Source organism: Centroberyx gerrardi, chromosome 2, assembly GCF_048128805.1.
Source record: "Centroberyx gerrardi isolate f3 chromosome 2, fCenGer3.hap1.cur.20231027, whole genome shotgun sequence".
In the NCBI taxonomy this organism is placed as follows: Eukaryota; Metazoa; Chordata; class Actinopteri; order Beryciformes; family Berycidae; genus Centroberyx; species Centroberyx gerrardi.
This window is the reverse complement of record NC_135998.1, coordinates 15,937,327-16,217,190: the sequence shown is the minus strand read 5'-3', so window position 1 is coordinate 16,217,190 and position 279,864 is coordinate 15,937,327. Positions and strand designations below refer to the sequence as shown.

At 41.0% G+C, this 279,864-nt stretch overlaps 13 protein-coding genes across 22 annotated transcripts; 6 read left to right on the top strand and 7 right to left on the bottom strand.

Annotated features, from left to right (window-relative positions):
• Positions 1-36,742: 36,742 nt before the first annotated feature.
• On the top strand, positions 36,743-40,879 carry gdnfa (glial cell derived neurotrophic factor a). 2 transcript variants are annotated; one of them, XM_071899559.2, is made up of 2 exons: positions 36,743-36,833; positions 40,312-40,879. In XM_071899559.2, the coding sequence occupies exons 1-2, from the start codon at positions 36,743-36,745 to the stop codon at positions 40,872-40,874; spliced, it is 654 nt and encodes a 217-aa protein (XP_071755660.2). In that variant the 3' UTR covers positions 40,875-40,879. The 2 variants fall into 2 exon arrangements, with proteins under 2 accessions (XP_071755660.2, XP_071755659.2); XM_071899558.2 differs by having other exon boundaries at positions 36,743-36,947; positions 40,321-40,879.
• A 5,030-nt stretch (positions 40,880-45,909) lies between these two features.
• On the bottom strand, positions 45,910-89,402 carry wdr70 (WD repeat domain 70). Its single transcript, XM_071899554.2, has 18 exons — positions 89,362-89,402; positions 86,622-86,681; positions 86,417-86,500; positions 86,232-86,325; positions 85,824-86,052; positions 85,297-85,356; positions 84,576-84,709; positions 82,902-83,055; positions 80,345-80,421; positions 70,763-70,937; positions 63,120-63,219; positions 62,477-62,561; positions 62,210-62,348; positions 53,952-54,052; positions 53,776-53,855; positions 51,671-51,787; positions 48,301-48,463; positions 45,910-46,940 (listed from the first exon to the last, which is right to left on the bottom strand). The coding sequence occupies exons 1-18, from the start codon at positions 89,384-89,386 to the stop codon at positions 46,853-46,855; spliced, it is 1,965 nt and encodes a 654-aa protein (XP_071755655.1). The 5' UTR covers positions 89,387-89,402; the 3' UTR covers positions 45,910-46,852.
• Positions 89,403-91,061: 1,659 nt separating this feature from the next.
• cplane1 (ciliogenesis and planar polarity effector 1) lies at positions 91,062-112,812 on the bottom strand. Its single transcript, XM_071899560.2, has 49 exons — positions 112,732-112,812; positions 112,487-112,622; positions 112,290-112,409; positions 111,643-111,875; positions 111,393-111,496; positions 111,109-111,265; positions 110,862-110,965; positions 110,245-110,427; positions 109,674-109,923; positions 108,882-109,082; positions 107,936-108,735; positions 107,573-107,763; positions 107,048-107,128; positions 106,789-106,953; positions 106,087-106,251; positions 105,771-106,002; positions 105,506-105,645; positions 105,199-105,416; positions 104,922-105,086; positions 104,151-104,298; positions 103,951-104,060; positions 103,640-103,789; positions 103,422-103,533; positions 102,668-102,959; positions 101,411-102,556; positions 101,054-101,202; positions 100,865-100,947; positions 100,711-100,775; positions 99,570-99,828; positions 99,165-99,338; positions 98,366-98,824; positions 98,090-98,271; positions 97,905-97,995; positions 97,726-97,807; positions 96,648-96,782; positions 95,995-96,063; positions 95,748-95,860; positions 95,163-95,397; positions 94,793-95,046; positions 94,592-94,691; positions 94,226-94,408; positions 93,708-93,750; positions 93,429-93,560; positions 93,126-93,306; positions 92,959-93,014; positions 92,701-92,871; positions 92,391-92,536; positions 92,003-92,286; positions 91,062-91,594 (listed from the first exon to the last, which is right to left on the bottom strand). The coding sequence occupies exons 1-49, from the start codon at positions 112,810-112,812 to the stop codon at positions 91,436-91,438; spliced, it is 9,489 nt and encodes a 3,162-aa protein (XP_071755661.2). The 3' UTR covers positions 91,062-91,435.
• A 6,505-nt stretch (positions 112,813-119,317) lies between these two features.
• LOC139911930 (protein FAM222A-like) lies at positions 119,318-141,651 on the top strand. The gene is made up of 3 exons (XM_071899561.2): positions 119,318-119,443; positions 129,730-129,897; positions 140,216-141,651. The coding sequence occupies exons 2-3, from the start codon at positions 129,777-129,779 to the stop codon at positions 141,649-141,651; spliced, it is 1,557 nt and encodes a 518-aa protein (XP_071755662.1). The 5' UTR covers positions 119,318-119,443; positions 129,730-129,776.
• A 2,805-nt stretch (positions 141,652-144,456) lies between these two features.
• Positions 144,457-147,469, bottom strand: LOC139911927 (glycolipid transfer protein-like). Its single transcript, XM_071899556.2, has 5 exons — positions 147,304-147,469; positions 146,812-146,870; positions 146,570-146,703; positions 146,261-146,411; positions 144,457-146,067 (listed from the first exon to the last, which is right to left on the bottom strand). Exons 1-5 carry the CDS (start codon positions 147,404-147,406, stop codon positions 145,885-145,887), a joined length of 630 nt encoding a protein of 209 aa, XP_071755657.1. The 5' UTR covers positions 147,407-147,469; the 3' UTR covers positions 144,457-145,884.
• Positions 147,470-147,646: 177 nt separating this feature from the next.
• On the bottom strand, positions 147,647-166,595 carry git2b (G protein-coupled receptor kinase interacting ArfGAP 2b). Of its 4 annotated transcripts, none has more exons than XM_071899537.2 (20): positions 166,426-166,595; positions 165,703-165,836; positions 165,253-165,365; positions 162,528-162,633; positions 161,942-162,028; positions 161,699-161,829; positions 159,985-160,079; positions 159,853-159,898; positions 159,455-159,506; positions 159,265-159,337; positions 159,028-159,125; positions 158,767-158,878; positions 156,595-156,746; positions 156,330-156,482; positions 153,890-154,099; positions 153,639-153,728; positions 152,725-152,807; positions 151,150-151,302; positions 149,532-149,595; positions 147,647-149,237 (listed from the first exon to the last, which is right to left on the bottom strand). In XM_071899537.2, the coding sequence occupies exons 1-20, from the start codon at positions 166,475-166,477 to the stop codon at positions 149,028-149,030; spliced, it is 2,214 nt and encodes a 737-aa protein (XP_071755638.1). In that variant the 5' UTR covers positions 166,478-166,595; the 3' UTR covers positions 147,647-149,027. The 4 variants fall into 4 exon arrangements, with proteins under 4 accessions (XP_071755638.1, XP_071755639.1, XP_071755640.1 ...); XM_071899538.2 differs by having other exon boundaries at positions 159,455-159,503; XM_071899539.2 differs by lacking the exon at positions 153,639-153,728.
• A 4,822-nt stretch (positions 166,596-171,417) lies between these two features.
• Positions 171,418-189,200, top strand: sgsm1b (small G protein signaling modulator 1b). The gene is made up of 25 exons (XM_071899546.2): positions 171,418-171,480; positions 174,706-174,781; positions 175,908-176,070; positions 176,312-176,464; positions 176,638-176,705; positions 178,563-178,705; positions 178,809-178,940; positions 179,157-179,281; positions 179,395-179,462; positions 179,660-179,823; positions 183,181-183,310; positions 183,821-183,947; positions 184,727-184,791; positions 184,944-185,089; positions 185,322-185,450; positions 185,573-185,746; positions 185,942-186,010; positions 186,102-186,329; positions 186,480-187,445; positions 187,532-187,656; positions 187,831-187,913; positions 188,030-188,139; positions 188,341-188,437; positions 188,564-188,731; positions 189,112-189,200. Exons 1-25 carry the CDS (start codon positions 171,418-171,420, stop codon positions 189,198-189,200), a joined length of 3,861 nt encoding a protein of 1,286 aa, XP_071755647.2.
• A 10,760-nt stretch (positions 189,201-199,960) lies between these two features.
• srsf9 (serine and arginine rich splicing factor 9) lies at positions 199,961-204,467 on the bottom strand. 3 transcript variants are annotated; one of them, XM_078289243.1, is made up of 5 exons: positions 204,394-204,467; positions 202,185-202,362; positions 201,776-201,999; positions 201,108-201,280; positions 199,961-200,974 (listed from the first exon to the last, which is right to left on the bottom strand). In XM_078289243.1, exons 2-5 carry the CDS (start codon positions 202,340-202,342, stop codon positions 200,747-200,749), a joined length of 783 nt encoding a protein of 260 aa, XP_078145369.1. In that variant the 5' UTR covers positions 202,343-202,362; positions 204,394-204,467; the 3' UTR covers positions 199,961-200,746. The 3 variants fall into 3 exon arrangements, with proteins under 3 accessions (XP_078145369.1, XP_078145368.1, XP_071755643.2); XM_078289242.1 differs by having other exon boundaries at positions 202,185-202,360; positions 204,391-204,461; XM_071899542.2 differs by lacking the exon at positions 204,394-204,467 and having other exon boundaries at positions 202,185-202,836.
• Positions 204,468-210,304: 5,837 nt separating this feature from the next.
• On the top strand, positions 210,305-221,146 carry prodha (proline dehydrogenase (oxidase) 1a). Of its 3 annotated transcripts, none has more exons than XM_071899548.2 (15): positions 210,305-210,748; positions 211,039-211,247; positions 212,955-212,989; positions 213,236-213,298; positions 214,583-214,732; positions 215,174-215,238; positions 215,575-215,691; positions 215,982-216,061; positions 216,426-216,507; positions 216,722-216,814; positions 217,700-217,846; positions 218,488-218,663; positions 218,772-218,870; positions 219,174-219,262; positions 220,204-221,146. In XM_071899548.2, exons 1-15 carry the CDS (start codon positions 210,404-210,406, stop codon positions 220,395-220,397), a joined length of 1,944 nt encoding a protein of 647 aa, XP_071755649.1. In that variant the 5' UTR covers positions 210,305-210,403; the 3' UTR covers positions 220,398-221,146. The 3 variants fall into 3 exon arrangements, with proteins under 3 accessions (XP_071755649.1, XP_071755648.1, XP_071755651.1); XM_071899547.2 differs by having other exon boundaries at positions 213,233-213,298; XM_071899550.2 differs by lacking the exon at positions 213,236-213,298 and having other exon boundaries at positions 220,204-221,144.
• A 4,730-nt stretch (positions 221,147-225,876) lies between these two features.
• On the top strand, positions 225,877-228,983 carry gal3st1b (galactose-3-O-sulfotransferase 1b). The gene is made up of 3 exons (XM_071899555.2): positions 225,877-225,940; positions 226,062-226,204; positions 226,296-228,983. The coding sequence occupies exons 2-3, from the start codon at positions 226,083-226,085 to the stop codon at positions 227,446-227,448; spliced, it is 1,275 nt and encodes a 424-aa protein (XP_071755656.2). The 5' UTR covers positions 225,877-225,940; positions 226,062-226,082; the 3' UTR covers positions 227,449-228,983.
• A 2,049-nt stretch (positions 228,984-231,032) lies between these two features.
• Positions 231,033-231,761, bottom strand: uqcr10 (ubiquinol-cytochrome c reductase, complex III subunit X). Its single transcript, XM_071899553.2, has 2 exons — positions 231,589-231,761; positions 231,033-231,385 (listed from the first exon to the last, which is right to left on the bottom strand). Exons 1-2 carry the CDS (start codon positions 231,727-231,729, stop codon positions 231,335-231,337), a joined length of 192 nt encoding a protein of 63 aa, XP_071755654.1. The 5' UTR covers positions 231,730-231,761; the 3' UTR covers positions 231,033-231,334.
• Positions 231,762-232,084: 323 nt separating this feature from the next.
• zmat5 (zinc finger, matrin-type 5) lies at positions 232,085-235,145 on the top strand. Of its 2 annotated transcripts, none has more exons than XM_071899551.2 (6): positions 232,085-232,182; positions 233,279-233,456; positions 233,753-233,815; positions 233,915-233,995; positions 234,297-234,402; positions 234,510-235,145. In XM_071899551.2, the coding sequence occupies exons 2-6, from the start codon at positions 233,330-233,332 to the stop codon at positions 234,655-234,657; spliced, it is 525 nt and encodes a 174-aa protein (XP_071755652.1). In that variant the 5' UTR covers positions 232,085-232,182; positions 233,279-233,329; the 3' UTR covers positions 234,658-235,145. The 2 variants fall into 2 exon arrangements, with proteins under 2 accessions (XP_071755652.1, XP_071755653.1); XM_071899552.2 differs by having other exon boundaries at positions 232,138-232,191.
• An 8,833-nt stretch (positions 235,146-243,978) lies between these two features.
• On the bottom strand, positions 243,979-278,074 carry cabp7b (calcium binding protein 7b). Its single transcript, XM_078288088.1, has 5 exons — positions 277,966-278,074; positions 245,303-245,446; positions 244,887-244,999; positions 244,218-244,365; positions 243,979-244,106 (listed from the first exon to the last, which is right to left on the bottom strand). Exons 1-5 carry the CDS (start codon positions 278,072-278,074, stop codon positions 243,979-243,981), a joined length of 642 nt encoding a protein of 213 aa, XP_078144214.1.
• Between the last annotated feature and the right edge of the window lie 1,790 nt (positions 278,075-279,864).

Below are 279,864 nucleotides of genomic sequence, written 5' to 3'. Positions count from 1 at the left end.
CTGTGTTTTTGAGGTGGATACATGGGAGGGCACTGGACATGAAATCTCATATCCCACAGCCGGAAACATGAGACATTGTGAAAGCAGTCAGCTCAGTATTAGTCACTTTCAGGTAGGCTGTGGGAGTTGAAAAGCAGTGAAACAGTCGTGACATGTCTGGTCAGAGAGGAGATCTTCACTCAGTATTATTAGATTGGTCTGCTTTGAGAGTTTCCACAATGTTATTCTTGTGAGCATGGAGTCAACAAATTACCACATAAGGAAACAAAAAACAATTCTAATTAGGCAAAATAGCATTTTAAAATGGATGGCAGTGTGAGTAGAAATATATGTGAAAGTGTAATGACAAGTTTTTAATCAGTCACAAATGATTGAAGACTCGAAGAGGTGATTAAGCCAAGGCATTTTTGATAATGAAAATGACTGTATGGACTGTGTTATTCCCTGTAACTCGTTACTCAACTGAGGCTCTAATTATAAGAGGATTTATTTCTTTTGCTAATGTGATGGAATCAAGAGTGCACACTGAGTAACGCAATGCCCACAGTATTTATACTATATGAACGCACTTGCTGCCTGTCTCTGATCTACATTACAAAGGAGGAAGGAGCCACTGCAGCACCACACTCTCTGCCACCTTGTCACAACTGTGGCCAATATCGTAACTTAGACAACTATTGATTCATTTTGGTGCAGTAATTCAAGTTAGTACAATTTTCAAAAGATGTTGCAAAACATATGTCATGTATCTCTTTAATAATGTATGCGTCTGTTTCAGAACGAGAACGTGTGAAAGATCTAGTCTACTATTGAATCACAATACCCTGATCCGAAATGAAGCTGAATTTCTTCTACTTAAATATTCTTAGCTACAGTGTTGGTACTTAATGCACTAGCGCAGTCTCTAGTGCATTATAACACACATAACATCAGCCTCATCTCATAACAAGGAATATGTTAATTGATGATTTCTATGGTCACACCTCATGGTCACACCTCATTCCACAAATGTGCCTTTATTGTGTGTTTGCATAAGTAAAGTTTCTTATGATTATGTACTACTATAAAAACACTGAATAACAATATATTATGTGGCATTGTCTATTCATCATCAGAAAAAACAGGAAAATAACAGCATCAAAATCTATAGTACAGCACAATGAGTGAAGGACTCATGGACTGTTTAGTGTGTGGGGTTCATACAGGGAGCTCTTGCTGTGCTCAGTGAAGGCTCCTGCGTCAGAGGAACCTTCCATCACTTCTCACTTCCCTTCTTATGGCATGAAAGCATTGTCTTGTATCAATGGCCAGAGGGTCGACTGTATACACATGACAGTAGGTAGTGAAAGATGCCCTAGACAACAGCATGTGAAATGCACCCTTTACCCTCTCAAGCAAAAAAGCGTATTGTTTATATTTTATGAACCTATATTATTTAATGACTGGGACAGATGCATCAAATGTGCATGTTCATTCAGAAGTTACTAATCCAATGTTCGTGTTCATGAAAAGCAGATGGATACTGTGACTGTGGACATAACGCCCTGATGTAGACATCAATGAATGGGCTTTCATACAGGGCAGTGTGCCCTGTGCTCCACATACTCTTTGTAAGTGAATCAATATGAATGCTATACTTGTCAATTGGTTATTAGAAACAATAGCAAGGTGCTACAAATCTTTCAGTAATAAGTTAAAGAATCTTACTTTAAAATAAGATGGATCTTGAGAAATTTGTTGGCAGAATTTTGCACAGACATTTTACAAGGCATAGGCAGAAGCAAAAACGGCACAGTCATCCTCTGTTTAGGTGAAGATGATCATAAACAAAACTAATTTCATAAAAAAAAAAAAACACGAACATTTTCTACAAGGCAAAGGGTCTGGGGATCAAGCCCCCTTTGGGCCATACCTATGCATGTGAATGTAAAAAATCAGTAATGATATTGATCTATTACAGTCAATAGTGTACTCAAATGATCAGTGTAGAATCTATTGTGGTTAATCAGTGAATCACTTGGCATTTAGAATAAAGTAAATCCTAAACAAATACTAAAAATGAGACACTAGATTTCAAAAGGAATCTCTCTTTAGGCACAAACACTTCTCTGGTAACAAGCAAACGCGCAGGCTGATAACAATGATCAGAGCGTTCCTGAAAAAGAAAGCATTGCTCTCGGTGAAACTCCCCTGAATAAATAAAGGTGAAAAATAAATAAATAATAAGGCATCATGCAAGGGTATCTCTGGAGTTATGCATTTCCTTGTGATTATATACAGTAGTACATACATATATATAATCAACATTTCCAAGAATGTTTGTTTCAAAATGACCCAAGAAACAATCAAGCAATTCAACACATCCTTGAAAGCTCACTTTTTGTTTTCTGTTATTTCTTTTAGACGGTTTGTAAAGTTGATTCTTTAAAAGATTTATTTTGAGACATATCATGGCTTACATACCAGCGTGTAACAGCAACAAATACAGAAAAAGGTCATCACCATCACAAACCAACCACTACCCCATAAAACTGAATTAAGTCATTCCTTTAAAAAAGTCAAGTAGCACTATACCTTCTCCAAAGAGTGAAGATCTCCTTTCTCTTCAGGCCACTTCTGTGTTTGTGTTGGAGTGGTAAAGAGGACCAAAGACTGAGGCTCTGCAACATGTAAAAATGCTGGTGAAAAAATCCACGCTGAATGTTTAAACAGAATGTTTAAATCAGGTTGATGACCGCTTCTCCAATCCCCAAGTTAGATGGAGACTCCCTCATACAGCAGCAATAGGAAGCAGCTGCTATCAGTGTGTGATTCTCTGCCTGCCAGGAGAGAAGAGCACAGCAGAGAAGACTACAGAGAGAGAGAGAGAGAGAAAGATAGAAAGAGAGCAGCAGCACATGGACCCATCCCCCTGCTGGCTCCCCATCACACACAGCTCTCATATGGCACAATGCATTGATCAAGCCAGGGTGTTTGTGCGTATGTGTGTGAGTGCGTGTGCGTGTGCGTGTGCGTGTGCGTGTGCGTGTGCGTGTGCGTGTGCGTGTGCGTTTGTGTGTGTGTGTGTATGTGTGACAGGAGGATGAGAAGCTGGTCTGATCATACTGAAGACAGTTGATGTAACCACTGATAAATGACTCATTCATGGTTTAAACTTGCTACCCATGTTCCACCAGGACAGCGTGAGAGAGAGCGTGAAATCTGTTTTCTTGGACATTCATTGATCTCTTCACTCTACTACTCCTAACCACCAGTTGCCAGAGGCAGGTTCCACCAGCTATGCCTGCCCCTCATTTGTGCTCTAATGAACTAAGGCCAAGTGTGTGTGTGTGTGTGTGTGTGTGTGTGTGTGAGAGAGAGAGAGAGAGAGAGAGAGAGAGTGAGAGAAAGACAGAGAGAAAAACTGCAAAATTCTCACTATCACTTGCTGTGATGCAGAATGGATAGCTGCTTTCAAGATATTTTTTCATAAGTACTGCAAAGTGGCTTTCATACGTGTTAATTTCGGTGTTTTTAATCCCCACCACCACTGGTACAACTGCATGTGAGCACCAGATGGTGGGCTGAGTACATGTGAGGTGAGAATGTGATACCGCCCAGTTGGCTGCAGCCAGGTGCTGCTCCCCATTGGGTACTTGCAGAACTCTAGAGAGAGAGAGATCTTGTGGTTCTGAAGGGCACCGAACCTTTTAAACAGCATCGTACTTGTTCACTGCTCAGCCTTGTGTGAGGAGAATTATGTGAGAGGAGCACTCAGCCAGATAAAAGCCTCCCAGAGTTTATCATCTCATGCACAACTGAGCAGACAGCTGCACCGCCTCCTCTTTCCCTAATATTTCCCTTTGTTCAAGTATCATAACACCTGGCCTGAGTAGTATGGGTTCAAAACAGCTCAGAAGATGCAGAGACTTATAAAAGAGAAAGGCTTCCTGGATACCATCTAACTAGATGGAATAAACCTTTACACTTCTGGGTCATAGCACTTCCAAGGGAAACAGACCTTGGCTTCCCACCAGCTTCATGCATGTTGACATGGCATTACGCTGAGGAAGATTTTGGTTATTTCTTACGTTTTTTGTCGGTTCGTTTTATATGCTGTGTGGATATTTTCGGGGTCTTGATCAGTCATTTGCTGGGTCAAACAACATGGTTGTGATCACCAGCTGATTCACTGGGAGGGCCTTTAGCATCGTGGGAACCACAAAGCTAAATTGTTTTTTGAATGCAGCTCGGACAAAGAGACCTTTCAGTAAACTGTAGCATCAGAAAATTAAATCTGAAATGGAGGTCCGTATTTCAAAAGGGCAGAGGGTGTTCCAGGACAGAACTTTGGGGGAACCCCTGTTGAATCATCACTTTGTCTGACTTGCGGTAGCCTGGGGGAAGAAAGTGCAATGAAAAAGTGGGGGAGGTAAGAATCACTGTAACACTGTCCCTGAGAGGCTCAGAAGTTTCTCCACCCGCTCGAGGAAGATGTTACACGTGTAATGTCAAATGCTGCATTGAGCTTGAGGAGGATGCTGGCAACTGTCAGCTGCTCATATGAGCCCACGTTTTATGACACTAAGTGGTATTGTGTTTTGTTTACACTGGAAAGAAGCATGTACATACATGAATTGATATCAACCTTAACTAGTTTGCTATTCTTGGAATTTGAAATAGTTGTAAAATTTTACATTTCAAGCATTTCAAAATTGACAACTATTTTGTATGTATTTGCAATTTTACAACTTCTTGCACCTATCTTCTACTAATCTAGTTTTTTACTCAACACATTGTTTCTGAATGCAAGTGACATATGACATATGACTTTAAAAATATAAGATAGACATATCCATACAGGAACAATTCAGAAACTCAGAAAATGAGATGTAGGCAGGAATGGCTAGATTTTGGAAAGGTGGGGGAGAGTGTTATTCGATGGCTGCTTCCGTCTGCCTGAGGTGACCCTACCACCACACTCACCCATCCAATTACTGTCAAATTGGTCTGTCACCCCTGTCAGCCCCTCTGAGGTGTGAAAAGGACAAATGGCATCCACACAATACATTTGAGTACAAAAAAGCTGGACTTGTGAATGTGTCTATAGCCTTAAGAGATTTTAGGGACAAGCAGAGGCCTACAAAAGAGAATCTGTGGGAGTAGCAGCACACAGCCATGCAAAATCATAGGAAGGCGTGGATAAAGACAGGGGCCTAAGCCCTTATTCGTTTGTCACCTTGTCAGAAACTATTTCTGCAAAAACATGAGTAAGACCAAATGTGTCTGCAATAAAAAAAAGTAAAATAATTTCCAAAATAGTAACAAGGTTGTTTTTCCTGACTAAAACAAAGAGCTAAAATTGATTAAGACTACTGTACTGTCTGATTTGACCAAAAGCCACCGACATGGAAAACTGAAGCTCAGTCAGTGTCCCTGGATACAGGGGCAACAATAAAACCATCATAATGTAATGTCTGCATCTGTTCACTGAAAACAACCATGTAAATAGTCCTTTCAAGTTCTTTAAATATTAGCAAACCAAGACAACATCAAACACATTGTCTCTTGCAGACAAAACATGTGTGAGACTTTCCCATCTGACCTGCATTTGTTGAAATCATGCTTGCTTCTCTTGATGCACAATTTGTGGCTGAAAGTGAGTCAGTAATAGCCAGTACAGGCTCCAGGCTAAGATGCTGCCACAAAATGCCAATCATCGGCAGCTACCACCACCATTTCAACATGTTCCTGCTGTGGGCTGCCTGGCTGGAAACAGTGAGAGTTCAGCAAGCCTAATTGAAATAAAGGAGCCATAGACATGGTGATGGTTAAAACAAAAAGCTTTTTTATTTTTAACGTACAAAGGGACAGGGTGTGGGGAGTACTTCCAACTGAAATCATTCCCAGTCAGGATTCTTCCTTGTAGCTATGGCTATGTGGCAAGTGGTCTCTGTGTGTGTGTGTGTGTGTGTGTGTGTTAGAGAGAGAGAGAGAGAGAGAGAGAGAGAGAGAGAGAGAGTGAGAGAGAGAGAGAGAGAGAAGCAGGTGAGTGAGGAGAGTGGTGGGTGTCTGTCTGTAGGGGCCCAAATGGCATCCGTCTCAGCATCTTCTCCAGTTTGCGTCCAGCCTCCCCTGGTCCATTCCTGTGTCACGGTAAGTTTCACCACAGGCTCAATAGTGCCACCATTCATACAAGTAAGGAATTGTATAGTCTGCTAGCCAGCTGGCCACTTACCACCCTGGTGAGGCTGTTGTCCAGCCAGACGTCTGGAGCACATGCGCACTTGTCTCCAACCGGCTCCTGCTTAAAAGCACTGGAAAGTAGGTCAGCTGTAGTAAGTGGTGCACCAGTGCTGTATTCCCACATGTGAAACAAATCAATGGGGTAGTGTTGCCCTGCGATGATCTTCCCCAGTGGTGGCCAGTGTCTGTATGGTCACTGTCCATGGTGGTGAGTGTGCTGCAGTGCAACAGTGGAGGGCTGTAAGGTATTGGGGTGCCACAACCCTCCTCAGCTCCAGGCCACTGCAGGGAGCATAGGTCCAGAGGCGCTCACCCCAACTGGATTGGGCGTCACTGTTCCCCTGCAGCTTAGTTCGGAGCTCGACGTTGAACCGGAATCCTGTAGCTCATGAAATCAGGAGGTTACTCTAGTGCTTCTGTCCTGACTGTCACCTATGTGAGTTCTCTGCCTAAATATTTGACAGTAGAAAGTAGAAAGACGGCCCCTAATGTGGCGAACACTCCACATGAACACGCAAACAGAGGGGGAGTGGATAGGGCTAGGCTGTGGTGGTTTGGGATTTGGCCATACAGTGTTCACACCTGGGAAGCTCTTCTTCAATTTTGAGACGGCTGACATCCAACTGAAAGGTGTATTACTGCCACAATCTGGGCTGGAGTGTGGGTAGAGACTTAGAGGATCTACACTCTTGAACTGTTGAACTTAACTAGATTCTATTTATTAGTCCTGTTTCCCGAAAAAAAACCTAAAAAGTGCTGTGCTACCATTTAGTGGCTTCCCCTGTAACAGATTCTGCAAATTAATTTGCTCAATTCCCATCTCTCTCAGATTTTCTTTCAGTCTGTCCCTCTCACTCTGGTAATGTTTACAATGCAATAACACATGCTCTACTGTCTTCATAACGTGACATTCATCGCATCTCCCTGTATTATGTTTCCCTATCCTGTATAATGTTGAGTTTAACCCACTGTGACCTATTCGTAACCTTGTACTTACAACTTCTTCCCTTCTATTTTGCCCTCTTGTTTTACTCAATCCAACCTGCCTCTGGATATTGTACAGATGCATTCCCTTCTTTTCTCTCTCCCATACCTGGGAAGCTCAAAAGTGGAAAGTGGCTACCTAAAGCTGGGCCACATGGCAAGGACCCCATTGCAGGTAGGTCCATGGATGTGGGTAGATCAAGGACCCTAGCCGCCCTGACAGGTTATATATAAATAAACAATAACATCCAAAGAAATAAAGTATTGCCTGTCTGGTTCTCTTATAGGGAGTGTTTGGTTAAATCTCTCACATGCCCCATTTCCCTGGGGGTGATAGGTTGTGGTACACATCTTTTTGATGGCCGCCCCACGACCCATCAGGATCTGCTCAGGACACCCCCAGTGCTGGACAACAGCAGACCAGAGGGCTTTCATTGTGGTCTCTGCAGTTTGGAATGTTCACTGTCTGTTTGGTATATAGGATTTAGTATTGGCTGATGCTAATTATTGTCTTGTTTTGTGTGCATTTTCTATTACAATCTGTTCTGTGTTATGTCGAATCCTGCTTCATCTCTTTGTTTATGATTGTTAGTTTTCCTTTTTAATATTCATATATTGATTATTTTTACATTATGTAAGTGTCTTAAGTAACAGTGAGGCAGAGGAGGGTTAGAGGTACACTCTGAATCCAGCTTTATCATTAGGAGAAACGTATTATCTAATAGCACAGAGGATCAACTACTCATTTATATTAAGGACTCCGCTGGCCTCTCTGTATGGATTACTACAGATTTAGTTATGGCCAGCAATGCAACACACAGAAATGAGAGATTATCAGTAAAGCTAACATCAGTGGCAGTCAGAGCGAACTGTGTCAAAGGCAGAGGTGTTAAGACAGAGCATTACTGAGACAATAGTGAGTTATGACTACAGGTTCTTCATCTCCATGTCATTTACATTAGAGATCATGTAGCTCATGAGAATGCATCACCACAGAATACCATACAATAACCCTTGATAAATATCTCAACAGCACAGCATGGAATCTGCAAGATACACTAAGGCCTTCATTCACTAAATATTTGTGCAAGTACTATTGGTTTTGCACTTTTTTGATCTGCTAACCAGACGCACAGGCATTTTCCACATGCAAAACATACTGGGGTACAGATGGAGTGTGTCCATTAGATGGTAAAAAAAAAAAAAAAAATGACTTTGTAAATGTGATTGGCTAAATCAGAAAACACTGGCTTCACTTCACTTTGTGCACACTGTTTAACACTGAGAAAAAAAATATTTGTTTTGACATTAAGGTCCCATATTCTCCACTTTCCAGTGTTTTATTTTATGTCTTGAGGCCCATTAAAAACTGTTTGTGTGGTGTCAAGTACCAAAAACACTCTCAATCCATTTTTATATGTTCATTTTCCAGCATCTCTCTGTGCCTTATCAAGAACAGGCTGTTTTTGTTGCTGTGTCTTTAAGGCTCATTAATATTAACGACCCTCTGATTGGCTAACCATTTCAAGAGTGAAACGTGAGACACCACAGCGCCTGGTAGGGAAAACTCTCCAGAAGATACACAATGGCAACCGCTCAACCACTTTGAAAAAAACACTTTGTTAAACTATTATTTCTTACAAAAATGATAATGAGCGAACCTTTGTAACGCCACAAAGTTACGGAAGTCCAAACGGCTCGTTTAGAGGCTCGCTTTTCTAATATGGATTGTGTGGATTTAGTTGGCGACCGTGCGTTTTCATACTGTCACAATGTTTAGATAGCACATCCAACTCCTTTATAATCAACGAGGCAAGGGGAATCCCGTTTTCCACAATGTGGGACCTTTAATAAAGTTTTAACCTCTTTTCCTGTGCAATTAGCCTGTTATGTGCTGCATGCTCCACATCATTGCACCAGTGGAATGAGCAGTGTCCACTGACTTGGCTGTACAAACAAATGCATCGTCCTTGGGCCAGACTACCTTTGCATCCTGACACAATATGTTAAATTGATAGAGTCTCTGAACACAGAGGACATGTGGAGTGAGATTTTGAGGTGACGGCGGCACATCAGAAGTTGCTCCAATAATGAATCAAGACCTAGACCCCTCTATCCTCTGAAGGTCCTTCTGCCAAAACCTCTTTCTCTCTATACTTTCACAGCTCATTCATTGTTCCTTCTTAGCTTGAGAGTGTTTTGGCACACCTTGTTGCTTCCTCTTGGTGATGTATTGCTCCACTTCCTCTTCCTCTTCCTATTTTCTGATGCCGTTGCATTGTTTCATGCAGGTTTGTTTGTGCCAAGACCGAGGACTCCACAGCCCTGTTACACTTGCCCTACAATATACCTAAGTCTAAGTTTATGTCTAAGTGGTCCTTACTGAACTTCTTTAAAGGTCCATTTCCACCCAGTTACTAGAGTAGGCACAACACTTCTTCTGTCTTCAGACTTCAGACTGCACTGCTAAGACACCAAAGAACGAGTGGTCATGTGATCAAACAATGATGCCTCTGGTGCCCTGATGATACAGAGCACTAATTATATACTGGTGGGGCAGGGGGTCTATGTATAGACATAATCAAACTTCTTCAATAAATTTCAACATTTAACAATTTTTTGGTCCTTCATTTCCGCCACCTATCACCTTGTCTCCATAAGGCCACAATCCAAATGTAAACTATGGATTTGTGTTGGGGTTGGACAAATGTTACGTTTGTATTGTTTGTAAACAGGTTAATATCACACATGTTAATCAACTTATAGTACATATCGTGGAGTGTCACCCCAGTGCACATACACGCACGCACGCACGCACGCACGCACGCACGCACGTGCACACACACACACACACACACACACACACAGAAACAAAGTGTGATCTGTATCTTAATGTTTAGGCAATATAGTTCTTAACTATCAGTTGCAGCTTATTAGACTACAAAACTGTTTAAATCTTGCCACACGAGGCAGTTCAGGCTACAACTGGTCTTGACTAAATGCTTGCCATGCCATATAGGCTAGTGGATGAGCCTCAAAAAGTCCTTTCGTTTTTGAGATACCCCTACCGGAGGTAGAACAAAACACAACAATGTTTTTTTCCCATAAATGAAACAGATTCTTGTATAAAAATATTTTATTGCTTTGGCAATATAGTTCTTAACTTTCATGTCAATAAAGCCTGTTGAATTTAATTGAATGTAATTGAATATTTCCTATTAATAATGGTAATAAATTAGATAGTAAATAGAATATCTCTCCCCCCTTGCCACAGGAGCATCTGGGTCTGTCCTGTCAAAACCCTGAAGCCCTGTCAAAAGCCATTAGATGAACTCAAAAACAAAGCCTTTTTTTTCAGTTTCTGAAAAGTTTGGAGAACTTGAATTGTCCTGGAGGTCTTGAAGCAGATGTGGCTCACACCCAACTTGAGAAAATGTGCAATTGGATGGAATTAGTCACAATGGGGTTGTTGGTATGCAGATGCATTTACAAAAGGAACTGTACTGTAGGCACACACAGTATTGGTGTAAGTATCAAAACAATCATTCACACCTCCAAAGGCAGTTGCAGCTTAGGTTAGACTGCAAAACTGTTCAAATCTTGCCACACGAGGCAGTTCAGGCTACAACTGGTCTTGACTAAATGCTTGCCATGAGATAGGAAAGCTGTGCATACTAGGCAACAGGGCAAACATGGGGCATCACACACGAGGATGAGGGATGATGATTACACACTGAACAATTTTGTAATACAAAAACATTTTCCCACTCGTCAAGAACAATTACAAAATAGGTATTCTATCGTTTCTTGCTCCATGGTAGCAGCATGGAAGCTCACTAAACTTTTTAAATTATTGCATACTTATGTAGACTGATTCAGGCAGTATGCCATTTTACATGAGGTTTATTCTTCCAAATGAAGTTGTATAACAACTTATCAAGAGTGGAACATGTGTAGGTGGGAATCTCTACTGATGTGAACTGTCTATGTGAGCGGACGTTGTTGCTGAAAAACACTCAGGACTAAAAAACTTTAACAACACTGTGAATTCAAATTACGATAATAATGGATTAATAATGAAATAGTGGTAGTCTGTCGGAAAAGCTGACCGTTTTGTTCTTGTCATAAAGTGAGAGTAATTATTTGTATCAGTAATTGTGTTGATTGTAATGGATTTGACACTGTAACACAGGCTGTAACTCATGCCTGAAACCTATGTTTCTTACAAAATGCTATGCACCATTAGGCTGCACTCAAAGATTCATAATAACTCATATGTCCTTGTATAATTTGAAACAGAAAGTTAACAATACAAAAATATGGTATAAAGAGGATTTCAGAGTTTAAATTTCAAAGCATCTCAACATAGTATGATGTGTTCACAGTCCCGCCTCCAAATGAGTGACACTGGGGCTGCAGATGTTGATGTTCTTGCCACTCGATTTGTCCGTCAGCAGATTAAGATGGCGGTTGGTAGAGAGAGTCAGGTGAGAAATACACCCCATCTGTCCCCACATACAGAACACTGACCATATATTGCCAAGGCCAATTCTTTCATCTCTCATGCAAACAAACACTTGAAATAATCACTTTTATCACTGTTCAGTATCATGTAATATGTCATTACTACAGTACCACTATTTCTACATGTGCTATTTCCATACGTGCTTTCCATAATTATTGCTGTGGCTCAGGTACTGGACTCTCTGACCTAGAGCAATGCATTGGAGTTGAGTTTTTTCATTTTGCAAGGTCCACAGTGCCACTGTCCACTGCCAACTGTTAGTGTCTCTGTTAGACACACACACACTCTTATCACTCCACTCCACAAGGGGACACTCTTCAGCAGCTTTAGACACAGACAATAATAAAAAAAAGTACATTGTCTCAAGTCAGTAACATCAGTATTCAGCAGAGATAGTGGTCTTAACTTGCTGGGTCTCTGCACATATTGCTGGACAGACCGCCCACAACTCCTTAGGATTAATATTGTCACTGATGTTTGGGCAGTATTGTAGTTTTGTCTGGTGACATACAGCTAAAACACCTGTTATAAATGCATTATTCCTGAATATTGAGTTTAACTAGATTTTGTCGAGACTCACACTAGGAATAGAAGATGTCACGTTCCTCTCCTCAGGAGGATAGTAGGCCTGCTTTCTCCACCCTCTCCTCTTCCTCTCTATCCTTTTCATTTTATTATCTACATTCCCCCCTCCCTCCCACCAAGAGCCCATGCTCTAACTGATTGTATGTTTGTCTATAGAAGTGCATTAGAAATGTTACTGTTAGGATAAAAGGGTGAGTGGTGTTAAGGGGTTAATACAAAATTAAACACTAAAAATACTGAGTGCATTTCCTCAAAATGCCAACCTGCCCTTTCATTAAGAGGAAAATACAGCAAAAGCACAACTTAACAACAACATTTTATTTGCATGTGTTTACAAAAACTGTCTAGAGCTCACCACTGTCAGCTTGTATAGATTTAATAGAGCATTTACTGCTAGTGAACAGGACAATTTCTCATCTCTGTGTAGAATAGAGAGAGGGAGAGAGACAGAGAGAGAGAGAGAGAGAGAGAGAGAGAGAAAGAGCGAGAGAGAGAAATGCAAAGAAAAGAGGTGGCTGTAGATAGTGTTATGGATGGAGGAAGAAAATAATGACCAACACACATTCACAACAGTGTATGTAAAATGCAACAAGAAGACCCATCTGAACCAGTTGAACTGTCTACTGAAGCATGTCACAGATGTCTGTGCAGTCTGTTGTGACTTAACTCATCCAAATCCAATATGACGCTCCATCTCATTATAAAATCAGGCATACATGTAACTTGTGTAGACTAAGTGCAGAAGCCTGCTGAAGCACAGCAGAGCATGCCTGCTACTGCTACACTCAACTGTATCTCTGTGCTCGCCCTAGTTTTGCAAATCTCTGTCATTCATTCCAGGTTGTGAAAGAGGAAATTATAGTTAACATCTTGAAAGAAACTAAAGCAGCTGCCTCGAAGTTGCTTTCCAAGTACAACCAAAATGGCACCAAATAACCTGGAAACCGAGGAACGGTTTTAAGGGATGCATACTTTTGGACTAGGGGTATCTTTTGATATGAATATGATATGATATGAAAGTTTTACCTTTCATTGTCGTTACCATTATTGCAGTTTGATGTAGTTCATGTTTTATTAACGTACACATTGCTTGCATCTCAGGTGCAATAAAGATTACATCCTTTCAGTCAATTCCATTCTTTCAGCCAGACTGGAGAAAGTAGCATCACAGGCATAATGTGCATCTGATCAGGATATGCTTTTGAACATGTAACATATCAAAATGTGCACAAAAAGCCAAGAAGAGCTTGTGTGTAATAGGATTGAATTCTTAGTTCTGCTATTTTACTTAAAAGCAAACTCCTTGAGCGTCCGTCTTGGCACTGAACTCTGTACAGTAATCTGAAATGTTAATTTCCAAATGTCAAAGGGGGGAGGGGGAGGAAGTCAAGTATATAGGAGAGATCAGAGAAAGGACGGGTTCAGGAGGAGAACTTCCTGTACACATTTTGTGTAACCAAGGCAACCAGGCAACATATTACTCTGTTATGCTGGCAAGTATATATCATAATACAATGAGGTTTTTGTCTGACACACAAAAAGGCGGTCAGAAATTTGATTTGGACATGACTGAATTGAAAACAAACTTTGTGTGACAGGAATCATTTGTGGGAATCTGAACAGTACAACACGAGTTGTGCCAGAGCCTTACAAATGAAATCCTTACCTCAGTGACTGTGCTGACATGTCTCTGAGGTGTCATCCACCTTATCATAACAGCAGTGCAGTTTATGGTCCCAGCTCTATGTCCAGCAGAGGGCTGAGCTACTCGGAGAAAACAAAACAACAAAATAAACACCCAACAACAACGGACATGGATATGTGTGACCGCTACTGATCTTTCACATCAATGTTAAATGTACAATTGTAGGAAAACGTCTTTTTTTTTTTTTTTACCACTGTAAGATACAAGGTCCTGTAGTCTAAGGATTTTAAGCTCATAGAAAAATGTTGAGACTTAGACTTTTTAATTATCATTTTTGAATGTGTGAAATAAATTTGTATTAATAAATGCCTATGTGTGAATGTGCATAAAGGATTTGATCAAACAAATTTCAAATGTTTGAGTGAAAAAAATTCAAACAAGTAGAATACATTTTGCACATAACACAACACAATACACACAATATTTTGCAAACAAGTGGAAAAAAAAATACACAGAACACAAAACACACATGCATTATGCAGGAAAAAAAGTGTTTCTGCTGTTGAATCATGTGCATTATAAAACCCTAGGAAAACATTCACTGCCCTAAGGTTTAAATGTACAGACTAGCAGACTGCAGACTTGCAGACTAGGCTACAGGAAAATTGCTCTGATACACTTCCATTAGCGGTGCTATCAGCAGTTGGTGCACAATGGTAGCTCTCTGGCTTCAGACTCTCTGAACCATGTGAGCAAGAACCTCCAATATTTCATTTTGAATTGCGTCCGACATCCAATTGTCTCTTTGCTGGAGCCACTCATGGGCTTTTGGCGATGCATACAGCATGTCCTCTCTATCATAAGTTGCCAAAGCACTCCATCTCAATGACTACGGCCTCTTAATGGAAGCCATTCACAGCCAAGAAACTTGATCGATCTGAATAACAGCTCTAAAACTGTCCTGGCAACTTTCTGCTCTTTCTCAACTTGATCAGACAGCATAGTGTTTATTGGTTCTGCTGTTAAGTGAAGCAAGCATTTTAACTGATTCTGTGTGCATATCAGACAAATCATGCTGGCCAAACTTTGTTGCTTTTCACCAGTTACAAAAAGTTTAAATGAACCTAAAATCTCTAAATGAACTTGTCTTTCCATCAACATGTCATAACTCCTTCTCTCATGCTTTGAAGCAAAGAACACCATCTGTCTCAGTGATATAATGCAGCCATCTCCACTTTGTGGACCAGCTTCCCGGAAATGACCGTTCCAAGGATTCAGTTCCAAATCTGCTCCCAGGAAACTTTATGTTAGGCTGAGATTGGCTCCTCTAATTCTGTTGTAACTGGCCTTGTAGTGAAAGCTGCTGTAGCTGCTGTCAGCTCTGTATCCAGCTCCTCTTTATTAGATGTGTATGTGATGTGTAGGTGCTAACTGATATGGGATGCTGGAGGTGCAAACCTTAGCACTGCTCTCTTCTGCTGGAGTTTGGTCGTCACGACTGGTGGCCAAAGCTGCTCTGTTGGAAGCATCACGTTCATTGTTGTTGTTTATATTCAACCCTGGACCTGTTCTAGATATTTTAGCATTTCTTGCAGAAAATAAATCTGAAGTTCTTTCAAATTATTGTTAGGGACAAGTTTATGTCATTAGATAAGTGGTAGACTTAGGTGGACACGTCCGACCCGTCCCGACCCTCTCCACTGTTCCTGTTGTTGTAGTATCACATACATTTGTGGAAGGCATGATAATTAATGATTAATAAAGATTGCTAATCAACAATCAATATGGTGTGACGGCCATATTTTGGTCTGTGATGATATAATAATGTTCCTAGCTGCCAGAGCTCCTTATGTGGAAAATACATCACAAGCTTTTCTGAATGCACAGGTAGTTTTTAATAGCAGTCCTAGCTAAACTGGAATCTTGAAACATGTAGCTTTTTAAAATGTTTAAAGTGAACGAAACATTTGTATTAGAAATATTACTTTTGCTGTTTATTTTCAAACATAGGAAAGTGGAGCAGAGCTGACAATGAAATCTAAGCCTTCAACATCAGAATCAGAAAACACTTTATCCTCCAATACAATAAATGCATCCAAATTTCTCTTGGTGTTGATAGTGGTGAAATGGTTATCAATATTCAATACATCTAAATAGAAATGGTCCCTCCATGTTTCTTTGTTTGCTTTTTTCTTTTTCTTTCTTTCTTTCTTTCTTTCCCCCTTTCTTTCTTTCTTTCTTTCTTTCTAAAGGGAATTCGTGTTTTGACACTACATCTGTCAGAGTTGACGAATGCCAATGTCCTCTGTGATATGGCACTTGTTTTTTTGCTTTTCTGTGCCTTGAAATAACTGTGGAGACACATTCAAAGGGAGCTGTGTGTGTGCGTGTGCGTGTGTGTGTGTGTGTGTATGTGTGTGTGTATATATGTATATATGTATATATATATATATATATATATATATATATATATATATATATATATATATATACATAGCTAGTTTTCACTTGTTTCTGAAGCAAGGAGGGAAAGCAACAACTAGCACCCCTACTGATCACTTTAATTCCTGAGAAAATACCAATTCATTTTCCTATTTACCATGCAAATTATTTTTTCACAAATAATTAACCACATTACCTTTACCAGAGCAGCCATCTTTAATTTAAAAAAAATAAAGGCTATAGATTACACTAAAGCTCACTGTCACAAAAACTTCTCAATTTTATCTTCAGCAACCTACATGTAATTACAATAAATCAAAGATTGCTTTTATTTGGGAGTGGACTCACAGTCATGTAAGTTTCACTTACAACCACCAGAGGGCGACATAATGCATTTCGATCCCTGTAGGAAGTATGAAAGTATAAAATGTTAATTTATACAGACCATCCAAGAGCAGAGAAGTGATCTTATTTCAAATATTTCAATTCAGCAGTCCTGTCAGGCTTTTCATGTTGTCACCAATCCCAATCCTTTTGGAACGCGAGGCCCATACCATAGAGGTAGTTTATGTCATGATAAATTGGTGGCTGATGTGGTCTGGCCTACTGACGGCTACTATAGACTACTTAACAGTTTATTCAGATAGGGTTGCTTGTCTCACCAATTGATTCCTAGCAGGACACACCAATCATTTCCTCCATCTCCTATAGAAGTGATGGGCCAAGTCACTACATCTCAAGCAGCCAGACCCAGCAGCAGGAAAAATTAATTAATTATTATTTTTTTTAATTTACATGTTTTTATTTTGTTTTTTACATTTATTTATGCAATTTAAAATGTTAGTGGTCAAATTAATAGGTCAGCATTGAAAACAAACGGGCAAATAAACTCAATCTAAAGGCTGTCATAAAAAAAACCTGCAGAGGCAAATGCAAGGTGGCTGAATCTGAAGAGGAAGTGTGTAATGGCAGTAGCTGTAAAGGAAGACACAACTAAAAACTGATCTTAATCCATTTGATTTAATTTGGACTAGTTTTACTGCAGCCCATTTATGTGCAAGAAACCACTGGGCTTTACACAAGGTTGCCTGCGAAATGTGTGTTGTGTATTAGGCCTATAGGCCATCTTTGATGACTGGGTTATTTTGATTTACCTTTTGCTGGAGCGACTAATTCGTAATTAGTCGTTCATAATAAGTTGCTGTGTCTCCATAATCAAATGTTGTTGGTGTTCATGAATTCACAAGGAGACTGAAAGACATAGAACCAGACAGATACTGTAAACTGGTTCTGACAGGAGCAGGTATGGAAGATTCATATGCTTATAGAGGAGGATTTCGTTAGGAACTTGTGTTTTTGGAATAATAACATGAAAATAATGATATAAAAGACTGTTAAAGGAAAAAGGAGAAGTATCCTAACTATTGGTGGAGCAGTCCTGAAAAGAGGATATATTAAGTGAAGAAATTCACAGGCACAGGCTCTCAGGTTTGTGTAATGAATCATTTCCAGTAATAAACAAATACAAAAAGTAGTTTATATACAAAATAACAACACTAAATATACTTCAAATGTATATTTCCTGAGTTCTGTTTCAAATCTGCATGTTTGCAGTATTACAGATATTCAGATGTGGCATAAACTCTTACCAATGCAACAGTTTACTAACATTATGTAGGCTAAACATTATCAAATGCATAATTATCATCTGGATACTGAATCTGAATACTAAACCAGGACAGTTACTGCTTATTGCCTCTGCATTACTTCGAACACATCAAGCACACACTGGTTCTCTAGATCCACACTATCAGAATGAATGGCCTGGCATGATAGGCTGCTGTCGTACCTGATGTACTAAGTGCTTAGGCTCACTCAGTGCCACTGTGGTTTCCTTTTTAAAGTAAGCTAAGAGTTGCTACACAAGGAGGATATTCAACTATCCCAGCAAGAAATGCCATACCCAGAAAAAAAAATGTTCAGAGAGGTTATTAAACCATACTTGTCTCACTTGGCTAATTATTTGATTGAGCAATCAATGGTGCTGAATAGCCTCCCTCTGTGACTTTCATTGCATTCAGCCTGTCTTTTCAGCCATATAGTGAACATATTATTACGCTACTCAATTAATGATGCAAATGAATAAAGGTCACAGCACTGTCTAGTTAAATTGATGTTTGCTTGTTTCTTTTGTCGCTGGGTGCCGAGTTCTCAGAAGGTTTGGTTAGCTGGCCTAAGGGCCCCGCCTCGCCTCAGCGTTGTTCCAGTGTAAATCAATAGCCTATGCATTTGCTGGATTCTTGGAAACTGGGGCTAACATTGTGGTGAAATTCATGACTAACAAGCTACTATTGAATTATACTGTTAACATTATTCCATAATCTTTTAATGTTTTCAATTTATGCAGTTGATAACCCAACACTTCGGTATAACACTAATGGATGGTCAAAAGAAGCTCTTGCAGGGTTTTTTAATAACATGAATATTTTTTCCCACTTTTGTCTCACTTGACTCACTGTTTTGCTTTTTGATTTATCTTGGGGTTTTTAGTTAAGTTGTTTGTTACCATTTGGGATCAGTTGAAAGAATGGTATGCAGGCTATGTGATGCCCAACATATCATGTGATTCTAGCAAGGTGTTATTATTATATATATATTGGATATGATCATCTAAACTGAATTGCTGTGATAATTTTCAGGAATATTCTGTTGTAGGAATTACAACACTGATAATAATACAAACAATACTGATAATGAATTATTTATATCTCTGTTAAATTATAGAAAAACATTTCTAAGATTATTAGCTAACTGTTTTAAAGATGATTTATTGTGTCAATATTATCTCATAAACTATGTTACGTCTAATGTAATGTAGTGTGTGTTTCAGTGGTCAACTAGCGGCTGCTTCAGATCTAATTCACACAGGGTGTCTTTTCACCAAACTCAGGAAGAGAAGACGTGGAGGATTGTAATTTTGTATGATCACTGGATACATATCAAGCATCCAAAGATATTCATGGTGTTGGAATCAGAGATGATGTTCTCATGTTGCATATAGAGTTTTGTTCTATTTTAGGTATTTGAATGATAAATTTAGTATGTTGAACTCATAGCTCGAGACAACTAGCACACATTCCAATTCTGTTAGCCACACTCTGACTCTGACCTTAACTCCCTTACTACCTTGAACAAGAACCCAAAGGTTATGGACCCTTTTCAAATAAAGACCAAAGTTATGCACACATGTGCATGGCCACATATATGCATCTGAAGCTCTTTCCAGCCCCACTTTCCTTAGGCATTCATTCAATGGGAAACACGTTTGCAGCAATGATTGTCTGCCTCATCCTCTAATCTCCCTGTGGTGTTCTGATAGTGTGGTAGAAGATCAGAGTTCAAACATATTATAGATGTATTATCACTACCTTTGACTGATGATAAGAGCCATTCATGTTGGAGTCTCTTGATAAAGAGATACCTGGATGTTTACTCCCACCTAGTGGGCCCTGGAGAACAGCACTCCAGGCAGAAGTGCTACAATATGTGGAGTAGAGGGGCAATCGTAGGTGGTCTGAGGTGGGCCTCTCCAGTTGTAAATAGTGTTCTGACACGTGTGTGACCACTCCGGTGTCTGTGACCCCTCACCCCTGAAAGCTTAGCTTTACCACCTGGGGGTGGACTGTTCTTGATCTCACAGCACCTCCAGCAGACTGGCATACAGCTCATTCACTCAGTCTCCCTGTAAAGAACCGCAAGCTCTACTTTATCACACACGCACACACACATGTGCGTGCACAGTGGTGCTTGCAGACATACACACACATGCACAGATATACACATGCACAGACCTTTTTAGAAAAGCAGCTCCATTACAAAGGTATTCGCGGTGGAGGTCTTTTGGACTGTGTAATTCATTTCTGAGCTCCGAGTGGCTCGTGTTTCTAAGTGTTTCATGCTTGTTGCTTTTATATCCTTGCTTGTTATAGAGTTTGTTTATATTTTAAATACTTGCATAAAAACACGGTCACATTCAAAGTGGGAGTGTTTCCTCCATTTTGAAACATATATCCTGACAATCATGCACCTCTCTGCTTATTCTATGTACCGTGGCTTTCTAATAGTTTTAATTTTCTCAGCCTATATCTGAAAAGCTGTTGGGATTCATATAAAACCTCCATTGTTTGATTTTTACTAATTCTCAGGATGAACCACCTTCAACACAATGCAAGTGGAGGCTTGTCTTTACATCATTGTAAATGGGACTAAACACAGTACAACTGGCTTTAGCTATTGCTTATTTTGGGCTTAAGCACATCTGGGGTGTGTTATGACTAAAGCACTCTCTTCCCCTCCAATCATCACACTCTCCCTCTCTCTCTTTCTCTCTCTCTCTCTTATTGTACAAAAGCATAACAAAAGTTATCATTAAGACTACAAGTTTACTTGATATCCTACATACAAGTGAGAGATTTAGTGTACAGCTACTTTGAAAGAGGCAGATGGTGACAGATACTGGATGGGTTTTCAGACATCAAAAATAGCCCAGGTGTGGTATTCAGTGAGCAGTCATCTCTCTGAAGGTGCGCCTATACAACCCTACCTACACTATGAAGAAAGATACTGCTATTGATAACCTTCACCTACTCCAGCATCCATTTCTCCTCCTTCATGGCACCTGAGCACACCCCCACCCCCTTCCCCGCACCCCCCCCCCCCCCCCCATTCACTCCCACTAACCTGACAACCAGCGTGAGCCTCAACACCCACCTGCGCAAGGGTGTGCACCCCTTTGATCGGCTTTATCTCTCACTTTAGTAATGTTAAAAAAACAGATACATCACCAACAATAGGCCAAAATGAGGCTCACTCCCACTGTCTAGCCCACTCTCTTTTTCATTATCCGTTCTCTTTTATTCTCTTGTCCACATACGGTAGAGAACAATACAACGCGGGGGGGTGGGGGGGGCGCTCATGAGAAGACTGGTAACATGATGACACACCAAAGGCCAGGTGACTAAAAAACCCCCTCCACACTGGGACATGTGTCACAGTCCAGCACCTCTCCAACCTTTTTTGTGGTCTCCCGTGCCTCTGTTTTTGGATCTTTCCCCCCCCGGCTATAACGATAAAGCTCCCATCTGCTCTGGGGACCCAGGTCTTTCTCTCTCTGAACTGATCCCTCACAGCAGTTTCCCTTTGTCAAATATGCAGATCACGTTTCACTTTTGACACCTCTCTTTTTTTTTTACACTTGCAACAGGTACGTAGGTTCTTCAGTTGAGAGAAGAAACGCATAGAAAATACGATAGTTGTTTCTCTCCAAAGCTTTGGCCTCTGGGCCCTCGTCCCCCAGGTGAAAACAGTTTTTTTTTTGTTTGACAAGTAGAAAAAAGTTCTAAAGGAATGCATGAGTGTGTTGATCCTCACTAAGAGTTGGATAATTGACCCTTAGGCTGACCTATAACATTGAACATGCCATACATACTTTTCTGAGAACATTTATGCAAGTTATATTACTTACACATACTTTATACTACTACTTTATGCTGTTAAGCAGTCATGGCAAGATTGTAACAGCCGTTTTAATATCTCTATCTATCTATCTATCTATCTATCTATCATCCATCCATCCATCCATCCATCCATACATCCATCCATACATTCATGCACAAGGATCTTCTTTATCCATAGTGGTTTCAGCTGTTTCAGTGTGTCAACTGCGTTGCAGGCTACCAGCAGATCCTACACACACACACACACACACACACACACACACACACACACACACATTAATACACACATGCCAATTGTTAGTAACATGAACCCACTCAGCATCCTAACCCACAGTGAGATCCCCCGTCACAGGTCAAAAGGACAGCTGTAGTGTTTTCAGACCCAGGCCTACACTGATAAAGTATCTTAGAATGGGAGTGCTGTGTGATATGGGAACAGTTTATCTTGTCACAGTGATGATGAAGCTCATATGCAGTCGTGCACCTCACCAGTGATCTTTCATCAGAATTCTTAGAGATTACGAAGATTATGAGATTATGAATAAGATCCCATGATTGGAAGCAACAGCATGATGGGTGATGGACGGATACTGTTGACTGTTCCAATCAAATATGTTTTATGACTTTTGACAATTTTTCCTTTCAAGGTTCAGATACATCTCTCTTATACACACAAGCATGCTCAGAGCACATGAGCCTCTGACACCTGACCGTTGACCTATGAACCCAAGCGTATTTCAGCAAGTGCTTCAGCAATCATGTACACTCAGTACAGCTAAATGTGTGAACAGCTTGAATTTGCTTGTGACTCTCCTTAATCACTCTCTACTGTTTTGGTACAACCCATGCTTGTCCTTGGAGTTAGCACCTTAATGACAACCTAATAAGCTTGGCCTCCATATTCTGATAAAGACAATACCGTAGGTGATTACAGTAACCTGACATCCCATTTGTTTGTGCTTTACATAATCACTTTAACACTCTGCAGTCTTGACAACAATCCCAGACACACCTCTGAATGTTATCCTGCCTGCATTCTGTTAAAGGAGGTTCATGTTTCTCAGAGTATTACTGTAATGGTTTAGATAAGAGTCAACAGCGTGTTTCCTCTCTTTTTGATAACATAATACTCGGAGGCTGCTAGGTCCTAGGTACAGTAGCTAATTAACTCATGCCTGGTACCATATTTCAGGTGATTTACTATGCACAAACACTGCAGCCTTCGGATTTATACTGAGGATCCACCCATCTAACCAGTAGCTATCACTAATTCCCCCATCCTTGGAAGTGAATTAACATTGCAGTATACTTTCCCATAACCTCTACTCCCAAGTGAACTGATTAGATTATCATGGTGTTACATTTAATTGTCTCTTTGTAAGCTCCATTCTGTTTGTTATTGTAAGTGTTTCCTCACTTGTTATGCGCTATTCAAAGTTCAAGGTCACTTGCAGCTGCATCTGACCCACCTTTCTATTCATTAGAAGAACAACTGAGCAATGTTTGTTTGTCAGTAACCCTATGAGTAGCAGTTGGTGTTAATGCTCATTATACCAGAGTCTTGAAGTAGAGATGTAATTTAATAGTAGTAAATTCTAAAACACAAGGAAACACCTTCCTACAAAGTGTTTAGCACAATCGTGTGTCCATTTTCTCAAGGCTTGAAAAGTCACCTCTCCTTCATCCACATCTGTCCTTAATGACTGAAATGGATGTAAACTGCCTTACAGTACCATGAGTTTATACACCTTCAGCATGTGTGGCCTCAGTGAGAAACTGAACTTCTAACCCTAGCAGTGTGAGAGCCATGTTTTACCCATTGAGGTGTGTGTGTGTGTGTGCGTGTGTGTGTTTGTGTGTGTGCATGTGTGTGTGTGTGTGTGTGTGTGTGTGTATATGTGTGTATGGTTGGTCTGTCGGTCTGTCTGTGTGTCTGTGTATGTGTGTTGTCCACGTGGCACTGTAGTGTGTGTTTGTGTGTGTGTGGGTGTGAGTGTGTGTTTGTGTGCATTATGGGATAATAAGTGATCATAACTTTTCCTGGAGTGATATAGTCAGTCCATTTCATGGAAAGACCAATTATTCTTTGTTTTATACTGACAACCTGTAACCCAGATTGTTATGGGTTAGTAGCATTAGAAACTGAAACTCATTTCTGCAGTATAAATCAGGCTCTGCCGTTGTTGTGTATTATGTAATTATATAATTGCGAACGTGGATGTGTGAAACAGCATCCACATTGTAGTTGCTGCCAGGATATATAAAGTAGAAAAGAACAACCAGCTGTAACAATATTGGCACTATGAGGAAAATGCATCTCTGTGGCTGGGATCAAAGTGGAAGTAGGTTCCCTATTTAGCCTCTCTAGCAGAAACAGGAATGACTAGATTGTTTTCCCTGTCTCTGTGAGAGGACCACTTTAACTGTTTGCTACTGTTGTTTATGAGGCAGAGGTGACCCTTCTGGATTGGTGCCAGCTCTCCTCATCTAGTCACCCCATCGTTTTATTGAGCCAAATTTAGATCTGTTACACTGATGTTATATTGATGTAAAACAACTGCTAAAAATTGACCTGCTACATATTTGCAGTGACACCATCAGATTGTTGCTTTAAATCATTAATGTACAGACGGGGGAAGAATAAATAAAGGAAAATGCTATTCTGAATTGTGAAACAGTCAGGTGTGAGCCAATGTATCTACTGATAAATCTGAGAATAAGGTTCCCTTCATGTATTTTGAAATTCAAGCAATATTTAAGGTGACTGCACTAGAGGGTCATGTGATTTACATCAAAGTGACTGTCAGGCTGATCAACTGTTCAGTCTGCTGAGAGAGACATAATATCCTCTGGGTATTACTGACGGGGAGCATGATATGGGACGTGTGTGTGTGTGAGTGTGTGTGTGTGTCACTGTGTGTGAGTGTGTGTGTGTGTGTCACTGTGTGTGTGTGTGTCAGTGAGAGTATGTGTGCCTGTGCGTGCACACGTACACACAGGCACATGTGTGTGTGTGTGTGCAAATGTGTATGTGTGTGTCACTGTGTTTATGTAAGTGGCTGACATAAATACATCAAGGGGAACACACAGCTGTCTAGTGCCATGTTTCTTAGGGGTTAGGACCTGAAACGGACGGTGGGACTGTTTCTGGTGGGTCACTTCATGATAAGTGCTAGTTTCTTCCAATGATTTTGGTTCCCAGGGTGAGACTATGTCAGACTGTGGTCTAGTTTTTTGTTTACTATGAATGTGCAACAGTAGAGGAAGTATGGACTTAGCAAGTCTCATTGCAGGGCCACCGGATGACCACAGTGAAAGGGCCCTGCTCTGATCTCAACACATACCGGGCTGGATTAGAACAGGGAACCAGAGCAGAAACAGGATCTCACCCTCTCTGCTATCACTCCCTAACCCTGCAGCCCCTCCCCAAAGACATCCTCAGCACTTCCTTCTCCAATTAGTGTGACCTTGTTACGTTGGGGACAGGGAAGCGTTGTGAAAGTCAAGACCTAGCTCCGCGCACCACACTTTTAGCAAGCGGTCCGGCGAGCAAGCGAGCCTGAAGGCTAGAGGTTATCATCAAAATAGCACTGCTCAGATCTGTAAACCGATAGTGCATAAAGCAAATGGACAACAAGCAACGTAATCATTTCCCTTCCCCGGGGAGCTTTTCATCTTCGCCCAGGGGTTGTGCTCAGCGCTCAGCCAGCCCTGTTTGTTTAGTAACAGCAGTAGGAGCAGGCCCTGGCGGACACTCTTTGAATGCTCAAAACCGTAAAGCTGGCATAGGCTCTGACACTGTGCCACCTTGGGGAGGAGCGCTGCTATCCCACATGTCTCCTCTTCAATGAGGGGCGTCACTGACAGCTGCCGAAAGTCAGGGGTCAAAATCATGCCAGGTAGCCTATCAGCAGCCAGGCATGCAGGCTGTCCAGCGGGGGCAGTGAAGCCTGATGGGGGGGCTGAATTAAACGGGCCGAGGGACTCTATTAGCCTAACCGCAGACGCCCTTGCTGTGTCCATAGGCACGGTGTTGTGTGTGTGTGTGTGATGGCCTGATGAAGGCTTTGGGAGATAGAACGTGGCCCGCCAAACAACACACACGCTCCACACACACATCGCCCCTGAAATTCCTCCTTTCGTTCCTAGTTTGGTCATGCAGACAGCTGGACACAGAGGCTCCTGGAAGTATTCAGGGTTCTGGGCAGTAGCCAAGCCGTCCCAAGTGCATCTCAGATAGAGCTACATCTATGTATCCCACCTGTCCAGTCCTTCACGCTCAGAAAAAAATACTCCCAAAATAATTAGGAATTAATTAGTATTTATTGTGAATAGCCAAATGTTTTTCAATCACAGTCTTTGATCAGTGTTGTAAACGAATACACATCAATGACATACCTACACAGCATTCTGCTCCACCCCAAGGACCTTGAATCCATCATTGCCATCTTGGTCCAGTGAAGTCATTGGTCCGTGGGAGAGAGCTTACCTGATTCCCATTTGCTCATGGGGTGATAATTCACCCTTGACCAATAATGAGCTCTTCACACACCATGCTGCTATACCAGGCTATGCCACTGTAATAAAAGGCTGGGCGCACATGTAGCATTGACCCTGAGAAGGAAACAGTTATCTCAACTTTATAATCGCCAAAAGCACTTAGGTGCAGTACAGCTGATCAAATCAGACTACGGGGAACGACAGCCAACATAAGCACCGTAATGTTGTGCACAAAAATAGAGTAGAAAAGGTTGAATCACTGTGTCTACCTGAGTCTACCATCCACACTTTGTTGTAGGGGTAAATCACACCGTTTAGATAATGTAAAGATATACAGAAATAGGTCACTTGGCTTTTAAATGGTTCCTCGCTACACATTTCATGCCTGTGTTTGAGAGATTTAACCTTCCTCACTTCCTCCCGTCTATTTATAACGGTGTCATAGTCCTGCCTGCACTTTGATAGTGTGTGTGCTCATTTACACACACACACACACACACACACACATATGCACATGCAAGCATGCAAGCACAAATGCATGCACTGTGTGAATGATGCCAACAAATACTCATGAAATGTTTGAGCAATGAGCGAATCAGATGGAAATACTACACTGAATGCCACAATGGCTGAGCATCTGGCAATGGGCCAAATCTGAATTTTAGCATGTCCTAATGGATCAGATGAAAGCTATGTGAATCCTCCGATGTTTGTGCTGACTACCTGCTCTCTGTCTTTCCTTTTCTGTGCCAAGGGTGATCTAGGGCTGTGCGCCCACTAGCAGCTGAGCTCACCCTGGCAGAGGACCTGCCCTTTGCGGTATCAGTGGACAACTACATACAGGATACAGAATGCTAGGCTCTTGTCCCAAATGATCAGCATAAAAGCCAAGAGCACTGCGGTATGGCATCCGATTTCCTTGCAGCTACATCAAACTGTCAATGACTGGCTGCAATCTGGGCAGTGCTAGCTCAGTATTGTAATTCACTCATAGATTTAGCGTCATGCCATGGGTCCAAGGTATCAAAAGTTCAGTGTTCAAGAGCAGCCAGCTGCTGAAGTTCATGCCCACAAACTGCTGTAGTACCTGAACACTCAATTTGATTTGTCAAACACATAATAAAAAAGACAACTTAACTAATATAGTTTGGGTAAAGTGAAAATAATTTTAAATGTAGACATGTATGAAAGTGATTGGACTTTGTATTTGTGATGGCTATTAGTACATTTAAATCCGTTTTTTTTTTTACAACTCAATGGCTTTTAAAAAGTATAGAACATAATCTGAAACAATTCAACAAATAACAACAAATGCTGTTTGGCACTCTAATTCTAAGAGAAATATTGACACCACTGAAAACAAGTTTTCTCAACTCCTTTCAGCTTTGAGGTGCTCATGTTTAAGGTCAACTGTGACAACCCCGTTGGTTGTATTGTTATCTATCGCCTTCCTAATTTTTATTATGGTTGGTGATTTTAAAATGCATGTGGATGACCCATCAAATTCTTATTTTTAAATATCTGTGAATCTCAAGTACAGCATGTATTGGCTCCTACACACGACTAAGACACGACTTGACTTGGATTGTCGGTTAATTCCCTCTTTGTGGAAGATTTTATTTCTGACCACAACTTTGTTCTTTTTGAGTCCTGTTTTCATGTGGTTGCTCCTACCCATAGACGCTCTATATGCTCTCTCATGTTTAGTAATCTACCATTTGATCCTAGTAACAGTTTGCCTCATTGCTCAGACATAAATTAATTGGTTAGTTGTTTAAATGATTTACATTTCCTTTTAGAAGTCTTTATGCAAAAGGAATGAATGAGGGTTTACATTTTAAGGATTTCCTTTAGATATTTTAACATGCTATAATGTTCTTGACTGTGAGATGGGATTTTATGTCCTTAAGGGAACCCAGTGGTAGCTCCTACACCAGGTGGTAACGTGGTAAAGTGTTTTTTGGATGTTATTGACCATATATTTATTGTTGACTATACATACAATCCTGTAACCCTGACAAAGGCTATTGCAGGTTGGTTTTACTATGAAAGCTTTGTCAAATTGTTCCCCAAGAGCAGCTGAATTCTTGCCATTCTTCTGTGATGTCTCATCAACTGCTGACTAGATGTTTTTTGTTTATCGCACCTTTCTCAGTAAACTCTAGACATTGTAATGCATGAAAGGAGGGAAGATGTTTCTGAGATGCTGGAGCTGGCACGTCTGGCACCATCATACACGTTCAAAGTCACTTAAATCACAAGTCTTTCCTATTCTAATGTTTAGTCAAACAGTAACTGAACCTCTTGACCTTGTCTACATGCTTTATATTCTAAGTCACAGTCATGTAACTCACTGTCTGGAGGAGTAAGCTGTTTGTGTAAGCAGGGAAGTGTATCTCATAAAACACTGGCCACTGAGCAAAAGTGAGGGTGAATTGAGCTGTCTCTGCCTCTGTCCACCTCCTGAAAACTACAGCATAGACCAACCTTTTACAGTCTCAAAATACAAATACTACAACTCACAAGTTAGCAGTCGCATGCTGTCGGTCTTTGTATTTAAAGCTCAGACAGTAAGTCTGGGTGGAAGAAATGTCTTCCATCATAAAAATCACAGTGTAAACAAAGCTAGTTGTGGGGCAAACGTTTTTCAATAGGGGGTAGCATCGTGCATTTGCAGATTCAGCCTTTAATAAGTGGTTTGTTTTTGAAGAAAAATACAGTTCTGATACAACTACTCATTAAATTTGTACCCATTTTATCCATGTTCACTCTCTAACAATATGGAAAGCCTTGTCTCTGTAAAGAGTTATATCTGTGGGTCAGACAAGGTTCCCAAAGTTTAATTATCATCCAAACGACAATAATGAATTTGAAATTATGAAATTTGTGCCATTTGTCATTTGTAAAGTCATTTGTTCATTTAATTATGTTCATTTAATTATTTTCCTGAGACAGACTTGTGCACACTGTGTTGCAGTCATTGATCAAAGAAGATATTGTAAGTTGGTATTAAGAACAATACATGTTGAACTAGCCTACAACAGATGTCCTACATTTTACTGCATGTATTATATGCAACAGTGAATCACTGAGGCGCTGTCTCTCCACCCCTGACAGGCTTTGTTTGAAAAATGCAAATTATGTGACCTCACAGAAAGTGCAAGGAGCTGACCTGGCAACCAGCTGATTGAAAGGTGCAATTGTTGTTTTATAATGTGCCTACTTAGGTCTACTTCTCTGTTGGTAATGTATGTGTATTCTGTTTGTATGTATGTGTGTATTTATGATTGTATGTATCTATTGTCTGCGTGTATGTCCATATGCTTATTTGTATTTATTCTTATTGTTTATTCATTGTCTCTGTAAAGCACTTTGTAGCGGCATGTTTAAAAAAGGTGTTGTGTTTTACTTATTAACTTTGCAACCAAAAGAGACAGTGTAACGACCCTGGAAGGGCTTGCTAGCTATTCTGCCAAGCGGGATATCCCTGTTGGCACGGTGGTAACACCATTGCTTGTGGTGCGTGAGGTCCTGAGTTCTTGTCTGGTCCCTGCAGGACACTGCAACAGCTGCTGTAGTATGAAGGTGGATAGATACCTAATGAGGGACTTCTGTGATCGCCACCACTGTGCGTTCTGTTGTAATATTATAACTTAAAATATCCAGCACAGCTAGAATACTTCTGACACTAAGTTGAAACCACATGTTTTACAATGGAGATAACTTATGAAAGACAAAGTGGGACACGCTGTACAAAGACAGTGATCACCTCTGAACCACTTTGGTCCAGAGGTTTCAAGTTTTGCCACCAGTCTGTCAAATGTCATGAATCATGTTAGACATACAATTCATAGTATTCTCATCATATGTCACGTGCATTTCCTACCAATATGATACTTCACCATATACTGTACACAGCTCATTGGCTGTGGCTGTCATTTGATTATAATCACCTGTTAATTTATTACAATCACCTGTTATTTTCCTACCAAGATGGCCGTGTGGTGATGTAACAGAATACTATGAATACTCACTCCCCGTCAAAAGTTTGGGGACACCTCATTGAATGTTCTATGTTTTTCATTATCTTAAAGCCATTTTGATCTAAAGGCTTATGCTTAAATGCTTGAAATTTGTTTCTTAGACAAATATACTGTACATAGTGAAGCTGATGCCTGTGTATGAATTTCTTTCCAAAGCCTTTGCCTTTCCGTCAAGGCAAAGGGCGGCTACTTTAAAGAGTCTAAAATATAAGATCGTTTTGATTTGTTTAGCAGTTTTTTTGGTCACTGCATAATTCCGTTTGTGTTATTTCATAGTTTTGATGTCTTTACTATTATTCTAAAATGTGGAAAAGAGTAAAAATATAGAAAAATGTGGTGTCCCCAAACTTTTGACGGGCAGTGTACAACATACAACAACATACAGTCCACTCGAGGGATATAGTGAAGCAAATCATGTAGAAATTGTGTGAATTCCCTATGTTGAGCCTGATAATCCTGCAAACATGTTGACCATATCAGGAAATCCCTGCATATCACTGGATTACTGGAACCAAGAGCGAGAAAACACAGTACCCCAACCAAGGACAGGCTGCTGGTTGTTTGTCATGTCACTCTGAACTTAAACACCCTGATTTTAACAAAAGAAGTCATTATTGAGTGGTATTATATATGCCCAGAGACTTATAGACAGCAAAGTGAGCATTTGTAATGAGGACCGATGTCATATGCCATTCGTCTCATCATATCTTGTACACTCTTATATTAAAACAAAAACAGCCTCAGAGACTTGGGGTTGTTTGTGTCAGTAGTGCTGTATTTGCAATACATACAGTATATATGTAGAAAGTCATGTTTTTTTCTAACATAATGCCTGTCAGTGTTCTGTGAGAGCTGACATCAAAAATTGAAGTGCTTGTCCCAAAAGTGGCACTAAGGCACTAGAGCCAATAATGAAAGAAGGCTCTTCTGTCTCAGTGACTACTCTCTTCCTCACACCCCATGTGGTGGTGATTCGTTCAGCTTACTCATGTTTCTCCTCCAAACAAATTAATATTTATTATAGCCTCTTAAGGACTCGGCTCAGGGGAACTATGACATCCCCAGCCTGTGCTGTGCTCCCACATAAAGGAACTGTCTAAAATGGTTCTATTTCTGGTGACCATTATCTTCTCGACTCTGTCACTATCAGACCTCCAGACAGAGGAGGGTCACAGAGGAAGCCTTTGGAGTCACTACTCTGGACATCCCTAAACAATGCAGCCTCTGTCTGTCTGTCCCGGTGCTGAGCAGGCCGTGTCCCACACGCCTGAGACATCAGACACAATGAGTGGAAAATTATCTCCTGCGTGAACTCCGCTGCAATTACAGAGTCATTGGTCGAATGCATTTTATGGCTTCAAACAATTGATTATAATGCCAATGAGGATAGTCATGGAACTGATGCATCGATTTAGTTGAGATCCTCTATCCTTTGATCTATCAATGACTTTTTGAAAGAAATTTTCCCGTGAGGGTATTCCTTAGCATGTAATTTGCTTTCATGCCTATGTATGATTGCCTTCCTATTAACTGCCTTGAGCAATTAATATGTAAAACAAATCTAGTGCCACAGAAATTTGTTACTAAAAATGTAATTGGGACATTATGATAATAATACTCTTGGAATTTCCCTTAAATAAATAAATACCAAATATAGTAAATAAATGTTATTCTCTTCTTTCTTTTTTTAGATATATTGTTTTATTCTAAGACTTCAAGAAAATATAGCATATTAAAACATGGTCATCAATACTTTACTCTGCTAATGCATTTATTTAAAATGATTTTGTAGTATTTAAAATGTTCTTCAGAAGATCAGAATAGATTGAGGGGAGATATCCACCATTTAGAAAATGTAACATCTACAGTTAAAAACAATTACTGACATAAAAGTAAAACCCACCATGGCATATTACTGAGGTTACTGGCTGTATGTACACCTTAGTTTCAAAACATGCAACCTTTTCAACGAAAGAGATTCAGCTGTACTTCAGAATGAATAATATATATATATATCATTTTGAAATGAAACCTTATTTCGTTTAGGGGAGCTACAGCATCAAACAAGGAAACAAGTCTGGCTATACATCAACCATCCAAGTGACCAGTCAGCTTCTCTAACTAAATGGATAAAGTTTAAGTGTAATTGTAATTGCAGGATGTGGTCAACAAATAAATTGAAGTGAGTGTGAAAGCAAAACAAGTTAAGTAGACCCAGAGGGGACGGCCCTCTCCAGTTCTACCCTATGGCTTTGGAATCCTCCGCTCCTCCCACACAAAAATGCTCTCAACACTCTCAACGTACTTTAAATCACCTTACGGCCCACACAGGGTCTCTAATAAGAAAGGTTTTACTGTCATATGAGTCAGCCTTTTATTGCAGTCTATGTCAATTTACATCAGTTGTGTGTATTTTGAGCTTGTTGATAGACATATTGTTTTCAGTCATTCTTTTCCCGTTTATTCCTTTTCAGGGTCATGGGGGGCTGGAGCATAGAGATATAACTGGAGCCTATCCCATCATGCATTGGGTGGAAGGCAGGGAAACTGCGTGGAGCGACAAAGTATCTTGATTTCAATTTTAGCAATTATATGTGAGAGATTATAGTATAGAAGTAGAGAGAGAGCTGTGGTGCACCTTGTTCAGCTTGAAAGAATGATTGAGCTGTTCATAACTCCTAACTGGTATCTTGTGATGCTTCAATGGTCAACAAGGCAGAGTGAAACATGACAGCTAAAGTGAATCACTGCAAGCCCTAAATCAGGGGGAGCTGGGCTCAGTTCCAGTTATGACTGAACAGCTCAAATATATCCCCGGTCATATCAAAATATCAGAAGGACTTCAGTATGGAGTATTTAAAGATGTCAACTGATTCGGCTGCAGATACTTATGTCTTGAATTTCCATAAGTAATCACTAAGTTAGTATCATTGAGTTCTAAGGAGAAAGCATTTTAAGTCATTTTTGACCGGACAATATCGGTGCTGCCTCTTGGCCAGGTCTCCCTTGTAAAAGAGAAACTGGTTCTCAATGGGACTTCCTTATAAAGATTAAATACAAATAAATCAAAAATAACAATAACATGAAAACTCCATAAGAGAAGCAGACAGTCACTATGTGTCAAGACTTATTTCAAGAAATTATAGTTAGATATTCTGATTAAAAACGATGGAAAGCGGAAGTTAAAGAAGATACAGTCCTATTACAGTATGGCACCCAGCCACGACAGATGTGCTAGGAGTTTGCTGCTATTACATCCATGTTGGGACTATAAAACACACCAGCAAACATCAACATATTCTATTCAAATGCCCCAAAGAGACTCAGCATCGTTACATAAAAACAATTAAGCTTTGTGAATGGAGGAATGAATCAGGGCCAAGTTACCAGGTCATCACAAGCAAAAACATAATATATGGATTCATACAGCTGTGAATCATGACAGATGACCCATCAGTAACTGTCAATTCAATACAATGAAACCATGTGAGAACATGACAGAAAGGAATCCACACACATCCTATTGAACACTTGGCTCACTACCATGCAAATACTTTGCAAATGGGTAGGGCACACAGAAATACTTGAAAGAACACATGTATTGACATGAAGTTTCAGTCCATGAGCAAACAAATATGAGCCTTTATACCACTGAATAATTGAGGTAAGCCACCGTGGATTTAAAGTGTCAGGAGTAGGATTTCCATCCTTTTAGTCAACAGCCATCTTTAACAGCATTTTACGTGTTAAATGAAAATCAGAATTCCTCTTGGAAAGTAAAGTGTTCAGTTTATGGAAAACTTCAGTGTCTTCTTGCTCTTCAACAATTGGGTAAACCTCAGGGAATTCAATTCTGCAGAAGATGAAAGGGGGTCTAGCTTGTAAATCATGACGGCTAATGGAAAGGCTTTCTCAGGTGCCACATCATAGATGGCTTAGAGTTCTTCTTTTGTGGTGTATTCTGTGTCGCCCCAGGCTCCCCATCACAAGAACCTGGTTATTGAATGACCAGCTGCTTCAAGGTATGGTGTGAATTAACTTCTTATGTAATAAATTTGGAGTGGACTAAATGAATGCCAATATAACATAACCTATCGATGTTTTCACCCTTCCCAAAATGCCCATCGCACGTATTTACAAATACGTTCTAGTAAATAAGTGTGGAGGGACTCCTAATTTGAGATGTGTGTAACCATCGGACGGAACTTGACACCAGCGCGCACAGTGCGGGGAGATCAGTGTACTAGAAACATGCATCGCAACCGAACATCTCCAAATCGCATTCCGCATACTGAAATCTAATCCGAGGACATCAGGATGTGTGACATAATCCTCAAGACATCTGAAAACTGCGATCCTCCAAAGGGGGCTCCAGGGGTGGTTTGGAGAGATATGTGGACTTCTGTTACTCACTGTTTGGTCGTGCAGAGATCTATAAAAGAGGGGCGGACACCAACTGCTCCAAACGTCAGAGCGCACTTAACTATAAATCTCTCCAAACCGCCTTCTGCGCCCGGTACGGTGTTATGCGCAGACACTTGCACATCTGTCCTGCCAGTCCAGTGTGAGGACCCCGCATGTGGAAAACCATCCTACCACTTAGGCGACACCGCTTGAACAGGAGAAAATGGAGAATAAATACCCCCCTCTCTTTTGGTTACGATATCAAGATAATGTCAGATGTTGGCGATTATGAAAATATAGCGCAATTCACGCCAGTAGTCGCGCTGGATATAACGGCGCGTTAACTGTTCTATCAAGAGGCAGTCAACCCAATATATAGCCTATTGCACTCCTGAAAAGAGATATTCGGCATCTGCTTTGCGCCTCGCTTCTGCGTTGGAGACGCTGATGTCTTCATTGGACTCCTTTCAGCTGGAGATGGTGGATCTCTCTCGGATTTCCAACGTGGAAACGTAGCATCCAATTCATCAGCGACTGCAACTGTGCCCCCGTCAAGCGCAGCAGCACTTTGTCCGCTCTCTTCACCTCGTACCTTTGGACTCCAAAGTGTGGAAAGACGCGTGGTTTTGTGCGCTGTACCAGAGTATCAAAACACACCTGGTGCGGCATTTCTGCTGTTTGTTTCTGGACGCTGTCAATGAATTCGAACTCGCTAGAAGAAAATCTCGGGTTGTGGTTGTTTGAACGATCCAGAGAGCTGTGTACAGCTGATTCAGCCTGGGACATTAAATGAGTCGTGTTTTCTGCTTGGATTTAAAGACTATTAACCAACTAGTTTCAGGTCTGCATGGGCCATATTTAAGGTAAGTAAAGCATTAATATCCCTGATCACTAGTGAGTGGTTAAAAACAATAGTCGCAAGTTCTTAGGTATTCATATCTGTGCGCCAAGGACATAGAGTATGTAGTCTGTTTACTATTTTATACATATTCCCTTAATATGGAATCGATTTTCTTTGAAATGGCAAATCCAAATGAAAAATGCAACTTATGCATTTGTAAAGACAATTGTTAGGACTTTTGCGTAGCATGTTTAAGCCCAGTATTTATGCATGCATGGCTGTTTAGTTTTGCTGCAGACTCAACATGCCATTAGAAAGAGTCACGTAAGCTTTGGGAATCGCCATCTGGCCAACTCACACCATTATTTAGGCTATCGTTGCCAATACGCTTTGGTGCGTGCTTTAACCAACGCATTTTTGTGTACGGCTCACCCTCCGTGCATGCCTCATTGCAGTAGCAAGACCTCTAAAATTATTGCAGTAACATAACTAAAATCAGATAGTCCCAATAATTCCAGTTGTCATTAGAGGCTAAATAAGAAGCATTATTTACAGTTACAGTGCTTTTTTTTTTATCACACACAAACCGACACCTTATTATTTCTATATTTTGTGGATATCTTCCCACAAGTTCAGTTAATCAAATTAATTTAAGGAAGTTATGGTCTAATTTTCATTGTTATCTGTTTGGATTATTCTGATAACCCTACTCTATGATCCATATTCACAACAAACCCCACTAGGTGATAGAGACAAAGCGAATGATCAAAGCCTCTTGACATGATGACAGACAGTTACTAATACAAAATGAGTTTGACTTTGTCTGGGCACAGTACAGTTTCAGACACTTTTCTGATATCAGAAAACTTATGAAGAAGACTCGCTGAGTGTAGAAGTTTCTTCAACTTGTGAAATGTTTTTTGTTTATTTGTTTCAATTCAATTTGTTTTAACTCCTAATTTACAGTGGCCCTCTCAGCTGAAATATCATGTCTTATTTTTTGCAGGTTTCTTCATAGGAACTGAGTCTAAAATGAAGTTATGGGATGTTTTGGCCACGTGTTTGTTGCTCCTGAGCTCTGTTGCTACAAGGCCTCTCTACCAAAACCCTCAGCCAGCCAAGAGAACTTATTTCCCCAGCAGCTACAGTGATACTGTGTCCCTGTCTGTGGAGGACGTAGAGCCAGAGTTCCCGCGTGAAGACCGCAGCCTGCAGGAGATCTCTATGGAGGATCAGTGTAAGGCACACAATATGTTTTGACACAGTGTTTTGTGATATACAGTCACTGTGACAGACAGTCACCTGAATGGTGGTTAATTGGCCCACATGAGGGTCACACTGTACGCCCGCAAAGCTCGGTCTAATTCAAAACATTAAAATAACAGTCAGAACTTGCCAGTTTGTTTAAACCTCCCTAAACAAAATGCAACTGGGAATTGTAACCCTAACCACTGAGGGATAAACGCTAAGGGAGAGGGGTAATTTAAAGTCTTTTGATCTTACTGTCCAGCATTCTCATGTGTTGACTTTTGAGAGGAATGCATTTTCAACTGACAGTTTCTAGATCATGGGTCATTTTTTTTAGAACAAGGAAATTCAGATATTAATGTTGGTAAACAAACGTTATACTGCAAAATAGTTTTGCCTTTCTTGACTAATTGCAGTTGAGAAATGTGCCGTGTTCAAGTGATAGCTGGTGGGCTGAGCCTCTTGTGGAGCCCAACATTGATAAGGCCCTCAGAGAGGCAGGTTGACCAGCAGAGGCACTTAACCTTGTTTTATTACTGCTGTGGGTGACATCATGCTGGTGTCAAAACAAGCATGGCAGCGGGAATAAAATGTTGACAACAGCTCCAGCCCCAAACGGGGGTTAGTGTCCACATTTCCTCTGCCGCCTTGTTTATGTTCACCTCTGCCTCTCTGCGACTTAGAGACCTATGGCCTTTACCCATCTGCCAGATGGAGAAACCATGGCATGTTTTCTCCCTAACCAAGTTAGAGGAGGCATTCTGAACCAGATCACAGGAATATGAGGGGAGAGGCTCGACAACACCGGAAAGTTTGAACCATCTAGCGAGACCTCTGTGTTTATGTTCATTTTAACAACGGCAGTGGGTAGGAATTCATTTTGTTTAGATCAATGTGACACTGTATCATCTTTACACAGTAGTAAACTAGGCCAAGAACTAGATAAGGAATGGAACATTTAGAGAAATGTTTGTCCTGTCACCTCATATTCTGTTTGGACCGTAGTGACATCACTGATCTGCTCTGTAACCCAAGACCATTAACTATGCACTAATAGTGTAAACAACACTGCAACTCAATGGGAGGATAGGTCCTGTATGGGGCTTGTTCTAAAGTTTTAAAACATTGGAGACTATAATCTCTGCAGGCAGGAGCACAGGGAGACTCTAGTGTCATCAAGACCATTTGCCAAACAGTCTTCTTCTTCTAAAACAAAGACGAAGAAGGATTATGTTGCATGTAATGATTTATCCTTGTTGGATCTCACTGGCCTTACAGTGCTGGTCTTAAACAATAAACTAGTGTATAGATGACTCCCTAGTATTGGTTTTCCAAAGTGGCATAGTGTAGCACGTTTCACCATGAATCACTCAATTCTGTGGCCGTAGATCACTTGTCTGGTCTGTCAGCAGGTGTACAATATGTGGCAACCCTGCCTATCAGCTGACATACAATAGGAGGTGTCTAAATCAAAGGGCAGGTGTGTCTAAACAGATTGGCCCTGGATCACCTGATATATGAGTGGTGGCCCAATCAGCCGTGGAGCTTAGGGGATCAGATGACCTGTGTCCTGGTAGGGGAGCAGGTAAGAGAGGAGAGATAGGTGACACTGCCATAGAGAGGCTGCGTTAATGACACCACCACCTGCCAGACACTGCATCCTGCCTGTCCGACTTACTGACACACATAAGACTACACACACATCCACATGTACACACACACACACACACACACACAAGTAATATTAGTGTTATACTAATTGATTCATTTCAGAATAATATTTCTTTGTGATGTTGATAGTGTATTGTTGCCAGACCCTTCAGGCATTGTGAAGAAGGAGCAGGAGAGACTTGACTCCATAATAGAATCAACATGTACTACAGGAGGATCCAAGACTTTAGTGGATCCGCATTGTTCCTCTCAGCACAGAGTCGAGAGCTGGGTGCATGTTTTGAGTTTCAAGCAGAATAATCTGCTTGAATCTAAATGTCTCAAAGCATATGATTTCCTTCTGTTTGTCTTTTGAAGTCTCACCGGTCTATCACTTGGTGGTTATGGCCTGACCAGTCTGTGTCTATCAACACAGGTAATTGTCATGTGACAGCAAACCTTTATTAACAGCTATGTAACTGAACAACCTTTAAATACCAGATCAGCTCAGGTCCTGTCAGATACAAAGCCTGATGAAGGCAGCATTGTCAGTTGAAACGTTGGTTTGTGAAATGGACAAATAAATCTGTGAATTGGAGCTGTGAGTGTGCGGCTAAATGTGTATCAAGCCCCGTTGGCCTGCACCTTGTCGATACAGGTGTACATTTTTTTTCCTTTTTCGCTGTGACAAAGACAAACCTTAAAATGGAACTGACAACACTGACCACACCTTCAGTCCCTGACTCCACCCAAGATGCAGCACAGAGCGCTTTAGGTGCTCTTTTGTGTCGACCGCCATCTGTCTGTACTGTTCTACCTGTCACTGCGGCCCCGGCCTCAGCCATCTCAGAGGCTGCTGAAGCAGGGCAGCGGCACCTGCGCAGTCTATACAAACTATCCTGCGCTGCATTTTTGCATTCCGTTCCCCTAGACTAATCTATAAATCAGCTCGCACGGTTTCTCATCTGAACATTTCTGAATATTTATGGACATCCTCTGCATATGAGTCAGCACATAGTTCTGGACACATTTCTGTGCATATGCTACCTCCGTCTATAAATATGTTCTGATAATGAGAACAGACAACAGTGCACATGCTCCCTTGCACATTGTCATTTTTTTCATACATATGGCACTGTATCTCCATCTGGATGGTTTGCTGAACTGAACATGTAGTAATGCACATATTTAATTTCTTCACCTTCTGTTCATATGTTATCTACATCTGTAAACTGACTATATTTGATAAAGTGAATAATTTTTTACAACACATAATGTACACTTTCTATATACGTATGGCCTTCAGTAGACCTGTGCACATTTTGCACATCCTGTATATATATGCTGTAAATTCACGTTGTTTTTTCATATTCTCAAATCTTTTACTTCATTATAGATTACAAACATATTGATATTTTCATATTTTCCACTTGCACTGTTCTTGTGTTGAAATGTTTGGTTGTGCTATGTTTAAAAACGCCTCATGCTGCATTCTATTTTTTTTTTTTGCTTATAATTTGCTGTTGCAGCATTCCAACATCCCCATGAGGATCATTTAAGTTTTATCTTATCTCCCATACAGTGATTGCAGTAAATTACCATTGAGTACATTCCCGTATTGTTGAGTAGTGGTGGCTACATTTCAGAAAGCTATCATTGTTGCAGTTATAAACTAGCTCTATCAGTGAATCGCTTCCTTCTTTATCTTCCAGATGACATCACAGGTCCCTATCCAGAACAGTTTGATGATGTAATGGATTTTATTGAGGCTACCATCGGCAGACTCCGGAGATCATCAGAGCCCAACGGGGGCTCGAGGGGACGAAGGGAGCAGAGACAGAGGGGAGCAGCAAACACAGGAGGAGCGGGGAGAGGAGGACATGGAGACAGGAGGAAGGGTCGGGGGCGAGGGGGCAGTCGAGGGGGTAAAGGAGGCCGGGGTGAAAAGGGGAGGGAGAGGATATCGGTGCAGAGTCGCGGCTGCTTGCTAAAGGAGGTCCATCTCAATGTCACAGACTTGGGGCTGGGCTACCAGACCAAAGAGGAGCTGATCTTCCGGTACTGCAGCGGCCCCTGTGCCGAGGCAGAGACCAACTATGACAAGATCCTCAACAACCTCTCCCACAACAAGAAGCTGGACAAGGACACTCCCTCTCGCACCTGCTGTCGACCGATCGCCTTCGACGATGACTTATCCTTCCTGGACGACAATGTGGTGTATCACACACTGAAGAAGCATTCTGCCAGGAAGTGTGGCTGTGTCTGAGGAAAGGAAGAAAGTCATATGAAGGTGACAAACTGACAGACATGACCTCTTGGATATGGGGATTTGAGGTGGACACTGGGGTAATGCATTTGGATGATGAGGGAGTGTATGGTCTCTAACTTTCCTCAGTATGTGTCAGTGGTCAAATTGACGCAGCACACAAACCAAATCTCAGAGGACGCATTGTATACCGGGTGAGTATATAGAGGACACTTCTACGACTGACATTAGTCATGTGATCTGAAAGACAATGTGACAGCCCATCAAATGGAAACTGGACATTTAACTTTCACAGTCCATATTCAGGCCCTCAGAACGCCTGACCAGTATTCGATTATTAAATCAGACACATGCAGAATTGTATCAGGTGAATACCCATTTGCAGATGAAACGGTACTGTTACACTTCCAGACTTGCCCGCCTTGTTTTCTTGAAGGTGAGAGTGAAGCGGAAGTCCACTCTGAGCAGGTTGGCCCATTTTCAGAGACGCCCGTTGTTTTCTGGGGGAGTTCATTTTCCCAGGAACACCAGTTTTCCTTAGTTGGCTCCTAAGGCTCCGAATGAATGCAGAGACTGACTGGAGGAGTGTATTCAGCTACAGTCCAAATAACTTCCACTGCATAATCTGGATGTCGACGTTTACATTCAGAGCCAAGGGATGAGAAATACCACAACGGGGTTCAGCAAAGACTTTTTGGTGCAACCCATCTACGTAAAATCCAATCATATATATATAAATATATGTATACACGTGTGTGTAAGAGGTGTATTTATTAAGATTGAATTAACTTATTGTTATTTATTGCAATCCATTTTATGAAAGAAATGTTTGTTTTTTTATTTATTTAAAAGCTTTGTTTGTCCTGGACGGTGCCAAAGTGGAGCATGTTTTTGTTTTTTTTAAGGAAAATGTAATTGGGTGAACCGGAGCAGAGGTACAGCCACCGCTAATCAATCTCACCCACAGATCCTAAGGCTTAATCGCTTCACTTAAATTCCAGGGTATCTCAATCCACACCCATGGCCGAGTCCAAAACATCATTGATTTTTGAAACTCATTAGGTATCAAGTTTAGGGAGGGTAGAAAGAGAGAAACAGAGAGGAGGGGACCAATATAAGCTTTTCAACACAACTGATTTCTTGCGTTAGATCATTTTGAGGGATGCCAGGGTCGATTTTATTCAATACAATTCACCTCTTTTTCAGAGTATCATGCTGAGACGTTTGGGACTTAGGGGTCTGGGTGCAATGAGTCAGATGCTGCTCACTCCTCACCGCGCCTAGGTAGAGACTCCTAGCCAAACTATCACATGCCATTATCTGTTTACAAGTAGGCATACAAATCCTTACCCCTGTTTATTTTCAAGACATAATAGTTGATAATCCAGGATCGATTTGGACAATTCATTCAACGTCGCTGCAGACAAGTCACTACAATCACCATTTTAACTGCCTAAATAACAAAATGAGTTTGCAGTTATAAAGTGGTATAGACAGAATATCTTTTTTTCTAGCGATTTTATCTAATGTAACAAAACCTATATAAAATCCAGATAAAAGTGGCGGTGGCTGCTTCAGTGCAAGAAATGATAACCTTTTGAGGATCTGTAGGTGCCTTTGAGGATCCATCCTTTGAATTACAGAGTGCAGAAGCTGCTGGTATGCCTGGCTATCAGCATATGTTACCTGAGACTTCAGTCTGGCCGTGCACCAAGTCTGAGCAAAGGCTTTTCAGTGGTTACTGTCCCAATGGGCTTTAACGTTACTGCGATTGCCTGTGTTTCTGCCTTGGCTCTGACAGACAGGTCTTACTCACTGACAGGGGATTTGAAAGTGATCCTCTAACATGAGGCTTAACCAAATATTCCCACTGGCAAAGGCACCTTAGTGCTAAGGACCATTTAAGGAAGATCTAGCTATGGCTGTCTTAGCGAAACTGATGTAAAAGTCTCAAGAGCAGACATTTCAACAAAAGAAGACGTTTTTGGAATTACTGAGGGAAGAGATGGTTAGGCTGAGTGTGTTTTCTCTATGCAATAACTAGTTCAGCCAACATCCCAAAACTCTACAAGACAGAAATAAACACATTCAGGATAGCAGGAGACTCTTCAAAAGCATGCTGGCAAACCCATATCAAGTCCCTGTGGAGGGGATAGTTTTAAGTGGAACCCAGAGAGCCCTCGGGTCAGTCTTGATGTTAGCACGGATTAGGGACCAAGGTATCTGTGCCCACCCAACAGCAACCCAAGCCAGCTTTACTGTGTAATCCGCCTGCACACAGAACAAATCCACTGCATCAAGCAGAATTTAGGCCAAACACTACAGAGAAAAAAAAACCTCTAGCTTTTATCACAGCATACCTCATCAATTGGATCATCTTCTCCTTTAACAACTGATTCGTACATAAGCCTTTCCAGATGAGAATGTGCATTTAGGAGACTTCCCAGCAGCCTTCTGGCCCTCAGAGAGCCTCACTATTCTTCTATACCATACATTAAAGTGTGTAAACTGTGACCACTAGCCCTCTCATCTTCATGGTGTTTGCTCAACTGTTTTGCAGTGTGTTGATTACTCCCCCAGTTCTGATGCAGAGGTAAACAAGCAAAGGTAAAGAGAGTAGAGGTGGAGGAATCCTCAGTGTTAATATATTAGGAAGAAAGAATTGCATTTGTTTTCACTCCGTATTGTGTTAACACCTCTGTGAAAAAACCTTTCATGTTGTCTCACTTGTTTTGTGTTACAGAACCAAAGCTCTTGGCAAACTTTATTTTTGTACAATATTCATTTTATAACTTTTTACAGAATTAAACTTGTTTCTATTAAATGAGCATGTCTCCTGGTATTCTGACCTGCAATTAATTAACTTGTGCCAGACGGTGTTAATTTGCCCGGCTGGCTAAAGAGAATATTTAAACAGAAGCAGAAATTAAGGATGAAAATTTGGGTAAATAGAGAATTGCGCAGATGGTTTTGAGACGGCCTCTAAAATGTGGTACCCCCCTCCTGTTGTGCATTCCTGAATACTGGCCCAGGGTTATACAGTAAACAAAAGCTAGCTGTAAAGCGACACTGAGCTGTAAATCAAGGCGCTCAAGAATGTTTCCACCGTGCAGAGAGGATATGTAAATGCCGATGAGAAAATGGCAGAGGTACAGGCAGAGTGAGTCATTAAGTGGGGACTCAAGCTAATTCTGCCAAGGTGTGTATACAACCTATAGTTTATGTCTTGCCATGTTTTTTCCAGTGCGTAAAACAACAGCACTGATCAGTCACACAGCTAAGTGACCGTGTTGTAGACCTGTCTGAGCCATCAGCTGAATGAGGCTTTAGGTTGAGAGAATTTTCCATTAATTCTGTCTTAGAAAGGGATATATGGGGCAACAAGATGCAGGGTGCAACTTGAGAACAAGATAGTGGGAGATTTGATCCTTTAACAGTTCCAACCGACTTAAATGAGTAGTGGTATCATGCACCAAATCCAAAACACACCCTTCCACCGACAACTACGGGAGGTGACTCTACTGGACATGTACGGACTGAGACCTCACCGCTGCCTGCTGACACCTCCACTGGGAATAGGCAGCACCAGGATTAGGCTGTAGGGTTCACTAAGCCCTGCTGATGGCCAACTTGCCAAAGGTCAGATGATGAGCAGCTTTCGATGCTTGGCATTCAGAGTAATGTCTGGCCAGAAGCGCTGTCGGATGATATGAGAAATTGTTTTAAAGTGAAAGCAGTTATTTGCTTCCATAGCAACGTTTTAACCTTATCATAGGCATGTAAGACTCATGAACAGTCAGCCCCAAACATTAACTACCCTGAGAACCTATAGTCAACCTATAGTCACCACTGGAATTTTATGTTTATTTTGTAGCTCTCATTATTATTATTAAGGTACAAAATACAAAAAAGGATATGAGAAGTATGACATTTTAGATTAAAATTCAGAATGAAAGTAGGTGAGTGATATCACTGTGAATACCTAGGGCAGACAATATTTGGTGGTTGACTGTTTATGAACTTAAGTAGGCTATGTGTCCTAAAATCCCCGCCCCCATACTGGCAGGCCATGGTTCCAGCCCCACACACTAGCTCCTGCCACAGTCACTCCTCACCTTCTGCTGTTGGCTCAAAACTCATCTATTCAAAAAAAGTATGTCACATCACCGTCTCCCCACTGAAGCATATCTCCCCTCTACTCTAATTTCTCTTAAAACCATCACTTCTTCCTCTCTACTTAATTCTTATTAATGCATGAACTGTAACATAAAACACCCAAACAAGTCAGATACCACAAGAAGTATGTGATTGAGCACTTGAAAAAGACAAAGCGTATCTATTATCCCAACCCGTTTGTCATCATGCCGGCAAAATCTGGCAATTCAGAATTTATACAGCAGAATAGCCCATGTGACTCCAATTTCTCTTTTTACAAACAAATTGTCCTTGTTAAGCTAGTGCACCCCTCAACTCAAAGCATCAGCCACATTCGTATGTTGTTATAGGCAGAGGTTGCATTCCAGAGGAATGTATAATGAACACAAACATGGGATCTGTATGTTGTGGCTTTGTCTGTCAATTTACATAATTATAGACACTGTACAGGTCATTCAAGGAATTCAAAGAGAAAATTGGAGACTCCTCAACTCGAGAATTAAAGGATATTTTCAGATTTTTTGCAAATACAACAGTAGAGTTTTTGCACTATGAAGTAGACACAAATGTTTGCAGTCAAACCCAATTTTCATTTAAAAATTAGGGCATGAAACAAATTGGAAGGCCTACCATTATGCAGTAATTTCCTACTGGAACTGATACAATCACATTTCAAACAAAATCCTAACTCATAAATATTCAGAAATCCCTGCAATTTCATAAGTAAACTGTGCAATAAAAAGTAGCATCTAAATATTTATCTGAAGCAGTGAGTCCAACACAGGCAGTCTGGCAATAACTACGACTGAGTGGATATTTCCAGGGTTGAAGTGCCTTACTAAAAACAGGGATTCTGAGTAGAGGAAATGTCTCTCTAAGAGAGGTACTCTTTCGATTTGGCAGAAATATCCCTTTGATCAGTTGGTGAAAATAGATTAGTCATTACAGACAGTTTTGTGGATACATTTATCACTGCTAGACAAATGCATACAAATGCTTTTATTTAGATTTCAGGGGGGCAAACCGTATGCATAAAGGAACATCCAACCTAACAGCTGATCCATATAGTCAAACTGATTGCACCAAGTTATATCACATCTACTTCCAATTATCCAACAGTGAGCCAATTATCCAAAACTGTACAGATTTACAAGACTGCACATTTGTAGCCTGGACAAAAAAAGCAAGCAAAAACACATTCCATCCCAAAAAATATATATACAATTTGCCAATAAATTTTTGCACTCCTGTGCAATTTTTGATATTTCCGTTTTACACACTGGCAAAGGGTTCATCATAGATGAAGAATAGTAACAGACCACAAAATCTGGACCAGATTTATGAGGCATCAGAAAATTGGCAATATGGGAAAACACAATACAAATGATGAAAATAAAGTCCATACAACAAAAACAAACATCAAAAACCTAAGTTCTGCCTTTGTTGATGAATTGTAATGAGAAGAACATAAACTCGTATAAAATGACACTATGCTTGCACAGAGAGAAATGCCTTAACATTTACTGTACCATCCCGACACAACTGACACAAATGCATGAATGCACAAACAAATAAACTTTAAAAAAAGAAGCACTAGAGGAAGGAGGACTGACAACTCTACAATTTAGTCACTTAGCTGACGCTCCAATGCAGAGCAGCTTACAGTGACCGAGCAGTCAGGGGCTCAGTGTCTCGCTCACAGACAGGATGTATTGGCTGTTGCAGGGATTGAACCTGGGACCTTCTGGTTATGGTGCAGTCTCTCTAACCACCAGGCCACACTGCCAGCTATCAAAGATAAAATAAGCTGGTGTTAATGTGTCTCAGATCTTGCGTTTCTTCCACTGCGGTTCCTTGTCAGCCTCCTCATCCTCCTCTGAGTCCTCTGCAAACACAGGCTCTGGCTGGGTCCTAAAGGATACACAGAAAAGGGGGGCACTTTTAGTAAAGATTTACATTTGGAATCCTCATTGTAATTTGATTGAGGGGTTCTTCATTTGGGTTCTGCTGGGATAACCAGAGAATGAAATATATGCAGAAATATATAAAAGGGAATGGTTGTAACGAAATGAGATGGAATAAGAGAGACACCGTCATTGAGATATAAACCAGAATAGGAGGGAGGAGATTAAAATATTTCACCATTTTTCATCACACCACTCGGAGCAGTGATTAAAAACACATCTGCCTGTGGGCAAGTCATTGAAAAGATAGTCCTCTGTCAAAGGTCATCCACAGGAAGATGCCAGGTACGGACTCCCTTTACCTCATGCAACCCAACTTGTGATAACATTTTACACAAGGCTCATAAACCCATAATAGCCCTGAAGCATGCAAATCACTTGAAGTGCTCCTAAACAATTTAGATATTTTATGATGTGCGTACATGTCCTTGCGTGTTTGATTGCCTGTCTGCAAAACACAGATATTCAGACATCAGAGCAAAGCAATTTACAGTGCAACAAAGGAAAGTAACCAGATGACTGAGTTGTGAAGCCATGAATGTGTTAGGAAGCCTAAGTGCAACAGTGGCTATCATTAGTGTCAACATCACCATTAGTGCTTTTAATGAGTGATCTCTTCCATACAGACCAGGCCAGCTGAGGCTGGGAGGGAGTTCAGGCAGCAACCAGTATATAGGGTTACATGGAGAAGAATACCCCAACTCAGACCCAACCTCGACCTGGCTGTCAGACCTTGGGCCGGTCCTCAGCAGAATTAACTTAATGTTTAATGTAACTCCCAGTCAGGCAGACAGCAGAGCCAAGAGAGGTGTGATGGTGGTGTGACTAGTAGTCTGCTGCCTGAGAGAGCGAGCCTGCAGCCAGGCTAAAAATTCAGTACTTTGTCCTAGTTATCTTTTATTATATTTAACTCAAGAATGTGTGCTTGCATCATGTGAAATGTCAAGATTTTGCAGCTTTCTTCCACCCTTGCATATTTGCCAAGGGTGATATCCAATCTAACGCTGCCCATTACTCTCCTTCCTTCGGTTTGAATGTGGACAGTGAGGTGGATCATATGCCTACTGTGCTACCTTCAAAACTGTACAGCCCTTTAAACATTCATGTGTCACACTGGTAGGAAGAAACCCAAGTACCATCACAATACCATGAACAGCACTCACAATACTCACCTTACACTGTCTGTCACTTTAAACACTCATGAGCACACACGCATATATGAGAGAGAGCGAGAGACAGACATAGGGAGACGGAGATAAAGAGTGTGTGAATTATTGATATTTTTGTTAATAAGAACGTTGTCTTACGTTGTGTATGCTGGGGCAACCCAGTAAGGGTTTTCTGAAGCGTCCTTGGCATGGCGTAGGATGGCCTCTCGTGGGTTGCTATCATCTGTTTTATCTAGAGCAATGTTCTTCACAATGAATGACGACAGAGTGCCACCATGAGCTGCTACTCTGCCTCCACGACCTGTCAGGGCAAAGGATCACTGGATTAGAGACAGACAGATCTATTGCATACACAAAAACACACCTACAAACACACGTTCCTGCACATATGTTTGGAGTTGGTCAGACAGCGTCACATCAGGCAGACATACAAACCTTAACATAAGAAAACACACGCTATCTGCTCTTATACAACGGGCAGTCTCAGCTAAGCAATCTGGTTGATCAAAGCCATACTTTATTGGTTGCTATGCCATCTCTTGTGGTAACCAAGGAGCTAGTTGACAATCTTCATTTTTTTCTCCTGTTTTTCTTATGTATGTACACTACTTTGAAGAAAGCCTTTCAGACAGTACATGTCTGATGGAAAAAAAATAATTTTCATGGATAAGTTCAACCGATCATATGCAAATACAGGCACTTGAATTGAACCTTTGACTGTTGCACTATTGTGCCAACACACACACACACACACACACACACATACACACACACACACACACACACACACATGTGCTAACACACTTAGATTATAATTTTGTTAGAAATTCTTTTCAATTCATGAAAAATGAAATAACTTGATATATAATGTAATTAACTAAAATAACTTCAGTAAATGTTTTAGGGCATTTAACGTGTCTAGATAGATTTCATTTTGAGTATGTCTAGGCTTTTGAATGCTTGTGTTGATCCGCCATGTTGACAAACACACTGGGAAGTGAGCACTGGGGACGCAAGTGTATGACAACATCATGGAGGACGGGGGATTCGATAAGAGGATTCGTTCAAATTTTACGAATCCGGGTATTTTGCTTATTACATTAGTTAACCATTTATTAACAGTTATTTTGTTTAGAAAAATTAAATGCTACATCAAGTATTGGTTAAGGACTGACATTATTTTTGTAAACATTAATAGATTTTTTTTGGGTTGCTATTGTAAAGTTGCAACTGAGGTTTATGGTAGTTAGTGAAGTTTTTAAGTGGATTGTAAGGTATCTTCTTTTTTGTTAAAGATTCATTTTTGGGGATTTTTGCCTTTATTTTGATAGTTGACAGTGGAGACAGACAGGAAAGCTTGGGAGAGAGAGAAGAGGGTGACGTGACAAAGATCGCAGGCCGGATTCTAACCCGGCATGACGCGGTTACCTGACATGCCTTAGCCAACACCAGGCCGCCCGTTTATTAATGTTTGAAATAAAAATATATTTTTTACATTAATGTTCAAGTAACATTTAAGATAAAGATAAGATGAGATATCACTTTATTAATCCCCTTGGGGAAATTCGGGAATTTCAGCATTTACTAATTCTTAGTAAACTGTGAAAAGACAAAAATAAATAATTATTTGATAGTGAACAAAAAAATAATAAACTGTTAAATGTTATAAATAATGATATATTCACCGTTTATTAAGGACAGTTATTAAAAAGTGTTACCAAAATTTTCAACAAAATGTCGAGTTTTATAGTTGAAACTTTTCAAAGACTCATTAACTCCCATGTTAATACTGCACATGCTGTCATGTTAACATTGTACATGCTGCCATTTTGATTTGAAGCGAATAGACTCCATTTTGAGTCCATTGAAAACAAAACTGACTGAAAAGTGTACTATTCTGGCACTCTCTTAAGTGTGTTAACTTTTATTTGTGTGTGTGTGTGTGTGTGTGTGTGTGTGTGTGTATACGTGTGTGTACGTGTCAGTGTGATAGTGTAACAGGTTGAATTCAAGTGCCTGTTTCAGCATATCATCAGTTGAACTGATAAATGTATCCATAAAATACAACACTAAAATCCACTAAAACATTTGATTTTAGTTTATTACATTATTAATGAAAACAACTGCTACTAAGCTGATAATGTAATAATCAGCATGTAATGTAATAACTTATTACATTGTGCACCAAAAGTTATGTTATCCGTTCAACATTTTTCTTACATTACAAGCAGATTATTACTTTATGAGTTTTTATTACATTATGCACAGCTATTACATCATGAGTTGCTCCAGGAACCATTGTATAAAAGCTGTGATATCCTCGAGGATGTTCTTACTTTACTGTTATTATGGTTATTATCATGGTACTGGTACTATTCAGTGCTGCTGACTGTACTGCTGTGCTTCATACCTATTGCATCACTCTACCCGTAATCAGAGTAAATAATGCCCTCTTGGCTATTCTGACTATTGGGTAATATCAAACATATTGTGTCATACATCAGCTATCAACACAGAACTGAAAGATTAAAACTGAACTGAATGACAAAACAAGAAGCATTTCTCTGTACTCTAAAACAGATGCTAACTTTCTGTAAGAGGAGGCAACTAAGGTTGTCTTAAAAGATCAAGGATCTACACACACACACACACACACACACACACACACACACACACACATACAGGGATTTCCTGCCGGAGTTGGGCAGTGGGTTGTTTGGGGGATTGAGAGGCACCTCTTTCCATTGCTTGTAAGCATCCAGCCAACCACCAAACATTACCTTGCACTTATGTAAAGTCATTTCACAAAAAAGATAAACAATATAAAGATAGCCTGTCATCTAAAAACCACTGGTCTGCTATCAAGTAGTCCAAACTTCTTTCCATAGACTAGACCTAGATTTTCATTTGCAGACTATTCTCATTTATGTTTGTGTCTTTCTCTCAACCTCTATTCCTTCTTTACATCTATATGACTATAAATTCTTCATACTTGTACAACTATGTACTGTCGAAGGAATAAGCGACAAAATTATGAAACATCTGACAAAACAACACAGCAACATCAGCCAGCTGGGATACATTTAAGGAGGAAATGCTGTCTGGCACCTCAGCTTATTGAACGAGGCTCAAACTGTACGTTTGATTATGCATGGGTGTGCGCTCAATTGTGAACGTGTGCACTAAGAGTATAAGCTGACTGAGCATGGGTTTCCAGAGTAAATTATCAATGCAGCCGTATGTCCCAGTAGTTAAGGCAAGAATAGTCTAATATGAATCTTTGAGAGGCCCATTGGGAGCATTGTTGTTACAACCCTTGACTTCTGCTGTATTGCATAATATCTAACATACCAACAATAGTGGATTTGTACAGACTCAGACAGATTTATGTATTCATCAATTTAAGACATTGACTAATAATACACTTCTAACCCACTGCTGAACTGCAGCTGTATAATAGCAGGCCATATTAACAGGCAGTGACAGTAGGGTTTGTGGTGTACATTACCTGGTCCGGACACAGGAGGCTCAGGCTTGTGGGACTTCTTGGGGTCAAGTCTGTCCTTCTCCAGCTGCTTCCTCGTGCTGCGCTGACGAGCCTCTCGGAACATGGGAAGGGCATGAGCTGGAGACACACAGGGCAAACATGGATGTTACTGAAGAAATTCGAACATACTGCAAGATCAGCATCACAACTGAAGAGGCAGGGACCAGTCAGGGCATCTGTCTGTATGCACTGTGCAGCCCGCACACAGCATTTTGCCATATGGAGACAGAAATGCAAAGCTAAGATTAAACTGCTTTTTCTTTCAAACAATATGTACAGAATCGCAGTCTCAGTCAAACACCTCTTAGGATGTGATACCTCACGACCCTCCACTATAAATACACACATTGCAGGACATCATAATGTGGACATACACACCGAGTACGCAGAAATACACACACCAGTTGACCTCTGCCAGCATCTCTCCACTGTGTACTCTTTCTGCCATAGTGGACACCAACATATTCATTATAACCCCCATGTTTAGATTCAGACACTTACGCTGCCACTCTTCACACTTTCGTGAACACTATCACAATAAAGGCCCCCAGCACTTTAAGCCACGAGTGTGTGAGCGAATGTGTGCATGAATAAGAGTGTGAGTGGGTGCCCTCAAAGGTGTATATGTGTGAGAAGGAGAGAGTATATGCGTGTGTGTATCGTGCGTGTGTTGAGGGAGTGTGTGTGTATGGGGAGTGTATGCTCTGCTCTTATCCTCAGGGGTTACAAAGAGACACTTTAGTAAAGGGCTAGATAAAGTGATTTTCCATTCAGGAGCCCTGTCACTGTTCAGTGTTAATTCTTCTCCTCCACGCTACATTAAGCAAAAAGGTTACTGTTAACAGATTCCCTCGCTTTTCTCAATGGGCCATCACTTGCTTCCTGTCCCCTCTAATTTTCCAGTGCCAGGGCATCAAGTGCGTCACTCGCCGCTCGTGGCAGTCAAATGCCTGGCCCTACTTCACACCCTGTTGGCATGGCAATGAAATCACATGATGTATATGAATAGGCTGCAGTTGCCCAAACAATAAATGGCGTCTGAGTTGCGTCTCGCAGCCAATCAGGGACAAAGTGTTGGCAGCTGTTCCGTTCCTATAGGCTCATTACCTCAGACTGGGAGCGAGAGAGAGAGTGTGAGACACGCGCAGAGGAGATGACAGCCTCATGTGTTGATGATATGACAGGATGACAGGCAGGGGGGGTGGTGGGCAGGGAGACTACAGTTCAGTAAGTGTGTGTGTGTGTGTGTGTGTGTGTGCGGCCACATGTGCACCAACAGGAGATCACGCCAGCAGAGGTGAGAGAGGTGGCTGTCCCTGGCGTGATCCGGCGTGACTGGGGACCTCATGGCTGACGCGTGGCACAGTGCCCCCGCGGCTGTCGATTCACTCATTCTCACTCTACACCATCAGCTAATGGGCTCGTGAAAGCCCTGAACACCGCCTCCTTCCTCTCAAAGCCCCCCCAGTAAGAGAGAGATAAAGTGCGTTTGAGTGTTTGTGTGTGAAACAGTAAGTGAGAGACAGATACAGTTGGAGATGAAGACGGAGAGCGAGAGCGAGAAAAAGGGTGTGCAAATGAAGGTTGGGATTCTGCAAATCACTGTGTTTTGTGTCTGAGAAAGAAGGAAATTTGTGTGTAGGGAAATGGCTGGTGGTGTTTTGGTACTCTCTCTCTTTGGTTCTCTCTCGCTGTTAAAAACACACACTGCCGTACAGTCTGAAGAGCGCTGATGAGCAGATGGGTTAGTGGCTCAAGGTGGACTAAACTGCTGGAGTGTCCTTGAGAAAGGCACTTCACCTAAATTGCTCCAGTAATTGTTCACTGACATATGGGCGATGTGTGAAATTGTATGCCTTGCATAACGAGGTAGTCTTGAGCGAGAGCAAGAGATAAGTTCATAGAGTGATGATCATAACGCCGCCATAAGGACCATTTGAGATGAACAATGACTAATGCGATGTAGGAGCGGCAAATGCTATTGCTCTCGGATGACATGGATATGACAGATTGCGAGGGTGTGTGTGTATGTGTGTGTCTAAGTGTACGTGCACAGAAAAACTTACGTGTGATGATGTAATCTTGTGTCAGTGTCTCCGCTTGTTTCTCTTTCCGCTTGCTCTTCACTACACACAGCTTAGCCCCCCTGGAAAGGAACGAAACAGTTAAATATTCTGTTATTTGAAGGTATCATCCAGGGTGGAAGAGGTCTCCGGGATGTTAGGATCTGATTTGAACTCACCTGTGGCTTTTGACAGGGTCGTAGTAGACCTTGGCCAGCCCATTCCCAGTACCCACCATAATTTGGTTGAGCTTGGGGTGCCACAGGCAGCGGACGACACTCTGGAAGACACAACACAACACAAGACACATAAACACCAGCTCAGCAATACAGTCACGTGTCTATTTGTACAGTAGCTATATCACTATCAGGAGATTGAAGGAGATTTAGCTGCGAGCGGAGGTCAAACTTAAGACCAACCCCACAAAAGTCTAGAGGAGCGGGTTGTGAACAACATTCATGTTCGGGCTAACATTGTTGTTATGATACCAGGTTATCGTAGGTCAGATTTGCAGGCTAGTTAATAGCTTTGTGTTGCACCACTGACAAAAGATAACTGTCATATAGTATATAAGTATAGTTATAGTAGTAGTTGTAAGTATTCTGTGCATGTGACCCAGGTTGGTTGTGGTACAGTGTGGATCAGTCCCAGTGTGCTCTGCTGCTCTAGTTGACTATATTTGGTTGTTAGGATGAGGGCTGGATCCCTCAGTCTGTGTGTGACAGATGGCCCAGTGCCAATAGGCAAATGTGACCACATTCATCCAGAGGTGTGTGTGTGTGTGTGTGTGTGTGTGTGTGTGAGAGAGAGAGAGACAGACAGACAGAGAGAGAGAGACAGAGAGAGAGAGAGAGAGAGAGAGAGAGAGAGAGAGAGAGAGAGAGAGAGAGAGAGAGAGAATGTATTTTTTCTACAGTGATGAAGACACTCTGTACATTCTCTGATATGTGAGCTACAGTCTCCATGTTGGAGTTGTGATAGAAAAGCTTGAACTTGGGTTGCACAGGAGAGTGCCTCATTCTCTCACACACACTGTCAGAGCATCTTTCTCTACACACAACCTTTGGTGATAGCTTGTGAAAATAGCGAATTGTTTTAGAGGGTCAACAATAACACAGATCCAAGCATATGTAGCATGTTTGTGTATGTAGTTGTAGATACATTTTAGTTAGTAGGTGAGCGAGTGTTTGGTGCCTCTTTATGTGGATCAGAGTGGGCATGTGGGGGTGGGCTAGGGCTGGGGGAGAGGATGGGGGTGGGTAGGACTACGATTGGGACGTCCAGATTCTGTGACAGGGTGAAAGCTGCTTAACGCCCAGCTGTTCAGCTTCCCACCAGGCTACCAATCTAAGGAGTCTCAATCACACACACACACACACACGCACACGCACACGCACACGCACACACACACACGCACACACACACACACACACACACACACACACACACACACACACACACGCACACACACACGCAGTGAAGCATAAAGACAGATACATGCACAGAGAATACTCATGCACACATGTACACATATAAATATGCATATGCATATATACAGACGTCCATACGCTTCACTAACAGACCTGACCAGGCCTGCAGCTCAGTGATGCGTAGTTCACTGGACAGATGAGGGTTAATCTGCCCAACCAGATCATGTGGCAGCTGTAATTGATGATATAGAAAGGTCTGGAAAACGCTCCAAACAAGATGGGCTTCTAGATAAACCTCACATATTCTTTTGGCTGTGAGGTCATATAAAGGTAGATAGATGTTACCTTTATAAATAACGACAATAAATGATTTAATAAGCACAAAAGTAAATGTGTCACACTGGGGACGCTGTATGGTATTCTTTAAGTTGATTCAACAAAAATTCCTGTATTGTAAAAAATCTACTCAGTTGTCATGTAGATGTTGTTCATTTGTAATGCTAAACAAAACAAAAAAATCACATACAAAAACAAAACTTTTTATTAGAATTTTCTCAGGGAGTTTGAAATATGACTTATTTTTTGAAAACAGGAAGACGACGTAATTGGGCATATGCAGCGAGCGAGTGTTTCTGATTGGAAGAATTCAAAGTGTTACAACCGTCCCTTGTTACAACTGTCCCTGGTCTCCCCTACATACGCCATTTTTATAGGCAGTGTGCCTGTGTCTGTTTGTATATGTGTCATTAACCTGTGTAGTCTACCCACTGCAGAGCTGCGTTACTCTGAATGGGTAATGAGTTATAAACTGCCCGTCAGGGTTGCTTAAGTAACATGGACAATCCACACACGCAAGGCAAGGCAAGGCAAGGCAAGGGCAACAGTTAGGTATTCTGTTCCACTCCAGAGGTACTCAATCACTCAAGGAACTGACCCAATATACAGTAACACAACATAGCTCATCCCAGCTCAGGCAAGACAGGCTACAGGACAAACACAGGAAGGACTGGCAGCACAGCCAGCTAAATACAGTCCAGTAGAGATCAGAAAACTGGCTATTCAGACCCAAACAAATCAGACTGTCAACAGCTTGACAAGTCTAACACAGAAAGAGCAGACAAGTCTAAAAGAGAAAGAACAGTGAAGTGGAGCCCACCCCAGCTGGAACCCCTAAGAAGCCCATAACCAAACCCAGCTCAGCCCAGTCCAGCAGTAACACTGCTATCCAGATATTCGGAGCACCGTGTTTACACTGTAAGAAACCCTGTTTATGCTTCAAGTCCACAAAATTACATCACATCATGGAGGCAGAAACTTTAATCAGACAGTTCTTCAGTAGCAGCCTTCAACATCCAATCCAACCAAAATACCAGAGGCTGATTAAGGGCAAATAAGACAACAGCCACTTGCCCAATATGTATTGTGATTATGAAACAAAGTTATGCAGCATTGATGGGACACAACACTCACAGCTGTGTTCCTTGTTTAGTCGCTAGTGAGTTTGGCCAAATGTGCACTGCTGTTGACAGACTGTTGAGCTACACAGGCCAAGTGAATGCAGTAGGGGAAAGGAGAATGCTAGTCTTAGCACCTCAGCTACACATGGTTGAATGGAAACATCCACTGAAAGTCTGTAATTACTATAAACTATCTTACTGGGCCAATTGGCTTTTACATCTAGTAAGATTTACTTGGCTAGACCTTGGCTACTAGAATGGCAGGCTCCCTCAAGGCAGTGTGCAGCATAGCATAGTGAGCTATATACAGAATAGAGCCATGGCCTCTCTCCCACCTTTCACCCTTGGCTGCTCTTAGTGGGGATGAAAGACCAACCTTTCCTATCAAAGGCCTCCTTCAAGAGCATGGCACAGGGAGAGGCAGCTTACTGTTTAAGAGCCACGAAGCGTGAGATGTTGAGTGTAGCATGAGCAAACATCAACAAGCATAGGTGATGCAATAATGGTTCACCATCCACAAACGCCCAACCGCACTCGGAGAAACACCATACAATACATAGTAGGGCTGCATAATTAATAAAAAAAAAAAAAAACTGCTGCAAATCCGAAATCAGAATTGCAAGAAGCTGCAATTTTTTTCAGAAGGACAGGTATTCTAGACAGCCTCTTGAAGACGTCATTCGGGTGTTTTGCAGAATCCCTGGCCTTGAACATCAGAAAAAAAAAATCATTGTATTCAAAATGACCAAGTACCAAGCATGAGCATCTCATAGTTTCCATTCAGTTTACACTGTTACATGTAGAAACTGCTGTGTTTGTGTCACAAGTACAATACAGCCCTAATAGACAGCCTCTGTGTAATCCACATTCAAACATGCATGCAGACAAGCGCATGCACTCCCACAGTACCGGAAGACACACAGACACACACAGACACACAGACACACAAATGCACACACAGGGTTCCAGGGCTGCAATTTCCAATAAGGCTCCATTTGAAATCCAGCCAAAAGCTCAGTGTCGGCAGGGTCTCACCTGGTTCCTGCCCTTCTGATGGACTACGATAAGCTTAAGAGTGCCTGAAGTATTTACCAAACGGGCCTAAAACAGCCTCCATTCCCTGGCGCACCCCAGGATCCAGGTCTGGGGTTATGTAGACTGTTTAGTTAGAAATGATTGGTGGCCCTTCCTTTCACTCGTCCGCCTGGTACACCACTTCATAAAGACTGCACTTAAATTCTTGGGCCATCCAAGAGGCAGACGGTTGATGTAAACATAGTAAATAGCTCATTCATCAGGTCCCCTGAGTACATGTCACCCAGAAATAACTGATCTGCTGCAAAAACAAACCTTTACCACACCAAAATTATCTTATCAGATGGGGTAAGCCTGGTAATAATACATGGCAAGGGCCGTAGTCATGCAAGTATTGGTGAGGTGGGGGTCAGTGGGTTGAGGCGAGGGGCTGAATGCAGAGGATGATTTTAAGAAAACTTTGTCTAACCAATATACAATTAAATTGTACATCATAATTCATGGGAAGGATGACAATACAATAGCATGAAAGGTCATCCAAAAAAATGTAGGCAATCAAAATGGCCTAGGCTATTGTATGACATTAGAAATTGGTCATATTAAAAAAGATGAAAGCTAACGTTAATGACCACTTAGAAATGTTTTTATCAAGTTTTAGAAAAGATTTATGAAGGGCCCAAACAACATAACGCTCCGAAATAATATGTTGATGCACAAAACAAAAAATGTTTTTACGTGCAAATACCAACAATCAATTAGGTCTACTGGGATAATATTCTCATAGATTAAAACTAATTAAGTTCTTGTTAGACATAGTAGCATAATAAAAAATCTCCATCTGAGATCTGCAATCTGCTGTATTGCTTTATGGCAGATAGCCAGACTGCTTTACAGCAACAGACAGGAAGAGTGCAGCTTTCAGAGTTTCTCGCAATGGCAGATGGTAGAATGAATGAAAGGCCTACGGAAAAATCACTTCCATCATGTTTACCCTCTTCAGTAAAGTGAAAGAGAAGAGTAACACATGCGGAGCGATGCAGGGGAGAAGGAGGGCTGCTTGGTCCTAACCAGACTCTTTGACCCAAAGCGGGAACTTTCTTTGATGTTGCCTACAGCGACACTGTGTCCACTGCTTGGTCCAAATGTTTTGCCATGTTGTTGCACATCAGGACAATTCCAGCCAATAAAATGTAACACTCAAAGGTTGAGTGCATTCCGATTAGAGCACATTGTTCGGCTCCGTCTCAGGTTTCTAGACTGTCACCTTCCAGCTACATCTGGATGGGAGGTCTAGCTCGCTAGGCTAGGAGGAGAGCGGACAAGTAGTAACATCCTCTTTCTGACGGGAAGCAACATGGCTTATGGGAAATGTGGCCTAACCCTCAATACCGTTGGTGTGAGATAGAGGTTACCAATCGTCTCAACCATGGTCTCACTACGGTAATTCCTAATTAAATTGACTATACATATATATATATACAGTATATGTTTAAAAATGATATACATAGCACTTTTAATCCTTCCACTTCCACTTCAGTCTACTTTAAGCTTTCAGGTCATCTAGCTCTCTGGTTGGTAATGTGCTCGTCATCTATCTCAAGTAATAAATGTGTGGTGATTGGAGGGTTTACACTCAATTCTGAATTCACCAGTGATCCTCTCCTTCCATCAGTAGCTTGCCTCCACATTTGAACTGACAGCTGCATTGTACATCATAAACTGAAACTGAAGTATAATCCAATAAAGTATATATATGGTTTTGATGTAAAACATGAATTTGAATTCAGATCATCTTTGAAAAAATTTAAATAACAGCGTAATGAAAAATATTCTTCTCATTTTCATAAAAACAAATGGTATTTGTTGCGTTATTAATGTTTTTTTTTTTTTCATTAAATTATCACTGTATTATTAAAATCACTGATAATCTGGGTCAACTGAAACATAGACCACCCTCCCCCCTCCTCTCAGTTAGCACCATTGTACAGAGGGATGTGCACTTAGGGTCTGTGGATGCTGTGCCAGGTTTGCAAGCTGACAGCAGCTGGCTGGCAGGGCAAGGGGATGCACACACACACACACACACGCACATCTTTTGTCTCTCTTCCCTTCTCTCTCGAACACGTTCACTCAATGGCCCATGAGAAAGTGTCATGCCTTAGCCAGGGAGACCAAGTTAGAAGCCATTAGCCTCTGTCAGACCTCACTGTTATGACTACAGATACACAGTGCTAAATCTGTTGAAAAGGGCTGGAAGAAGGAGAGACAGAGGAGGAGTAGTGGGCAAAAAAACGAGTTTTTCTACTATAGAAAGTGCCTCTACCCCTTCGTTTTAGCACCTATGGCTGGTTGCCCTCACCAAATGGATTTCTGAGAAACGAGGATTTGTGTAAAGTACAGACTAAGCTAACGTGTGTGACAGTGTGGTCTGTGCATGAGAATGGAATATGATGATTTTGTCCGTAGAAAATTTAATTTCAAATATAATTCAAATGCAGTACATGTAAAAGCGTCAATAGCTGTCCTGCCAAAACTTTGTGGGAATGACTAGCAGAAAGAAAGGTCACATTACTCCACTTTCTCCTAGCCTGGCTCAAAAAAAAATGTCTGACTCTCCTCCTTTGCCTACACCCCTCTCCCTCCCTCTTCTCGTCTTCCTCTATATTTCCCCCATAATCACGCTAGTGTTGAATGTCTGTCTTGGGGCAAGTTGGAAAAAATCAGTATTCTGCTATTCTGCTGAGATCCCATAATCACAGGTGGTCATGATGCTAAAGTTATTGAGAAAGCTAAACTAGTGTCTTGTTTTGAATTTTAAAAACATATTTGAAAAATTCCAGTGTGTTTTTAGACTGCTTCATAGCAGTGAGGCTGCTCTCCTGAAGGTCACAAATGAGACTGTGCAATTTTAGTTCTTTTAGATCTCAGTGCATCATTCTGACTGTCTCAAACACTGAGCTGGCATTTCAAACACAGCACTAGACAGCTTCAGCTCATATATTTCTAATCGAATATTCACCGTCTGAAGATGTAATAGGTAATGTGAAGAAAATCCGCCAATCATACTTCAGGTTTACGCAATGGCAGAACTGTGTTATTTACGACAACTCGCGCAAGTTGGGGGCAACATCAACCGTCTCTGCCAGCAACTTTTATTTTTACATAAATAAATTATTAATACATTTGAAATAATTTAATAACATGATACTCTCAGATGTTTCATGAAACAGTGGACGGTGCATGCGTACAAGCATCGGTCAGTGGAAAAAAGACGTTTTTTCTGTGGCAATAGTGTCCTTTGGAACAAATTTTAACACTCCATGGTGTTAACAATTCATCGGTTTTCGTAAATATGTAATGCAATTGATTATATGTATGTCAGAATATAGTGTATGTTAGATATAGACGACTCCCCATTCAAAGAGATAGGAGTCTTGTCCAAGGAGGTTCTATATTTTGTCTTGTTAGTCACAAACTTACTGCCCAGGGGGGCGTTACCAAGATGGCACCCGAGTGAACCGACTTAAGGAGACTTTAAAGAGACTTTGATAATGTGTCCTTCTATTGCTATGCGGATGACACCCAGCTATATCTTTATTTAAAGCCCAGTGACCCCAATTGTCTTGACAGTCTGCATGACAGCCATTTAGATATTAAAAGTTGGATGTCTGTCTTACTTCAACTTAATAATAATAAATCTGAAATTGTTCTTTTCGGTCCCCCTGACTCTCAGAATATGATCCGCAGCAAACTGCAGACTTCAGGTTCTAACGTGAAACATGTATCTAAGGACCTTGGGGTGCTCTTTAGCCTTTGACAAGCAGGTTGGGCAGTTGTGCTCCCTGCAGCTGAAGTATTTCAACAATGAAACTGCTACTATCCTCAACCGACATTCACTTCCGGGTCATTCACACATTTATGTCTTCTTGCTTGGATGTAATTCTGTAATTCCCTTTACTCCTGGCTCACTCAAATGTCCCTCTCTCATCTGCAGCATATCCAAAATGCTGCCACAAGGGTTCTGTCTGGCGCCAAATGTAGAGATCATATCACCCCAATTTCAGACTCTGTGCACTAGTTGCCATTAGTTTTAGAATCAATTTTGAGATTTTACTGATTACTTTTAAAGCATCCTGCTGACTGTCCTACTGTTGTGCTAGAGAAGCTCTAATCCCTGGTAATAATTCTGCTTCAGGGTTAAATGGGAGATTAAACAAGTTACCTTAAATCTCTAAATCAGGCAAGGCAAGGTTTTTTGGAATGAGACCCTAGATGATTGCTGCTGTGTTTTGTATATTCATAAAAAACATTTGAGGGCTGGAATTTTGCTGGAGGTCAAACTATGTCACTATTGGAGGAGAAATGACATGCACATTGGATTCCTATTCATTATGTTTGTTTTCCAGCCCAGTGTGTATCATTTTCGTGGCTTGAAAGCAGCGTATTAAATCAACCAGTTGAAAAACATTTTGCAATGCGAGTCGTTGTGCTTGTGGAGATTGAGGCAGAACTCACTGCATTGGTGACTTCTATTTCGTAGACCCTCTGAAAGGAAGTCCGGTCAAAGAAAACCAGCTTCCCGTTTCCCTGATCCTTCTTCACTGAGGTCCCCGTTACAAGAAGCTTGTCATCTGGGCTGAAGCAGCAGTCAGTCCTGATAGGGACAGTCACACACATACACTGTCATTAGTTTATAATTCATACACACTGTATTTCAATATTGCAATAACAGTAGTTGGCAGACTATGAATAATAATGAAAAGGATAGTACAAAATTCTCACATAGGGAAGTAGCTGGTCAGTCCAGTGGCTACGTTCAGAGGCTTCTTGAAGGAGCGTATATCCCAGGTCTTCAGAGTGTCATCACCTGGAAGAGGATAGATGGAGACAACAGATAAAGCCGATGTCCATAGTAGCCCTGGGGAAGTATTGTGATTTGCCACACAGAATGTCACTACAATGGACTTCTCTTAAATGTTATTTACTATACGCTTATTGCTGACCACATAGCAAGGCCGTAATTCAATACAGCAGTTATTTTTTTGTTAAAAAACATAGTAAAATACGTTGAGTGAAGGACATTTCCACTGAGTGATTCCTGTCAGTGTCTCTGTGTCAGAAACCTCTTGACTAGAACACACACCAAGGAGAAACCCCGGATCTGGTATGTGTGCTACGTTTTGCTGACGTTTTCCTGTTTATTTGCACAGTGGGGAAGAGATGAGCTGTTTTCCCGCTTAATCAAAAGTGCTTTGGATGGGCGATCAGACATTACGGACCCATGAATCACACAGAAATGTTCCAATTTATATACACGCAGGCTCCGAGCTGGGCTGTTGTTGAAGTTCCAACACTGCCGCATGTGTAATTCTTGCAGGGGTTTAGAGGATAAAGCATTAGAATAAGGTTTATGGCTTTTTCCTACCTCCACGAGAGGCCAGAGTCATGCCATCATAGGAAAAGGTGAGGCAAGAGGTGTCTGATCCTGGAGTGTGGGCTTGCCGACAGTGAAACTTAGTGTGGACCTAGGGATAAAAAGGTTAAAATTCAGTGGTTAGATGAGAGAAAACAAAAGTTAAGATACTCTAAGTCTGGCAGCATTTGTGTCTAAAAATAGATGTGTGCAAATGACAAAAATACAAACACTAAATATTTCAAGCAGCCTTTAGAGATAGTGCACTCCTGGATCTCTCTGTAATGACCAATCTGCAGAGTCTACAAACAAATTACTGGTCGTCATTATTCATAAGAGCTAAAATGCGAATGTTGATTCAACATTTAAATCAGAGTTTGGTGGAATTTGGTAAAAAAAAAAAAAAAAAAGAACAAAAAGAATCAGTATAAAAAGTCACATGAATATAAGTTACTACATCATCACGAAATTTCAATATTGACTTTTTCTGGGTTTCTTGTTTGGAATAAAAATCAGGTATGTGGGGGGGGGTTGTTCCTCCTGAGCTATTAAATACTTTAAAGCTTGCTCAAATGCTTGCTTGACAGCTATCACTAGTCACAGAGACGGTCTCCTAATGTACTATGAAACTCTCAATGTTTTTCTTCACTGGCGGACGTTGAACTCTAGCCACCGCAGTAACATAAAGACCTTTTCATGCTCCATGTCTTCAAAACAACACACGGTTCCCATTTCCTCCTTGAACACCGTACCATATACTCCACCGTGAAGCCCTCTACTACTTATGAAATACTAGCAACTTTACACACTGTCCACACTCTTTCGCGAGACTTTAGACCACAGAGATTTACCTTGGCAAGCTCAGGTGCCTGTCTGACAGCTGTTATTTTGTTTTCCTTTGCCCCTACCTGAAATATAAAGTTTGTTCTGCATCCAGTTGCCGCACAGCTCTAAAACTTTACCCTCAAGGCTTACCAGCCAATGTACTACACACACAATAGACAACCTTTTCACTGCTGCTCTATAGGCTATTGTTGGCCTTTTGATTCTTTGATATTCTATTCTATTAGGCATCAAAGGTATCCTCAATCAAGTGTCAACTGATTAAAATGACGTAAAATGATGTATGTAAATGTCATGTCAAAATATCCATGACCACCATAATCATAATGTACAGAATTAATGTCACACAAGCCCATGTGTCAGGAGGACAGTAACCCTCAGTAAGACAGTATCACTCAAAAACTAATGCCAGAGTGCTCATGCGCAAGGCAGCGAACCTCCAACTGTTCCAATGGAACATTGCAATAAATTGCTCAGTGGCCAAAATGTCATGATTTTAGTAGCACTGGCCAGCTCCAAGGTGTGAGTACAGTAGGTGTATGTGTGTAATTCTGCCATTGTAATTATTCCCCCAGTATGTTGCTGTAAATGAGAAAGTGTTCTTATTCAACTTGTCTTAGGTGAACAACATATCTCACTGCAAACCAAAAAGACTAAAGTGACATTTCAGCTGAGGGACATTTTCTATTGAGGTCCCCAGAATGGCCTGGCACAGAAAAAGCAACCAAAAGAAAAAAAAACAGTGATCACAAAAGGAAATGGAATTTCACTTAGCAAGGACAGCTTTTATAGTTCATGGGGTAAAAACGGGAGTTTTGAACTGAATCCTCACATTTTGGAAGCAATCATTACTCGGAAATTGCTCTAGGTCTGATTCAAAAGTCATCCATAATACTCCTAACTCATCCCAGCCACGTCAGCCATGTTCCCTCTGCAGACAGAAGCATTTTAACTTGTGGGCTAAACAGGTGTTTCCAAGATGGCCTGCCATCCCATGTGTTTCCTCAGTGCTTACTCAGTGGTATAAAACTGTAGCGGAGAGGTAGTGTGTACTTGGTGCCAAGGCCTGCAGGTCCAAACTGGAACTGACCCAGCGGACCCTCAGCTGACCCTCCCCCCTTCCTCCACACACACACACACACACACACACACACACACGGACAGCATAAGAAAAAACTCTACACTCTATCACAGACAGTAAAGTAAGTGAAAAAGTGACAACCAAAATAAACAGAAATAGATGTAGTTAAGATTCATGTTAGCCTAGCTAACTTCAAGTTTATTAAAAAAACATATATGCCTATTTAAAAATAAATAATGAGATTGAGAGATTTGACATTCCAGATATCAAAATGCCTTGTTGGCTGTGTCTCCTCCCTGCTTCATTCCAGAGTGAGTTGGCAGTGCCTCAGCTTTACCTGGGCTGAGTGCAACCAGATTACAGAGATCGATCATTACCAGACAACGTTATGTACAGGCAGTGGGCTTCCCAGCAGTCAAACAAACACAACCTTGGTTTATACAGCTATATTTTCATTAAATCTGAACGGAATGCAGATAAATCAGTGAATAGTGAAATGCGGCAACACGGACATTTCACTCAAAAAGCTGGAAAAGGAATTTGAGGTGTGCACAGAGTGTGGAAGGCAGATAAGATAGAGAAAATGCAGAGAAACGTTAGCAAAAAGAGAAAGGCGTAACAAGAGCTAGAGTGAGAGAGTGGGGTGAGAGGGAAATGAGTGATGGTGTCCTTAGGATTGATAGGAGGAGGAAACAGGGTCATGCATACTTCAGTTATATAGTAAATGGAAGGAAGTTATTAACCTGGACGAGAGAGATAACACTACTACCTTGAACTGTAGATAACACGCTCTCACTCTTTAATCAAACACTCTCCACTATAGCTTCTACATTCTCTCCAGGGCAAATTTTCCGTCCATATTATAATTTTACTCCCATATTACCTTTTACTCCAAATCCATTCTCTTCACTTGTAATCTCAGTTTATCTACCTATTCTTTTATTTGCTGTGTGGAAATTGACTTGGAGTATAAAGTTCAGGAGGTCAACTCGATAAAAAGACCACATTTTCTAATCTTTAAGTAGGTGTGGAGCAGCCAGACTACAGGATATCTCAGGACCAATAACCGGTAACTAATGTATAATGTGTAAGGCTTAAACCCGGTCAAGCGCACAATACTTTTCCTCTACAGCGCATGGCAACCGCCTGAGCTTTGACAATTGGCTGTTTTATTTTCTCAACCCGAAAGCACAGACATGAGGTAAGCTTTGTTACAGTGTTTTTGCTGGAAGAGATTTGATTACTGTTGACATGACATATTCAGACCCATCTTGTCCTTTGCGTCAGAGTGGGGGGGCAAGGGGGGGGGGAAGCAATAGAGAAATGAAAAGTGAAAAATAGAGCTAGGAGGGAAATAGAAAATATATAATTATAAAAATAATAAATAAATGTGATGGCCCTAATATAATAGTATAATGACAGGACAGAAAAATTATGAATTATTTGATTAAAACTTAAGTACCAATCAGAAAAAACCTTTATGAAACCATCAGTGTTGTAAACATAAAAATAACTCAACTCGATGCCAGTAATTCTGTAAGCAAACTATTGCAAACATAATGTCTACTCTTACTATCCCTAGATCATATGCTGCTGTTGTGAAAGCTTGAGTGTTTGTTTGCTATCCTGATGTTGGCTGGCATTGGCAGATGCCATGTTGTTTGCTTCCTGTGATAATCTACACAGCCGGGTTGTGAAACCGGATTCCCGTACGCTGTTTGAAGCTTATTTCGCACCTTGTGACTTCCTCTCTAAGCCGTGCCCCTCTCTCTGGCCTAAACAAGCACTGGGCTGAGTTGCCACAGCACATGTAGCCAACGTGAGTATTGGGTACACCGATATGCATGTATGTAGACAAGCACCCCTGCATACACAATTGTGCATGCATACACGAGTATGCATGCTTACATGCACATGCAGACACACATAGACACACACACACTGACCTCTGAGCCACTGCAAGATATTCCACACACATTCAGCAGGGGGAGTTGATAAATAGCTGAAGGAACACAGCATTGGGTTTCATCCTCAGCAGGCTATGATAACAATCTACCACAGGGCCAACTGCTCCTAACCATGCTATCTGAGTAACATTATATCAATATTGCAAGGCCCTGCCTCTCTCCCACCTCCATACCCATACACCTGAAACACTTTACGATGCCCTCTGTGCAGCCAGATCTCACTCTGACCTCTTTTTTCTTTCTGAGGATCAAGTGGCCAAACCACAGTCCTGAACAGCTGCTCTGAGCTTTCATGGAAATCAACACGTGGTGATGGTAAAGGCCTGTGTATGTGTGTAAGTGTGTGTGTGTGTGTGTGTGTGTGTGTGTGTGAGTGTGTGAGTGTGTGTGTGTGTGTGTGTGTGTGTGTGTGTGTGTGTGTGTGTGTGTGTGTGTGTGTGTAGGAGATCACACTGCAGAGAGTGTGCGGATAATCCTACAGTGTGTTCTGCAGAAGTGACTGTATTCCTCTCTGTGCCTCAGCTACACACTGTGCCTAAAAAGTAGGACATACACAAATCTTTTCCAAGTCTTGTTCGGGGTTAAGACATGGGTGAGAAATGGGCGCAAGACGTGCTGAAAGCTGTAGCATTCCTTTGATGAAAAGCATCTCTTGAGTGTCACTCAATGGCTGCTTGAACCCCAGATGCAGAAGAGGGTGGGAGAAAGTGATATTTAGGCTGAGTGGCAATGATGGAGGTCAGTTGGCAAGTTGCAATGGAGGCTGTGGCATTGAGCTCTGATCTAAATCTTTTGGATCAGGCTTTAGATAGCCCAGACGGATCAGTTTGATTACACTTCAAATGCTTCCATGACGGCAAGCTCATGAAGCAGGCCGAGTAGGTGCTCTAGCTAGCTGTCAGGTCCTGGACTTCTCCTCTAAACATTTTCATTGGTCTTGAGCTTTCAGAAGTTTTTATGCTGATTGGCTGCTCTCAAGGCAATCTCCCCAGCCCCATCTTTTATGACACAGGGGATTTACTAGTTTACAGTGACACTGTGCAGAGTCACATTGCTGTGTTGAGGGACCCATTAGGCTGGTGACTGTAAATCATGTGCTGGCCAGCACTGATGGTCAATTTATGCAGGTGGCAATAAAAAGTGTGCGCAACTGGAACAAAAACAGGAGTGGAGAAAAGGGAGCTTGGAACCTTTATCAAGCAACAAAACATAAGAACAGGATGGGCTGAAAGCAGGGATCATAAAGGCTTGTTCCTTGCGACAACAGTGGCTTATGCAGAAAACTAAAGAGAGTTTGTCATGTCGTCTTTTGATAACACTCACCACAAAATTGTCGGAGTTCATCAGAACCACCTCTTTAGGGGTCCCACTTTCTAGTTTAGAGAGGTCTAAGGCCAACAATGACATCATAGCATTCCACTGGTCTCTGTGGTAATGTTCTGGAACAAAGGCCAGCGCCCTCAATCCACAGCCCAAAGTACCACAGGCTGCACATTACCTGGCAACCATGGAAATGAAGTCTTGCAATTTTGGCACAGACCCCTCTGGTCATAGAATGAGCATGCAATCACTCTCTGCAGCAGTCCACTAAAAGAGATCTACTTGACTCCCATCATAGGATCAATCAACTCATGTCAGGGTTCAAGAGCATGATGTGTCATCTTCAATAGCTTCTCTTCAGGCTGAGCTCTAGATCAAGGTCAGGTACATGATTGATCGTGATTGATCTGCCTACATATTCTGGCCATGAGTAATAGTGGTGATACAAGAGGAGATAGGCCTCACTTCTTTTGAGTGGGGGAGAGCAGCATAGGTAGGTCAACTCCTTTTTAGGCTCATGGGTGAATTTGAGTCAGTAAAAACAGGTTGTTGACCAAAAGGACCATGGTAATGTCTGCTATTGGTGATATTGGTTGTTTTCCATCACAAATATGTGTATAATCCAAGGTTGGCTCACACGTACCCAAGAGTGCCAGAGCATGGCACCACCGGGGCAGAGGGCAGGGGGCACCAACAGAAGTCTTGACCCATCCAGGCAGGACAGGCTCCAGTGGCCAGGGAACACACACGACTATTGTAAGCTGCTATGGGATGCAGGGTAAATATTTAGTTTTGGAGAAGGAGGGGGTAATAAATTAAGAGAGCTTTAACCCAATCACTTGGAGCATGCTGATACAAGCAGCCCAGGGGTGGGGTGGGTGAGTGGAGGAGGGGGGTGAGTCTATACAATATTGGAACATGGAAGCACAAACACAATGGGGAGTTAGTGACAAGAAAAAAACATCCTCCTTCAAATAAAATAGTTTGTGCGTTTCAGTGATTAAACATTAAGATGTTGATTGTTAGAGTAATTATCATGTAGCCTACTTCCCACTTGATTAATCTGGATAAGACACTCTGTCTAATCAAGCTGTTCCAACTCGATAACTATGACTTCATTGTCACTGTCACTACTCTCGTACAAAATAACAGAACCATTCAACCTTGTGTACATGGGGGGTTGCAGAGATGAAGGGATAGGGAGGGGTAGAGATGTACAGAGAGGCTGAACAGTAGAACAAAACATGCTCTTATTCTCTGTCTTAAAATATAAGCCTGTAGTGCTGTAGTAGGAGACCCAGGTGAGCAGCCACATGATTTCTAACTGTGACTTGTGAAACCTAGCTTGCGCAGGAAATTACCACAATGGAGGAAATCAAACTGGAGTGATGCCTGACAATATGACACCTCCTCAATATGCTGAATTATGAGTGCTGTAGGTCCTTTTCCCAGGTCCCTCTCTCCAATAGTAATGCCCCCCCCTCCTTTTTTCCTCTCCATTACTCTACATCTCGGAGGGGAGTCTTGCCTGTGAACGAGCAAGTCAGCAATAAGCTGCCAAACCTGCTCTCTCACTGATCCCTCCACAGGAAGCAACAGTCAGTAATTTCCTGCTGCTGCCCCGACACTGACCAGACATGTGTCACTATGAAAGGCAGAGAGGCTCATGGGTCGGTCGACAGGCAGGGCTGGAGTCTGGGAGAAGAAGTTAAGGTGTGACCATCGGTGGAGAAGCCCATTTCTTCTTGAGTCGCCAGGAATTTCTACTCGACGAGAGATTCTCATCAAACTGAGATATACTGTATATTCTCCAGCTCTGAATGAAGTCATTTTTATGCACAGTGAGGCTTGGTCACATATTTCGAGTGAAAACAGTCCAACAAGTGAGAGGAATGCTTCGTAGAAGCCAAGATCCACTATTAACGTCAACCATGGGAATCTGGGAGATGGAATGCACACTTTGATCACTTAATTGCCTAATTAACTAATAGTGGAAAAAATACAGAGGAAGATTGTGATTAGGCCTCCCGGCAACCTCCATGTATCTCCACTCAATCATCACACATCAGCAAACTCCGTTACGTAATCAGCTGTTTTTCTCTGGGGTTTGGATAGAAAGAGAGCAATTCTGAACCAAGCACATTACCCTGTACCTGTAGCAGGGTTAATATAAGTCAGACAGGCTACATAACTTTATTCTGAACCTATAACCGGTTTGCACTCATGCATTTTAAACCCAGGCATTTTGAGTCCTGCTCAGTGTTGGTGACCTCTTGAACTTCAACCCCTTGGCCTGTGACCGGATGACCTAAGGCTGCTGACTCTGCACCCCGGGCCATAATGACACAGACCAGCCTACGTTTACAACCCAACACACATTCTGGCTTTCCTCTGTCCACTTCTCAATGTCTATTTGCATATCTATGTGTGTTTGTAAGACTCACGCTGAGGTTTCTGTCCCAGATCTGGATGGTCCCATCCTGGCAGCCTGCTGCAATCAGCTTGCCATCCCGGCTGTAGGTGCAGCATGTGGGGGTGACCCTCTTCCCCTGGAGAGAGCGGGGTTTGAACACAGATTTGTGCTTCTTGTCTGAGTTTAGGTCCCACGTGCGCACAGTGCTGTGGACAGACAGAGAGAACTTTATTCATCTCCCCCCAAGTATCACAAATCAGTAATAAAATTTCCCGATTTTCTAAAGTCCATCAAAACATATTTGCCCATAAAAAACATCTCTATCTCAATAAATCATATCACACAGAGATACAGTCTGCCCCAGCCGCTCCCTTGAACATGATGTGAGGCAGCTATGTGTTGCAGGGTGAGGGGTTAGCAAACAGAGCAGACAGAGAGAACAGTAGATCAGTCTGACAGGCATGTCTGAAGCGTCCATGAAATCCCGATTCTCTTCCCTACATCTGTTGAACACATTATACAACCTGGACCAGAGGAGTGGAAGGAATGAAATCGCAGACATTCCCTTTTTCAGATACGTGCAAATGAGGGGTTTCATACCAAAATACTACAGAACCATTTTTGGAAAAAAAAAAAAAAAGGTTTCCTGATGGTTACAGATTGGTATTTCAAACATTCAACTAATTATACCCCCTGAAACTGTATTATTTTTTAAACAAAGGTCTTTAGTCAGCTAATAACTTCAATAACATCCCATAGTCAATCAAGCCAGCAACCATGTCGTATTAACACACAAACATTAACAGCTAAGTAAACACTGCAAAACACAACAAATACTGAACAGATATGACTCAGTCTTGTGTCAAACACTGAATCAAATCAAAAATGAGCATAAACATGAGAATAAGCTATCATGAATGTGTAATTACCTTCCCTGTGATTCATTTAGCTGATACCATAAATAAAAAATGAGGTTACTGGAAAAAGCCCTTGGAGCAGGCAAACTGTTTAGGCCAGTCACTCTGATTCAAAGCAGTTGTCAGTATTTAAGCATACCTTAAACTAAGAGGGAGAGTGGACACTGATCTGAGACCACCAAGATGTTTAAGGTAAAACAAGGTGGAACATGTCACCTTTGACCCCCTTCAGTATGACTTCTTGTCTTGGGCATGTCCAAGCAAGGGATGTTCCACACAACTCCTTTACCGCCTCACTTAACATCACTTATCGCTTCACTTATCTAGCTCTTTATCCTTTCACCAGAAACACCAGAAAACCGGAAAAGTGTATATGGGTGGATGCAGAGATAAAAAATGGATTAAGGAACCAAGGAGAAAAGAGATGGAGAGACAGAAAGACAACAAAATGTAGAAAATACGATGGGACAGGAGGTCAGGGTTGAGTGACCAGCTGAGAGTCATGACACGGGGGGGCAAACTGAGGCGCCTAGTACGGCGAGTCACCTCAAGAGACCTGACCCGCCACACTCATTGATAGACTAGAGTTACTGGCTTACATAGAAGCATGACACACACATACATGCATGCACACACACATATACATACGTGTGTAGCCAGCCTCTCACGCACCCACACAAACACTCACGCCAGACAGAGCGTATCCAAATGTGTCTGTGACCCACTGCCTGCCCTAGTGAGCATGACCTTTGGGTCATGAGGTCAGCGGTGGAGTGTAAACACACAGGCAGGGCTGCTACTAACAGCTAGGCAAGGATTCCTCCACGGCTGGCTACAAACTCACAGACACACACTCGACTGTGTTTGGATAAGTCTGACAATGTGATACAAATGCCAGCTTAAGACATATGGCTTGAGCGAGGACTGGCAGGGGTCAAATAAAACTCAGTTTGATTAATAGTTGTGTTTAATTCAATATATACCAGTGCTGTTAATACATCATCTCTTGCTTATAAACAGATGAAAAAAAGATGCAAAAAGCTACCATCTGCATATATATACATACATATATATATATGTATGTAAGCACAGTTGTGTGTATGTGGTGTGTGTGTGAGAGTGAGTGAGTGAGTGAGTGAGAGAGACAGAGAGAGAGAGAGAAAGAGAGAGAGAGAGAGAGAGAGAGAGAAAGAGAGAGAGAGAGAGAGAGAGAGAGAGAGAGAGAGAAAGAGAGAGAGAGAGAGAGTGTGATAGCCGTGTGCCGGATGACAGATTATTCCACCTGCTGCCTCACACAGACATCTCTATTCTGTTTACAGAAAACTGTAGGCGTCTGTCAAGCCAATAAAGACAACATAACCTTTCACGCTGCGCACAAAACCTGGAATGCAATTTATCGTAAGGGCTCTTTCCAAAACACGGCACTGCTGGCTGACAGGGGGAGAGAGCAGAGAGGTTGGAGCCCACCAATGTTGAGCCAACCGTGGACACAGGGCAGCGACTGCACACCCTCACCTGTCAGGAACAAGACACAGAACAGGGCAGGGACGAGGCAGCTGTGGGGCTCTGATGTGTGGTGCTCTGAAATGCCTGATTAAGAGGTAAAAACACTGCCTCACCTAGTTAAATAAAAATATCGGAAAATTAAGATGTTGTCAAGTACCACTCGTAAGAAACCTAATCGAAATTCAGCTCCTTCTGGGTTTAATTCAGTTTAAGAAACATTATCTTTCATTGTCTGGAACATTACTCGTTTAGAGGAGGTGGTTGTTTTGAGAAGATAACAATGAAAGAGTTGTAAAACTGTACTTTACACAATTCAATTTAACGAGGTGACAAAATATTCATATGCCGCATGAAGAAAAACCAAAACATTTGGGGGCAATCTGAGCACCACCGGCCTTTCCTATTTCCTGTAACCCTGTTTTCCCTTCAATCAGCACTCCCCTTCTCCTGCACAAATGCTTCAGACACAGAGGGGTGAATGTGATAAAAGGAGACCCATACAGCCTCAGTCATGCATGTGCACTTTACGAGGTAGTACAGCCGTTCACACATCAACTGAGGAGTGACGCCTCCCCGGGCCCCCTTCCCTCTCAAACAGATTTTTATCTGTCCGCCAGGTTATAGGCCTGGTTGTGGGGTGGGGGCTGCTGGGATCGCTTTCCCAGATGATGAGATAAGGAAGAGAGGAGGATAAGAAAGGCGTACTTATTGTATAAGGTTGTATACTGGTTGAATCCTGGTGATGGGGACAGGCTGTGTTGCCTGTTGGCTGGTTGACTGACTAACTGGGGCTCCGTTATGAGTAAGGCGGATTAGGAGAGGAAGATGCAAATTGCTTCATGTTCCATCACGGCTGAAGAAGATCAAGTAGGGAAAGCAACAGAAAGGAAAGGAACAGGGGACAGAAGCATGCAAAAGAAAGCCCTATATAAAATCATTGTGGTCTGAGCAGAGATGCGCTCTGGGTAAGTGAGGCACTGACTCAAGCAAACACTCAACATCATTAGTGTGGTCCCACGCTGTGTGCCCCGAATTCAACTGAATAATTAAAACATTTTTTGATTAAATGATGATTAGAGCATTGATGAATATAAGGTATAAGTATTGCTGGAAGATCATCTACTTAAACAGGCTTAAGTAGGGCAGGTGGGACTGCACACTATAGGTACAACATGCTTGACTCAAGGAGTAAATGAAGTCACAGCAGCTCTTCAAATCTAATCAAGCAACTGATTGGTTGATAAGATGCTATCTCACTGGAACTTCCCAGAAGGAACAGGCCACAAATATAGAGAAACAAACAATGTATTCACACAGTGAAGCACTAGAAGTTGTTAATGTCTGTCCAAACTTCAGCCACTACTGCAGATGTAGAAAAAAAAAAAGATAAATTCTGTACTTTAAGGTATGGTATGTGCGTTCCTGGGCAGGACATGGAACACTTGCAGTGTAAGGAAGGCAACAGTTAGAGAAGCGCTGGACTGTGGATGAACCTGATGTGTCAAACTGTGTGAACCGCCCCAACATGCTCACCCATCCTTTGTGTCGTCTGTCCTCACTCTACATCTCTATATTACCAAGTGTGATCTATATCTATATAGAACACACTCAGTAGCCCAATAGTCCTGCCCTTTCCCCTCTAAAGACCCAAATTAAGAGCACTGAGCTTTCTGCTCAGAGCATTGTGTTACTTCTAGAAAAATAGAAGACATGCTGCTGACTTGACGAGCTCAGTACGCTAGAAACAATCAATTAGGAGATACAGGAGATGAACCCAAGAACTAAGAGAAGAAGTGAAACACAAAACACTTTCAGAAAAGGGCGCTTACTACTCCTATGCATAACAGCAACATCCATTACCAGAATTTATCTCAGCAGCAGATCATTATACAGCTTTGAATGACTTTTTTCCATTTCTGTGGATGCTCTCCAATGATGATTCCTCAATGTGTCATATGTATCATATTGTGTGTAACAGCCCATGTGTTTGAGTTCAATACACAATGAAGACAAATGGTTCTTCAGCAGTTAAAGGACCTTCTGTGTCGTCCTCTGGGTCTCCTTGCACACAGCTACACATCCGAGTCCAGCTGCAGCCCTGACACCAGGCCAGCATGAAGGGAATCCCTGGCATTCAAGCCTCCTGGAAAACATTCCTCAAATTGTGTGTATGTGTGCGTGCACATGTGTAAGTGTGTCTTAAGAGTTCCCCCTCACTTTTTTAAAACACAGGGTCAACAGAAATTACATGTGGGCCCATTTCAGTTGCCATTTGTCCTATCCTCTGCTGTGCAGACTGAAATTTCAGCACCATAAAGCACCAAAGCAGAATATAAATTTTTGATTGCTCCTCTGGGGCATCATAAAACTAGCGATGAGCATTGCTATGCCAATGTAGCCACTAATCTTCATAGCCTTCCCAATTATTGAAAATATAATATTTTCTTAGTTAATAACTCAAACATTTCTTTAATTAATGAATTGTTGAGCCTCGAATGATCAGGGTTTGCTTCATTAGAAATGGTTGTAACTCTAAAAACACACAATTGTTACAAGGTCCTAGTCTTTTTTTAGTTTAGTCCAAGTTTAATCTTGGCAAAGAATACTCCTATCGGGCGTAAACCCAGCACATACTGCCTTCACTTTCTGTGGAATAAATCTGTGGTTGTCAAACAGGTGTTCAGTCTTTCAGCAAAGAATTAGTTGAAGTGCCTCTGCGATTAACACACGTTTGGCCCCTTTGGATCCAACGTGAATAATGTTGTTGGAAAACATTGTAATGTGCTGTTTTACAATCACATGCTGACTCTCAAACAGCCCGAGCAGAAATGCTTTTCACTGACGGACAAGAATCCCATGGAAGCCTCATTCAGCCCTCAGTGTGCAGGGACAATCACTACCTCCCTGCTGCTGCACTATTCAGCCGCTTCATCAGGACTTCCTTCTCATCCACTTCCCCTCATGGAAAAAGACTGGGTTAATGAAAACATTCAAGGAGCTGAGAGGCAGTTCATGTGAATGGAGATTCCACACAACTAGAGAGGATCTTAATTAAGGAGCTGGGCGGTCTAGTGATCATGCTTAATAACCTATTCAAATCAACTCGACAAAGACTCTCTAAATGGGCTGGCAGAGAGAGAAAGACAGCATACCTGGGTGTTGGTCTGATGTATGAGCAGACACAGCCAGTACCAGGCACCCAGTGGTACTATTGGCCCACCATTGGTCCATTGTTAAGAAGCACACTAACTATAGCCTGAAGTGGATGAAACGGTGTAAATCAGGTGGTGGTGAGGGAGGAGGGAAGGAACAAAAATTGAGAAATGCTCCCTCCAGAATTATTGCCCGCCATGGGCGGATTTGTGGTTTTGAAATCCATCTGCACGGTTTAACAATTCATACTCTCAAATTAGTAATCTGTACTTTCAAATTAGTAATGCGTGCTCTCGAATGAATTAATCCATACCTTCAAATTAATAATCAGCGCCCTCGATTCAGTAATCCGTGCCCTCAATTTTACAAGCACCGAACCAGGATCAAATGACTTAAATTGAGGGCATGGACTGGACACTGATTATTCATTTGAGGGAACGGGTTTATTAATTTGAGGGCACGGATCACTCATTTTAGAGTACAGATTACTAATTCAAGAGTACCGATTACAAATTCTAGACTACAGATTGTTAAAACCGTGCACACAGAATATGGGTCATCAATTTTTATTTTTCTACCAAGTGGCCCATGGTGGGCTCCGTAGGCACCTGTTAAAACCCTGGCAGCTGCATTCTGTATGAGCTGGAGGCGCGAGAGGGATTTTTGACTGAGGCAGGAATAAAGGGAGTTGCAGTAATCTAGATGGGAGAAGATAAAGACATGGAAGACCTTTCACCAGGTCGGTAGAAGATAGGAATGGTTTGATTTTGCATATATTTCTAAGCTGAAAGAAACAGGACTACATTTCCCTCTTCACCAGCTTGTCAAAGCTTAAGTTTCTGTCAAAATACATGCTTTGATTTCTTGCCACTGGCTTCCCATTTGAAGATAGGCCATCTAGTTTGTTGTGGGTTAAGATAGCTAGGGGGAGCTAGGGGGACCAAAAACAACAATTTCTACTTTATTGTTGAATTGTAAAACATTTTGAGACACCCAGCTCTTAATATCTGTGAGGCACTCAAGGTGGGTGTCACAGTAGTTTGTGTTGCTAGCTTTGAGGGGCAGGTGTAACTGGGAATCATCGGTGTAGCAGTGAAAAAAGACGTTATGTTTTCAGATAATGTGACCAAGTCAGAGCATGCACAAGGAGAATAAGATGAGACTTAAAATTTAACACTGAAACACGCAGCTAGAATGAACTGAGGATGATGAGTTACCTATGATGACAAGTCCTAATGGCGGGGTAGGAGCTGATCCAGTTCAGTGCTGTATCTTTAATACCAACCCAATGCCTCAGACGGTCAATTTAGGTTGCATGATCAACTGTATCAAAGGCAGCGCTTAGCTCTAAAAGAATTTGAATTTCACAATCAACTGCTTCTACTGCTAGTAAGAGATCATTAATTACTTGGAGCAGGGCAGACTCCTGACTCCAGGACAGAATCCTGGTTGAAATTTCTCCAATATGTTGTGGTATAAAATAAATCAACAACTAAATAACTTTTTTCCTGTTTCTTTCTCTGTTATTGCACTCTCTTGATATGCCATCTGTTTTCCAATAGACCAATAGAATGGGTACATAAAAATGTTGGCCTCCAAAGGTAAATATTACTTTTTTATTCCCATCTCACGGGGCAAAGTATCCAAACATCAAAATCCACTTCTGTCAGACTGGAGGAAGAGGAAGGGCTGGATCAAATAATGGGAGTGCATTATGCTTTTATCCAGGCTGCCACCTGTATGCACTCGGCCTACTGCACTTTCTCCAAAAACTCAACACAAGTGGCCTCAGTGCATTAAAGGAAAAAATCACTCAGACACTTTAACACTGTTAAAAAACAGCTGCTGGCAATAGCATTTCTGGGCCAGATTTGTTCTTTGGTGGTGTATTTTCCTTATACCTGCAGATAACTGGCCAAATGTAGACGACATGGAGATATTTCCCGCGCAGCTACCATGGAGATTGTAAGCAGAAAACTTTTCACCTATATAAAATATCAACAGTAAACATCAGGTTTTGGTGTCAGTCCCTCAGAATCAAAGAACAAGGGCTTCTTTCTAGACTCACCATTTTGCACCAACGTTGAACAATCATACAAGGAAACATTAAATGTAGAAGAGGCAAAGATAGCAATTTCTCCACCGACAGAAGTCCAAATAGACCAGAATGCAATGCAGCCACAATTGAATAAGGGGTGTCTCTCACTTTTCTCTACTGGGAAAACTCTTGCTCTCTTGCTATGCCATCACTATCGCTCTCTCCACATACACATATAATCCACAGCTGAACGTCAAAAGTCAAAAAATGTAGGAAATGGAAATGTAGGAAATCACTAACTTAGGTAGAAGTTGATGAGGCAAGTTGAGGGAAAGTGGGTAAAACTACAACACTATCACAAAATACTCCTGGAATGCATTGGACATCATAAATTGATGATATATAGCACTGTAAGAGTATCCAAGGGTGTATTTTTCCTTTAAGATGTGCGATTGCTTAACATGGGTTTAGAAAGACAACCTCCTCCACCTGTACACCACACCAGGCAATCCCTTCCTCTCTTCCTTCTCCTCCTCCCTCTTTCCGTCCCGGTGACTCAGGGCGCTTAAATGAGCTGCTCTGCCGCTGTGGACCCTCCTCATATGCAGCTGCTCTGTCTGTGAATGGCTCCCTGTGCGCTCCTCTCCCCGGTTCTCCTGCGAGCTGGCCAGGGGCAACACCCAGTGCTAACGTGCCAGGGGAGGATTTCCAGAGCCTCAATAAGAGCTAAATAAACCAGCCTCCACATCTGGGAGAGCAGTAACACTGGTAAACACTGGGCCGCGGCCTGCCCACAAAGCCAGGCCCTTGTTTCCACTTAATGATGATAGCCCAGGGTTTCTGCACTGCTGCCTGTCACACTCACTTAGACTCATCACTGTGCTCTCTCTCAAAGTCACACGTATACACAGCCACTAACGCTCACATGTGTACACACACACACACACACACACACACACACACACGCACACACACACGCACACACACACACACACACACACACACACACACACACACAGGCCAATGGGTTACAGCTTCTGCACTCATACAGGACCATTATTGCTTTTTAAGAAGCAGACTACTGCTCAGACTTGGCTAACTGAAACAGATAGATAAAAACTTTTATGTGATGTCTCGCCACCTTCTGGAGTGTTGCATTGGTCCAAATTGCATACAAATAAAGGGTTGCCTTTGGGCCACATCCAGTAAAAAACTGTGCTATGTGTCAATGCACAGCTTGGTGAGGAGAAGCCAAGCTTCCCAGAGGCATAGTCTGGTCTAGAGGACTCCCTACTGGTGACAAAGGGGATGAGAGCGAAGAAAAGTCAATTCAGTTCAGGACACTGCCTTGGACATGACATATACCAGTTTGTTGCTGAGTTAAGGACAGTTTTGTACATATTAGACTAAATAATCATAAGATTCAGGTACACATTAGGCCTCCAACCTGAAAGGTGCAATCAATGGGCAACACTGACATCCTACAGCCCAAATGATTTTACCTAATATGATCCTTTTCAGAATTTTCTGGTTAATCCTGGATATGTCAGCTCAGACAAGTTAAAAGAGAGGCTGTTATGCACTTAGGAGCAGTAGTATGGGATGATGCAGCGATATTAGCTAGACACGTTAATTCCTGTAAGAACCATTTAGTGTTGTCATGAAAATGAGACATGGCAGGGTATACCGTTTCAGATAATAACTCATTAGTGTCCCCTGTTCCTTCAGAGATCATCCAATGATACCTTAACGTTTCCATGTGGACTTTCTAAATAATAAATCACCATGTAATTAGTGAGGATAATGCATTCTAATGCTACGGAAAACATTTTGGTCATTGCTTCTCCCACTGAAAACCTATGGGATTACACTCTGGATTTTATTTTAGCTCTATGTAAATGGTGCCTGAAAAGACGCATTGAAGGACAGTGATTAATTCTGCCTACCTAAAGCAGTTCACCAGTCAAATATCCCACATGTAGTCTTATTAAAAACTCACCCATCGTTGGAGCAGGTCATGAACTCTTCTTTGATCTTGGGATGCCAGCAGCCACCATTCAGCATGGCAGTGTGGCCCTGAAAAGAGTATAAAGTCAAAATTTAAAAAACGCAACAGTGGTCAATGTGAAGGGTAAAGGGGTTAAATATGACTATGTTATTGCCAGACTGATGACTTGAATTCAATTAATTGACCAACTGATAGTGTGTGCTGGCACTATTAGCATCTATGGAAGAAATGCCTACTAAAAAAACTCATTTAAAATGGAAAGTACCAGCAGGGCAAATAGCCTCATTTTCATTTTCCCTTGTCATTAGAGAGGAATGCCAGCGCAAACAGAGAATGAAGAACATCTAAAACAACTGGATAGCCTGACAGATCCCTGGTCTGCAGCTGCAGTTTAAAACTGTATCCACACTCTTAGAAATCAGAGTTCCAAATTAGTTCTTCTCAGACAGGCAAGGCTCTACCTAGAACCATTTGTGTTTGAAGAACCTTTTGTTGACAAGGTTCCTTAACGGTTCTTCGCAAGACAAACAGTTCTATCTACAACCCTTTTCATTTGAAGAACCATTTTTGGATGATGAAAAGAAAATGTCATTGTTTTTTGCCTTTATTAGATAGTAGCGAGAGACAGGAAAGACTGGGAAAGAGAGAGGGGGATGACATGCGCCAAAGGTCCCGGGCCGGATCCAAACCCAGGACGCTGCGTTCACGGCACGCACCCTAGACCACCGAGCCACCGTGAGGGACGCCCCAGAAAATTTCTAACGTAATAGTTTTCTATTCCATTTTTTGTTGACTTGATTATGAAAGAACTATTATAAACTATTTTAAAACAACATATAAATGTCAACACCAGTGTCATTTCACACAGAGAAAACTTATAGTTCACTTACATGGGACATTTCATTTACTGACTGCTAGCGGGTAATGAACTCTGAACCATGACGGTGATCATGCTGTGCTGTTTCCAGCTAAGCCATACAGACCCACTGTGCTTACAGTATGTAGGGTTTTGGCCATTGTAACTTCAGCAAGGGCAAAGGGAAACACAAAAAAGGCCAAAAAAGGTTCCCTACATAGACAATTATTCAATGTATTCCATTTTGGTGTGAAGCTGCAGTGAACCAGGATCCACCTAAAACCATATAGGGTTCTTCCATTTGTTCTCCTATGAGGACAAATTGAAGAACCCTTCTATTTCGAATACTGTAGTCTTGGGTTTTGTCCATCCTCGAGAAAAGCCTTACTTTACAACTGAGACAGTGAACCCTAAAGCCATGCAGCAGGCTGAGGGTCATAGCTCCAAACAGCAAGCTCAGAGCAGAGTGACTTTGAGCCATTTCCTCTGCTAGAACAGCCCTGTGGAGAATTAGTCATAACAAATAACTTCAAAGAGGGATTGCCCAGGGAGAGGCCTCCCTTTACTGCCAGGTCAGGGTGCTGCAGAGCGGCTTCAGACATGACATACCTCTATCTGACAGCCTGCTCAAGGAAGGAGAGCCTCAAATGTGCAGAAGTTGACCAAATGACATTGGTATGTGTGGATCAGGAAGTGGGGCTTGCCTGCTCACTGTCAAATACTTAAAGCACAGCACTTTAATCAATATAGGGCACTACCTAGCTTTTTCTGGGTGAGGACTAAAAAGCACTAAGGACATAATATTGCCAGGTTGTTAATGTTTATGGTAACATACACACATGCTATATGGTGAGGTTAAAGCTCAAATGGTTTGTAAATGACTGAATTGCTTCCATACTTTGGCCAACAGCATCAAAACAAACTGGATGGAGGAACCACTACCTTGCTAAGCAAATCTGATTTCTCTTCCTCAACAGTTTAGGACAACAAATTGCCAATGACTAAAGAGAAGCAGACTAAACCACATCAGAGGACCTTAATGACCAACAGAGCCACAAAGAAAAAATAAGCCTCCCTGATGTGTGTGTGTGTGTGTGTGTGTAAACTGCACAATTAATAAAAACAATATCAAAAATTACAGTATTGACTACTGATCCACTGGGTCATCGTCAATGGGCCAAAATGGACAAGAATGGAGGACACCCAGGAAAACCCTATTTGCAATCAGTGGGTGTCTTCTAGTTGCAATCAATTGGTAGCTTCTGTGGGTGGTCAGTGGCCACCAATGTGGCTTTCGAAAACACAGTGCAACCCAACACATGGATATTTAATTAGGATCCTGCCTTGTAGAACCAAGTACAAGGTAAATTGGGATGAACCATGACAGTCCTAAGAGCATGTGATGTCCCTCTGCCCCTCTGACTGCCTCCAGCTGGACACACAACACAGACCATTATCCCCACATACACAAAAACAGACTAGCTCATAGCTGCAGCTTGCTACCATTATGCTTTGGCAGGGTCCACCTACTCTGTAGAGCACAGCAGAGCAGAGCAGAGCAGAGCAGAGCAGAGAAGAGAAGAGAAGAGAAGAGAAGAGAAGAGAAGAGAAGAGAAGAGAAGAGAAGAGAAGAGAAGAGAAGAGCATGTAGTCTGTGTTCAGTATCAGTGCCTATGAGATGCACTGCCATACCTTAGTGTTGGCCATATCCACAATGTACTGGTCTCCCTTCACACACTCCATGACGTTGAAGCCATCGCGGTCCAACACCTTGGCCTGTGCATTGCCAGAAACCACCAGGATGACATCACCGGTGATGCTGTACTGCAGGGATTTGATCTGGTGGCTGAGGGGACACACACACCGAGGGGACATATGAGACACAGAAGATGCTTTCACTTTGCATTCCTGCAGCTAGCTATCTGCCATTCATGGAGTAAGTGCTGTTAAGTGTCTCTGTGTCTGTTTGCATTGGTGGAAGCCATCTGCGAGCTGTGATTGTACAAGACCTCTGAGCCAAAATATTGTTATATAACAAGCTTTTAATCCTTGAAAAGGTTCAGGGAAAAAAAACAAACACTAGGTACGTGTAACTATAGGAACCGGGATAACACAAGTCACAGAGGATGACTGATGTTTGGTCCCCTTGATCTGGGGCAGGCAGGCCGGCAGACAGAGACACACACACACACACACAGACACATAGCATATGCATGAGCCGGCCTGTGTTCAAACTCTCACAGTCAGCATTATGAGATGGTCTTCAAACTAAGACAGGGAAAGAAAGCACATTCTTAGGCACATATTTCATAGACAAAATACACAATGAAACACATACAAGCATGCACATGCACACAGGCATGCATCCACATGCACATAATCATACACAGAGAAACATGCACGCACAGACACACAAAGATCTGCCGCCTAAGCATTCAAACTGATCAAAATTATAAGGTGTACATTGTAAAGTACGATAAAGTTGTAAGTCTGTTTAGTCTTTTTCATAGCCAACGGATACATATAATAAGAATTTAGAAATTTACAATAACAAAGAAAAACCCAATCACACAAGAACACATACACAGCCATGCACGCAAATGCAGAGACAGACAAAAATGCGGACCACTTTACCAGAGTGCAGTTAACAATTCAGGTCAGTATCAAATAGCATTAACACAGCAGGGGGTAGATGGGGCAGCCACATTTCCGTGCAGGGAGCAAAAAGTTCCATTGTTAAAATGAGAGTGGGGCTGCCATCAATGTCGTTTTTAATTGGGGGGCTTTGGCGCCTTTAAAGGATCACTACACAGCACCAAAGGCTTAGGTTCCTCATCGTTTCAGTCCTGACTGAGCTGAGGGGAGGGGAGGCTCTTCCAGTCTTTGGGACAGTAAGGAAAGAGGAACAGTGGACCTCACACCGTGGCGTTTCTAAATAAGGCCCAGCGTGCCAGTGACCGTACAGGCTGATGGATCACACTGTAATCAGATTAAATGTGGCGTACATTTTTGTTAATAGGGGAAAGCCTGCTCCAGCTCAGCCCACTGGTTCTCAAAACCCAAAGAGAATTCAATCTCTGATGATGGCTTCAATGAAACACAGAATAAACATAAACACACAAACACCCACACATCTCTACCATCTGCTTCTAGGTGGGTCATTTTTAATGAAGGGAGTGGATGTCCCAGAGTTAACATAAGGCTCAATGAAGCACAAAAAAAATGTGTGCGTGTTTGCATGTATGTGTGAGTGTGCTTTGGCACGCAAAGATGTTGTAAATGTTCATTTGCATGAAACTAATTAACCATATGTTAAGCAACTGTGTTGCTGTTCAATGTACAGTATGCTCTCAGAAGGGGACTCACCACTCGCAGGGCTGCAGGGATCTGAAGGCCTGCAAAGCTTGGTCCATCCCAGCAAAATCCCAGAACCGCACATCATAGTCATATCCCCCAGTAACCAGACGAGCTCCAGAGGGGTCTAATCCGAGTGCTGATACCTGGGGAGACAATTACGAACCACTCAGAGACTACCTATAGGTCTGTATGGTAAATGTTTTTCCTACTTTGCTTCAGCTGCAAGCAGCTAACCAAATCTAGAATGTTGCCCCCACTGCTAGAAAAATTTGACAATATAGTCATAATCTAGTCTCGCTGCGTACTCAAAAAGGCAACAGAATATAGAATTTGTTTTTATGTTAGGAGCAAACCATTCAAATCTGAACTGCTTTCAAACTGCAATCAGCACCGGATCTAGGCTAGGCTCCAAACTGAAGACATGAAGTCCAAAACAAAATTTCCCCTTCTCCAACTGCTACAAAAAATCTTGAGAGAAATGCATTTGCTATTTTCTCTTGCTGTTAAAGTTTAGCACCAAATAAGTTAATCTTGGGTGAAAGTCATTTGTGGTCTGCATTATCAGATCGTTTAGTTTTGAGAGAGGTTCAGGGGGGAAAAAGTGTTCATAAATAAATGAATTATGCTGTTAATAATGAGCCAATCATGATATATATATAGACCTTCTACCAAAATGGCTCTGTGCAAGTCAAGTTTATGATAACTGAGGGCTAAGACAGGAAGGACTTACTGTTTTGGTGCCATGCTGCAGAGTGATCTCATGAGTGTCTGGAATCTTCTTCACTGGATTCTAGGACAGAGAGATGAGATACAGACAGTGAGAGAAAAAGTGAAAGAAAGCAGGGCTGACATAGGTGTGTGGCTGTAAACTGGGATTCAGTTATAGAGGGAGATGACCAGAGTCTAAAACACTCTAAATAAGAAAACCAGCTGATCACCACACTTTTGAGTACTACTGCATTGATACCTTTTAGATGGCATAGACATTGTGGCATGAGAAAGGGAACATGATAAATGATCAAAGGTACAGCAGGTCAACTACTCATTAATCATCTTTCCTTGTGCTGCCATCTAGTGGTGGAATCTTAAAAACACCCCACAAGACAATTAATTGGTGCCTGTATTCAAGAAAACCAGCCAGCTTTAGACTGGAAAAATAATAAATAAAAGTGTATTCAGATGTTGGACCTATGGGAAATATTTTGCAATCCCTGATGCCAACTGTCAAATGTCAAAAGTGTGAAATTCCAGACATACATCATCATCCTCATCCAGCACCTCCCCTTCATCATCTTCTTCATCATCATCATCTTCATTGTGAGCCGTGCTGCCTGTGTAACCTGGTGGTAGAGGAGGTCCCACAAGCTCATCGTCATCATCCTCCTGGGCTGTAAGTTGGGGAGGCACCGGGGGCCCAATGAGCTCCGAGTCGGAGTCAGAGTCTGAGTCTGAGCTACTGTCATCGCTGCTCTCACTCTCCTGTTTTCTGCAGGGAAGAGCATGACAGTCAAGCAAAAGTAGATAGTCAACAATGCAAAAACTCAATCCCTAAGCATCCTTAACTTGTGCTTGAATAACAGACAAGTGCCTCTGAAGCAGGAGCAGCCTGAGCAAACTATAACAAAGAACTCACTCAAATCTAGAAACACTGAAATTACTTGTTACCTGGAAGTAGCAGTTACAGCTTTGTCTCTCTGACTGGAGCCTGATGACTTGACTGAGTGGGAGCTCTCCCCTTCGTCCTCCTTCTGCCTCTCATCTAAGGGAGCAACAACTGGGGTTAGAGACACTGACTGGCAAAAGGATGACTGCCAAGCATAGCTGTTCAGATCATTGTTGATTTAAGTTACCGAATACACGTTGACTCCTCTCAATGGCTGTTCGCCGGGTCTGTTCAAATATGGCATCCAGGTCAAATGTACGGGCCTTCTTACCTGGAAGGAACCAACATAGCTCTTACTTTACTTGAACAATGACACAATTGCTAAAAGTAGTTAATTGGAATCAATTAAATATGTAAAATTATTGTCAGTTTGTGCTATATCGTTGCCATACCAAAGCCAGAGAATCCCATGACAGAGGCCATGTCTCCATCACCACTCATCCCGTCTGACACTGCAAAGAAGCATAGTGTTAGCTGATGAAATGGTTTTCATGGTCTGGGTTGGCACTCAGAGATCATGTCATTCACTCAGAGGTCATGGTAAAAGTTGTCCTGGAGAAAATGGCATCAAAGTATCAAGTGAATCAATTACAGGGTCAGAAGATTTCAAGATTCTTAGAATTGCATGATTGTGGGAAATATATATTTTTTTCCATTCTACCTATTGATCCTGAAGATTGTAATTCAAAAGTGCTTGTCATATGGCTGCTTCAAAAGGTAAAATGCAGCCATCTTGACTATTTTTTTTCCTTATTTAGACAAGTTTCTCTAATTCCAGGGGTCTCCCTCTTCTGTAAATGATTATACATAGTGGAGGAATATCACAGAGTGGTGAGCTGTGAAAACTTAAACACAAATAACAATGTAATAGATTTGGTAAAGCACATACATCCCTATTCTACAGCTAGATCTACTTTTTAGGTCGGAAAAGTACATTGTTGGTATTGTATCTATTATTATACAATGAATGAAATATAGTGGATTTTCACCCACGTTGATAGCCATTATCTCACCACAGCAGTAACACAAGTGCCATCACCATTATTCACTATTTGGTTATTTCATTCAAAGATCATTAAAAACAGATTAGGTCTGCTTGAACCTAGATTTCAAAATACAGAAAGAGAATATGAGCACCCCTGAAAGCAATAAAAGTTGGGAGGTTGTGTTGGGAGGTTGTGTGCATATATGTGTGAACCGTTGCCATGTAATTGAGGTGTTATTTATGGAGAAAACTAGTACTGGAAAAATTTGAAGAATCGTTGCTGCTTTCAAAGGACAAAGAAATACAGCAAAAACAGTTAAGAGTCCTTGAGCCTTTCAGCCCTCAGTTCCTGCAACTTCTGCACTTGACCATGTTCAGTCACCTAAAGAACATTCCTCAGAAAGCTAATGCGGAGGAAGTGAGGAGACATGGGGTTGTTCAACATCAGTGTCCCTTCATGCCCATTTTTAACCCTCACACCACAGCTCTGGATGTAGATGCTCATGGCACAGCTCAGCTGAATTTAGTACTGGCACTGAATGGCAAAGAGATCCTTCAGAACAAATTCAAATATCCTCAGAAGACAAAATCACACCTCTGAACTTCAAATTGGGCAACAAGAGCTTTCTTTACTGCCCTCTACAGTTTTCCATGGTGATGCACTTCACTTCAAATCCTTTATCAGAGTCTTTGAGCAGAACATAGAAAGCAAAACAAGTAGTAACCAAGGCAGGCTTTATTTCCTAGAGAAATTCACTGTTGGACGACCGTGAGATCTGGTATGCAGTTGCATGCACATGAACCCAGAGACGGGATACAGTGAGGCAAAAACATTTTGGGCATGAAATAAAAATAGCAACTGCCTATCTGGAGATGGCCTTCAACTGGACTGCCATAAAGGCAGAGGATGGAAAAGCTCTGCATGCCTGTGCTGTATTTCTAAGAGCATGCTCTCATGTTTGAATGCTTGATGGAACCAGAAACCCCTTCAAACATGAAAGCTATTATGGTCAACAGTTTGTGATCTTCTAGAAAAGAAGACACAAAGGGCTAAGTATGTGGACCTTTTGAAGTTTGTTGCGAGCAAGCAAGTATAGGTCTGGACCCAATATTTGGAGACATTCAAGATTCAGTGTCCCATAAAGATGGTCCAGAGGCTAAAGCCACGGCCCCACAAAGAGCTAAGTCATGACTTAAACGAGTAGTTTTTCCACCATTTCATTGGAGTCAATGCTCCTAAAGTGCTGGAACCATAAGAAATAGTCACACCTATTTCTATAGAAGGTGACATCACCTGGCACCAAAGATCAGCCAATGGGAGATGGCAATTTCAGCTACAGTTTTCAATGATTTAAAACATCAACCGTAAACACCAGGTTTTGTGTCAGTCCCTCAGAATTGAAAAGGCTTCTTTCTAGACTCGCCATTTTGCACCATCAATCAGACATTCAATAATACAGGGAGAAATCCATCGTATAAGAGTTAGAGATAGCCTCCCAATTCCTTCACTAACAGTAGCCTCAATAGACCATAATGCAATGCAGCTGACATGTTGGGTTTGCAGTGGTATTGATCGCTTGGCTAAATAATGTTCCTCTATGATGCCACAATCACATTTTATCTTCCCAAGTCCCTGACAAGACAGAGACAAAATAAATCTACACCACTAATTTTGACAATTCCCTACACATTTGCCTGCCAATCAGTTTGGCATCGAGATAAAAACATGTCGAAAGTGTCGAAAGCTGTGCTGCAGAATCCCAGAGAAATAGTTTGAAACCCACTGAGTTAACATTAATTAGCTATCAATGTAGGTTAGCTAACGTTACAAAACTGATGAATAAAATAAAAAAAAACAGTGCATAATTTCATCTTGAATGACAAGAGCAGGCAGGCTATACACACTTCAAAGAGAAAAAGATAGAAACACGTGATTCTAAGTTGTGGTTACAGGAAAACATAGCTAGCAGAAATTAGCAACAAAGCCTGTTTGTTTTCACATCTTGGCAAAAGTTAGCAAGCTGATAAAGAGCCTTCGGGTATGCATGTTTGAAATACAGTCCCCAATAACTGTCATTACATGCAACTTGTGTAAAAATAACTATGAGGAACATAAACAGACAAATAACAATATAAAACGTTGCTACCTTTATCCACTTTGTTAGGATCCATGTTTTCAAGCAGCAAAATTACCTTTGACCCCGGAAGCTGTTTATGCCGCGTTCATGACATGAGGGATTTCCCGCAAATGCGACCTGTCGACTGGGAAAACCCGTTCACGTCAACCTCCATTTATCCTACAATTAGGATATAACACTATAAACCTACAAGTAGGATAAATACGACATCTGCTGTCACAAATTACGTAAGTGTGTCAACATAAGCGGTAAAAGTGAATCCACCGATGTCGGCGCAGTCCAAGATAATACAAATTAATGGTTATTTTCACAGTAACACAATTAAGTGTACTTACAAAAGTGATGTCTGCTGCACTTTGTTTATGGTTGATATTCAATTAATAAATTTAAAAAAACGGGTTAAACACGTGAACACTCCGAAGTTCCCATTCTTCCCATATAACATGAACGCGGCATTACTTCTAGACGGACCTATCACCGAGCCCCAAAGGGACGCTAGATGGCTGTGCAACTCTGTGTACCAGTCGGCAGACATACAAAACGCAAACCCCCCAAAATAAAGGACTTCCTACCCCACTATTCGAAGAAAAATATGATAGGTAACTCTCATATCCTATGTAATGTTCTGGTCTACACAACCTCAAATAAAACTTTTATGATAAATTGGTTTGGAAATGTTTATCAAGATAGTGGTTTATCAAGGTGGTATTTTTTTTTAATGTAATTTTGATATTAACAAATTCCCAATAAGATCTAAATTTTTTCTCCACACGCCTTTTACATTTAGAATAGGTATTTAACTGTCAGATTTCTATTAAAGGTTTTTCATTGTAATGGGTTCCATCTCAGATGTAACTCTATCTCTGTTTAGAAATCAAAATGTAGCCTATCCTACTACAGCATAGATCATAAGATGTCGAAATTGTTGTTTAACAGCATTTCTATTCCCTCGTCCAAATATATATGGATGGCAATGTGTCCTCTTGCGGGGAGCCAGAGAAGTATCTGTTAAAATTATACACAGAATATATCCAGTGAAGGATACACTAGCGAGATTCAAATTACAGATTCATTATAACTGCTAATTTTGTCAAATTGATAGGGAAATGACTGAACACTTGTTTTTTGACCATGCCTTTTGGCATGAGGTGCTGGTGTTTCCGAATCAGAAACTTCATGTGAATTTATCTCTGTATGTGTGATGTATTTTTACACTTCCATTAAGATGTCTATACAAAAGATGTGGTATACATTATTGATCTATTTTATTGTTTGGAAAATTCCATATTCATCGAATGAAATGGAGTGATGTCAAACCCAACTTTTAAATTTTCAAGACAGCCCTTTCTAATTATGTTGACTATCTGTTATTAATAAAAAAGTTAGAAAGACATAACACATTTTGAATTTACAGCAGCGTATATGTTTGTATGTAGGTATGTTTGATATGTGTTGTATGTGATGGTGTATTTACAGTGAAACACATTTTTGTAATCTGAAAAACACAAGTACGTCCAAATTAACTCCTGCAAAGATACAAAACTGAGCTTCAAACTGGCTTCAAGATTTCAAAACTAAGTTTCAACCTTTCTTGAAGCTTGAAGCTTTGAAGCTGTGGCAGTGATCTCATACCACATGATCTCTCTGTGTCTCTCTCATGCATACACAAAGCTTCAAGATTAAATTAAGATATTTTATTATTGCTCGCTCGGACAGTCAAATGTTTACAAAAATAAATTAGAAATGCATAAAACTTTTTACAGACACACGCAAATAAAATTAACCTTCATTTTCAAAGAGAGGACATCGCAGATTTCATTGGGCCACATTTTCTATTACAAATTATACTATGTTGGAAAATTAAACTGATTACAGAATATACTGTAGGCCTACTGTATCCATCAAGATACTTTTCAACCTGTCTTGATATTTCTAATAGCATTGTGTGTCCAATTAACATCATACTCAATAGGCACATAAATGGTTGGACTGGATTTTCTTTTTTTTTATATTTAAAAGCAGCTATTGAAGCGTCAACACGGCTCTGTTTTTCCTTCCCAAGCCTCCTGAAAGCTGAAGCTGATCAAATAGCTCCTTCTGCAGCCACCATGCTCTCGATAGCAGCCCAGTCTAGTTTGCTGAGGCTGCTGCCGGCGCTCTCAGAGAGGTTCTCCAGCCAATCCATCCCCAATGCACCAGTTCTGGCACCATCTTCCTGGTCATCCAACAGCCCAGACACACCCTGAGAAGCAAACGACAAATCGTCAGGATTTGAAGCCACATCACCTATCAACTTCTACTGCAGCTCAGGGTTTTAAAAGCCCAATCTGTAATCCAGTCTAAACAAAAGGTTAGCTCCACTGTAGAAATTTGTAACACGAAAGTGGAGACATTTTTTTAATTCTCAAGTTGATGAACTGAGTTCTTGATTCAAGCACAGACAGAAAACAACATTTAAATTAGTTATAGTGTTTTCCGAAGCTGATAAAGATTTGTTTACATTGGGAATGTGTGGAAGAGTTAATTGGTTAGCTGTAATGGATTAGATAGTTACAGAGAGGTTATTTTCCATCTATAAGTCAGACTCCTCCAGGATATACAGTATGTGAATGTACACCTAATTTATAGGGTGGACAAATGCCATTCTTACTAGTTCAGCCTCTGACTCCTCCGGGTGCAGCAACCTGTACATCTCTGGAGGGGGCTTCCACGGACTCACCACCTCTCTCTCCTCTCGCTCCCTCTGCTCCCACCTTACTTCTCTTCCTGCAACACTCCCTCCAGATGGAGATTTGTTCAGCGCCATCTTCCTCTGGTGTCCTGTGTGCAGCTCCCCACCCTGGCTGGCCGTGTGTGACTTAGTCTTGCTCTTTGTGTCAGTGAGCATGCCACGTCTGGTCACCTGAGATAGACGGTCCCTCGGCAGAGAGCTCACTAACACCAAAAAAAAGTGTTATCAACAGTTAATACACACATGGCATCTCAGTAAGCATTTTCTACAGGACACAAATCAAAGTAGCTGAATATCCATATGATACCTGGTCTGTGCAGTCCCAGTCTCCTGCGTTGATTCTCCAAAGGCCACCCTTGCACCTCAGCGTTGTTCCAGGGACTAAAGTGGGGCTGAGCTTGTCCTGACTGGGACTTAGGACTTCTTTTATCATCGGCAGATAGACTACGAATCCTGAGACAAAGATGTCACCTCCATTATGGTTCACAGATCAGGTCATACTCATTTCAGGTCAACTCATTTAGAAAATTAGATCAAACAGAATCCTAGATCAGACAACTACTATTCTTAAACCTTTTATGCAAATAGGTCCTGGTATGATTACTGTTGCAGGATACCTGTAAGTGCTGTTTACACTGCCAGAGGGTGGAGCTGTAGCAGACCGCATGGAGGAGGGGAACGGAGCGCTTTCAGGCTGTGAAGAACTGGGCAAGGTTGGAGGAGTGGTGGGAAATTCACTGATCAAAGAACAGGCCTCAAGGGTCCGCTGGTTATATTGAAGCATCACCCTATCAAACCAAATAAAGCCCATAGTTACACACAAGCACATACAGTACATGCACCTCTGTGCACAGGAAATGTGATCAGATACATACTTGTCTTTTTCCTCTTTGGTCTTCCTAATGGCACCTCGATTTTTGTATGTTGATTTCTGTAGAAAGCAGTGGCATGGCTGGTCAACAACAATAATAATAATAATAATACATTTAAAAAAACATATACAATGGAATATCAATTCAAGTAAAAATGGAGGCTATCTCACCGATGCTCCAGAGGTGGAGTAAGGTCTGTACTCTCTCTCCCTCATCCTCTCTCTCTGTTTTTGGTAAACTGCCAGTCTTTCCCTCTGTTTCCTTCTCATCCAGATCCTCAACTGGCTCCTCTCATCCTCTGAAAGGTCGTGTCTCTGCAACATCCATTCGCCTTGCTGCTGGTCCCGCCCGCTGTCAGTCACATTACAGCTCAGTGATAATCATATTACTTTAGGGACTGGGAATCATAACTGAGCCTGAGTTGTTTATGTAGTAATGCGAATGTTATACTTTTTTAACAGTAGGTACTATACCTGCTAAGGTGGGCAGCCTGTGAGTAAGACAAATCCAGGTCAGTCGGGGATAAAGCGCCTTCCCTCACCAACTCGCCTAAGATATCTGCAACATCACTCAGCCCACTTTGACACAGAATCTCATCTGCCCATCTAGAGGGTAGGGGCGGGTGGAAGGGAGAATAAAATAAAAGAGAAAGGAAATAATAATAGTGGAGTGAGAGGAGAGTACAAGGAAGTATATACACAATGGATAGTATAAGTTATAAAACGGTTCAAAGATATAAAATCTAAACTTACTTTCCAAATGCTCCCGATGCTTCATTCGATTGATCTTTAATTTCTGCGGGAGCAACACAATCATTCAACAGACAAAATAGCCACTTCAAACAAGCATGGGTCCCACTGAACCAGAATACTGTACAATCCATCCTACAACTAAAATCCCACCAAGGCCAAACAGTGCACCAGTCCTGTATTAGGAGCTCAGGAGAGAATTACACAGGATCATGTGGCGAATAAAGAGTGATCAAATACTAACTTCACATGACTTTTTCTCTGTTAGAGTTGATTTGTCTGAGGTCTTGCACTCCACTGTAATTGATATGACAGTAAGTACTTTAACCTCATTTGCATATTTTGGTGTAAACTACAAATTATTCAACTCTACAGCACAAAGGTTGCCTTTAACTTCATCTCACTGCTCCAGTATTTATGATATTAACTCTTTAAAATGCAGTTGTTCATCCCCAGGCTAGCTCAGTGGTTAAATTAGTTACAATTAGTAGGCAGAGTGCTTGAATAAAGTGCATCTTTACTTGAAGGGGTGTGAAGGCGGGAAGGACCAGCTCTCTGATTGTCAGCAGAAATGGGAGAGAGAACGGAGGGATGTCGTTCTGGAGTAGAGGAGCCATTATGAGCCACATGGTCTTCTTCCTGCCTCTCTTCTTCCTCCTGACAGGCATTTGGTTCAATTAAAGTATATGGCCGTCGTCTCCATGCTGTTACAGACAGGGGATACGCAACTCATGTTAATGATATGGATACTCTGTTGCAGCCCCACTTCATGATTTAGGCTGATTAGACAGATATATGTTTTACATAAAAGTCTTGCCTAGTGCAGCTTTACAATTAGCGGTCCAGAGTTTCAGCGTTCTTTACTGAGATACTGTTTGGGGTCATACCTTTCTGTGGGACAGACAGGCTGACTGTTTTGTTCAATGGCGCTGTGTTCTCCACATCATCATCCAAGACTGGGGTGAGCATCTCAATGGTGTTCACCAACTAAAGAGAGACAAAGAAGGACAGTCTTACAAGCAAACTTGTAAACTTGGGAGACATGGAAAATGTAAGAAGGAGAAATACAGAACACAATACTAATGTACCATCCTGGAGTTCGAAAACTCATTCTCCATGTAGTCTGCAATTTTCTGTAGGGCAGCCAGCTGGGCGTCCATCTCCGACAGGCAGGCAGAGAACCGGACTGCTGGGGGTGTGGAGAAGGCACTGCGAGGCCCAAAGCTCTGGGTCTCTTGAGCTCCACAGGCCTCAGAGGGTCCTGCCCTGTCCTGGAGAGAGGTCGTCACTGGATGCCCACGGGGCTCAATGTGGCGAGGCAAAGGAGACTCTTCGGGGATATCTAGAGTATACAAGAGATATTTAGTACCAACTGGAATAAAACCAAATTGTAGTAATAGTGTTGTTATGCTTCACCACAGATGTGATCTTATCTTATCCAATATAATCGCATAAGACCTGGGGGAATGGTGAGTCTCGGGCCATCCTCTGTAAATGCGACTGAGGGGTGCGGAGCAGCAGTGGCAGACCTAAGAACAGAGGTCGCAAGTACATGAAGCTGTGCTGAAGTAGGGGAAGGAGGCTGGGTGGCATGAGCATCCTGTCTTGTCGGGGTGGAACAGGGTGGCAAATCCTGGCGCAGGGCCTCGTCCTCCAGGTCAATGACACTGAGGAACTGGCGGCCTTCCAGATCCTGAGAGACAGAGAGAGAAAGAGCCAGAGAGAGAGAGATGAATATAAAATCCACTTGATTAAAAGTCCACCCCCCATACAAATATATAGGAGTACAAAGTATTTCAAAGACCAAGGGACAGCATGCCATCATCTTGGAGTGTGAACAACCCCCAAAATGATGGCATGCTGTCATCATCATCTTGGAGTGTGAACAATCCCCAGTGTGAGCTCCACCCTGAGGCAAGCAGCCAGTAGCCCTGACACAGAGAAGGACAGTGCAAGAGAGAGATGAAGTGTGTGCGTGGTTTTTTTTTTCTCCAACAACATGCACCAGAGTGCTGATTCCAGCTGGTGACTCTGGCCTCTCACCAGATTCTTATGTGGTTCCTGTGGGGTCTCCTCTGTGTCATGGACAGGGTGCTCTCTGGGAAACCGCAGATTCACGAACAAATCAGGAGGGAGAACTACAGCAGAACTTTGTGCTGGATGGAGGAAACACACACACACACACACACACACACACACAAAGTTTAACTCTTCACTATATCCACAATACACGAAAAGATAGTTGTAGAATATTGTTCTTGCTATACACAATATGATATGATCAACTTACATTCAGGGCTCGTAGCAATCACAGAGGTGTGGGCAGATACAGCTTTATCCAAAAGTGTGGGAGGAACAGCTGGAACAGAACAAAGACATAATAAATGGTGAATAAATCAGTACTATAAACAAACAAGTTTAAGCTGAAATTTTAAGGCTATAATATAATAGTATTACTACTAGTTAGTAATTAGTCACCTCATCTTCTCATGAAAAAAACAAAACAAACAAACATGGGATACAGTCACAAATATGGAGAAATAGTATTTAAAACAGGATTCTGTGACTTTTCACGATTCCTGGGTCTACGTAATGTTTTGTGATAAAAAACAAGTAATGTTGTATATTACTTGTGATTACACATGATGTGACTACATTGTGATTAACCTTTGACTACATTAAGTGGAAATAATATCCCTTAGGGCTATGAAATGTTAGCAATGCAGTCACGACTGCATTGCTAGGTGAAATTGAAAACCTTTCAGATTTTTAATTACTGAATCTTTACTCCATAAATCAAGTGACAGTATAATCGTTTCACATTTCATTTCAATGTTAAAATGCAAATAAAATTGTCAACACCAGACTCCAACGTATCAATCATTGGGGAGACAGATATTGCAATGTTTCACTGTATCAAGTCTTACAACCACCCCGACTCACCTGGGTCTGTGTTGGTGAAAGCATCATGACTCTGCGGAGGTCTCTTATGTGTGGAGGCAAAGGCATGGAGCTCGGCTGTAGTGGATATGGCCTGGTGCAACAATCTCTGACCAGTCAGCAAGGAGTCAAAGGACCCTGAGAGTTATTAGGAAAAGAACAACATATAAAGGGACTTGTACATAGGACAGGATAACTCTACCCCTTAAAAACAAGGGAAGTAGCCAGCCAGGAAGAAAAAGAACATGGAGGAAAAATTGATAGTGACAGTATAAGATTTTTCCGAATTACTTAAATCTTCTAGCCAAGTGGTCATACCAGGTGTGTTTAAAAAACTCAGTGGAGATTAGCTATCTGTGACCATTGGTTGTCATATGTTTGATGTTATATTGGATGTCATATATATACACATCACTAACAAGATAACAAGCTGGGAGTGGAAGCGCTCATGTGGAAGAACCATAAGAGATAAACCGATATATTGGTGTGAAAAAGAAAGATGTTCTAGGCACTCTTGAAGCAACATTTTTAAAAGCCTTTATCTCATGAATAGTTCAAAAGAACATATTAAAAACAATTCCAATGTGTTTTGCTCATGCTGTTGCCTTCAGGCCGAAACAGGTTGGGAGTTTTTTTTTTGTTTTTTTTTAAATGTTCTTCTCCTTCCCATTTCATTAAACTCAACCCCACACCAAAGAGCATCTTCAGCAAATGCTTCCACACAACAAAACGCAAGAGAAAAACTCTCTGTCCTCTCTTTGAGATATATTGGCGTACCAATGCTGGCTGATATCAGTGTTTTCCAGACATATTGATATTAGTATATATATTTTACTGATAATACTTAAATAAAAATAGCAAAAAAGGAGAGCCTTTGATACAGCATGTCTAATTTCTGATCTAAGTTTTAGATGCATTTTCTTTTTCATGCAACCAAAGAATATCTTAATTGGCAATATACTGGATATTATTAGTTTCCCTCTCCAGTAATCACAATACGTTTTGGACATAAAATTTCTGAATATATATCGGTCCGGCCTTGGATACGGCATGTGTAGTCAGGGATGCATTTGACACTAACCAAGTGGAATGGCAAAGTCCTGCCCACGGTTGAACTGTACTCCCTCAGCTGCAGGCTCCACGTTTACAGGCCCATCTGTTGGCTAAAGACAAATCGGCACAAAAATAGTTGGTGGTGTTACATTTTAATATTGGTAATAGTACAATAAATTTGGGTTACCAGAAATAACATTGTTCTACCTCTTGTACAGGGATGATGGACTCATTTGGTCTGAATGTGACCTCTGCTATTTTTCCTGTCCTCCTCGTCTTCTCCTCTCTCCTCTTCTGCCTATAAACAACAGAATCGGTAAATACAGTTTGTAAGATAAGCAGTAAGAAATATATATATATTTTAAAAAATGAAAACTAAGGTAAGGGATTACCTCCTACTGGAGTTGGGGCTGGTGGAGTTGGTAGCTCTTCCAGTGTTTAGAGTAGGTGGGTCTAGTCTGAGTAACTGTAGTCCATCCTCTCCAGCATTCTGCCTCCCAGCAGCAGAACATAACAACTCCTTCAGGGGGATGAGACGGGTCTTTTGGGCCAGAGGGGCTGCAAGGGGCAGCATCTATGGCAGAAACACAAATCCACTGTATATAAGTTACAGGATAAGATTTAATGACACCTATAAATGCTGCGGGAATTTGCAGAGTACTACCTACCACTGTTGATTCAGAGTCTATATGAAGAAGCTTGATCCTGGATGTTTCTCCCATGGGAACTGCAAGGACAGTAGATGGTCTGGAGGAAGATGGTATGGGCAGCTGGGGGAAGGTGGTGGGACTGTGTGGAGCAGGGTGAAAGTGTAGTAGGCGAAGGCCCTGAGTTGGTAGAGGTCTGTGAGCTGGGAGAGCATGGGGAAGTATCAGGAACTCTTGCCGTCTGGATCGCTCCAAACAGGGCCGTGACACATGATCCTGGGGTCGGGTGCTACTGGGAGTTGGGTCACATGGAGGATTTGTGTGCAAAGCCAGGCTACGTTGTCTTGGCGGAACTGAAGACTCCCTTCTCTTTTCCTTTACTGCCCTCTGTTTAAGCTTGAGGCGAAGGGGTTCTGTGGTGCCAGTGCTCTCAGTCTGAGGCCCCCAGGCCTCTTGGACTGGGAGATGGTGAGGTGAACTCTGGTGGGGCAACAGAGAAGAGTGGGGCTGGAGCAACTTCAGCCCCAAGCATGTTCTCTGCATGTTACCATTAGGGGGTGGTACCAAAGGGGCACTGGGAATTGGCTGACTGGGGTCTATAGTGGTCAGAAGCCCCTTAGAAGATGGGATTGACCTCCTGCTCTCCCCAAACGGGCTTCCTGGTGGCTCTGTCTGGACAGACAATGGCTGTATTTCCTGCAGTAAAGAGAAAAATCTGTTCAGTTTGGTTTCACTGCGATGAATTGACTATGTGTGTAACAAGCAAATTGGAATATACAAAGTGAATCTGTCACAACTTAACAGAAAATTTCAGCAATACCTGATAATTTTCTTCTGCACTGTTGACAGTGGAGTGTAGGCTCCTGGTGGTGGGACGCTGGTCAAGGGGTCTAACTGAGGAGGTCTTCACTGAGCTCTGTGTGGTAGGCTGGTCTGCAGGGGCCTGGTTGAACTGGGGGTTGTTGGGTCCAGACATTGGGACACAAGCCTGGGTCTGAGGTCCCACAGAAATATTGAGATTTGGCTGAGGGAGGAAATTGGTATATGTGATGATGGCATGTTACATGTGTGGGTTGGGTTCATGTTAGACTGGGCCAAGCAAGTGTTCTGCTGGACAAATGGAAGGTTGGAAAAGGAAGCTCCCACACCCGGCATCAGGCTCATACAGGTGACAACACAAAAACACTCAACTCCAAATGTCTCCTTTCCATGAGTCTGTTCTTACCTGGAACAATCTGGGGAAGTCATCCTGAAGCTGCCTCAAAGATTGTGTCTGAGCGGGTGAAGGCTGATTGGGAGCAGTCAAGGCAGCAGTGGGTGCAATAGCAGTGGAGCTTTGTGGCTGAAGGTGTGTAGGAGCTACTGGTGTGTTGACAGTTGGGTCAGAGAGCTCTGTGTGAACCTCAGCTTCAGGCTGCGCAGTAGGGAGAGCTTGGGGCTCTGGGTGTGGAGGGGCTTCGAGGCCTGCACTCCCTCTGGAACCTCTGACAGAGAGAGGACACACATACAACCATGGCTTGAACAACAAAGCAGCCAATTTCAATATACGAACGAATTTAGATGTTTTGCACTGGGGTTCTATGAGAAAACCACAAAGAAATTCATGTAGCAATCAGTTAATGGGGGTTAAATTTTGTGACAACTTTATACTGTGGTTTACAGAATTACAGTGAACTATAAATTTTCTGCCACAGCGACACAACATGACAGACTTAAAGGCTCAAAAAACAATGCCATAGTGAATAAACTATTGTTACAATTTTGGGACTAACATAAGGCAGTAATTACTCACTCGCTGTGGCTCTCCTTGAAGCAAAAGGCCAAAACAAGCACACGCCATTTTGTAAAGTAAGTCATACGGTGTGTGGCTTTCATATGCCAGCACAGGACTGGGTAATATAGTTGAAATCAATATCACGATAATCATAAGGATTTTTATGCATGTAAAATCACATGTTAAATAACCAAATTGATGTTCATTGCATTGAACTGCATGGTAATTTTAAGTATGATGTCAAACAAAACACCACAACTCTTTCATACCTCATTTTGTCAGAGTTTGAAAATAAAATGAGTGCTTGATATCATCAGTTTACACAACAGAAAAAACCGACAGCAAAAAAATCATATCATCACAATATGATTCCACTGAAAGATGATAAATGATAATATTGAATTATTGCCCAGCTCTGTGCCAGGCAGCACCATGTTTGCATGGTTACACACTCATCTCAACCAACAAACCATCAAAGGATAGGTAAAAAGTGCCTTTAGCTAACAGAAAAATTAAGAGTTTTTACAGTAATCACAAGGGGGGAAATCATAATCATGTGATGATGGCAGTATTTTTTACATCCACAACTTACTGAGAGGTGGCACTGGAGATGTCTTGATCTTTTTCTGAATAGTCCAAGTCTGAAAGTTTTAAAGCCTAGAAAAGAAAAACAACAGTTATACCTGTGTTTTGGCAATCCTTGATGATATAAATGGATAATGGTAACATTAATTGGCTATATTCACCATTTCAGGTGAAATGTTTCCAGAGATGGTCCCAACAGAAAGGGAAGATGATACTCTCCAGCCCTCATTGTCACAGCTTTTGCCTATGACAAATACATGTCAATTAATCAATCACATCAATTAATATTCTCTCTGCGATAAGTGTTTGCATTAACAGCAACTCTGATGATCTAATATGATCTGTCATACCCTCTTTTTCAGGTGTAACATCAGATTCATCAAGAGAGGGTTGTTGTGAACTTGGTGCTCTCATCTCAGAGTTAAAGGTCACTTGATCTTCATTATGGAGTGGTGTCTTCTGAAATGTCCCGACCTCTGGTTCGTCTGTATGAGATCCGCTAGGGGGAAATACAAGAGTAGGTACTTTCTACATACTTTTTATTTAATTGATTTATTAGTAAGGGACCATGTGCAACGTTCAACATAAATGTTACCATTTGATGTATTGTGCCAGATTTAGCTTAGAGCTCATTTTCATCTGCAGTCCCTTGACAAGGGTTAGTAAAATGAAATAAGCCATTATGAATAAAAACACGGGTTACTCACAAGGATAGTTCTCCTTGCTGTGGGTTGTGATCAGGAAGGGTGATGGGGGTGTTGGCTGATCCAGGGTAGCCTGTATCAACACTGCTGTCTCTCTCCAGCATCCAACCCACCTCAGGCTGCAGCACTGGAGCCACAGTCCACTGCATTTCAGGAACCTGGGTGTGGGCGCTGTCGTGGTCTGTCCCCATCAGGGCAGCAGTGAACCTGCGCTCCAGCAAGCTGAGGGCTGTGAGGACAGCAGGTGCCGAGGCTTTAACACGAATCACTACTCCTCCGTCAGCCATTCCTCCATTCCCTTTCCCCTTCTCCTTCTTTTTGCCATGATGTCCTAGCAGCACCCTCCTATCAGCCCAGCGTACCATCCACTCCAGCAGCCTGCCCAGCTCTGGGAACTGAGCCTCTAATTTAGGGTCCAGGCCCTGCTGCAGTTCCATCACGGCTTCCATGGAAGCTAGGGAGCCAAACGCCAAGCCCTCTGATGGCTGCCCCGAGGGAGAAGCGCTTTGGATAGGGCTAGGCTCAGAGTCCAGGTGGCCTCCCTTCATTCCCAGGTCTGAGGCCACGCTGGCCTGCTGTTGGAGGCCAAACAAACCCTGTTGCTTCCCAGCTCTCAGCCCAGGGAGAGAGGTAACAGAAAGGCTGGTTCTGGATATGGGGGCTTCACTCCAGACTGTGGAAGTTTGAGGCTCAGGTGTTGTATCTTGTTGGATGGGCTTGTAGCAGCACCCAGCCCTGAACACTGGAGCATCACTGCCCACATGCCTTCTTGTTAGATGGCGCCCATCCCTTTGACGGCGGCGCAGAGTGGTGAGCACATCAAAGGTGAGGGAATGCAGCTCTCTCTCCCTCAGCTGGGAGCAGAAGCCCTTCAGCAAAGGAAGTTCACAGCCCAAGTCCCCTCCATCAGCACCATCCTTCTCTAGCACGTAGCTGAGGAAGAGCTCCAGGAAACATAGGTATTCTTCATCTTCCAGCTCAAACTCCCAGGTGCCAACCACAGGTAGATAAGGTTGCTCCAGATTATGCTGGCCTTCATTCTCCTTGCCTGGGCCTGGACAACTATCACTCTCCTCCTGAATGACCCTCTCAGTTTTAACAGCAGGCCTCTTCACATCTTCTCTGTCTCGTACTTTAGCTCTCTTGCTGCTGAAAAAGAGCAACACAGACCACAGAATAAGCCACAACATAGATACATATCTCATGGTAAAGGTAGCCCTAATATAGCATGCTGGCTACCTGGTGGTGGGTCGGCTTGGCAGGTCAGGAGAGAAAGCTTCAGATGTATTCTCAGCTGTGTCTGCATCGCTGTACACTAGGGGATGCCCGCAGTCAGTTAGGGTGCTGTTACTCAGATTTGACCCCAGTGAGAGCTGACCTAACCTGGCCATCCCCTGTCTGCTTCCTCTGTCCTCCTCTTCCTCCTCTTTCTCCCACAGGTAAAGCTCAGGAGGGGCCAGGTGCCTCTGCAAACGCTGAAGATCCTTCCTCCTCTGTCTGAGTTTGTCTTGAATCAGAATCATCATCATCTCATTCATCTCCTCCTTTTCCCCTTCTAGAGAAGAGATGGCATGTGAAAAAGTAACATCTATAAATGCATCACATACATTTAGAAAATAAATGTCTTAAATATTATACATTCACTCCCCAAATTAACATTCACTTAAAGGAATACACCACGTTTTTGAGAGATTGCACCATTGGTCAACTCAACCATTAAGTCTTCTCCAGTAGATAATTTGTTCTGGTGCTTTAGCATACACTATGTTGAGTGATCCTATGCAACTAGCATTATCCAAAGTAAGAAGACTGACTTTTCAGCAATAAAGTTATTAGCGGTTTTTATTATATAGTCTGTAGATTAATAATCGTGGACACATGCATGATTCTGGTGTCTGTGATCTCATCACTTAACGGCCAAGTTGACCAACAAGGCTATCTTCCAAAAACTCGGTGCATTCCTTTAAGATTCAGTATTTCAAAGCAACCTGTTTATTAACAGAGCTAGCAGTACCAGGGACAGTGCAGTGCCTCAGTCTCTGCAGCAGTGAGTTGTACTTTTCTCTCAGAGGGACTCTGACTGACTCTTCCTCTTCTGGGAATGCCCGAACCAGTGTCTCTGCCACCTAGGAGGAACAGCCAAGGATGACAAATAAGTCACTCAAAGTCACTCTCTCCAACCTAAATAAACAACAATCTCGAGGTAAGAGAAGACAGGGAAAAGTAGTTCACCAGAGAGCTAGGGGGTAGTTCAGACACAAGGCTGAGCAGTATGTCCTGGACGATTTCCTCAGCATTGAGGAAGCGAGAGAAAGGCAGAAAACGGCAGGCCCATTGGAGGGCATCCACACAGGAAGATCTCACCTCAGAGTCACCTGGGACCTAGGGCACAAATATACACTCAATTGCTTGCAGGGCAACAATGGCTGAGGATATGTACACATAAACGTGTCACACGCACACACACACACACACACACACACACACACACACACACACACACACACGCACACACACACACACACACACACACACGGGTATACCTGTGTATCTCTACCACGGTGTCTGGCTGCCTGATACTTCCTGCAGGAAACAGAGAGCTGGTCCCTGACATGAAGCATCCAGCACAAACCACACAGCTCCCTGAAACAGACTGATGGCAGAAACATAGTTAATAATGTGTACGATCTGAGAGTAGATCATTGATTAGCATATCCAAAATGCACAGCGGATGGCTTCTTACTAATAGTCTGAATGGTAGCAGGGTCCAGGCGACCGTCTTCATCAGGTCCCCGTCTGAAGAAACCTCTGCGGGTGACAAACTTCATCAGACCCTCTGGGAAAGCCCTCTCTTCTTCAGCAGCAGATGGGTGGGAGTATTTCTGCTTGATCTGAAAACACCAACAGGTATTTGCACCATTTCAGATAGTGTAGTGCTTCATAGTGCAGTGTAATCACCAACTTTGAACCATTTAATTTAGAAACATTGTCAATATATGATGGTTATATGTGCATGCGAGGACGTGATAGTAGCAGGATTGGAAATTAGTACCAGCCAACAGCTAGAAAAGTCTGACTGTGACTGGTTAGTCTACTCTACCAGACAATTAGATGGCTACCAACCATCATCTGGAGGCTTAACGTCTGATTTGCCTGGTAAAACCATGAAAGTGGTACAGTGAAGTGTAATCATTCATAAATTGTTGCAACAATTATGCAGCCACAGCATCCTTTATATCATGACCCAATCACTACAAATCAAAACCCTTAGTGTTGCTTCAGAAACTAAGCAAACACTGTGATCTATCATGCCAGATTTTTGCTTACAGTATGTATAAACTGAATTTCAATTTCAGTCCGATTCAGCATGTATCACTCCCACTCAAGTCATCATTTATCCCATACAACTCTTATTCTACCATTATGCCCGACCACAGTGGCTGGTACACTTTGGAATCTACCAGTCACTGCACCAAGTGGTTAAAAAAGGTTGGTTTGCTGTCCTGGGAAGTACCTTGTGTAGTATGTGTCTGGCACGGCGCAGACGGCTGATGTACCACTGGGCAGCAGGACGGCAACAACGTGCAGATCTCAGAAGCAACAGTAATCTCTGGAGCACCCCAGACACTTTGTGACGTGATGCAACTTCTGCAAGCTGCCCGAATGTTCCTACAGGGTCCTAAGCATAACACACACACACACACACACACACACACACACGTTTACCATTTGTAATTAACAATGGAATTCACACCTGTAAGCATTACAGTTGATCCTCCTATTGCATGTACCTGTGTGTTGGAGGAAGGCTGGGGACAATAGAGAGGTGGGGCAGGCAGATACAGTCCACTGGGCACCAGGGCAGGCAGGCAGGAGCACAGGTCTTTGGCTGTGTCCAGCAAGGCAGACAACGGCGAAGACATAACATTCACTCCAGCCATTACCGAAGCCTTCAGAATCTCCTGTGTGGACACCTGTAATAACTCCCAATCTTCTCCTTCCAAAGAGTCTAGTGAAAGGGATTGAGACAAGGCACAGATTAAAATTATATGTCTCCTTGTGTGTTGTCCCAGCTTATAACTGTCATAGCTCACAAACCTGTGAAGCTCTTGTAGTTCTCCTTATCTCCTTCAGGTTCCTGTGAGACAGCCTTTTTGCCAAGAAGAGACTCCAGCTGAGCCTGAAAGATGCTCGCTGGCTCTAAGGCTGCTGGGAGGTGGAGCTCTCTCCATCTGAGCCTGTAATAGAAGATGCAGAGTACTCAGCAACATCTACATGCACAAGAAAACATATGAATTAGTTAGTAACCACCATACACTCATGTATTCACTGATTCATTAAGAGTATACGCCCACACACTGACCGAGTGAAGTCGCAGTGGTCAGCGCAGTATCTTGTATAGGCTAAGCCCAGAGAGGCCGCGGTCTTCCAGTCCCCAAGATGGTGAGCCAACCACACCGCCTCAGGAAGCAGCCCACCGAGCAGGAGCAGGTCCTGAGCATAGTCCACTGTCCACACCTCTGACAGTTGCTGCGCTCGAACTGCCCCAGCCACCCTCTCCTGGCACAGTGGCACCAAGCGCCCAACACAGGGGGCTGTGAAAAGATAAATACATTACCAAATAGAAATTTTAATAAAGAGCGAGACTTTTGCACTGACAAGAAATTACAGTATCTCACCATGAGGGAGATGTAATGGAGGCAGAACAACCACACTGTGTGGGGGCAGGATGTAGAGGGGTTGGTTGGTGAAGTAAGAGGCCATGAATCTGCCCAGGGTCTGAACCACTGCACAGGCTGCCTCACTGTGAAGGTCCACTGGCAGCCATGGACAAGGGAAAGCCTCTGCTGCAGGACACAAAGACAGAACTAATAACTAAAATGTCTTACTATCGCAATGAGATACATTTGTCATTTTGTGGAATCACTGAGCTATAAGAACTGGTGGCTATATAACCAAATGCACTGAAAAATGAAGGTAGACCTACACTCAGTATCCACATTATTACGTACATCTCACCCACTTATGCCAACAGCAGGTATAAAGCATACAGACAGTGATGAGACATTCAGTTACAATTTGACCAAATGTTAGAACGCCCAAGATGTGTGATTTAAGCAACTTTGAACGTCATTGGTAATAGTTTCACTTATAAGTCCATTCTTGGCTTACTTCCTTCATATCTTCGCAATCACATTTATCAAAAGTCTGGTGGAAGTTACTGCCTACGTTGGAAAGGACTTGTTCTTATTATCTGTGCCTAAGGTCCGTATAGAGTTGGGTAAAAGGGCTTTCAAATACTCTGTCCCGTCTAGTTCTCCCAGCTCTCCATGGTGTATTGGTTATAGCAGTATGGCCTATCAGTATTGAGTCTAGCAGACCTGTTGTGTGGGCCATGTTGTCCTTCTGGTGTCCAGCCCTGTGCAGTATCAGGCGGGCCAGGTGGTCCCCCAGCACCTGGGCTTCCCTCAGACGGTACTGGGACAACAGTCCATACAGAAGGGCCAGACACAGCCGCGTCTCCTGGAACACACCGCGATCACAATCTGACAGAAAGAACATATGATTAGCATTTCAGATTTTATGTAACCATGTAGTGTATATTAATGGATAAGGTATATAGGAAGCCATGTTGCTCACTTCTTTTTGTCTCTGCCCAGATTTCTGACCGCCACACATCAGCACTGTTTGAGTACAAGCCAAACAGGAATAGATGTTCTCCTGTGGGGGCAAGAGCAGTAATTCAGCCACTAAGTCAATGCAATCACACCTACAGTTCATTTTCTTTGGACTGAACCATAGTTGAAAAGTTTACGTCGTTGCATTTTTGGTTTTGGTTGGTTTTCATAGTTTGGTTTGTTTAGATTCATATATATACCCACAGAACTGTATGGAACAAAAAAACAACATGCTCATAAAATGATATGCTTTGGTGTCGTTTCCTGCAGTTGGAATGATTCCGTTTTCAGTACACTTGGTAGAGGACCGAGACTCGAATCAGGCGGTCTCAGTGCAGATATTTGGTGCACACCCAAGTTGAAATGGCATTGTTCTCACCTGCTCAAACGAACCGAACTGAAGTAAATGCCCCAGAATTCAATTGTACCGCTCCAAACATGCTTGCTGTGAATGCACCCTTAGACAAAATGTTGTTTTGATTCAGACCTGGGTAACGTAGCAGTGCAGGACCGTCCTCTAGTCTTTCTCCTGTAGCTTGAACAGCTGTCTGGATCTGGGACAGGATGATAGACACCTCCTGTTGTTCCTCCTCCCAGCCATCAAGGCCTTTGCAGCCTTTCAGTTCCTCCATATACTGCTGGGTGATCCTGTACACCCACTGCCACACTCCCAACAATCTGCCCCAAAAAATACAATCACCACACTTGTTTGACTTTGAGATAGCCTTAAGTCCCAGTCAGCAAACACATGAGAGGCACTGGGTAAGACTGGTATCCACTGAACAACAAATAGCTGAGTCTTTGCTCATAAACATAGATATATGTAAATCCAGAGAGAGAATGTCTCTACCTGCTGGAGGCTCGCTGTGGGACAGGCAGTGCCTGAGGTAAAGAGCTGGGTTTCTCTTCCTTCTCATCCTGTAGCAGAGGTACATAGTAGATATCTGAAGGCCAGAGTTGTGGCAGCTGGGAAAGAGCTTCCAGCTGTGCAGAGGCCCAGACAGTTCTTTGCTGCAGACTGTAGGTGTGGTCGAGAGAATCAGAGGCCTGCTGCAGGATAAGCAGGGCTGTGGATAGACTCTGAGACGATAACTGACAGCTAGAGTGACCAGTCTGGTAGGATTCAGGGAGAGGGGACAGCAACAGGCGTACCAGCCGTTTACTGAGCTCTACCACCAACTCCAAGCAGCCTGGCCCATTTGAGTGAGTGGCATCCCAGGGAAGAAAAGAGAGAAGGGCTTTGAGAAGGTGCAGGAAGCAAGAAGAAACTGAGATATTCTTTTTCCCTGTGTGGACCATGGAGCTAGGGATCAAATGGAGCAAAGCAGCAAGTCGTACCACACAGTGGAGGGTGTACTTCAGCAGACGCCCTCTGTGTTCTACAGTGCTTCCAAGAGACAAACCCAAAGCCCAGGCTGTTAACAGGCTACCCTGGATCTGCCCAAGTTCACGAAGAAGAAGGGGGGTCTTCCTCTCTGAGTCAACAAAGTTCTTTTCATGATCTAGGTAAGGAATAGGACCAGGGCCAATCTGTGAGTCCAACGGGGCGTGGAGCGTGTCAAACATTGAGGCAAACTCCAGACGACCTCCGTCCTCCACATGGGAACCGGCAGGTGGTCCGTCTAAATCGGAATCGTCCTCAAAAAAAGTCTAGCAAGTAAATTAAAGACAAATGACATAAATTAATCAAGCATTCAATCCAGCATTCATGGCCTATTGTCACTAACAAGGTGTATAGCCTGCACCAAACTCAGTATCTAAAGCTACAAGTTTCTAGCTCATAGTAATTGACAGACCTGTACTTTTTGAAGAAGCTCCTTGGTACCACCCATGGTACCCTGGTCCTGCAGAAAAAGGGGCAAAGTGGACCCGTCTGTGGCTGGTGAAGTGGCTGGGTCTGTGGTGTTGGGCCCAGATGTAACTATGGGTCTGAACTCATCCAGGCTGCTGCCAAGATTCAGACAAGACACTGACTCCAGCCATGCCCTCGCATGAATCTAAAAATAATAATTATGAGGAAACAGTATAGTCAAGAGCCCTGCAGAAAGTGTTACCTATTGGCAGATTTGCTGTGAACACAGTGATATACTATACACTGTAGAAAAAACAGAACAATCTCTTGAAAGAAGAAAAAGGTGGCACCTCAAATCTTTTATTTAATTTTTTTTTAAAGAAAAAAGAATCTGGCCACAACAGGCTAACTAATATTTCCAGTCTCAGACAATTTAGATTCCCTTATTTGCATCAGGCTGTCAAATCCCTTTGTCATCTTTCCTCATCTTTTCCTCATCCTTTCATCAGTTTTCAACATTAAATACAATAAATATTGGACATGGTGAAAGGAATCTACATGACTGGTTGTTGTTCATAGGCCTCCTAGTTTAATCTGACTGTCAAATAAATTCAAACAATTGTAGAAATAATAATCAAATTAGATTTCACCAGTGCTGCAATATGATTGCTATTCACAACACAACTTATTGGGTTTAATTAAAATAAATTCCATGCTGTAGCTTATTCAAGAAAGAGTTTGAATCTCTGGAAAAAGAGATCCCAATGCCCACTTCCTGAAGTCCCTGGTTTCTCACCTGTGACTTCTCCAGTATCCGGCTGGCCCTCTCTAGGTCATTGCTAGTGTCCTGTAGTAGAGTCTTCAGCAGCAGCGCAGGGGAAGGCCTCTCTAGCACCTTCAACACTGTGGCCATGTAGCCATCAGACACAATGAGGTAGAACAGCCGTGGATGCCAGGTCACAGAATAGCGTTGCCTAAGGACGTCCCGCACAGACATGCTAGAGCTGGAGAGAGAGGCCTCCCCTTTCCTTGCAGAGGTTGGGGGCCTGCAGACAGAAAGGGCAGTTGGTGCAAAAACAGAAAAAGGTTTTATGAAAGAGAGGAGATAAAATATTATATCAGATAAGACACAACCCGTTAATACACACTACATTGATTTTCCATTCATGCTTATGGCACAAGAACAGGATAGAAGCAATGATTTAACTCTCATGTTGAAAAGTGACAGTGAAGCAATAGATAAACAAAGATGATGACAGATGAGGGAGAAGAAGAAATACGGTAATTCCAAAGAACCTCAGCTTGAACAAATCACTGACTTGTAACAATGGCTATGGAGGGATGAGTAAAATATTTCAAACATATACCTGTATGTGACCAGAGGGTGAAGAGGTAGGAAGTGCGCGGGCCCAAAGTCAACATTGCAACCAGAGCTCGACAGAGAGAGAAGCCCCCCAAGGCGAGCCAGCATGAGAAGGGAGCCTCTCTTTAGGACACAGGCCAGGAAAAGCCCACCTGGTGCCCAGCTCACACTGCCCACCCAGTAGGATCTAAAAGAGAAGATAAATTCATTAAGCCCCTTATAAACAAAGCAAATAAAAACAAGTACCAACCACAGAGGCCTTTCAGGTGACGTAACACACCCTTTGGCGGCCATAATGGAGGTCCGCAGCTCTTAGGGAACAACAGCTGTGAACAGCTGGTTGTGTTTATAAACACATGACTTGGCTGTCTCAACCATGATTAAACATGGTTAATTTCTGTGCTGAACTAAAAAAAAATATCTAGAAAATGTCATCAAACAAAACAAAAAGCCACAAAAACACAGGGCCAATAACAGCAAAACTGTTGGAGTTCATTACCTCAGTGTGCAAGTGTTTAAGAAACCAAAATATCTGCTCACATACAGCCCAAAAATTCCTGCTCAGATAATCTTATTATGTGCTTATGTTTCAAAATGCTCTTTTGTTCATGCACACTGTACCTTATATATTTAGAGGGGATATCCAGTTTCTTGCTACCACATCCTCCCAGTCCACTGGATATTGAGACAAAATTTTGCGTGCTAACAAAGAGAACCTGTGTAGCCTGCATTCAAAAACAGGAAACACAAAACTTGTTTTACACTTCTATGGGAGTGTTAACATAGGCTTTCAAAGAGAGTAATGTAATAGGAGTAAATGAAGAATTGAACAAGGTAAAAAATAGAGACAGAGTGGGCAGATGCTCACCCTAGGATCTCTCTGGTTCAGCACTATGGCTAATAGTTGGCCATCAGGAGAGAAGGCTGGCACCAATGCCCCTCTGGACTTCACTGGGTGACAGGGCGGAGTGAGACGGGACATGGGGTATGTCTTGCTGGCCCACTGTATGCTGTATCCCACAGAACTACAGAGAGAAACATCACAATCACGGCTAAGATCTAATTTGTAACTTTCCTTATAAATACTGTAATAGCCAATGCAAGTTATGATTGTTACATATAACTGAGTGTCACATGGACCAGTCCACTCACCCCACTCTTGCATGGTCCTCATCCCACTGAATTTTCAGGCAGGTGATGGTTAGCTTCTCCCCAGATGTGAAAACAAATGCTGATAAACAGGCATCACCCAAAGCCTGTAGGGGAGTGTTGGAGGGAGATACAAATGAGCAGGCCAATAGCAAATAAACCAAGAGGGAAATAGTACAGAGTAATTGATCATCGCTTTATATGATTCCACCACACACTGACACAATACATATACTAATTAAAGTATACAGACCTGTGTCTTAACAAAGATGCTGTGTTGGGATGCTTCTTTGTCTTGTGAAGAAGGCAGAGCGGTATCTTCAAGGGGCTGTATGTGCGCCCAGTTCCCCCTGACAGTGCCATCTCGTACACCTGTCAAATCCCTGACATCCACACACTCCCACAGGAACACCTGCCCTGTTAGGGCTACCAGCAGCACACGCATCCCATCCCCCGAAACCTGAAGAGACAGACGCGTGCCATTCCCTGTGGAAATACACACATACACATACATCCATGGATTCAAGATCTTAGAAAAGCAGACATTGCCGTGCAACACCCACCCACAATTCACAGACACTGAGAAGTCTGGGGTAAAAAAGAGAAAATAGTTAGTACATCTCTTCCCCACCTCTCCCAAGTTTCCGCATATTGCATTCTCTCAAAAGTGAAGTGCATGTGTAGATGGTTACTGCACACACTGGATGCTCAAAAGCGTTCTAAACTGACCAGGGTCAAGGCAACAGGCCTGTGGTCATTCAGATGTGTAATATTGTTTTTCTTTAGCACTGGGATGATTATTGCAGACTTAACGTCAGCTCTGCTGGTTCTTTATGTAGTTTAAGAGACAAGTTAAAACACTGGTATAAAACTAATTTCCTCACATTGGAGTATACAGACCTTGAACTGCAGTAATCAGCTGAGCTACTTGTGGGACTGCTGCAGCAGTCTTTAACAAGTCTTTATCTCTGTTCCATAGAAATAGCTCTCCTGAGACCAGCAGTCCAGAAAGCCAGACACCTGAAAAACAACAAGAAACTAGCAGTATGATCAGATTGGCAATGATGCATTGTTTCGACTTCAGAGGTTAAACTCACCATTCTGGGATGCAGCCATTGTCACCACACTGGTGAGCAAGGGATAGAGTTTAGGGGTCTTCTTCTTGGTGCGGCCAGAGACCATGTTGATCTCACTGATCCGTTTGTCATCTAACAGGAAAACAGACTCCTTCTCCTATAGAGAGTGAAGTGACAGGTTCACAATCATTCTCAAGCGGCTAGAAAGATTAACCAACTAAGTTGGCGTCATTGTCACAAATGCTTAACATTTTAGTCTCTTTTACCTGCCCAAGCCAGCAGAATCGCGGCCATGGCTTCTTCCTTTTGATGCTGGATGACAACACAACCTCCAACTTTAGCTCCATGTGTAATAGTCAGCATCAATTCCGTCACTTGATCGTGCATTCAGGGAAGTGTCATCAGACTGCCCGCTATAAAGACAAGCAAATCAATGCGAACTTGACGTTAGCTAAACCGAGTAGCCAACATTACAACAAACCTATTCGATGCAATACGAATATGAAAATTTGGTGGTTGAAAACAGCATCAGCATTAAATCTCCAATGGATAACATTACACATTTTAAATCACAGTGGAACAACGACAATAAAAGAACTGCAATGGAAACGTGTGTGATCTCTTCTTGTTTACACTGTGTGACCAGATGTTAGCTAGCGTTAGCTACTTAGCTAATTTAGGCTACTACGCGGAGCACTAGTCACTAAAAAGTCTACGTTTTTCAGCTACCTCTCACACGTATAACATATCAATCGCCTGCGTAAAATGTACAAATGTAAACATAAGTTATAGCTACCATAATCATTAAATATTTCGAAATTCCCTCCGCTTCAGCACCCAACGATGTTTCCCATGATGCTCTTGAGAGAAGCTTCAGCGCGTTGCCCTAGGAACCTAGAGGTATAGCTGACGCCCTGAACGCTGTCTAGACGACAGGCGGCGCCATGGGTAACTTGCTATGATTCTGATCTATGGCCCTTTTCGGAATGGGACGCGGCCCAGTTTAGATTGACGCTTAGCCAATCAGAGAAGACAAGTCAAGAGGAAGGAGGAAGATAAACACAGCGGCAGCAGCAGCATCGTTCATGTAAAACCAAAGGGGACTAAATTATTTCAACATTGAAACTAACTTGATTTCGCCAGGGAACAGTGAAATCTTGAAGAGTCTTCAATGTAGTTTTTGTCGCTGTAGCTCAATGTTTATCATCATAAACAAACCCCAGGCAACTTCAATTACCTCTTAAAGTACCTTAGACCAGTGGTTCTCAATGTGGGGTCCGGGGACCATCAGAGGTCCCTGAGGGGGTTCCAGGGGGTCCCCAGCAAATGGATGAATTGTTAAACTTCACCATTATTTAATTTACAAGAAGTGAACACTAATGTGTACTAAATTAGGGGTCCTTGATATGAAAAAGGTTGAGAATCACTGCCTTAGACTACCCAACTACATTGGTTATATTACATCTAGGCTGGTATATTGATTAAACTGTTAATGGGCTAATGCACGCTGTTTCACCACAGCATAATCCTGAACTGCAAACTGTGAAGTTTCAGTCTGTTTGTCTTAATGGATGGTAAATGTTATGGGGAGAATAATGTTGTAGTTTCATTAACAACAAGCATTGGAAAACATGTATGTCTGGAGTCCCTTAGCATGTATAAGGCAATAGTAGGTACTTTGACTCAAGACATATTTCTGTAGCTCTCTGAGTGAATGTAGGCTACTCGAAATACTGAGTGATATGACAGCAAAAACTTATTAGTAGTATTTGTGTTTCTACCTGACACATCACATAATCATCCCAGTAACTGCATGATGCATTTAATGTCTTTATAAATTTAAGGAACACTCCCTTGCTTGTATAGTTGTTCAGTTACACAGACTTACTGTTGTACAAGCGTGCCTTTGCCAGCAGATGGCAGTATGCCTCAACAGGCTGTACTGTGTAGCCTCAGTATAGCAGGAGTGTTCAGTGAGTTCACATCAAACCCAGTTCTCACTAGCGCAGGATGGTCAAAGTGGTGGCATAAGAGGAACAAAGTCTGTGCACTTAGTCTGTGAGCAATAGCAGATATCTCTCCACAGGGTCAATTTTCTCTGAGGAACAAGCAGGCCTATTAACAGAGTGGGTGTTGGGAGCATTAAGTGCTCTGTTAGTATTCTTTGGATTGTGTGAACCTTTAAGCGATAATGTCTCTTATGGCCTTGTTACAGAGAGTTATTGGGGTTGCCCCAGACCCCTGCTGGTATTTAATTACCCTTGCACTCTCTCCTTTTCATCATGACAGAGATGAGGGCAGCCACCGCCAATGGGTGAAAGAGGAGACTTTACCAAGAACTTCATTGGTTCGGTCGCCTCTGCCTGCCAGGCACAGATGGGACTCTTTATTAGTGTCAGCGCCAGGTTCATTCCGGTCTGATGAGGACAGTCTTAAGAGGGAGGGCTGGACATCCTATGAGGTTAGACATGGTTATCAGGATGAGAGTAGGAGAGAATACCTTTTGGAGTATTTGGAGAGAATACCTTTGGATGTGTATGATCTTGTACCACCTAGGCCAAAAAAGATGTGGTCGACATACAAATGATAAGTAAAAACAAACAAAGTAAAAAACAAACTGTTATTATCCTCATGTATATTTAAAAATGGCAACAGTTTACAGCATCAGTTCTGTCGTCAGAATCAAATTAAGGAGCGGCATTCTCTATATATGAAGAAGTGTATATATGAAGAAGCCTTAATAAATTATCATTTTACTGCTTGAATTAAATTGATTTCAGCAAAGTAAATTAGAAGCAGTTATCCAGAGAAACCCGAGGTTTAGTAAGGACAATAAATCAAAGTTGGTGAAATATTAGTCTGAAGTTGAGTCCCTGTCCCTTTTTCATACCTACAGTCATTCACCTGACCATATGCATATTTATCCTTCATGTTCTTCCAACCAGCCAGCAGTATCGCAGCTACACACATATTTCTATGGGATATGCTAAACATCATTATGATCTATAAATGTTTTGACTTGACCATATAAACTCAGATAGGCTGAGCAAGGAATTTAATGGAGATAACTATTTTAAAGAACTTTTTTTATTAAGAGATGCTCATAAATCCTGCTGCATATATCTTTCTAACAACACTTTGATTATAAACACATATTTCCAAGTAATGTGAATGTTTTTACGACACACTGAACGTTTTAGCCGTGAATTTTGACAGAATTTGACCCTTTATCCTTTCTAAGCAATGCTGGAAAATGCAGTGTAGGCTATTTTCTGTTTACCCTCCATGAGTCTAAAGGTTTGTAAAATAACTTCTAGAGGTGTAAGTAAATAAGCAAAAGCTTTCTCAGACAGTTGATACCAAGTCATCGGCATGAATAACTCATCAAAGCAACGGGTTTATAATGTTCACAAATCTTTCATTTCCTGTTTAACTTAGCAGCTTTAGGCATGTGTGCCCTATGGTTTGGAAACTCAGCTGAATAATGTTATCTTGTGATATTTTTAAAACAAGCAGGTTATGCCATGTTTAGAACTGAAGTATTTATGTTAGTGAACATGTCACACAGGTATTCAGGGCAGGACATGTTTCTCTACACTCTAGAGTAGACTGTACCAGAGGAATTATCCTTTCAAAATTCTCCAGATATAAAGCAAAATGTCCCTAGACTTTAATTCGTAGAGATACCATGGTACTGTTTTCTGCTTCCATGATGTTAGCTTGTCCTCTTTGTTTTGTTGCATTTGTTATGTTGTTACTGTAGAGCCAAAGGCAGTACAAAATTATTGTCATTATGCTTATGGGCTTATTGTTTGAAGACAAAATCTACTTCTGTTACTGAGGTACATTTAATCATGGGCTTTAATCAAGGTACATTTAATCAATGGGCATGTGTCTGTTCCAGCCTTACACAGCATCCACTTGAATAAGGCTTTTCTGTGGAGGAAATAAAACTACATCAAGAGGTTCATTTTGTTGTATAATGACCTGTCTGTGTGTGTGTGTGTGTGTGTGTGTGTGTGTGTGTGTGTGTGTACACAAATGCATGCACATGCACACGCATCTTCCCACAAGCAAGGTATTACTGTTGTGATAAGTTCTCATCTGAATTCATTTAACGATCTTTTACCCTTGATGTTGGAAGCAGTTTTCATAAGAAAGGGCCTTTACACACCCAAATATAACTGCAGAATATGTCTAGGATACAGAATACAAATGCATTTGAAAGAGACATTATTCAAAATTATTACATTTGTTTGAGAAAATAATACATTTAAAATAACCAAATGCATGAGTGCTCATGAGTACTCTGGTAAAAATGTATTTTAAACTTGATGTTATAATTTACTAGAACCAGTTAATATCAAAGGAATTTTTTTTGGGAAAGTCATCATTTTATGATATATAACATCAAGCAAAGGAGAAAAAAGAAGGTGCAACCGAAGGAATAAACATGTAATATTATTTGCTAATATGGTCACTGAATGGAAGTATTCAGTATTTTTTCAGACGAGTCTTGTCCCAGCTGGTTAACCGCTGATCATAACATGCATGCGGGATGGGGTGGGAGGGTGTGCTTTGAATTACATATCACCCTATTAACATCAGACCCTAGGAAAATAGTTAAAGTAGAGGGTAATGTACTCTATAATTACTCTGTAATAGAGGGTAATGTACTGTATAATTTACTGTTGCTGGTTCTCTCAACAAGAATCGTGCCTACACTTAAAGTGGCTGTTGGGTCAAAATGTCTGTGTGATGTTTTTGCAGACTGAACAATTAAAACACTTGGATTTCGGAGACACCATGATGTGTTTTGCCACATGTGGATTGATCAGTGTTATGTTACTTTAATATAATCCACTGGCACACGATTAAAGTGAATTCCCTTTGATCAGTACGAATTAATTAGTTTCCGTTTGAGGTATAGCTGTGACAACAATCTGTGATTAACGAGAGAACGTTTCCCCATCTACCTCTTCAATGTTCAATATAGGGACACCAGTTGGCATGGTAACCTCATTTGCCATCTGCAGGCCTCATTCAAACTGAAGAATGACACTCAGGGAGCTGTCAAAAAACAATTCAATATTCTTTGTGACAGCAACAGTGGGTTAGAATATGTCTGCATGAAGTCTTTATGCTGGCTGTGCACCCAATTGTCTTCCTCAAAGGATAAGAAACATCTGTCTTTCACTTAGAGCCAATATAGGTTTGGATTTGTAGTGAATATGTCTGGCTGGTTTCCACTGTGACGAGCTCGCACAGCGTTGGGAATATTCATGGGAGTGCAGAGTACTATGATGGGTTTAATGTGGAGAAATGAAAGGGCTGTTCAAAGTCTAATTTAGCATCTGAGGATGGACAAACTGCCCTGAGTGTTGGGGTGTTTCTGCATGTCTGAGTAAATGGGACGTGAGGTCACAGATGCAAGATGCGAGGGTGACATTAGGGAGCCAGAAGCTTAAGGGCAGAGGTGGGTGCAGCTGTTTTACCCCATCAGCCAGATGGTGGAATTGGAGTCATTTTTGTGTGACAGCACCTGCAGAGGCATCGGGACACACACACACACACACACACACACACACACACACACACAGGTAGGCTACATTTACTTCCCCCTCGAGGCAGTCAGCCCGCACTGTGATGCCATTAGCTCCTATAACATGTTCAAGTTGAGTCATTTTGACAGCCACAGGGAAATATTATTAGATTTAAGCTGGGTGAGCACTCAAACAAAGGTTGCATATATCCTGTCTTTGCTATGTGGATATTTCACATACCTCATGTCCTTAAGGGCAACAAGCAAGGCAGCATAGGCTATTACGTTGATAAATGATGTTGAACAATCTTGCTGCACTGCTCCCACCTCAGGAAGCAAAATGTATACAACATAAAAATACATTCTTAAGTCTTAACACAGAGGGTGAGCTCTCAGTGCCACATGCTCTTATTCCATATGCTGTTTCTAATAGTTTCAGAACCGGATAAACTGGCATGAAATCCAATTATGGTTCTGTAGGTGTTTGTCACAGCACTAACACACATGCACACACACACACACACACACACAATTCAATAATTTTCAGCAACAAGCCGCAACAGGCTTCTGTCGAGAGTTACCTGAGAGACAGCATTTGAAGTGAAATATGCTGTCAGGCCATATTAGTGATGAAATAATAATTTGTAATGGAAAGGCTTTCAGGATTCCTGCACATTTCAAAATTCCCAGTTCTCTATCTCTCTCTCTGATGCTATGGCATGGTTGATTTCTTAAAAGTGCCACTGGTACTCTTTTGGGCATCAGCAGGCCACTATAACATGCCACCAGTAAGTGTAGTCCACAGGACAGGTAGCCTGTAATCCCCCTGTGACAGTGACACCGAATTACGTCCTGTTCACTGCTGCAGGTTTTTTTTTTTTTTGGACACTGTAGTGAGTGATGAGAAATGTGATTGTGTAACGCAGTCTTACTTCTCTCTCATCTCTCCTCTCTGCTGATGTCAAGCGCTCTTCGCCTTTAAATTTTTCCGCGAAACAGCAACGTGCTTACTTCGATGGAATTGGCATCACCACAGCGACCGCCTTCTCTTTCAGGCGATTGGCCGGGCCGTGGGAATATTCAAATGTGCCCTTGATTGATTGGTCTGAAGCCGGTTTCAACTGTGCGGAGGACTCATTTCCACTCCGACATCACACTGTAGCCTAGCTCGGTCGGCTGCCGAGAGGAGATGTAAGCGGCGGCACGCAAAACACAATCGGTGAAATTGCCTCTGACGCGAGTATTAATCATGTCGAAGAAGTACCGTTAATGGAGTTGACCTCATCAATGGATATTTCCACAGAGTTTTCCATTACTCATCGGGACATTAGAGCCGAGCTTGCTTTTGCGGAGGAAATACGCCTTCCGACTGGGAGACCAACCAATCAGCCGTGGCGAACCAAAGATAAACAAGCCTTATGATAAGATAAAACTCTGTAAGAAATTAATTATGTTCCGATTTGCATCAATACATTTAATGTTTAATTGACACTCTGTGCTCTATTTGCTAAAAGATATTCAATGCAGAAAATGTTTTCTTTGCTCTGCAGTTATAGCAGGCGAATTGGCTTTGAATGGTAGCTGTGTAGGCTCCAGTGATACAGCCTAAATGATCATAATGGATTGGGAAAGGGATTTAGGCTAGTGAGTGAAAGATGTTTCAATGCGTGTTGTCAGGATTAGCCCTGCATTGATTTCTGGGTCGACAGTGCTAAAGGGGTGAAGATGCCCAGTGCGCACTAATGGATAGGAGCGTCTCGCCCTTACAACACATCAGTGTCCTACTGTTATTACTATAATGCACATGTGGATTTATATGGACCGACTCCGTGAGACATTTGAACCCAGTTAGCTACCAGCACTGATTAGATGAATTATTGAAGTGGTAGGCTATTCATTGAAATGTGTTTGAGCCTGGGAAATAGTTAAACCTACGATACAGTAGGCCTACATTGGTTAATATGATAGATTTTGTTCCATTTAAAGGCAAGAAACCTATGCGTAACGGAACACCTTTAGTTTCTGACTGTCTTTGCTGGTGAAAGTGTTCTGATAGGAGCCAATACAAAAGCGTCAAACGGGTCAAGTCTAGCAGTCCGTCTCGTCTGCCTGCGTCGTGAGTCGGTAATGGTTTTGTGACCTATGCACAGCTTGCAATGAAAGGGGATTTGTATGTCAGAATCTCAGTGGATACAGGAAATGCTTTGAAGTATATTATTGGTCTTTCAAAGCAGCCTGTGAAGGCTTAGCTTCCAGTTCTATTGTCTGAGCCGGAGGTGGGATCATCGCACCTCACTGCACCGGTGGCAGCCGAGGTTGAAGGTTAGCCGCAGCAGAGGGCCATATAGATTATTGGCCAGGTGTGAAATTCTATCCAGCTCGCCTTCCTGCTTGTGTCAGATCATTTATTGCCCACAAAGATGGGATGTCACAGCTTCCCACTAGAGATAGAAAAGAGAAAAGGCTTGCAATTTATTGTCCTATTTGCTATTGTTTCTGACCAAAACTAAGAGCAAGATGTGTGAAGCCCAATGGCTATGTTATTATTATTCGCCTGCCGCCGCCTGGCACTATCATAAATGGGCAGCTCTCTCTCTCTGTCTTTGCTTCTCATATAATTTGCCTCCTAAATGTATTCAAATCATGAAATAAACATTATGGCCTTTGAGCTGCCACAATGTAATTCATCTAATTGAAAAATATAGTGCCTTAACATCTCAAGGAAATTGCTTTATTCATAGATCTTGGTTTGACATTCAATCCATTGGGCTGCTTTCAGAATGCTGTAAAGTCTAGAGTTTGAATAGCAGGTGGCTTTATCTTATTTTCACCTGCCAGTCAGTGTGTAGTGTAATATACCACAGAACATAGACACACTATGTAATTGCATTTTAATAGCTTTACGTGATCTGTATTGTTTTTAACACATCTTTAATATTTTTGGAAACATGGCGTTACAGACATTGCAACTGTGCTTTTGACTTATAGTCCATTAGACCAGACCAGTGGTAATGCTGTGTAAAATTAATGAGTAAACACTAGTTTCTGTACTTTTGCAGCACTGCTGTTTGCTACAGTAGTTTATGTTCAGGCTGTTGGTGTGACATGTGCTTTGTCTGGGCCTGAACGTGTTTGAGAGGCCTGTAAATTGGGCAGAATTTTGAACAGTCGTGTGTAGGTATCCCTGGGGTTTCCCGCTGATCTCACATCTCACCCCAGCAGTCTATCTCCAGCTCTATGAAGAGAAGGGATTTGTCATCTGGCTGCCTGCTCCCCTCTGCTTTCTTGGAAGCAAAGCTGAGCTATAGTGGCGCTGGCCTGTGATATACTGTGTCGTTTCTCCAGGCTCACTCAATCTCAAGCGCTATACTGGACCAAAGGAAACTGTTTAATGTGCGAATGGCCTTTTCTTGGTTGTGGCATGATTATTACCCAGTCCAGTACAAGGTCTGATTAAGGTCATGTCTTTTTCCACCATGCCATCCATGTACCTCCAAATTCTCGGCTAGTTATTTGTGTTGTGTATCAGTCTATAGTCAAGAGATTGAATGACAGGATGATGCAAATTGACTTGAAAAAAAAAAAAATGTGTACACAATGTCTCTGCTCCTCTTACAGAGATAATGTCAATGGCTTGGTTGCTAAGCAATTCCTCCCGTGCACCCATTGTAATCACCTTTTTATCTGCAAAGGGATGTCGTGTGTAATTACAGGCAGCCTGCCATCTTTTGAAATCTGTCTAATTGGTCTTTTCATTTTAATAGGATGAGGGGGTAGAGGGACAGAGGGTTAAGGATGGAGGGTTAAGGACCGGGCCCCTGAGGTCACTGGGGAGGGGAGGGGAGGGGACGGGACTGCCAGTCTTATTTGGAACTTGAGTAGTCTTTATTTTGTCTACATGGCGGCGCTCAGTCATTACCTCAAATTAATGATATACACTGCCAGATTGCACTTGATGCAGCATTATCTGCCCTTAATGGGAAGGCAGCAAGCTGATGTCATTTTGGGTTAGTGCAGGGATCAAAGAGCCTTTTTCCTAGTTAGCTGTTTCTATGATGCTTGGTAGAGAGCTTATCATTAAGAGTGGAAGAAAGAAAGAAGTTATCTCCCATGTGGGACGCCTACAGGGAGCATTTTCTCAATCACTTCTTATGAGTCCTATGTTTTATTAACATTTTTAATGACTTGAAGGAATCAGTGACCCTTGACACCACACTGAACCAGCTGTGCAGCAGAGGAGAGGGCTTGGTGAGAAGAGGGGTGGGAATGGGAGGTGTGTGTGTGTGTGTGGTGGGGGATTTTTCTTTTGCATATTAAATCTTAAGAGAAGCTTGAGGGGAAGTTTGAACACTCCTTGGTGAGTTTGGTGAAATTAAATTGCTGATGGCTGATTAGAAAGGATAAATCAACATTTGTTTTTTTTATGTTGGCTAAATAAAGTACAGAATTTTATTGACCAAATAGTTCTTTCAATGGATGTCACTGAAGAACTTGAGAAACGTGTGTGTGCACGGTGTTCATGTCCAGTTCTGTCTGGTCTAGTCAAGTCTGGTTCTGGTCAGCTTCAACCACGGAGGAATGATACAAATGCAAAACCAAAACAAGCTTAGTTGCATGTGTTCTTTCTAAGAAAGGGTGCCCAATGTTATCTGTCATGTATATGGATTCATTCAAAACTTTTCATTATTTCATAAGCTCATATGTCATAGTTTGCAGTCCCAGGAGATGAGATTGGCAGTGGGTGGATTATGAACTAGATTACATCAAATTGGGTGTTTTGTCCTTTGTTTGTTTGTTTTTATTTGTCTGTATTCTGTTTGTGTGCTTCCCTGCACATTGAAAACATTTTTCACTTAGTTTGAAATTGACTTTTGTCTATTTTTCAGTGCACCTGTTATCTGAAGTATGGCACATGTCCATTATAGGACTTAATTTGCAAAGGGCAGTGCCTGTATCTCTGGATAATAGCTTGTTTTGATTCAGCTGAGAGGTGCACGAGTGCAGAGTAATTGAAACAACAGTAACAAACTTGTCACATGCAGCTTGTGACCACAGTCCCATTCATTGCCCCTAGCAATGGAAATGATTAACTTAACTAAAATAACATCAAATCTGAATTAATTCAAAAAATGTCCCCGCAATCACCAATCAATTACTGCTGTCTGTCATTTTAATAACAGTTTAGTTGACCGACATGTCACAATTCATTTAAATTAGGGTTTAATTCTATATATCTGTTTTGACAAAACAACTTTAAGCTCACTCTTTCTCTAACTGTTATCTTTTGAAGTCAAGGTTTTCCAAAGGTTGGACAGCGTGCTCCTAGTTATTTGACAATGTGTCCCAGTGAGCACACTCGTATGTAGGATAAGGATAAGATAAGGCTCTGTTTACCTTAATGCTACCTTGGCATTGGTCAGACTTTACTCCATGCAGAGTGTTCCTCTTACCTTGGCACCGTCTGTGTGCAAGGGCAGATTTGGGTGAGTCCAAGGCTTCCTACTCCCTACCAGGCCTGTTCACTTAAATAAGACTTAATTGTGCAGCTTTGTATTCATGGCTAATACAGTACTCTGCATCTGTATACACATGGAGTCGGAATTACTATTTTCCAAAAAACAAATCCATTTTCAATCCCATAAGTATAACCTCTTTTCCCTACTATGGGAATCCCTTAAAAACTGTGTTGTGCAGCAATACAGTAAAAGGTGGTGTCCCCCTAAGTTTTTAAAGCCCTGTGCAAAAATGACTGCTGGGCACAGAGACAAATGTGCACAAACAAGAAGTGCCAGATATTCATGAGCGGGGCAAATTTCAAAATCGAGACGGTGAGCTCATTGTCCTTTTCATCTATAGTTTGGATATATTACTTATGTTATTCTGAAGCACTGAGCGTCTCGCAAAGACTGTTTTGAAAGACCGACTGCTTTCACAAGGTCATAGAAATAGCCTATGCTCACATTTTAAATGAATGATGTATTGTTTGTCAAACTGCAAAACCTTATATTGACGAATATTTCACGCTAGATCATGTAGCTGCTGTTGACAGAATTAATCATTCATGCTCTAATCCCGAGGAGTTGGGCTGTCTTTCAGTTCAAACCATTTCTCCTCTCTATTGTGCATCATTTGTTCGTTTGTGCAGCGATGCCAGATGTTGAATGCTATTGAAAAAAATTAGAGAGGATATTGTCAGTGAAGGTGATCTTGGCTTTCATTCTGTAACTGACATTATTAATTTAAGCTTAATTTTTTTTTTTATCACATTAGGTAGTGGGAGTAGAGAAGTGTGGTGGCAAGCTTCACACATTACATTACATTCCTTTGCATATAGCTTAAAAAAATCTTAATTTTAACTCTGTGCTTTTCCTACATTGTTTCCATCCAAGAAACTGTTCATAGATTATAAATTAATAATTTTGTGCATGGTTTATTGGATTCCCAAATAAGTTCAATAGGTGCAATGAAGACAAATCAATATTGTAGTGCATTTAACACCAAAGCAAGTATTGGCCAACTAAATGCTGCTTGATGTAGATTTCAGATAGATAGACTGATAAAGGCAACAGTAAGAGGTTGCTAAAGAAAAAGCTCATATATTGACTATAATAACAGATTTTTATATTTCTTTGTGTGGCATATGGAAATGTTAGAGGTTTCATTACCATGGGCAGGTGGTTAGATGTGCAGGGGCAAAATGTAATTTAAAAATGCAGTGAAATAGCTTCACAACAGAAAAGCAGCCTGCAGTGACAGGGCTCAGACCACAACAAGCATGAGGAAAATTAGTTATATATAAGTTATATGTATTTATATATGCAGTAGCCTATTGTATGTGGTCTTTGCAATGGTGAGGGAATAAATAGAAGAAAAACTCCCTGAAATTGTTGTCAGTGGTGTATGATTCTGAGTCATCACAGAGTTGAGGATCTGTGGTTTTATAGCACATTCAAACCTGTGTGCCATTGGTCTCATTATTGTAACACAACCGTTAGAACATGAGAGAAACTAGAATGTTTTACCATTCATTTTTTCAGCTTTTTATTTTCAGAATGGATTGATGATTTACCCTTTTACACTACACAGTTTTATGCAATAATTACTTTTCCTGGGTACATGAACTGAAAAAAAAAATGGAGAGACATTAGGAGGTAAATCCCAGGATCTTGGTTTGCTGTGTTAATCGCTCATATGCAGAAGTTAAGTGTGGAAATCGAGCGGCCACATAAACAATGTGTGTAAAATGATCTCCTCTTGTATTGTACTTCCCTATACAAGCATACTATGGAAACAAAACGTCTTAAAATACTGTTGTGGTTGAACAAGCCTGTGCATAACATACATCTTGAAACACAATCCACCTCCCAGACACCCAACCATAAATGCTGCATGATTTCCATCCAAGTGAATCCCCCGGACATCGCTCTGAATTTTGCTCCAGCCGTTGTATTTATTTTACATATATTTCGAGCGTGTGCATGAATTGTGTAGGAAGCCCTGTTTAACACTGTTGTAATACCTTTTATAGGAGCTAATCTCAATGGAAATGAGGCTCATTGTTATCAGCCTCGGGCCTTGAGTGTGCTTATGGTGTAGAGCAGAGTGGCTCCGGGTTGTTTGGTTATCCTGTATTTGAACCTTGGTGTCTTTTTTTTTTTTTTTTTCACAGAGAAGGAGAATGTAAGAGAGAGAAATGTGGGTCTCTCTTATATAGTGCTCTGATACCAATTATGCAAACTATTAGAGAATTTAACCAGGCCGGCTCTTATCGGCTAATCCAGGAGTAATAGATTCTATTAAAAATGTATGAGGGGGTTGGGGGAATTGATGTGTGTGTGTGTGTGTGTGTGTGTGTGTGTGTGTGTGTGTGTGTGTGTGTGTGTGTGTGTGTGTGTAGAGATGAAACCAGCAGCTGCAGCAGCACTGCTGTCTAATTCTGTCTGTATGTCAGACTACTTGTCCTGTCTCCATTACTCAGACAGGATCCTGCAGTGCCTACTGTGAAGACTGTATTATAAGTACCATAAATAACATACAGCGTAATTATACAGTAAATGCATTGTAACTCACAGACCACTTCTCTTTTACTCAAGAGGTTAGACATTGCTTTTTCACTCCTATAACAACCAGTAGCTCTGTATGCAAATCATTTATTTCTTTGTAAATGAACCTTACTGTGTCTTTTTTGTCCCTATCTTCTGGTTTTTCCCTGTCCGTACTGCCGGTCTACAGTTTCTGGGTGGATAGGGAAGGAAAAACATTAGCACATGCTAATCCATCTAGAGAGTGAAAAGAGTGCTCATCTTAAAAAAATGTCATTAACATCTAATTATTAACTGAGGATTCTGAGAACTGCTAACAGGAGCTGAGATGATTGGGATAGGGAGGGGTGCGTGAATGTAGTGGGTTGACGATGGTGTGTGTGTGTGTGTGTGTGTGTAAAAAGCCAGTATCTTCCTTTCAGTGCAGTTTTGTGTTTGTAGAGGGCGAGGGCCTCTGGGCTATGCACTTCTCCCCCAGCTCAGACCCTTGATGCTGCTTTAAGTAGAGGAAAGACTCCAGAAGGTCAGACAGATGCTCTTATCGAGGCCCATGTGTAATTTAGGGCTTTTAGGAGGGTGCCACTCACTTCACACATTTTTATGCCCCCACTTTGATAGATACTGATGTACAGCAGCTCTCTACAATCAAACAGGCCAAAAACAGGCATCAACACATTTTGGAAAGCATGCTATACAAATTTTGTTTTGATCTGGTAGTGCATTTTCTGGGTATTGGTGCATAGCAAGCTTTATTATCCTGATAAATGTGATTCACATAGCCTTGATTGTCAAGCCAGAGCTTACCTGAAGCTGGAATTCATTTTCTAATGATTGATTACGCCATATCAATAGCTGTGTCAAGGGTATTTCTGAGGGGTGCATTTATCGTTAGGGCGTGCCGTCTCGATGCAGTTTAACTTTGAAAGAATAAGTTCTCTGCCCATTTAAACCACAACAGCCATCATCCAGTCTCCCAATCACTGCCCTTGTCGCTCGGCGAATGGCCTTGTTATCTCCTCACACAGAACCCTGTCCTGATCCCAGGACAGACAATGCGTTAGAAAATGAGACATTTTAGTTTTCATGCCATTTTCCCCCAGATTCTGAAAAATAAGTTCATCATTGATGGAACGGGCCAATTTGTCTGCCAAAACAGCCTTATCAAAAAACCATGGGAGACAAAAGATGGACTGCAGAGCACAAGGTCTTTATCTCCCTGGCAAGCTCTCAGTGGGCCACATTATGGCTGATAACGCTGCTTATCAGCTGCACTGATGTCGCCCCAGAGTGGCAAGGATTAGACGTCCTTGCAGCTTAAACTTTGTGCCCTTTTCTTATTATCCATGATAGTGGAGACCTTGCAGACATTAACTTATAAAACATGGGAATGGAAGAGGAGGGATCACAGGAAAGCCGAGAAGCTAGACAAATGGCCATTGGGTTTATAACCTATAAGGTAATGTCCTGCATAAATGAAGATTAGCTGCTGATTGAAAAGTTGATTGAAGAAAACTTGCTTGGAGGGAGGCAACATTCAGTGACAATTATGTTAATGATCCTAGTTAGTTGTCACATGCTGAATTTATATATTTTTTCAGCTACTCAAAACTGTATCACATGAATGTATAGACAGAGTACATCCGGACGTGCAAGACACAAAACCTGTTTTTTGTTGAGCAACACATTATGTGGAGGGCTGGAGAATTGATATCACTTGAGATCTTAGACCAGATAATATCATTCTGCTGTCTGGGATCACTTTGATCTTTCCCTTTTTTAGTAATTCTACTTGAGAGTATGAAGGCAATTTTAAGCTTAAGTTTTCGCAAAATCTCTTTAAATTTTAAATTTAGATAACAGGATGAAAGAAACTTTCATCAGTTGCGCTTTTATGCCTTCTTTTCTAGCTCTTCTGTTCTCAGTAAAAACTTTTTGCTTTAAACCACCGACCTCTCTCTGAATTATAATGCCCTCCTTGATGCAGTTTCATCCAGCAGCAAATTAGGGGAGTAATGGAAGGTATTCCGATTCGTCTCATTTTCTGCTGGTTAAGTGGCGAAGGGATTTCCCTGGAGATACCTTTTCTCTTTCTTCTGTTCTTTCTGCTTTTTTCTGCTCAACCCCCCATCTGACAAATGTGTGGTAATGGAAGGGTTGTTGTGAAATTGGCATTCTTTCTGAGATGGAGTCTGACCATGCCAAGGCTTTTAGCTGCTCAGATATGTGTGCACAGATGCAAAAGGCTGCACGGAGCAGTTTGAAGTGGGCTTGTCACCCAGGGACAGATGGGGGGGGTTGGGGGATGGGGTGCAAGAGAAAAGGAAGAGTGGGGGAATCTCTTCAGGCACCTGACTAGAATGAAAGCCACTCTGGTCCTTCCTCCTTTTGAGGTGGAGGTAATCATGTTTCTGCAGCTAGGGACTGAACACTCTATTCTGTGGTTGACTCACTTAAGCTGCCCTCTGGACCTTGAGGGAGAAATGAAAACAATAATCCAAAGGAACCATAGAAGAAAAACCGAGCAAGAAAAAGAAATGAGGGCAGTCTGGCGGCTGTACGCTGCGCGCTCATATTAGCCTAGTTGAGGGCTACCACAACGTAATGAAAGCACTTTGTTTCATTTCATTTGCACTGAAGAGCAAGTCTTTTGATATATTGATAGATAGGTCTAAGACTGTGATATTTTGCATAGATAGCACTTGTCTGTCTGGCATCTCATTCAGGTGCAGTAATGCCTGTTTTGAGATAGCCTCAGGTTCTGCAGTTTGCAATACTAGCATTCAGATTTGCTGACTCCAACAGATAATCAAAGAGAATGTTAAAGATGCATTTACCTATGAAATATCCTCATAATACCTAGCTTTCTATTCAGAATGATGGCTTAAATCAGTACTGCTGGGAAGAGGCTGCTTCTGTCAGACACAGCCACTCATTACCTCTGACAATACTTAACTCTGCAAATAGCAGAACCTATTTTAGGGGGAGAGCTGCTTTTGGCTTTCTCTGCTGATCAATACTGCCATAAATTTATGGAACAAGAAGCCCAGTTCTCTGGGCTAGTTACAAATTGAAAGGCACAGCCCGAGGCTACAGGAGGCCTTGTAAATGATCTGTGCTATAGCAACCGACAGAACAAGGTTGATAACAGGAAAGAGCCATCATAACAACTAAGCAGAAGAAGGAAATGGACTCATTATTAAGTGATATTACTTTCTTAGATGCATAGTCTCAGCAGTTCAAAGGGGGCTCCTGAATTTTAATATGGTAAAAGGACCCAAGCGAGTGCACAGTTTTATATAGGCTGTTGAAGTAAAGCGGGAAATATGTTTTTGAGAGAAGAGAGACTCCTATGGGGTTTCTGTAACATCTAGCAGCAAGCTTGCAATTTTCTTCCAAGATCTAGCTGATGTTTTGATGTAGGATTTGGAATTTAAGTACCACTCGCTGCTTGTAATTTGATGCATTTTCAAACTTTATCGTAAAGTGGGCATCTATGTTTTCTCCAGTGTTCCTCCTCACTATGTGGCCAAGCTGCAAAGTCAAAGATATCTTGAAAATGAGAAGACATGGGAAGGAAAGTGGAGGGGATTATTTAGCCTCCATTGTGTTTAAGGTTGTCTTTTAGTTGAAAATTCTGGTGTTGGCCAGAAAGTAACAATCCTGTTTTCCCTTTACTCTAGCAGGTTTACCAAAGCTCTGTGCAGCTGTAGAGCCCCAGTGAACTACCATGCTGGCCTGCATCCAGAGACGGCAGAACCAGCATCTGCTCTGCACCCCCAAGATCCTGGATGTTCCCCCACCTCCATTATTGCTACCGGTACCACCGTCGCAGCCCTGCACTCACAAAGGTGAGTCCACATCAAACAGGTGAAGACACTTAACCAGAGAGGACAGAGAACAAGCACTCTGCAGATAATTTGATATCACAGACGCACAATTTATTAGGGCCAGATAGTACAAGCGGAGCCTGTTCATGCACCTGATGCTTTATTATCAGCTATGACTGGTCATGTTGTTCAGTCTCATTAATAAGCTTGAGCATATAGATTTCTCAAAGTGCATGTAAAGATCATGTTGAAACTATATGGTAAGGAGTTTAGAAAAATACTCATTTTGATTTTCACTGTTTATTATTACACACATTCATGCAGACATTCATCAAGTTTTTAAACTTTGCGCTGAGAATTCAGTTGTTGGGAGGTTTCTAGAATTAAAATAATGGGATGTTGTCTGGGCCTCCTGATGATGATGACGGGGATGTTTTAATTGAGCTGGCAGTGCGAATGTGTGCAGGCCAACGTGGACTCATGTCCCAAAAGCACTCCATGGTAGTGTCGCTTGACCTATGCACAGTCTTCAACTTGATTGATCATGGTATACTAATTGATAGGTTGGGTTGGTATCGTTGGGGCGAACCTGAACTGATTCTTATCATTCCTGACAAACAGAAAATACTTAGTCTCCATTTGTGATTATCTTTGTTCTGCCTCACTGATTAAATGTGATGCGTCTCGAGGCTCAGTTCTTGGGCCAATACTGTTTTCTTTATGTGTTATAGCCTACCTTGGCCATGTTATTTGTGCACAGGTCCAAATTGTGTAGTGTTCTCCTGCCAGGTCAATGACAAAGTGTAGATTCACATCATGAGATATTACGCCAAATTAAGTTACTCTGCAGCGGTTGCCTGTGCTACAATTGATTTTAAATTTGTTTTTTTTGTTGTTTTTTTTCCTGATGGCTTATAAATCTCTGCTGGGTCTGGTTTGTAGCTACATCTAAGATCTTTTAACCTGCTTATGACTCGGAGTGCAGTCTGAGATCCTCAGGCAATGCTTGTCTGTTTTTTTCCCCCCATGGTCGAGGCTGCAGGGCTGAAGGCTTGTTTTGCCCCTCATCATTCAGCCAATCACAAGTCACCAAGCCAAGCAACTGTGTTCGCCAGTGTAGAGTGTTAGTTTTAAACAAACTCTTAGATTAGCCAGCAAGCTAAATCCCTGTCCCCATACCCCTAACGTGACTGCAAAGGCAATTCTTCACGTAATGTGTATCATATCTGGGAATGTCTTATTTATTTGTTATCAATTGTTTCTTGGCTAGCTTGCTAACAAAAGACATCTTCCATTGTGTATCTTAAACACAACATCTGGCCTCACCTCACCTATCTGTGACCATCATGTGTGAATGCATTCTACACAGAAACTTTATGGATAGCAGCTAATAGTGTGAACAGGGCAAACCACTATAGAGCTGCCGGAAAAGTTAATTTGTCAATCTTATGGTTCTATGTGTGAAAGAGGCTTTAGTTTCCCAGTTCCTGCTGCTGAAAGCCGTCCCAAAACATGATGCTGATGCCACCATGCTTCACGCTGGGGGTGGTGGAGATGGATGATGAGCTATGCTGGTTTCTGTCAGACATAGCGTTTGGCATTATGGCTGAAGAATTTTTATGAATTTTTATTTGAACAGACCACAGATCTTTTGCCTCATGCCCTCGGAGTCTTTCACTTCTTTTTTGCAAACTCCAGGCTGCTGTCATGTGCCTTTTGTCAGGAGTGGCTTCCTTCCGGCTACTCTGCCATACAGTCCAGATTTGTGATGTGCTGCACTGTCGTTCTTTCGGCAAGATCTCACATCGCAGCTAAAAAACACTCTGTAGCCCTGCCACAGTGACCCTTCGGTTCTTGGTCACCTGCCTGACCAGGGTCCTTCCTGCCCGGTTGCTCAGGTTGGCCGGACGACTAGCTCTAGGAAGAATCTGTGTCCTTCCATATTTTTTCCATCTGCTGAAGATGGAGCCTAATGTGCTCTTGTTTTTCTTCAAACACTTGAAATTGTTTTATACCCTTCCCTGGATCTCTGCCTCTTCACAGTTCTGTCTCTGAAGACAGTTCTTTGGACTTCATGGTAGTTTCTACTCTGACGTTCACTGTCATTTGTGTGACCTTATATACACATACAGTATATGTTTCACTCTAAATCATGCCCAGTCAGTTGAATTGGCCACAGGTGGATTCTAACTAAATTGTAGAGATATCTCAAGGACATTCAAAGGAAGTTCAATTCACCTTTACTCAGTTTGGAGAGTCACTGCAAAGGGCTTGAATATTTCTTCACTGTCTTTTCATTTTTAATTAATTTGTTACAAAAAAAAAAAAAAATGTTTTTTTTTTAATCTGCTTTATCATGATGGATTATTATGTGTTGATCAGTCACAAAAAAAAAAAATCATAATTTAATCCATTTTGAATTCTTGCAGTAACACCACTAAATGCAGAAAAATTGAAGGGAGTTGAATTCTTTCTGCATCTATGATATGATATAGATGTGGACCCTAGACCCTAACAATCAATTTTTTGGTCTCAAATTGTACTTAAATGGAAGGCTACTGTATGCAAATATTGACCATGAACACTGTACACTTGCGTGTGCAAAATTACCATAATTTGATAATCAATGTTAGTTCAGCCTATATTAAATACATGCACCTTTTGTCTAGAGAGTAGAGCAGTAGTCAGGATTATTCTATCTGATTGATCCTGCACTCCAATGATTTTTTTCTTCATCTTGAAATCAATGTTGGGCCTGGGAAATATTCTCATACAGGTAATTTTTCTGCATGCAATATGTACTTCTATTCAAAGCATAATCTTACATTGAGTTTGTATGTAGTGAATGTATGTGTGTGATATATGTAATTTGTGGAATGTATGTATATTTAATGTGTTTAGATAGAGATCCCTCACATGTGTACATGCACAAAAAAAGAAATATAAGAGAAATGCACACTAATGTCATTGAAGTGGAAAATTGAGAAAGTCCAGACTCTCCCTAGAGACCCCTATGCGGTTCTGTTGTATGTTCTCACCTCATTGTTACTATCAGATTTAATGACCCCATTATTATTAGATTTAGATCAGATTTCAGTGCCTGTTGTCAGTGGATTGACCCAACACAGGCCATTCAGACTTTCTGACCTTATCACATATGTTACCTTGGAGAAAAACTTCAAACATGATGTATAATTGTGTGACATTTCTGTGGACTTTATGGCCTAAAAACCTTTTTATTCAGGAAGGCTTTTTCATGTTAACTCTTTTTTTTTGTTTTTAACTCTGTAGCACTTTGAGATTCACTGAATGAAAAGTGCAGTACAAATAAAATGCATTATTTATTTATTTATGCATTATAGAATATTAGAGAATGTCAGGTCCAGTATATTGCTTTATAGCATAACAACATATTAGCATTGTATGATTAGTGGCGTATGGAAGGTAAGTAAATGCTGTGACTGATTAACCTTTAAACCATGACAGATTTTGTGGTGAATAGGTTGACAAAATCATGCTGAGGGTTTTGCATTGTAATTTTTCAGCTTTGTTGAAAAATTTTGTTTCAAGTCCAGTGTATCCCCAACTGCACTCAAATTTGAAATGTTGAACCTCCCTACCCCCATTACCCCCATCTCTCCATTTCTCTCCTGGGGTGAAACGCCTCTTTGTCTTTTTGTTATTAAATATTAATTGGGAATCAGTGGAGCACTTGTCTGCTAAACGCTGGAACAGAAGGGCCTAGTTTGCCTCAGGCAGAACCAGGGGCGCCTTTCTCATCCTGTTTACCTGCAGGATCCTTCCCCCCCCCCCTGAGTTTCATGTACAGCGACTGTGCGTTGAGCAGCACCCCTTCGCCTCCAGCACTAGCCTGACATTTCAAACACAACCAGAGGAAACAAACTGCTCTGCCAATGAGAGCCCTCTGCCTATGGCCGGGCTTCTTTATTAAATGAGCCGTTGTTGGATCAAGTTAAATAGGGACAGTTTGTAGTTGCTGCTGTGCTTTTTAAAACCATTTCCATTTTAGCTATCAGCGAATGTGTGGTACTGGACATAAAAGTCCTCAGCCACAAAAACCCACGTGAGAGAATTCTATGTGTAACTGAGTGTTAGGAATTATGTGATGAGAGTGAATGAGCGCTGTGCTCTCCTCTGCTATCTCTCAGCATGAAAGCAGAGACTGGGAATGCTTTTTCCCACGCTGCTGGCCTGTGCTTGCAGAAGGCCTGCTTTGAGAGGAACACTTTCCCCAAGCTGGGCCAAGCGGCACAGAAACAAATGAGGAGTGACACTGGTGCAAAGAAGTATCCGCCAGAGTCTCCTCGAGCACACATAACTAAGTGTTCAACCCTGAGGTTACTCTGTTCTGTGAACACCCTTCATGAAGAGATTACTGACATGGGAGGGAAGGAAATGGGGGGGGGGGGAATGAGTGTCTGTTTGTTTTTTGTATTTGTGTGTTTGTGGAAAGAGGTGGAGTGAGTGAGTGTTGAAAGAGCTATATGTTCTGTCTGTCTATCTCTTTTTTCTACTTCAACCATATCTCTTTAATGGTCCTCTGGGTTGCACCGGGTTGTACCCTATACTGAACTCATAGGACCCTCACGGAAGCAACCTAGTGCTCGTCTCGTCTCTCTCTCTCTCTCTCTCTCTCTCTATCTCTCTTTCTCTCTCTCTCTCTCTCTCTCTCTCGCCCTCCTTTTGTTCCACATGGAGGCATTAACTGGCAGCCCCCCTGTTAACCCCATAGGGCATTAATATTAATGCCTCTTTATATGGGTACATTGATACAAACAAAGCTGCTGGTACTGCATCTTAATGGTGATATTCTGTAAGGGCACAGGCCACTGCAGGGTGGGGGTCTGCACATGGCTCAATGTTGACTGAATGTTTGACAGTTGAAGTTGAATGCTTCGAACATGAGTGAAAGGATACGTGACCTCTGAATATGATTTGCAGATATTGAACAAATTAACTGAACAGCAGAGGTTTATTTTCAGTGTTACCTACAAGTTGATACTAGTTTAGGTGTCCTCACTCTGCCTGACCAGCAGGTAGTCAACTACAGACGCTCAGCTCGAACAGATGAATGAAGGCAGGGCCAATTAATTACATGGCTGTAATGACTGGGCTTATTGGGCCAACTGTGTGCCTAGAGGGGGTTGTCATGGTAACAGAGACATAGGTTTTAGATGTGCTGTGAATGTGCTGAGCTGTTGTGAAGGTAGGCCAGAGTATTTAAAATATCAGGATTATTGGAGTGGTAAACAAGTATTTAACTTCTGCCTGCTGTGAGCCACAGTTCTGTAATTAACAGCCAGTTCTCTGTGCCACGTTCCTGGAAAGGATATTTGTAAACATGTTATCGGACAAAAATGTCAAGCATAACATTAAAGACTTAAGGGATTTGCCTGGTAGTCTACAGCCTACATGTCTGGTTATTAACAGGGAATATTTTATGAATTCTTGCTTTATCTCATATAAATGTAAAAAATCTAAATCAGTAAATATAAAACATATGGGGATCATATCTAGTGGTCATTCGACCCATTTCCTCATGTTGGCCTTTTGGGTGTGTGAGAGATGTGAGTCTAGAGAGGAGCCATGGTGTGGAAATGCAGTGAGCTGGTCCAAGTCCTGTTTTCAGCCCTGCCTCAGGGGCTTGTTTTGCCCGTAAATTAGTGATTAACTCAAACAGCTCCAAAACAATGAGGTCTCCACTCTAATCTGGGGGGAATTGCTTTAAGTGTGACCATGGGAAAAAGATTAGCCAGCTTAAAGTGACAGAAGGCATTGAGTGGGATTGTATGGGGGTGGAATCAGGGTTATGAAAGACCATATACACCATGGCATGGTGGATACTCAATGTTGTATTTCATCCCTCCAGAATGTTTTTATGCTGATATTTATAAATCTCTCGCTCTCTCTCTCCCCCTCATACGTGTACACACACACACACACACACACACACACACACACACGCACACACACACACGCACACAAACAAACAGACATGCCTTTACCTGCCTTCTTATGGTTAATTAGGCATAGTGGTAATTGAGAGTTTAAGATTGGCCCTCACCTCCAACTCTTTCTCTCCAAGGACGTCCCCTGCATGAAACGAGGAAATCAGGATTAAGTGTTTTCTGTGAAAGCATGCCAGTTTCTCTCAGCATGGTGCTACAACAGTTAAGCAGCATGCTTCATGCCTGGAGCCCCTTCCAACTGAGAAACATTCAGTGCTAACTAGTGGGACCATTATAAATATCAGTGTAGGTACCTAGATGCACACGTCGGTGTCATTACCCTGATTCTTGAGAAAAAATACACAAGCTTTTGAATTCCAAGTAACTTACTTCAATCACTGCCACCGGCGTCCAAATTCAAGTAGAAAAGGTTAAAGGAGTGAAAAAATTACAATTTGTAAGCACTGCATGATGCCCTCGGCCAAGGTTGCCTTCTAAGCAAGTGATGTTATATTCAGTGAGTATGTTTTTTTGCATGTAGAGAGGACTTGGACTTAAGTAGGATCCTCTGCTCTCTCAGGGCTGAAGTGTGAAACTCTGTCTGCAGGTTCAGGGTGATTAAGTGCTTAAGGTCGGACTACTAATTACCTCCTCTCTGTCATTCCTTACCTAACGACACATAGCTGTCATTTCCTTGTTGTCATGTGAACAATCTCATATTTGTTTCCATTTCTTGACTTGAACTGAAAACATTACACATTCCTATCTGTGTTTACTATGCCTCATTATTATGATTATTTATGATGACACATTAGCTTTGTTGAAAATCTGAAGGAGAAAAAAAGAATGAATTCCAAAAAGTTGACTTTTGGTTGATATTGAAGTTTTTATTAATATGTCTAAATGATTTAATGGGTCTTTTTTTTGTTTTTTTAGACCATATATGTAGATTTTCCTATGTATCACATTCATAGGGAACAGTGCCTATATACAAGCAGTGTTTATACATTGTAAGATAAATAAAAAGTCCTTCTTAATATCTGTTATGCGTATGGTACCGACTGTTACCTTGTGAATTTTGTGCACAAAATTAATTTTGTGGCACGAAATGCATTTTAGTAACACAAAATCCCAAAACACCTTGTTTGATTTTGTCCACAAAATGCAGAAGCAACACTTTCTTTGACAAAATTGAGTTTGTGAAAATGATGTACTATTTTCATTTTGTGTATGAAATAAGCTTCTATTAAAATGTAATTATTTGTTTATGTAGATATATTTCGTGGTACAAAATCCATTTCGTGAAACATGTGGCAAGTATTTTGTTGGACAAAAATGTATTCCGTGAATAAAGGTCACGCTTGGTGCATCAAGGTGCCACATGTTTACACAGCTTTCTGCAGCATCTATGCACCATCTACTGGTTGAAATATGCACTTAGGCCAATGTAAACAAATGGCACCTTGATGCGCCATTTCAGTATACAAAGGGCTTCTTCTTAAACAGTCAGACACTTATATTTAAAGTGACATTTGTCATTGAATTTACTAGACAAGTTTTAAAGTGCTTTCGGGCCACTTGCAGTTACATGGTCCTTCTTCCAACTGTCAATTTGTCCTTAGTGTGAGCATGAGCAATTCAAGGTAAATGTTTCTGCAGAAAATTTTTTCTCGCTTACTCACCACATACTGAAACTTAAAACTGCATTATACAAGATTATTATGTAAAAATATAACAATATTATCAGCCTTATCTGCAACAGAGAATAACACCTCACCCCCTTAATTGAGATGACCTAGGTCCATCCTATTTGCCCAAATTAAATTCTTGTGTTGAGTTGGCCAGTGGTGGGAAATCTTCTCTGTACCCAGGACGTCACAAATCAAAACTGGAAAAGGACCATTTCATTAACATCTTAGAAATTGAAATAAAAAAACACAATATCAAGGTTCCTGTTTTTGTCAGAAACGCTGGATCTTTTGCCTCTCTCGTCCTTTTGGTATTCTTTAGTGTAAAGAAATCTCAGACTGGCCAGTTGGGTAAAACATAATGCTGTGCACAGTTTACTGACATTGTCCTGCATGATTTCTTGGTATTGAAGTCCTCAATATTGAAACAATTACTTCTCACTGTCATTTGGGGCTGCCAGTGTAATAAAATTGAATTGTGCATCTTTAACTAGTGTTGATTTCATGTGACCCAATAGCTCTTAGGCATTTTTAAGATGTCCCAGTCATCATGCAATTGATGGTTGTAGTATTGACTTGATGTGTGTGTGTGTGTGTCTGTGTGTGGGGAGGGGGGAGGCGGGAGGGCAAAGAGGTTTCAGTATTGCCACATTAAGCCAGCCACAGTGGGTGGTACAGCTGTGTTGTGTCTCCGTGGCTCTGACAGGGCTGTAATCTCTGGACTTACAAAGTCAGACACCCTGTGAAGACGTATTAGCATTCAAAGGGTTTGAAGTGTTTATGGAACAGCAAGCCAATCTCACTGCTCAGGGCTAAACACTGACACTTTACTGAACAAGACATGGCACAAATGGCAGTCTTTGATTTGTTTCATAATATTTATTTCTCTTTGGTAATTGGGCTATATTATCCAAGGCAGAAAATAGATGCTCTTTGTGCAGTGGTGCCAGTGTGTATGGTGATGCAAGAAGTCAGTTTGGTGTTTTTTCTAGGCCGCCTCTCTTCTGTCTGATTATTTTACATCATCTAAACGCCTTTCAGGTGGACATGGCCCCCTCTTCTAAGCATTTAGGGTCAAGAACATTCAGTTTTTGGCTAAAGGCCAGGAAGCTTTATGGTGTTCCCTCTTTCTCCGTGTGTAGGATTACACACCACTGACCACAGACCACATCTTAAGGTTGTGTAGACATCTGTTCGACATCCCAAATGTCATTGTTTTCTATAGCAGCACTATATTGTGATACATATAAATAAGCAGTGTTTTGCTGTGCTGTATTACTCTGTAGAATTCACTCATGCTACTGGCACCATGGTGCTGTTCCTTATGCTCCGCTGGGAGATTGCTGGATGGATTGAACACTCCACCTTACCTCTTTCCTCCATTTTAAACACCCAATTTATTTCTTTCATGAGATGGATCTTGTAGATTGAATCATTTTCACAGTTGGAGGCTCACTGTAGGCCTGAAATGAAATGAACTCCCAAATCAATTTCAAATGGGAACAACGAGTGAGCTCTCCCCTGCATAGCTGGAATTGGTTTTGTTATTGAAAACAAAATGAAGTGTTTTGTTTTTTATTTTTCTCCCCTTCCTTTTATTGCAGATTACTGCCTTGTTCTCTTGGCTGCTGTGATTTCCGCTGACTACAGTGTCATCTAGGTTAATTTCACCACTTTTGCTTTTCATGTCAGGAATTCCATAAAAGTGTCATTCTGAAGGGTGGTGGTAATTTCTACCAGGTGATTTATTGTTTTTAAATGGAGCGCCTTTTCCACCTTTCCTTTGTCGCTATGAGTTAAGCAGCCATGAAATTGCCTGAATAATAGTGTTTAAATCCAATCTTGGTTTGTCCCCTCAGCTTTCCCGCACACCATTCAATAGCAGTCCTCTTGGTGATTGCTCTTTTTCCGTCTGCCTCAACTTTTTCCTCACAGTTTAAGCTCCAGGCTTTTACAGTAGAGTCAATTCAGGTTCATAAAAGGATTAAGTGGAACTGAATTTCTCAGGTAGGGACTGGGCAGCCTTGAATGATTAGGAAGCTATTGAGAAAAGACCAAAAGAGATATAAGCTAGGGAGAATTTCAGCATTTAGGCAAATTGCTGAAATACCCATCATATGCAAGAAGTGATATGTACACTTTACAAATTATTAGCTAGGCTCAGGAGTGTTTGATTTACAGAGTGCTTTTTTCCATATTTCACGGAAAGCTACAAAAACATAATCATCAGTCTTTGGCACCGCTGTCAATTTCTTCTCACATTTACCAGCATCAGCGTCCACCTAGCTCCTCCTATGGTGGTTTCATGGCTAAATGTCATCAAATGAATCTCATTGGAACCATTGTGGTAAAATTAGCTCCTCTCTCCTCTCCTGTTGCCTCTGCCCCTCTCCTTGATTTCCCTGGGTAAACTAATTCTGGGTTGAAATAAGTCTGAATTAATTTCATCAAGCAAGGATAAAACCGTGCTGGAGGTGTCTCCCCTCTCTAAAATGAGTTTAAAAGAGATACACATGTCTACCATCACTCCCTTAAATGGGTTTGGGGAAGAAAGGAAAGGAGAGGATGGGAAATGGAGGAGACATGAGGATAATTTGGGTTTCATTGGACTATTTATCATTGCTTTTGGTATAGGCTTAGTGGTGTAGACTAATTATTTGTTTCTGTCTGCTTGTGTCTCAGGTGAGCCAGCTTCCATGACTTCTCGGTACCCTTCTCCTGCAGAGTTGGACGCTTTCGCCCAGAAGACTGCCAACAGCCCACTATCCATCAAAATCTTTCCGTCCAACATCCGGGTGCCACAGCACAAACAGCTTAACAAAACAGTCAATGGCTTAGACACCACAGGCCAACGCTATAGCCCTTATTCCCACCCTTACTCAGGAGGCTACCAGGGTTTGCTGGCCGTCGTCAAGGCCTCTGTGATCATCAAAGGTGTTGTGAAAAACTCTGAAGGCAAGAGGACTAAACATGCATACACCCAGACTTCAGTGGCACCATATAATAATTCTCTCAATAATGGCTACACAGCTACCAGACATGGGCATAAGGCCTATCATATCAGCTCATGTAAGCCCCCCGATGTGCCCATTGAGACACTTTGTTCTAGTGCTATGATGGCCTCTGGAGACCAGAGCCTGGCACCCCAGTCTGAGCTGGCTGGGGTTCAAAGCCTGATGAGGCAGATGAACCGAGTTCCCCACAGCCAGGCCCTGCAACTGGGGGGAGAGGCGAAAGCCAGCCCCTCCCTCCAGGCTGTGGCTGCCGTGGCCCATTCAGACTCTGACTTTGTCCTGGGAGTGCCACCCCAGAGCAGCCTGGCATTCTCGGGGGCGGTGCTACCGACCCAGAGTGCAGACATAGCCAAAGCTGGGTACCTAGATGAAGGAGACTACACCATGTGGCAGCACAAACAACAACAACATCAAATTCAGCAACAGCAACGGCAGCAGCAGCAGCACTATCAACATGGGACACTGAGGATGTACGGTGTATGTAACAATGCTCAGGGGCACAGAGGGGCAGAGGCTGGGGTCAGCCAGTCTCCTGAAACCTGCCTCCCTTTGGCGTGTTCCACACAACTGTCATACAGGCCACATCCCCCCACTGTAGGCAGTAATGGGGCTGGGCAGGAGCAGGTTAGCGCGTCCCCTCTGAACTGTCCTGCCATGCATGGGGAATTCTCTGTTGGACAGTACTTTGCTCCTCCGTGGGACAGTGTCCTGCCCACCCCTGACAGTGACTGTTATACCTCTCAGGAGCTGGCAACTGGTCCCTCTATGGGCAGGCCTAGAGACATGGGGCTTTCCCATCCCCATCCCCACCCAAACCGCCATCATCACCACCACCTGCCGCGTCATCAGCCCCAGCTCCACCCTCCTCCTCATCCCCAGGCCTACAGCACAGACCAAAGCCTCTGTTGTGGGCTGCCCAGTTCTAGCCTGTGCCATGCCTCAGTACTGAGCAGCAGTCTGCAGTCTCTGGAGTGCCTGATCAGTGAGATCCACCCTCCCTGCATCAAAGAGCGTATGCTGGGCCGTGGGTACGAAGCCATGGGGATGCCTCAGCTACTGGAGCACCACCAGCAAAGCCACATCCAGCTCCCCGTCTACAGATAAGACATGGTGCTGCCACACAACAGGGCACAGAAAAGAGAAACCTTTTATATAAGCCTACTGTGGAAGTTTAGACAAAACATCTGAGAATGAGACATGCCTTTTAGTTTGTGCATGTATTTGTAGAAGGCTCTATGTTATTAGCCTGAAAAGGTAAATGATAATCATGACTGAAGATACAGGTTTATCATACAACTTTTTCACATTTCATTTTTATATTTTGGATGACCATCAAATATGCCTGCTGTTCCTCATATCATACCAATGCTGAGCACCAAGTTAGAATTGGCAATTAACTTTATCGTCACCTCAGAAAGGCTATAGGTGATTTGCAGGCAATCCCTCTGTAGTCCTTGTGGAAAAATGGAAACGCTGTTCTTACTGTCTGGGATGAAATGGGCAGAAATCCAGGCTTCACTGTCCACATACCTAGGTTTACTGTATCATCGATACCCTTCTATAAAACTGAAACATGAACTATGTTTTTTTGTAATGGTTTTTGTGAATATATTGTATATTTTTGACATAACACATTTTGTCTGCTGCTTCTTATTTGAAGGGGGTGGGGTGGGGGTGTATTCCTTTATTATTAATTGAACCTTTGGTTGTCTGCTGCTTTGTTGTTGATTTTGTTTTGTCCAGTTTTCAGTGATTCCTGAGTTAACAGGCATAGGCGGTACCACAATTCCAGGGGCCATTCCAAGGCCAGCCATTGCAATACGTTTGTATGAAATGTGAATACCATGGGTTATTATTGTTTGTCAGTTATGCAGTCATAGAAAGATTGGAGTCATTTAATGTCTTAATTGATGGAGTGGTGCTCAGCACAGCATATTATAACTGATGCATACCCAAATCAACACTGTGGCATTTAGGCCATGCAGGATGTGCCATTTGATTGTCTTTTTGTTAATATTTCAAACTTAAAACTGAAAGTTGAAGAGTCTTTTAACCCCTTTTTTCTTTTTTTTTATGAAACATATTTCACTGGAAAGTTGTGACCACTGTTTCACAACACCTGGGTGTACTAGAGTGCCACAGTGGAGAGCAGGCCGTCCCAATCACTGACAATATCTTCTTTGTAGGGCTATATACCTGATGGTCTGAGATGTGTGACTGAGTAGTTCTTTGTGTGTCTGCACTGGTTCTGTAATACTATTTATTTATGTCAGCCTGTTCAGAAAAATGGAAAACTGTCTCCATGATTATGAAGTGCAATTATTATATATGAACATGTGAGCCCTCTACATAAAGTATGTTGTTGAAATAACTACATTTGCAATGTATGACTCTAATCCCTTACCCACTTTGCCTATTCTTAATTAGGATTGTCAAGTAAATCAATTTTTCTAAACCCGGCAAATAGTTTTTGTTATTACATATTATTAGTTATTACCTATCAGCCTGGCATGCAGCCCAGGGAGACAATTTTTTATGATGGTGTTTATGTTTGACTAGTTAGTTATGGAAGGAAGATGAGACATTTAGTATGAAGGTGTATATGAGGTTTTGGTTTTATTGCATGGGGATGTAAAGTGTAACCAATAGGTAACCTATAGTCTTTTATTCATAGATCTCATTTTATTTAGATCCATCTTTTTACTTCAGAACTTCATGTTTATCATATGATTTAATTGAATCCATACAATCTGAAATACCTTGGACAGGTTCATCCATAAATGTTTTTATTCTTAATTATAAGTTGGAATGGATAATTTAGTCATCTTAGTGACTTAATTATGGTAGTCAAGATGGATGACCAAAGTTTGAGGCAGAGGCCATTGAAACCTTCAAAGAATCATATATATGGAAATGGAAATTTACAGGCCTTCTCCCTCTCTTCTCCCTGTGATTTTGCATTTGTGTATGAAAAATTCATGCTTTCTTCAGTATAAATGCAAGAATATATTACTTTTAATCATATCATTCCATTATTCAGAAATAGGCTTGCCATCACACAGCTATTGAATAGTTAGCCTTAGATGGTGTGGCTGCACCCCTTATTTTGCTTCATTTTATATGCCCTCCTAAATTAGATAAGATGCTACTGTGGATCACCACAAACATCAGACACAGACACAAACACACACCTTTGTTTACTAGTCTATTACAAAACAAATAACCCAGACTGTGTCAATGTTAGAATTAGGAGCACTATTGGGAATAAAATTGGCATTTTAGTGTTGACCTCACTGCAAATAATACATATTTAAAAGTTATGCATCTAGTGTCTAGCTGGTGAGTGGCTTTGTCATTGAGGCATTGTTGTAATTGAGTTCCTGTCTTTAGGCCTATTGTCTCCTGGCTTCGCCTGGGGCCTTTCCATCCTATCTATCAGCCTGTCCAGGCCAGGCCGCTTTGCTGATAAAGCTACAGGATTACAGTCATGCTCCTCCTGCTCACACTCAGAGAAGATTAGCTCTAGCCGGGTTCCTCTGGGAGGAGAACAGGAGCCACTCTGGCCGACCCACCAGGACACACTATAGATAAGAGGGGAAGACTGGGCAGAGAGAGCCGAGGAAGAGGGTGGTTGATCTGGGGGATTAGGAGACATGAAGGAGAAGAGAGAGGATTTCCTTCCAGTTACTGCGGGTGTTTGATAAAATGACATTATTCTTCAACATCAACTGTTCTGCAGTATTTTCTCCAGCATTTAGTCTCAAAAACATCTTTGCTGACATCCAAAATGTGAAACTGCAGTCCAGCAGCACTAAAAGAACTTTTCAAAATGCACAAATCTACTCTTCCAAAATGATTTAAAACATAAGTCAAATTACATTATGAAACACCTTTACAGACAGGAGCTGGATCTATATTGTAGAGATATTGTATGATGAAATATATGTTTTTTTTCAAGTTGGATAGGCTACATATCACATTGAAAAATAACTTGTCAATATTTCATACAGCAATTGCACTACAAATACCAATTTGACTAAAAAGGTCTTCCATAAACCAAGCCTGTCCCCAGAGCCTAAAGGACATTTACAAATTAATAAGGAAACTTAAAAAAAAATAAAGTAAATGTCGCCACCTAGAGTAATATTCATGAACTGAACAAGTTAGTTTATTGGTTAGACTCTTGTTCAATTAAAATGTCAGTTTCAACACACATTTTTAATCTCAAAAAAGTTGTACTCAAGGTTTAAGATCTTGTGAGAAAAAATATATAATAATAATTTGATCATTGCTTATCATGTATCAACAAACAGCCTAACTGATAAGTACACACATACAGAAAAAAATCCATTCATAAATGGATAATAAATGGGATGAACAGGAAATGCTCTCTGCTCAAATGAGAAATGTTTTTCAACATTATTGTTTTTGTGTAACAGAACTTACATCAAATGTGACTTAAATAGCTCCAGATTAGGTTACAGAATGATAGAAACATTACAAAAAAAACAAAAAAAACAAAAACAAAGACACACCAGACACTCCACAACAATCAAGCCCTCCCAAGCAAGAGTTGGGCTTGTGCTCACTTTTGCTTTGTAGCTGAAATGATGATGATGGAGGCTAACAGACTTTACATGTAGAGTGATAATGCAAAGACAGGAACACACAGATTCAACTCAACATTGATTTGTTCAATCAAATACACAATGAATGTCACATCATGGTGTAGCAATTACAAAGGCACTAATTGGTTTCCAGTAATTAATAAGCGAGTGAGACTGGATGTTAACATTTCCAATTACTGGGCTCTTGCTCCCATGTTTACAGCGGAGATAGACTGATGCCACTGTAATCCCAAGGCTCAAGACAAGGAGAACTGGGTGCCGTCTATGATCTGATGCACTATCCAAACTGCTTTCCTCTTCTTAGCACATAACCTGTAATCACACAGGTCTGAAAGCCACCTGTCAGTGTTACGTGGAAAAGCAAGCTACACAAAAAGATAATCCTGCACAAGGTAAGGGCTACACCATCGCTGTGAGAATCCTTCAATTAACCTTCATACCTTGTCATTTAGGTACAAGCTCAAAAACCTTCTGCTATAATGCCTTTAAAATTTAAATCCCTTCATTTTCTTTTAAAGAACAAATATATATTAATATTTAGAGAAGGGGGACATAATTAAATGAATAAATAGCCCTACCACACTGAAAGGAATTTAAAAAAAAAACCAAAATTACAACACAACACTTACACCTGAGAGTGATTACAAACAGGAGGCTCATGGGAAAAGTAATCATGCAGGATGCTCCAGTCCAGTTGTGTCTCCTGACATCAAACAGTGTAGTCCAGCTCTGCGTTTAGAGTTGTGTACATCTCGTAGATGGCGTCTACAGTGGCTGTGTAATTGACCAGGAACTGACGCACATTTGCCAAGCAGTCCTCCTCTTTGACCTCCTCTCCCTTGGACAGAGCCTTGAGGAAGTCTGATTTGTAGGGTGCAGCGAGTAACGCCGTCTGCAAGGCAGCAAGCAGTTTCTCTCATCAGTAGGTTACAGTATTGGAAGGTCACTGTAGCTTAATACCAGCAGTGTACACCATATACAGTGTAATGTAAAAGTAGAACAATTAAAACATAATTAAATACATTATTAAAATAAATGGACTAGATTATCAGAAAGCAGAACATTTGCGTCTATGTGTTCCTCACTTTGAAAATCTTTTGAACAATCCAGCCGTGATATTTCTTCAGCGCCTCTTCGTAAGCCTTGGTGACATTGACACGAATGAGGTTGGGGTTGTTCTCATCTTTCTCTCCGTCGGCCAAACTCTGCAGCAGGACCTGTATGAAACGGAGACCCCTGCAGGAGAAACACAGAAAAATAAGCTCATAGCTCTCTATGGCCATTTCAGTTCAACCAATAGAGTCATGTGCGCCCGGGGATAATAGGCCTACGCTCCCTGCAACAGGTGAAAGTTCAACACACAACATAGCCGTACAGTCGTGGGACTCGCTCACCTCTTCAGCCACATGAGAGCTAAGGTGGCTCCGACTTTAGGCCATTCTGCTCCATGGGCCTCCCTCTCTGCCTCCAGGATGTCCTGCAGGGTGGCATACTTGGCAGGGTCCTTGAGATATACTCCCTTAATTTTCTGAAAATGTATACAGTTGAGTTTGCATGTGGGCTGTTGAGCTTCAACTCACAGCAAATTTGTGAAAACACAGTCAGACTTTATAGATAGATAGATAGATAGTCTTACCACTATATTGCCGTTAATGTCTGATTTGATGAGCGTAAACACCTTTGACCCTAAGCAGTCTGAAAGAGACATGAGACATTTGAGAACAATGTAATAAAATATGAATGACTTCATCACACATTGCCCACAGCCCAGAGGGACGCAGTCTTGGTGGGTGAATAGAAACCAGTCTTTACAATGGGGAAGAATGCCGTAAATGCATCACGTCGGGCTAAAGTCACAATGAGCGTATGTGTGCTCTGTTCAGTATACAAACAAAGAGTTTCAATTCCCACAAAGGAGTCACTATATGGAGTCAGATCCACACTGCGGCTGACACAACATAAATTCCGGTGTGTGTTAAATAACCGCGTCGTATCTTACTCAAGGTTCTCGCGCAATAATACATTTCAACAGGTCATGGAAAAAAAAAAATCAACAAAGAGTGAAGTGTCAGCGACAGCGCCGGAGAACGCTTCGTGTAAGTGGTGTAGCGTGTCCAGGTGTACTCACCAAAAAAAGAGGGAATATGAGACACAGACTCCAGAAACAACTTTGTATCTACTACGTGGTCGGCAGGCAGCTCTTTGAATTGGTTATCCAGTAAAAGAGCCATCGTCCAGCCGTGTTGCCGCCGTTATAACCAAGTGTAGTACAGCTTTCGGTTGGAAGAACCCGGAACTCTCTTGCCTCATGTCAGATGGGTGGGGAAGCGCGACGAGCCCCTATCACTTTCGCGTATTCAACAGGTGGGGAGTGATGGGTGTGTTGATAACAGCTACTGTATGTGTGTGTGTGTGTGTGTGTGTGTGTGTGTGTGGAACAAAGATGCACAAACAACGAGGAGATAGCTGGGTTATGTGTTATACTTTATTACTTAAAGGCATGGACTGTTTTCAACCACAAAGGCAGTAGTATACAGGGAAATGTCAGGTTTGTATCTGGCTCACGACACTGACACATTAGCCCCAAGCTCTAAGACAAAGTCTACTCCAATTTTGAGGGCACAGTTAAGTTATCATTGATTGAAAAATCCTAGTGTACATATTTGACCACTTGTAGCACAGAATACACAGGAGTTATAGCACCACACCAAATAAACAGAGATCACGAGTAGCCTATCCTACAACTAACTGCCAGTTGAGATGTCCCCTAACCTCAAAAACGAAAAACTAGCCTGTAAGAAGCATCATGTTAAACATATCTTATGAAAATAAATGTTGACATTTTTCTTAGAGGTATGACATACAGTTTATAAATAGAATAGCATTTGGATTATTTGGATAAAGACTTATATGGATACATTTTTTATACATTTGCATACTACTATTAAAAAAATGATTCATGATGGATTTAAGAATGGCCATTTAGGCAAACACTGACAACTGCAGGAAAAAAACACAACCAGTCAACATCAGAAGTATGGCTTCAACATTTTAACTGCAACAACTACCTAAACAGGTACGTGGAAAGTAATTTGAACAGCTGTGGTTTTCAGTCATGCATCACCATGACCCAAGAGTGTGCAGGTTTCCTTTCCAACCAAACACTACAGCAGCTGGTTTCACTGGTTAGTTTCTCCTCTCTGGTTGAAGTTGTGCTAATCAGTGAAACCAGCTGCTGTAGTGTTTGGTTGGAATGAAAACCTGCACACTCTTGGTACTCCATGGTACATGGTTGTCTACCCCAGCGTTACATTGTGTTTACTGTACTGAATCTGTTTTTACATCAGAATCTGCTGACTAAACAAACCATTGGACTCTAAATAGGCACCATCATAAGAATTCAAGATCGAATAGTTCTGTCTTAAAATGACTAATGGAAAATAAGCTAATACACTGGTGTATACTAAAGCACTAGAAAAAAGTAAAATATAAGAGGCTCAACCACCCATTGCCATTACTGTTTATGTACAACATTGCACTTCGGAAATTTTGTATAAATTCAACTATTTCGTCTTTCTGAGATAATGAATAGTAACAGATTGTCTCCTTCACCTTGAAAGACAAATCTTCATTCTCTATAACCATGATACAAAACAAACTGAAAAATAAATAAAGCTTTCGATTGACCCATAATTTTGCAAGATATATTTTCTGTAAACTTTTTTCCCCCACAAGAAATGTAGCATGAATGCTTGGTTGCACTTAATAAAACTGGCAAACAAACAATGGTGGTAACACTGATAAAGTTAAAATTAGCAACATCACAATGACACATTGTACTTTGGGTTTTAGTTAGTTGTTGTTTTCTTTGGTTGTCACAGTGACAAGTTGCTTGGCGGCTTTGGCAATGTCATAGGCGCACTGGATGACCTGCTGAGTGACCAGCTGCATGTCCGCGGGGCAGGGGTTGTGGGGCGTGGCCTTCTGGCACTCCACATGGAGCCGGCTGGCACTTGAAGTGAGCAGGAGCAGAGACGCTCGCACAGTCTCCGAGGACGGCCTCTGCGACGGGAGGAGGAACCGTAAGAGGAAGGGATTGACATGAAAAAGTCCATAAATAAAACCCCTTGCACTATGGTGTCTGTAGGCCCATGGGCACTATGTGTGTGTGTGTGTGTGTGTGTGTGTGTGTGTGTGTGTGTGTGTGTGTGTGTGTGTGTGTGTGTAAACAAAAAAAACTGAGTAATCCAATAAATGGAGTCATTTTAGATTCCCTTTGGCTGTTTACCAAACAAACAACAAATCCCTTAAGTACACAAGGGAGGGGCCCCAGGCTGTTGTTAGGAGTCAACTTACCTTGGGAAAAAGGGTGGCCATCTCCCTCACAGCGACGTGGATCCTCTCTGAGCATGGTAGAAAGCTGTGGGAGGGGCAACAAGAGGCTTAATGGGAGAGCAACGGCTCGTCTGCGGCTTATACTACAATTACACTCCAGACCAACAACTTTTCTACCTAAGATTTGTTAGAAATATCAATGTTAGACAGTTAGCTACCACAAATATACATTCCTCTTCAACCTCAAAAAGAGCAGCCCAAGAGCAATATTCCTTGTATTGTTATTCTATTGTAGTAAATACCACTTATGCTTATATTGCATATCTTACTCACATATGAATAACAATAAATTCTGCTTTACTCAATAACAGACTTTTTTTTTTTTTAATCAGACAATTAATACATAGGCCCACCTTATTTCTTGTTTTCATGCAGTAAAACTGTTAAATCCATCACCACAGCTACAGTATACAAACCTGATACAAACCTAACTGCAAACATTACTGTATACACAACTTCAGCATTTGCAAGTGATGCCATCTAACTGGTCACTGGTATCATCAAGTAGGATACTGCATTTGCAATGTTTTCCTTATTGCATATCTATTCTAATTAATTAAATAACTAAGCATATAATTGGCATGGGTGGGACCTTTCAGGAGAACTCTGAGATAACCAGCTTAGGGTGAAATGTGGCACACAAGTGCAAAAGCTGAGCAAATACCACAATGGGTTAGTGAAAAGGCGGGGCTATCAAGGCTTCAAAGTAAAAATGGATGAATACATCAGGGATCATGACTGACATGTTACTCCTGCCTGGAAGAAAGCTGGACAATTCCTAAACAATAAAAAAATAATAATTTGAGCCTATAGAGGAAGAGTAGGATGATTCTACGGACAAGCGGGAAGACCAACAGCAGAGTATTTTAGTGTAAAAGGCAAAAGAAAAAATGCAAAATATTCTGCAGCACACATGATATAAAACCAATACAAAAACCAAACGAGGAAAATTCAGTGGCTTAACTTATTCTCTGTGTATTTGGCAGGTCATAGAGGAATGTGTGATCATGTGGTCTGTGTTTCCTGCTCTGGGAGACAGGGGCAGGGGACAAACTACCAGGATCTAGAACAGTGGGTCTCAGTCCTGGTCCTCGGGACCCACAGTACTGCTGTTTTCTATACCACCATGTACTTAATTGCGATCACCTTGCATCCCAGGTGTAAATCAGTCCCTGATTAGATGGCTAGAATAAAAACCAGCACGGTTGTGGGTCTTGAGGACTAGGATTGACAATCACTGATCTACAGGGAGCCAGGAGGGAGGAGGGAGCCCCATCAGCCCTCCTTCTCAGGGCCGGGCAGAGTGACAGAAACACAGCCCTGGTTCCCACTGTCAGATCGAGGCACCAGACCTGGAAGACGCTGTCAACCAACCTCACAGCATGGAAGAAGGCCAAAGAGGAAGCCGTAACCAGAGCTACCACATGACATAAGTGAAGTCAGAAAGATGAGGGCGAGAGGAGGAAGGGGGGGCGGAGTAGGAACACAGAAAGTATGAATACATACTACCGAGAACAGAAGGATGGGAAAAAGGTAGGATGCAATCACGCAAATGAGACAAGGTTTAATAATAAAATACCTTTCGTGTTTGTTCTCCTGGGCAGCTCTCAGAAGCTCCTGTATGTTCTTGGTGATCTGCTCTGTCTTACAGATGACGTCCTCAGTGCATGGCAGGGTGGCATCTGCCTCTCCCTCCTCCTCTGGCTCCGCTGTTTCAGAGGCTGAACTGGGGCTGCACAATATAGCGACAAAAAATGTCATGCTGCTTTTTTGCGGAATGTTGCAATATGAACTGCAATGCAATGCGTGAGGTCGAGAACAAAAACAATGGAGGAACAGTTATCACCACAAAGGAGTGAAATGTGGCATAGAAATTCAGGACCAGGCACTCGTGTGGGTTTGCAAAAGGGGAAAGAAGCTGTGGCTGGAAAATGCAGCAGTCAGTAAGGCTAGGCATCAGCATTCTGTGCTTTTTAGGTACCAACCAAATCACATCAATACTAGAAAACCCCACAAAATGGTAAGATGTTTGGTACCAACTTTTAATCATTTAATATTCTAAGAAAATATACTGTAACATTAGACAAATCCATCCATTTTTATAGCTGCTCATCTCTCAGGCAATAGCCAATGTAAACAAGCATTACTTGTGAATGGCAAAGGAACAACCTGAGGTAGATAACATATGCAAGGCTGTTGGCTACAGGCCACACATGACTAACAACACTGGTTCAATCTGCAAAGTGAGATGTGGTCAAACTACAGCAAAGGCAAACTGCAACCAATGCGACAACACATTGACAGAGTCTGACTTAACCACAGGCTGCAATGGACACAAGACAGACTTTGTCAGACATGTGCTATTATATGTAACACACAAATATGTTGATGTGCTCTTAACATTCTTGCTACTGGTAGCTCACTTCAGACAAAGATGCCAAGTCATACTGCCTGCCTAGAATGTAATGTTAGCTTTGTGTTGAGCAGCCAGACCATTCACCGCACTAACCCAGCTAGCTACCTAGCTAGTGTGACAACTATTCTAATTCAACCCACGGTCTCTCTCTGAACTTCTGCCAAAACTAATATTAGTCTATCCTCCTCCACTCTTTCTGTGTGATCCATTTTACCTTGAAGGTTTCTGCTGTGACAACATCAACATCCCTAGCCCCAGAAATAGCCTGATGGTGGGAGACAGGAGCAGCCTTAAAATTGGTTTGACTTTCACCGTATCTTCCCAAGCATTCCTTGCTTAATCTCTTTACTCCCTCTTAACAGCAGTTTGATTCAGTAGATGGTATACATATATTTTATAACTTCCATATTAATGAAGTAATTTTACAGAGATGGTAACTATATAAAATTAAAATTTCCAAGGAAAGATTTTACATATATTAATTTGCAGAAGCAAATAGTTGGGTTTATGAAAAAGTGTTGTTTGCTATCAGTAATGATAATTTCCAAACATTGCCCAACCCTCACAGTCAACATTGTGACTCCAATGTTTTTTTCCCCAAATATCTGGTCAGACTGGGGGCAGGGGGACAGGCTCTAGAATATAAATCTATAGTGGCTGTGATGAAACCACAGTGATTCACAGTGAATGTCATGCTACATGGGTGGATACATGAGTCAATGTATGAAAAGTTCTTACCCAGTCTCCTCCAGTTCTGAGTGGTTGGGTGTAGTGTCATAGTCGTTCTCCAGCATGCTACTCTGTCCTTCCAGACTACAGCCCTGTGATGGGGGGGGTGGTAGCAAAATAATGAGATCAGAGGACTATCTTCAATCAAATTATACATATGAGTAGCACAACCCAGAGTAACTGATGGAGCAGACTGAATCAGAATCATGCATTTCTGGAAAAAAACAAAACAAAAAGAAAAAACATGTTCACACGATCAGACATTTGGTTTCAAAGCAGATGGGGAAAAGGGTGGAAATTTGAAACCAGATGCTTGTGGTATAATGCAGTATGCACAGCAGTGGATGCTGTTAGTAGATCTGAAGAAATCCCGATGTCAAATGTGGATACTTTACCAGTGGCTATGACTAATAATCACAATGTGATGATCCTTATTCTATATTCAATGGATATAGATTTGATGGATTCGGCCTTCTTGTTTGATCATTCAAACAGGTTTGTCAACTGCAGAAGTCCATAATCAGTTCCCATGTTTACTTCAGCCTAAAGAGTTCTGGTGTAGGGGGCTCAACCGGTAGAGCGCGTTCCATTAAGAACATAAAAGGTAAGAGGTTTCCCTCGTTTAATCGCATGTCATCCCCTCTCTCTGCCCTGTCTTTCCTGTCTCTCTCCACTGTGACTATCCAAATAAAGCAGAAATGCAAAAAAAAAAAGAAAAAAAGAGTTCTGGTTTAGAGTTCAGGTCACTGAACTGCAGCAGAGGCACTGTGGTGCATGCAGGCAGGCAGGCTATGCGGAGAGGCAGTAGAGGAGCAGTTTAAAGATACAGGTAAGGAGGGAGAAGAGTAAGACGACAAGCAAGGGGACGGTGTTCTCCGTCCCCTGGGGCTGCCTCTGAACTGAGGGGAACTTCAGTACTTAACCCTTCGAGATCTCTCATCCCACGACCAGGACAGGGAAGAGGGGAAGGTAGGGAGGGAGGAAGCGGCCGTCCCCAAAGGACCCCTCCCAATCTAGAAAGGGGTCAAACCAAGTTGAGCATACTCGATTGAGATGGAATGAATGAATGAATAAATGAAAAACATCAGCCCCAAGCCAGCCTCATATACTAGAGGCATCATCGTGTCTTATTGTTAGGACAGTCCAGCAGAACCACTGTTGCCTCTGTGCTTACATTGGTTGGGAAGGGTTGTAAAATGAGTCCATCCTCATGGCGAGGTGTTTCGCCTCTGTGGGGGTACTGCCGCAAGCTAGAGCCCGTCTCATACATAGACATGGGGCGGCCTCCGTGGGCTGGGTGTCGACCAGAGGGCTCCTGGAGGTGCTGTGGTCCACTGGGGGCCTGCCATCGCAGTGTAGTGTTTTCAGTCTGCAGGGAGTTGAGCTGAAGAGAACAACAGATCATTCACTTCAACTCTAGCTGGGGGATGATCTCCTTACAAAAGCCTAGGCCAGACACCAGACATTAATGATATGAATGAGTAGAATACAGCTGAGCCTCCAGGAGGAAAGTAATTGCTCTATTACTACTGCATCTTCACTTCTATGTTATTTTCACTTCCTCTTCTTCTAAGTATAGAAATGGTTTGGTCTCAAGACAAGTCTCCACCATATTTCTAACAAGAAAACCACTTGAAGGTTCCTTACTTTGGCAAACATAATACAAACAGTATGTGTTGATAAAATCAACAAGCTTTGAAGCATGATCTGTTGAGAAACTGTCACGTAAGAGGTTTCCCTTGTTTATGAAAACAGCATGGGAAAAGTGAGGAGGGCAAGGAGCAACATGAGCTGTTCTGCTTTCTGTTTGTCCCACATTTAGAGTCCCTACTACCATCTGAATCAGCATGCAGAGTCATCAAATTAACATTTGGGGAAATAAGATAAAGAAAAAAGCTTTGGCTTCCAATACATTATGAATTGGTGTTTTTAGATGCCCAGTCAGCAATCTTGATTTCCATTTAAGGTCTTCAATTACCATGGTTCATGGCTCATCTCTCATCTCTCATTGATACCACTGTAGTTCTATTTGTGAAACATATGTATGTGTATAACATATTTGTAACATATGTGTGTGTATAACATATTTAAATCCTAGGCTTTAGTCCTCTCCACACAGATGAGGAAGCAATTCCAAGTTTTAGAGAACTCTGACAAAAGCTTAAGAAGTTGGTACGTTGCAACCCTAAAAGACAAGGAACAGATTCAGGCATTGAGGGCACAGAGAGGTCAAAACTTTCAGGCAAGTTAAAGCTGTGGTGCATACAATTTGGTTTGTTGCCTTGGTTAATATGGCCCTTGACAATATAGGAGATACCTATATCAAAAGAAGACAAGTTAGAGAGGCTAGGTAGCTGATATGTTATAAAATGGCTTGGACTCCCGCAGTGTCTTAGCAATGTAGCTCTGTATGGGAAAGGGATCTTTGAACTACCTATATCTAGGGTGACCATATTTTTTAAATCTTAAACCGGGACCCTCAGTGTTGAGCACATGTGTACATGCACATGCTTGGCCATGCACATGCGCATGTACAGTATAAAGTACATTGATCACCCCTTCTTTTAGAGGCATCCGCCACGATGGAGATGAAATTCACTTCCATTGTTTCAGCCTTGAAGAGATCCATAGCACACGGCCCTATTACATTGGTAATCAAAGCCTCCGACTTGGGTCGGGCACAGGTGAACCGCTCATCAAACCGGCTGTGCAGTCCAAGGAGCAAAAGCTCAAGTTGTGTTGTACCACATGATACACAAAAGTGCCTTCTTGAGCGGCTCTTTTAAGCTCGCTTTCACCTGGACTTGCCGTGCTGAAGAAGCTAGTAACAGTGCTACTTCCTGCCTCAAACCCTCTATTATGCTTCATCCTTTTAAGGTGGTTGGTAATGTCCAATTTTCACCGTGCTAAACAGAAAAAGCAGACTTGTGGTGACTACAAAAAAACCTTGCTTGGGTTTTGAGGCACAGTGCAAAGGAATAGGTAAGCTAGGTGCAGCTCCCGATTAAAAACTCACTCTTTTTATGTCTCAACAGCTAACAGTTGTTGAGGATGACAGTGGGGTGCGCGCCGAGGCACTTCACGGTAATTTTAATCCTTTATGGAACGACATCTGGCGATTCCTGCAAATACCAATTTGCGCATCTGGCATCTCGACTGCATGGGCCATATGATGTTAAAAGGGAAGTGGCGTTGTGTGACACATTCACACAGGCACATCCTTGGATTACCACGGTCCCCTAGTAAATAATTTTGTTGTCCAGATGACTGACTCAAATTACCGTGTGCATGGGCAAAATCAAATTACTGTCCTCCCGTGGTAATACTAATGCTGTCCGGAGAGGGCTAAAAGGGTTTATTTTCCCTGAAAGTTTCAGTGTGAGGATGCAAATACCATGAGCAAAGAACAAAGCAAACCTGTGTCATGGCTCTTCAAATATTGAAATATACTCTTACATCTAATTACAGTGATAGAAATCAAATTGCGAGTGCTCTGTACAGTGCAGAGAGGGAGAGGAGGGTTCAAAACACATTCCTGGTGTCTGTGAACATAGAGGTAGAAACAATCTGCACAGTCCCCACTTTGCTTAATCATGACATGTGAATTAGCCAACCTTGCTCTGCATCATGCGCAGCTCTTCACTCAGGTGACAGTTGACTTTGAGAAGCTGTTGTATTTTGGCCTCCGAAGCAGTAAGGGCGCTCTTCACCTCCATAAATTCCTGCACTGTGATAGGTCCATCGGAGAGGTCAGATGACTCAGAGCTCTGCAGCAGGAGAGGTTAGATGGGATAGGATTGAATTTAACAGTTCAAAAAGTAGGGCAAGATGTTTTATAAGTATCATAATACCCAGCTGTGGGGACCAACAAACATTAACCTTGGTCCTTCCATCATTGCAATTGTCCCCACAGGTGGCCTCCTGCACTGGGTCTTCATCTGATGCCACACTGTCGTAATCTGGCTGGTCATTGTCCTGGCTCTCACTGCCGTGGCGACTGTCTATTCCCTTCAGGATCAGCTCCACACTCTCTGAAGGCAGACGACCAGGTCAAGGTATTAGGGATCAAACATGTCCTGCTGGCTACAGACAGTTGTCTAACTCAAATGGCTTAACCAAATTCAAATGACTAAAGGTCACATTTGTAGGGCTGCAACTAACGATTATTTTCATTGTCGATTAATCTGTCGATTATTTTCTCGATTAATCGATTAGTTGTTTGGTCTATAAAATGTCAGAAAATGGTGAAAAATGTCGCTCAGTGTCTCCCAAAGCCCAAGATGATGTCCTCAAATGTCTTGTTTTGTCCACAACCCAAAGATATTCAGTTTACTGTCATAGAGGAGTAAAGAAACCAGAAAATATTCACATTTAAGAAGCTGGAATCAGAGAATTTTGACTTATTTTTCTTAAAAAATTACTCAAACCGATTAATTGATTATCAAAATAGTTGGCAATTAATTTAATAGTTGACAACTAATCGATTAATCGTTGCAGCTCTACACATTTGTGTGATTGATGACAGCATGTTTATATTTTATGAATATTTTTGTATCCATTTTCAATACATAAATGACATTTTCAAAAGCACCTCTCAAAATCTCAATCACATTAAAAAACATTAACTGATAATGCCAATCAAATAGTCACAACACCCATAGCCTTCTCTGTTTACTGCTACTGTCATTTATAGTTAGACTGATATTGTCTGATGACCACTCAAGTGTTGCAAACTGATGTGAAAAAACTGATGTGCATAATTAAAATGAAGTACATGATAATATAGCGCTCCAACAATCTAACTAGCACTGGCCACGAACTGGAAGCCCACTTATTCAAAACAAGACCTTCATTAGGGTAAAATATCAGTTTACACGATGCATGTGTAATTAAGTATTGTATTATTTGGAATAGTGCCGGAATATCTGCATGGTTAAATATATTCTGTATCAAATATTGAATTTGCTTGAGTGGCTCCAATTAGTTATTACATTCTCAAAAACCAATCCATTTTTACAGATAGTTTCAGTAGTTGCAGAATGCACAATAGCAGGACTTGTACTTCTTTAGTGCCCCTAACAATTGCTCTGAGCTCTGAGTATGCAAAAGTAAGAACAGCAGACACTCATTCAACCTTTGAAGAGGAGGAAAGGTGGGAGACAATTTTCTTAAATCACGCATCAAGAAATCAGAGGGATGTTAATTATGTTAAGAAAATATGATGATTTTGTCCTGCATAAGGTTGAAAATGACGTAGATGGATGATGGATTTTAGATATTACTATTAATAAGTCTAAGTCTACATGTGTCTATTCTTGTATGATTTGTGTTGTTACCCTTTATATTATTTGTTGTTTAATGTTGTCTGTCCGTTATGTCCCTCAATGTTGAACATTTGTATGTCTGAGTTGTTATCTTATCCACTCCCTCCACTCCCCCCCACCCAAGAGGCTAATAGCTTCTTGCCAGGCTGTCTTAAGTGACCTGCCTGGTAAAATAAAGGTAAAATAAAAAATGTCACATTTTAGTTTTTTGATTAAATATGTGACAAGGTTCAAGACTGCAACTTGCAGATTGTTATGGTAGGAGATTTCAATACAGCACTGGACCGAGTTAGAGACCGCACTGTGAATCAGCTGTCAGAGAATATGTTTTTTATTTTAAAAACAAAGCAATTTATCTCTATCAACTTTCATACCGCCAACCTGTATATTGTGTGGGATGCATTTAAATTTGCTTTTCGAGGTCATGCCAGTACGTACTCCTCTTGGAGACATAAACAAATGAAGGGATAAGTGCCTCCTCCCAGCAGGATAGCATCAATTAAATTTTTAGGGTTGGTACCATCTGTCATGTAAGGGCCCAGTGTTGTAATTGCTCTGCGTGTGAGAGTTTCTTTTAATTATTTTCAGAAATGTGGTATTAATTAAACCACCTTTGGTTAAGTATGAGGCACATGATTAGTATCTGGAAACCTAGTACATTAGAAAGGAAATTTAAAATCTGTTTTAAATATTTAAATACTGAAATACATGTTAAATTATGTTGTACCTTTTGGACTTTCACAGGAATTACCCCATTGCCGACGTTTGGCATCCGTTAGAATATCGATGACAAGGGTGGCAAATTCATGAGCGTTGAACCTTGCTAACTTTTGACGACCCTGAGAAAACAAATATCCAAGATAGAAAGGAGAAAATATGGCAACACTGTTTTAAATTTAAAACTGATCCAAGCGACACTGTACATTAAATCTAATATCCACACAACCAATTAATGTAAAGAGGAGACAAAACTGGTGCAATCACTTGCCTGGTTTCTGGTGGAAGAGTACTCAGGGTTGACAGGCAAGAAAGGCACAACCGTGGTGTCCGTTACGAGTGTGCTGTGGTTCTGAGTAACCAGCCACACTGAAACAACACCAAACCAGGAATGACAGAATTAAATATATTAAATATTCATTAGAGCTCTTACACAGCATAACTGATGTGACAGATGCCATAGGCACACACCAAGTTATAAATATTTTCACAATTCCTGAAGGCTCACCTGCATCCGTTTCTCTCCTGTCAACTTCATCGTAAACGTCCATGGCAAGTTCTTCAAACTGATGGTTACTTAGCTAAAATAAAACAAAACAAAGCAGAATCTCTGGTTCACTTGCAGAACAATTGAATAGCAGCAACACACCCATGTTTTGGATATTACAGGAAAAAGATGAAATACAAAGATTTCTTACAGACTGGAGTTTCTTCTTTGCAGCTTTTGCAAACTCTGACAAATCCAGACTGCTTTGAACAAGAGATTGATATTACATGTCTTGCAGCCAACACAATTCCACACAAACAAGCAGACACATATCAAAAATAACAAACATACTTACTTATTTCTTATCCATCAAAATAATGCAGCATAGGAAAAATCAGATTGTAATTATATTGTAACATATCTATTACACTGGCATCCAAATACAGAGCAGAGGTAAACCACAAAGCATTAGCCAGGAGCTGATTTCTGAGCTAATAATATCACTCAGTATCATTTTCTATGTGTTGCAAGATCTCCTTTTCTGTATTTACTGGGAATGAAATAACTCTGTGGAAGAATCCTTACTATGTTGGAGAGCACAGCTCTTACCTGTCTGCCATTTGTGGAATGATGAAGTGTTGCCCATTTCTATGATCTAGAACACAAACACAGCATATGATAGAAGACTTGACAAAAACCAGCAGTTCTCATTTGCCATGCATGCTTTATCTCCCTACTTACCTGGCCTTCTACCACAAAGATAAAATGTTAAGCGGTCAGTGAGTTCATACTGGATCTCCACTAGCCTGTCTGCCAGCTCCTGATGCCCAGCTTGTCTGCAGAGATTAGGAATAAAAGGTCAGAAATTCAGAAATATGTCCATGGCTACATTACAGTGGTTAACATGCAAATACCAAACACTTAATTGTTAATTTCAGCACAGAAGAACATAACTACATCAGGACGTTTCAGAAATAAAAAAAGTAGGCAAAAAATGTCAGTTACATAGCCTAACCTTGGGTCATTGCAGCAGCAAATAGTATTATCATTCATCTAACATAAACCCCCTGTCCCATCACAATCCCTAAAAACTTAAAACTCCTAAACCCCCCACCGCCATTTTGAGTGACACTCAATTAGAGGAAGTCCCAAAATTCACAACCAGTTGGAAATCCCCGCCGATCACACCATCGGCGGGTGAATTTTGGGACTTCCCACAGCCCGTCTCTGAGACACAGAGCGAGTAGACAGACATGATGCCGTCTCATAGCATGTATTAGTGAGGATCAATATATGGAGATAAGGTTAAAAAAGTGTTCCTTTAATTCCCCAGATGTATCAGGATGTGGGCTGATCTGCTGAGGGGGGAAAGGGTGGTGGAGCTGTAAACTCCCTGATCATTTCCATACAAGTCAGGCGTCACTCATCTAGCATTTCACATATTGGGTGAAGTTCGGAGAGGGAGGTGTGGCTGCAGTCACCACAGACCGCAACAAACGTGCTGCTATGTTGTGTCTGTAATCCAACGACAACTGAGTGGATGACGTGACGCAGTGCGCAGGCATCTGCTGAGGGTGAAATGTCAACAATGACTGCGAAAGCGTGTGTGAACTCCTGTGGCAGGTCATTTGGCTGCAAGTCCACAGACAGCAGTCCAATATCTGGACTACAGATACTCGTATCAACTGGAAACCCTCCAGTGCAATGACAGAGTGCAGGGTATTTCAGGTCAGGTTGTTTGGTTTTCTGGGTCTGGGTTTCAGGAATTGATACATATAAATTACATCATGAATCCATCCGCCATAATTATGAAAACTACAACTGTTGGGGGATGGCTCTCTGTTGGCTCCATGCCCCCCCCCCCCTTTAATAGCAGAATTTATAAACAGTAACTTGACACTTTTTAGATGTGTAAAACTGCCCAACACACAGAAAGTTAACACGAGTGCAGTGCAAAGACTGGCATATTGCCCCTATTCTCCAGTGGATTCCACTAACCGCTCTCACTGTATGTAAGGACAAGTAATGCATAACCCATGATATACTGAAATGAAGTCACTAGCCTAGTAAGTAGTTGCCTATATAATATATTATATATTATTATCAGTCTATGTCTGTCTGTGACCCTGTGTGCACATGCTTAAATCCCCCCTGCATGAAATTGACTTTTCAGTGATGTTCGGAACATTTTGGGGCATATACCATTTGCTGTGGGTGTTTGTCATATGGGCACGGCCAACAGTGAGCTGGGTTGTGGCAATTAAGGTGATGCACAGTGCAGTGAAGTCATGGCAACCAAAACAATGGCAGAAAGCAGTAAGAAATGAAAGAACAGCAAACTGTACAACAAACGGAGTTCTTAGTGATCATCTTCATAAACATCCTCTCAAAAAACTTTATGCCACAAATAATGAGAAGAACCAGTACTAAATGGAAAACAATGGGCATGTTTTACCTCGCATAATCGATGGGGGTCTTTCCACCGGAGTCCAGGGCCCCAGGGTCGGCTCCATAAACCGCCAGCAGCTCTGCTTGGAACATTTGGCCTGCTTTTGCTGCTATGTGCAATGGGGTGTTTCCTTTCTCCTGTGGTCCAAAAACCCCCAACACAATTCCACATCAGCATTATGTAAACTTCAACCTAACTAATTCTGAGACCTCAAGCTCATCCACCTTTGTTTTTGCTTATCCAACTTACTGGATGGAAGAAGTTGGCCTGTGCTCCCAAGGATAACAGTCTTAGGCAGGTCTCCAGGTTCCCAGTCCGAACACTGGAGTGGAGTTGCTGGAAACCAGAAGTAGTTTGTTTTAATTTTTGACTATTAAGTACACCAATTGCAATGGTCAGAAATGCACCAATGATACTGTTAGTGAGACTGTACTCTCATTTACCCAGGCAAGCTGCCTGAAAACATTCTTATTTACAGTATAGCAGCAGCTTGGATGAATAGTTGCATGGGGAATGAAGGTTACACACATTCACACACTCAGATTTGGGAACTACGCAGGATTACCACAGTCTTATATCATTGGCCACTGAGCCACTGGAGCAGTTGGGAGTCCAGTGTTTAGCTCAAAGGCACTTTGACAGCAGTTGTTGAGGGAGTGGAGTGTTACTCATCCACTACCTCGCCCAGATTTTCCTAGTCCTGTGATTACAGCTGGTGAAGTTAAAGTCATAAGCCTACTTCTCTAATCTTTGTTGGGTTTATTTCTGCCCCTGATAAATGATTTGAAATGTACTGACAAATGAACACAAAAACATTAAGGGAGCAATCACCCACCTTGCTGAGGTCCTTTGTGGTGACATTGTCATCCTCGCGACAGGGCATCCGATGGACAAACGCCAACATCTGATATTTGGCCTTGATGAACTCAGTCTTGTTGGGACTGGAAATAACAAAGATGCTCAGAAACTAAAACCATGAAGACTGAACAAGTCAGCTGTGTCTTGGCAAGTAATGTAATAATCGTAATAAAAGTTTTCTATACCAACTTCTAACAAAGGGAAATAAGCGACACTTAATTAAATTGTTACTGGGGGGCTTAAGAGTTTCATATGGTCTAGTGGCCTAAAACTTTTGGTTTGACCTAATGTGGGAAGCACTGAATTCAATACAGTCTATTCAAAACGTGAACAACTCTCTCTCTCTCTCTCAAAGCCAGAGAACTTTGGCTTGAAGCTAGGAGGTCACTGACATGTAAAATCTGAACCTGCTCCATTTTATAGACCCAAATGTTTGACTTTTTACACCCAATTTTATCCTCATTTTCTTGCTTTCAGTGAGACTTGTTCATGTTCACAAATGAGACTGGCCTAGACACTAGGAATATTATTAAATTATAAAGGAACAGTTCACCCCAAAATGAAGATACTTTCATTATCTACTCACCCCCGCTTCAGAATAAAACAACCATTGAATTTCACAGCTCATGCACCATAACTCAAACGTATCCTAACAAAAAGCATGGATGGTCACACACAGCTTACAGCGCTCTGCCGGAAAGCTCAGATCGCTTGCTGTGTTAGTGTGCACCACCCTTATGTATTGGTGGAGCAAAGTGTGGTAGCATGCACACAAAAAGGCGCACCACCGGTCACAGTTTCAATAAAAAAGAAGTTAATTAATAATTAATAATTAAGATAATGGGAGTAAATGTAGGGTTTTTTTCGACTCACAGTGCACTAGTTGTTATATAAAACACTTGGATTTTACTGCACAAGCTGTTAAGAGCACATTCCGTCATCAGGTGGTAAAATAGATTGCTAGTGTTTCTGCCCCTGGCAATGAAAGTTGTGTGACAAAGCTTGCAGATGATAGTTTACTGCTGAATGTTTGACTTTTGGAGGATTTCCCCTTTTATTTGACAACGTTTTCTTCATCTTTGTTCTGTTGGCTTTCACTTGATCGGAGATTAGGAGGTACGCTTTCACTTCCCTCAAGCTTCAAGTCTCTGCTTACATAAACAAAAGCACATGGGTGCTATTCATAAAGCAGTCCATGTTTTCCACAATTTTGCCACTAACGACAAACTGCTTGATGTCAAGTCTTTACAACGTAAATACGATCGCATGGCTACTGTCCAATCAAAGATTGTTCCCCTCCAGCCTTTCTGGCTCATCAGGTAGAAGTGGTATGGGCAAATCTAAAAAGATTTCTACTGATGTATTTTTCTACCGCCCACCACTAATTGGAACTCTAAACAACCAGGACCCGTTTACTTTAATTGTATGGGAGAAGGCCGAGATGGAACTCACCGTGTTGTTTGGCGGTCAGACAAACTTCAATGGAGTTTTCAACTGACACGGAGGTGAGTAGATAATGACAGATTTGTAATTTTGGGGTGAACTGTTGCTTTAAATTTAGCTTTAAGTCAAAGTATATGGCTATTCTTTACATGCCAATTGTGGCTACAGTATTTTCTGTCTGAAGCTTATCATGCTTTCAATAGACTGCCAATGTGACAAAGTCCATATCACAAAAGTCTATAGATTCCTCACTTTGCAGCAGTGATGGAAAACCTTCCGGATTTTACAGTTGGGCAGAACACACACACACACACACACACACATAGAGACACATGTAAACGCAGCTATTGATAATGCTTTACTTGCAAACCTGAAGGGACTTCTACAGCAAATCAGGCCGCATGATAGCAGCTGTAACAATAACACTACTCGCCCTGGACGGCCTTTTCTTCTTTTCGACATTCCTGCTGAATCAACTGAGCATTATGTGCTACGTGGCTTGAAAATTCATGAAATAGCCTCTTGTATCAAGTCAGCTGCTTCCCGAAGTAACTCTTCATCACTTAACATTCAACTATTTGCTTAACCATCTGCAGCATGACGGTTTAATCTCCATGCATTGTCAATGGCAATCTAGTGCACAAAAATCAATTGCTTGAGACTGCAGCCAGTGAAGGCGTCTCTGTAAAATTCAGTCATTCAGCCATCTAACACTGACGGATGAAGTTGACAAGTACAAGTTTTTCCATTGTACACGCCACACCTTGCAACACTGAAATAAATGAATGAATACATAAATAATTAAATAATATAGATTCAATTGAATGGCTACTCATGGATTAAATTATTTATTTGATGATGCATTTATTTATTTATGATGTTTCACAATGTCATTAATTATTTAGGCCTATATATTAACGTATTTATTAATCAATATATTTATTTAATCCAAATATTTCCTCCATTATTCAGGCCTACCTCAATATTATATTGTCTAATGATGGAAAATAGAATGGGTATATGTTTTACTAGTATGTTTTACTGCAGGTTCCATCATGAGTCAATCATGTGAATCAATAGGGCTTTTTAAAGCTTTCTACCACAGTCAAATCAAACATATACAGTTCAGCACTGACATATCAAAATCATAGTCACTTGCTCCACAGGTGAGAGGACAGCACTGCTGCCAATCATAAAAATACTCTATGCAACAGTCATACAATTCTAACCTTTGTAAATAAAAACAAAAATACACTTACTGAACTCTGTCTTGGGGATTAGCCTTGCGTTTCCCACTCATTGCAGAAGAAGGGTCCAGAAGGCTATGCTCCCATATGGAATTAGCTCCATTGCCATATAGTGTCTGCACCATCTAGAACATAAAACCACATCAGTCATTCTGAAGAAAATCCATTGAGATAAGTTGGTCCAGGTCACTTGATCAAGCTGTGTCTGATTGTGCAGCCACTGAATCATCTGCCTATATCACTGTGTTAGTGAACTGATATCACCCAATCATCACTGTGTTAGTGAACTGATATCACCCAATCACCACTGTGTTAGTGAACTGATATCACCCAATCATCACTGTGTTAGTGAACTGATATCACCCAATCATCACATGATGCTTATCTTGTTCATGCTCATCATTTTGATAAGTGGCACCTTTGGAGATTTGGTATATGTGGGGTGTGTCCCTTTCCTCTCACCTGCAGCTGGGAGGGCGGCCATGGCGTATGAGTCAGATGTCGGACTTGAGAGCTGTGTCGCCCCAGACCTCGATGGATGCTGCAGCACTCATCGCAGATCAACACACCCCTATTCACAGAGGCCCAGCGTGGCTCTGGAACATAGATGCGAACGCTACACCATCAATCTAACTGGATAATACTTTTACACAACCTCGAACTGATGATATTATAGCATGATTCTAGATGATGATACCAGCTTAAGAAGAAGACGACATCAACAACACATACTGAAGGTTATGTTTGTAACGTTATCTCTAATAATATCTTCAACACATCCAAAATCACAACCACAAATGCAACCAGGTGTGGGAACAACTGAAATAAAAACAACAATGCTGTGCTACAATGCTATCATCTCATTCATTGTCAGAATGAGGGTTAAATGGTTAAACTATTACCTATTATTAGCTAAATAAGCCATTTCAAGGGATGGGGGTTTCAGAACCATTGACTCAAGCTGATTAAGAATTGTATAAACCAGTTAGAGCTGACGATAGTTAACGTTTCCCAACATAGTTGTAAGTAAATCTTTCCACAAGAGGAAAATCTGTAATTATCTGACTAGCTTCTACAATTAGCCAACTAATTAGTTATCGGCAGTTGATAACTAACTTAACGTAAGTTGTAGTTAAGGTTAGCTCGTTAGCTAAGTAGCTAACGCTAGCCAGTTTGACATCATACCCAGAGCACTGCAATCAGCGCAGACCTCTCTGCTTCGCAATCGCTTTGACATCCCTTTAAATTGATAGAAATCCTTAAACTATCCAGTCACGACAAATATTTGTAAAATACGTTATCAACAAAACTAGACAAAGACTGGACAGGATGATCCGGCGCAGCGAATACTGTTAACGTTTCTAGCTGGCAAAGCAACTGTCTGCCCTCCCCTATGCTGTGTAACAAAGCAGGGTCCCATTCCAATATAGAGGCTCCCCTGCTTCCTTGTTTGCTTCCTTGCACGTTCGCTTCCTTCACTCGCCAATAAAGATTCAGGGCAATACCGGTATGTTATGTGGACAGTCCAGTTGGTTAGCGTGCCGTCCACCAGTGACAAATATATATATATATATTTTAAAAGTTAAAATCAAACTCAAACACAGGACATTACATTAGAAAATATAAATCAATATTTATGAAATTATTTGCTCAACAAATCTAGGCTACAGTTATTCTCAACTACAGTAGGCTACTGTGCAAAAGCCTTTATATTAATTATATTTAAAGCTATTTATCTCAGCAGTAAGTGTTTATTTGCAAAACACTATATATATAACATTAGAATACAAATATGCATTAATACAATAAAAAGTAGCAAGACTTTCTAGTGCTTTCCAAAACGTTATTGATATCTTGTGAGATTGCTAGAAGAACAGGTTCGGTTCCCATGTATGGAATGGCTGTGGTGCTTTAAGGACAGGTTTGGCTAAGCTAACCCAGTTTGACATATAATCATAGTTTATCATCAGCAAGGCAACTCTCAGTGAGTAATAGCCCACCTGGGTTCTAGCTATCATAAAGAAATTTGAAGACAAGTTGTGGGCAAGTTGAAGACAGAAAAAGCAGTGGAAGACCCAAAAAGCTGTCTGCAGCTGATGAACAGTACTTAAAGGTCACATCTTTGAGAGACAGAAATCCAGTAAAGTGCTTGCTCAGCATCTGGCAGAGTCATCTGGCACAAAAGTGCATGCTTTGAGTGTGAGAAGAAGTCTTACAATAAATGGTCTTGTAGGGTGTGCTGCAGCTAAGAAACCATTCTTGCAGAAAGGCAACAAGCAGAAGAGACTGCAGTACGCAAAAGATCATAAAGCATTGAGCGACAACCAGTGGCAGAAAGTCTTATGGAGTGATGAATCCAAATTTGAAAAGTTTGGATCACAAAGACGCCAGTATATCAGAAGAAGAGTTGGTGAGAAGTATTGATGCTGGTCTCCACCAGGTCTACACCCTTCTGTGAAGTATTGTGGCGGCTTTGTCATGGCCTTGGGGTGTATTTCAACTAATGATGTATGGAGATCCGGTCAAAATTTATGGAATTAGGAATGCTGAGAAATATGAACAGAACTTGATTCGGGAAAATGACTAATTGGCCAAAATTGTATCTTTCAGCACAATAACAACCCCAAAAACTCTGCAAACATGATTAAGGCCCACAGTACTTAGAGCAGTGGTCTGCAGATAGACCACTCACAATATTATTGGCCACCTCAGAGTCCCGACCTCAATATAACTGAGGCTGTGTGGGATCACTTGGACAGGGAAAAGAACAAAAAGAAGCCAAAGTCAAGAGAGTTATGGCAAATCCTGCGAGAAGCTTGGAAGAATTCACCACAGGACTACTTGAAAAAAGTACACCACAGTCTATCAAAGAGAATTGCTTTGGTTTTGCTTGTTAGGGAGGCCACACAAAATACTGACTTGTTTTAAAAACACATGTTTTTGTTACTTTTCATTGTATTGATGTTTCTTTGTGCTTACTTCAGTGTTATATTGTGGGTTTTCCGAACAAATAAGCACTTACTGACTTTTCATTTTAATTTTTCAGAGTGGCCTAAGACTTTTGCACAGTATATGTTGGAGAAAACAGCTATTATTATTGAAAGAAGTTGTTTACATGGACAGATTCACTGGTTCCAAAGTGTTATGTAGTGTTTAGTGTTTGATTGGATGCATATTCACACTGCACTGCATGGATGGCTTCAAGACCTTGAAAGCATTCAATTCTCTACAACTGATTTATGACTGCTTGTTTTATTCATTTATTGTATTTTCATGAATATCAAGTAAAGCTTGCTAAGTATTAATATTACTTTACTATTACTTAGTACATTAGTATTAGTATTACTGATGAGAGCACAGTTTTTGGTCAGGTCTATTTAATTGTGTTTGTTAGATGCGATATGTCAGGTAATGGGGACGTAATGGAGATCAAGAATGTAACTGCAAAACCAAAACACGACTTTCATACATTGCTTAATCCATAGACTACAATCAGCTGTCCATCCATCCATCCATCCATCTATCCATCCATCCATCAGGGTTGCAGTGGCAACAGGGATAGCAGAGCAGCCCAGACGTTTTTTTCCCCAGAAACATCCTCCAGCTCCTCCTGGAGGATCCCCAGGCGCTCCCAGGCCAGCTGGGAGTCCCTCCAGTCCCTCCCGCGTATCCCGGGTCTATCCTGGGGTCTCCTCACAGTCGGTCGTGCCTGAAACACCTCCTATGAAACCAGTGAAATAGAATAAATGAATCCCTTAGAAAAGAATTCATTTTTCATAATTACCTCTCTCATTCGTTATTATCCCTACTGTTTGCTTGGACCATTCAAGTTAACAGTGAAATCATCCGTAAATTTGGCATTTATTTTTATTGCTACACTGATGACACTCAACTCTATGTACCCATTAAACCAAATGACCGCTCCCAGTTCCTAGTGCGCTTGTCCGAAGTCAGAGGTTGATGTCCCTAAACGTCCTCCTCCTCTCATCTGTTTTCCATTCATGTTATGCTGCTGCTGGGCAGTATCGGCACCCTTTGTGGTCGCCAACTCTTCCTCCTTCCTCTCCTCCAGTGGTAGTTGTTGTCCATGGTGACTGAGGTGGCACAGTGACGTCCCTGGACCAAGTGTCACTCCTATGATGATGATGACCTTGATGACAACAATGACAGTGGTGACCGAGTCGGCATTGATGCCCTGCGCCAGATGTGGATGTTTCACCCAGTCGTTCTTATTGTGTTTATTCTCTGCATTTTGTTTTTGTTCCATTTTGTCATTAATATCTGTTTCCCCAATCGCATGCCCATAATACGCCTGACCGCCCTGGTAGGAGGATTCCTCTTTTTGATGCCCTTCCCAATGTTTCTTCCATTTGTTTCCTAACGAGGTTTTCATGGGAGTTTGTCCTTGTTCTCATTGAGGGTCGAAGGTTGAGAGGTGTCATTTTCATGTATTGTATCATAATGTGGGTGCTGACAAAGCCCTTGAGACTGTGATCAAGGGCTATACAAACTTGACTTAATGAGATTTGGACCCTATGATCCCTATGGCCTGGGACTCACAGTAGGGGAGAGAAGGACTAGTTGTCACATTGGTAAGTTGTCTCACTGGCTTTATTTCTGAAACAAAATATTTTAGAGCCAAAAGTCCAATTACACAAATGTTTACTTATACTTAATAAGAGGTTTCCTATGTTGATTACAACTGTCTGATTACAAAGTCAAAATACCCTAACATAAGAACAATTTTTATGTTTTTGATAAGTGAAAGTAAATTATGAAAATCTTAGTATTTTTCTTCTAATTTTTTCTAATAAAGGAATCAAAATAATTATACATTGTGACACATAAAAGCAAGGGTCAGCTATTACTTTGTCAGAAATGGCTGGTTGGGGCATATTGTCACAACTATCGAAATCAGGTTTTTTTTTTGTTAGAAATACATTTACATTCATTCTTTTCTGAATAAATATAATTTTGGTACTTGAACCCACAAACCTTTGGCTTGTATAGCAAGTGGCCTTACTGCTGGTCACCCAGCCACAGAGGGTATAAGCTGCATAGGCACATTACTATTATTACTGTTTTATTTAAGTGATCTAGAAGCCATTTTACATAATAAAACATCAAAGTGATGATGTGTATATATTACATGTACATTATATCAAACTCTTAGAAATTGTATCAGAATTTGTGTTTGTCTGAGCATCCCAAGATGGGTGAGGGATGGGTTATTTTACCTGTTGTATGGTGGGTATCAATTCCTTACATGAAGCATGTTGCTTTCAATACAAGAGTATGTTTTTCATGTTATTATAGTATATATACTCCAAAGGAAATGGAACTGATTGCACGAACACAGCACATGTTGCCACACAAGATGTGACAACTTGCCCCATCATGTGTGATAACATGCCCCGATGTGGGTTCATCAGTAATAACTTTTGTTTCCAGTAAATTATTCAAAATGTAAAAATGTCATTTTTTAGAGAAGACGTCAATCTAGCTAGAAAAATATTTATTGTAGACTATCGCAGTAGTAAGGCACTGCTGGGAAATTTACCAGTGAGTAAAAAGCATGACAACATGCCCCATGTCTCCCCTAATTCTGACTTGAATCATCATATAGGTCCTACCTCAGACAAATATAGGCTATCAGTGTTTGTCATATGCCTAAATAGATTTTATGGAAAATGTGACTAAGAAACAACTTTTATGAGACACCAGATCTTCTCAGAAAATATTCCTAATATTTGTGATGTGTATATATAAACCATTGATTTCAAATAAGCTATATGAGGGTTGGCAAAATAAATATAGCCTACTTATGGCAATGTATAAACATGTCTGTTTTTCTTTTGTGTCTGTTTTAGAGAGTGAGAGTGTGTGGGTGGTTTAACGCAGCTACAGACTGCTGTTACTTTAAAGGGGTGTTGGTCCACGGAGAGGTAGCAGATAGGTTTAGTTTAGTCGCTGAGAATATAGCCAACAATTCGGAGCCACTGCTTTCAACCAGTGTTGTAGGCTATATTGCTTTGAGGACATTCGTCAAAAAGCTACCCTCGTTACCAACTGCACCCTACCTGGCGCAATGGGAGGTACGGCAACGTTATTATTTTTCTCTCACGAGCCTATCCTAATTAATTTCCGATCCAGCATATGATCAGCTCATTCATTACAATGTTTTCTCGTGTGACAGAGGCCGAGACGCGTCAGAAATTGCTGCGCAATGTGAAGAAAGAGGTTCGTTACATTTTATTTCTGCATTGCTTATTAGTTTGTTTTTAGGTGTGTTTTAGGCCTATATATTGTGTGGACATCGTTCATATGCGTTTGATCCACGGTTACGCCATATTTATGAAAAAAGCACCTATGTTACAGTTACAATGGGCGAAATTAGTAGTAAATTGTGCGGCGGTCTATTTTTTAGTAGGCTACCGTTAGATTGGCGTAAGATGATGATGACGACGATTATGATGATGACGATAATGATGATGGTGATGATGATTTAATGTCAGGGAAGAATTGCAAATGATACGAAACACTGGACAGTTTTATTTGTATGTATTCATGCATTTCTTGGTGTTTTTCATATCCTGGCATCCTCTCTCTCTCTCTCTCTCTCGGTCTCTCTCTCTCTCTCTCACTCTCTCTCGGTTGCACTCCCCCCCCCCCCCCCCCCCCCCCTCCTCCCTCCCTCCAAATCATGGTCAAACTGACATCCCTGACACGATGACTACTACTCCAGTCAAAGCTGATCGACAATCGAGAATTTACATGTGTGGCCTTGGCTGTTTCATTGGCATTTTAGTTCGTGCTCTGATTGCAGAAATTAAAGTCCAAATCTGGGACGTGTATTACATTATAGATTTTTGAGATTAATCTACAAAGAAATTCAAGACAGCATACCAAAGACCCTTCCGAAGGCAAATGCCCAGTGATTCCCCGGGGAGAGTAAACGGGATGTTTTATTCATTGCTGAGAGGGTTGGGGACTCCCACCTTTAGCTTTTTCATGCTCTCCATCACCTGTGACTCACTGCCTTTGAAACATCCATGACCCCCCTGCAAGATTGGTACCAGATCCTGCGGCAGGGAGGGGCTTAGCTAGTGAGGCCTATAGTGTAAAAGCTCAGCATAAGATAGGCCTATATATAGATTTTTATCATTTGTATTTTTAGTAGAATTCAGGACATAATCATAGAAATTTCTTGTTCATGTCATGCAAGTGCCTAACCGTGGGCTTACAAGACACTACATCCACACATCACACTGCCTTAACTTTGTGTACAACATCTTTCTTAAATAAGCTTAAAGCTTTAAACTTTTCATCTCAAGACTTGCATAATCATCTAACCAAAATAAACAGAAATGGATGTCATTTTATTATGAAGCAGATTTGTCAGGTCATTTATTTATATAAAAGACACAGAACATACAATGAATTTCCTTGTCCTTTTGTAATGTACCTCATTACAATACTTTGAGGTCATGTTGCTGTGGAAGATGCAATGCATTTGAGAGGGGAAATATTTATAAAATTAGCAGAAAACAGTAAGCTATTGGTAGGGGAATGTTTTTGAGTGACTTTCACTACCATCTCAAACAGAAACTATGGGTTGTTTTTATTGGCACTGATAAGCCTAGAAAAAATATGCAGCATTATTGCTGAGAGTGCGTGTTTATAATTCACTAGGCTATCATTCCAAGCAAGACAGAAAACTTTGGGCTCTATTTTTGTAAATCAATGCAAAGTGCAGTCAACAACAATTGGTGTGTGTGCACAGGGTGTGGCGACTGATGTTAGGTAATTTTGTGGCCAGCGGCGTGTGGCACATCGGCAGCGTAGTTGAAAATGGGGTGGGATTAGGAGGAATACATTAAGAACCTTAAATAATCTCTCAGTTTCGTTAAGGTGGAGCCTGAAGAGATGGGTTTTCAGTCTGCGACAGAAAATGGGAAGTCCTGACTGAGGTGGGAAGATTATTCCACCACTGGGGTGCCAGGAGGAGAAGAGTCAGGACCAGGCAAAGCCATGACCAGGCTGTTGCAAGGAGGGACAGTCAAGCAGTAGTACCTGAGCACAGGGTGTGGGCCGGAGTGTATGGTTGAATCATAGTCTGGAGGTACGGTGTGCTGTGCCTTTGGCTGCCTTGTAGGCTAATAGTTTTGAATTGGATGCAAGCAGCCACTGGGGGCCAGTGGAGTGAAGATAGGAGGGCAGTTAAGTTGAAGTGGGAGAGTTTAGGGAGGTTGAAGACAGCTCATTCTGGGATGAACTGTAAAGGTCTAAGAGTGAATTCAGGGAGGCTAGTAAGGACGGAGTTACAGTAGTCAAGCCTGGAGGTGCTTAGAGCTTGGACCAGGAGCTGGGCAGACTCCCTGATGAGGCAGAATCTGATCTGACGGATGTTGTAAAGAGCATCTGCCGGCATCTGCAGGACCAAGCAGTGGCTGCAATATGGGCCTTGTAGGACAGTTGGTTGTCGAGGATCACACCAAAATTTTTGGCAGATGGGGTAGGTATTTCTTAGGTTTTGTCAATGGTGTATTATACCATAGTACAATAGTATTGTCTGCATAGCAAAGGTAGGAGAATTTGTGAAACATGATGACTGAGCCAAGAGACTTGGTGTAATGGGTGAATAGGAGGGGTCCCAGGACAGAGCCCTGAGGGACCTCAGTGGAGAGGGTACGTGGTGAAATACTTGTGGTGCAAATGCTTTCCCAGAGATCCCAAGGTCTGCAACGAGTAGACTAAAAAGTTCTCGAGCCTGGGGGGATAGCTCAGGGCTTTTGCCCTTTTCTATTCATGCTCAGTTTAAATTTGTAGGACAAAGAGATGCGGCAAAAAGACTCAGGAGGCTAGATGGTGCATGTGGATCAAGGCACCTGTGTTCTCTAAACCTTACTGGCTAAACACTTCTATAGGCTATATTGGTATAATTAAAAAGTTGTGCGTGTAACCAGAAATTACACACTTAACTCTTTTAATCTCCCATAATCCTCTTCAAATGAATTTCAATGACATCACACAACAAAGGAATATACTTCTGGGTTCTTCTGTTCTGGGTTCTGGTGTGCATGGAGTGCTGCTAATGGAGGTATATAGCTAAAACTTTTGATGATGGTAAGACAACATATACATTTTTATAATAAATTACATTGTTGTAGTAGTGCTTCTATGCATGTAATATATGTTTGCTAATGTGTCTGTATTCTCCATAGAAGAGATGAAGGCAGCAGATCGACTAGGGAGCCAGAAAGCTAAGATCACATTCAAATAAGCTGATAATTGGGTCTATATGTCATCGCCATGAATGTGACTGACAGAATCTGTACTTGTTCATTCTCGCTCCATCATCCACTTACCATGATTACCTCTTGTAGCATATTCCCACACTGTTTTCTCGTTGTCACCTCATGTAATTGACAGATTAAGCTTTTACCGTGTGCCTTTCTCTCTCAGGTGAAACAAATTATGGAGGAGGCAGTAACAAGGAAATTTGTGCATGCAGACAGCAGCCACATCATATCCTTCTGTGGTAAGTGTTTTTGTGTACTAAGCCTACTTTGCCTACACTGCATACTAAGCCATCTCTGCCTTGGCAAGTAAGCATCACCTTCCTTGGGCAGGATGATTCAAAACCTAGGGGCCCGGACAACAAGGGGCCAGTCACCTTTGATTTTTAACCTTGACCTTGGAATGGCTGTCATGGGCCGCAGTATGTGATAAGGAGCGAGAGAGAAAGAGAGAGAGAGAAAGAGACAGAGAGAGAGAGAGTGATAGAGAGAGAGAGAGAGAGAGAGAGAGAGAGAGAGATAGGGACAGAGAGAGAGAGAGAGAGGGCACGCTGTGTTTTGTCCCCTGTGGCGTTGTAATTTTGTTTGATGCATCCTTGAGTGGACATATGCAAATAAGCAGATTTTGGCATGAAATGTTTTCACCTTTAACCACAAAATAAAGTTTCCTTGTTTGGCTTAAATGGTTCAGTCCTTTGTAGCTCATTTCAAAGAGTATGGCAGAGGACATGCTGCATTAATTAGTTTCATAACCATATTTACAATGCAAAATGACAGCTGACATCCTATGCAGTTGAAATGTCAAGCCCTGTCACCTCCTACGAGTTCAGTCTCTGTACGCTGAGAGTGCAAAGGAACAGCCCCAATTTTGCTGTGTTCAGGCTGTGGAAAACCACTCAGTTTTATTTTAATGATGTCATTGGTCATGTCCATTAATTAGGTAGATGGATGGATTAAACTATACTAACACTATTCAAAGATGTTGATACTAATCAGAGGCGACGCCTATGTGAATCACATCCTTGATATCCTAGCAACAGTAGACAGTGTTTAGCAGATTTCATTCTATTTCTAGTCCTGCTGAGAGCCACCTGTGCTTGCCTTTCACCTCTATTCTACAGAATTATTAAGACTTGAGGCCTTCTCATTGGGCAAAATCTATTTGAAAAGAAACATCTCTGTAGAATGGAATCTTTAAAACAGCCAAAAAAAAATGTGAAAAAACAAAAACAAGAACACAAGTGAATTGAATAACAGAAACTAAATGAAAACAAAATCAAACATGGATGATTAAAACTGTGTGTGTGTGTGTGTGTGTGTGTGTGTGTGTGTGTGTGCGTGTGCGTGTGTGTGTGTGTACTCATGCAGCTGTAGTGGAAGCCTGTGTGCTGCATGGACTGAAGCGTCGTGCTGCAGGCCTGCTGTGCAGTAACAAGGTAGCAGCCCTCTTCATGAAGGTGGGGAAAAGCTTTGTACCTGCTGAGGAACTCTGCCAGAAGGTCCAGGAACTGGAACAGCTTGTCGAAAACAGGTGAGATGTTAACTTCTGCCTGTTTGATGCCAACAGCCTAAAAATCATTATGAAGTTTGCATTATCTTCTTATCCCATCTTGTGTCCTCTCCTTTTGTATTCCACTTGCAACCTACTACCTTGTCCTGTCTTGTTCTATCCTGTCCTGTCCTTTCCTGTCAGATCCATTCTAATGCTGTCCTGTGCTATCCTATTCACTGCTATCCTATTCATCTTCCATGTTTCTTATCTTTTTCTTTAGCAAGCAGAACAATTCACCACTGAATAATGACCGCAGTCGGCAGTCCAAATTGGCTAACCTTCCGCCTCAGGCATTAAAACACCTGTGGATCCGAACTGCACTGATGGAGAAGCTCCTGGACAAGATTGTCCTGTACTTGGTAGAGAACTGCAGGTAATACATTATTTAATGCTGTAATAAGTCCCTAGCTTTGGAAGATTGTCTCCTCCATTTATTACCACCATTGTCGCCTGAGCAGTTCTTTATATATTATGTACTGAATTCTTTATTGCACTGGGAAATAATAGAAAGTTTCTACTCTCATTTTTATGTATTCTTTCCTACAGTACTTTCTATGAGAAAGAAGCCATGCTGATGGATCCTGTGGATGGACCAATCCTTGCATCTCTGTTAGGTATTGATAAGCCTCCCTAACCTACACATCTGTTTAGCACTGTGTGCCTCTATGACAGATGAACCCTTTACTTACCCTTTACTTTGCTTAACTAACCTTTACTGACCTTTACTGATTTATAAGAAATAGTACACTGGGTCACTGAGTCCAGTAGTGCATTAGAGTGATGCATCTACCTCAGTAGTACCTCAGATAACAATGAAGATAATGATAATCTACTGCAGAGGATACTTACAGTAGGGTAGATGTTATCTCTATCCAAAGGCAGCCGTCCTGTGGCTTAGATAATTGACAAGAGAAATAGTATACTACACTCCAAAAGGGCTTAAACTTACTGGATATGGTAAGAAGAGAATGTAGCAGAGACAAACATGCATTTTCTGAAGTAGGAAAAAACAAAACAAGAACACAACAGAATTGAATAAAAAAATTAAATAAAACAAAATGAAAAATGGAAGAAAACTGTGTGTATGTATGTAGAAAGAGAGAAGGAAACAATTAGTAGTGAATGTAAGTAATCTACAGTCAAGATCATCTTTAATCAAGAACTGACAGTAACTGTAACTGACAGGCCTGTAATCTTTAGTACGAACTTAAAATGAGAACAAACAGGGCAAGGGAAGGGATTCTAGTTGATGTACTGTACGTATTTGTAAATCAAAATCCACATTTCATGTATATTTATGTACGTTATGAGGATGGGCAAGTCAAAACAAATCAATTTTTGAGTCAATAAATATATGAGATCACCCTAAACATAGAACATCAACGCAGCACTGCCAGAAAAAAGCACAAGACATATACATACCACCTGTGAAATGAAGAGAGCTTAAAACCTAGAGAGTTTTGAGCCGGGACTTGAAAGACTCAGTAGAGGGTGCAGATCTGATGGAGAAGGGAAAGCTGTTCAACAGTCTAGGGGCCGTGTAAGCGAAAAAACAGTCACACTTAGACTTTGAGCAAGGAACACCCAGGAGCCCCATTACAGAAGACCTGGAGGTTGTATGTGCTTAAGATGTCTGATAAGTAAGTGTGGGCCAGCACATTCAGGCAAATAACAAAACCTTAAAATCAATTCTAACACATACTGGTAGCCAGTGGCAAGAGGCCAGAATAGGGCTGATGTGGTCCCTTTTACTGGAACCTGTCAGAAGCCTAGCTGCAGTATTCTGGATCAGCTGCAGGCGGGACAAGGATGACTGGCTAACACCAGTATGCAGGGAACTTTCTCCTTCCACATCTTTGAACGATAGGATGGACTTTATTTTGGAAATTATTCTATGTTGAAAGAAACTGGATTTCACTAATCATTAACTTGTTTGCAAACTTAAGGGCAGAGTCAAAAACCACACCAACATTCTTGATGGAGGCTTAACATAGGTGGACAGCTGTCCCAAGCAATTGGTAATCAATTTTATTGAGGACAACAAAGGACAACATCAGTTTTGCTCTCATTCAGCTGGAGAACATTTTGTGCCATCCAAGATTTAATGGACAGAATTTGTATTTGACAAAAGAGAGGTTCTGAAAGTTCAGCCCCCCTGCTATAGCCCCCTGCTAGCCTAGCAAATCTCTTCTGTAAAGTGTGAATCTTGAGGAAACTGGTAGCTAATGTAGCATCCCAAGCAGTCTTGCACTATGCGAGGGAGTTAAACCAAAGTATAATAGTGTCAAAAGACATTTATGATGTACCAAACCACAGATTCTTTGTTTGAAAGAAAAGAGTGTGCCCCTTACTTTTTCATGACTTCATGTGTGTTTTTGCTATTGTGATAAGGGATAATCATCCACAACAATGCTGTCGGACTATACAAGAAACTTATCATTCATTCATGTTGTTTTATCCTTATTTTACAGTTGGGCCTTGTGCTTTGGAGTACACCAAAGTTAAGACTGCAGACCATTTCTGGACAGATCCCTCTGCTGATGAGCTGGTACAGCGGCACCGGATCCACAGTGGCCACTGTCGCCAGGATTCTCCCTCCAGACGGCCTGCCCTGGTTAGACCAACTAGAAATTAATTGTTTTTGAATGTCCCAATACAAACTATTGTATGTAATAGCAGATGTGTAATAGTTTTGGTGTCATCTTGACTTGTATCAGATCCAGAAGAGGCAGTCCAGTGGTAGTATAGATGATCGGCCTCTCATGTGGGCAAGGGAGTATGTTGAGTCACTCCATCAAAACTCCAGAGCCACACTTCTGTTCGGCAAGAACAACGTCCTGGTGCAGCCGGTATGTCTTTGGTTTTCATCGTAACTTATTTTTTAACAAACTTTAATAGAATCCTATTGGTTGCTTTAAGAGAAGGAATATCAAGGGACGATGGTGTACTTTGTAGAACTTGCTAGAATATTCTGTTAACTTCACAGTGATTTTTACTCAACTACTTATCTGAATAATACTGCAATAAAAAGTGTTATGATTTGTAAGCTCTACTTTTGTCTGCAGAGAGATGACATGGAGGCCATCCCAGGCTACCTTTCTCTACATCAAACTGCAGATCTCATGACTTTGAAATGGACGCCCAATCAGCTGATGAATGGCAATGTTGGAGAGCTAGACTCCGAGAAAAGGTTAGTCTGATAGAATGTAATATAATAATATAATAAGAATAGAATAATATCTATAAATAATATATTGTTTTTACACAGTTCACTGCAATGGCTCATATTCACTCATCTCTCAGTGTTTATTGGGACTATGCTATGACTATTCGTCTGGAGGACATTGTCTATCTCCACTGTCATCAGCAAGGTGCAGTAATCTCCCTTCTTTTTGTGCTTTGTTCTTGTGTATCTGTTTCTACAGTACCACACGTTAAGCACATGGATTTTTTTTTAAACAAATGGGCTATTATGTAAATGTTTTGGTGGGCACATTTGTGTGATTCTGGAGTAACTAGAGAGCTTTAACAGTTATTTATCTTGTTGCCGTTGTGTTAATCTCCCCAGTGAATAGCGGTGGGACAGTAGTGCTGGTGAGCCAGGATGGGATCCAGAGGCCTCCTCTACATTTCCCCAAAGGAGGCCACCTGCTTCAGTTTCTCACTTGCCTGGAGACTGGCCTGCTACCTCACGGACAGCTGGACCCACCACTCTGGTCTCAGAGAGGAAAGGTCAGCATGAACACAGAAAAATAAAATACTGACATAGTATTTATTAAACTGATGCATCAAATAGAATTACAATACAGTACAATAGCTACAATAGTTTTATGCCTTCCACTGGACCAGTGATTTCTCTCCAAATTGTACTAGAAGCTATATTTACCTAGTTTTTATTTTATTTGGCAAATAATTGTTCTTGTTATTTGAAATAATGAATTAAGTAAATAATAGTAAATATAACTACCCTACCCTACCTTCCCTCTGCACTGATTGGCACCACATCACCCCCCCCCCCCACACACACACACACACACACACACACACACACACACACACACTATATAGCTATATAGTGTATATATCAGCTACACTACACCTGCATCCCCTTGATGTTGCACGTATGGCTGACACCTAATTCACCTAGTCGTGTTTTCTTTGGCATGACTATAAATTGTTTTCCTGTGTTTGCACATTTATCAATCACGCGCCTCCCCTAGCTTTCCAAGGTGTTCCTACTCAATGATAATTATTTCCTAACTTTCATGTACAAAATTAACTTGATGCATAGGACTGTCTCTCCTAACACAGGTAAATAATTAAACTGTGTATGTGTCCTGTGCACAGCTGTGCATTTCTTTTGGTGCTGGTGACTGCAGAAGTAAACAAAGTCCATGTTCACCGCAAAGTAAAAACTAATCCGACTGAAGAAATATATATTAAAAGAGGTCAGTCGGCTTACTTTTTAGTGTGAGGTAAATAATTAATTTCTGTTTTTTTAATCTGAATTGCTGCCAAGGAATTCAACATTTGCCAAGTGTATTATTCTTAGGATAGACTGAGAAAACTTTGCATTGCTGTGTCTGAACCCAGAAGACATTTAGGGTCTCACCAAGCCACTGGTCGTGATGTTGCAGTGATGGCAGCACATCATATAGGTTGCTCAAATAATCACTCGAACAGATACTTCCATATTCCAAATTTCCCAGCTAAATTTCTTCCTCTCAACACTTTCCCAGTTCATCCATTGAGGGATGCTTAGCTTAAGAAACTGCTTTGGCACACCTTGCTGCTTCCTCCTGGTGATGTATTTGTTCCAGTGCCCCTATTTCCTCCTTTCGTCGGCGTTGCTTTGTTCCATGCATGTTTGTTTATGCTAAGACCAACACCTTCATAACCCTGTTGCACTTGTCCTAGAATGCCTCTGCGTCCAAGGCACAAGTATGGTTTCTGAATTGCATCTTTAGGACTCCACTTACTTACTGTTGTGTGACTCGTGTTAGCCTTGACTCCAGTCTTACTTGTGGGCATATTAATTCTCTGCTAAATAGAGATAACTTCAGGACTTTACCATACAGTACCCTGTTGTAGGATATTTGTCATGTCATCCATATTTGCCCTCATTAGCAGGAGGTGAATCCCTGGATACTGCCTTTCCCCATGCACAGTCCACTTTGCCCTCATTTCATTATCTCCTACGGTAGCCTCAGTTGCCTGTGACAACCATGTTGCCTGTGTCTCATTTAGCTCCACTCTGGTCAATTCATGCTCTCTTCCCAGTCTGAGCTGTCCTACAGATACAGAGCCTGCTTTGTTACCAGAAAACATAAATCTTATAAACCTTCTGGTATCTGCCTAAAGAGTCTGATCTGACCCCCTACACCCCCACTGTCTGTATTCCATATGAGCAGAGAGTAGACTACACATGAAAATTGGCCTTTTGAACATAACATCATTCTCACTCAAGGCTTATCTTTTTATTGAACTGGTAATCACAAAAAAAAATCCTTTAAATGAGCCACGACACCCTGGGTTTTTGTACTTTCATGTTCTGAGAGTTAAAGAAAGGTGTGTATGTAGTCCTGATATATGAATTTAACTTAAGTCTTATATGCAAAACTGGGCATGGCGTCTCCTCATTTGAGGTCCTGGTAACAAAGTGCTTCCTACCTAACTCCAGGCAACTCTCAAATCACCTCCATCCTCCTTTGCACTAATTAGTGGCATCTCTGCACTTTGTAACATTTATTTTGATAAGTGCTATATAAATAAAGTATTAATTAATCTCAGCATTAGGGGAGAGTGGGGTATGGCCCCACCAGATGGCGCTGTGGTACAGAAGAATCTAAAGCTTGATCACAACACCATTTAGGCCTATATATTTGATTAAAATGCCTATGGAAGGGATAGGTTTGTCCTAATATTCTAAATTTATGCATTTATTAACACAAAGATAATGTACCTTTATTTTTATTCTCTTATATATACACAAGCCAGTCTGTGTCTGTGTGCTATATCAGTTGGGCCTGTGTAGTGCTGGTCCCACTGCAGACAGGGAAAACCCCAGTGCACATGCTCCACACAGCTTCTAGTCCAAAAAACAGCATGAATCATGTGGATTATTTGACCACTATTACTACATTACATTACATTACATCGGTGAGTAACAATAACACATGAAATGTACAAACAATATAATGCATTTTTTGTATTTACTTTAATAATGAATTCAAATTGTATGAAAGGTATTACGAAAAAAAGACTTCCATCGCACTGTAAACTTTATGAAAGGTGTAAGTTTTCACCACTTAACCTCAAGAATCACCTTGTTTTCGAAGACAATGACAACTGCCCAAACTTTAATCATAACGTGAACACACGGTATAACTCAGGAAACACTTGGACTCATGTTTTTCAATCTATCACATTAGAGCTCCAATCACTACAGAAATGCACAGGAAACATTAAACATCGCTCAGCAAAACGTATTGCAAATCAGGCACTAGAACTCTTTCTGTCATGATTTAATTTAGTACTTTACATCTGTATTGCATGTGTAAACAGACACTCCACACTCCAAATTCTGCTTTGGTGTATTTTATTTTAGTACAAGGCAATGGCAACACCAGGCACAGGGAAACTTTGTTTTTTCACAGATGGTCAAGGTGGACTAAGGCCTAGGCAAATATAGAATACTAAATTCACTTTCAATTTGTACTTACATTGTGTTTTTATACTAAGAAATACATTAACTATAGTTTCATTTAAGTATTTACCCAATATTTTCATGTAAAGTAAATTGTCACTGTAATTTTTGTTTTTTGAGGGTAACAAATAACGCTGCTGGGCACAAGGCCTTATAAAATCTTGATTTTCTCAGCTAATTGAGGTGTTACTGCCCCCTTAATGCATTCTATGGGGAAAATGAAGGACATTTACAAGGAAAGTAGGAAGATATTGCTGTGAAATACAGTCTCACTTCAGCCTTTGCCTGCCGGATTGTTGCAATAAAAGGATATTTATCTCACAGCTCATCTGTAGTAATGATATCAAGCTAAGATGTATAAAGCATTACCTGTCCATTCACAGGGAAAGGTTTTCCCCAAACTGCGGAAAAGGAGTCCACAGGGCTCATGTGACTCCGTATCAGATAAGGAGGATGATGAAGCCACAGATTACGTGTTTCGGATCCTCTTTCCTGGCACTCAGATGGAGTTTGGTATGTCTCTTTAATCTCCCTGTTCTGCCTCTCTGTCCCAATCTAGTAAAGCATCATCTGTGATGGTATCATAAAAATATTACACTCTGTATTATTTACACATTAGAGATGATCAGTTATGATAAATCTGTTTTGAGGTAGAGGTATTATCCGTTTTGTGTTAAGATATTGAATGTACTTCTAATTAATTTTTCTCTGTTGAATTGTCATATTCCCCATCTTTTTCCTGCCTATCTAGTCCCTTTGTGTCATGTTATAGCCCTGTCGACAATAAGGAGACTTTGCATGGACATAACTTGTCTACCACATCTCCATCCTCTGACTTGGTTTGTTGTTCTCCATGTTTTTTAATTTGTACATTTGCTTATTATTTTCACACAGACACACGTTCAGCCTCTACTGTGTTGGAATGTCATCGTGTTTTTACTTATGTTGATGAAGATGTTGATGATAATGATGGTGATAACAGCAACAGTAATGAAGGATAACAAGCGTTGTTATGGCGTGCAGTTGCTCCAGAGCTGATGGACCAGGGAGTGAACATGTGGCAACCCATCCCCAGAAAGTCTTCTTGTTCTTCCTGCTCACAGAATGGCTCATCTGATGGCTCTTTGCCTAATGGCTGTAATCAAGACAGGCAAGTAATCCCTCGGGTCAGGCCCAAATCTATGTTTTTAAAGAGCTGTCATATGTTTGTTAAGCAAAACCTGCTTCCTCTGTTCTTAATCTGATTATCTGCACTGTTTTGTGACTTTCAATTCATGTACAACTTTTAGATTATGGCTCGGGTTTTTAAATGAGCATTGAATCATAATTAACTGGTAATCATATTGTTATCAAATAATAATAATTTATTAATCAAATGCTGATATTTTGCCAGTAGTATGTACTCTTCAGCTAATGTAGGACAAACCTAGCGAACACTTTGGACCACTGTGGACCTCTGCTCCATATGGATTCCAGTGAGTGAGAAGTTAAAAACTGAACTAAAAAAAGATAATGTTTGTGACTCTCCACTCAGGGGAATCCATACTGAGCAGAGGTACAACTCCACTCTTCAAGGACCAAATGCTCACTGTATTACCTGGAGATTGTGCTCAGTTATTACTGAGATGATAGCAATGTTTGATTCACAAATTATTATTATTTTATAATAATATGGCTAATAGTTAATTATGATTGATGACTCATTAAAAATTGAGCCATAATCTAAAAGTTGCACATGAATTGACACAAAACACAAACACAAACAGCGTATATAATCAGCGTATATAATCAGATTAACAAACATGCTTAACAAACATGTGACAGCTCTTTTATGTTTTATGGAAAAGTGGTGTTCCAATTATTTTGGCCAGTGAGTGTATATTTAAATTATTTCAGTTGACTAAGTTTGGCATTTGTTTACTCTATCAGGGCTCCCCTGAAGCTCCTTTGCGACACCATGAAGTACCAGATAATTTCCCGTGCTTTCTATGGATGTGAGTACAAATAACTGTGATTCAGCTTTGATTAATTTGGGAATCATTTTTATTCAAGTTGAAGGTTCTTTTGTGAAACCAATTCTCCTAGATCAATCATTCAATAAAATAATGCAACAGTGAATAAGAAAACTCTTTTCTTTCCTCTCTAGGGCTAGCATACTGCCGCCATCTGTCCACAGTCCGCACCCACCTTTCTGCTCTGGTCAACCCCACTATAGTTGACCCTGATGTGCCCCATGATGCCCGGGGAGGACTCTCTGTGGAGGTCTGGGGCAGTTTCCTCCAGGACTGCTCTGTAAGATCCACACCTGAACAGCAAGCCTAAACTGTAGTTCACACTTTGACAGAGGATAACTTGTTCATTCAACACATAGGTTTTTGGATTTAATTCATTAAAAGAACAAAAAGAAAAGAGCACAAAATAAGCTAGAAATGTATAATAACCTGGGGCTATTACTGTTGAATGTTTTAACCAGTTAGGATGTGATTTCAGTGTGAGTTGATGAACTAATATTTCCCTTGTTCAGGCCTATGAGGAACATGAGATTCAGAGGCTTGTGTATTTTGGTGGTGTGGCGCCTACACTACGCAAAGAGGTCTGGCCCTTCCTTTTGGGACACTACCACTTCACCATGACTGAGAAATGCAGGCTGGAGGTAGATTCTATATGCTGTCAGATCGCTAAAGTATAACTGTCATTGTGTGTACCTAACAAGATGGACACACACACACCATGAGCATGTTACAATCTTAGTGTACACATGGTTTCTGTTTTTAGATTGATGAGCAGATGCGGACCACTTATGAACAGACTATGAGAGAGTGGCAGGGTTGTGAGGCCATTGTCCGTCAGAGGGAAAGAGAGAAACATGCTGAGGCCCTTGCCAGATGTTCCTCAGGGGCCAGTGTGGAAAGAGGACCAGTGCAGCGAGACTCCACCATCAGTACTGATGCAAGTTTCCCCTTTTAGCTGATGATGGCAAAACATGAGAATATGCTACATCATCACGCTACATACATTTACATCATTACAACAGCAAAAGGACATCAGAGAACCATTCATATTCTGAGGACACCTCAAAGCAATATGTCTCATTACAACTGTTTTTTTGTCTCTTGTTTGTTGTTTGGCTTTTCCCTACTCCAGTCATCTCTAAGTAGCAGCTCAGAGCATCAGAACGCCCAATCGCAAAGTGACTCCAGCAGTAGCACACAGGTAGATTCTCATTACTTCCTGAGTATCACAGCAACAATGATCTTGAGTGGCTTTATGTATTGCATGTTCATCACTTTCCTTTGGTTCTCAGGTATTTGGATCAACTGAGGCAGTGGATCAGATTGAGTCTGAGCCTAGGCCTGAGAAAGGTGAAGCGCTGCCCAGTAGCCCAGTTAAGGACATCCCGAATGGTACCCTAGACCCTCCACAGCTTCCCTCCTGCAACCTCTCTTCCCCAGGTCTGTCAGATCAGCGTCCAGGTTCAGACAATAGTCCTCTTGTTGATTCAGTTGTTGGATCTACAGTCTCTCAGATGTCAGCAGAATCAGCAGGGCTGCCAGGAGAAGGCTTCAGTGAGGAGAATAAGGCTGGATCACAGCCAATGAGGAGTCAGCGCACTGTCTGTGAATCAGGAGGGGAGGATGTAATGCACCCAGTATCCAAGGACAAGGTTCCAATGACAGAGGAGTCCAAGGTGTCAGAAACTGAAGTGGTTGAGGGCTCTGAGTTTTCAGGAACCAGAGAGACACGGGAGACATCTGAAGTTGAAGATGCTGACAGAGAAGCCATGCAATCTTTGAGAAAACCTGAATTGGAAGAAAAAGACGTTACTACACATGAGCTATCTAAAGTTTTAATTGCAGTAGACACAAATGTCCCTGTGAGAACAGCACCAGAGAACACTAATGTTCTACGGCTAGAAACGGAGGTTTATAATGAATATTTCCAAGCCCCCCCTCTCGGCCAGACCTTAATTATTCATGCACACAAGAGCAAAGATCTGGAATTGGAGCCATTATGTTTGCCTACAGCAGACAAACACAAATATCCACCAATTGAGAAAAAGCCTGAGACTTCTGAGAAAGTTGAGACAAATTCTGACAAAATCACCTTGCAAATTAACAAGGCCTGTGCTACTGAGCCAGAGAGAAAGGACGCTGGAGCAAAAGTTTCTGAAGTGGCTGAAACCAGAAAAGACAAAGCTGCAGAAATTCCATATGAGAAACCTGGTTCAAATTCACCTGTCAGACAAGTACTGAATGCTCTCCAATCAGCGTCAAGGGGAAGCATTTCCTTATCATCCCACTCTAAGCAGTCTCCAGACACAGCAGACTCAGATGACTCTCAATCTGCCTTGGAAATGGAGGACATTCCCACAGGGATAACATGTTTGACCACTGAGGATTTTAGGGCTAGGCCACTGGCAGGTCTTGCTGCACCTTCAATCTCATTGGCCTTGAGAGAGAGGGTTGGACCAGAGGACCTTGTCCTAGATCACCACCTGGACACAGCCTGTAACACCAGCCCTGAGGGAACAGACCTGGGCCTTTCTGAAGAGGAGCCAGAGATGGAGAGTGTGCTGCCTAGACCAGAGTCTGTAGAGGTGGGAGGAGACGCCAACCATGGTGAATCCTCAGAAGAACAAACCTATTCTGTAAGCATAACAACGAAAGACCCTAAACATACTTTGTTTTCCTATCATATACATGCACTAATAGAATTTGCTGTTTGTTTTTGTAGCAAGAACAATTGGACATGTACTTGATCAATTTACATCGCATTGATAAGGATGTCAGACGGTGTGACAGAACATATTGGTACTTCAGTCCTGCTAACCTGGAGAAGCTCCGTAACATCATGTGCAGGTAAATAGGTTTGACATGTGTCACAAAGGTACAGTAACTGAGTTCAGTTTAACTCAAGGAGGCAGTTATTGTTGAAATAAATGTGCCACTCTGCCAAATGTTTCTTCGGTTTATTTCAACCCAAAAATGTTTTAAGAAAACGGCACAGTGGCAAATATGTGGTTTTCTTTGTAGTTATGTGTGGCAACATCTGGAAACTGGTTATGTCCAAGGCATGTGTGATCTGCTGGCTCCCCTTCTGGTTATTCTGGACGATGGTCAGTGAATGGCTTTTAAATGAAAATTGTATCAATATGAACTTTTTCTTTCTTGCCTAAATGCACATGAATAGCTTGATGAGTAATTCTGTATTATCTGTATGTTTGCTTCCCAGAGGTCATGGCGTTTAGCTGTTTCACTGAGCTGATGAAGAGGATGAACCAGAATTTTCCTCATGGCGGTGCCATGGACTCTCACTTTGCCAATATGCGCTCCCTTATCCAGGTGTGATGGACACAGACATACACCTTAGTGCATGCAAACACACACATGCTCACACACACTCTCTGTCTCTCTCTCTCTCACACACACAAATTATGTCATATTTTGCACTCTCCTTCACTATGTGGTACAGACACAAACATACGCACACGTGGGCTGCAGTGTAATGATGACATCACTTTGTACTTTTCTTGTACTCACTAGATCCTGGATTCTGAGCTGTTTGAACTGATGCAGCAGAATGGAGACTACACCCATTTCTACTTCTGTTATCGGTGGTTTCTATTGGACTTCAAAAGAGGTGATGGGATATGCAGGCATCACAATATTTGTTTTATGATTATCACTACCCATATCCAGTTAACCCACAAATTGCTTGAATGCCCTTTTAATAATGACTCTGCCTATTTTGCTGTTTTCCAAACAGAGATGGTGTATGACGATGTGTTTTCCGTGTGGGAAACCATTTGGGCAGCCAAGTATACCTCCTCTGATCACTTTGTGCTCTTCATTGCTCTGGCGCTTGTCGAGATGTATAGAGACATCATCCTCGAGAATAATATGGACTTTACTGACATCATCAAGTTCTTCAATGGTAAGGCTATGAAGGCCAATGTTGCAATATGGTGGAAATGCTGTGCAATAACAATTGGTAATTGCCAGAGCTTATTAATAATTACATTAAACAAATACAACATTTTAATAATCAATTGAAGTCAATGAAGATAATCCTTGTGTGGTGATAAGGTAGGACCACTGCAAAATAGCTTAAAAAATTGCATCCAGTTTTCCTCTTGGGGAGTTTTATTTATTCAGTATCGAGGATACAATAAACTAAAAAAATTCAGAGGTTTACATTTTCTCCTCCAAATTACATATTGATCTCATTTGTGCTAAAAAATTAAAATTATTATAGCATAATCCATTTACAAAGCAATTTACCTCTTTTTTTTGCTTTTGAAATTCTCTTCTCAGAAATGGCAGAGCGACACAACGTCCCACAGGTCCTGATGATGGCTCGAGACTTGGTCCACAAAGTGCAGACACTCATAGAAAACAAGTGATCCAACATGCTGCTGTTTTATTGCCATTGATTCTATGTGCTAAATTGTCAAAAAAAAAAGTAGTGACACAGCCACATAATATCCACGTATTCTAGGGGAAAGAACCCATTGTTAATGAAATACAGTAATTGGTTAAGTACTGATGAGGGGACTGGCCATTAAAACTACAACTGATTATTCAAAAATAGTTGTTTAACAACTTGTTTCTAATTGCTCCTTCCTATTTCCAGGTAATACAATTATTGCCAGAAAATGTATTTACCGGTATAAGTATTATTGTTAGTGAATGTATCCTTGTTAAAACTGCTTCAGGATGTTATTTATTTTGCCTTAAATTTTGCTATTTTTTCAGGGATACAACAACCAAATTATTAATTGTATTGTTGTTCTACTAGGCTAATTTTGTTAGAATTAAGATTAATATTGTAAGAAGTATCATGTTTATGCATACATCTTGTGATACACTTGGACATATTGTCAGTAATATTATTTGGGCTTACTGGATGTTTTGAGTCTTTAAAAATCAGAGGCACTAACCCGGCGACCAAGAAGTTCAGTCCCTGCTTGTGTCCAAGTAGCATCTGTATTCCATGGATTGCTCCTCTATAGCTATTGTGAGGACCCCTCTGCAGCCTCTCTGGAGGTTTGATGTTTTTCTCCTCTTGTGCTTGCCTATGATGCACAAGTGATTGTAGGCCATGCAGAGAGACTACCTATGAACACAGTGCAGTACACCCTTTCCTCTGGTAATCCACCAAGTTCTCATATTTTGTGCTCCTCCTTTCGTTGGCCTCTTCCATCCAATCCTTCTGCGGAACCGTGTGCTCAAACATGACCACATTTCTCAATTTTTCAGATAGCGGCACAATTTTTGGCCTAGGTGTGGACAAGCAAGGATTTCTGAGAATTGGAGCTTTCACCCTAGGTCAGTTCTCTGCTAGTCCTGTGCTGTTCCAACTGACACTTTTGACTCAGGCTGTGGTTTCTCGTCTTTGACAAGCACAATGCATTGCTGGTTGGAGACGATGTCCACTGCAGCCTGCAGCAACTGGTTGTGGTGCCAATAATAGGGTCTCTCTCCATGAGATCTTGTGGTCTTTGCCTGCATCCCATAACGCAACTCCACAACCCCAGCTCACACTTCCTCATGGACCAGTTGGCTCAGTCCTTGCCTTGGGTCCCGTCATAGTGAGTTATGTGAAAGCTACCAAGTCTAGCTCATCACATTGTCACTTGCCCAAGCTGATGCTAAGATGCCATGATACAGCTGTGACTCAGCCTGCTTAACTGCATCATTTGCCCTCTATTTGCTCCCAGTCCTTGCTCCTATGCACACCAGTGAGACTTCAGGGTCAGTGGATTCCCTGCGCTGACAGTATTGCATGACATTATAAACTCCAGCAGCAGTTGATGCAGAAATTCAGCTTCTACTTCTGCATTTAAACAAGACTAGGTAGACCTAGTGCAAGCCGGGCCTCCTCTTGGCCTTCACACCCTAGTATAATACGTATTCTGTACTGCCTGTGACCTGCTCTATAATTTTCAGCCACATTGACACGTGGAGACATTTTGAGTTTAATACAATGTTGGACAGAGGATTGGATTTATGCCCCTTTATGTCTTGACTGTTACCAAACTTTTTTTTTGAGAAAAAGGGCCTCAAAGTTTGCAGTCTATTTTGAGACATTCATTCAAATATATTAGAGATATCATTCAAACATAACATAACATACTAACATTGAATTTCCAGTCTTGAGTGCCCATACACACACAGACATGCACACACACACATTCACACATTCACTGGCACCGGAGTTAGAAAGTAGACTATAGCCTGAAATGAAGTCAGTCCACTGAGCCTCAGTCGCGGCGAGATGGAGTTTAATATTTGAGATATTTCTGCCGGGAATTAATTTCTATGTTGTTCAATAGTAATAATTTCAGTCTGTAATAGTCTGTCACTGATTTCAATTCAATTTCTCTCGATTCGGTTTCTCTCGCTCTCTCGCTCTCTCAGGTTGCGATGCCTGACAACTACAGAAGAAACATTATCTTTGATTGGACAATAAAGTGAACGATGACACACCTGTTACTATGCAGATGTCCATTCAGGATTTGAAGTAGCGTGACTCGCCGCCTCTGGAAACTCCCGAAACTCGTGTACAAACTTTTAAACTAGCCGTTGTCGATGTAAAATGAAGACAGATTCATTCATGGCTGATTTCTCGCCTCAAATGTTTTCAGAAACACATTTTGGTGAACCATTTTCGTAATATAAGAGAAAGTTTCCAAATGAGCCGCCATGTTTTTCCAGTTTGAAATCCGGGGGCAGAAACACACCATGACAGTGCAAACAACGCCACTTCTCGCGCAACTTTCAACAATGAGTAGTTAGTTAGTTAGTTAGTTAGTCAGTCAGTCAGTCAGTCAGTCAGTCTGCTACTTTCACTCTTCTAGGCTGGTCCCAGAGGCCCGGCAAAAACACAATGCTGCTCAAGCTGTGTGGTAGGCCCAGCCACCTGCTAGTGGCAGATCTTCCTCTCGAAGCACGACAGTGGGACTTCATAGACCAGTAGTTTGTAAATCTAGACTTCAAACTTGTTTGGCAGCTCTGATCTGTCCACTTCCACCAGCCAAGACTCTAGCTCCTGAATACTAAACAGGATAGATACGGCATAATGTCCTTCAGGGTGCAGTTAAAGGTCTTTAGGAGAGTCATGACATAGTTTCTCTGTGATGGATGGAATGAGAGTACCTCCTAGAAGAAGCAACCTTGATTTTGCTGGGTTGAAGCATATCTGTGTCCAGGTAATGTGCCTCTCAAGGTCTAGGAGGGTCCATCTCTAATGTACCACTGATGTAGATGTTAATGGTAGGTTAACCGTAAAGGCTCTGGTAGGACTGTCAGATGTCAGACTTGTAAAGTCTGAAGTCTGACCATAATGCTAATCTAACACTGTGTATAGGCTGGTTAGTCTGAGAGACAGCATGATCAGGTTTCCCTTGTTTCCCGTGTACCCCTCATTAGATGATGTGATCATTGCTGCGTGCTGTGTGCAATGTATCCAGGGTCATTTTGGATTCCACCCTTCTGCACTGAAGTCAATTTAAGACTTCTACAGGTAGTTCCAGAGGTACCCGTCAAGCGTTGGGCAACAATACTGTCAAATATTCCTTCAGTACTGAGCACAGAAATGCTTCTTGAGAAGTCCTTGGGAATACTGCCACCCTCCATTAACATCCATCAATGGGACTCCTTGCTGTTGAACTCAGTAGTGGGTGTTGATGGTTCCTCTCAAGACAGTACAGTGCCCCGGGTCCTGCTCCCTTGCTGCATTGCTGTAGCTCTTATGGAGGGATGGTTGATTTTGAGCTGTTGGTGAGCTCTGATGTACTTGGGCACATCAATGTAATCTAGAGTCACTGGGTGTTTTGGATCATTCAACCTCAGTCATCCATACCCAGGTAAGACAGCTGGGGTTGATATGTCCCTCTGTGCAGCCTCTGTAGTGGTTTTGACTGCTTGCCTCTTGTTCATATCGTTGATGTCCAGGTGATTGTATGCCCTGCAGACTGGCCTGCAAACCCTCTGCATTTTATTTATCATTTAGTTAACCAGGGAGTCTCACTGAGATTAAAAATCCATTTTACAAGAGAGACCTGGCATCCCACCCTGATAGGAACACACTGTCTATACTTGTCCACGTCCTTGGCTTCCTTCATCTAATTGTTTGAATGAGCAATGAACTCAAGCAACAGCTGAGGATGTGCTCCAGTATACCTCTCTTGAGGCACTTGGTGCTCCAGCAGAAGAGCATCAATGGGCTGTAGAGGATCTCTTGAACTTGATATGCTGAGTCTTGGCCTGCAAGAGTTCAGATTAATTTGTCAGATTAATTGTTCATTGTTGACTCCAATTTCGTCAACGTTTCTTGCTGCCACATCCCCATCATCCAACAGCGTGTAATTCCTCCACCTGTATTTGGACATCCAACTAGATCAATTGGTACAGTCTTTGCCTTCAGCCCTGTACTAACGAGATGTTGCAATACAGCCAAGTCCTGCCCCCCTGGATGCCATTGGCTCCACCAAGACACTGCAACACGGCTGTAACTCAGCCTGCTCAACTGAATAACCTCCAGGTCCTCACAGAGCTTGCTTGTATGCCAGCCAGAGAAACGTCAAACTGAATTGAAACTGACTATTAAGTCTGAAATGCAGACTATGCGTTGTGGACACGAATTATGTGAAGATTGCGTTCCTACACCACAAATTGGATTATGCGACAATCGCACAAATTGGAGACAGCATTTCCCCTGTTCATCACTTGAAAAGGTTAGCTAATGGTTAACTTTAGGCAAGTAAAACAACTTTGGTTAAGGTTATTGTTAAGGTTGCACAACTAAACCAACCAAATTTAAGGTTAGGGTTAAGGTTAGAGTTACACTCTTAGAAAGGATGTGTAATTTTTAACATATCTGTGTGTCTTCTTTGGGACTACACACACTTGTGTTACTTTTAAGAGTGTAGGTTTAGGCAACAAAAACAATTTGGTTAAGGTTAGGGAAAGGCTTTGGTCATCGTTAAATAAGAAAAACTTCACTCAAAGTAGAAATCTTCTTGCTATGAGTTGGGAATCGAACCTGCCGTGTCAGAGTTGAAGGGAAATGTTTATGCCACCACCCTGACCTCCACACCCTCACTTTCCACTGCGCTATTGCAATGTCAGACTACTACCTGTTTCTAATTATGCCTCTATCACATAATCCTTTGATGGTTTGAAATTTTTTTGTGCACAGAGCACATATTTGCATTTTAAGACATGCTCATTCCATAAAATTTCAGGAGATCAGGATGCACCAGACCTCCTTAAGTATTCCTCTTACATGGGTACAGTACTATATACTACAATGCTGCTCAGGCTTTGTCATAGTTTCAGCCACTTACAGAATCTGATCTTCTTCTCAAAGTCCTCAACAATAGACAGCAGGGTTCCATAGACTAGGAAGGGCCACTAGATCCATTAGATCCATCACAGTTTTCATTCTTTAGATGGGACCATTCACAGTTGCAAAATAGCCAGCATACATCCATTAAGTTTGGTTCACTGTGGCTTAAATTCCAGTGTTTTGATATCAGTGCTAACATGTGTCTCCATATTACCTTCTGATACATGTCTGTGTATTGCTGTTTGTGATGTGTTTGCTGTCAAGAGATTTACTGTGTACACAGTGTTAAAAAGGAACAAATTCATTGTACAAATAAACTACGCTAGTACATATTTATGAAATGCAATACATAGTCTGTAAATGGGCCTTATCTGATTATAACAGACAGAAATAGACAGATGAAAATGAGCCAATGGAAATAAATATATTTTTTATTTTTTTCAGTGTCTTCTGAAATTGTCAACTGGTATAATTAATTTACTGTGTATTAAACAATATATTTTGCAGTCCATGTGCCTTGTGCATCTTTTCAGAGATTTTCAAACTTTATACTTTCCTAAATTATTGGCCAAAATGGTGAAGAAGGAATTCAGAATTATTCACTTTAATAAGTTCTTTGTAATAATTTGTAGCTTGATACTAAAGCTTTATCTCGCCAGACCGCCCGCCAGGCTGCTAATACGCAAATCATAGAAAGTCAGAGGAAGAAAATCTGGTTTGACAAGTCTTACATTGAGATGAATAGTGTAGGAGGGAAAGTGTTCTCTGGTGTTAACGTGATCAATGCTTAGATCGTTCAAGAAATAACCTGTCGGCATTATGTTCAGTTAAATCACAGAGCCTGAACAGAAAGAACATCAGCATCAGCCGCAACGTCGTGCAAATGATTTGCAGTAAATCCCATTTGTGTAATCGCACTGAATCAAGTCGCGTCAAAATTACTGCGGTCAAACTAGCTGTCACTCGCAACTCCGTGGTCAAACCAGCCGTCCCTAAATTTGGAGTGCACGCGTATTCTCACCTTTATGGCAAATGCATTGAAACGGCCCAGAGCGAGCTGACAGGGAGAGTTAGCGACTTTATTCTGTCAGATTTCTCACTTGCCAAAGACAAGTGTTGCAGTATGAAACTCTTACCTGAAGTGAGGCTATGACATCTTTATTCTACCCGAGCACACCAAATACAATTTATTTTATACAATTTTTTTATTCTTTGATTTTGGGTTGCAAGAAAAAATAATCCTGACAATGACTGATTTGAGTTCAGGACAACCCTGCCTGCATACTAACTCAAAATCAAGCATTTTTACTGTATCATTTTAGAGAATTTCAAAGTTAAAGTCCCACATTTGTACCTTCAAATGGCTTCCTTTCTAAAACTTGGGGTGCTGTAAAAACACATTGCTCCTAAGTTCTGACAAAGACTGATATATTTGAGATCAGGACAACTCTGACTACACACCAACTCAAAATCAAGCATTTTTACTGTATCAATTTAGAGAATTTCAAAGTTAAAGACGAGATGAAATGAAAAATGCCTTTTTAACCCTTTTAGATCACATCCCCGGTCATACTGTGCACCTATTTAACAATATATGCCAAAAAAAATACCAAAAATCAATTTCATTGTATTCTTATATCAAAATTCAATCATGTTTTCTTCCTGTAAAACAAAATATGCCGTGTGCTTACGTAAGCATGCCCGTAACTAATTTCAACCAATAATATCATGACATCCACCCATCAATCAATCTTCAACTTTTAGCACACAGAGCTAAGAGGCTAAGATTCATTAGTTAGCTAGCTAGCAACAGCACGGTACTTCGGTGTGTCTTCGGGTGTTATGACACACCCACTTTTCAACGTTCAAATCAAATTCCTCCCAACGTTATGTCCCGCCTGTCTTTCCTGTTTCACTCGGAAATACGTCACGATACGGAAGTTAGATACTCTCGAAATGCCGTTTCATCTCAACTTTTGTCTCACATTTGTACATTGAAATGACTTTATGTCTGTGCTGTGAACACACATTGCTCCATAATTTCTGACAATGACTGATATATTTGTGTTCAGGATAACCCTGACTATACACTAACCCAAAATCAAGCATTTTCACTGTATCATTTTAGAGAATTTACAAATTAAAAGTCCCACATTTGTACCTTGAAATGGCTTCCTTTCTGAAACTGAGGTGCTGTAAAACCAAATTGCTCCATAAGTTCTGACAGTGGCTGATATATTTGTGTTCAGGATAACCCTGACTACACACTAACCCAAAATCAAGCATTTTTACTGTATCATTTTAGAGAATTTCAAAGTTAAAGTCACACATTTGTACATTGAAATGGCTTCCTTTCTGAAACTGGAGGTGCTGTAAAAACACATTGCTCCATTAGTTCTGACAATGACTGATATATTTGAGTTCAGGATAACCCTGACTATACACTAACCCAAAATCAAGCATTTTTACTGTATCATTTTAGAGAATTTCAAAGTCTCACATTTTTACATTGAAATGACTTAATGTCTGAAACTTGGGGTGCTGTAAAAGCACATTGCTCCATAAGTTCTGACAATGACTGATATGGTTGTATTCAGGACAACTCTGACTACACACTTACCCAAAATCAAGCATTTTTACTGTATCATTTTAGAGAATTTCAAAGTTAAAGTCCCACATTTGTACGTTGAAATGGCTTTAAGTCTGAAACTTGGGGTGCTTTAAAAACACATTGCTCCATTTGTTAAGGCTAGCAATCTAAACGTGTTTTTCCCCGCAGGTGGTCCAGCTCTCTCTGTGTCTGATGGCTTTGATACACTTTACTTTTTTTTATATTAAGACAGACAATGGCAGACAGTAGCATTTCACAGTTTGATCTAATGGTTAGGGTTAGAGTAAAAATGCTTGATTTGGAGTATGTATTCTTTTTATTATTATTTTTTGTTTTGGTTATTTATTTATTTATTTATTTTGGTTTTCTTTTGCTTTCCTGAACTCAAATATATCAGTCATTGTCAGAACTTATGGAGCAATGTGTTTTTACACCACCTCAAGTTTCAGAAAGGAAGCCATTTCAATGTACAAATGTGGGACTTTAACTTTGAAATTCTCTAAAATGATAAAAATGCTTGATTTTGGGTTAGTGTGTAGTCAGGGTTATCCTGAACACAAATATATCAGCCACTGTCAGAACTTATGGCGCAATTTGGTTTTACAGCACCTCAGTTTCAGAAAGGAAGCCATTTCAATGTACAAATGTGGGACTTTTAATTTGTAAATTCTCTAAAATGATACAGTGAAAATGCTTGATTTTGGGTTAGTGTATAGTCAGGGTTATCCTGAACACAAATATATCAGTCATTGTCAGAAATTATGGAGCAATGTGTGTTCACAGCACCCCAAGTTTCAGACATAAAGTCATTTCAACATACAAATGTGAGACTTTAACTTTGAAATTCTCTAAATTGATACAGTAAAAATGCTTGATTTTGAGTTGGTGTGTAGTCAGAGTTGTCCTGATCTCAAATATATCAGTCTTTGTCAGAACTTAGGAGCAATGTGTTTTTACAGCACCCCAAGTTTTAGAAAGGAAGCCATTTGAAGGTACAAATGTGGGACTTTAACTTTGAAATTCTCTAAAATGATACAGTAAAAATGCTTGATTTTGAGTTAGTATGCAGGCAGGGTTGTCCTGAACTCAAATCAGTCATTGTCAGGATTATTTTTTCTTGCAACCCAAAATCAAAGAATAAAGTAATGCCCCTCACAATTTAGTGGGATGTTTTAATTTACAAGGGACACTGATAACATGCTTTATGCTTCCTGTGAATATAATCCAATTAATCTAATTTCCATATATGTTTTTTGTATATACCCTGTGTTAACACCTTATTTTGAAAACCGAACGTAGTCACATGTGTATCCTTGCGCCAAGTGCGACGCAATTTGATAAATTGTATTTGGTGTGCTCGGGTAGAATAAACATGTCATAGCCTCACTTCAGGTAAGAGTTTCATACTGCAACACTTGTCTTTGGCAAGTGAGAAACCTGACAGAATAAAGTCGCTAACTCTCCCTGTCAGCTCGCTCTGGGCCGTTTCAATGCATTTGCCATAAAGGTGAGAATACGCGTGCACTCCAAATTTAGGGGCGGCTAGCTTGACCGCGGTGTCAAAATTGTGCTCAGTGACCTGGTCACGGCTCCATGATATGAATGGGTTGCAATTGGGCACTTGTTGTAGACGTACAACAGAAACCCAAAATCCGCACTTATTGTTTTCCTTCTTGTTCCTAAACCATTAACTTCTTTTCTGAAATAGGTGATAGGTTTAGGTGGGTGCATCGCACCCAGAGAAACTGTAATATTTACGGCAATAGTTAGACAGTCGCGCATGCGTACCCGCCAACCCAGAACTCGAGCTAGACTGTCGCCATTTGCTATATCAGCGCATGGTTTTGCGCCGTGCCAGGGGCAGTCCCTCATTTCATTTACTGCCGGTGACCTATATCGTGAACAGCACGCTCGGCTTACCACACATGTATCCTTTTGCTCGCTCCGTCACATCTTCCAACGACCAGCGAGGATGTTTAGTTAGTCCTGGTACCCAGTTCATCCATTTGGGGTGCACCTCTCCCTCATCATTTCCTGAGCGCTTGAACCACTTCAGTTTAATAACCACGACCATCTGGCACCCGAGATGCCAGTCAGTGTTTCAGGGCCAGAACTGAAACACTGACTGTAAAAAAACTAAGGGAAGACTTAATCCTCATCATCTAAACTTATGTGGGACTTTCACATAACAACTTGTTACTGCAGTTGTTTTATAGAAGGCTATCAATAAATATCGACATCCTCAATGAGTGTAACCTATGTAGCTGAACAGATATGCCAGGAAGCAGGTGAACCGATACTAATAGATTTCTCTAGAAGTCCACCCTTGTGATTCTCTGAAAGGGCCATGAAACCTACGCAGAATCCATTTTGTCTAAGCTGTGACCCTTGCTGCTACTGTGAAAGAACTGCATTTGACTTACAAAACAGCAAGGATGATGCGCATCAGTGAAGACAGGACTACATCTGTAACTTTGACTAACTTGTCTCAAGGTGTACAGACACCCTTGGATAACACTTGTAAATGTTTTCACTACTTTTTTTGGCACTGGAAATTAACCTCATCAACTTGTGTTTAACATTACAGAAAGAGGTCATGTCTTGCAAATGACTAAATAAGTGGAGGTGGCTAGGCTAGAGGCATTGCAGCTGAGGTGAGAAAGCCAAACTAGGTAGGATGAGATTCATCCATTTGGAGTAAGGTGGCAATGAGTATTGAGTTACAATTGTGTATTATATGAGGCATTAGGGGTGGGGGGTATCCCCAGAAATGTCCCAGCCTGGCACACTGATTGTTAGGTCCAAATCCATACTATTCATAGTACTCTGTTCAATCAGCACACGGCCATCTTGGTAGGAAAATAGCAGGTGATTACAATCAAATGACAGCCACAACCAATGAGCTGTGTGTATTGTAAAGCGCCATATTGGTAGGAAATGCATGTGACATCATGGGAATACTATGAATTAGTTAAGTGTCTGCTCAGACCGTTCTCACTACTACTACTACAACCACCATTTGGAAATTAAACAGCCACCCTATGAATTTTCTTTTCTTTTCTTCTAGAGGAACAGGTTGCAGCAGTTGTGAAATAGTCAGGCTTCAATGAAGACAAACAGGTCTGACATATTTACCAAAGCTCCAACTACTGCAACCACAAGGAAACAAGTTTTAAGACACAAGAATGAAAAACTAAAGCAAAAGTTTACATTTTTATTTAAAGAAAAAACAAAAACAAAATAATATTAAGATGCATACAAATCATAGTCCACCTACAGGCCAACTCGGTCAGAGGTCCACACATCATTTAAAAAAAAAAAAAAAAAAATCTGAAGTGAGGCTCACAGTCAACGTGTGTCACTATTCTAAAAGGTCACTCATTTTACATGTTTTTTTTGTTGTTTTTTTTTTAATAAGAGGAAGATATTGATTCGTTTCTCAGCTTAGATTGGCTCTGTTCCAAAAAAATGGCCTCACCACACTTTAGAACTTACAAGGCTACAGCAATGTGACACACAATGGAAGATTTTGTCAAGCACTAGGGTATTTTAAGAAGCAGTATTACAGTTAGCCTGATAGCTGTAGAATTGTGCAATTCGTTTTGGACAATGTCAAATTATACCTGTGTATTGGTTCTTGTGAAGTTCGACATTACAAAACCCAGGATTTCTTTATAAAAGAAACTATTTAATACAATGGTCTCACACACACAGATATCTTGCTAAAATCAATTCTGCTTCCATCGAATCCCTGGGGACGTGGCTGAAAAAAATAAAATAAAAATAAAAACAATAAAAAAACAACAAAAATTTAAGGCTGAGGGGAGGGGCGGGGAGTTCAGGGGATCCTGATCATGGAATGTAAATTGCAAGCAAGAATGGGTAAAAGGGTGCATCCTATGAGGAGGCGGGTTGAAAAAAAAAAAAGGGGGGGGGGTTTGAATTACAAAACATTTGCCCCTACTCCTGTATGAATGGCGACCCTTCTACCGATAGTGGCGTGGTGGTGGGCTATGGTGCTGTGGAGGATGTCTCCTTGATGGTGGACTATGGCGGGACATAGCATGACGTGGGGGCGACTGGTAGCGTTGAGGGGGTGACCCTCTGTTCTGGTAGGGAGGAGAATAGCGCCCTCTGGATCTGGAGCGGGAACGTGATCGACCCCAGCTAGGAGTACCCCTTTCCTCATAGACACGGATGTATGCAGTCTCGCCCTACAAAAACGGAGGGAAAAAAAAAAAAAAAAAAAAGTAGATGAGCTCCTTTTCAGCTGCACACCGTCATTTCCTTTTATCCTGTGGTTTTGCAGAATAATTACAGCTCACCATGCGAGACATTGGTACTCACTTGATGGGAACGGAACTCAGTCCTGTCCAATCTACGCAAAGCATACTCCATGTCCTCTCTGCGAAGAAATTCGACCACTCCTTCGCCATCTCGCTGCACGTCAGCAAAACAAACATCTCCTGCCTCACGCATATGGTCCTTTAGATCCTGCCAGCTGCCAGTTGGGGGTAATCCTGGAATGGAATACCAAACATGACGGTGGGAAAAAAAAAAAAAATTCTTACTACCTTGCTTCGATTTACTTGGCACTTTAAATCTGAATCATCATTGAAGGGACACAGTTAGATCTGTAGCTTTAACCCTTGGGGGCAATCAATTTACACTTATTCTACTGATATAAAAGTCACTTTGGTTAAGTGTCAGCTAAACACCAAGTGACAGTGGTAGTCTTAGATAAGCAGTCCAGTTCTGAGAGCATGTGTAATTATGTGGGACCAGAGGGACATGTAGCACACAAGTAAACAAATGAACCAAAAACAAAAATACACCTACCAGTCACTATGGCCGGTGTTTGGGGTTATGCAGCCAACATGACCATTTGAGTTTACCGTTTTGCTTTTCATGACTTAAGCAGCTGACTTGACCTCATCCATTTAGTCCCCTTGACCTCCAGTCCGCCATGAGAGAGAGAGAAACATAACTGCCTACGACTCATAACGTCCACCTACCAGTCACTATGACCCGGAATTCTGATCTTCGAGTTGGGGGTCCAAACCTTCCCCTAGGTCCTCCTCCACCTCCTCCTCCTCCTCCTCCTCCTCCTCCACCTCCACCTCCACCTCCTCCCATAGGACCACCAAATTTAGCACCAGAGGAGCGAGGGTACTCCACACGCAGCTTGGAGTCCCCATATCCATATCCATTCCTTCCATAGACCGCATCATCGGCATCCCTAAGAGAAGAGAGCACAGAACTCCTTACTAAAGCACGCCTGTTTCACTAAGGGATATAGGCTACACCTGGCAAATCCTTCTCCATCCATTCCCTGCTTCCAGTCGACGTTATTAAAGCAAGATTTTTACGTTTCCAACAAGAGGAATGTGATTCGACTTGCCAAAGACCATCCCAGAAACTCACCGTGGGTCTTCAAATCGGACGAAGGCAAAAGGGATAGTGCCTCTATTGTTCTTCAATTCGATGTCCCGGATTTTTCCATATTTGAAGAAGAGATCCTCTATGTCCCTCTCCTGGACTTCCATTGGAAGATTCCCCACATAGATCCGTCCATCCGCCATGGTGGTTGAGGACTGGCTCTGCTAACACAGAATGGAGGCACCTGCAGGCTTTAAGATCACTTCTTGTTCTCACAAATAGCTGTAGAAGCGGTCCTTATCCTAATCCTAGTTCCAATCCAAAACTTAGTCCATCCGCCTCCAATTCCTTAATTTAGACAAAAATAAAACTCTAAAACCAGGGATGCAGCCATAGTAGTAAATGATGAGTTCAAGACAAACAGCACAGGACCTCGGATCCAAGCCTGAAAGCTTTAAAACACAGGGTAATGAATGACTTACACCCTTAACAATGGTTACAGTATTATGCTGGTTGATTTTAAGGGTACAGAGTGACAATAATCTAGTGAAAATGGGCCCAGATCAATACACTTCATGTACACATAAACTACTTTTTTCCAGTATGTACACAGCATATTCCATACAAGCAGCATTATTGAAAAGATTAAAAAGCAAATAGTATTCCAGTAAGGTTATGTGTAAGCAAGCATAATGGGAAACTATACGTTTCCATAAAGATCTGCTCAATTTTCAGTAGAAAACTTGTAGCATAATGCTAAACTGAAAAAAAGATCACCTCTTAAATGAAATTTACAGTTGTGGAGTTGGTAGTCACTTATAAGATATCATCATGATAGCTGCAATTAAGCCTACTTCAGCTTCATGTTGCATTGGACTAATCCATTTTGTCATGTAAAGTTTGTCGTTAGTCACAGAAAAATGATTATCTGCAGGTGTTATTTTCCATTTAGTAATATGCAAAAAAAAAAAAATAACAATACAAGGATGTCATTCAGCCTTGGATGGATATGCGAGCACAAGCTTTGATTAAACAATTCTTGATGACACAGGATTACAAATCGAGTCTCTTCTGTCCTTAAAACAATTAACAATATTCACCAACTGTATCCAGTTTTTTTAAGTACATTATCTCCATCTGACTTAAATACAAGCTTAAAACTACAGCGGGCCATGGAATAACTTGGTGGGCAACTTCTTAATGTGCCGAGTTGCCTCCATTAGTTTCGTTTCAAGAGAAAGTTTCTTATTACAATACCAGTTGGTCTGTCCTTTGTATTAAAAACATGATTACACACAGGCGGCTGCTTTGCAATGCTTTCAACATACACGTTTGGGTTTGCAGGTACCATTTCCTGCAGTACATAAGCTGTGATAATATGATTGCTGTTAGCTCGTAAACTGAAACCTTATTTAGCCAAGGCGAAGCCAAAAACATGTTAATAAATCCATACAAACGCTTGTGCCATAAACTAGCTAGGAGTAACGTTAAATGGTCGTGGTTAACACGCAACCGCATTTCACTAGACCAAGACAACTGAGGGATTTCTTTAAGGATTTCGTTTCCAAAAAATAGTCTGAACCTCAAGACGTATTCCGGGCCTTAAAATTAGCTAGATACGGTAACGCTAGCACAATTTTAATAACAACTCGTAAATCAAACTAAACTGTTTGCTACCGAACAACTAAGGTTGGCTGGGGAGACGGGCTTTAATAATCGATTCGAACGACGCGAATGCCATTAGGTTTGTTGGTTAATTATTTAATTCGTTGAATATAGCCAATACTAGCTTGGTAGCAAAGCCTTTTCCGTTTGCCGCGATAGCCGTAGGCCTAGTTAGCCATCCAGATAGCTGCAGTGCTCAGACCAAACAAGCAAGCAGCTGTCTGGCTAGGTAACGTTTGCTGAACAAGGCGGGTTGCTAGCGTTACAATTAAGACAGCCACCTCCATCAATCCTTGACAAACGACCCCCAATGCCATTGAAAAATAAATATTTTAACCAGACATGTCAGCCTGACATTTGTGGCTTAAAGTGAACGCCAAATTATGACACAATCTTCACTCCAGCAACTAGACAAAACCAACTCAATCTCTTTGTTGATAATCTATGGTTAGCTAACATAGCTAACAAGCGTTAGTTACTCAACGGACCAATATTAATCACACTTTGACTCGAATATGTAATTAGTGCAAATTGAAGGCATGCAGTAAACAGCACCCGCAAATGAGTAACAACATTGTAGGATTACCTTTTTTAGAAGCAAGGGTGCCTTCTTTTATAGATGCTAATGTTAGCAATTCGCACGCTGTGCCTTGAGAGCCCCCTCCGCGCTAGTTAGCAAGGGGCTCGGCGGCGGCTTATACTTCTTCCTCCTCTTCCTTTTTGTGGCGTTCGGCAAACAACTGGGTGTCCCATTACCGCCCCAACAGGTCGGGAGCGTCTATCAGGGATCTCTGGCTCCCAACTAGTCTTCAATTTCATGATATTACTTTTCGTTACGATTTGTGTTTATCAGCGCGGACTCACTTAGGAACTGGGACACAGATGTATAAATACAGCACCCTTTAGGCTCACATTAGGGTTTTCTCTCTTATCTGTATTCCCCACTGACTTCAAAATACCTCCCCACATTGCATTAGGATCGAGTTTCTTTACAATACAGTAGGCTACTAGTTAGTCTTGTATGCCCGATATAGGCTAAATGCAGAGTTTTCATCTATTGGCCACTCAACATTTTTTCTTTGTCAAGCTTAGAGGCTTTTCTTTGTTTTGCCTATTTCAATGGGCTAAATTTGGGTTACCATGAATGTTCTAAAGTGTGGATGCAGAAGTTAATGAACAGAAGGAAACTGAGCCTGACTTGAAGGACTACCACCTGGAGCATCTGTTGTTAACAATAACTTAACAAATCACCAATGCAATTATGACATTAGACATTGGAGGGGGCTGTGTAACGATGTGATAACTGTAGTTATCAGTGCGAGAGGCTGGAGCAGCCCATGTTAGGTCTGGAGCCTCCTTTAGAAAGGCAGTTTGCCTCATTTCGTAATGCGCTTTGTCCAAGTGCTGTTGCCGTACCTCTGCAGTCATGCTTCTCTGCAGCTAGACGGTGTCCGTAACTCTTTCCTTATGTTTCTCTGTTTTTATCGGAAATAATGTCTTTTAACATTAAAACTGTAATGCATTATGATCAGTGACTATTTTGCCACACCATCTCATGTTTAGTTATGTAATTGTTTTAGTTTATGATAGCTTTATGGGCATTTTTCATATTGCATTGTCGTTGCACTCTTAATTATCTAGGTTGCCAGTGCAAATGTGGCCCCGTTACGTGCTGTTCTTTCTTTGTCTGGTAGGGAGTGTCTAACAGGATTCAGCATTTTCTGAATAGATATTGAAACATCAGCGCAACCATCGACGATTTAATGCAGTTTTCACATTTGATCGACAGTCTACGCTATAGGAAAACAGAGTTTGTTTCGCTGCTTTTAACATTCCAATCCCCAGATGCTCGCCAACCTAAACATTAGCACGATGACATGGAGGTTTTTCTGCGTGTGCACAGCCAGCACAGGAGCCAAAGCTGACCAATATGACATACACTCTCAGAGAGATACAGTCCCAGTGACCTTTTTTCTGACAGTGTAGATCTAACGAATACCTAAACGATATTCATGTGTAAATAGAAATGTGAAGGACAAGTGGCACCAAATTTTTCAATGCTTTCCCATTCTCATGTTTTGCATCTACCTCAGGTTCGGACTCTGTCGATTTCAGGTCTTTGTCAGACTCTCCACACTGGACACAGCTTTTTTGGAGGTCAGACTGTGCCCTTGTCTGTCTAGCAGGTGATGTCTGAGAACTACACCTTGGTGAGGAAAACAGACATGTGCGTGCGATGTGTATACAAGCAACAGCGGGGTGAGCGCCCCAGGCTCGCGAGATTAGGAGACGGAGAACATGAGGTGATGCGCACCTCTAGGAGCAGCATTACAAATCTATAGAGAGCCTAAGTCCCTCCCCTTCCGCTGTCCCCCATGGGACCTTATTTCGGAAAAAATATGTACGGTAGTCAACGGCGAGAGACAAATATTTGTTTGATCCCGTTTGAATTGTGCCATGACTTACACATATGATGTTTTGTCAATTTAAAAGATAATTTTGCAAGTCAAGAAAGTCGCAGTTTGTTGTAAAACAGTACAGTAACGTTTAGTTTTGTGTGAAACCGCTCAGTGAACTACATCTCTCGTCTCGCACAATATACGTCACCAACACCAACATGGAACGAAACATAGGAAACACACAGGCATCGCGTTAACGTTAGCCCCCACTGTACTAAAACTATCCTAAACCAGTTTAAATCCATTCTTACTGTCTACCTTCCAGGTTGTGTATAATACTCCTGCTATCTGAGAGGGACTTAGCTTCAGCGGCTCTGGGTAGCTTGTGGAGAGAGGAAGTTACGTCACTTGCGCGACTTTTGGGTGTGTAGTCTTTCTAATTACGTATTTTTACAGTCTTATAGTTCAACAGTTTTACGACAAACTGCGACTTTCTTGACTTGCAAAATTATCATTTAAATTGACAAAACATCATATGTGTAATTCATGGCACAATTCAAACGGGATCAAACAATTATTTGTCTCTCGCCGTTGACTACCGTACATATTTTTTCCGAAATAAGGTCCCATGGTGGTCCACCGGAAGGGGAGGGACTTAGGCTCTCTATTTCAATACATTTTTATACATTTTATACATACAGATGAGCCCTATGGGAAACACTGTAACTTATTGTACTCTCAAGAGTGACAGGCCCAAATAAGGGATTCCGGATACCGCCCCCTTTCACTCAAACGTGAAAATGAATAGGGGTGTAAATACTATGTCCAATGCTAATATGGGATAAATCGCTAGCTGTACTTAGCATTCCAGCATTTCATGGCTTTGTGACGCAAGGATGACGCAACATCAAATCCATTGTTAGCAAAAAATATATATATATATAAAATGTGTGAAAATATGTAATAACTTTGTCATATGTAATTTCTACTTAGATTATATAACCCATTTTAAATTGAAATGATGGGGCGAACACAACAAAAATAGTTTTTAAATGAGGATTTTTTTTATCTCAGTGTTTAAAAAACAACAAAATGGGTGAATCGATATCTGAGTTAGGAAAAACCACTGTACTCGGACGAGTTAGTGCGTGATCCTAGTAATCAAAACATCTAGTTGAAATGATGGGGTCGCACACAACAAAAACTGTTTTTAAATGAGGATTTTTTTAAATCTCAGCGATTATTTTACTGTTTTACTATCAAGGCAGGGTGAAAATGACTGCTTATACCAAACCTCGCGAGGCCACTGTGGCCGCGCAAGGTTAGTGTGCGCGACCTCGATCTCGCGAGGTTTGGTAATGCGGAAGCTAAATACAATGAAGAAAGACTCGATTTGCATAATAATGGATAACATTTCTTTTTTTTCCACTCACAGAGCGATCGTATGGCGTCAGAAGACTTGGATTATGCTGCACAAGCTGTATGGAGTAATTTTATGGTTATTTTTGGAACTCTAAAGATCGGTCATACCGGTCAGACCATTTTCATTTAAACAATTCATCTAAACAATTCCTAAAATCCAGTTTGCAATTTTCGACTGACACGCTCCCTGGAATGCCTCCACTCAACAGGTTTGCCTCATTTGAATTGGAGCAGCTGGTATTTTCTGCACATCAGGGTGCAGTATAGGTGACTGTTCTCCCTGTTAGGACTTATGTGTTCACACTAAGCATGTTTTGAGCGGTTTAATTGAACTCTGGAGGGTTTATTCCTTAAGTTTGGTTTATTTGGGCAGGTGAGAATGATGCCATTTGACATTCTGTGCGCACCAAGTAACCACACCAAGACCACCTGCCAGTGCGGGTCTGGGTCCTCCTCCAAGCGAACTGTGGTGCAGTTCATAAGGAGTGAGAACATAAACGTGCCAACTACAGGAAAGACTCCAAAACATATGGTTTTATATTGTTGTTGTATATTGAACCTTAACAAATCAAATACAGAAATGTAACAAAGTAAACTTTTGAACTATGGTTCGGACCAAAGAAAACAAAGTGTAGTTGTGATTGCACTCCAAGTAACTCATTTTTAACAGCATGTTTTTCCTTTTCTGTTGGAAAACTTCCAGTGAAACTTGCCAGTTTTCCTAAACAAGCTTTGTGTTGTGCCCTTCTATAAACACAACTACTCTCCTCATAATTTAATTTTGTGGAATAATACCTACATATTATTCAGAAACAAAACACTGTTTTTATAGAAATATTTTGATAATAACATATTATATGTAAGCCAATTCATTAATAGTGATGGCTCTCTATATATTTATGAGGATTTTATTGAAAAATACAATGTTCCAGTCACACATAAAGAGTAGGCTATAGTATGATGGTCAAAGCAGTACCTGGTAGGCCTGTCTTTAGCACAAGGCATCTGCTGTAACTGACATTTTATTAGACAGTCACTCTATTGCCATTAGTGGTGTGTGTATCCTAGATAAAAAGTGTAACAACTCATTCATTAGAAACTCTTGAACCCACTACCATACCTGCATGTAAATATAAATGACCTTATGTTAATAAAAGACAGTGGAACCTTGTATTCTCTTTGCCTCAGAAATATAGTCCCCAACAATGTTAAGAAGTGTGGAAATTGTACAGAAATGCTATCCAGCAAATGCTTCTATTTGTAAAAACGTCCCATCTGTAAGTAGCAATGCTCTTTTTGTGAATGTCTGGAGGGGAACTATACAACATTTTATTTTTTAATGTGTCCATGTGACATGTCATGAATTACAACTAGACCTTGAAATGCACATTGGCAAAAATAAATAAATAAACTAATAGGCTAGTGTAAAAGAATGACATAGCGTCCTATGTTTAATAATCCCCCTTTTAATGATGATGAAAAAATATAATTAATGTAATTGTTATTATATCTACTTTTTAAGCCATTTCATTAAAATGGAGCTCCTACGGTAGATTCAAATTTTCTGACATGAGTTTCTACTTTGAATAAATGAGTAACAAACTTTAAGTAAACACTGTGTAAAACAGAGGCCGCGTTAGCGCTCGCACAAACCCCTGCAATGACAGATATGACGCCAAAGGGGGTTGGGGCTGGAGATGTTTTGCAGGGCATGCACACAGCGGTACATCAAGCTCTGCACAACTCGTTCCAACTTTGTTCCAAGCGACAGTACTCAGTTTTCTGGAACATAAACATCCGATAGGCTATATAAAATCAAATAGCTATAGGCCTAACGGTAGCCTATAGGGATTCCTTCCAAATTTAAATGTAGAAAAAAACTAAACTTGCAACTGTGAGCGTGGCACATTCATTACCTGTCAAACAGACAGGCTGAACTGAGTTTAGCACCGATACTTTCGGTTTTATCATATGGGGAGAACGTTAGGCAAATCTCCATTTTAAAAATCTGGCACTGGCTGTACCTTGCTTATCAGAAAAGGCACGTAGCCTACCCCATAAAGTAGGACGCAAGACTTTAAAAAAATGACTTTGAAGCCGCTATACAAATTCGGCATAGATATCATACCACCCACCAAGCAGGCTACTTGCTCCTATAAATCTTCAACTTTGACAATGGTTCGCCTTCCAACTATGCGCCATGGAGGACCGGTAGCGAGAGACTTTATTGAAACGAGCTGCTTGGTGGATTGGGTGGATGCCGAATTGAGAAGTGGTTCCTAGAGATTCGTAAGATACTTTAAGCCATGTAGCTACTACCGAATATGTGCTTTTGCCGATAAACCAGGCCACATTAAATTGCTAGATTTTTGAATAGTTTGTAGCCTAGTTCGTATCGGCGCTACACCAAGTTCAAAGTATACCATGTACACATTGTTCTGACTAAATAAGAGTAAATCAAAGACGTTACTATTCTGTTTGATATATTTGCAAGTAAAAATATTAATTTGTGATGACATACGACACTAAAAGTCAAAATCCAGAACCTCATGTTTGAGTTTGCACGGAGGTTTGTCTTGCACTCACCACTCAGTGTGACGTAACAAGCCGCGCCCCCGAGCGACATGGCCTTATAAGTATCCCTCGCCCGCCTGAAACGCATGTACCACCTAACACACATCCCGGTCATCTGCGAGGGTTGTGTATTCTGCGTTCCCCGGACACAAGAAAATTGCTTAACTACAGGAGAAATTAAGTCGTATAGGCATATCTGCACTAATGTCGTACACGAAGTTTGCAACAGCTCTTGTTAGGGCAAACTCGGACAATATAAAGAAAATACGCATTTCACCTGGGAGATTTAGATCCACAGCCGCATCCACCCAACGCCAGGAACTGGGAGAAAAAGAGCAACAGGTTGATGAGTGCGCAGTGGTGAAAGCTGTCCCGGTCGAGCTCATAAGCCAAACTAAAAATGTTACAAATACGCACGTAAATAAAATTGCCATTGACTTCAACAACACTCAAGAAGCCTACAAAAGCAAGGATAACATAGAGCTGCTCAGAAGTCTCCTGGTCTTCAAACTTTGTACATTTGATATCCTCGTTGACAAGAACAAGGAGGTGAGTTATCTGCCTGTTAATGTAACTTATGAAGTGTTAGTTTTAAATGGATTGGCTTCGTCAGCCTTCTTTGCCTGTGCTCCATAGAAAAGAAGAAGTAGCCTACAAGCACATTTTAACTAACTGTGAGCCCAATGCATGATACAGTAATGGCTTACTAAGTAAAGTGTGAAAAAGGAATGAGCACGAAATTGCCTTTAGTCAAAGCTGATACATATTTATTATGTCTGAGATATTTGTGTTGCCAATAACGCAAGTTAACTGAGTAAGAATAACTGTTTTGTTTTCAGTTGATGGCACTAAGTAAGAAGGTCTTTGGCCAGAGGATGTTTGAGAAGATGATGAAGATGACCTTCTATGGTCAGTTTGTGGCCGGAGAAGACCACAACTCCATCAAACCTCTGATTCAGAAGAATCAAGCCTTTGGTGTGGGGGCAGTGTTGGACTACAGTGTGGAAGAGGACCTGACACAAGAGGAGGCAGAAAAGAAGGAGATGGAGTAAGTGCCTTTTACATCTGACCTGGAGTTGAGTAAAGACTAGGCTACTTGTACTTTATCATCAGTTAACAGATCCCCCTCCTCGGACCCATTTAATTACTTATATCAACACTGAAATCAAAAGCCAAAAATCACAGGCTGTTTTCTTTATGCTAAAGCGTTACTGTTTACTTACATAAGAGTTATACTTCATTTATCTATTAGCAGCACAGGGCTAGAGCATTTAGAGCAATAGTCTCTAAAACTTTATGGTAGATGAGGCTATGGAGTGTGCTGTGTATCACATGATATCAGGTGTGTTGGATAGGCTGACATTAACTACATGCTGAGGGTGATTTCACTGTTCAAAACACATTGGTGTTCAAAGTACAGTTAAAACAACATCCAGTCAAAACACTGAAGTTTATTTTCTTTGTCAATGAATTTGAAAAAACGATCTCCCATTTTAGGATTCTTTTTTTCATTTATTTAATTATTTCTTTTCAGATTCTCACTGACATACAAACTCCCTTTTATATACACAGGAGGCCTATAGTCTTAAAAAGCCTGTTTGAGCTATAATTTTATTTCACTTATAGATTCATTCTTATTTCCACCCATCTCTACAGCTCTGACCTTACATTATAGTGCTTATCATATTAACTTGAGCAAATTTACCAATGTGTTATCCACACCAACAGATGGCAATCAAAACATTTGTTCACTTCCAGCAAAACAGCTCTCCATTGGCCAGCTGGGGCAGACCCCTCTCTTCTAATTGGCCGAGCTGTGGGAGCTTATGATTCAGCTGCAGGAATGCAGTCACATGAAGCGGTACCAGCCGCCCTTTTAGAGTAATGTAATAGACCCTTTCATGGGACGCCACGGGCAGTGTTATGTAATGTTTCCCAGAGGAAATAACCTTATTTATTTTGAGGATTTTCTCACAGAGTATGAACACACGCCAGCTGAACGTAATACTGAGAACATCCCCTGAATTGTTTTTATTAAAGACTTACCCAGCTGGCCTACACTGCATGGCGTACAGAATTTTTATATCTTGACAGGTTTAGAAACCAAATACATTTTCTTGGTCAGTATTTAATTATCTTCATCAAGATTCAAATTCACACCATTAGATAGTCTCAAGTTTTCAATAAGACTTAATTACCAAAGCAATTTGTTACACAAATTGTATTTTAAATTCATTAATTACATTTATTTTGTGATGATCTTTGATGACTACAGAATAATATATATATATATATATGTATATATATATATATACTGTATATTGTTGTTCAGTAGGTAGTCCGTTAGTGTCGGTTCCATGGAGAAGACAAGCAACACAGTGAACTAACTGGTTCATTTTTAATTGCTCATCACTCAGCTACCTCTACCCTCACTTTTGCCCCCGTGTTTCTCATGCCACAACATGAAACGGGTTCCTGCATAAAAATGTCTCTTCAGACCGTTTTTTTTTCCTGTGAATGATTGCCTCAACATACAGAAATACTGGACACGTTTTGATATGGCAAATTTGAATATTGTGAATGTCTGTCATAAAATGTAAATTCCCTAACAACACACAACTTTGAAGCAGTTCACTTTGAAGTTGTTGATCTGATTTATACAATATTATGGGCCCAGTTTTGTGTCTTATTGTATGAAAAAGTCAAAGTCATTTTTGCTATTCTACTCTGATGCCAAGCTTGCCCTCTCTTTCAGTTCCTGTGTGTCCGAAGCGGAGAAAGAAAGTCCAGGTGTGTATATTGGTAGAAACTAATGTTGATTGCTAAACTGCATTGTTTTCACTGTAGTGTAATGTTTTGGTTCTCATCAAAATCATGCTTAATTTGTTGCAGTACCAGCTACTGAATGCTTCATAGTACAGGAGCTTGACTAGCTGTTGTAACAACTGTTTGGCAGTGTGAACACAACCGTTTCCACATGATTCACAGGGAAGGATGCATTACTAGTTTGCTAATAGTGTTCTGTCGCTTCAGCAGGGCCTAACTGCTACACTCCAGACTCAGTGCTTGCAATCAGGATTGGTATTCCCAGTCACACAGGCATGTAAATTAGTCTGGTTGGTACTGGTTCTGTCTGGATCTAGTGTGGTCTAAACTGGCTGAGGAAATCCTTTCTGCATGTAAGAAGTTGGGTAGAACTTCGGTTCATTTTAAGGGTTGTTGGCATGTTTGGGACTTATATGTCATTTGACCTAACAGTTTTCCCTTGTCTAAATTTTCTGAATATGGCAGGATATGGATCTATCTATCTATCTATCTATCTATCTATCTATATATATCTATATATCTATATAGATATATATCTATATATATATATCTATATATATATATATATATAGATATATATATATATCTATATATATATATGTATGTATATATATATATATATATATATATATATATTTATATATATATATATATATATTTATATATATATATATATATATATATATATATATATATATATATATATATATATATATTTTCTCTCTGGCTTGTTTCGTCAGCATCGCTGCTGTCCACAAACACGTGCTGACTGGCACACAGCTGGCATCACCTGCGGGCCAGACGTATGTAGATTAAAGCCAAAGCAGCCACTGTATTACGCACAGCCATTACGCACTGGCGCCGCTGTATATTTTGAGCCATAATGGCCCGATTGATCACACCAGTAGGTCTGATTTATTATCTGATGTGCGTTATTCCTATTCCCACATTACTGTACGATATGGTGACAATATGTAAACCTATTTATTCCACTAGAATAGAAATCAGCTTGTAGCAAAGGGATGTTAACGCCCGCATGTATTACATTTAAGGCTCAAAATAAAATGTCGCACAAATTCCCTCTTTTATATTATCCTTCTCTTTGCCACATAGCTATATCACACTCACCGGGAGCTGACGCAAGCATGCATGAGTGTATGCATGCTTGCGTGGAGGTATACAAGCATGCATACACGGCATTCTCCTACTCAGAATCTCTCTCTCTCTCTGTGGCTCATATATGACATACGTATATGGTCATATATGATATATATGGACATATATGGATAGAATTCGTTGGGGAACAATAATATGTGTATGATAGGGGTTTGCACTTGTATTTTTCATTTTCACGCCTCCTCCAAAAATATCCCCCCCTCTGTTTTTTTTACAAATCGCACCCTGTTTTCAGATATCTGTACCACATTGTTTTAGTTGAGGCGGTGGCGGTGATGTGTTTTTCTGTTCTTCTGTCTTCTTCCCGTTATAATCTTTGGGCTCATGGTGAAAATTCTGTTGCCAAGACAAGCAGCTAATATTGTTGTGCTTTGACTCCAGATGTTGCTCATCGTGAGAAGAAATACAAGGCCCATCGTCAGTTTGGGGACAGACGTGGGGGTGTGATCAGTGCTCGCACCTACTTCTATGCAGATGAGGCCAAGTGCGACAACCAAATGGAGACTTTCATAAACTGTATTAAAGCCTCTGGTTAGTTAACATTTTCATATATTGCTTAAAATGTATAAAGGTTTCTGAGGAGGCAAATGAGAATGATGATATCTTTGAATTAGTTTAATAAAGATAACAATGTATGTAGCACTTTTAAAGTTTAAATTTAAAAAGTCAATGAGCAATATAAATAAATAAGTGATAAATACAGTCTGAAATGTAAGACCTATGAAAAGAAATCTGCAAAATCTTAAAATTAATTCAGAGCTGCAAATGGCAGCTGTATTTCTGACTTGGACAGGAATAAACAAAAAAGTTACAGTCGTCTAAACACAACAAAATAAAAGCATGGATAACATTCCTGATATAATCTGGCTAGGAATGTTAATCAGTTAGGTTCAACTGCTTTCTAGTACTTTGACAAATGAAGTATGTCCATTATTGCTGTGTCATAAACACACTTATGGTTTTGATTTTCAGCGGGGACGTCTGCAGATGGATTTTCTGCCATTAAAATGACCGCCCTGGGCCGACCACAATTCCTAGTGAGTTTAACTTAATGTTCTTCATATTCACTTTAACTTTATGTACCTGATTTTACATAAAGCTTTGATTTTCTTTAACTTGGCAGCATCAGTGCTGACAACCTTACAGTGACAAAAGCCTTGCTAGTTACCTCCAACATCATCAGCGCTTGAAAGTTTAACATGGCATCCAAAAAGGGCAAGAAAATGAGGCATTGGGTCAGAGAGGAAACTGCCTCCTGTCTATGTGGGGAGAGGCATATTTTTACTAATGCCATCCAAATTGGGCTCAAAATTGTAATGTAATGTAATTGTATTGTAACTTGATAGCTGATGAATTGCTCTGCATCTGAACAGCTCCAGTTCTCAGAAGTCCTGGTGAAATGGAGACGGTTCTTCAACCTGCTCGCGGCACAGCAGGGAAAATCTGGAATGACGGCATTGGAACAAAAACTGGAGCTGGAACAGCTAAAGGTGGGTCTAGCCTGGAGCAAATTCAAATGCAGGCTCACGCTCGTTACACAACCTTTTTAGTTGTGTCCAAGCCTGCATGACTTGCCCTCTGTTAAAAGAATAACATGTTTTCAGTTACCTATATTTTAGAAAGATACAAATACTAAAAGAACACCTTTTTTTGACCTTGGGACCATTTGACCATTTGTTCCTTTAGAATATCTCATCTAACCGATCTTATGTTGTAATTAGTTTTCAAAAATATATGCAGATGTTTTTTTGTTTTTAATCATTAGAATATTTCCCTTTAGGAGAGTTTGACTAAGCTGGGTGTTGGAGCCAAGGATGACATTGAGAATTGGTTTACTGGAGAGAAACTGGGTTCATCAGGGTAAGACATTCATTACTACAATAATAATGATCATGTTTGATAAGTTATGGGTGTGGGTGAACCTGATTCATTCTGAATGGCTGAATGCATTAGTAAAATGGATAGAGGTACAAATTCAAGATCTACATTTTTAATCACATTTTCTCTTGAGTGATACCACTGGCAAAGATGTAGAGCACAGCCAGCTGTGTATGTATACCAAGTATTGTGTCAATCAGACTTATAATCTTTTTAAAGCTGAAACTTTTTGACGTTTAATTCTTGAATAATAATTTTGATTATTAAATAGTATGCTATTAATAGACAGAATGTTTTATTAATTTCACACATTTTGACTGGTATTTTCTCGCTTCTTATGCCGCAGGACAATAGATCTGCTTGACTGGAATAGCTTAATAAATGATACAACAAAAATCTCCAATCTGCTGATGGTCCCAAACCTTGAGGTGAGTCATTGTGATGTAAATATGTACAAGCACATTCACACCCAGATGCATTTTCTGGGTCTTTCCAGATAATTATTTAGGTTATAATACATATATTATAAGTTTAAGTATTAAAGAGTGAATATTTATGTTTATGTTTATACAGTTGCATGCACAAAGACATTTCTGAAAGCAAAAGCTAACTGATTCAAAGTATTGTGTGTTGGCTGTGTAGACTGGCCAGCTGGAGCCTCTGTTGAAGAAGTTCACAACGGAGGAGGAGAGGCAGATGAAGAGGATGCTGCAGAGAGTGGACGTTCTGGCCAAGGTTAGGCTAAATAATATTAATAATACTAATAGGAGTACATAATGTGCCAAAATAAATAAATATACCTCATGTTATAATCATGGTAAAACTTTATAATAACCGTCCTCAATTAATGGTGAATTTGTCATTATTTAACATTAGTTAATTCTTATTTTATTGTTAACTGTGAAATATATGCTATAAATAATGATATTTGAACATTAATTAATGCAATAAAAATGAACAGTATATCATTTATGTATTGTATCATAAGAGATTATGACAAATTGCTTTCTGATTATGTTACTTGACCATTTATTAACAGTTTGTTATTATCTTGGTAAAAAAAAAAAAGTATTATCCATGTCATCTCAATAAGTAGTGTTGTTTAAAGATTACAGGTGTCTGTATCCATGACTGTCATAGAAAAATACTTAAACTTGTTACATTATTTGCCACTCACAGCTGGAAAAAATGCTGAAAAAAAAAATAGCACTCACACTTTTGCAAACACAGTCTATGATGTGTTCTCTGGAAAACGGCCATCCAAGATATTGAAGACAGGCCACCGATTGCATAAGTTTTCCTTTATCCAAAGTTTGTTTATTCTTGAGCTCTTCCATCAATGAAAAGTCTGTCAGAGATAGTCTTGTCGAAGAAAAATGCTACTCAATAATTACTTTAACAAATAGAATGTTAACATTGCCAAAATAACATTTATTTTTTTGACTTTTTAATTTTGCTGTCAAATATTTTATAACCTGGATTTCAGGAAAATAAGCAAAGAAAGTAGGATTGAAGTGTGTTTGCTGAGGTGCTGATCCCCTATTTGTTTTGTGCATATTGATGATGACTGTTATTGATAGCGGCATGAACTGAAATACACCATGTGTTTGTGTGCTCCAGCATGCCATGGAGAATGGGGTTCGGCTGATGGTGGACGCTGAGCAGACGTACTTCCAGCCAGCAATTAGCAGACTGACCCTGGAAATGCAAAGGAAATTCAACACGGAAAAGCCCATCATTTTCAACACATACCAGTGTTACCTCAAGGTGAGACTGCAACGCCCATTTCATTATCGCCAATCATGTATGTTTGACAGCAAGTCATTTTGTAATGATACTATTAAATAGTTTTTAACTATTAGATGATCAGTTTTGGGGCATCCTGGTGGCTCAGTTGGCCAAGGGTTCGAATCAGGCGTAGGACCTTTGTCACATGCCATCCCCCCCCGTCTTTCTCTCAATCCTTCCTGTTTCTGTGTCAAATAAAGACTAAAATGACACAAAAAAAGGATAATTTTTGTGGGGACTGTCGATATGGGTACATTATGTAACCCTAACAATCTATCAGTACTAATATGAAATACAACTCATTTGGGTAAAACAGCCCCAAACAATGTCCACAAAGGCAACCTCTCATGCACTGTCAGTAAAAAGGTTTGGCAGTGTGTAAGTACATTGAGAGCAACGAAAAACCGAGTCAAATTCCTTGTATGTGTACATACTTGGCCAATAAAGCTGATTCTGATTCTGAAAACAGGCCTTAGCTTTCTGTAAATTATTTCTTTGTTATACATTTACCCTTCATAACTGTTACAGTTTAGCCATGGAACGTGGAACTAGAGTTGTGTGATAAACTATTATATATTTTCATGTGTTTAACTAATGTTTAACTAACTTAATGTTTTTAGGAAGCCTATGACAATGTAACTGTGGATGTTGAGCTGTCACGGCGGGAGGGCTGGTACTTTGGTGCCAAACTGGTCCGTGGAGCCTACATGTACCAGGAGAGGGACAGGGCCAAGGAGATTGGCTATGAAGACCCCATTAACCCAGACTACGAGGCCACGAACAGGATGTATCACAAGTAAGAGCCCAGTCGCTAGCTGTCAAATCATCAAGGCCCTTTGTGGTTCAGTAAATCAGAACATTTTGAATTCTAACCAGCTGCCTTGTCGACTTTGTGTTTGTGAAGGTGTCTGGAGTATGTGCTGGAGGAGATTGAGCACAACAGGAAGGCCAATATCATGGTTGCGACCCACAATGAAGACACAGTGAAATTTACCCTAGAAAAGTAAGCCTGGCCACAGGCCTGTAAGACAAACTGAAACCAGTTTGGCTTAAGAACTGCATATTTTGTTTGAACATGCATACAGAACAGGAAACCCACTAACCTGTCTTTCAGAAAGCATTAATCATAATGGTTCAAACTAATGCCCAGGGTATTGCTATAAATAAAAAATTATTTTTGTCAACTTCCCTGTGTAATTCTAAAAACAGAAAACACTTTGTAGCATCAATGATGGAATACCACAATCCAGCGCTCATTATTTAAGTATATTTTGCCTTGTATCACGTGTTTTTTCTGTCATTTCAGAATGAATGAGACAGGCCTTTCACCCAATGAGAATAAAGTTTACTTTGGACAGCTGCTGGGCATGTGTGACCAGATCAGCTTCCCACTAGGTATGTTGCTCTCTGCTCGGATACTGAAGTTGTGTAATCAGAGAGGTTTACATCACTTGATCATGTGGCATTTTGGCCAGAGCTGTTCCACTGAAACAGTCCCTGCAGACGTCAGCTTTTGAACACTCATGCAGCCATTGACCCCAAAGAAGGTCTATCCAATCTATAGTTATCTTTGAAGCAAACAACCAGCACAGGTTCGTGACGTCTTTAGCAGTCGGTTACAAAATGTTAAGTACAGTATGTCATAACATTCTTCTATTTGGGTCAGTGGAGACACATGCCATTGGTCTGAAAGTACATTTATCACAACCTATTGATATTTAACATTATCTATTTTTACATAGCATAGTATATTTATTAGGAATGGTAAATTGATGTTTGTATTATATGTGATAGAGTACAAATGTACCGTATAACACTTATTCAGATCCCCATGTTTTTCTCTGAAGTGAAACCAGCTAGCTAGCCAGATTTGTCTCCTGCAGTCTTAAGGGCAGTGTCCACCAGATACGTTTTTGATCTGGTTTTTACACGTGCTCGTGTCGAAGCTGACACGGGTATATTTAGTATGTCCACGGCACCAATGTGGCCTTTTGTGCCCGTCTGTTCTGGTCTATTTCTGTGGACCCGCCTGCCAGTCAGTCAAAAATAAGTAGAGTACAAAATGCAAGGCAATCCACGCGTGTAATTCGATTCACAAATACACATTCAACAATTTAAATGTCTGTTTAAGCTCTGAAAATATATTAGTGCTAAAAAATATGAAAATCTGTTTTTAAGTTTTGTAACTTTTGTGAAGACCTCTTGAAGTTTATTTAAGTTAACAAGCTTTAATTCACAAATATGTCTTTACATCTCTGGCATCTCTGCACACACGCTGTAGGCAGTGGACACTGGTCTTAACACTTGTCTCCCTGTCTTATGTTACTGTGTAACAGGACAAGCAGGTTTCCCAGTCTATAAGTATGTTCCATACGGCCCAGTGAACGAGGTCATTCCCTACCTGTCTCGCCGCGCTCAAGAAAACCGCGGCTTCATGAAGGGATCCCAGAGAGAGCGCAGCCTGCTGTGGAAGGAGCTGAAGCGCAGGCTGCTCAGTGGTCAGATTGTCTCTAAGCCTTCTGTCGTCTGAGTCTCAACTAGGTTCACACACACTGTCCGCAGTAACTAAAGCATTCCATCATCTTCACTGTTCCTCTACCAGGCGCTCTTTGTACAGGAAGGTTAATGCCCTTCCCTTGCATGTTTATGCCTATAAAATATTGTCTTACCAAGTCAATATTGTTTTTAATATTGTTACCTTAAGTGCCTTATTTGTAGGAAAGTGCTTTTTCATGCTAAAAAAGTCACTCTTTTATGTTTTGTTTAATGTGAAATCTATCTAAAGCAGCTCTTGCTGTGAAAGTGCCTTATGAATGTTTTCGCATTACTTTAACTGGAAGCAATTAGCACCAACTAGTTGTTTCTGATACACTCCTCAAAGGGGATTGTTGAGTATTTTAGCATGTTGATTGATGATTTTATGTCAGTGTCTTGATTCACTTTTTTGTCTGTGAACAAATAATTTGTGAGATAGCAATTATTATGCTGCTCAATGTTGTTGGTTGCTTAAAAAATATTTTATTTTATTTGTCATATTATATACTTGTATAGAAACCCTAACCCTTTTATTTGTATTCCTGGATCTATTCCTAATCTGTTGGCCATTAAAGATGTAAATATACTATCACAAACCAGATGGTCCCCTGTTTCATCTCCCATGACCCCAAATTTCTGCCCTGTGGAAGTAAGACACGGAATCTCTCACCATTTTTCACCTGTTGTATGTGAACTGAAGGATAAGCACACAAAGTTGCAAGTATTCTCACTGACCTATCTAGAGAATTGTATCAGTACACAAAATAGTGATTTCTGCTCTCAATTAAATGTTGACATTGTCACATCAATTCCACTGTAGCTTACCACCTTAAGATCATTCTCAACACCACCAAAGAGTTGCATATTATACCCAACCTAAAAGCCATTTAAACATTGTTAATATTGTTATTATCAGGTATGTAGTGCATTGAAGACTTCTGCTAACAAAAAACCCAATTACAGTAATTAAGTGTTTTTAGTGTCAACTGTGTAGTAGAATCAGAACGATGACAACAATAACATCAATAACAACATCAACTAAAGCAGAAACAACACACGAAATCACACCACATAGCACAGAAAGTGCAAGGTGCCTATACAGTGTGAGAAGTGTTTATATCACTGGTATCATTGGTAGTTCTTGCTTTCAATGACCTGTAGTGTTTTCCAGAGGGTGGTAGCTGAAAGAGGTGGTTTCCAGGGTGAATGTGGACCTTTATGATGTTTTCTGCCCACTTCTTCACCCTAGAAACATACAGGTCCTGGATAGATGGAAGTTTGAGGTGCACAATCTTGTCTGCTTTTCTGCCAGACAGTTATGGAGGATGTGAGAATGCTTTCAATAATAACCCTGTAGAACTGAACCAGCTAGAGAGTTAAAATGTTCCATATATGATATATTTGGAAAAGTGTCCTTGTTTTGGTGTGTTAGGCTAACACAAGCTGAGTGTGCTTTCACACTTTCAGTTTGACAGATGTTCTTGTCTTCAAATTTCATTGTGGCAACAAACAGTCTTATGCTCATCAAACATAGACAGTGACAGAGCAGCAGATGGTACAAGCAATACACAGGAACCTATTACGGCACTCTAATGTTACAAAATGTTCCAAAGCACATCAGTATTGTTTTTACCGCTGTGATTTGCTGGCAGGCAATGCACCCAACTACTCACACCTGCACTGTTACACAAGCTGCTGCGGGAGTCCATAGCAGAGGGCTATGGGGTCAGACTTATAGCTCTTTCAGGCAGTGGTAGTTAGAGACCGTGGTTGTGGCACTGTTTCTGCTTTTGATGTTACCTATTTCCTTTGAACCATTTATTAATTACGATGGGAATTCTTATTCTGTTGAAGGTTGAGGTTGATTAAATCTATTCAGTTTTACCTGTGTTATATAGTATAACAATGGCTTTAATCTGTTTTAAGTCAGAATTCTGACTTTATTCTCAGAATTCTGACTTCAAATACACATGTGGCCTTAATCCTCTTCCGTAGGTTTGTTATTCTGTCCAGGTAGAAACAATTTTCCTTTTTTAGTAAGTATGCTCTCGACATCAAATTGAGTCAATGAAGCCTTTACAGCTTCTTAGCTTGAAGACTCTTCTCCAAAACAGGGATGTAATGACATGTTTTCCAACAGGTTACAGTACATTTTTGAACATGAAATGTTTGAAGCTCCCTGATGAAGGCCAATGCCAAACGCCAAATGCGTTGGAGTGTTGTAAGTGTTTTTAGTGTCCCTAGATGAGCCCATGAAATAAAGGCTTTTTTAAATTTTTCAAAGAAGAGTGCCTTGGACTTTTGCTTCATTCAGTTTCATACTCCAAACCAAAGAGCACCTTTTTTGGAATTTATTTGACACTGTTCACCATTTTTAACACTTTTTGATTTTGCATTCAAAACCAGCACCAACAACTTCAACTTCATCTTGGGTTGGGAAACAAACCAGGTTTTTCAGCCTTCAACACGGTGGCAGGTAGCATTGATGGCTGTTAGGTCAGGATTAAGGCCCCATCTGCTGACAAACAGTGTTACTACAGAAAAATATATTCTACTCAATACAATCACAAGCAGTGTGTGACCACACTGAAAAAGTTGTTCATGTATTTGTTGGATACATGGGTTTTGTCCAGGGTTTTAAAATACACTGGCATCTTTTTAAAGGCCCTGGAATTCACCCTTCATTTGTCTGTACGGTTGTTATCTGTTGCATCATCCTGCACATCATCTGTTTCACTAACGGTGACATGTTTGAGACAGCTGAAGCACCAGTGGAGCCCGCCAACCATGGCTGTGCACCACAGGAATACGGTGACCAGCAGTGAGGGGAAATCCCCTGGAACCGCCTTGCTGCTGCCCTCTGCACCTGCACCTGCCGCCCGTGTTTCAGAGATCATGACTATAGTTCAGTGTTACAGTTCTAGAACCATTTCATGCATTATTCTAAAAGTGTTTGTTTTGTAAATAAATTATAGTGATATATTTAACAGTATAACCAAACAAATGAGATTGTAAATTTGCTTTAAGTTTGCTCTCTGTGTGCTAATACCGTTTATACACTGACATTTTACCATTAATAATATACTTAGCAGTATTAAAAACAGATTGTCAATCATTTTCTGTAACGTGTGTACTAATAGAGTTTGAACCTAAAATTATATTTTACCTAAGGTTTAGTGTTATATTCAACAGTATATAAAACATAGGACATTGTTCAAACAAACAACCAAACTCTGTATTCTACAATTTCTCCATCACTCACTCTGCTCTTCTCTGCCTTTCCCTGGCCCTGCACTGCCTCTGGTTCTGGCTCTGGCTCTGGCTCTGGCTCTGGCTCTGGCTCTGGCTCTTGCTCTGGTTCTGGTTCTGGTTCTGGCTCTGGCTCTGGCTCTGGCTCTGGCTCTGGCTCTGGCTCTGGCTCCTCTCCTGCCTGCGGCTTAATGGATGGGGTTTCCCCCAAAACCCTCATCCATTAAGCCAGGGCCATTTCCAGGTCCCTGCCACCTCCTGTCCTGACTGTGCCTACCCTTGATGGTGGTTTCTTCAGCTCCTGAAAACATGAAATGCTATATGTTCGGTTCTATTCTTAGAATATCCGACAGTGCTTGTTTATTGATATTTTGTTACACTTCAAATAATGTCAACATTTAAAAAGTAAATGGTAAACATAGCACTTGGCAAAGACCTTACTTGTAACTGGCCTTTAGGTTTTCACACTTCTTCCCTGCCTTCTCTGGTTCAACAACTACCAACAGGCCCATCTCAGCTAAAATAACTCTGGACAAACACAGCAATGGGAGATGGAAATACTGAGATGCTGAGTCAATCTCATTATGTTAACTGCATTTGACTACTTGGGTAACATTAAAAGAAACACTACAAATGCAAGATCATTTTGCTATCTGGTCTGTTACAAATTCCATATTCCATTTTTGAGTTTACATGCTGCTGATAACACTCAATTGCCCATAACTCCACTATTCCACTATAGAATAGTATATGCAAAATTCCCAAATTTGTCTGTGTGGAGGGAGAGCCTTTTCCCAGAGATGCCTTTATGGTGCTCTCATTTTTCCTGATGTGAACAACTCTCCAAGACTGAAAAAAGAAAAAACTAAATTAAACTTAAATGCCTGTGTTTAATAAAAGTATAGTTAAGATAACAACCAGTGTGGATATAATTTGGATTTTGAGCCTAAAAACAATATTGTAACTAATTTGTCAAAATATAAATCTCAGCAGATGGATCAGTTTGATCAGCATTTGGCATTTCACTCTTGAGGTTTAGGAGTCCAACAGGACACCAATAACAGAGGACATTACATGTAACAGATCAGCAATTCTAGACAATGTGGGAGGGGAATTTATATCTGACCTCTCTCAGTTCTCACAACCAATGAGATGTGACTTCAGGGAGTGTGTACAGCTTGGTCGGGAATAGGGGTTTCTTTTCACTCTGTAGAAAACCTTCTTCAATCTTCACTCTGACGCCATTGATGCTGTTGTCTCTACAGGTAAATCAAGCCTTTAACTTGTTTTACACTGATTTGCACTCATTCCTTCCTAATTTACCACTTTATTTCTATTCTGTGGCTGTTTTGATGATATCATGTTTTGAATGTTCAAGAAAACCACCTGAGGAGGTATACAAAGGGATGCACTTTTTTACAAGACAGCATTCACTTGAATGAATGTGGAAATTATTCTTTCATGAAGACTAGGCGTTTGTTCAGTGTCAGAGGTGGGCTTCTATTTTGATAAAAAAAAAAAAAATTATATTTTGCAAAGATCACATTAGTTAGGTTTTTAGCTGAGATTATGAATTTGATAAAAACAGTTTCACTTTAAAATCAGACGAAAATTATTAGTCATTTACTGAAGTGAGCAGTATGCTATATGGCTGCTTATACTTAAATTGTGGTTGTCCATGTCATTCTTGCAGGCTCTTTTCTCCCTTCATTTCTGCTGTTTGTTGAAAAGGTAATTTTAGAACCGTAAACATGTTTGGTGTGCAAACATGGGGGCTCTGTGTTTTATTTGGAAAAAAGAATGATGCAGCAGTTTTCTTCCTTATCAGATATTATCTAATTTCTCAGTCTATAAGTCTTCTTTTGGCCTTTTTTTCCCCCTATTAGTGATAAATACTAAAGTATAGCTTACATTTAATTTAAATAAGTCAAGCTTAGCTGTTTCATGGGTAGCCACTATCATAAAGCATGTGTCTTTTATGGTCACTCCATTGTAGCTGCAGTCAGGGGTGACTGGCAGGTCTGTGTGTAAGAACTGTGGCAGGTGTTTGCATTGGGACATGAAGTTGTGCCAGAAAGACAAAGAACTCATATGAGAATACCCATAACAGCCACACAACAGAATTCAGACGGTCATGTCAATCAAAATCTTTTTTATTATTATTTTTATGACATTTTTGCTTTATTTGACAGGACAGTGGAGACACAGAGGAAAGTGGGGAGAGAGAGGGAGATGACATGCAACAAAGGTCCCATGCCGGATTTGAACCCAGGACGCCAGAGTTATACGGTACGCACCTTAGCCAACTGAACCACCAGGACGCCTGTCAACCAAAATTTTAAGCTTTTTTGGTCTTTTCTCTTTAACATTTTTCCTGTATACATGTATTCTCTCTAATTTGTCCTTTCAGGTTCCCCTTTGAATTTGAAATATGTTTGGTATTAAAGGAAGGAAGCCCAAATCAATAATAGGAGGGCTGGTTCTCTGGGCTTTATTGACCACCGTCATGCTGGTACTGTACAGCTTATCTAACCCAACTCAAGTTGAGAGTAGGTAAATATTTACAAAGAAAGCATTATTTTATTGAGATAAATCAAAGGAGTCTGAGTTTCAGTCTTTACTTACCCATATACTTTATTCACAGGGGCTCCCATGAACGCTCTTGTGCTCTTAGCATGTCAAAATCATGGCAGAAGAATTTGACCGTCCACTCTCAAGGCACAAAAACCAAGTCAGAAGAATGCTCTCCCAAGGTGAACATCATGTTCATGAAGACCCACAAAACTGCTAGCAGCACAATACTCAACATCCTCTTCCGATTTGGAGAAAAGCACAAGTTGAAGTTTGCCTTCCCTGATGGACGCAATGACTTTTTCTACCCATCACCTTTCCTGTGCTCCCAAGTCAAGGACTACCAGCCTGGAGACTGTTTCAACATTGTTTGTAACCATATGCGCTTTGCTGCTCAAGAGGTCGCCAAGCTTCTGCCTCCAGACGCTGTGTACATAACCATCTTACGTGACCCGGTGGAGCTCTTTGAGTCTTCCTTCCATTACTATCACCGAGCCGTTCCCCTCACATGGAGGATCAGTGGAGACGACAAACTGGCAGAGTTTCTGCACCGTCCTCGGGCCTTCTACACCCCAGAGGCTTACAATTCATTCTATCTGAAAAATCTGCTCTTTTTTGACTTTGGTTTTGACAATAACCTCGAGGCTGATGATCCCCGTGTTGTGAGCGATATTCATACCCTGTCTAAACATTTCCATCTGGTCCTCATAGCAGAATACTTCGAGGAGTCTCTTATCCTGCTCAAGGACACGCTCTGTTGGACCATGGAGGACCTGCTGTTTTTTAAGCTCAATGCACGCAAGGGCTCATCTGTGTCTCGACTGACTCCTGAGTTGAGAGCCAAAGCCTTAGAGTGGAACGCGGTGGACTGGAGACTCTATCAGCACTTTAATTCTACATTCTGGGCCAGAGTGGAGGCTTACGGGAAAAAAAGAATGAAACAGGAGGTAAGTGAGCTGAGGAAGAGGAACGCTGAAATGAAGGCCATCTGTATTGAGGGTGGGGACGCAGTCGAAGCCAGGATGATTCAGGATAGTAGCTTGCTGCCCTGGCAGCCAGTTGGAGAGTCTTCCATCCTGGGATACAACATGAAGAAAGATGTTGACCCCAAATTCAGAACACTCTGTCGAAAAATGCTCACACCTGAAATACAGTACTTATCAGACCTAGGGGTAAGCCTGTGGCTCACAAGATTATGGGGTTGGTTAAAAGATGCTATTTACTGAATATTGAGACATGCACTGAGAAATTTGAGACAGGATCTCTTCTAAGTTTGACTGGGATGAAAGAAATATTTCTGAGTAAATGTATACTGTAACATTACATTGTGTGTGTGCTTGAGTATGTGCGTGCATGTGTGTGTGACACTAACACACAACAAATCTGTCACTAACACTCCAACTCCAACTCTTTATCACAGTCTCTCCTTTTATTTTAGCATCCTTTGCACATTTTCATCCCCTGAATATGTCTTTAAGCAGATACATGAATTACTTTGATAGTGTTCAGTCACATTTGTTATCTGGATCGATGCTCATTAAAGACCGAATCAGCACTAAATCACGTTTTTTGATCTGTAAACATGGTGAATAGCAAATTTCAAATTAAGTCCTGCATCTGCTTCTAGGGGCAGAAAATCTCAAAATGCACTGCTCTATGTGCTGAAACTTTCAACTGTGTTTCACTTCTGGCCACACCTCAGTGAGTGATGTCAAGCCAGGTATTTCATTTTTGGCAGCATCAAATGCTGTACGATCAGAAAATTTTTAACGCTCCCAAGTAGAGATGGGTGATCCATTGAGAGAGTTGGAGTTGGAGACTGGCTGAAAACAGTGTGTTTATGCACTCTTTAAAATAGGTTGTATTGTGGCCCAATAATCCTCTTTTTATCCTTTTAAACACCTGTACCTCAATTAGCAATATTCTGCAAATGAGGCAAACTTCCCTGAACTTCTGTCTCTCTGGGAAGATTTATTGGCAAATCCTGAGCTAGACTGTCTAGAGGGTGACTGCCCAGTTTTCTTTTACTTGAGATGCTGTTGAGATACAAAATACTGCTCAATGCTCATATGCTCCTCTCACATTACTCAATATATTCTTTTGGAATTCATATATATGCAGATTATTCATGCAGTTCTTACTAGCATCAAATATGTTCAGGGTGGATATTTGTTTCCTGTTTATAATTGTTTATGGCTATGTTTTTTGTATGGCTATGTTTATAAAAGCCTATATTTATGGTTTTGGTAATGTTATGGTTACATAACATCTGGTTGTTGTTTGTTAAATACAGATTATCTGATCTTTGGTGCCAGGTGATGTCAACTTCAACACAACAGGTGCTTTACACAGATTTGGGTTTGGGGTTTAGTTACGCTTTAAGTGCTGGATGTCCCAAAATTTCCTAAATCTGAGATTGTTGTATTTGTTAATTGAAAGCCTTTTTATAATATTCATTTTTATGTAGTTTCATCCCTGTAGTAATTTTGTCCTTTTTTATTTTATTCTCATTTGTCCCTTTCCTCTGTTATGTATTCTTTTCTTGTATTTATTCATTTATCTTATTTTGTTTTGTAAAGCACTTTGCAACGGTTGTTTGGAAAAGTGCTATAGCTATAAATAAAGTTTATTGTTTGCGTGGCCATGCAAAAGTCATTTTACAAAATTTGTTTGCGTGAATGCATGCATGTAGAGACAGCCTAAATTAACCTACACTGTTTTACTGTATGCAGGTATAATAACGTGTGTATTGGACTTTTACATGAAGGATAATAAAATGTAAGGATGTGATCTTTGTCTTGTTAGTGCATCTATTTGCATTAGAGGGAGGAAAGTGGAAGAGGGGATCATGGTTTGAGAATGTGAGCAGTGCTTCAAATGTGTGTTACATCTCCAGTTGATGACAACAATCGAAATGATGTAAGGTGAGAACATGGCGTAAGGTTATGACATCACATTCAATAGTTTGTCTTTCAAAAACTCAATACCACTTTTTATTCATTTATGGGCAGAATGGTAGGCAAGAATGAAAGTTAGCTAGGTGACTTAACATTAGGTTAGGTGACGTATGTTAGCTAACTGACTGCCTGAAATGACTCAAATAGCAGTAATTAGCCTCATTAACAAGCTTGCCAAGGTCTGTCATTGCAATAAAGGAAGGTAAGTTTGAAGAAAAACAGCAAGAGGAACACACTTACCCCTCTCCCCTACCCATCTTAGGAAATTGATTCATGCCATCTTCACATAGGAAGAGATGGCCACACACATTTCTTTGTCACTGTAATATAAATTAGTTGGCCTTTTGTAGCATGGGCTATTTCCTGATAGGGCCGGGCCTAAATGAGTAGCACAGACCTACTGGTTGGATCATAAGGAATTAGCTGCCAGTCTGTAAGAAGTTTTAAGGCATGGCCTAGGACCATATTTAGGCAGGTAGTAGTGTTAAAAAAATGCCCTTCATACTGGTTATGCCCCTTTTAGCTTATAGCTCCTCAGGTGATCAGTTTTAGCAACATTCCATTAGAAACTCAATCTTGGTATTTCAATTTGAAAAGGTCGCCTAGGATAAAAAGGACAGGGGCCATCGCCCCCCTGCACCCCACCTGTGCATGACTATGTCTCTGAGCAGCTCCTTCTCATCAGCCAAACAGGTAGCTTTCTTCAATGTATCTTCGATGCAACGAATGTGCAATGTAATAAGCAATTAAGATTCTTGCTGGAGAGAAAGTTTATTCCTAAAATGCATGTTCATGTCCAGTGAAAACAGAGTTTAAAGTCGCTATTGATGCAAAGGTTGTATCGGTCTGCAAGCTTTTGAACACAAAACCTGCTGGCTGCTCCACCTGCTGGGCAAAATAGGATTCTTTCAAATCAGTGATAATATTACAAGGCTGACCCCATGTGAAACACATCATCCAAGGTGCTTTATCAAATTGCATTACTGTCATGTGAGCAAGCAACTGTTCATTATGAGTTGGTATTGACAGACTAGTTGTCTTATCATGGCTTGGAAACCTTGTTACCTTCTAATCCCTTTGAAGAAATACCCAAGCATTACTTAAGCACATAAAGAGGGGAAGAAGCATTTAAGTGACTTAACTACATGCAGTTATCCCGACACAAGGCCCTACACTTGTGGCATGCTAAAAAAGTTGTCATCATTGTCCAAACCTTTGAGCTACTGACCTATGAATAGGATGCAAGTATTCATCTTATATTTAGACACAGCTTGCAAACATGCAGTTAGCAAACCAGCCATCAGTATCATGATCAGTGTTGCTATAAAACAGAGGCCCTAAGTGGAAACATATCTGTATGTCTTTACCTATTATGAACAAAATTTCAGATAACATAATGTGTCTGTGATGTATGCTATGCTCTTCAATAGGCATTATGAGATATCACTTGAGAAAAAACATGGTAGAAAGAATATAATCAATGGGCATATTCAATACTTGTATTGGTACCAGGGTTGAGGTCAATTCAAGAATGAACTCAATTCCAATTCAAATGAGGAAGTGTAATTGTTATTTGAAAAAACCTACAGGAAACAGAACTGGAATTTAATTGGAATTTCAGAAAACTTAATTTAATTCAATTATATTCTGAAAGATTCCATGTTTTCTGTTTTTTTCTTACCACATCTGAGATTACACAGTGTTATAACTCCAGGAAGTGAATTGGAATTTACCATGCATTCTAAATTCAATGAATGAATGGCCCCAACATTGATTGGTGCAAAGACATGTAAGTATTGTTATGTATACATAATGTTTGTGCATCAACAAATCAAAACATTGTGAACGCTGTATGACATTTAACACATCTGTTTAATTTAACAAGCCATTTACAAGTTGTGAGGGAAAGGAAGGCATCACAAGCAATGACAAGGGAGAGGACGAGTTGACGAGTTGACAGGAACCATTACTCCATCTCCATGATGCTCTGACCAGTCTTTTAACTCCCACGGGGTTTCTGGTAGCCTGAAGCCAGCCTGGGCATGACTTTCAGAACATAGTCCATGTTGATTGTGATTCAGGTGTGGAATCCAAGAAGAATGGAACATGGAAGTGTGAGAATTACTTCGTTTCTGTCGCAACTTCGGGCCGCATCCTATTCCTCGTCTTTGTTCTCGTAATTGTGTTTGATGTGTTTCCAGAGTTTCTGTAATAAACCCAGAATTAAGAGTTACACAAAAGAACCATCTGATTCCAACATACAGCACTACACCGGTAAACGCAAACAGCACCCGCTATCACCCGCTAGCGAACAAGCTACGTTAGCTTAAGTGTTAGCTAACGCTGGTACGTCCTCTACTTACAAGGTCAGGGTAAAACGGGCAGTAAAACATCAAGGGACACACTTACCCCCCGATTCAGTTGCTCGAAAATAGCATCGCCCCCTTGGTCAAACATTCGTTCAAATAAGACTGCTCCAACCATAATGGTTACAGCGAAAGTAGACGTTCTCTTGAAGAGCAGATTATAGACAGACTTTGCCAGCGCCATGACGACGGTGCAGTGAGCTACGGAAGAGGTTGAGACAAGAGCGAAACCCTGCGCTCACTTCCGGCTTGGGCTGACCAGATCGCTCCTGTTTTGAATGCCAAATAATCGTGTTGTTTTTGTGAAATACTAATATTTTGTTGTACTGGTGCAGTAATTATTTCATGATAGGCTACCGATAACGTGTGGGTTGGCATTAAATTGTCGAATTAATTTAAAGAATGCATTTTACGTTTCTGAATTAGCACATATCTTCCGGGTTTGATTTTCCCACAAAATAATTCATGAACGCAACGCTGTGTACTTAGCAGCCAACTTGGAAGTCCCGGGTATCGGACTTTTTCACCAGCACTTGAACGCACAATAAGGAAACGGTAAAAAGGTCATTTCCTACTGAGTGTAGCGTCGCATTTCAAAGCAAATATCAACGAAGAGGACAGCAATATCTCGCCAATGGTCAGTTAGGTTGTACTTTTACCCCTAACACATACTGAATTTTGATGAATTATCAGTTAATGCATATGACTGAAATCAGTCCACCTTACTTAGTTGTCGTACCACTAACGTTAAACGTTCGATTTCAACAGGGTTAAGGTGGACTTAGCCAGCATAATATCACACTGACTAATAGTTGTGAATATTACGCTCGACGTTAGCCCGATGTATTTACCCCGCAACACACTGGCCGGTAAACTCAACATCGGTTCGTAAGCTTAAAAAAGTGATTCGCAAAGCCAAAGAAACGTTAAGGTTCTGTACATCTATAAACAGGATTGTAACACACGTTTTGCTCATTAAATCCACGTTACAACAACGAATAACTATCCATGCCTTCGGTTATCATTTTACATCTCCATTCATAGGTTTACAGATTAATTTTTTTACGTTCAGACTTTTGTCTGTTTGTATCCCTATTCTCAAAACACTAATCGAAATGTAAACAATGTTTTCTTTATTGTGAACCGGAAGCAATGCATTTGTATGTGGTTCCTACCTTGACAATTTCAAAATAAAAGTGGTTTCACCGATGCACTTCCTTTAATACACCATTAGAGGGCAGTACAAGTAGGCTACCACTTCGTCCTAGTGGTGGCGGTTGTTGTTGTTGTTGTTGTTGTTATTGTTGTTGTTCTTCTTGTTCTTGTTCTTGTTCTTGTCCTTCTTCAGTATTAGTTTTGGTGTTCTTGATAGTAAGGATCAGGCCTTTACATTAGGCAGATACTCTACTGTGGAGACTGTCGGTGGGGGTGGGGTGGGGTAATTCTGCTTGCTGCAGCAGTAGAAAGTAGGAATCAGCAGTTGTGGGGAAATCCCAGTCCAAAATCACAGGAATAACATTTGTCTATTTGTGGAAACTCTGGGGATTCCCTTTTGTAGGGAAGGAGCTTTGTGTTCATATCTAGCAGTGGATAACATGGCAAGGTCCATCCAGAATTTAGAGAAATACTGGAAATGATATCAGTAACAACTTCCAAAAATTAGCACTGTTATGAACTCTATATGTCAGAAACGTTACTTAACGACGGTCGTGTTGCTGTTCACTGTGTTTCAGACATTTGAAAGTTGACACCTTGCTGTGTGGCTTGAACACATGACCTGAGCCATGGGGAAGCGGTATTACTGTGACTACTGTGACCGGTCCTTTCAGGACAACATGCACAACAGGAAAAAACACCTGAATGGCGTTCAGCATCACAGAGCAAAAAAGGCCTGGTTTGATCACTTTAGAGGTAAGACTTGCAGTTCTTCTCAGACCTCAGAGATGTGGTTATAATCCAATTAAATGATATAAGATGATGTGCTAGTGTGATTTTTAGTAGTGATCCTGTACATTCCAATCGAAAATACCAAGCAAGTTGTAAGCCTATTTATTAGATCCAGATTAGAGATTTAAGCAAGCTTACACTCCAGCTTGCCATATTGGCTATTAAACTACTTACTTTAGAGCAGAAGGTGACATAAAGGGTCATGAGTAAAAATCTGTCTGTCTGTCTAACATGCTTACATTTTGCTCATCATGTTGCAGACTCTGCAGCCATTCTGTATGATGAGCAAGCCAAGAAACCCTGCAGGAAGTTTCTCCAAAAAGGTAGCACAGTCAAGTTCTACATTCTGTCATTGAAGAGGGAATGATATCAAATGACTATGTGTAATGATATATCTTTTTTTTCTGGTGTTCCTGTATTAGGAATTTGTGGTTTTGGCCCCAACTGCAGGTTTTCTCACATGTCCGAAGAGGATTTGACGAACCTAAAAATGCAGATTGAAGGTGAGCTGCCTGTAACCATAAGGTGGTGCTGTCTACCATGTGACTGAGGCTTCTCAAAGTTGTGATGCATCACATGGGATTGTGAGAGCAAGATACCACAGATCTAATAGATCATAATATTATAGTCATTGTAAATAATTTTCTCATCTGTAAAAGCATATTTCAAGTGTTTGATTGCACAAGAGAAGAGTGTAAATGTCCATGACAGATGCACAATGAGTTGTAATTGAATGCAATAGATATCAAGGTGACTGTTGAATAGCTCCATATTGTGAGGAGTAAGATTTATTTTTTCTTTCAGATGAACGACAGCACAGGGACGGCCGTTGGGGCAGAACCCCAGAGCGAAGCATAGAAGACTGGCTCACTAGACGGGAGAAGAAAAGAGTTGCCCTCGGTAGCAAAGGGTATGAATGTTCATTATGCTTTCAACACTTATTCATACGTGGTTTGCATGGCTAATGGTTATTCCTATTGATCTAGAATTCAACTCGTCAATTCTTTATTTCTACAGAGTTCAGAAAGATAAGGAAGACGATGAAGGAAGCCAAACGGAAAGTGACATTCCTCTACAGCTCCTCTCCATTCCCAACCTGCCACCCTCACTGCTGCCCCCTCCCCCGGACGGGTGGAAAGTCAGACTGAACACTGAATGGGGTTGAAGGATATTCACTATCCCATTCAGATCATTATATTGCATCGAAAGAGGAATATCACATAATACCATTTTCCTTAAGAAATGTTAATGTGACATACATGTTTTAAGTGGCCAGATTTGTCAATTTAACACTTTCATTTAATACCAGAACCTGATTGTTGCAATTTCTCATTTTTAAGAATAAAAACTTTAAAATAATCTTTTTCTGCATTCTAGTAGAGTTTGTTTTTGCAGGTGATGTTTGTTTGATGTAGAAGCACTATTGGTTCCATTTTTACTAACTAAAATTGCTTGTGCAAAAATCTACATGAGTTAAAGTAAAAAGTAGCTGATCGGAAACAAGAGTTACTTAAAATGGCCACGAGCTGTGGGATGTAGAGCGTGAGCATTAACTCCTCCCATAGCTGTGTTGTCAACTTTGATAATAGTTTACTCTGTATAAATGCACTGTCGCATTATAAATGCACTGCTTATTATTTGAGCTGTAATTTAAAAAAAAACAAAAAAAAAACACTCTAAATGCCCCTCATTATTCAATAATGTTCTTGCACTTGCATTACATTGATGTTTCTTGATCAGCTCTACAACTAGATAGCAAGGTTAGCAAGCTAGTTAAACAACAAATGCAAACCAATAACACTGTAGCTGGATGAATGTCTTCTGGTTAATGTTAACTAAGCCACCATCATGGATGAATTTGAGCATTAGTTTTACAGTTACATCCACATGCTTGCGTAAGATGCAATTGCAGTTTCAATTTATGATTGCCCTGGTTCTGATGCAATGTCATGGAGAGCCCACAAAATTTGTGGTGTAAGTACTCTATATGTAAAAATGTAGTGAAGTGTAAGTCAAAGTTCATCACTTGCTCACTCAATCTTCTAAAGAGTAGGCCTACTGCAATCTTGTTGGGGAAATGAGGTTGACTCCACTGTCTCCTGTACATTTTAATTATAAATCAAATGGTTTCTTCTATTAAAATGCCATACCTGATAACAGTGATTAACTTAAAAATAATTAGAGTTATTAGCTTATAACAGTTAATAGACATTACAAGTTTTATCTTAAGTTATGTATTTCTCAAGAAATCAAAATTGTGCAACAATTTCACAAATTACAGCTTCTCCACTGACACTGGTCCATTTTTTGAAGCTCATCACACAAAAACTTGAAGTGAAAAATGTTCAAAATTGTCTGAATATGCCACATAGAAAATGGGGAAGGATAGTTGCATCTTGAAGTCACTGAAAATGGATAATGTAATTTAACTTGAAAAATGTGTTACCTTGCCTGACTGTTGCATCATTACTCGGAATGACTGACATACCATAAGATTTATTTTAGGTATTTCTGCTTTATTAGAGAGTAACAGTGGAGGGAGACACGAAAGACGGGATGACATGCAGCAAAGGCCCCGGGCCGGATTCGAGCCATACCATATGAATGAATGAACATTTAAAAAACCCCACGTAATTCATGATAACCTGCGACCTATTTGGCTCTGCGAAACCAAATACAAAATCTACATTTACCAAATCCGGGACATCACATGAAAGTCCGCTGCCCTACCAAATGAGATGAAGCACCAGTGTGGCTACCTGAGAAAAGTACAGGTGTAGCTCTGTATCCCGTTGTTGTACATTCACTATGGGGTTTGTTGGAATTTTTGGACCGACCAACCCTACTGACCGACACAGCGACTTATACTAGCCGGTTGCAGCTAAAAACGTCTTGCACATTAAACTTGTCTGACACACACAGACAATAATGTAATTAATTATTGACATGAAGTCAATATCAAGTCAGTAATATTTTGGACACAGATGCTGAAAGATGAAAAGATGAAAAGATGAACTTCAAAGTATCCCAGCTAGAGTTGAGATCTCCACATATTATGAGTAGAGTTGGATATTTGAGTTACCCCATTGCATTGAATCTTTCCCAGTCTGGGCTGCATAGTTTTCATCTTTGATTGATGGATCACATTGGCTTTGAAATATTGACTGCTTGCACATGGGAAATGTAGTAAAAGATGACATCAGATGTACTGTAATGACAGTTTGTCTTATGCAGCTCACTTCAGCGTCATTCTCCACCAGCTGAAGAACATGGCCAACAAAGGGTTAGCCATGTTATTTTACAACAACAAATTTCCAGACTAAATCTTGTGTGTTGTTTTGTGGGCTGCAATGTTGAGTTTGATTATGTGGAGGTGGTTGTGGATCCTTGATTGGACTTTTCTGGGCTGTAAAAGCAGGACAACTTTCTGTGCCTTACATTCCCTGGGGTATGCAGTGTAGCCTGATGTATTTTCATATAGTTCCTTAAACAAATGGCAACTGACTTAGCCACGCATCAACATATCTGGACACATCTTAAGATATCCAGAAGCACAAAACAGCCAGATGTGTGTTCTCCTGTAGTGCACAGCAGAGATCCTTTGGAGTCTGGATATCTCTTCCCTTTTCGACAATGTCATCAGCAGCACGTTTGATTGCTCCACCGACTCTATCAGGAGCGCCTTTACAATGGGACTTCACTGAGCAGTTTCACTGATAAAATTGAGTGGTTACAGAGGTATTTTCCTCCCTGACCTTCTGCAGAACTGTCCCCTTCTTCATGGCAGAGGCTATCCAAAATAGTAGCATATGGTAGCCTGAACCTCAGTTCTTTCAACCATAGTTTTCTGAAAAGTTGATTTGAACAGCTACCTCAGTGTTCCCTCCATGTTTGTCACCGTCTAATTCACAAAATTTCTGAACTCCTTTTCACTATTTGGTGTGCACTCTTGTTCCCACTGCTGCCATGTAGTTGTAGTTCATGTTTCATCGTCAGTTAGGGCGTTAGAAGCTCTGATATCCTTGATGATCTCAGGAAATCACTCTGGTTTAATTTGTTTGCAAGGTGCTTGACATTCTCATGGTCTGTGTTGGGGATTGAACTTTTTGGGCTTTTGTTTGAAGCCACTTTTGGTCAAATGCCAGTGCAGCGACGCCGTACATAGATGTGAGACATTTTGACTCGCAGTTGATGGTCAGATGCCATTGGTGTTTTGACTGATGGGCAAATCACAGGAATTTTCCATCCCACAGGACGCGTGGTTCTATGGCTGCAGCTGGCTGATAGGAGAGACCTTATCAGCAGGTCAGAGGGGAATATAAGGAGGACAGTTTCACAGTGTTACAGCTTTTTCCTCTCTCCCTCAAGATCTTGAGAGCTTTTCTTTAATAAATTCCATAAATCACAGTTACTGTCCAGTCTGCTTCTGGACGAAAAAAACCAAAACAAAACAAAAACCCTGGGTATTCAGTCCCCAACAGTGTATATAAGCACAAGTGTTCTGATCAGTTGTTTAAGGTTTTGTCATGGTCTAGTGATATTGTCTTCCCCACCTCTTCACCTTACTACCGCTTATGAATTTTCTTCAAAGGTTTTAGATGGACTCTTACTTGTACTCTCTCTTTTCCCTTTGTTAGTGTTTTTTTTGCCTGGAAACAGTCGGCTGTTCTCATCTCTCACACAAATTGAACAGCCTTTGTTTTCTTCTCTGCAGCCAGTTTATTTTCCTCGTTTGACTTGTACTTTCACTTACAGTGCTTTTTCTGGTTAGACCAGCATCTCTGTTTTGCTGGCATTGAGGAGCAGGAAGTTTAGGGACGTCCATCGTTTGACTTTGGATAAGCACCGTCTCTAAATTTAGGATTTGTGAGCGGGCAACTCACACACGAGACGAACAAAAAGTGAAGGCGTCATTTGCATCATTTGACTGATCTACAGATCACTTACCATCCAACATACCAAGCCTATCCCGTTTAATTCCAGATAACTGTATCTAAATAACTGTTTACTGATTACTGACTCCTTTCCAGCCGGCTCAAATTGCCCCGGCCCATAGTCAGATAACTAAAACAAAAGAATAGAAACAACAACAGTAAACAACATTAAACGGATTTGCACAATTCATATTACCCTGGCCCCAAATGACTCGCTTCTGTGCTGTTCTTTTTGTTATCAGAAATATGTAAAATTAGATGTACTAGGATATAACATGAACATGGATGCAATGCCACCCACAGACTGGCACATTATCTATACTCACCAGTTTGAATCGACTCGACACGCTCCACTGACAATTGACAACGATGATTAATTAATATAACCGTCAACAGGCCGTGGTATATTGAAATTAAATCACAGGTAAGCTGTGTTGTCTGCCCAACAGAGAGAGAAACAGAGAGACAGAGAGAGAGAGAGAGAGAGAGAGAGAGAATATACTGTAGATAGTGCAGATAGTCAACTTTTTGTTTAGTTGTTACATACTGTGTTCCAGTTTGGTGGTAAAAGCAGCATAGTTTACATTAAATCTGTCTTCTGAGATGGAGGATTTCATCTAACTACTGTAGTGTAATGCCTGTACTGTATTCATCTATCTGATACCAACTGTAGTCACTTAGCAATGCTCAACACCACAACTTATAATTCAATTGGAAAGTAAATCATACAGGTTTTGAGGTAAACACTAAAATACTCAATAATTAACATGTGTATTTTGAATGGAATCAATGTGTCAGAATTCATTAAAAGACAACAAACAGAGCGTATTCATCCAATAACCTTCCCTCCCTGTGGGAGCTAGGTGGTTATACTTTATCTCTTTAGCTGGCTACTCAATGCACTTGTAGAAAACAACAGTAATGTATCTTATTATTCATTGTTTTATATTGAAGTCAACATCACTTTTGGAGGGTAAGCTTGGTAAGAGGGTAACGTTCCAACAACAAATATTCTTTGTTTTGTGCCACATTACAATAAGAAATGTAATTCACAGTTGGATTCACGGTTTGATATTATCAGGATATTTTGAGCAAAATCTGAATAAAGATGATGACTGAGGGAAAACAAACCAAACGTCCAAACCATAAACAGGGGGACTACAGGTTTCTGTAAGTTAAGTTTAAGACTTAAGACCTTTATAAAACTATATAAGATTTTTGGGTGCACGTGGATTTCCCTCCACTTCCCACGGAATAACTGTGCAAAAAAGATTTGTGTCTCCGTATCGGTTTGTATCCACAGGATGAGACTGACAAATCCGCAAATGCAGCTCTGTGACTCACATAGAGGTTTTATACTTGGGAGACACAACGGTGTGCTTTGCTCTGCTATTAATGGGTGTTAGCATGCCCGTCCCATCACACCACCAGGTCTTTACTCCTCTCCCTTCTGGATCTGAAATGGTGCAATGAGTCAGTCAGGGATTCTGAATCTCACCCTGTTTCCCTTTGCACCCTGAAAAGCACCCAATCTTCTCTTCTCACACCTCATCTTGTTCCTATTATCCCTTCTCCTTCTAACACTTGTTGTAAATTGCTCTGGATTAAAGTGTCAGCTAAATACCTAAAATGTAATAGTAATATAAATGTACATGACATATGTTCTTTTAACAAGATGCGTCACACAGTGCTTTAATTTGTAAGCAACAGTCACATTTGTAAACCTAACAAATGAAAACCAACCAGCTGGCCCAAAGTTAATGCCTTCATGTTTATTGGACTACATGCATCTAGACACCACTTACATAAGTGTATAATTGATGCAGTAACCAGTATATGTGCAGTTACAGTACATACAAAAATAACGCAACAGGATACTCTCACTCTAGAGGTTAAAAATAAAGCCACACTGTAGGATGGTACAACAAAAATTAACCATTGAAAGTGAGAAGAACTTTTATCAATTACAGGGGAGACAGATTTTCCATTCCTTTTGTAAGTAGATATTGCATAAATATTTATTAGTACTTACAGTATTTATGAGTCATTTCAATTCAAAAATACATTTAGAATCAGGTTATTTTCTGCCAAAAGAGTCCATTTTCCTAAAATGGATTTCCCATCTTTCTAAAACTTTAAATAGTTACAGAGCTCACAGTTTTTGACCATAATACTGCAAATTACATAAGCACAGAACAGAAGACATCTACAGTCCAAATCAGATTCATGAAATAATATATAGACCAGATAATCTGTCAACAAACTGTATATAAACCTCATTAAACACTAACATACAGAATAGGTCACAATATTTGCTTCAATGTCTATTTAAGACAGTCTATTATTTGATACAATAACTATATTTTACATTCACACAAAAGCCATACCCTAGATGGATGACATGGAGAGGTAATGTCATATGAGTAGTTCTCACATATAAACAGGTACTAGATAAAATATCCATTTTATTTAGAGTATTGCCAGAATAATTCTTTCACACAGTTTCTTTTTTCTCTGTAATGGTATAGTTCTGATAAACTTCAAGAAAAGAGCAAGAAAAAATATATAGCATTTTGTAAAAGTTTCTTAATTCGACAAACATTTGTAAAGAAAAGAGATTCTAAAAAATAAATCTTCGACAGAAGAGGAAAAGTTAATGTAAGTACATGGCCTTAAAGCACAGTAACTGTATCTGAATGTCCATCCAACTCCAGTTTACCTGGAAATTATACATCAGAAACCTGATTGTTTTTTTGTTTTGTTTTTTACAAAATATTATGCTTACATTCATAATAAAATCACTTCGATTTAATGTGTCACTTTTCCAAGTAAGAAAATATAACCATGTCATAGTTTAAACAATAGTAATATTATGTTGTTTTGGTGGTCCATGTAAAAGCCAAAAAACAACATTGTTCATGATATGTTGTTGTCGTTCACAGCATACTGAAGAGTACTTAGAGTATTTTGTGTCTGCACAAAATATAGAGTCTGCACATCCACATAAAATTAGACATTTACAGAAAAATATCAAATACTGAGATTTGTTTTGCAATGATCACTATACAATTTGCATAATCATTTTAACATACATCAGAATTCAAAATTTGATCTCACATATAGTACACACATTTATTTCTAATTTACTGTACATGCAAGTGTGTTGTGCGTTTTTAGATAGGATGAATTGCCAGTGACATTTTCACTGGCTATGTATAGTACAGATACTATGTTTGTTGTTCTAAGCTTGTTATTGGTGTTTGAATTTAGTCACAGTTGTCAGCTCAGATCTTACACCTGGTCAAAAATTGTCTTTCACTGTTTTATGACTTATCAGGTGCTGGCGCCTGTTATGCATGCACAAGTCTGTATTATGAACCAAAATTGTGCGTGTATCTCAGGTAGATTGTGAATATGCAACATGACATGGTTTTGCCAGATATGTAATGGTCAAGAGAAAGCCAACATTTGAGTTGAATTCTGGGCTTGTTGCATAAATACCGTTGAGGCGCAGATTCTTACCTGATACTTCTTGCAGCGATTATATCTTAATATTCTGATTTCCCTATTTTATTTGTTCACTGTGCACTTTGGCTTTATTCTCAAACCTTGTTTTCATCTTGTTTTCAGTTCAGCTTGCACCATGGAAACACAGGAATTGCATTGAATCTGTTTGATTTACAAAATGATCCCAACACGCTCAGGTAAAAAAGCCCACTAAGGGCATCAAAACAAACCTAAACCAAAAACTAAGTTTTAGAAAACAATGACATCTTTACAAATTAACTGTGTGGGTTCTCTGGATCAGCTCACTAGGGTGCACAGCATGTGTTCATGGGTCTTAGCCTGTCTCTGCATGTCATCTCTTCTCTCTCTTCCATTTTTCTTGTGATTTTCCACAGTGTAATGTCCAATGATTATCATACCTTCTCTGCAAAACTGGCCAAAATGAAAAGTAAACTTGAAATTTTTGCCTTCAAGTAATTCCTTCATACAGCATTTGAGAAGGTGAATATTGCACCAAAGTTAGCAAGGGAAAATGCACTCTCCATAGAATCTAGTGTTACAAATAGAAAGCTGGCTCTAGGATACTGGATTCTAAGGTCAGTACAGCGCAAAACCCTGCTGCCCTTGAATATGTTTATCAAATTGCTACTGGGTGGCTTTGTTTAAGTCCTCTGAAGCATCAATTTTGTAAATCGAATGTCTTCAGTGCAAATCATGCTAGGCCCAATACAGACACCCTAAAGTTACATGGGTCTCACGTGGATTGAGATCCGATCAGTTTTGGTCATTTAGGATGATGGTGCACAAAGACTGAACTGGCAACATGCTCTTAGGAAATTTAACTGGATAAGAACTTTATTCTTTACAAAATCCGAAATGATTTAGGCCTTTTTTTGCTTGTAAGAAATCAGGGAAAGTCAGTGCACTCAGCACATTTACATGATTTCATGGCACCTGCCCTGTGCCCTGGTGATGTTGTCTCTTTTTATGATTCCTTAAAAACTCGAGCACGTAAATGCTCGAGCGCACATCTTACACATCTTGATACTTATGCTGTGGAGAGTTGTCAAATTGCACAGTGTTGTACAGCCTAATACATTTTTTGTGACTCAACAATTCATATCCTATTTGATGTCTTTGGTGTTTATTAGAATGCAGATGTCTTGTTTTGCATCAGGAAAACAGTATGAGCGGCAGACATATTGCAGGGCTTTGGGTGCTAAAGTCAAGGTCTGAATCGAGCCTGTTGTGAACTGGATGTGAAATTGTGCTGACAACAAATCTTCACTAAATAAGCAGAGAGACTATAAAGGCATACAGGCTTTGGATAGCCCATTCATTTTTCGTGTTTTTTTCAAAATGTGAATGTTAATTTATGCACTGAAATCTACTACCGCAAATGCTTAGGGTATAGATACATTTAATGCGGTCCATTGAATTTGATATGTAGTCAATCAACATTTTAGTTCACAAAGTCTGTTTTTTTCATTACTATTACTTACATTATTATTGGGTGCCTTCCAAATGGCATTGTACTGATTTGATGCCACATACCATTGATTATTTTGATACATTAGAAACAGTATAACTATTAATACAGTACATACATTGCCATCATCTACAGTCTGCCTTACTATCTAATATCTTAGAAAACAATTTTAATATTATATAATGGGACATTACTAGTTTTGGATACTTATCAGCCCTTAAAACATCTTTCTTTCTTTCTTTCTTTCTTTCTTTCTTTCGCTTTCTTTCTTTCTTTTATTATTTCTGTTGCACACCAACAACATTTTTTCCTAACAATATGGTATACTATGTTTAGTGGTTCACATGGAACAACAGACTTTACAACCATTTGTCCATTATAGAGAGAATGTGTTATAGTGTCTGGTCATTGTGAGTCAACTGGATCTTGGGCCAAAATGGTTATTGAAAACTTATTGAAAACCAAAGACGGCAAGATATTTTGTTAAGGTTTGCTTCTCAGTCTCCATCATTATATCCTTTTTGTAACCAGCTGGAAACTGTGCTGGGACCATTCTTTACTTCATTCCTCTGCGCAGCATCTGATTTGCTGCAATGAGCATTACGCTGATGATAAATGCAATGGCGAAGGCACAAATCAGGCTTTTCCGCACGCATGTGTGTTTCACCTGTTGTGTTGGGCTTGCTGTGGAGAGATTTAGAGAAACATATTAAAATATACAGTAATGTGAGTATTTTAATAAAGTTTGAATAGTTTCTGAATAATGTTTTGAACAAAATATTTTATGAAACATACTATCAATATCCACTTGGCACTCCGGACTGTTCAGGTGGCTCTCCTCAGTCATAATGATATTCTCAATGTCTTTCATAGTGAGGTGGTCACAGAAGGTGTCGTAAAGCAGGCTCTTAAGCTCATCCACAGTCAACTTCTGCATGTCACACTGGGATATCAGAAAACACCAAGAAAAATCTCATGAGCACCACGACAACTACTGTTCAAGTGTCCCTTAGTAAGGCACATAAACCACAGGTCAGCAATAGGCTATATGGTGTGTGAGTATTCAGCTGGCCATTGATTAAAAACAGCATACATACATTACATGTAGCTAAGTAATGAAGATACCGTTAGAGCAAAGTGTTTCATAGTGATCAGAACACTGGTGTGCTCTCTCATGGCTATTTTAAAAAAAGAGAACTTTAATGTGTTAGGAAAACGCAGAGAAGCAATTTTGAATATAATGCATGATTGTTCTGTTGCTTAAATGACTATTTCACTTCTATTATGTTTGCATGGTAATTTTAATTACAATACTTGGCTGATTATCACAAAATGTCATAAAAGCCCTCAGGAAAATCATCTTGCTCAAAAAGGAAAGATAATGGAAGTAGTTAACTCTGATAAAGGAAAGAGGTATAGACTTGACTGATAATGATGACAATGATGATGATTGATGATATATACCTTCCAAAACACAGAATCAAAGTCTGCTCCATGGAACTTATCAGGCATTCCAGCGGCAACAAGTTTTGGCCCAAGTAATGTGACAAATTCTTCAAAGTCAACCTGACCATCACCTGATAAAGCAGGCAGAGATACAAACATGTCACTGTATAGTTCGTATATTAGATTACTTTCAACAACCAGACAAAACATTCATAGTAGGTGTTCTGACATCAGCCATGTAGTCAAGGACCTGTGTGTGTGTGTGTGTGTGTGTGTGTGTGTACCTGCTTGTGCACTGTGTGAGCTTGTTGACCCACAGAGAGAGAGAGGGTGAGAAAGAGAGAGAGAGACAGAGACAGAGAGAGAGAGAGAGAGAGAGAGAGAGAGAGAGAGAGAGAGAGAGAGAGAGAGAGAAAGAAAAGATGCTAACTTACCGTCCATGTCAAGTCTTTGGATGATGACCTCCAGCTCCACCTCATTGGGCATGTATCCCAGCGACCGCATGGCCACCCCCAGCTCCTGCTTTGAGATGAACCCATTCCCATCTCGGTCAAACACTTTGAACGCCTCACGGATCTCTGTGGGAAGAAGGAGGGCAATAACTCAGGTAAGAGAGGGGAGGATGGAGGCGTAGCAACAACCTTTGGGAAATAGTCCATAAACATATTGCCATTCGGCTCGTATCCTCACCCTGCAATACAGTATTCTGTTTGAAGTGGTAAAAAGGACAGTTGCACATCAAAGGCTCAGATCTTCAGTCCTTCTGTTTGATGTAGATATGGATACTCAAAAATATGAAACTCTTTAATATTCACTATAGTCAATATCCACAGTAGTTATGTGTTATTCTGATTATTGTGTTAGTATGTGTAATTCGTATTATGACTGACAATTAAGTCAAGATTTGTGAACATGAAAATCGCTGAAAGAGAAAGCTGTAAGAGAAAACCAGTAGCCTACTCTAATCTGTGATCTTTTAAGTGGTCTTTAAGACAAGACAAGACAAGACAAGACAAGATGAGAGGAGATGAGATAAGATAAGATGAAACTTACAGCAGGGAGAATACAAATAGTAATATTAGCAAATGGCTTTATATAAAAAATACCCAGTTGCAACTGACAATTCCAACATGAGAGCATGTTAAGTAGAATTTACTGAGACTTACTGAGACAAATAAAAAAATGAATGTAGAATACATACAATATGAAAACACACCAAAAATATAAAACATATTCAGTATGAAATAATTAGAAAAAAGAGGAGAATGACATGAGACCATGAGGAAAACATATGTGAATTTACAACATATATACAGGTTGTGCAGATATGTGCATCGTATTCAAACTAGCAAGTCTACAGAAGGCCATACAAGTGTCTAGATGTCTAGATGTATATTGTGAAGAAGTATTCACCTCATCTGATATATTCAATTTAGAGATGTAGGACAGAATGATATGGATGTGTGCTTTGTTAGCTGAGGCCTTATCAATGTATAAAAAAAGTGACAATGCGCAAAACGCATAGGCATTATTGTCTGTTCTCAGCATCTATATCATTATCAGAACATGTTTATGAAAGGAGGGGACTTTTTCTGTCTTGAAAAACACTGAACAACAATGGTATTCATTGAAGGATATAACAGAGTAAAACATTGCTCTCCAAAAAAACTTTACCAAAGACTCCCTGGATGTTACACGATGCTTCTAGAACAATGTCATAGATACCCTTTTAAGAATTAAAGACAGAGACAGGTTTTCTAAACAGGGCCTCACACACACCTGATGTCACAGCCAATTTAGATGGTCCCAGACAAATTTTCAAGATCGGAGTGAAAACGACATGTCGTGACTTGCATAGCGTGAGAAGGTCAGCATGCCATGTCCTGATCTCCCGAAGCAGTCTGGGACGTCCTGATCATTTTCAAATATGTTTGACATTTTTGTCATTGCTCTTGTAGTGTGAGTGCAATACAACAAGGGATTTGTCACATTGGCCAATTAGATTGCAGCAGCATATGTCATCACTCTGTTTACTGCAAAGCACACATGGGAAATATGGCTACAAAGAACCCAACCATCTGCGCCCAAACCCTAGTCTTCTTCTTCTTCTCCTTTCTTTCTTCTATCTGCACATATGAATGTACAAACACAAATTGCGGCCAGTTGCTGTTCATCCATTGTTGTTGTTGTTAGCGCTAACACTAATGACCCATTTGGCTTTCCGTCTTGCAGGCTCTAGTCCCACGAGGCAAGACCTGCTAGACTTCAACGTCTTGTCAAATCCTGTTTGAAGTCTGCCCCGCATGAGACTTTGCAGTCCCTTGTCGTTGACTCTTGTAGTGTGCAAACTCACGTCGTTGCCTCATAAGATAATAAGATAAGATAAGATATACTTTAATGTGCCCATAGGGAAATTTGTTCTGGACTCCGTCCTGCAGTTCCACAGAAAATAAAATCATACATACTACATAGTAAAAAACGTCAACATCTTAACAACACATGGCTTCCATACACATACACAGTTTGCACATACACATATTCAACAGTTTGCCTATACACATATACACATACACACCTACTGACAATGGCGACATATTGCACAACCCTCATGGCCAACATCTACATTACATGTTAGTGTTGAGAAGCTTAATGGACATAGGCAGGAATGAATGTTTATAACGGTTCAGCCTGCTCTTGGGAACCCTGAATCTTCTACCGGAAGGTAAGAGCTGGAGCTCATCCTAAAGTGTGTGCACTGTTTTGATACAAGATGGGATTTGGTAGCTCGGTAAATGTGAGATGTCCTGCAACAGTCGTGTAATGTGCTTCTGGCATAATACTGATCATCTGAGGAGCTGTAAGTTAAAAGGTCTGAAGGGCATTTTTGTAACACAGTATTTCCCCTATATGTAGGCTATTGAAGCCTGGCACACATGCTTTACCTCTCCTCAAGAGATTACATAGGTCAGCAATGAGCATTTAAGGCCACACAAATATTTTCATCCTCTCCATAAAACCATAAGACGCTTGCCTCCTTCTCTTATCCGCTCTGTTCAGCACAAACGTCTGCAGCTCTTTCGGATGAAAGAACTGCCAAAATAGTGAGAGATGCCAAACTGCATTGAGAAGCAACTATTAGGGCTGGCCGGTAAACAGAATTTGTTTTCACAATCTATTTTAATAATAATTTTAATTAATTTTAATTTTAATATTTTTTTACACCATTAACTATATCATTAGTTTTGGTGTGAATATGGTCCATATTTTTTAAAATAGCGTGCCAAACTATCCAAATATCTCCTCACTTTCAGCAGTATAGTGCAGATTCACCTGGAATTCTTAAAGGATAAGTTTGAACCTACATATAATTTGTGTCTTACCTGTAGCAGAGAATATTGGCTCCTGAGTCAGCTGTTGGTTGACTCAGGAACTCTTGCTGTTAACAATGAGTCCAAATGGGGGTAGTAACTGAATACCATCAGTACCTATTTTGTATAAACCAAGTAACATAATCTAGAAATGCTGGTCTAGCATTTTTTTCTTAGTTTTTGGAAAATGGAAATGGAAACAATGGAAACTAAACAAATAAACTACTTTGGTATGGTCCTATTTGATATTTCGGTAACGCTTTATTTTACAGCCCGCTAATTACAGTGTAACTAGTTTGTAATTATGGGGTACTAATAAAATAACAATGCTGTAGTTACAGAGTAACAAAACAAGAAGTCCAGGAATTAAGGGGTAACAATTTTGTAATTATGAGAGACTTATAAGGTAGTTATGGTGTAACTGTTTTCATAATTACTGCATACTTAGAAAATAATTACAGGGTACAATAATGTAATTAGGGGGGGCTAAACAAATGTTATCGGTGCTTAAAGGTTCATGGACTGGAAAAAGGCCATTGTAAAGTGCTATCCATGTTTCTGTTAACTAAATGGGTTGATGCACAGGTTGTTCTGGAAAAAAAAAATTCTACACCTGAAAAGCTGAATTGAAAATGAATAACTTTTCTTTTTATTTTCCTGAAGTATCCCCTCAGATATGATAGTAGGTAGTAGTAATAGGTAATGATAATATATAGTAGTAATAGTAGTAGGTAGTAGTAAGATTAGAGTGAGCTAACTTGTGGCTTAAAACAGTGAAAGTGCAATAGGAATTAGCAATTAAATAGATGTTTTCCGCATAAAAAATACGGTATCTTAATACAAATTCCAAATATTCAGTCATGTGTTTTTTAATGATGTGTACTTTATAAACCATGTACGAAGTGGGACATCTCTGTCATCAAAGTTTACTGGGGCCTGAGCTTCATCATCTGATGAATCATAATGCAGCTGGACAGAATGCAGCAGAGTTCATAGAATTTAGAATGTCAGTGTCATAAAGGAGCGATTGACCTGAAGACACACACAGACTCACAGTTTCATCTCTGATCGGTGTTCACCTGCAAATTGAGACAGAAAACTCAACAATATCTACCTTTCAGAAAGGAAAACATGGAGAGTGATTTCCATCTTGGTAAGCCACATGTATTTATAATTTTATTATTTAACAGGAAAAGATTAGTACAGAGGATTTTGCTCATCAGGTAAAAGGTTTTACCTGATGAATGTCTAAGGACCGAAACGTTGTATCAGTAATAAAGTTTATTGCAAGTAAAAGGACAGCGTGCGGGAATTCTCTCTTCTCTTGCCTATAATATAAAATGTAAAATAATCCTTTTATAAAACAATATAGGGTCTAAATACTTACTCCATAACTACAGGGAACAAGCACTGATAACATTTGTTTTGTCCCCCCTACTTACGTTATTGTACCCTGTAATTATTTTTTAAATATGCAGTAATTACAAAAATAGTTACACCATAACTACCTTATAAATCTCTCACAATTACAAAATTGTTACCACTTAATTCCCGGACTTTTTTGTTACCCTGTAGCTACAGCATTGTTATTTTATTAGTACCCCATAATTACAAACTAGTTACACCGTAATTAGCGGGCTGTAAAATAAAGCGTTACCGATATTTCAAAGTCGTTCAATTTCATATTGCATTTCATTTTCAGATTGGAAAAGTATACTGCATTTTCTCCCTTTAATGGCCGTATACATGCCACTGTACAAAACTCAAAAAACCTACAGACCCCACTAGCAGCTCTGTGGAAGTGCCCTTTTAAAGATTATTCCAATGCCAGTTCTGCTTCATTACACAGTTCATAGTGAAAAGAGACAGAAAAGATTAGAGAGGGGAGATGTAACAAACAACAAAGGTTCCAGGCCAATTGTGAACTCAAGACGTATTTACATGGTAGGCGCCTTTGCCAACTGAGCCACCATGACAGCCGCGAAGTTGCCCTTTTTGAGAACCAACCTGAAGCCAGCCATTCATGCAAGACTTCCCAAAAATATAAATGAATAGAAACTGTTTTGTTCCTTGGAGGGATGAAGCAGAGGTTGATGGAACCCTATAGCTGCATCAGCTCACCAAAGAGGGGATGGGAGGTGTTGTTTAGGATGGAGTTCAGTTTAGTCCTCCTCCCTTCTGCTCCTGCCTGAGGGTCAGCCCAATGACAAAGCTGGCCTTTTTCATCAGTTTGTTAATCCTGCTGCATTCCCCTGCCTGACGCTGCCTCCCCAGCACACTGCTGAGAACAGTGTGCTGTTTACCACTGATTGGTAAAACATGTTACGTAGTCTGTTGCATGTATTGAAAGACTACGGCCTCGTTTCCCAATAACTCTTAGGTAACTAATTCTCTTAGGGGTAAAGAGGGTTTTCCCACCGCACAGCTGAGGGCATCAAGAGGTATATTGAGGTCAAGCAGGCAGGCAGTCAGGCAGTCAGTAAGTCAGTCATCAACACTTCGTCAGATGGCCTCTAGAGGTTTCCCATGAATAGGCTCATCTGTGGCGCACCGCCACAAAATCAAAAGTTGGTCAATGTATAGAAATTGATGTAAATCGATCTCTACTGTGTCTGATGTGTGTATCACGTCATGTCTGTCATTTAGCGATGCAGACCTGCAGACCAGCAGCATTGCACTCAATCCAACAGTCTGCTATTGTGAAAATGAAAGTGAAACTTAAAATTCCACACGCGCCGTGGGGCCTGTACGGCATCTGTGCTTGTTAAGTGTGATCATATGACAGTTCGTTCATTACAAGCTCCCAGTAAGTTGGCTGACTTCTGATGCCAGTGCCTACGTCATTCCGGTAAGGTAGTTGCAGTACCACAGCCGGCTGCTAGCTAATGGTGCAGTAAGGTCAGTTTCCCCATAGAGAACCATTGTAAATAATTATTTTCAGAAAACAAAAGGGAAAGACCTTTACTAGTAGGCAAAGGTACTGATCCATTTTTCTTTCAAAATTTAACTTAACTTTGACAATATAGCTTCACTTGTTACTCCACTCTATTTTTGACTTTTTCCTGTTTACCTTCTCACCACTAAAGCAAAGAGAGATAAGTGTCCAAAAAGTGTAAAGGACGTCCACAGACAGACACTTAAGCCAATCCTATGATTTCAGATTGATGTAAGGAAGTGACCAAGTATGTTGTTGAAGAAAACAAATCAGAATTGGATTTGTTGGATTTGTTGTTGTGCTGGTGTGTTTTTTCCTTACACTCTTCTGTAGACTAACTCTGTGGGATGCCACCAGAGAAAACAGAATATTGTGAAATGTTTAAAGCCATTTTTCTCACTTTTTACTTTTAGATACATGACAGATTAAAAGACTCATACCTTGATCTGACAGAGCTATCTCAGTCATTCAAAAAGTTATACACGGGAGAGTTTATAGTTTTCGGAAATATGAAAAAATAAAAATGTCTTCACCATGTGAAGGGTTTTTGCAGGCTCTCTGAACAAGAGAGCTGCAAACAACACATTATTCAGGTGTTATCACAACATTGCTCTCTGGGCGACTGCACCACTATGTGACTGAGAGGAGAAAGAGAGGAGAAAGAGGAGGGCAAGAGATTGGCAGGTCTGCATCAGCCAAGGGATGTACAATACATGATTGGTTTCACTGCACGTAAACAAGTTATTGAACATCTCTTTTGAAAATATATTTTCCACTTCCCTGTCCCTTCTCCAGAAGCTCATCTATCCAGTTGCATCAGTCGCAGTGTTTGGAGTGTTTTTTTTTTTTCTTTCTGAAGAGGCACTTAGTCTTCTAAGACTGGTCAGAGGCAGTCGTTACCTACGATCATTTTTAAGAGCGTCTTAAGATGCTTTTCAGAAACACTTCACAAACTAGGCAAACGAGGCTTCATAAGATTGATGCTACGATCATCTTAGCCTTAAAGCAATCTTCCACTTAGTTAGGCGACATGATCTCACACAAATACATAAAATGAACACAATCTCTAAAACGGCGATTTACGTGCTGTGGACACGTATTATGGGAAAATAACGTTTCTAGACCACAAACTCAATTACATTCCCCCCGCAACAAATTTAAATACGTTCCTCCACCACAAATTTAAATACGTTCCTCCACCACAAATTTAAATACGTCCTAAAGGTTGGTTAACGGTTAAATTTAGGCAAGTAAAACAAGTTTGGTTAAGGTTGGGGTAAAGGTTATGGTTAGGCAACTAAAACAACTTGGTTAAGGTTAGAGAAATGGTTTGGTCATGGTTAAATAAGAAAAACGTTCGTTAAAAATTAAAAGGGTTAGGGTTTCGCCGACATCGAAGGCAAACGTATACGCCCATCCGCCATCCCCCACCACAACACCCTTACTTTCCACCGTGCTACTTCAATGTGACACTACGTCCAGTTTATAGTCATGTCTCCTTCACGTAACCAGTTTGTGCTGGGAAAACGTAAATGTAACACTTTACGTTCCACCAACACGTAATGGTCGTGTTCATTTCACGTTTTTCTGTGAGATCAGTCTGTAGTTATAACATGGGGGTTATTCGGCGTGTAGCGTTCAGATTTGTACTTCCCATTCATTTGAACGAGGCCGCAAAAAATAGCCTGAAAACTGACATTTAACACATTCGTGGACAGATTCGACAACAGATCCCACTACTGTGATTTTCAATTGACAGATATTTCATGTAAATTATCCTGGATATTGTCACAGTGTCATAAAGTTGTAATGGAGAAGCTGATCTTGACTATTTAAATTCACAGCAACAGTAGCATGTTAATTCTGTTCTCTTCCACCCTGCTGGTTGCACCAGTGAGACATCAATTCAAAAGCATGGTGTGCGTTTGCTTTGTTTAGCTTTGTTAAAGGATAAGGCTGGTGTTTTTTAATGCATTTCTTACTGTCAACAAATCCTATGAAAATAACAAAATCAGCAATGATTTTGTTTTGCCAACAAGTCTCGTCCATGTAGCCGGTGCCCCAGCAGCCATAGAACTCCATTGTATTAAAAAAACGATTAAAAACACGTCAAAGAGCCATGCCGTTGCTCTGGGCAGCACATTTCATCATCGCGATGCACCGGGCCAGCCGACTTTTTCCTCAAACAACTTAATAAGCCGGCTGTAAACACGTTTGCGATCTCAGGAAAGTAGTTCCGTAGCACCAAAAATAGTCCCCGGTGTAATGAAGAATTTATTCCCATTTGAATTTGATTTGATAATAACTACAACAGCCTGACTTTTCGTGGTAACAGTTAGCGATTTTTAAAATTGAAACTATGACTTTGTGAGCTGTATTTCAAGGTTTTTAGCTTACAATTGGAGCCAATGACTTCCGGGTTGATGGCTAAAAACGGTATGTGGGAAGTCAGAGAGTAACGGGAGTAGAGCAAACGCATTGTTGATTTTGTTATTTTCATAGGATTTGTTGACGGCAAGCAATGCATTAAAAAACACCAGCCTTATCCTTTAAAAGCCACAGAACTTTATTTTAAATTCTAGTCAAGTCGCTGAGTTTTCCAAAGATATCAAATGTCATGGTAAATTACAGGGAAATGTGTATAAAATGATGCACAAGACATCTAGATCTTTTCCATTTGCTGCAGCCATAACAAAATGGCATCTTGGGCAAAGGCGGATATTTCATTTCACTGTTGGGGGGGACAATAAACAGAAAAATTTCTCAAGAGCAATTCCTGAAGGGGACACCAAAGGTGCCGCCAAAAGTACTGTTGTATTAAATGTATATAGAGGTCCATTATGAAACATTTCCATAAGCACTTCATTCCTTTCTTATGAAGATTTTATCAAATTGCCTTTGATATTACTGGGGTCTTTCTACTTGGCGTTTCGGTGCACTGAAAAATGATCGGATGTCTGTTTTTCTTTTCTCTGCCATTTTAACTGACCTGGCTGGCTGACAAATAGACACACACACACACACACACACACACACACACACACACACACACACACACAGCATGCAGGTTATTTACAGTACTAGGTGAGAAGCAACACCCATTAACTGAACTAAAGCTAATATATGCCTAATTAGATTTAGTTTTCCCGAAAAAGCAGATCTCTAATGTTTTGCTGTCAATGTAAAAGTCCAGAACGCTGTGAAGCCTGCCAGAAACTTACTTAATATTTTAACATAGTGTTTGTTGTAATTATGTCTTTTTTATGAATTAAGTCTTCATTTATTTCCAAAATTATAAACAAAATTACATAGTGGCAGCCATTTTACATGCAGTAAGAAAAAAACAATATACTTAGAACCTAATTACGTAGGGTAAGTTAATCTTAAATATTATATTATAGAAATATTACTGTTACCATCTACAAAAGATAAAGTATTTTGGTATGAAAACCCGCATTTTAATTTAACCAAGTATCCTGTATCATAAATACATGTCTGGCATTTGTAACAAACCAAACCGCTTGAAAATCGGTCGAAAATTCAGTGAGTTATGATGATTTTAATTGTGGATAGACCTCCTGCCTCCATACACATACATGTGTAATCTTAAGTTATTGTATTGCAATTATTTTGTATGGTCTATTATATATTTCATTATTAATTCATTTCAACTTGATTATTGGATCATTATATAAATAATAATTATTGTTATAATTATTATTATATCACTACTAATGTTAGTAATATTATTATTATTGTTATTATTAATATTATTATTATTATTTAATTCTAAGATTTTATTTAGTCAGTCCCCCAGAGTAATTTTAGTTCCTACCTGTAACGTGTGTGTCAGGGGACGTTGTTGAAGAGACACGAGATTCTCGGTGCACATGTGAGAAGCTAAGAGTTGTTACCTGCTACTGACATTGCCGTTTTGGCCCGGTATTAAAAAGAGGATCAAACAACCACTGTAGCCCGATTATTGCCCACACCCCGGGAGACTGGAGTCTTCACATAAAATTTAGGGTTACAGATTGGTAGCAGCGGTTTTTCTTCTTCATATTAACGCTGAAGCCAGGGCAAGCAACTACGTACGGCGGTGAGTGATTATCACAACGTGGAAGCTGTGTTCGCGCACGTGAACGTGAGTTCCGACTTTCAAGTTTGTGTTGTATGAACTGTTGGAGAAATACATGGACAGTTTGTGAATTAAGTAACACAGACGGAAGACAAATACAAAAGCCTTCCTACCGCCGGTTTCTAAGTTGGACAGTAGAATAATCGACCATGTCGGTGGCATCGTTAGTGGATGACGTTGAGGAGGACGACATTGATGAACCTGGCCATTTCCAGGGCTCGGCACAGGGTAACAACACCAAAAGAGTCATTCACTACAGAGTGGAGCTGCCTCCGTGTTTTCATGGGGATGGTAAGGACAAGGAAAGTTTTTCTCTGTGGAAAGCTAGATTGGAGCTTGCAGTTAAAGCCTGTGCAGATGGACAACAGCAAAATATAGCCACTATTCTTCCTACTAGACTTAGTGGGGATGCCTTGGCATACTGGCTATCATTACCACCAAGAGTGCAGCAGAACTATGAGGAATGTGCAGCCAAGTTGAATGATGTTTTTGGGAGAAAAGAATTTCTGCTACATTTCCAGACTTTTGTGAATGCAAGGCAACGCCTACCTAAGGAGCCTTTGGAAGTGTATGCAGCTGAAATCACAAGGCTTGTACTGGAGGCATTCCCCAATTACGGTGGACCGGCCATCGCCATGGAACGTTTCAGACGGTTCATAGCTGGTATGGATCCAGTTCTTCAAGCAAAGTGTCATGAGCATGGAGCTACTACATTGGAGGAAGGCTTAGCTATTGCGTGTAAATGGGAACGGGCTCAGGAAGCTTTGCGTCTTCTTCCCCCACCTGCTCTCATGCCAGCCTGCACGCAGGGTGCAACTTCCTCTGTCCCTCAAGGTGAGCCACTCTCTGCTATGGTGTCCACAAAGCATGGTGTATCTCACTCGGTCCAATCTCCTGACCTTAAGAATGCAGTCGAACAGCTATCAGATGATGTCCGTGCACTCAGACTGGAAGTTACTCGTCTGCGACAGCACCGTGACCATTCTGCCACTCACAGTTCTCAGTATACAGACTCTTACAGAGGCAGGCCTGACTCATCTGACTGGTCTAGGTGTGAGCGGGGCAGAGACAGACATCGCTACTCTCCACATGCATCGCCTGCGCGTTATTCCCACTCTTCTGCTTCCAGCCATCATGGATCTACCAGGCCAAGTGGGGACTATCCTCACCGCAGCTACTCCCCCGGCTACCGTGTGAGAGACTGCTCGCCTACACCTCCATCTTCTCCAACTCCTCGTCGTGAGTATCATCCTACTGGCAGCTATGATCGCTTCTCACACTCCAGCCCAGATCGGTGGCGATACTCCAGCAGTCCTGGCTCCAGCTATCCGGAACATCTTGACTCGCACAGACACTCCAGTTATTCCACATCAGAGCCAGCCAGGACCAGGTATGGCTCACACAGCACCTACCCTTCACGGGAGAGGCGACCCTTGTCCAGAGAACGTGATCATCATGTGAGCTTCGATGAGGACATCTCTCGTCGGGGAAACGCATGGTAGCAGGTACTACGGGCCAAGTGTCTGCTACTCCTGAAGATGAGGCCCCACAACCAACACCTCAACATGATACTCCCACATCTTATGTATTTGGAGTCATTGAGAATATTGCCACCACAGTTTTGCTAGACTCAGGTTCAAAAATATCTCTGATCAGTGAAGCCCTGAGAATGTCCATTCCTTCCCTGAGAACAAAGCCTATTCAAAAGTCTTACCTGTCTGCAACGGCAGTGACTGGTGACTATTTAGACACATTGGGCACGCTTTCCATTACCATTAGGTTAGGTGATGAGATTTTCATTCACAATGTCCAAGTAGTCAGAAACACTACACAGTCAGTAATCTTAGGATGGGACTTTCTTCACAAACATCATGCCATTCTTGACTGGAGGGCAGGCCAGTTGAAAGTGGGGAATCGTGCCATTGTCCCTCTCCTACATGCCACCCAAACTGCTCCCCTCAGTTGCAGTGCTGTCACCTTAGCTCCCATAGTAGTCCCTGCTATGTCACAGATGAACATTATAGCTAAAGTCCAGCCCACTACTGGTGAGCCTGATGACATGTCCAACTACACTGGCATCTTAGAGCCAGGACCCCCTAGTTTACCAGGTTTGTTGGTAGCACGCACACTGGCTCCTGTAAAAACAGGCATCACTTATGTTAGAGTAATGAACCCCACCAATAGTGATTGCCATGTACCATGTGACACAAGACTAGGAGATTTTCACTCACTAGGCAGTCAGGAGGGTGGGGAATTCTCCAGAGAAGAGGTCACAACAGCCACAGTAGCTGAAGTAAAAAGCCAATCCCAATCTCAGTCACTGCCCGGAGTTGATCTTAGTCAGTCTGCAGTTAATGATGAACAGCGCCAGCAGTTGGAGGCCTTACTTCTGACTTACTCTGATGTTTTCAGTGCACATGATCAGGATTATGGGCGCACTAATGTAGTCCAACACAGTATCAAAACAGGAGATGCTTCGCCCAGCAGACAGCGAGCATACAGGACTTCACCCCATACCCGAGCTGAGATAGACAGGCAGGTTCAACAGCTCCTTTCTCAAAACATTATTGAAGAAAGTTGTAGCCCTTGGGCTTCCCCTGTCGTTCTAGTAAAGAAAAAAGACGGCAGCTACAGGTTCTGCATTGATTTTCGGAAATTAAATACAGTCACAATCAAAGATTCATACCCGTTGCCACGTCCTGCAGATGCCCTGGATAGCCTATCCGGTGCATGTTGGTTCAGCACCATGGACCTCTCAAGTGGGTACTGGCAAGTGGAGCTCGACCCACGCGACAAAGAGAAAACAGCGTTCAGCACTGGAAGTGCGTTGTACCAGTTCAAAGTCATGCCGATGGGTTTAACCAACGCCCCACCTACATTCCAAAGACTGATGGAGCTTGTGCTCCATGGCCTTCACTGGAAGGAATGCCTGATTTACCTGGATGATGTTCTGGTGTTCAGCCGCTCCTTCACAGATCACCTGAAAAGCCTTGGAGAAGTGTTCAGCCGCTTCCGCTCAGCTGGCCTTAAGCTGAAAGCCAGGAAGTGTCAGTTTGCATGCACCCAAGTGTCCTTCCTTGGACATGTCGTGTCCAGCCAAGGTCTGCAGCCAGATGCAAGAAACCTGGATAAAGTCCGTGAATGGCCTACACCCAGAACGACCACGGAAGTGAGAGCATTTGTTGGATTATGTTCTTACTACCGTAGGTTTGTCAGGAACTTTTCAGTCATTGCTTCTCCACTCCATGCCCTCACACAGAAGGGTGCTCTATTCAGATGGACCATTGAATGTGAGGATGCCTTTCAGTCACTGAAACACGCCCTGATTAATCCTCCAATCGTAGCACATCCCGTTTTCACGCAGCCATTCCTGTTATACACAGATGCTTCACAAGACTGCACTGGATCTGTGCTTGCTCAACATCAAGACAAGAAAGAGCGTGTGGTTGCCTATTCAAGCCACACCCTCAGCTCTTCGGAAAGAAAATGGTCTACCTATGACCGTGAGCTCTGGGCAGTGGTTTGGTCTGTGAGACACTTCAAGCATTTTTTATCTGGCACCTCTTTCACAGTAATAACGGACCACAAGCCTCTGCTCAGCCTCAGGAAAAGCCCAGTGGATAATGATCCCACAGGTAGACGGAGTCGCTGGATACTTGAGCTGGATGTTTATGACTACAACATCATTCACAGAGAAGGAAAACAACATGCTAACGCGGATGCTATGTCCCGACGGCCGACCACAGAGACACACACTAAAGCTGTTCAGTGTATCATCACCTCTCACAGTCCCAGTGAAACAGTGCCCTCCTCTGGCAGGAACGGGAATGACACTTCCACATCAGTCATTCCTGACATCAGCCCCACACTGTCCATTGACTTGGATGAACTCCACCGACAGCAAAGTGCGGATGAATGTCTCAGCAAAGTCATGGCTTGGTTGGAGAGAAGTAATCACAGGCCGCCACTTGGCCGCTTCAAACACTCTCCCCCTACACTGAGAAAACTCTGGCATGAGTGCCCCAAACTGACATTACAAAATGGAATACTCTGCCGAAAAGTCAAACCCGGGCCGCACACGTCACCAAGCTTTCAAGTTGTCCTGCCCGAGGTCCTCATTCCCACAGCTTTGAAGGGCATGCATGGAAACCAGTTCAGTGGACATTTAAGTGCAGAGCGCACTTTGCAAAGGGCTAGACGCATCTGTTACTGGCCATACATGTCCCGTGACATTCACAAGTTTTGTGCGGAGTGCTTACCATGTCAATCACGTGGTTCCCCTACCCCACATGAAAGAGCCCCACTGCAGTCGATTCAAGCGGACCGACCATTCCAAAAAATTGCAGTGGATCTTACAGAGCTACCCATCACTGCACAAGGAAATAGGTATGTGTTAGTGATAATGGACTATTTCACACGCTATGTCAACCTCTTTCCTCTGAGGGATCAACGTGCCACAACAGTAGCTAAATGTATTTTTGAGGACTATATCCGACAGCATGGCATTCCAGAGTCAGTCCACACGGACCAAGGCAGACAGTTTGAGTCAGACCTGATCAAACATCTCTGCAGCTCACTGGGCATCGAAAAAACTCGGACATCTCCCTACCATGCCCAATCAGACGGTATGGTGGAGAGACTGAATAGGACGCTCAAAGACCAACTTGCTAAGTACATGTATCAGAGTGGTGGTGAATGGGACCAGTACTTGCCACAGGTGGAACTCGCCTATAATTCCGGCATACACTCAAGTACTGGATTTTCACCTTTCTTCCTAGCACATGGGAGGGAGCCAAACCTACCAGTGGATATCATGTTGAACTGTGATCCTGCTTTGACATCTTCTACGCCAGGTACACCAGCAGCATACGTCAGGGATCTCACCATGCGTCTGTCACATGCTTTCAGGGACGCGGCTCAGAAGTCTGGTACATCCAAACTACACCAGAAGCACCAGTATGACAAAATGGTGGTGTTTCACCCTCATAAGGCAGGTGATCTTGTGCTCTTGGATGATCCAGCTCAACGGATGCACAAGCTTGCCCCCAGATGGAAGGGACCGTTTGTGGTTCTGAGGAGAATGAGCAGGGATGGCAGCCCTGGTGTCACCTATGAGATCACAGATCCAAGGAATGAACATTCAAGGAAATGGATAGTTCACCACAATAGACTTAAAGTTTACAAAGGACCTCTGCCAACCTTACCTGTCAGCAGCCCTGTGCCCGCTGTGCCAACTAAAGTTGGTACAGCTCTGACACCAGCCCCTCTGACTGCTTTGTCAGGGGCCCTGCCCTTTCGCCCTCCTACCCCTCCCCATGTCCCTGCAAGGACTGTTAGGCAGCCTGCACCTGCCGCTGCTATGGGTGCCCCTCAATGCCGATCGCAGCCCCTCTCAGCCCCCTCTCCCCCTTGCACTTCCCCTCCCACTACCAGGGTTCCCACTGACTCTAGCGGGCTCCCCTCATCTGCCCATGCGCCCCTCCCCTCACCCTTGACATCCCGCAGTGGGCGTATGCTTCGACGGCCCTCGAAGTATAGAGACTTTGTCACTTAATGGGTGATGTTGTGACTCTGCCACTTATTTTTGTTTGTTGTGTTTGGTTTACTGGGTACAGTCCCTTTGTTAGTTGGCATGACACGGCCCAGGGATGACGGGACGTTTTACTTCATGGGACACTGTGTTAAAAAACAAAAACAAAGAAAAAAAAACACACATTTGGAGTTGGCATCCTTATGGCCACTCAGTGAACACAGGGAGAATTGATGTTTTGGGGATTCTGAATGCTTTTGGTTCAGTGCATGTTATCTTGTGCATAATGTTATCAGTTTGTCATGGACGATTCGTAGTTTGTTCATTCTTGGCAGTGTTATACCTGATTGATTCTGTTTGAAATGTGGACATTTCTTGATGTAGCGGGGGAAGACTGTAATCTTAAGTTATTGTATTGCAATTATTTTGTATGGTCTATTATATATTTCATTATTAATTCATTTCAACTTGATTATTGGATCATTATATAAATAATAATTATTGTTATAATTATTATTATATCACTACTAATGTTAGTAATATTATTATTATTGTTATTATTAATATTATTATTATTATTTAATTCTAAGATTTTATTTAGTCAGTCCCCCAGAGTAATTTTAGTTCCTACCTGTAACGTGTGTGTCAGGGGACGTTGTTGAAGAGACACGAGATTCTCGGTGCACATGTGAGAAGCTAAGAGTTGTTACCTGCTACTGACACTGCCGTTTTGGCCCGGTATTAAAAAGAGGATCAAACAACCACTGTAGCCTGATTATTGCCCACACCCCGGGAGACTGGAGTCTTCACATAAAATTTAGGGTTACACATGCATTAGGAGACGCGGCTCCGTACCAACACGCTGACGCACAAGATTCAAGCGCGAGGTAACGGAACAAAATGTAGTCTGGTTACAATTGTGAATGTGTTTTATTCTATTGAGTGGTAGAAGTAAAGAAAAATGTCTGACACATCCTTTGTTTTAAGTTAACCTTTGCAAAGTAGCTTCTTACTGGAGGTCTGCCACCACTGACACACTTCCAGAGATCCTCCACACACACTCGTACCGAGGGCTAATGTGTGTGTGTGGGGGTTCGGGGAGGCAGGTAGGCAGTGGACCAAACCACTGTGAGGCATATGAGAGGGGGGGGGGGGCGCAATCTTTAGAAACTTAAGAACGCATTGTTTTGTGTCTATAATTAGCACATGTGCTTTCAATGCATATTATTATATTATTTAAAATTATATAGTTATGTTTACAATGATATATTGAGGGGGACAACTCACTGTTTTTCCCAGGAAGGGGGGGTCCGGACCCCCCTGTCCCCCCCGTAATTTCCGCCCATGATCTTGGGTTTGAATATTTCATTCAATATAAGCGTGCTATGGCTTCAATGAAGCATTGGAACAAGCAGATACAGAATATTGTCGTAAGGTATGGACAAAATGTCCTTTCTTTGAAGCTACTTTAAGGGGAAATTTAAGGGGAAAATCAGGTTGCAGGGGGTTCCACTCAAATTTACATAATTGATTTCACAGCCTAGGACAGACTAATCAGTATTTGTGAGCATGTGATGTCATACTGATGTACATCTTGGAACTGCTTTATTGGCAATTGGAGACTACCTTAGTAGACTCATCATTTTTTTTTTTGTCTGATGTAGGTTTTTTTTTAATGTATATATACCTGAAGGAATTTTATATTACAAGCATTTATTTATTTCCTCAGTCCATTCATATTTCAACCTGTTTATGGTGCGTAGATGCTGCAGAAAGCTTGACATGCTCCAAAAGTGTTTGTCATATTTTACATTGTTATAACCTAAGTATATAATTAACAGTAAAGCAGTTGAATACTTAATAAAACGTCAAGGCAAGATTTGGAACTATGGAACGAGACAGACTTTCTCCAGCATGCAACAAAAATAGCAGTACTCTTACAGAGTTGCATAGCCTACCATTCATAAAATAATCAAAATTCAAAGTTCAGTACTTGACTAACAACCATCCCCTATCAACCTCACACACACATACACACACACACACCGGTCCATTAACGCTTCTCACTCCAATTTCTTTCTAGCGTCCATAATGTAAATTGAGTGTGGGAAAAGAAAGGGTCTAATGAGCCCTCTCTAGAAAAAATGTAAAACAGCTGTCTGAAAAACAATTTCTGTCTTCATTGCTCAAGGTTAAAAGATACAATATCCTAAAAATATTGGTAAACTATAATGTATGCACCGAAATACAGATCTTCAATGATCATTTTAAAAGTGAATTCGGGAACTCTGTGTGCCTCATCACACTGTTGTTCTAAAGGTAAATAATTATATGTGTGAAATTAGTTTAGATGAAGCGCTGATGGCACTCACTTGATCAATGGAAAAAAAAAATGTTGAATAGCACAGAGGAGAGGGAGAGACATTTACCTTTCTTGTGTTAACAGAGAAAATACATGGAAATACTGGTATGTAAATGGTTTAAAAGCATGGGGAAAATGGTGGAAAATCCAATATGGCGGACATTGAAAGTGATATATGGGTTGGACAGAGTAGAGAGGGGCCAACCTGCCAAATATGTTCTCCTGTTTAGAATGGCAAAAGATCTTAATCCATTCCTGCTGTCCAAAAGCTCAGTGCAATTACACATAGACTGTGTGTCTGTGCCCTGGCCCAGCTCAGCTATGTAAAAAAACATATTGTCTACATCCCCTTTCCCACTGAAGCCACATCTGATAATCATGTGCACGTCCATGTATTGCACTTTCACATAATTTATGCTAATATGCAAACCAATTGATTTAACATGAGACAAAATCTATGTGTTGTAATGATTTCAGCACAAGAATGGTCTGTGTGCGGGGCTTACTGTTGCACCATTCATTTCATTAAGTTTCATGATGACACTCATCTTTCTGTTTGCCCGTCTTTCTTTGGCAACAGTATGTGCTGTTTTAAATGCACTGGTTTTCTCTTGAGATATACTGCTGTTCACGTTTGCAGCTTAGTAGACCAGACTGCATCAGCCTCTTTTATTGACGTTGTTCTGGACTGGATTCACTGTTTAGGAAGAGAGACTGGGCCACTGTGCTCCCTCTGGAGTTAGATTTTATCTTGTTGTAATATGAATCATAGAGAACAAATTAATGAAACTGTCAAATAAATAAAAGATTGGTGGTTGATTATGGATTTTAAAAAGAAATTTAAACTTTTACTGCTTTCAGAGGAGCTCAGGCCTCTTTCAAGAGACTTCACCTGCTGCTATAGTCCCCGCATAATTTGAACCCCATCTATAACGCAGGCTATGTTGTTGAGTGGGGACGATATGAATGCCACAGTAGCCTCTACAACACTGTTTGTAAATTTGTCATGCTTTCTTCCATGAGTGCGTGAGTGTGTGCCACTTTGTTTCATTCTCACATTTGCATTGCTGACCATCTCACATGATAGCAGCCTGCCCAGACTTGTTTAAGTCATAGAAATAAAACATGTTTAAATCTGTTTGTTTAATCATGGAGACTCTGATGGATCTGCAGCTTGATTGGGAGGCTCATAAATAGTTGTTGTTTAATGGATGCCAATAATTAATGAATCCCCAGAATGCACAAATACATATAAACTGGGATATCTATGAAATATTTTAGAGTAAGGGCTATAACAGAAATATTGTGTGCACTTGAATGTGAACTGTGAATATGAAATGAATATACCAAAGGAAGAGGATGCCATGATCAAGGGATATTTCCTCTCTATATCCACAGCTTTGTCTTTAGCCAAATAACATAGGCAGTTCAGATTGATCAAACAAGGTTTCATGAACGTTCAAATCTCATTGTTTTGCTGATTATGTATTTCAAAAACACAAAATACATATATTTTAATAACAAACATTTCTTGCCACCAGCATTTTGTAATTTATTTTGATACCTTTGTCATAGGAGCGTTTGTAAATTTTTAAAATTGTTAAAGAAACTAGAATACATTTCCTGGAGAAAATGTGTGGGCTTGCTGTAGAGTTGCTAAGGTATTTCTAGGTGGTTGCTAGGGTGTACTAGGTGGTTGCTAGGGTGTTTCTAGGTGGTTGCTAGGGCGTTTCTAGCTGTGTGTGTGTGTGTGTGTGTGTGCGCGCGCCTGGGTGGTTAGGTTGTGCGTGTGTGTCGCTACAGCTATGGCTGCAGTGTGAGATAGAGAGCTGTGTGTGTGTCTACTAACGACTCTGGTCAGTACTATATACGTACCAGTAGCTGTGTGTGGGTGTTTGTGTGTGTGTTGGGGTGTGTGTGTGTGCGTGTGTGTGTGTGTGTGTGTGCATGCGGTTGGATGTGTACCGATGTGTAATTGCTTGCAGAAAGCCCACTAAATATGTATAGGACAAGGATTGCCTTTTCTACCTATGTGATAGATGTCAGCATGAGTTGATCCTAATTCAACCTTAATTGCTGGTGACAGGCAGATATAGGGACTATGATGAGCTTACCTACATTGACACAGATTTACTTATTCTGTCAAGTGATGGTTATGATCTCTTCACCTGACCATGTGGTCAGCCTGTGCCTATCAACACAGGTAATTGTCATGTGACAGCAAACCTGATTAACAGCTGTGTAACTGAGCAACCTTTAAATATCAGATTAACTCCTGATGAAGGCATTGTCAGTTGAAATGTTGGTTTATGGAATGGCCAAATAAATCTGTGCATCGGCGCTATAAGTGTGTGACTGCCTTTTTCTAAATAAGAATCGTTGTAGGCCTGCACCTCACCAATACGATAGGTGTCTGTTTTATTCCTTTTCTCTGACTTTCACAGATGTCCAGTGCATCCAGTGTTTACACATGGATAGGGCCTCAAGCACTGAGCTGTGCCATCTTTTGAACGATTTGTAGAACCAGATCATAGAGCCAACATCCTTCTGTTGTTGCTCCTGGAACCATGTGCCCTTTCCATCCTGGCGACACGTGCTGCGTCAGATGGACTGCGCAACTGGGGACTGTTGTGGGAATATCTTTGTTTTTGTTGTAAAAGAATGCTTTTTTCCCTAGTGGTGTGACTATTTTTTTTTACTTTGGTGAAATATTTGCATAAATACCATTTTTAGCACTCTTTCAGTTCACCAGGGTGGTGGCATCCAGCATTCCCTGCATTTCAACTGTTAGAAGACTGGGTCAACAGGCAACCAGATTACATAGAATGATATTACGATAAACTGTTTTTGGAGCAAAATTAGTATGACCAATTGATCAACTTTTGCCACGCAAGAGCAAAATGAAATCTTGACTAACAATTCCTCAGCAGGTTAGACCGACAGCTGCCAATGAAATCATGATCCTGAGTGTTTTCTGGAAAGCAAACAGGCTTGTTGATGTTTGTTTATTCTTCAACACACACCTGCATGGAGCTGTTTGTTTTAGATTATTTGATCAACTGTCAGATTAGCACCTTTGTCTTTCATTCATCATCTCAGAAAAACAGGCATCCTCCTCCTTCTCAGCTCACAGTTTGCTTGTCCTCTTTTGAATCAGACATCCCGTCAGGTTTGACAGAGACAAGGTCACACTGACCTGGCAAAGAGCTACAAATCTCCCTTTACAACATTATCGCGTATAGGGGTGCATCCCAAAGCTCCAAAAATCCCTCCTCCTTTCCTCCAAAACCTGGAAATCGATGTTCGTGCCACCATGTTGCTTTCTGTCCCAATAGTAGAGAAGATGAGAGATGCTGCTCCTAAAGTATCGTCCCCAGGAAGTCGTTTACATTTTTTTGGGTTTTTTATGGCGGGTTGACCTCACTGTGAACACGCTGAGAACATGACATTGTTGACAAAGCTTGAAAACACTTGGCAGGGGAATTACCAGTTCATAAATGTGACCTACTGTTTAGCCTATGTTAATTATCAAATGAACATTGGCAGGATGGCAGCACAGGCAAAATATGAATATAACATTCATATTTTGTGCTGTGTGTGCATAAACATTTTGGCTATGAGGTGTATTGTGGGCTCGGTTATGATATTTCAATAGCAATATTTATATTTCAATAGCAGATATCCATTTTTGATGATGGAGAAGCAAATAAACAGTCCCAAATGGCCTTCACTTTCCCTTAATCCCTCCTCTCCCCCACTCCATTCCACTCCAGGATTTGTGAAAAAGCTTTGGGACGTACCCCATGTCTAGTGCCAGTTCATGTCACTTCTGGGGCCTCATTTATAAAACTGTGTGTAGATTCCACAAAAAAGGTTACATACATACAAAAGAGGTGCGTGCGGACAAAATTAACCTGATTTGTAAAACCGTACATATGCTTTCTGTCACACAATATAAAGATTGATGCCAAGAAGCATATTGCTGCACTTTGACAGAGTATCAGTGCTACTGCCGGCAGCAAGGGGACACCAGAGCTCTTGATCCTGGACTAACATCTCACCTAGATAATGGGGGAAACCCTAAGTAGAGGCATTCTGCCAGAAATAGAGGGTGACACTGGCATGGCATTAGAGGGAGGTGAGACTGCTGCCGGTGACCCAGATATCATAAATATGCCTTTTCTTTTTGGAAAGACTGAACCTAACCACACATTCAAGTTGTTTATTCTCATTTTCATTCTCGGGTATCAGATAATGGGTGTGACTGGTGCACTGCAAAAATGTCTATCCTTACCAAGACTTATCCTCTTATATTAAAAAAATCTTACCGATCTTGTTTTGAGAATAATTTACTTATTGAGCACTGTGTGTGTGAGACTATTCAGATCATTTTAGTTATATAAATTTAAACATTTTCAAACAAAAGCTGCATTCCTGTGAGAAACATGCTGTATTAGCCTTTTTTCATGGTGAGATTTTCAAGGTGAGAGGGCTTGTTTCAATATCGCACAGTGAATATCATTTTGTTAATCTGTTTGTTTTCAAAATCATACTTGTGACTCACCCAAAAAGTCACATCAATATCACATTTATTCCACATATTGATGAAATGTCAATCTCAGTATTCTACATTCATAGACAAAAACAACAACATGTAACTAACAACATATTAGGGATCAATTGTCTATTACCTCTCTACTGCAACACACACACACATCACGCACCCCCCACCCCCCAAAAGCTCACAATCTTCCATTTTTACATGCAGTGACATCACCAAGGTTATATTTTAGCAGAACATACACACTGTTTTTGACTCATTAAATACTATGATGTATAATCAACTAGCTTTTCAGCATCTATCAACTCAAATCAATAAAATGAGAAGTCTACCGTTAAAATGTCTTTTATCATTCCAAAGACAGGTACAGTATAATTTACATCGGTGATAATCACAGACTTCCCACTAATGCACTTATTACCATTAAGAATAAGCCACTTGACAGAGACAGCATGCTGTATTGTCAATCTCCAAGAAATCTCAAAATCTTTGTCTTAATGTAGTTGTCACCTGTGACTTGGGCCAATTATTTCTCATTCACAAAAATTGGATGTTCAGTGCCTTTTTCACTGTGACAACACTCAAGAAGCTGATTATGGTCCACTAGTGTTTACAGACTTTTTAAACTTCAATTTGGACGACCACCGCTCGAAAAAACAGTGCTGTGACTCAAATCTCAAGAACATGTGCCTTATCAAAGGGCCCAATGATTAAATTTGAGTAGGAAGATGCACCATATAATGTTGCTTAGGTGTTACACTGTTTTTAGGGAAGTTGCTTAAACTGTTTCAGATGCTCATCAATCATTATTTTGAGTCAAACAGGAGCAAAAAGTACCTGAGCTATCTCTATTAATTAAAGAATAAATAGAACATACACATTTCCCTCAACACTGTTCAACAGAAAAGGCAATATCTTCAACAGTATTAACAACAGTATAACCAGAAGATTGCTTCAGTTTGTTATCATTTGAGGCTAAGGTGCTGACACTGATACGGCAGGACTTGTCTCGTATATCAAGAGGTGAATAGGGAAAAGTCTGCATGGCTGAATTGAATGTGTCAACTCTATCTGCCCTGACAGAATAAGATATTTTATTACACACTTAATTTCCATGGGGGCAACATCCCCAAGTGCATTGTCCTGTGGTGTTTGTTCAGTAAGGTCAAAGGCAGGGAAGTCACCAAGCTTGATTTTTCTGTTTTTTGTTTATTCCATAGGTGGATTTCAGGGCAGCTTTCAAGAAGTCTGTGCTGGCCAACTGACTGACCGACTGACCGACAATACCATCCATAGAGCCCCTGCTGTCGCTTCCTTTGCCCATTTAAAACAAGCTATTGTCTGTCTTTGTCTGCCGACATGGACGATTGCTGACATACGTGATGATGACTGATTGACAGGAGTATGTACACTGTCGCCCAACCCAAGATACTACACGCCTAAACTTGGAAAATTTAAAAGTGATGTATCCAACCATGAACTGAACCCAGGTCACAAGTGAGAACACCATATTCTACCACTGTACCACCAGGGAGGAAGTGGTCTGCCTCCTTAATCACAGCCCACAGAGGCTGTTACATGTAACTAGGGCGGCAGGGATTGGCACTTAACCTCCGAACATGGAAACCAAGTAGCTGGTCGCAGTACTGCAGTCCTGCAGTCCTGCAGTCCTGCCCAAAATAGTAGGCCTACTGTCATGCACCATACTGACTTTCTAAAATTTCTTTGTCACAGATAGACTCCCATACTAGTGATCTTTTCTTGTGAAATCCCACGATATGAAGCAACGAAAAAGATTTGTGTTTGTGCTACTGTTGAACACTACCGCCACACGATGGAGCCCAAGCACTTGGAGGTTCACATTTACGCACATACATTGATTTCCCAGTTTGGAGCCTCTGGAGGGTGAATTGCCTGGATTGTTAACGACATTACAGTACAAGTGAAGAGTGATGATGAACTAGAATACCTTCTGAACAAATTAATAATTACTGTAACAATAAGCTATGCTTGTGTCATCATGCTTGATTATATCCTGGTCTTTCTTTAAACACTTAAGTACCGTATTTCCTCTAATATTGGCCCGGGCCTTTATTTACCTCAACTGCAGAGGGTACCAGGCCTTTATTGGAAGCAGGCTTATATTAGAGACAGGCCTTTATTTCTAATTCCCTCTGTTTGATAAGTATATTTGCTCATATTTTAGTACGAAGCCTCCTTGTTTTTTGTTACTGCAATGCATTACCGATAATTACGGTAATCAACGACGGCATGCTCCAGAGACTTCCGCCAGGCACCAGGAGTTTACCGGTATCCACCGTTGTTTTTAGCTGCGACCAGCAGCTCTATAGCTCGCTCTGTCGGTCGGTCGGTTGGTTGGTTGGTTGGTCCACAAAAATTTCCCCACCCTTTGGCGGCCTATAGCCGCATGGTGTGTGTACGTGGTCACAGCTATTGCGAATTCACGCTTGTTTCCTTTGTTTTTTCCCCCGGCCTGTATTTGGGGCCGGCCTTTATTTGTTTGTGTCGACCACGCCCCCGGCCATTATCGGAGACCCGGCTTTAAATTGACTACCGGCCACTATTAGAGGAAATACAGTATATATGTTACAACCATGGATCCTACTGATGATAGTTCACAGCCATCGATCCTACTGATCCTAATGGTCAATTCACTTGTTTATTCTTGTGACGCCATCAGCTCTCCAGTGACCTTAGGATTTTGCTGAAAAGTAAATATTCATTAAGTATTCAGTGGTCAATTTCAGCAAAGCACACAACTAGATAAAGTAATTTTCTGAAGAAAATGTATGAGCTTGCTGGAAATGCAAAAAAGCAGGGTACTGTTTCTGCTTTGATGAGCATATAAATATTTCAGCAGTGTACCCACTTTCTCATTACACCAGTGAGGAGGATTACTGCTAAGGAGGTGGAGGGAGAGGTGAGTATTATAATTCTATTTGACTACACGCCGAAATCTAGATAAATTAAAAAGTTTTTTCCCTGACAAAGGAAATGAACCCAGGTCACAGGAGCGAGACCACCAAACACCACCAGGGAGCATACTAAAGGGTGTTACGAACTTACTTGGTTGTAGTCGTAGCAGTAGCATTACTACTACTAGTAGTAGTACTATTAGTTGTAGTAGTTTTAGTAGTGTAGTAGTAGTAATAGCAGTAGTTCTAGTACTAGCAGTAATAGTAGTAGTGTTAGCCATGCTAGTAGTTGCAGTAGCCTAGTAATAGTAGCAGTAGGCTAGCAGTATCTGTAGTCTTAAAAGTTCAGTAGATATTCCTTGGTGTTTTCTTTGCATATTTAAATTACCTTGATATTTGGTTATTTAAAATGTAGCCTAGCGCAAGGCTCTCAGGGTTTCCTGTAGCTCTTGACAAGCATAGATAGCTGCCTTTACAAAATAACACCCCATTTTGACTGTGAAACCTTAATCTCAAACTCCATTTTTTAGGCTATGGGTTTATTTTCATTGAGACCAAGCTGTAGTGGTAGAAGTACTCACAAATGTTCAGTAATAGTTATAGATTTTGTATTTGTGTATCTGAGACACTATGCCTAAACTTGGAAAGTGTCCAACCATGAATCCAACCCGGATCGCAGCCATGACAGCGCCGTATGCTACCGTATGCTAGGAGGTAGCATACTGCGTAATCAACTACCAGGTAAAATAGAAAACCAGCAGGGCTTTGGTACTCGAGGACCAGGATTGAGAACCACTGACCTAAGCAACCACTTGTCACATACTTGTCACATCCCCCTCTGGCTCAAGTAGCTGTTAAAAGGTTGACCTCACAGTCCCACCTGCATCGATTAACACCTGACAGGATCATTTGTTTACCCTCACAGCAGTGGTTGAAGACGGTGTCAGGTCCGTGGCAGTAGGAATGTCATGTCACCTGTGGCACTTGATGCTCTCAATAGGCATATGGATTTCTGCAGGACCCACCATAGAGATTGTTATTCCTGTTGGTGATACTGACAATGATCAGGGGTTAAATTGACGTTTCTGGGCGGTACCTTTTTCTGTCAATCTGTGTGGGGGCTGTGTCGTGGTACATTCATGACAACTTGAAACTGGGAAACTTCCCACTTAGAATTTCCTACTTCCCATCTCAGAGTGTTAATGTGGTTGAGGTGGGAACAATATAGACTGAAAGAAAGTTGCATTTGTTTGACTGCTTTCAGAGCAGCAAAAGCTTTGCTGCTCTCAAAGCAGTTAGCTGTTATACATCTCTCACAAAAACACATTAAGATGGAAAAAAGTGCAAGTGAGTGATTTTATGTTATTTTATTTTTTATCATCTAGCCCTATACCTGTTTGATAACGTCATGCACAAACAGAAACTTGAAAGTCTGTTTAAAAGCTTAAAACACTGTTATTTTTTGTTCTTCCCATTCACTATGAACGCCGCCAAGTTGATTTATGTATATGGACTTCACAGAACTACATGTCAGGGAACTCGAGCTCAGAGAAGAGTCCCACGTTTCCAACTAGGAATTATGAGTTGGAGGGTCGTTCAAATGGATTTTTCCATTCTTCTAAGTGGTAGATATGATTGCCTCCAATTTTCCATGGGGGAATTAATACTTGTAGGCGCTGTAATTACTTCAGATAAAAAGGATGAGTGTTGGATGGAATAGACAGATGATATGCAAAACGTTTGACTTGACTTAATCCTCTTGGCCCTCTAGGGAGCATAGGGCATCAAGCATGGCTCTGCACCTCACCCTCTTCTGGGCTATAGTCTGAGCCTCTTGCCAGGAGGTCTCTACTTTCTGCAGCTCTTGCATTGTGGAGCTCCTTGGCCATACGCCATTGACTGTGCTTTGCCCTTTGCGCCATTGATTCATGAAAATAGAGCCCTAGGTTATAACTATATCAGGGCTCTTCTTCTAGTGGTCAGTAAATGAAGTGAAGTTGAAAGTTGATTGATTTTATATTCTATATAACTGTATAAAGCAGGCTAGTGAAGATTGTCCTCAAAGGAAAATGTTGGTGTTTTCACTTTTTGGCAGATTTCCTTTATCACATATTTGATATATATTATCCATAAGCCTTCCATTCTCGGACTCTGTTCTTGAAGTTGCATGAGGATATATAGAAACCTTAGAGCAAAGATGCAGGAGAAGGCAGTTATTTTTACAGCCAGTCAGAATTAAGGGTGTGACACGTGCACAGTGAGATTCCTCTTTGAATTTGGCAGTCTCTTGTGGGCCAATTATGTTTCAAGCTTTTTCTGTACATGTGTCACATTCCTATTTTCCTTCTATTAAAAAACCCTGGATGTGCTGGCCAGTCAAAGTAGTTTCTGTTTGCTACACATTACACAATATGTGTAAAGTAAATGTTTCAGCTATCACTTCCCACACAAGCTATAATCCTGCTAAATGCATTGATCCAAAGGCTACTTGGGATGTTGCTTTCAGTTATCTAAGCTAATGCCTAAAGCAAGGAAGTATTCATATGTCGGTGGGTAATGCTACTTTGTAGTACATATCTACTGCTGAATATATTGAATGTTTAAGCAATTAAACTATTAAGTTGCAGATAAATGTTCAAAATATGCAAAAAACTCAACACCAGTATTTTCCATTAGTTGTATTATAAGACATATAGTTTAGACATGTGATTAATCACATTTTCACGGTGGTGTGAGGGTAGTCTGGTGGTACCACAGACCATCTCATAACTATCTGCAGCAGCCAGTGCCCCTGACTGAGACATTCAACCCCTATATAATGGGGCTGCCATGGGCTGCCACAAATGGTGGACTTAATTTGCTGTGACCCTTCTTGTGAAACGCTTACATAGATGTGTGTCTCAGATGGATACATAAAGAAACAAATTCCTAATTCTACACTCTGTGATATGGAAATTGAGTGCTTTAAGATTCTCTCTAAAAAATACCATTATTTTAAACGACTTTTGCTTCCACAAAAACACCACTGGCTATCAGCAAGAATAAATCTTTGAACTCAACACGATCACAGTGTGCTAAATGTCACGTAGCTGGAGGTCATGTGTATCTGGTAATGCAGCAACAACAGAGGATGTCATAAAAATGTTCTGATGCAAAAGGAATATGATCTAAACCGATGACAGTACAGGTTTGTAATCACAGACAGATAACTCAGAAGTGTGCGAGCTCCCCCTCCGCTTGTCTGCGTACAATGCTACTGCAAAACCACTCCATTTGTAACCACCGATGAAGAAAGCTTTGCATACAAAGTGGGAGATGGTCTACACCCCACTACAATGCCTGATGTCTGGGGGATTCTCCTACATGCTGTGATCTATAAATACTGTTCACAGCCTCTGTCAGTGATGCACTGAGGAATGGAAACAAGCTGGAAGAAACCTCCGATGAATGTTACTGCCAGGAAGTCACTGTTCTGCCCTGTAACCAGAGTCTTATCTGTTTCAACACATGTACAATTACAATAACTGCAAATTATGAATTGTGGCCTATGACACTTTACACAGTAAAAATAGTTAACTTATATAATTTCATATTGGATACAATGAGTGCATTGTCTGTTCATGAAATAGAGTGGTATCTTAGTTGTGGCTGGTGGGATAATGTCTTTTAAATATTATATATCTGATCATAGTAATTTCAATTTATTATAATAATTTCAATTCATTAAAAAAGATTGCATGCAAATCGAATCACTAAAACACATAATATGCATCCTTTTAGGACACTTTAAATGTGTGTAATTTCCAAATTGTTCCAAAAAGTTGCTTAATAAATGTTAGAATCTCAACTGAATTAAGATTCAAGGTTCAGGCTCGTCAAACACAAAACATATTACCTAATGCATGTGCATAATCACATAATCATTACTCTATCTAAATATTGGAGTGTAATTATGTTAGTTGTGGGAGCAGTCTGAATGTATATCAGGATGTAGTCAAAGTATCATAGATTTATTTATCCCAGTTGTCCATGCATATTGGGCTTAACTTGGTTTTGGACCTTGTTCTTGTTAATACTGTGTCCTTTAAATGAGGAGACACTTGGTGCGGCATTAGGTCCTGTACAGATAGACATTGTTTATACAAAGATTGTGCTTAGTGGGTATAACAGTTTAAAATAGCTGAAATATACATGCTCTTCACATAATACTTTTCAAATTTTTTTGATGTTTGATGGATGTGTCTGAGGAACGTGAATAATATTGTGATTATGTGATTTAAACAAAGGGTCTCAATAGGAGTAGTAGTATAGAGGTAATACATGTGGAAATGTATAAGTAGGAATCCGTTTTGATGAATCAATGGGCTGTTGCTTACATTCTGCACATGATGGAAGTATTTGTTTACATTATATATTGAAGTCTAAACTAATTAAGTCTAGTAAATTGTAGAGACTGCTTGCACAGTACAATTCCCAAGGTCAATAATGTATAAGATTTTGTGAATACAGCTCAAACTAACCAGTTTTGGCCGACAGATTTATACAGACTATCCACACAATATAGAGCTCAGTTATACTGTATATATGATCTGGTGTCATAATCTAAATTGATACACACGTATACATTTCTTAAGTCTCAATATATGGGTATAATCACATACACTGCTATTGCATAGTTAAGTAGGGGTACAGTGGTAATGGCTTGAATACATATCAGGGTTTATGACACCTGCATGACACAAGGGCGAAGAAAAGGGCAGGAAGCCTTGCCACTGACCCTGCTTACCCAGGCAACCATCTGCTCCAAAAACTTTCCTGGGAATCTGTACAGGTCCGTTAAGACCAAGACACCCGGTCACCTCAATAGCTTCTTCCCAAGAGATGTCACCCTACTTAACCAGCCTTCCTAAGACTCGCCCCATGCAAACCCCCACAATCTTCTCTCCAGACAGTGGAAGTGTCTGTAACCCTTACAGCTGTTACTAGTCATTAACATACTATTCATTATTCCCAGAGGTTTTGGCACAGCATTGCACTGGTACAACATCTCTGATCACTTCAGGCCCTTCACACTATGGCTTTACAGCCTTAGGTATATAATATCTGCAACACTTATAATTTATTTCATGCATCTCATTCTATTCAGTATAACTTCCTCCTGGTACACTGGTACAATGGATGATTGGTCATTTTCTACACTGTCCTCTAAAGCTGAAACCATAGCGTATGAATGCTGAATATTGAATCTTTAATCTACTTATCTAGAGTGATATGTATCGTTTGTCTGTCCATGGTATGACATGCACTGTCCCTTTGCACTGGATGCAAGGTCCTTTTGTCCTTGTGCCATGTAAACAGTCTCTATGTTTTTGCAACAATGGCACCAAGACAAATTCCTGTATATTTATGGTACTTTGTATTGAAAATGATTCTGATTCTGATTTAATCAAGGTACTGTACACAAGTTTTGTCAAATTTGTATTTACCCAAGGTGTGTATCCATATTGGACTTAGCTGTTTTTGTTGTTGCTTTGTTTTTCTGAATATTGTGGCCATCACATCAGGAGACACTTTAGGTTTGTATGAGTATTAGACACATTTTCACGGCCTTTACTTACTGGTTTTCTTAAATTATATTTTTATAGAAAGTCTAGGTGGCAGAAGTGGATCAGTAACTCTCTCAACTCCCTCAACAACTACGGGAAAAGAACTCCTTAGCAAGACACCTAACCCCCAACTGTGCCAGTGGAGCTGCTCAGTGGCAAAATTGGAAGACTGATTATACTGGGCGGCTCCCAGGTATGAGGGTATGTGATTGTGTGAGTGTGTAGCAGGTATTGCTGAAAAAGGGCATTATGTGCTCAGCAAACCTTCCCTGGGTAAATAAAGCTTAAAAGATAATTGGAATGTGTCACTATGGCCTGAATATTTGATGGTTCTCATTAGTGTTTTCAAAGTACAGTTTGAAAAAACTTCTCCATGACCTGAGAAGCCGGACCTGCTGTATTGTCGTAGGCCTGGCGCCCTCTCCTGCAACACACAACACATTTTACTATTGTTCTAATTCTTGTTTTTTCATAGCCAACATTTTAATTAAATTTATGCTGTCACTGCAGATAGTGGATTTTCAATGTCAAATGAATAGCTCAAAGCAAGGACAGAAGGCCACTTGTGGGCCAGGCAACCAAACAGAAGAAAGGGAAATGGAATTTCCTTAGTATAAAAGACTTAGGGATATCACATCTGATAGTTATCTCTTTATTGTAGTCTGCCTGGGTTTGTTCCAAATCACATCCAGCTGTGCTTTCTCATTTTGAGGGCAATTTGCCAAAACCAAAGCTAAATTCTTAACATCTATGTGTTACAATAGCAATAGCAATGCTCCAATTAATCTAGCCTAAATGCTGCTATCGATGACCTTTTTCATTAATTAATGAAGAAATGAGTAGTAATAACAGGGTAGAAGATGTAATTTAATTATGACTCAGTATGGACCCCCCCCCAATCTCATTCAGGCATAGATTCTCTTCATTTGGGGTAAGGTTAATCTATATTCTTATTTATTACCATAAAATTCTCATTCATCACAGCCCTTTTCTCCATTTCAGATGAGTCTTTTTTGCAAATTGTAAGTAGTCCACTGCTCCCTGACTCTTCAGTCTTTTCTCTTGTGGACCACAGGTGACTTAAGTGAAAACAGGTACATTTAATTCCCATATGCGAGTCATAGCAAGGAATCGTGGCATCTTGTCTAAACATGATGTAGATTTAGCATAAGATCATAAGTCTATTAGAATGCACAAAATGGAGAAGTTGAATCTCTTGCATACATGTATGACAGCCCAGGGAAGGCAAGGTTACTGAAAACAGTATGTCATAATTATTGCTGCTACTATAATGGTGGAAGCACAAAGGCATTTTTGTCTTTATGTACAAAAAACAAAAACAATTCTTGTAATAGTTCATTTTGTTTCTTTGCACCAATGGTGTAAAATCAACATAAAGCAAATAGAAAGAGAGATGATGAAAGAAAAGTTGACGATACAGTTCGTATTCACCCCTACCCATGATGTTGAATAGTTACCTTTTTTCAAGTTGGCCTTCTGTTCTTATGTACAGTCAGACTTATGAACTACAACAAATGAAGCGCATACCGGTTGATGCTCTCCATGGTCCTGAACTTGTTTAGGCTACTATGTAGGCGCTCCTTTTGGATGTAAAGACTTGAAACCACAACAAAACAAACAAGAAAACAAAAAGAACTCACCTTCAACCTCATCTTCAGGCAGGTGAACAGGGGTCCGGTAGGAGAGGACATCTGGAATAGTGCAAAGTCCCTTGTACATGAACCTGGTGGTCACAGCACGCACTGGCATTTCTGCGAGAGAAAACCAATAACTGTGTCGCGGTCTTCATATAGCTCTCCGGAGTTTTGTGATAGAAGCTTTGCTACAGTCCTTGTTTTTGTTAACAAAATCTCCAGCAAACAAAATAGGACACCTCCCCCTCCAGTTCAACTCTCGTCTGTTCGTGTTTTGGATATTTTCTCTGTGCTAAAATATCACCGCGGACGTTACGTGCTTAAAGAATGCAGCCTGTTGGCAGTGTGTATTGCCTTTGGTTTCTATGCATAGATATAGCCTAACTCTTCTGTGAGATACAGCACGAATTCAATAAAGTAGCCTATTTTTTAACAGAGCTTAAGCATAATAGGCTTTGGTATTTTGTTAGAATAATAGGCTACTTAAAGTTTTACTTGATAGCCTGATCAGCCTACGCTGCAAAGCTCTATCTAGAATGTTTTAGGCGTTTATACCTATTTAATACCTTAAATTACCATCTCAAAGATTGATTCATTCACATTAAAATCTTGATCTAATCAAAGAGATTAACAGGCTAATTTGCCGTTCTTCCATGCACCTAACACCTGCAGCATTTAAAGATGAGAAAAAAGAAAACGAAAAATGTAAAATGAATTTTTAAATATATCTTTCAGGCCTATAAAGCGACATTTCGCTGTTGATTCTGATTTCTACAAGGCGTGCTGTTCTATCAAACAATATATTCCCGACACAGTATTCTGTCTCACTTTTCTTTCCCGTTTCTGCATCTTCTCAAAAACACCGAACCGATGACACTACATAAAACAGCAGCACAGGCGAACTGATTCTGTCCAGTTAACGAGATACAAAGGAGAAATCTTGTAACATTTTTTTTTCCTGGAGAGCACGTTTTGTCTTCAAGGGAATCCTGGGTGACCCCCTTCTCATCAGATAGAGAAACGCTAGTCTGTAATCCTCCCTCTCCAGCCGTCTGCACGGCTTAGCTCCAGTCTGATTTGGGCTCTCACTGCGCCTCCAAAGCGACACGCACGCCCCCTCTGCGTCCTCCTCCGCCACACCGCCACCTCTGTCAGAGCCTGTTAATCATAGGCTACCGCAAAACACAAATGGTATTTCTGAAAACTAATGTGCTTATGTCTTCACTCACCGTTTCCCGTTACAGTCTATGTTACAGTAAATGGTAACATCATCGCGAAATTAAATGATTAAACATATTTGTGTTAGGCCACTCTAGCCTGTTCAACTGACTCAAACAGTCAGAGGGTAGCAACAAGTGAGACCCTGGGGCCATAAAGATGAATGAAACCAGTGAGGGCTGCGGTTTTGAGACACTTTTTTCCCCCATTCTAATAAAGCGTGTTTAAAATAAAATTAAAAACCTAGAATCAATTGGCGTAATAAACAAAATGACCTCAGCCTTTGTCAGTTTGAAGGCCCACACCATAAACAACACAGAGCAAAGCACCTTGTTACTAAGTGGAGTGGAATATAGGCTGTGCAGAAAATAGGCTATAGGTGAAGAATCCTGTGGTCTCTGATGAAGGCCAAGGCTTAAATGCGAAGGTGATTTTGGATTTATGGATTTCAAGTGAAATCAAAATGAGCTCATGAAGAATGCCTTTCTTCAAAATGACAAAGCTCACACAAAGGGTTACAGGCAGCAGTTTTATTATTTATTTTCTATCCAAATAAAGCAATATGTACCCTCATTAATCACTTAAATGTAATTAACGATCAGTGTGATCCAAGTATTTACAATACAGTGAACCCTCAGAAAATATAAACAGACATTACTTCGTGAGAATGCTTGGATCATGCATGAT

What these genes read in the sequence shown, in the direction of transcription:
- gdnfa (XM_071899558.2), top strand. Translation starts at nt 36,743, where the DNA reads ATGAAGTTATGGGATGTTTTGGCCACGTGTTTGTTGCTCCTGAGCTCT. An exon ending in GATCTCTATGGAGGATCAGT is followed by an intron (nt 36,948 to 40,320) that starts GTAAGGCACACA and finishes TTTATCTTCCAG; the next exon opens with ATGACATCACAGGTCCCTAT.
- wdr70 (XM_071899554.2), bottom strand. Translation starts at nt 89,386, where the DNA reads ATGGATCCTAACAAAGTGGATAAAG. An exon ending in GAGGAGTCAACGTGTATTCG is followed by an intron (nt 86,326 to 86,416) that starts GTAACTTAAATC and finishes TTGCTCCCTTAG; the next exon opens with ATGAGAGGCAGAAGGAGGAC. An exon ending in TGCTGGATGAGGATGATGAT is followed by an intron (nt 85,357 to 85,823) that starts GTATGTCTGGAA and finishes TCTCTGTCCTAG; the next exon opens with AATCCAGTGAAGAAGATTCC.
- cplane1 (XM_071899560.2), bottom strand. Translation starts at nt 112,812, where the DNA reads ATGGAGCTAAAGTTGGAGGTTGTGTTGTCATCCAGCATCAAAAGGAAG. An exon ending in CCACAGCGAGCCTCCAGCAG is followed by an intron (nt 107,764 to 107,935) that starts GTAGAGACATTC and finishes TTTTTGGGGCAG; the next exon opens with ATTGTTGGGAGTGTGGCAGT. An exon ending in CAGCAAGGAGAACTATCCTT is followed by an intron (nt 101,203 to 101,410) that starts GTGAGTAACCCG and finishes ATTTCCCCCTAG; the next exon opens with CGGATCTCATACAGACGAAC.
- zmat5 (XM_071899551.2), top strand. Translation starts at nt 233,330, where the DNA reads ATGGGGAAGCGGTATTACTGTGACTACTGTGACCGGTCCTTTCAGGAC. An exon ending in CAGGAAGTTTCTCCAAAAAG is followed by an intron (nt 233,816 to 233,914) that starts GTAGCACAGTCA and finishes TTCCTGTATTAG; the next exon opens with GAATTTGTGGTTTTGGCCCC. An exon ending in CCTAAAAATGCAGATTGAAG is followed by an intron (nt 233,996 to 234,296) that starts GTGAGCTGCCTG and finishes TTTTTCTTTCAG; the next exon opens with ATGAACGACAGCACAGGGAC.
- prodha (XM_071899547.2), top strand. Translation starts at nt 210,404, where the DNA reads ATGTCGTACACGAAGTTTGCAACAGCTCTTGTTAGGGCAAACTCGGAC. An exon ending in TGGAGCTGGAACAGCTAAAG is followed by an intron (nt 215,692 to 215,981) that starts GTGGGTCTAGCC and finishes ATTTCCCTTTAG; the next exon opens with GAGAGTTTGACTAAGCTGGG. An exon ending in ACGAACAGGATGTATCACAA is followed by an intron (nt 218,664 to 218,771) that starts GTAAGAGCCCAG and finishes GTGTTTGTGAAG; the next exon opens with GTGTCTGGAGTATGTGCTGG.
- git2b (XM_071899537.2), bottom strand. Translation starts at nt 166,477, where the DNA reads ATGTCAAAGCGATTGCGAAGCAGAGAGGTCTGCGCTGATTGCAGTGCT. An exon ending in AGGCCAACTTCTTCCATCCA is followed by an intron (nt 161,830 to 161,941) that starts GTAAGTTGGATA and finishes TTTGGACCACAG; the next exon opens with GAGAAAGGAAACACCCCATT. An exon ending in CAGGAGAACAAACACGAAAG is followed by an intron (nt 149,596 to 151,149) that starts GTATTTTATTAT and finishes CCCCTCCCACAG; the next exon opens with CTTTCTACCATGCTCAGAGA.
- sgsm1b (XM_071899546.2), top strand. Translation starts at nt 171,418, where the DNA reads ATGTTTTCTCGTGTGACAGAGGCCGAGACGCGTCAGAAATTGCTGCGC. An exon ending in AATCCTTGCATCTCTGTTAG is followed by an intron (nt 176,706 to 178,562) that starts GTATTGATAAGC and finishes CTTATTTTACAG; the next exon opens with TTGGGCCTTGTGCTTTGGAG. An exon ending in TTCCCGTGCTTTCTATGGAT is followed by an intron (nt 184,792 to 184,943) that starts GTGAGTACAAAT and finishes TTTCCTCTCTAG; the next exon opens with GGCTAGCATACTGCCGCCAT.
- srsf9 (XM_078289243.1), bottom strand. Translation starts at nt 202,342, where the DNA reads ATGGCGGATGGACGGATCTATGTGGGGAATCTTCCAATGGAAGTCCAG. An exon ending in GTCCGATTTGAAGACCCACG is followed by an intron (nt 202,000 to 202,184) that starts GTGAGTTTCTGG and finishes CTCTTCTCTTAG; the next exon opens with GGATGCCGATGATGCGGTCT. An exon ending in ATTCCGGGTCATAGTGACTG is followed by an intron (nt 201,281 to 201,775) that starts GTAGGTGGACGT and finishes ATTCCATTCCAG; the next exon opens with GATTACCCCCAACTGGCAGC.
- LOC139911930 (XM_071899561.2), top strand. Translation starts at nt 129,777, where the DNA reads ATGCTGGCCTGCATCCAGAGACGGCAGAACCAGCATCTGCTCTGCACC. An exon ending in GCAGCCCTGCACTCACAAAG is followed by an intron (nt 129,898 to 140,215) that starts GTGAGTCCACAT and finishes CTTGTGTCTCAG; the next exon opens with GTGAGCCAGCTTCCATGACT.
- cabp7b (XM_078288088.1), bottom strand. Translation starts at nt 278,074, where the DNA reads ATGCCAGTGCGTGCTGTGACCACCAGGTTCATGTACAAGGGACTTTGC. An exon ending in CCAAAGACTTGACATGGACG is followed by an intron (nt 245,000 to 245,302) that starts GTAAGTTAGCAT and finishes CTGCTTTATCAG; the next exon opens with GTGATGGTCAGGTTGACTTT. An exon ending in TTGATTCTGTGTTTTGGAAG is followed by an intron (nt 244,366 to 244,886) that starts GTATATATCATC and finishes CTGATATCCCAG; the next exon opens with TGTGACATGCAGAAGTTGAC.
- gal3st1b (XM_071899555.2), top strand. Translation starts at nt 226,083, where the DNA reads ATGTTTGGTATTAAAGGAAGGAAGCCCAAATCAATAATAGGAGGGCTG. An exon ending in CCAACTCAAGTTGAGAGTAG is followed by an intron (nt 226,205 to 226,295) that starts GTAAATATTTAC and finishes CTTTATTCACAG; the next exon opens with GGGCTCCCATGAACGCTCTT.
- LOC139911927 (XM_071899556.2), bottom strand. Translation starts at nt 147,406, where the DNA reads ATGGCTCTTTTACTGGATAACCAATTCAAAGAGCTGCCTGCCGACCAC. An exon ending in GCTCTCATGTGGCTGAAGAG is followed by an intron (nt 146,412 to 146,569) that starts GTGAGCGAGTCC and finishes TTTCTCCTGCAG; the next exon opens with GGGTCTCCGTTTCATACAGG. An exon ending in TTGTTCAAAAGATTTTCAAA is followed by an intron (nt 146,068 to 146,260) that starts GTGAGGAACACA and finishes GCTGCCTTGCAG; the next exon opens with ACGGCGTTACTCGCTGCACC.
- uqcr10 (XM_071899553.2), bottom strand. Translation starts at nt 231,729, where the DNA reads ATGGCGCTGGCAAAGTCTGTCTATAATCTGCTCTTCAAGAGAACGTCT. An exon ending in TCGAGCAACTGAATCGGGGG is followed by an intron (nt 231,386 to 231,588) that starts GTAAGTGTGTCC and finishes GGTTTATTACAG; the next exon opens with AAACTCTGGAAACACATCAA.